This window comes from Culex pipiens, chromosome 3 (genome assembly GCF_016801865.2).
Source record: "Culex pipiens pallens isolate TS chromosome 3, TS_CPP_V2, whole genome shotgun sequence".
In the NCBI taxonomy this organism is placed as follows: domain Eukaryota; kingdom Metazoa; phylum Arthropoda; class Insecta; order Diptera; family Culicidae; genus Culex; species Culex pipiens.
In genome coordinates, this window is record NC_068939.1 from 27,651,577 (window position 1) to 27,867,207 (window position 215,631).

General features: G+C 36.3%; 9 protein-coding genes and 8 non-coding genes across 18 annotated transcripts; 7 read left to right on the forward strand and 10 right to left on the reverse strand.

Annotated features, from left to right (window-relative positions):
- The first annotated feature begins 7,582 nt into the window (after positions 1-7,582).
- Trnav-aac (transfer RNA valine (anticodon AAC)) lies at positions 7,583-7,655 on the forward strand. Its single transcript has one exon. It is a non-coding gene; the product is annotated as a tRNA-Val (tRNA).
- A 5,481-nt stretch (positions 7,656-13,136) lies between these two features.
- On the reverse strand, positions 13,137-13,209 carry Trnak-cuu (transfer RNA lysine (anticodon CUU)). Its single transcript has one exon. It is a non-coding gene; the product is annotated as a tRNA-Lys (tRNA).
- A 14,367-nt stretch (positions 13,210-27,576) lies between these two features.
- Trnar-ucu (transfer RNA arginine (anticodon UCU)) lies at positions 27,577-27,649 on the reverse strand. Its single transcript has one exon. It is a non-coding gene; the product is annotated as a tRNA-Arg (tRNA).
- A 36,137-nt stretch (positions 27,650-63,786) lies between these two features.
- Positions 63,787-63,901, forward strand: Trnay-gua (transfer RNA tyrosine (anticodon GUA)). The gene is made up of 2 exons: positions 63,787-63,823; positions 63,866-63,901. It is a non-coding gene; the product is annotated as a tRNA-Tyr (tRNA).
- A 344-nt stretch (positions 63,902-64,245) lies between these two features.
- Trnay-gua (transfer RNA tyrosine (anticodon GUA)) lies at positions 64,246-64,359 on the forward strand. The gene is made up of 2 exons: positions 64,246-64,282; positions 64,324-64,359. It is a non-coding gene; the product is annotated as a tRNA-Tyr (tRNA).
- A 230-nt stretch (positions 64,360-64,589) lies between these two features.
- On the reverse strand, positions 64,590-67,775 carry LOC120426208 (protein PAT1 homolog 1-like). The gene is made up of 3 exons (XM_039590919.2): positions 67,617-67,775; positions 66,930-67,545; positions 64,590-66,871 (listed from the first exon to the last, which is right to left on the reverse strand). Exons 2-3 carry the CDS (start codon positions 67,384-67,386, stop codon positions 65,085-65,087), a joined length of 2,244 nt encoding a protein of 747 aa, XP_039446853.1. The 5' UTR covers positions 67,387-67,545; positions 67,617-67,775; the 3' UTR covers positions 64,590-65,084.
- Positions 67,776-79,906: 12,131 nt separating this feature from the next.
- LOC120425489 (hairy/enhancer-of-split related with YRPW motif protein) lies at positions 79,907-86,339 on the reverse strand. Its single transcript, XM_039590038.2, has 3 exons — positions 85,193-86,339; positions 83,440-83,654; positions 79,907-81,327 (listed from the first exon to the last, which is right to left on the reverse strand). Exons 1-3 carry the CDS (start codon positions 85,477-85,479, stop codon positions 80,645-80,647), a joined length of 1,185 nt encoding a protein of 394 aa, XP_039445972.1. The 5' UTR covers positions 85,480-86,339; the 3' UTR covers positions 79,907-80,644.
- Positions 80,538-80,609, forward strand: Trnae-uuc (transfer RNA glutamic acid (anticodon UUC)). The gene has a single exon. It is a non-coding gene; the product is annotated as a tRNA-Glu (tRNA).
- Positions 86,340-91,921: 5,582 nt separating the features above from the next.
- Positions 91,922-91,994, reverse strand: Trnak-cuu (transfer RNA lysine (anticodon CUU)). The gene has a single exon. It is a non-coding gene; the product is annotated as a tRNA-Lys (tRNA).
- Positions 91,995-93,789: 1,795 nt separating this feature from the next.
- Positions 93,790-95,916, forward strand: LOC120426164 (putative metabolite transport protein YncC). Its single transcript, XM_039590888.2, has 4 exons — positions 93,790-94,421; positions 94,498-94,782; positions 94,844-95,243; positions 95,302-95,916. Exons 1-4 carry the CDS (start codon positions 94,172-94,174, stop codon positions 95,870-95,872), a joined length of 1,506 nt encoding a protein of 501 aa, XP_039446822.1. The 5' UTR covers positions 93,790-94,171; the 3' UTR covers positions 95,873-95,916.
- A 4,933-nt stretch (positions 95,917-100,849) lies between these two features.
- LOC120425474 (synaptic vesicle glycoprotein 2B-like) lies at positions 100,850-102,549 on the reverse strand. The gene is made up of 3 exons (XM_039590013.2): positions 102,253-102,549; positions 101,905-102,189; positions 100,850-101,849 (listed from the first exon to the last, which is right to left on the reverse strand). Exons 1-3 carry the CDS (start codon positions 102,521-102,523, stop codon positions 100,882-100,884), a joined length of 1,524 nt encoding a protein of 507 aa, XP_039445947.1. The 5' UTR covers positions 102,524-102,549; the 3' UTR covers positions 100,850-100,881.
- A 2,288-nt stretch (positions 102,550-104,837) lies between these two features.
- LOC120426125 (uncharacterized) lies at positions 104,838-213,421 on the reverse strand. Of its 2 annotated transcripts, none has more exons than XM_052710522.1 (9): positions 212,933-213,421; positions 152,016-155,514; positions 151,355-151,488; positions 109,464-110,742; positions 109,060-109,412; positions 108,141-108,987; positions 105,796-105,958; positions 105,530-105,734; positions 104,838-105,469 (listed from the first exon to the last, which is right to left on the reverse strand). In XM_052710522.1, the coding sequence occupies exons 2-9, from the start codon at positions 155,459-155,461 to the stop codon at positions 105,297-105,299; spliced, it is 6,600 nt and encodes a 2,199-aa protein (XP_052566482.1). In that variant the 5' UTR covers positions 155,462-155,514; positions 212,933-213,421; the 3' UTR covers positions 104,838-105,296. The 2 variants fall into 2 exon arrangements, with proteins under 2 accessions (XP_052566482.1, XP_039446762.1); XM_039590828.2 differs by lacking the exon at positions 212,933-213,421 and adding an exon at positions 185,781-186,744.
- Positions 110,760-112,286, forward strand: LOC120426137 (protein flightless-1-like). The gene is made up of 2 exons (XM_039590855.2): positions 110,760-110,898; positions 110,957-112,286. The coding sequence occupies exons 1-2, from the start codon at positions 110,819-110,821 to the stop codon at positions 112,242-112,244; spliced, it is 1,368 nt and encodes a 455-aa protein (XP_039446789.1). The 5' UTR covers positions 110,760-110,818; the 3' UTR covers positions 112,245-112,286.
- On the reverse strand, positions 112,269-113,858 carry LOC120426145 (uncharacterized). Its single transcript, XM_039590867.2, has 2 exons — positions 113,727-113,858; positions 112,269-113,668 (listed from the first exon to the last, which is right to left on the reverse strand). Exons 1-2 carry the CDS (start codon positions 113,741-113,743, stop codon positions 112,330-112,332), a joined length of 1,356 nt encoding a protein of 451 aa, XP_039446801.1. The 5' UTR covers positions 113,744-113,858; the 3' UTR covers positions 112,269-112,329.
- LOC120426134 (uncharacterized) lies at positions 113,905-115,661 on the forward strand. Its single transcript, XM_039590841.2, has 2 exons — positions 113,905-114,056; positions 114,113-115,661. The coding sequence occupies exons 1-2, from the start codon at positions 114,034-114,036 to the stop codon at positions 115,653-115,655; spliced, it is 1,566 nt and encodes a 521-aa protein (XP_039446775.1). The 5' UTR covers positions 113,905-114,033; the 3' UTR covers positions 115,656-115,661.
- Positions 115,657-116,936, reverse strand: LOC120426155 (SLIT and NTRK-like protein 2). The gene is made up of 2 exons (XM_039590876.2): positions 116,778-116,936; positions 115,657-116,716 (listed from the first exon to the last, which is right to left on the reverse strand). The coding sequence occupies exons 1-2, from the start codon at positions 116,804-116,806 to the stop codon at positions 115,699-115,701; spliced, it is 1,047 nt and encodes a 348-aa protein (XP_039446810.1). The 5' UTR covers positions 116,807-116,936; the 3' UTR covers positions 115,657-115,698.
- Positions 145,192-145,264, reverse strand: Trnar-ucu (transfer RNA arginine (anticodon UCU)). The gene has a single exon. It is a non-coding gene; the product is annotated as a tRNA-Arg (tRNA).
- Positions 213,422-215,631: the final 2,210 nt, after the last annotated feature.

The following is a 215,631-nucleotide window of genomic DNA, read 5'->3' on the forward strand; positions in this document are numbered from 1 at the left end:
AAAGAACACTATTTTATTTTACTAATTTCAATTTAATGTTCTTATTAAACTTATCAGTTCAACTTATAATTTCTGGTCAAAGTTTATTTCAAATATTAATTGCTGAAGCATTCACAACTGGGAATAGATTTTGTTTATATGTTGGGCAACAAAAAATACGATACATACTATGAAATGAAAATAAACAATTACAATGTTGGTAAGATTTTAAACAAAAATTGTTGTTATATCCAGGGCTGTGGAGTCGGATTCGGAGTCGGAGCCGGAGTCGGTGGAGTCGGGTCTTTTTGGGGACCTGGAGTCGGAGTCGGAGTCGGAGTCGTCAAAACTCGAACAGCTGGAGTCGGAGCCGGATCGGGGTCGGCTAAATTTTATGAGCTGGAGTCGGAGTCGGAGCCGAAAATTTCTGATAACCAGGAGTCGGAGTCGGAGTCGGAGTTATTTAAAATTCAACAAAAAATATGTTTTTTAATTGTTCACAAAACTTTTTTTTTAACTATTTTTTTTAAGTTGCATTCATTGCGTTGCCATTTTTTTAAATAGATTTATCAGAAGAGCAATTCTCTACGAAATTGACCGATTTCAACCTTTTTTATTATTTGTTTTTTGTTTTTTTTTTTGCTGTTTTTGGCTCAAACTTTATGGGGGCCTTCCCTATCACCAAAGAAGCCATTTTGTGTCATTTATTCACTAATACTAATCTTCATACAATATTGGCAGGTGTTCATATAAAAATGATACGTAAATATTCGAAAATCTGTAACTTTTCAAGGAAATTTTTGATTAATTTGTTAATTTAAAAAATGAAAACCTGAAAAAAACTTTGGTGATTTTTTAATAAACTTTAATTTACAGAAATTCAATTTCCCAAAGTCGGTATTTTAAAATTTTTGAGTTTTTTTTTGTATGTTTTAGGGGACAAAACCCCGCATCTTTTAAGCCATTCTGAAGTATGGACCAAAATTTTGCCGACAAGTTGTGATTTTTTTTAAACAGTGATCTATGTAAAAATTTAAATCTTGTACTCAACCTTTTCTGACCTATTTTTTATGTAAAATCGAATTTGCAATCGAAAAGTACTTTTTAACATATATCCATTCAAAGTTGAATTTTGTCCGAAAAATATCGGTTTTTTTACTTTTTAAAATAGTATCCATGATTGACCATTTCTAAAAATATTGAATGTTTGGCCCTTTTGAAATGTTAGTATTCATTCAAAAAAATAAAATATTTTTTCCGAAGAGATCGGAAAATTTCACGAATGTTTCATTTTTCAATATTGAAAATCAGACCATTAATTGCTGATATATCGACAAAAAAGTTTTGAAAAAGTTGGTCGTCATCGATCATGGCCAGGCTTGCCACAAATACAGATTTTTCAGCACAGGCTCGAAACACAAACGAATTTTTTTTTACAGTTAAAATAAATTTGAGCAGTTTTTGTTAAATTGGCCAAAAAGATAAACATTGTTAGCATCTTTTGACATGTTCAGTTATTGGTAAGAATATTATTCTTTTAAGTTATACTCGATTGAGTGTTTGGTATGTGCCAAAAAAATCTGTATTTGTGGCAAGCCTGATCATGGCCGTTCATGGTCACCCGCGACAGACACGGACGACGAAACAAAGAGAAACGCAAAAAGTAACTTTTTCAAAACTTTTTTTTCGTAAAATCGCGATAACTCGTGATGTTTATAAGCAAACCCCTTATGTCTATATATCAAAAATTTTGTAATTGTCTGCTCTACAACTTTGTAGAACATTGTTACACTCTAAAAAATAACCCTACAAAGTTAGAAAAAACACGAAATTTTAAAATGCAAAATTTTGTTCTAAATGAAAAAATGACCGAAAAGTACATTAAATTTCCCATAAAATGACATGTTCCAAAAAAATTTACAGTCGAGTAACGGAAAATGGGAGAATTTTTTAAACTTTTTTAGTGTTTTTTTCGATGAAAAATATGTTTTTTCGGAATTCTGAGTACGCCATCAAATTGGGCGTCTAATTTTACATAAAAGTCCCTTTGACACCAAATTTCTATCTCATCACCGTTTCAGGCTGCAAAGTATTGAAAAACACCTCTTTTTTCGCATGTTCAAAAATGGAAGGGGTCGTACCGCCCCTCCGTCACGAGATATCAAAAAACGGACCTCGGATTCGTGATCAGGGACAAAAGTTACCCCTTAGGACAAAGTTTTACACAAATCGAAGAGGGGTCGGGGCAACTTTTCCCGATTTCGTGTGAGTTGGTAGAGAATTACCCGTTTCTTTTTCTTTCATCCGCTGTATCTCAGCAACCAGTGGTCCAATCTTCTTAGACGAAATAGTAGGAAATTTTCTGAACTTTTCGAAAACAATATTTTCAGGAATGGACAACCATGGACACTATTTAAAAAAAAAACCAAAAACCGGAATTTTTCGGACAAAATTTAACTTTGAAAAGCTATATTTTTAAAACGGTGCACTTCATAAAAAAATGTGTAAAGTTCTTTTCGATTGCAAATACGATTTTATATAAAAGTGAGGTCAAATAATTTGAAGTACATGATTTAATTTTTTTACAAAAATCATTTTTTTTAAATTATGAATCGTCGGCAAAAGCTCCATACTTCTGAATTGTTTTTCTGAAAATGCCTTCAAAACTGGAGATATTTTTTGATTTCTGCTTCAATAACGTTTAAAACTTGTTACCTGGAAACTTTTTTTCAGTTTTGTGATTCGAACTTATTTTCCTTGAGAAAAACATGACATTTAGAGAGTATTTAAATAAACCTATTTATCAATGCTTTCAAAATAATAGTTAACAGACTTTTGAAAAAAATTAAAATATGTGGTGTCGGAGTCGGAGTTGGAGCTAAACATTTGTTGAAAGCTGGAGTCGGAGTCGGAGTCGGCAAGAGTTTTTAGGCCGGAGTTGGAGTCGGAGTCGGAGTCGGTTCTAGCTGAATTCCAGAGCTGGAGTTGGAGTCGGAGTCGGCTCATCTCAGAAAGCCGGAGTCGGAGTCGGAGTTGTTTGAAACATGACCCGAATCCGCAGCCCTGGATATCATTTGAAAAATAAGGTACTTCTTCCCACCAAGATGAAATTTGAGTTTTTTTTACGATCCTGTTAAACATGACAAAATTGGATGAAAAATGAATTGGTTAGTTTGCTAAAATGTGCTCGAGAAATTACAATTTAAATCAATTATAGAGCACTTGATTGGTAGCTCAAGGGCGTAAGAGGTTGAAATATAAAATACATTTTAACTCTCTATTTTGCTATGAATGTTCTTTGTACGAAGTAATTAAAAATATATTATATAAACGGTGTCCAAAAAATGCAAACATATATCAAAAACTTTTAGTTTTGATTTAATAAAAAGTATTTAAAGTGGAAAACTGTTCTTGAAGGTACATTCAATGCTTATCTATTTATTCATGGGCTCAAATCAATAAGATTTCTAGAGTTTTTTTTAATAGGTCCTATAAACATATGAAACACTATAGTTTATAGGACCCTTTCAAAAAAAAACTCTGGATTTGTTCTGGAATAAAGATATGCTGAGAAAAAAAATATTTTCTGCATTTTTTTTTATTTCATCTTAATTTATCGATATAACGCTTTATCATGTTCTCTCAAACTGTTCACAGAGACATATTTAAGAGCGAGTCCACGAACAGGGCATACCCCTTTGTATGAGACGTCGTTTGGGCCTCACCAATCTGCCTGAAATTTTCAGGGGTTGTTTGAACATATAAAACTAGCATCTGGCCAAAATATGAGCACTCTAGGTCAACGGGAAGTGGGGCAAATCGGGACACAAAGTATGAAGGTTCAAAAACGTCAAAAATCTTAAAAAGGCTATAACTTTGGCAAAATTCAATTAAATTTCAAAATTCAAAATGCATCTGAAAGGGCTTAAAAAATGCAACAAAATGCAGGGAGAAGCATCCCAATTGGTTAAATCCAAGCTTCCCTGCACCGTGCGGTACACACGGTACACTTGCACCTCGGGTTTGCTTTGCGCCTGCTTTCTTCGGTTTACACCCGTACCCGACTCACACGAACCGAGGGTATTTTGGTTCATCGTACCAGCGCACCACGACACTCACGGTTCGCCGCGTCGGTTTTGTGTCTGGCACTCACCCATGGCATGAACCCGGTATATGAGCCAAGGTGCTTCACTCGTTACGAGCCGAGGTACGTGCCGTGGTATGCGCTGGCGGTACAAAACGGGTTCAATACCACGACACGTACCACGGCACGCTGGGTTCATGCCATGGGTGAGTGCCAGACACAAAACCGATGGGGCGAGCCGAGAGTGTCGTGGTGCGCTGGTACGATGTACCAAGATACCAATACAAAAATGGGTTCAGGCACGTACCGAAGCTAGAAAACCAAACCCGCGGTGTGCGTTGGCACTGGCGCATGGGAAGCTTGGTTAAATCTAAAGGGAGTTATTTGCATTTTAGAGAAAAAATAGCATAATTTTCAAACTCAAATAAAAAAGTGTTCCATCCAGATATCAACTCGGTTCGACCTGCAGCTTGTAGGGGACATCTGGGACTACCATCTGAAACTGATAACGCTTTGGGTAAGGCAGTTAAACATATTAAATAGACACTTTTACTTTTAGTAAATTTTTCGGTTGTAAATTTTTGCTCGGGGGACCCCTTAGATCCCATTTTCTGGTGATAATTTTATCATATTCGTGTTCCTGAGAAATTTTCACAATGAAAACATGCATAAAAATGTTTATTTTCATCCATCTTAATCCTTTAAAAAATGAAAGTTAAAAAAAAATTGACTCACATTTATTGAAAATCAAGTTCGTTTCCAAGGATACTAAATGACACCAGAAAAAAAGCAGCTTCTTAATTTTTTTTATCTTTCATTTTTTAAAGGGTTAAAATTGATGAAAATGACAACTTTTATGCATGTTTCTTATGTGAAATTGTCTCAGGAACACGAATATGATAAAATTATCACCAGAAAATGGGATCTAAGGGGTCTCCCGAGCAAAAATTTACAACCGAAAAATTTACTAAAAGTAAAGTGTCTATTTAATATGTTTAACTGCCTTACCCAAAGCGTTATCAGTTTCAGATGGTAGTCCCAGATGTCCCCTACAAGCTGCAGGTCGAACCGAGTTGATATCTGGATGGAGCACTTTTTTATTTGAGTTTGAAAATTATGCTATTTTTTCACTAAAATGCCAATAACTCCCTTTAGATTTAATCAATTGGGATGCTTCTCCCTGCATTTTGTTGAATTTTTCAAGCCCTTTCAGATGAATTTTGAATTTTGAAATTTAATTGAATTTTGCCAAAGTTATAGCCTTTTTAAGATTTTTGACGTTTTTGAACCTTCAAACTTTGTGTCCCGATTTTCCCCACTTCCCGTTGACCTAGAATGCTCACATATGCATTGGTGAGGTCGATGCGGGATGGGTATGCTTTGCTCGTGGACTCATCTTAAAGCAATTTTATGTTTTTGGAACATGGATTCATTTTACTCACTGTCCAAACACTGTGATTAGAAAAAAAATACTTCCTATTAAAAAAAAAAAATACTGATAATATTTTTTTGATATTTTGTACAAATTGAAAGACAGCTTATAAATAAATTAAGAAATTTTATATATTTTCTTGAAGTTATATGTCAAGAGCAGTTAAAGCATTAATTGTTCCTCAAACTTATTTTGACCATTTAAGTAACTACACAATTTTGTTGCAAAATATTATCCAGAACTGGGATCAGAACAATTTTTAATAAATTTCAAATTTCTCATTCCCCGGGAATTTTGTAACCCCAGATAATTGGACGCTCTATTTACAATGCTTTTTAAAGAACAAAAAATTTGTTAAAACATTGGATTTGTGATCGGAGCCCGCCTAGAGGCGGGGTTGGGTTGTAGAGTGTTTACAGAAATCGAGAGTTTAATTTTGGTTTTTCCTGGGACCCGAGGTTTTTTTTTAATTCATATCAATATACATTGTCAAATTTCGTCAGAAAAGACGCATGTTTATTGCGTTTTTTTTTTGACTACTTTTATCACATTTTTCAACTGCTAAGCTCTATTAGTTTCTCATAGTCAATCTTGAACTTTTAAACATTATTTATGACCTTTCATCAATTACAGTTATTAATTTTTTTTAAATTTTAAATTTTACCCTTTTTCAATTCGAAATCATTTTTTTTCTGTTTTAGAAGATAACTCATTCTTTTGTCTTTGTTTTTTTAAAAAAAACTTTGCATTTTTTTTTGCGATGCTCATGTAGGAAAAGAACTCTGGAAAATATTTTAAGACAATTTTAAGAGACTTCAGAAAATACATTGGTTTGATTTTCAATGCACTAAAAACTATTATTTTGGCAGAGTCTAAAAAAATTGAAACGACTCGAGGTTCAAAAAAAATGTTTTTAAGATCATTGAGGTACAAAATATAAAACTGTAGGAAATCGACAGAAAAAATCTCAATCCAGTTTTTCTAAACTTATAAATATGCTCTAAGTGTATCGAGTTTCAATTACAAACACAAAAAAGTGTTCCAACCTTCTCAACAACCACCAAACCCCTGCTGCGACAGCACCGACTAAAAATAACGAAACCAAACGACATTGAGGCATGCAAACGAGTTTTTTCTCCATACTCTTTGACTTTCTTATTTTTTTGTGTGCAAACGTTTCTATTTGTATTTACGACCAAATTGTGACCGTTTTACCGGCCTTTTCTTGCTGTGTTGGTTTATGTTTAATACGTAACACCCGCTGGCCCCCCACTCTCTACCCAATGTTGCTTTCACATTCAGTGTTAACCTTTTCCTCGAGAACTTCGGTAGGAGGGGGGAGGGTGTGAGTTGGACTCATATTTTCCCACGATACCCCCCTCCCCTCTTAACCTTCTGATTGATTAATCTTGCACTCTTCTTTCGATATTTTTTATTACACTCTGTTTGTATTTTCTTTCTCAGCCAAGAGGAGAGCCCCTCTCCGCCTTTCGTGACTTGAATATCGTATTATTCAATAAAAGAGGATCAGCCGCAGATAACGAGTGCTGCTGCAGTAGACCTGCGGGGCCATCCGATAATGGCGGCACGTGTGAAGTGCGGTCACGCGGTTGGGTGAGAGGAGAGGAGCGGGAGGAAAAGGGCTTTTAACCCGACCGCAGGAATGTCCGTTTACCTGCGGGGAATCGATCAGATTCGATATGATTAAGTGGAGATAAAGTAAGGCCACAGATAAAGAGATAGTTAAGTTTTGTTACTTCATGTTAAAAAAATCTTTTTTTAAATTTAAGTTTATTTTTATCGCTCAAAAACAATGTGATTCCGATGTTATCAATGGGTTACAAAAAAAATATAGATTTTTTCCAATTGTCTTTGACATTATCGTGAGAAAAAAAAAAAATGAAAGGTAAACCGATTTTATCTCGCTCTGTTTTATGACGATTTGTTTATGGTGCCTTGGCCGCAGCAGAGCACAAGAAGTCAAGTTTCTTGGGCCGACAAATCGAACCGAGATAGCGTAAAAAAAGGAAAGCAATTGGGTCAATCTAATAATCAATTGAATGGTTGTTATCCACTCATTTTCAGCGGTTTCCGTGGTGTAGTGGTTATCACATCCGCCTAACACGCGGAAGGCCCCCGGTTCGATCCCGGGCGGAAACAGTAATTCTTTTTGCTTGCAGCTTTGGACAAATTTAAAAAATAGTGCTGAAAAATTATTGCACTTCGTTTTTTTTCTGATTTTACAACGATATTTGCAATCGCCAAATATTTAGAATTTTGTAAAATTTTCCGATCTTTTCGAAAACAATATTTTCATTTTTTTTAAATCGATGCTAACTTTTCAAAAGGGCCAAACATTAAATATTTCGCCCTTTTGAAATGTTAGTCTTGATTAAAAAAATGAAAATATTTTTATAACATTAAAAATTGCTGAAATATCGACATTAGAAAATGGTAGGCTGTTTGGGTGAGACTTATAAAACAAAGTTTGAAAATGCAAAATATAGAGAATTTTCTCAGCTTTTGAAAAATATTTTTTCAAGAGCGGACAAACATGAGCACACAAAACAAAGTATGAAAATGCAAAATATAGAGAATTTTTTCAACTTTTCAAAAAAAAAAATTTCAAGAGTGGACAAACATGAGCACTGATTTAAAAAAAAATAACTGCGAATATTTTCAAAAAAGTTATCTAAAAATGGTTATAGCTTGAAAACGGTGCATTTTCAAAATTTCACTAAAGTGCTTTTTATTTGCAAATTTAATTTTCATCGAAAAATGAAGTTGAACAATTTTTGCGACCAATATTTCGATTTTTTTAAATCAGTATTGGTTCAAAAATTAATAACTCGGTCAAAGATTTTTTGCACATTCTGTAAATTTCTGAAAGGTTGATGTCCCCTAAAACATTAAACAAATAAATAAAAATAGAGTTTTTTTGCAAATCAAGTTTTAGAGACAAAAAACGAAATTAAAAAAATTTCAGCCGGTAATAGGTCAAAAAGCATAGCGTGATGAAAATAGGTAAACTTCCCCTAATGTTTCGAAGTTTTTGGAAACACATAGCACATAGGCTTCTTTATAAACATATTTATCCTGGGTTTTTGCATTTGTTTTAGACATGAGCAGTTCTTGAAATTATTTAAAAAGATGCGTTTTATTTGTTTTTGAATATTTGCAATCTGTTGAGCATGGAAAAATGAGCAGCTTAAAAAACCTTTTTGAAATATTTTTTGTGAGTTTTTCCATTCTTTAAAACATGAGCATCTCTTGAATTCTTTTTTAATATTTTTTATCCTAAACTTTCTGGTTTTTTACATTTTTCATTTTTTTTTAAGTAATTTTCGTTTATTTCTGCAAGGGTTTTTTTGGTTTAAGTAGTTTCTTGGATTCGAAGTAAAAAAAAAAATCAGAAAAAAGTGTGATCTTTTACATTTTTTAAAACAAAACCAGTTTCTGAATTAATGATTTGCTGTTAATTGCTTAATAATTAGATTTTCAAATAAAACTGCAAAGTTTTGGATTCTTTCTAACAAGAAAAGTTTTTGAATAATTTTCGTAGGAAAAAGGATATTCTTTCAGGATATTTTTTTCTGTATGGTTTTGCATTCTTTTACCTGTTTTCAGAAAAAAAATTTTTTTAGAAAATAATTTTTCACAGTTTTTATAATTTTTTTATAGAAACGAAGTTCAAACATTTTGCAAAAAAAACAAAATTAATGAATTGATTTTCTACTTTTTTATAAATTCAAATCTTTTTCTATGATTTTTTAAGCAGAAAAAAACATAAGAAGAAATGCCTACTCGGTGAACCGTTCCATATGTAGAATCAAAATATTCTTTTGTCAAAACTACTTTCGGCGAGATATACCAGATTATCTGTTTATTTAGTAGTTTGCAATTTACTCAAAATAAATTCCAAAATTCAAAACTCATGCTAAAATTAAATTTGCATAGCAAATCAGCAAATTTTAGGGTTATTTTAGGTAAAACGAAATACAATATGGATTTTTCATTTCTGATAATGCATTTTGTAAAAGTTGAGGAAATCTAAAAGTCCGAAAAAAAATAATTGAAAAATGTTTATCTTCTAATATTTCCTTGTAATTGTAAAGAAAAGAAAAAACAATCTAACAGCCAATCAAAATTTTCAGCAGAGTCGCGAATTTTCTTCGCAACCCCCCACCTTGACACCAAACTGAAAATAGCTGAAGCAAATCACGCACACTCATTTGCAGCCATAAAAAAAGAACTTGGAAACAGCCAACCGGCGGGCAAATTATGTGCTAGTTTACGAATCCCGAACACGCGAATTGCTCGTCAGATTTGCATATGGGTCGTGGTGGGGTCTGGAAAAGGATTTTTCCCACCCGCTTGGAAAAGTTCGATCATTTTTTCAACGTCCATGATTGCGGTTTGCTGCTCGCAACGTGTTCCGTGTACCGGGCGTCGTCTTGGTACCGTGGAGTTGAGAAGTTTTGATTTGAATTTTGTTAACACCTGGTTTAATCGCCGAGATGTATGCAACTAGCTCAACTTTTTCTATGAAGTGCGCCTTAAGTTGTAAAATTTTTATAAAGGCTAGATTTTGAATGATTTTATTCAAATTCTCAGTTTAACTCATTACAAACAATTCCACGCTGTTTAACAACACCCCAAGCGAGCTTGCATGTTTGAGGTTAAGAGGGTTCCCATCGAACATCCGTGCGACCTTTAAAGTTGGCGCAGCCCCCCGGTATATCGTCTGTTTGGCCTGGGAGGCGAAATAGACCGACCGGACTTGGAAATAGCACACCAAGGACTTGCATGCACTGGGGAGGAGGCCAAAAGAAAAATAGAAATTCCGCTTGAGGAACGTAATTTGCATAGAAATTATATCATTTACCCTCGCGGACAGTCTGAGTCAGTCCTCTCCGGACGTTTCTCCGTGGACTTCTCGAATAATGAACTCATCCTTTTCGGACTGATTGCTGGATTGTCGGCCCCTTTGCGGGACTGAGCATTGGAGCTCAGCTGGATTAGTAAGTTTCGGCGTAAGCCACAGTTAAATTATTCTGTCGCAGAGTGAAGTGCATTGGAGCCGTGGTTAAACCGTTTTATTTCTGTATTCACAGTAATTTCGATCGAACCTAGCACGACCAAATAAAAAAAAATTAGCTCAAATTTTGTTTGGTGGATCTTAGGCAACATACAACAACAACATTTTCAAAAAAATCTTGGATCTTGTTGATGTTTTTTTTCAAATGTACTGTGAATTCTAACAATTAATCCGTTAAAAAACTAACATTCATATGACCTAATCAAATATTATGTTAGATTTTTGAAAAAAAAAAATCGTTTTACATGTGTTTGGCCAAGAGTCAAATTATTTTGATTTATTTTAATTCAACAAATTATATAAATGATTATTTTGAAAAAAAAAAAAAGTTTATCATTTTGATACTGTTTGTAAGATACAAAAAAAATACAGAAATTAAAAAACAACATCTTCTTAAATTACTCATGTTTGAAAAAACTAAGTTAATTAACAAATTAGGAAAAAATATTTTTTGAAAAGCCATTTAATTTTCTGAAACTTATCATGTTTTTAAGAAAAACTTATAGTTTTTTTAAGCCATTCTCATGTTGAAATAAATGCAAAACCTCTCGAAATTAATTGAACATTTTTTAAGCTTGATTTATTCATGACAATTCGATTTTTCATTTTTTCCCCATTCATTGAAACCACTTTTGGCGAAATGATCCGCACTCAATTTTTTGGTTTATTCAATGCATATTGTATACAGTCCAGACCCAATTATCCGAAGGCCTTGACGAAATTTCACTTCGGATAATCGAATCACGGAAAAAACTTTTTTCGTTGTCTTAATTTTTATTGTTGAGCTTCAGTATGACCTTTAAACTACTCTTAAGTGATTTAGAATTTTTAAATTCAAGATGGCGACCAAAATGGCGATGATGAAATATTGAAAATATATATTTTTTTTAATTTTACAGGCAATCAACCAATCAAATTTGACTAAAATGGGGTCGCAGAACTCGAATTTGTTGTTTTAAGTAAGATAATAAAAAGAAAACATTAAAAAATCAAGGCTTAGGATAATCGAGTCTGGACTGTATAACAAAATGGATTATGTCAATCGTTCCCGAGGTACCGTAAAACGGAGTGATTTTGATAGGTTTATGATTTTTCCGCAACATGAAAAGTACAATTAAAATACATACGGAATGGTATAGAACCATACTGACCGTGGTAGATAAATGTTCAAAGTACCTCAAGAAGAACTTTTTATAAAATTTTGAAAGGTTTTAAAAGTTAGTTAAATATAGTTAAGAAAATGTAGATGAAAGTCATTATTTTAAACTTCTCAAAGTGTCATGATTTTCTCAATGAACATGATTTTGAATCGGAAAACGGAATGCATTTTCGGATTCTTTGGACAATTATCCACTAGGAGAAGGTTAAATAAAATTGAAAATAATATGTGGATTTGAAACACAATTTTAAAAAAATCTCCAAATGTATAGGCAATTTCAGTTGAACAAATTTCATATAAAATGTGAAAACTTGTGATTCGTGCTTCGAATTCAGTATAAAATGCAATATAAATCGATCATTTTATAAACAAAACTAGTTTGAACAAATTTTAGGCAAAATTCCGATTTAATAAATTTATAACGCTTATAAACTTAATTAACTAAATATAAACATTGATTTTTTCTGTAAAACTATATCAGCTACTTTAGTGATGGTACATTTAACGTACAAATAAAGTTTGAAAATCTTAAATATGATTTTAACAAGAAAAACTATGACTATCAAAGTCACCCCGGAATTTTTAACATGATTATTTTTGTAAACACTGAAAAAACTGTTTTTCCATGTTTTAAAAATTATAATCTTGAGAAAAACCCTACCAGTTGGAAAATATTCTAAAAACAAAATTAAATCCTATCAAAGTCACCCCGGTTTACGGTATCGCAGATTTTTTTTTAAATCGCATAAAAGACGTAGTTTTGGATAAAAATCGGTTTCTTGTTTGTCTAGAAAGTACAATCAGAAGTTTGATTTTGATCGGCATAAGTTTATTTCCATTTTAAACTTGTTTGTGTACGATTGAGGTTGAACAACTCATTTGTAGATAATTCTGCATGCTTTTACGAAATCTGTAGGTTTTGTATTTGGTCATGAATGATTTTCACGAGTAATTCATAGATTTTATAACCAAGTTCAATGCTCGACCAATTCTTATCAAAGATCAAACACCAATTTCAGTCGAACGAAATTAAATACTCTTATCTACTTCCAATCTTATTAACCCGAACTGCTCCTAAGCTGACACTCACAGCTGGTGACGGGTGACTTACGAGAAAACGTCAGTAACACGAGTTTCTCTCGAGCACGCTTCTTCGCCACATTCTCAGCTTTTTTTGTATGCCCCGAGTTCGTCTCGTCCCCTCATTAAGAATGTATACAACTCGTCGTTTTCTGCCTGTTACCACGCTTTCTGACATCATCTTGTCTGGCGCTTGCCAGATTAGGCAAAACGAAGTGCAAATCTCTGCCCGGGGGTAAAAAAATGCTTGTGATTGAAGAGAAGTGGAGAGGAGAGGCAAACTTGTTTGCTAAAAATAAATCAGCGCCCAACGTGGGGCTCGAACCCACGACCCTGAGATTAAGAGTCTCATGCTCTACCGACTGAGCTAGCCGGGCTGTTGAAAGAGTATGTTCAACAAATTTAGAAGAATCCTTCATCGTAACAAGAGATGCTAATAAAATTGTAATTTGTGCTCTACAGATTATCCACTTCATGAGTTGATAAAGTCTACTTGCTTTACCCTACTCAGTAAAACTTTTAAATTACTTTCCAAGCTTCCCTGCTCGGAATTAGTTTACCTTGCTGAAGTGGAATAATAACCAATAGAGGACTTAATCTCTTGAGGCAACTTTGCGCAATACAAAATAAACGTTACGGTCCTACCTTCAAGTGTTCACCATAACCATTCCACCAGAAATGATGGTTTCATGATAAACTTAACAACTTTAACTTTGACCTACTTTGCCGCCATCGTTCCTCCTCGGGCTATCGTTTCCACAAGTTCTTCCTTTTCAAGACGGGCACACACACAGTGGTGTAGCATCTGCCAGAGAACTGCTAGAAGTCAAGTGCAATTCCCGCTCTATTTACCCCTCGCTAGCGGCGGCGGATGCGTTTCAAGCAGCAATGCAATTGTCCCCCAGGTTCTTCTTCCACAGTTAAGGAAAAAGAGTTCAAAAAACGAAGAGCTGCACACTGCTCCCTCAATGGTCTCAATTATGGCACTGCAGGGGAGCAGAAGTAGAGAGCATCCTTGCACCTCCGCGGGCGACGACAATTTTGCCTTGGGAATTTCGTGAAAGCATCCTGGGATACTTCGTTCGTGGGGGGAGAGTTTCCCCATGCTTTGTGGCACTTGGGAAAAGTGCCCGGAAAATGCGCACATATTGGCAGGAGAAGTGTGAAGCACCATTTTGTACGTGAATTGGGAAGAGGTGGTAGCAGGTTAACTGTAGCGTTATTGTTCTGTTGTAAATTAGTGAACATAATTTAATATACAGTCCAGACTCGATTATCCAAAGCCTCGATTATTCGAAGTTCGACTATCCATAGGTTCGTATGGGCCTTCAGATAATCAAATCATGAACTTTTTTTTGTATTTTATTTATTTTCTTAACATAAAATTCATTTTATGCAAACCCCTTTTAATCAAATTTGAATGGTTGATCGCCTTTTAAAACTGACTGTAAAAATTCAAGTGTGAAAATTGCAGAAATTATTTTCAGCTCTTCATATTATTATTTCTGGTTCTATCCCATTCCTCAAAAATCCGTTCGCTAGAATGCCCCATTCCCCAAATTCCATTTCCCAGAATCAATCGTTCCCCAGAAATGTTTGTGAAACGATTGTAGGTAACAGGATTGAATATGTAATAAATTATTAAATGAGTATTTATTATAAGATTGATATAATTCATAAATAAGAGTTTAGAGCGCAACAAAAAGTGCGCACCTTCATGAATATTGCCTTGTTAGCTGACAGATTGCGGATTGAGTGCGAGAGCGCGCTAGCGAGCTGCGAGAGAGAACAACGAGCGAGAAAACAACGAGATGCGCGCGGCCGGCGAAAGAGAGAATGAAGATTGTCAAATCAGTTTTGTGGTTAATTTGTGTGGAATAAGACGTGTTGTTTGTTAATTGCAAAATATCTGTGTTTTTATTGCAAAAGAAAGTCCCCGATCATGACAGTTTGTTGTTGTTGTTGTATTTGTTTGTTTTAATTTTTCAAGATTTTTTTTTTCGTCGATTTTATTTTTTTACATTTATCTCTTTCAACATACAACAAATTAAAAAAAGTTTGTTCCTATTTTGATATAAATTTTGTTTATAAAAAACATTGTTTAATGTTTATATTTGTATTTCACTTAGAGCGTCCAATTTCCCGAGGTTACAAAATTCTCGGAAACGGGGTAATTTTCAACAAAATTCTCGGAAACGGGGTAATTTTCAACAAATTTCCCGGGAAATTTGTTTTTTTTTCGAAAATTATTCTGATCCTGCTTCTGATTAATATTTTGCAACAAAATTGTTTAAAACAACCACTTTAGTGGTCAAAATGAGTCAATCAAAGGCTTGACTTCTTGTAAAAAATCAACTTTAAGAAAATATATACATTTTCTACTTTGATATGCTGTCTTTCAAATCGTATCAAATCAAAAAAAAAAAATAAAGTGAGTAAGAAAAACATTGACAAATAAAGTTGAAATGAAAAAAAAATATGTTTTTTTCCAGGTTGTGAATGATTCAGAATAAATATTATCTGAAGTAAACCTTGACATGAAATTTACATCCGATTCAAATTAAGATTGAAAAAAATAAAATCAAGTTAGGTTCTCTTCTCTTGTTGATTTTCTAAACGTGGGTGCCAAAAAAAATGGAATATGTATGCTTCCGTTTGAATTTCGGATTTTTTTTTTTAACATGTTCCGGGAATTCCCGACAAATTTACCGGGACGGGAAATCGGACGCTCCAATTTTAATCAAACAAGGCACTTTTGGACTTATTGGAAATTTCGAATTTTGGGATCACAGATCGGAAAAATACATAAAACTGTAGATTAAAAAATATTTTCATATTTTTTTTTTGCAAATTTTCAGCAGTATAACTGTAAAAATGTATAAAGCGTATTTTGAGAGGGTGTGCTTCAAAATTTTGAAAAAATGAGCTTGAATTTTGAAAATCAAATGTTATTTTTTTGTAGTTTTGAACTTTGTAGAACCATGTTTTGGTAGTCGAGATAATGCCTTGGAAAGAATAAATAATAATAAAAAAATGTGTATGTGTTGAAACATGTGGCCTTTTTCCAACCGACCACATTTTACAAACTTTAAATCAGATATTAAGTTTTGAATTTTCATTATTACTTTTTTTTATTTTATTATGACTCAAATACAATGGAAATTTCCTCTTCCTGTTTTAGAAAACTATCAATCAATAGGTATGTAAAACTAAAAAAAAATGAATTTTGCTTAGTTATTATATTGCATTGCGGAGAACCAAGCTTACTATAAAATGTTAAAATTGTGATTGGGGAAAACCCCCCGCAGGATGGAGAGTGGAAGAGGTTTTAAATTTCAAAATTTGAAGGTCACTTGGAACCCTTAATCAAAAGCACAGTTAAACTTGAGGTTCCAAAGGAACTCCGGATATTCAAAACTAATAAAATCGATTTTTTTTATATTTAACGAGTTTTTGGGGGTTATATCTGAGCTCAAAGACCCAAAAAAAAAACTATGAAATACCAAAATATCGGCAAATTAAGGCTAAACTTTATTTAAAATAAGAATCAAGTAGGAGGAACTTTCCCACTGCAAGCAAGGAATGCATTCCCATGTATACAGAACAAAATGCAGTAAGTGTTTCCCAGGATACTTCAAATTAGAAATATAAAAAAACTTTGATTGGAATGTTAGCTTTTTTTTTTGCTGGTTCAACCCCTTCAAAACTCGGTCCGGAAACGCCCCCCGTTCAAAATTCCTTCAGAGCCTTCTATGTTAGAAACACACGAAGAACGGCACCACCGTCACCGCCCGCCTCATAACAGAATAATCCTTTCCCGGAAATGACAGCTGAAAGGAACGTTGAAATAAAAGAATTTACTTCCCGTTTATCCTTTTTTCTTCTCACTTTTCCCTTGCTCTCTTCACTTCTCTGGTAATGACGCAACACCGCCGTGGTCGGCTGCCACAGTTATTCAAATATCGTTAGACATATCTCGTTTTGTATTTTGTGCCGTGAATCACTGGGCGAGTCCGTGCAGAGTGTCATCAGACACTGGGAGAAGTCCTTTCCTTCTGGGGGAGGAGAATCCCGGAAGAGCGCGTGGGAAATTTTTGCTTCTGAAGAAGGAGCCGCTGGAGGACCTTTTATACAATTGTTGGGAATATGGTTCTGGGAACCAATTGGAAAACTTAGAGATAAAAAAAACCTTTAAATTGTTCAAATTTGTAACACTGGTCAAAGTTGACGGGAATCAGCCTCAAAACATCTATGATACAAATCAACTGAGGCATGGAATACAACCCAATGCTCCGTCTATCTGTTTCTCTGACCTGCCAATAGATGGCTCTGCTTTTGGTGCTCGTGCGTTTTACTGTTATCTTGGCTTGAATTTGATAAAACAAAAGTATAATCAAACGATGGTGTCTCCAAAAACAGTTCTACAATATTTTTTATTATTAAACTAAACGTTTTTCGTGGTTTTCAAAATCGAGTTCCATGTCCGATGCTCTGTGGCGGAATCAGTTTAGCCACCCTTGAGTTGGCAAGAAAAGAAACTTGAAGCAAATCCTTTTTGTGTCGTTTGGTGAAGGCGCTGCACGAATAACACACATGGTGGGTGATGATGGTGATGATACTAATAAGAACTCCTGGTTAGGAGGTATATATCGCTTTACGTCTGTCGTCTTGCCGGAGTAGTGGCCAACTGTTGGGCGAGAGTCACTTTTGTCAGGGACTCAGATGTGGTGATGACATGCTCCAAAAGGAGGGCAGAAAAAGTGGATTCAGGAATCGTTGTGGATGATTTATAGAATTGGAAGGTACAATGGGAATGATAGAGTACATGTCGGGTTGAACAGAACCATGTAATCAGGAGCTGTGCTAGAAAGCTACTATATTATCTGAGATAATGAATTACAGCTAATAACCTAGAAGCAAAGCTGATGAACGCGCTAAACAGCAATTTTGCTTTCCTCGCTGAGAAGTGCTATAACAAAAAAAAAAAAAAAAAACTTCTTAATTAGATAGCGATCAAGAAAGTTCAAACTTACGGACCCAATCTGCATCAATCTGGTATTAATTCTTTCATTGAAATGTTCCGGCGACAAAATTGAGCGAAAAGTTCATCGCCCCGAGATCGCGAGTTGGAGCGAGCAAATGAACAATAGTAAAAATAGTCAAACGTTGTTATTAATTAATAGTAATAATACCAAAAAAAATTAAATATCAATTTTGTTCCCTAAACTTGTAAGTATTTTTTCGATCTGAGATCACCAAAATTCAAAAGTGCCCTATTTGATTGAATGTACAAAATTTATCTTACACAGTGTATTTTAAATAGTTTACAACCATTTGAAGAAGTTTTTTCAACGAAAATTTTCTGCAATATTTATTTTTTACCTCCACATTTTTTGAAAGAGATACTACCAATTTAAAAAAATAAATAAAATCTGCATTGGCTTAAGACCAACTGATATATTTTTGTGGCACTTAGAAATTAAGATTCTGAATAGAAGCGTAAAGGAGAATGGGCAAATTTGTATGGGAGCTGGTCCAAGGATGTACACGAACGTGAGAAACGTTATTCGAAAGATCTCGCCGAGACATGAAAAAAAGTCTTCTGGATAAACTCTCTAAACCCCGGGGTTCAAAAGTTACAAGTTGTTGAAGTTTGAGTATTTTGGGTTAAAACGTACAAAAAATCGTATTTTTGCTATTGCTAAAATCACTCATAAAATCCTTATTTTATTATGGATTTCGATCATCTTGACTTCATTCGACGCGTATCAGCAAAAACTATTAGTTCTGATATGTTTTAGCATGATCGATACATGACTTCTCTTGTCTTTATCCGTTTTTGCAAGAGGCTTACCATAGAAACAAGTCGAAACTTGAAGATTTTGAAAACGGATCCTACCCAGACTGCTTCAGTGAGTATGGAAGGCTACAGCGCAATGTTGTAACAACTTATTGGGATGTTCTGAGTCATCCGAGAACTCCTTGGAGTTAAGACCGGTGGGTCTACCGCCGTAACAAGCAAGAGGTCAGTGATTTTTTACCACTGATCATAACCGCATAGCTTCAGTGAGTATAGTAGACTACTTAGTTAATGTTTTGAAATGTCCTGGGTCATCCTAGGACTCACTAGAGTTAAGAGCTATGGATCTACCACCGTGACAATCAAGATTTCTACCTGTTTTGACCACTGATCATACTGCTTTTTTACTGTGTTGGGATGTCTTGGGTCATCCCAGGACTCACTGGAGTTAACAGCCACAGATCATAACTCCAGGGAGTCCTTTGGTGATCCAAGACAGCCCAAGTCATTTACAAAGTAGTCAAACCTACTCTGAAGCTATGCGGGTATGATCCGTGGGCAATACCGGTCGACATCTTGCTAGTTACGGTAGTAGACCCACAGATCTTAACTACAGGGAGTCCTAGGATGATCCTGGACATTCCAAAATAATAACAAAGTAGTCTACCATACTCACTGAAGCTATGCGGTTATAATCAGTGGTAAAAAATCACTGACCTTGTGTTTGTTACAGAGGCAGACCCACAGATCTAAACTCCAGGGAGTCCTAGGATGACCCTGGACATTTCAAAACATTAATAAAGTAGTCTGCTATACTCACTGAAGCTATAAGTTGTCACAACAGTACACTGTAGCCTTCCATACTCACTGAAGCAGTCTGGGTAGGATCCGTTTTCAAAATCTTCAAGTTTCGACTTGTTTCTATGGTAAGCCTCTTGCAAAAACGGATAAAGACAAGAGAAGTCATGTATCGATCATGCTAAAACATATCAGAACTAATAGTTTTTGCTGATACGCGTCGAATGAAGTCAAGATGATCGAAATCCATAATAAAATAAGGATTTTATGAGTGATTTTAGCAATAGCAAAAATACGATTTTTTGTACGTTTTAACCCAAAATACTCAAACTTCAACAACTTGTAACTTTTGAACCCCGGGGTTTAGAGAGTTCGTCCAGAAGACTTTTTTTCATGTCTCGGCGAGATCTTTCGAATAACGTTTCTCCCGTTCGTGTACATCCTTGGACCAAATCTGCCCATTCTCCTTTGTATTTTTTTAATAATTGGATAACGTGTGTTAAAAAATCTGGATGTAAAAAGCTCCGTAAAGCCCACCTTCATGTAAACACTCAGAACCAAATTCTGAGCAAATGTTATTTTGTAAACGTTTGGTTAAGTACTTCAAAAGTTATTCTAAAAAAACGACCTTGCCTTAAATCGAGAAGATAAGAAACAGAAAAAATAAGAAATTTATTTAAACAATTTAAACATGCATTACTAGCGTGTCCCAAAAAAACACGAAGTCGAGGAAATCAATGTGCTCAGTTCTCAAATGATATATAATCATGTTAGAAACAACTCTCTCATACATGAAAACTTTCGGAAAAATCGTTTACCATGTTCCCTGTGCATTTTTTTGAAAAAAGTAAATTTTTTCGACAATTTCACAAAATCTGCTAAGAAAAAATTAAAAATCTTAAAATTTCAAATAGGCTATACTATAAAATGATGGTTTGTGTTAAGTTAATGTATCGATTCTTTTTCTATTTTTTTATTTGTTATTTGTTTATTTGTATCCATGGCAACGCAGCAAATGCAGAATGCTTTAAACATGAGTTATTTACTAAAAGTAATTCATTGATTTAGCACGTAGTGTGCCAGAAAACAACACCAGATGGCGTAAGTATTAGAGGACGAGCTAATTATGATAAAAAACAGATGCGATATAGCCTCACTTCAAATTAGGGTTTAGTTTCCATTAATATTGTATGCCAAAGATGATTAATTTCAACATTTTCAGAAATTCGATATTCTTTCTTTTCAACACTTGGAATATCTCAGCAGAATTAATGAAAGTTCAAAGTTGCTTAGACAAAAATCTTCAGCGGAAAATTTCCTACAAGATGCAAGTATCCTTACAGATGAGGAAATTTTTGTGTTCAATACCGAGGGAAAAGATTGAAAAAAAGTATAGCAAAAACTCGTATTTTTCGACATAAAAGCTACCGGGAAAGTGAAAACAAGGTTTTAAAAGGCCAAATCGATACATTAACTTGTTTATTGGACCATAAACCATCATTTTATAGTATAGCCTATTTGAAATTTTAAGATTTTTATTTTTTTCTTAGCAGATTTTGTGAAATTGACGAAAAAGTTTACTTTTTTCAAAAAAATGCCCAGGGAACATGGTAAACGATTTTTCCGAAAGTTTTCATGTATGAGAGAGTTGTTTTTAACATGATTATCTATCATTTGAGAACTGAGCACATTGATTTCCTCGACTTCGTGTTTTTTTGGGACACGCTAATGCATTACACAGAAAGTTCAAATTTGATAAAACAAAATTAATTTTATTTTTTCAAATGAGGTTTTTTTCTGATTTACCCAACAGCCAAGTGCAACGTACTCCACAGAAATCCATCTCCAATACAAATCGATTCAACGCGACAAGACCAAATGACCGGGTTCTTCCTCTTGTAAATGCACATACATAAATAAACACAACTAACACAAACCAGTAGCACCGGAGCGACAATTAATTCAATTTCCTTTACGATTTCCGCTTGACACCAATAGAGGAGGAAGAGATGGCAGAAAAGTGGATGGCGGCGGCGGCGTCGTCGCCGAACGTCTCGAGTCGATCGATGTTGCAGCATTATTGCATTGAATTGCAAGCAAGCAAGCAAGCAAAAACAGACCCATAAACAAGTACATTCTTCAAGGCGTCGTTTGTTTTTCAGTGCTGAGAAGCTCTCTGTGAAATTTTGATTAATTTTATCAGTTTAATTTAAAAGTTAAAGTTAAAACAAAAGTTCAAGTTTCACTTTTCCAGCAAAGTCAATATGAAAAAAAAAAAACTATTTAAAAGATTTAAGACATTTTCTAGAGAATTTGGAGAAACCTGAAAAAAACTCTAAACGACAAATACTCCGTTATTGTCGTCGCCGTGTCCGTTGCAATCCGGTGCTCGAACAAGAACCGCAAGCAAAGTGACACAAACGACGACATCCCGTGGGTAACAATTGCGCACAAGAAGAGCACCCAAGAAAGAAAGTAACAAATTCTGGGTAGATAACAATAACGGCGCGAAGAAATTTAAAAGAAGCAAAAAAAAAAGACAGAACGGAAGCACGGCCCTTTTCCGGTTCTTGTTGTCATCATCGCTCTTGGTGTTTATTTTTTTCTTCTTTTTTTTTGAGTAAAAGGAAATAATATTGAGCGAGGCACAAATTGTGACGCTTTTACGTAACTAGGACTCTCGTGTCCGCTCAGTCGGTTTTCCTAATGATGATCGAGTCGGAAAAGATTTATTGCATTGTGGCGGCGTTTTTTCTCTTCTCACTTACTTATTTTTCCTTTGAACTACATAAAGTGATTTAGAGATTTAATTGCGAGATATGACATTTTTTTCATTGATGTTGAACAGTTATAACCGTAAAATAAAAACGAAACTTAGAGTAAATTTTAAGATAAAAATATGCATAACGTCATGATTCGAATTCCCGGACGCTTCGAAAGCCGGACACCTCATCTTGTTTTACCAATTATTTGGATATAAGTTCGCTTTATGAATGTCAAAGCTGTGTTATTTGATGAATTCTTACATCAACTTTCATTTAAAGTTTGTTTGAACGCTGTAGTTAATCCAAAACTATTATATAAAATAAAATTATAAGTTTATCAAAAATGTGAAACATTTCACTGAAATATTTCATAGGCGTCCGAAGGCAAAGCAGAAATTTATGGTTTTGATTTCCTTAAATTCTAGCAAATTTTTGTAAAAAATATCGATTGTTTTGATGTTAACAGTTTATTTGAGACCTAAAGAATGCCATTCACCAACATTTCCGTCCAAATTTGTGCGGTTTATAAGCAAAATCGAGTGTCCGGAATTCGAAGCAAAAGTGTCCGGATTTCGAATCAGCTTTTATCAGTGTCCGGAATTCGAAGCACAACAAGTCATTTTTATGTTAAATAATGCTGAAAAATGGTTACAAAAGACATATTTTGCATGCATTCTCTTAAAACTGACTGTTCATACTACATCCTGATGATATTTCTACATTTCCAACTTGTTACAAGATTTTTTGCCAGCTATAACAAAAATGATATGCTACTAAGTGTCCAAATTCTGAATCATGACGTTATTTATGTTTGAATTCAATTTAATGATCTCATAATTCCATAAATTTTAATTATCTTTTTATAAACATTATTAACAACAACAAACACATAGTAAGATTTCATCAATCTAAATGTGACATTAAAAAATGACGCAGCCTCAACTCTTTTAAGCACTCACTCAGGATCAATAAACCTCTAAAGTGGGCACACAGTTTCTCAGAAAAAAAATAAAATGAAAAATTCCGTAAACCCCCCCAAATTTGACGGAGGTTGCAGCAACCCAAATTAGGGCCAAGCACGTCACTTAGTTACCCAGCAGTCAAATGATATGGCAGTAAAAGTATGGCGTTTACCTTTTCCACCTCTCTTTTTTTTGCTTCAGAAAAGAGTAGCTCTTGTTCTATGGCAGAAAAGCTTATGTTTCTGTTTCTCCTCGACTTTTCAAACAAATGACAGACCGTGGAATGCCCATCAATCAAGGAGGGAGAAGTTTCGCTTTTTTGTCGCAGAATTTTCCCATATTTCTGCGCTAGGAAGCTCTATCGTGCAAAATTGTGTCGTTTTAGTTTATCGTGTGAAATCCATTGGAGTTGTAGTATTAAAAAAAACAGATCTCGATTTAAAACAATAGATAATTAAGAATTAATATACTTTCAACTAGTTTTAGTTTTTTTTTTCATGAAAAAGCTTGTGAAAAAGTCTAATTTAAAAATAAAAGGTCTAAGAACAACTTAAGATTTCATCAACTCAGCATTAATTCTTCAACCGCCGTGGAATCGGCTTCAGTTGTCATGGGGATGTGACCCTCCACGTGTAAGGATGACAAGGACAACCACTCGGTTGCTGGCTGGATGTGAAATGCAAAATTACATGCACATATATTACCAGGACTGTTGGTTTCTGCTACTACTGCTGGAACTGGGTGCGGTCGGCTGTACGGTTCCGGTGCCGTAACGAAGGCCGTCATGCCGTTGTCACGCGTCCTGGTACCAAGAAGCAGCGGCATTTCACATTTGCAGCAAAAGCTGCACTGCCATTCAGCGTTTACACGTAGTACATGGCCGATTGCTCAGAGCAAATGTTGAAATGATAAAAACCAAGTAAAACTTTCAAAAATGTAAGTCATAGCAAAAAATTGTCTAGTAAATTTATAAAATTCGAGAGTTTATTGCTCCCACTATTGGTCCTTTTCAAATGCTCTTCCATGTAGAATCCAGTTCAAACTGCAGTAATATTTGCCCTGTCACGTAATTGAGCGCGAAATGCTTCACCGCGGATAAACGTTTTTGCAGCAATGGCAAACTTTTGGTGGCAATGCGGAGTTACTGCATGGCAACATTATCTAGAGTTACAAAAATAGTTTTCTTTTTGATTGAAAAGCAATTTAAGATGCTTTTGCGCAATCCTCAAACCAACTCTAGTTTGAACACATTGAAAAAATCAACTTTTGAAGTATGTCAAAGCAATTTTTAAAGTTTAAACATTTCAAGTTGCTTTCTTTAAATTAATTGGAAATATTCCAAATTTTACCCAAAAGTTGAAATATTTTGTCTTATTCTTAGAATTGAAGAAACGTCAATGTTATTAATTCATCGAGGCATTTGGACAATATTTACCCATACATACAATGAAGACCACATTTAGAATATGTGTAGAAACTAAATTTTTACTTCAGCAACTCTCTACGAAATCGGCTGATTTTGACCATCTTTATGATTTGTATTTGTTTAATTGAGTCAAACCTTGTGGGGGCCTTCCCAATAAAAACCAAAGAAGTCAAAATGCGTAATATTGAATTTTTGGCCCTTTTGAAATTTCAGTCTTGATTCAAAAAAAAAAAATTAAATGATGTTTTGGAAGAGATCGGAACATTTCACTGAGACTTATAAAACTTCAATTTTTCTGTTTCTCTTTCTTTAAGCCGCTGTATCTCAGCAACCAGAGGTTAATATCTCTAAACACTTAAATAGCAAATTTTCTGAACTTAAAAAAATCAGATTTGGAGACTCATGGTCACTATTTTAAAAAATCTAAAAACTGAAAATATTTCGTTGGAATCAAACTTTCGATGGCTATATCTTGAAAACGGAGCCCTTTATCAAAAAATATTTAAAGTACTTTTCGATTGCAAATTCAATTTCACTTTAGAAAATAAGGTCAAAAAATTAAATCATCAATGAAATTTCAATTTTTCTCAAAAATCACTATTTTTTCAAAAAATCATAACTCGAAGGCAGTTTTTTACCATTCTTCTCTATGGCTCAAATGTTGTGGGTTTTTGTCCCGTAAAACATATCAAAAAATCTCAAAATGAAAAATATAAGGGTTTTGAGAAATTGAGTTTTTATGAAAGACAGTTATTCAAAAAATCGGCATAATTTTATTTCCATGTACCTATTTTAGCCTCAACAATACCAACAAGTTTTCCGAAGACACCAAATGGATCAGAAAATTAATTCGAAAGTTAAAGATTTCGAATATTTACGTACCCATTTTTGTATGGAAAACTGCCAATATTGTACGAAGACTTGTTTGGGTAAACCAATGACAGAAAATAGCTTCTTTGGTCATCTTCATCATCCTCATAATCAAGATTGCCAAATTTAGAGGTTTGCTGTCAGGTTTTTGAACGTAGAAATTCAGGGTTATTTGGGGGCATTCTAAGGGCTCTTGAAAACAAAACTTTTTGCTTTTCAAAAATTCTCTCTAGACTTAAAATTTAGAAGTTACAGCCATATAAAGGTAAAAAAGAAGCAATTATAACATTCAAAGATCTAGTACTCAAAAGTTGAAAAACTCTCTGGGGAATTTTACTTTTAACTCGAGATATCTTTATTAATTTTAATTTTGAAAATTACTATTTTTTAGTGCATAGGACAACCCTAACGAAATTCGAAAATCGTCAAACTGTAATCTAAATCTGCCCTCAGAATTGAGCCTGAGTGTTCAAATATCGCTTTAGGTCATATTTTAAGTTTTCTTGGGTTTGCATGATAATGATATTGCATGATATTTTTGTAATTTTGGCTTCACGACTAACATTGAAAAAGGTCAAATGTTCAATATTACGATCAAACAATTTCACAAATCTAGAGTTGTTTTTGAATAGGTCCTATAAACATCTGAAACACAGGACCTTTTCAAAAAATCTCTAGAAATGTTTCATTTTTTTTTAAATTGAAATAGAACCTTTAGCGTATGCGTTATTGGTGCCAAAAAATTAACGGCTGCTTGGATGAGACTCAAAAAAACGATTTATCTCAAAATTCCATAAACTTCATTTTTTTTCCATTATTAACAGCAACAAATACATAATGCGTTTACATCAATCTAAAAGTGACATTTCAGAAATGCGCACCCTCAACTCTTTTAAGCACTCACTCAGGATCAATAAACCTCTAAAGTGGGCACACAGTTCCTCCGAAAAAAATGATAATTTTACGTGGAAACTCAACCAAAAATCGATATTTTCCACTTAATTTTACGTTTTGGACCACTATGCATTGGTTCGTCCAGACAAGTATCCATACAATTTTGACAGCTGTCAATACAACATTGTTATGTAAATTTTCAAAAATCTTTATCTCGGGAAGTTACTTCTGATCGCATTGGTGTCTTTTGGAAAATTTTAGGAAAATTCAGTTCAATTATCCGAAGGTTTATTTGGGACTTCGGGTAATCAAATCACGAACAAAATCATTTTTTTGATTTTTTCCATTATCTTGTTTTTAACATAAAATTCGAGTTCTGTTACCCCATTTTAGTCAAATTTGAGTTGTTGATAGCCTATAAAAACATAAAATGCATTTTTTTCAATAATACATCACTGCCATTTTGATCGCCATCTTGGATATAATTTATGCGTAGTTTAGGGGTCATACCTAAGCTCGACAATCAAAAATAAAACGAAGAAAAAAAAATTGTGATTCGATTATCCGAAGTGATTTTTTTCTTAGGCTTTCGGATAATCGAGTCTGGACTGTAATTAAAAAAAAAACACACTTACAAAAAATACCAAATTTTTAAAATAAATTTCCAAAAACTCGTTGGAACTATCCATAAACCACGTGGACACCATTATAATAATTTGGACTGTGGACTTTAATCATTGTCATAACACCATCTGAGTCTATCAACCTTCAATCTATTAAAACAATCCGTTAAAAATAAACACCTTCCTTCCAGTCAGTTTCCATGATACAATCTCACCTAGAAAAGAAACAGGTGGCAGATGCTTTAAATAGCAGCACACTCCAACCATCGACAAAACGCTAGAACGGTTGCTACAAAAATAGAGAAAATGTTTACACCACCTCACCGCTCCCACAAGGGAGAAGATATCTCGCATCTTCAATTTCTTTCCGTCCCCCGGCGACGACATTTGAGTTGTCCCATTTTACAGTGACCTCCGGTGTATCGTTCTAAGAAAATCTCCTCCCACCAATCCAAGTCATCCCAGTTGGCGCCGCGACGTGACCTGAATGTGGTGAAAGCGCTTTCGCTTCCCCAATTCTGCAAAGCTCACTTTAAAGCAAGTGCAATCAAAATAAAGCTCACCCAATCTCTTCGCTAACAACAAAAAAAAAAACATCGCCACAATCATCCCTCGTGGGGATCGAACCCACGACCTTTGGATTAGAAGTCCAACGCGCTATCCGCTGCGCCAGAGGGACAGGTCGGGGCTGTGTCGCCCCGGAAGCGATCCGGGAGCGCCGACGGGAAATCTAGGGAAAGTGTCATTTTTTCCGAGCAGGTTTTAGGTGAAGGGAAAATCCATTTAATTTTCACACGCACTTGGCAAACGCAAACTCGGAGCAGATTTCCTCGAGGGAGAGCGCAGAAGAGCAAAAAAATAGGAGGTCGAAGAAAGTGGGGAGAAAGTGTCGATAGAATTTAACGACGCTGTTTGCTGTTCAAAACTGGGGGGTAATTTGGTCGTTTTACGAGTGGAATTATTATCTACAGACAAATTACTGTCTACTTACAAAAATATTTATAAAAGAGTGAAAAAATGCTATTGCAGATAAAATAAACCTTAGAACAGAAATACAAAAAAATACAAAAAATACAAAAAAAATACAAAAATACAAAAATACAAAAATACAAAAATACAAAAATACAAAAATACAAAAATACAAAAATACAAAAATACAAAAATACAAAAATACAAAAATACAAAAATACAAAAATACAAAAATACAAAAATACAAAAATACAAAAATACAAAAATACAAAAATACAAAAATACAAAAATACAAAAATACAAAAATACAAAAATACAAAAATACAAAAATACAAAAATACAAAAATACAAAAATACAAAAATACAAAAATACAAAAATACAAAAATACAAAAATACAAAAATACAAAAATACAAAAATACAAAAATACAAAAATACAAAAATACAAAAATACAAAAATACAAAAATACAAAAATACAAAAATACAAAAATACAAAAATACAAAAATACAAAAATACAAAAATACAAAAATACAAAAATACAAAAATACAAAAATACAAAAATACAAAAATACAAAAATACAAAAATACAAAAATACAAAAATACAAAAATACAAAAATACAAAAATACAAAAATACAAAAATACAAAAATACAAAAATACAAAAATTCAAAAATTCAAAAATACAAAAATTCAAAAATACAAAAATACAAAAACACAATATGATTTAGATTCTGCTGATGAAGTATTCTTCAGAACAGACCTTTTAAGGAAATTAAACATTAATTTGCAGCTCTACTGCCAACTTTCATCAACTTTCATCCGTCGTAACACAAGCTTCCACGCGTCCCAGTCTGTCACTTCCCATAACGAGCCCCTTATTTTAGCGGTCACCTTTCTAGCAGGAGGTAGCACATTTTCCCGCTCATTACCATCGCGATGAAAGCCGTCCAGGCGGAAAAGGTGTGCAGTCCAGCAGCAGCAGCATAACTGACCTCTTGACCATTCCAGCTGAGTTGTCCTTGGCGTGTGCTGGCTTCCCCCTTTAATGTATTCTCGTGCGCATAACAAGCTCCAGGGACAAACTTATGCCGTAATGCACATCATGTCCATATCGGGTGGGGTGTATTCTGCTCATTAGAAGTCCTTTTCGGGCTTAACAACGACGCAACTTGGTTGACCCCCACCATGGAAAAGGGTGGAAGTACACGTGGACTTCATCTCCTCATTAGCATCGCGAACTCGTCATCGATCGAGAGGGGATAATTGGAAATAACCCGATTTCCGGTGGCAAAATAGCCTATTAGGCCGGGTGGATCATCCCGTGGGTTGTGGACACGTGTTTGCGTGGTCAATTTGCGGGATTTCGCGGTCCAGTGACTAGGCAAAATGCATCAGCATAACTGCTAATGGTCATAGCGATGGCGGATGGGAAAAGGACCAACCGGTTCGCGTTCGCGTGTTGACACAGGAAGGGGTTTCCTAAGCTGATCGGATAATAACCGATGGTCCAGCTGGTGATTGATTTTGGATCCATGCCTTGGGTATGGGTAACAAGGAATGATTTATTTGAATAAATTACATTGTACAGTCCAGACTCGATTATCCGATTAATTATTATTTTCTTACTTTTGATATTCAATTTCAGTATTTGATTGTGTTTGAGCAATTCCAGCTCAAATCGGGAATTTTTCTGGTACCGTTGCCGTTGTATCATATCAAAAAGTGGTCAAATACAAACTTGTAGGGAATTTGATGGGCTTTCTGAAAAAAAAATACACCGAAAGAAAAATACACGCCAATTTTACGAGAAATTTAAATTTTTAATTTTAAAAGTTAAATTTTAAGGTGATGTAACGATTTTTTTCGTTCAAAATTTTTGTGAAAATAGCCTAAAATGTGACAAAAAGACTCACGAAAAATGCAGTTTGGTAGAGCTCTCCTAAAAAAATACAAAAATCATTGACTAAAACTGTTTTTTTTGAAAAGTGGTCTAAGCGTCAAAATTTTCAAAAACCGATAGTGAGAATAAATTCCTCTGACAATTTAACATAACAGTCTCCATATTGACCATTGCCCTATGTCCAATCCTTGTGAAGATACAGCGGTTTTAAAAATAAATATGTTGAAAAAATGGGTTTTTTGGTGTTTTTTTTTTTTTGCGATTTCTATATGACAGACTTGATTTTCAGTCTCGCAAATATTTTTACTGGAAAGTTCGTCCAATTTTCCATAAGTTTGCCTTTGACAGCGTTTCAATTGGATGTATGGGCTTACAGATATAAGCTTTATTACATTGCTCATAACTGAAAATTGCATATTTTTTTCAGTGTGGTAAAAACCTGGATAATAAATAAGCTTATGTAAATGATAAAAGGAGCTCTCCAGTAAAAATATTTACGAGATTGAAAAACCAAGTATGTCACATAGAAATCTCCAAAAACCACCAAAAACCTATTTTTTCAACATTTTTATTTTTAAAACCGCTGTATCTTCACAAGGATTCGACATAGGACAATGGTCAATATGGAGACTTTTATGTAAAATTATCTGGGGAATTTATTTTCGATATCGGTTTTTGAAAGTTTTGACGTTTAGACCAATTTTCAAAAAAAAAAAACAGTTTTAGTCAATGATTTTTGTATTTTTTTTTGGAGAGACAAACCATTTTGCATTTTTCATGGGTCTTTTTGTCACATTTTAGGCTATTTTCACAAAAATTTTGAATGAAAAAAAATCGTGACGTCACCATAAAATTTAACTTATAAACTTTAAAGGGAGCGTTCTTTTATTACGTAACGCAGTAGGGGGGGAGAGGGGGTCGGAGGCCGTGTTACGCTCCATACAAAGTTTTTAAAATTTGTATGGAAATTTTGTTACGAGAGGGGGGGAGGGGGTCTAAAAGTCCGATTTTTCGCGTTACGTAATAAAAGAACGCTCCCAAAATTGAAAATTCTCATAAAATTGGCGTGTATTTTTGTTTCAGTGTATTGCCCGTTTCTCTCGACGGTACACGCCTCGCGGCATTTTAGAATGTGCCGCAGACACAGTTGCCAGCAATTTTCTGCACTTTTGGTGCAATAAAAAACATACCCGGCAACAATGCCATGCAATTCGAAGAAGAAGATCAACAAAAACAAAACGCGCAGTATGGGATTTGACAGCGCGCATTTGCCGAAAGTGCGGCGCGTCGTTTCGAGGCTGGTATGCCGCGTGTCTTTTTCGGGAATACGCGCAATATTTTTTTCAGAAAGCCCGTCAAATTTCCTACAAGTTTGTCTTTGACCACTTTTTGACATGATGCAACGGCTTCGACATACTGTAATTTTTAAATTACAAAATACAAAAATATTTAAATTACTTACGCCCTTCTCAAATGTCATTTTCGAGTACAATTGGCTCCATATACACAAAAATGGCTTATATAGGCCTAGGATAACAGATCTAAAAAGTTTCATTGAAATCGGGGAGGGTCGGGTACAAAAGTACCAGAAAAAATCCAGATTTGAGCTGGAATTGCTCCTTTAAAATTGAAAAATGTATTTTTCAATATGTTATCATCACCATTTTGGCCGCCTTCGAATAATCTAGTCTGGACTGTACAATGCAAAATGCTATGCTATGCTATGCAAACTAGGTTAAAGTTATCAAGAATGATAAAATCCAAGATGGTGGTCAAAATGGAGGTGATGAAACATTGAAAAAAAAAATCCCAGATAAAATATTTTTTCCAAAAGCTCCGAAACTACATATTTTTTCTGAAAATCAATTTAACGCAAAATTCAATGATGTCGAGAATTGGCCTCAACAATATATTTCAGGAAAATAAATGATGAATACCAATGTGTATGCTTGGTTGGTTCAGAAGAATCATTTGGATTTAAAGGTTTTTCCCCAACAAAGTGCCAATTTAAGAATGATCAATGCTAACAAAACGCAATATCATTTCAATTAGAAAAAAATATTGAAGTTAGCTATACACAAGATGGCTTTTCAATCTGAAGCAAAACAAAATATCTTCAACTTGCCATAACCTACTGGCAGCTGGCAACTCGCAAGGAATTTAATATCAATTTATGCGTTCTATCTTGCGGGTATTCCAGAATCCATAATGCAGCATGACATAACTCTCTCTCGGGTGCTTTCTACAACGCACGAAAACACGACGAATTCGAAAGCCACCTGATTTTGGCAAGTTTAACCGGCGAGGGTGGAAAAATATGTGTTTTTTTTCTCCCACCAGGTTAAACGAAACCATTCTTACGCTCAAGCGAATACAGAACATATATTTCATACACATTTCTACAGACCATGTTGAGAGAGAACCAAAAAAAAATGCATAAAAAGTTCGCCTCGGTACACGTGTTCTCGTACACGCAATACGTCGACATTAGAGAGGGAAAATTTAAAAGTTGTGCCTCGCCATCTGGAACTTGAAAATCCACAAAATTGAAATAAAAAGACGGAAATCCCTCAACCCCAGCCAGCAAATGAATTTTCCATTTTCCTTGGCGCTTTTCTCGGGGCTTCGAAATCGAAATCCTTCCTGCCTCGGCAGTGCCAAAGTCTTTGGTAAATATCATCTCAAGTGTGCAAATACCGCGCGTGCTTTCACTGTTCGAGCCGCGGTTGACGAAACTGTGCGAGGTACCTACCACTCGAAAAGTCTGCGTGCTGGGTTGAGATTTTTATTTGTTCTTAAATAATTTGTGCAAAGCACAATATGCGGTGACATTAGCTCGTTTTATTGTTTTAGAGTGAAGGAAAGGGAAGTGACTTCTGGTTAGCATAATTTTGACCTCAAATTTGTAAATTTCAAGAAAAAGAGAAACACAAATATATTTGATGGATAACAAGAAATATTATCGAGAAAAACTTAGTGATAATTTTACAACATCAGGGTGGTCATTAAATCCTATTTTCGAAATCCCGACTATTCCCCTACTTTTTAGATCCTCAAATAATAGAAAGTTTTCACCAACAAAATTATTGCGAATTATTTATAAAAAAGCGACCGAACATAGCTTCTAAATAAATACAAACTTAAACAAGCTGTTTAAAATTTTAATAAAAATAGAAATTTAACAACAAATTTATTTAAAATAAAGTAACATGAGGCAATTATTTAAAAAAAGATGTTACGTTCAATGTGTTAAACTGAAAAATACAACTATAAGTTAATTTTTGTTCAATATTTCTTGTATTTTTTGACATTTTCGCCATTTAAATAGTTTATAACAGAAAATGACATTTTCTCAACTTTTTTTTTTCACCCTGTTAACATCCCATTTTTTCAAATAAAGTTTTTTTTAATACGAGTAACGTTTTTGACGAAATTTGACAAATATTTTTCAAAGTTTTTATCTTTCGGTTCTAGCCTATTTGGGGTATACAGAAAAAAAAAACACTGAATTGAAAACGCAGGGGAATGCATTTTAATTTTTTACGGCTTTTTTTTATTAGCTGATTGCATTCCGAATTTCGTTAATATTTTGGAAAAAAAAACGAATATTTGTTGCCCCCTAATTTAAGTCTGTAATTTTTAACTGACAATATCTCAGAAACTATAGGTCCAATTTTCAATGTAAAAAAATGAAACTTCTGCTAAATTTTCATTTATTTATTTAAAAATAAATAAAAAAAAATGATCTAAACTATCGAACAAGGAAATTATCTGTTTTCAGACCTTTTCAAAAGTACAAAAAGCCTTTTTTTAAATTTTGAAATTATTTTTATTGAAGAGATCAGAAAATTTTACAATAGTTTTATATTTTAAAATGAAAAAAAAAACGGATTAATACTTTCCGTGATATCGTCCGTTGAAAATTAGTAGAGGGTTAAAAAATATTTTTTTTGAAAATTCAGGCCTGAAAGGGTTAAAAAGTATGATTTAAAAAATATGTTTAATGATTTTTTTCCTGGTTCAAGACATTTCCCAAAAAAAAAATAATTAAAAAAAATCATGCCTTTTTTATCAGATTTTACACCATCACAAACTATAGCATCTTTAGAAAATATAAAAAAAAAAGAAAATTAAAAAATACGTATTTTGGGAATTAAACTAAAAGAAAAAAAAAAGTTGATTTAAAAATCGTTTTTTTTTACGAAAAGTCCTAATTAAAACATACAACTTTGCCAAAGACATCAAATTCATAAGAAAATCCCTTCTCAAGATACAGAATGTCACACTACATACCTATTTTGTATGACCAGCCCTCAAAATTGTATAGAGGCTTTTGACATAGGGAATGCATGGGCAAAGTTTCATTCTTATCATAAAATACAAAGAAAAGCCGATTTATGACATAGAGAACCTTTTTTTTGTAATTTTGGACCGGTTTTCAAAGTTTCCATGTCATAAATTTGAATGTTAATGCTAGATTTTTCTTTTAATCCAGGAAAAAACTTGATATAATTCGCAATTCGCAATTTTCAGTGTAAGAACGGGCCTTGACCGATCTTATGCACTAGGTTCCCGACGAACACGCACTGCCCTTACACCTACATCTCACCCTTGCTCTGAGTCAGTACGAGCAGCACGCTAGAACACGCTTTGAGTGTTCGTGCCAGGCATGCACACCTTCTTTTCCGGTTACGCATTTTAGCTCGGCCGGGGGTGGTACATTACGTAGGGTTTGATGTAAGTATAAGCGCCTATCCATTTATAGTGTGCCTATCAACTTTCATTAAAGCAAAAACTGTTTTATTTTTAGTTCGAATTCAAAAACTTATTGTTATTTACTGTGTATTGTTTTCTCCTGAAATCTTCCCTATTGTTGAGTCTGTTTATCTGTTGCTATTTCTTTTGTCGCGGTGTTTTGTTACAATTTTTGGTCCTAAGCATGTTATAAAAGTTTACCAAAAATACAATAGTAATATTTGTGTTAATCCTTTAACCATTCCATAAATTGAGTAAGGGCTCAAACCTCACTTGTTTGAAAAAAAAGGGTGAAGATTGAAAACAATAGACAGTAAAAGAGAATTTATTTTATAAAAATCAAGTATCAATAGTAAGAGAATGATGAGCGTATTTTGAAGAATAAAAATGAGAAGCTAGATGTATTAGATGTAAAATAAGACAATAGTTAATAAATAGAGGTACAAAACAAGCTTAGATTATAGTAATGTAATGTATAGGACAGATAAAGAATTATTCAAATAAATAAATTCGCAATAAAATCAAAAAAGATTTGGCGAATGATAAATAGACTTGATATTACTAGTACATTAAGGAAAAGTATATTTTTGTTACAGCAGTATAAATTGATAGAAAAGAGTGAAAAAGCTTTGAGAGATAAGAGAATCAAAAGTTAGTAAAATTAAAATCAAATGTTGGATATTAAATAGAAGAATCAGTGAAGAATTGGGAATCAGAAGAGCAAAATAAAAATAGGAGATAGGTGGTAGCTGAGAATGAAGAGAAGAGAAACCCCGTTGTGCGATGTTTCAGGTACATCCACAGCAGTTGACTCAACATACTGCGAATCAAAACAATACCGTCTACAATCACAAATTACTTCCCTTTCCTACATTGTTGCGCCCCTTTCTTTTAGCCGTCTCGACTCTGACCCGCGGTGGTCAAAGATTTACGATCCGTTTCCACAGGCCACCAGCTAGGTCATCATGAAAACCAAGCCAACGTGGAGGTAAGAAAAAAGGACATTTGCAAGGAACCAGAGCTATACTGTTCTGATCAAGATAATTCGGATGATCTAACAGAACTACGGATGTAGTTAGTCACGCTCCTTCCAGGATGTTCCTTACGTGGACGTCAACCGAAGAGCACGCAACAAGGTCAGTGCCATTGCATGCTCTTAGGTATCAATCCTTGGCCTGCAAAAAAAAAAAAAAAAACTTTTTTATACATTATACATAAGGGGTCGTGCATAAACCACGTGGCCTTTTTTTGGAGAATTTTTGACCCCCCCCTCCCCCCTCATGGTTTTTCGTGGTTTCACGCCAACCCCCCCCCCCCCCCCCTATATGACCACGTGGCTTTTTCCTCCCAGGTGAAAAATCTTTAAAAAAAATACAAAATAAGTATAGATTTAAAAAATGTTTATCCACAAATGATGTACCGTCAGTGGTGGTGACTTTTGGTCAAAAAACGATATTACTGTTGTTATTTTAACACAATAAAACATTTCAAATTATATCGAAATAAATATTGTTGGGGAATGCTCCTGAATTTACCAACATTTTCCCAGAATATGGCTAGTATAATCACACCGTTCATAAATGCCAATCGTTTTAAAATTAACTCAAACTCACCCTTTAGAGGGGGTGACATTGGGTCAAACAGAAAACATTTTAATTTGTGTAGGTGCTGTAACACCATTAAAATCAATTTAATAATATATATAAAAAAACAGAAATTCACTTAAAAGTGTGAAAAAAGTATGATATCACAAAGTTTAAGGTAAATAATAACAGTATAACAATTTATTGAAATGGTACAGAAAGTAAAAAATACTCTCAACAAAACAAGCAACTTAGTAAAACATATGTATTCAAAATAATGGAATTGCAGTGCAATTAATTGCATCCAGAATAAATATGCTTTAAGAATTAAAGCTATTTTGATTTATAAACAGCATTCATGATTTAATTTAAATGCGCTTTAAAATATTTTCTTAAAATTGAAATTAATTAAATAGAAAAGTTTTGTTTCAGGAAAAAAATATTTTCATTTTATTTTAAGGAAAATATCTAGTTATGAAAGCTCCTAGTTAATATTTATTTAATTCCAAACATTCATAAAAATCCAAACTAAAGCAACTTTTCTTTTTTATTAAGCATGATTGATTCCAATGATTCAGTGTGTCCAAAAAAGTCGAGCTGTTTAATTTTTTTCTCCATACAAGAATCAGAGACAGGGACAAACATTCAATATTACGACCTTTTGAAATGTTAGTCTTAATTTTTTTTGAAAATATTGATTTCGAAAAGATCGGAAAATTTCACGAAAGTTTTATTTATAAACATTGAAAATCGCACCATTATTTGCTGAGATATCGACATAAGAAAATTATGGGTTATTTGGGTAGTAAACATCCATTTTTCTGTTTTAAAATCTTTGCATGGCAATATCTTAGAAACAAAGCAGCAAAGAATTTTCTCAGCATTTCAAAATTTTATTTTTTTTTCAAAATTAGGCAAACTTGGGCACTATTTTTTTTAAATTAATAACTGCAACTAATTTAAAAAAAAAGTTACCTAAAAATAGCTATAACTTGAAAACGGTGCACTTTATGAAAATTTCACTAAGGTACTTTTAGATTGCAAATTTGATTTTACATCGAAAAATAAAATTGAAATAAAGTTGCGGTCAATATTTCGATTTTTTTTAATCAGTATTGATTCAAAAATTCATAACTCAAACAACAATTTTTTGCCCGTTCTGAAAATTTCTGAAAAATTGGCAAAATTAAAAAAAAATAAAAATAGCGTTTTTTGCAAATCATGTTTTAGTGACAAAATGTGAAATTAAAAATCAGCAAAGTAAATTACCATTTATCATTTTTTTCAGTGTAGTCCTTATCCATAACTATAACTTTGCCGAAGACACCAAATCGACCAAAAATTTCTTCAAAAGATACAGATTTTTTAATTTTCATTGCTGCCAAATTTGTATGGAAAACTATAGACAAACTAATGATGCAAAATGGCTTGGGCACCAAAAAAGGTTTCTGACGGATTAAAAAAATCAAAAAATTATAATTTAAGAATAAAGACCGATTTTGTATAGAATTGCTCGAAAATCGATTTCGTGTCTTTGGAAAAGTTGTAGACAACGCGCTAAAAATCATTATTTTAGTCATGGACATCCAAATTGTTTAAGTCTTACTTTAAATTGCTTTGCTATCGACTACGTGTTTTGATAAATTTAAAAAAGATTGAACCAAAATTTGGAATTTATTTTACATTTTTTTCAGTTGTTTAAATAGGCAATTATCTACGATTTAAGATTTTTGATCCAACTTTTGGTTGGAGATATTACCTCAAAATAAATACAAAAAAATATTAAATAAGATAATTTTTCAAGCGAGTTGAAAGTACCGTTCCATCTTTTTTAATGAATTTTATTTATGTTGATCTTGACGGCATTGAATTGAAATTTATTTCACAAATTGATATCGGCATTTGAAAATTAAGTGACTCTTTAAAACTTTTTAGTTATTATTTTAATGTGTCTATATATTTGAGTGGTTTTATCTCAAATATGAAGTTGAGGGTATAGTATATTTTCTCAGCTTAAAGAAAAACTAATATTTTCAGGAAAGGCTCCTATTTTTTTAAACTTTAAATTAATTGAGAAACAAAAACAATGTTTGTTTGAAGCTCGTTTTTTTTCTCTAAAAATCTAAAATGTTTGCCCATGTTTCTCTTTGGCTCAAGAGATGGTCCCTATTAACATAAAAAAAACTAAAAAAAATACCTACAACTTTGACGATGGATAGTAAACGTGTATTTTATGAAATGTTATGTAATATAACAATCCGAATTATGTAACCCATGAAATAAGGAATATATTTTAGACCAAAATGTTCATCAAATTTTTTGGTAAATCTTAAAGTATGTATCGTTCGTTTTTTCGTTACTGGTTATTTTTTAATGTTAGACGTTTCACTTGCAAATGAGGTAGTGAAACTGAAAATTTGCGCGATAATCCTGAAATTGGGGTTTTTAGTTTCTTTGTACTTAAAAAATATTGCATGAGAGAGGAGATACAAGATATCTTGAGTTTGTTTTAAGTGTCAAAAGGAAATCTTTCGATTAAGATTCTTCGATCACTTATAGGACCAGCTACGGTAATTAGCTAAGATCTGAGATTTTGAATTTTTTTTTCACAGAGAATCATTTTTAGACACTTCATTTATAATACATATTTAGTTTTTTGCCTTGTTACGAAAATCTTATAAAATTGTCAGCAATATTTATTTTTTAAGTTGTTCCAAAATAGAACTATCGAAGACTAAATCTACTTTCAATGCAAATTTGCAAGCACATTTTTAGCTACTTGATACCATCAACAAAAAACTGAAATTGTGTTTGCATTTTGGTACGCATTTTTTAGGGTATATTAACTTTGGATACTGTCACTTTATTTTTTAACAGCTTTTAAACTTTTGCAAAACGTAGTTACATTAGTATTAAAAAGTGTACATTCAATTACAGGCTCAAAGTATTGATATGAATCTGCCGAAATATATAATTCAATATTGAATTGGAAAATATTATGACATTGAAATATAAGTAATAATTTTAAACACAATAATTATATGGTTTTGAAGTTTAACAAAAAATGTATGCATATAAGTAAATTTAAAGCGCGTATTTTTTTGTTTTTTTTTTAAGAAAAGATTTTTTTAAAGGCCACGTGGTCAGCCGTCGACCCCCCCCCATGACTTTTCATGGTTTTTTTCGATCGGATTTTGGACCCCCTCCCCCCCCCTAAGGAGACCACGTGGTTTATGCACGACCCCTAATTTAATTAGAAGATCGCAAAAGGGTGCCATAGTAAACGTTCAAATTGACACTTTTATGTAAAATTTGTAGAACCTGCTTGAAAAAAGTGCTTGAAAAAAGCCAAAATTTTCAGTTTTTCGAGCTAAACATCATCGCAAAACATGTCTCGAAAACAATCATCATACATTGAAGGGTTTAAATTGACTTAAATAGTTGAAAAAAACAAAAACAGCCAATACCTTCCTCAATATTTTAGCCCTAACACAAGCTCTGGCACGAACATCCGAGAAAGAAAAAACTAGCCATCTTTTAAACTTTCAAGTCATTCCTAGACTCGTTCTGATAAATGATTATCCGTCAGAGGCTACATCGTTTTCCCTACCTTCCTCAAACCGGAAGTTTGCAAGTTAAACGAACGATTTATCGAAGCGCAAGCAAGCTCGTATTTACACCGCCAACCAGTTTGAGTCATGTGATTTTGTGCACCTTCGGCAAACACGTGGCACGTGTTATGGACTCAAAGCTGAGGTAATGACGGTTTCCACGCAAAATCGACCACTCAAAATCCGGACCATCTCCGATCTTAATAAAACTTGCTGGGTCGTTTGTCCTACTCAAATCAACAACTCCTGTGCACTCAGTTTAGTAATTTACAATGGCATTTGAATTTTAGGAATTCTTTTAGTTTTAAATTATTGGTAATTACATTTAAATTGAAAAAATCATATCTTTCGAAGCAGATGTTCAAAAAATCGATCGAAAGTGTGTTTTAACGAAAATCGTGCGCTCTTTTCAATGAAAATATTTCCAAAAGCCGAAACTTTCATTTTCGATCAAAAAACAGCCAAAAATCCAATTTTCTTCGAAAATCAGGCTGAATACACCCTTTGATTCAAATTTTGCCATTACCATTCGAAAGAGCGGACAATTTCCCACTTTTCTTCCATAGACACCAAGTTGGAGCGAAAGCGTTTTCGAGTGGTTTGTAAATAAAAACCTTTTTTCGTTTTTTTATTTTTTTTCCAAAAAACTAAATTACATGTTTTATGGCAAATTTTGTAACAGATCCCATTTTTAAACTTAAAATAAAGTTCTGCTTCCGTGTTTTTGAGTTTTCTCTTGACGTACCAGTTTCAAATACATATAAAAGGAACGAAATAATTACTAAAGATAACCAAAAAAGGTGCACTTAAGCTAACATTTCCTGAACCATTTTTATTATGGAAAAATGTTTATCACACTCGTCAGTGTTGTTAATACCTGCAAAATAGTTTTTTTCTTATTTTATTTTCCAAATTCATCTGGAAACATCATTTATTCGTGTTTATCAAAACTATTTGCGTAGAATTGAAACTAATTATATCAAGAATAAATTTGCAGAATAAACATGCTATTTCATCAAATCTCTGAAAAGTTACAACAATTTTTGTATAGAAAAGCTGCAAATTGTAAAATTCTGTGATATTTATTCCCTTTTCGTCCTACTATTACTTAAATTATTCTCAGGATGACAAATCAAAAATCCTGTGTTGGATTTTATTTTATTTTAATTGTAGGAAAAAAAAACACGTTGACAAATTATTGAACATCTTACAAAATTCTGCTAAGTGACTTACAACAATTTTCCAGGCAAACGGCATGGCCAAACTCTAAGGTGCTCGGATCGGCTTCAAATCTTCGGGATTCTCGGGTTTTATACATAATTTTTGTTAGGTTATTAAGGTGGTTCCTGGCACGTCAGGGTGTGCTTTAAAATGACAATTATGGCGATTTTGCAAAAAAAAAAACACATATTTCTAAAAACAACTTGACATTGTTTAAACCAACTAAAGTTATCCGGTTTGTACATGGAAAGTTACTAATTTGGCTTTCAAGGAAAAATACGCATGAGTTCAGTTTAAACGGCGTTTGACAATGATTATTAAAAAATACTCAAAATTGTCATCTTTGAACCGCCCTGACGCGACAGGAATCACCCTAAGACCCATAAAAAACAGGAAAAAAAATATTTTGCAGGTATTAACAACACTGACGAGTGAGATAAACATTTTTCCATAATAAAAGTGGTTCAGGAAATGTTACTTTAAGGTGCACCTTTTCATTATTTCGATCCTTTTATATGTATTTGAAACTGGTACGTCAAGGAAAAACTCAAAAACACGGAAGCAGAACTTTATTTTATGTTTAAAAATGGGATCTGTTACAAAATTTGCCATAAAACATGTAATTTAGTTTTTTTGAAAAAAATAAAAAAAAACGAAAAAAGGTTTTTATTTACAAACCACTCGAAAACGCTTTCGCTCCAACTTGGTGTCTATGGAAGAAAAGTGGGAAATTGTCCGCTCTTTCGAATGGTAATGGCAAAATTTGAATCAAAGGGTGTATTCAGCCTGATTTTCGAAGAAAATTGGATTTTTTGCTGTTTTTTGATCGAAAATGAAAGTTTCGGCTTTTGGAAATATTTTCATTGAAAAGAGCGCACGATTTTCGTTAAAACACACTTTCGATCGATTTTTTTGAACATCTGCTTCGAAAGATATGATTTTTTCAATTTAAATGTAATTACCAATAATTTAAAACTAAAAGAATTCCTAAAATTCAAATGCCATTGTAAATTACTAAACTGAGTGCACAGGAGTTGTTGATTTGAGTAGGACAAACGATCCAGCAAGTTTTATTAAGATCGGAAATGGTCCGGTTCAAAATCGTATTTTTATGGTCGATTTCGCGTGGAAACCGTCAATATCCTCTTGAAAATGTCGACGACATGGAATGCAATTAAACATGTTTTAGAGATTTTATGAAAATAAATAAACTAGGAAATGTATCAAATAGGTGAAACAAAATTCAACCAAGCTTAACTTTTCAAAAGGTGAACACTGTCTATTGCAAAAACAACCCATCCTCCTGACACGTGTGCCAGAGGCAGCACCCAATCACGGCGGAAACCTTACTGGCACGCGAATTTGATTGCCTGTGCGGTTTTTCTGCAGAGACAGAGAGGTGTGAAAATCCCGTCTCAAAGCAGAAGCCAGACACATACGCCACCCCCAAAAACCACGTTGCAGTAATTAATTTGGTGTTTGATTAATGGAAAAGCTGGTGGAAATGAGAGCCGTTGGCGTTTAGGAGCTTAAAATTGCTCGTGATTGTTTTTACTTAAAACTTACTTAAAACACTTGAAAACCTTGAAGCAAGAAATATTTTTTCTTGCTTTTACTTCCACTGAAAGAGCTTGTTATTGCCATCGCTCAAGCTGTGATGACTAATGAAATTTGTTTGTGGCTTTCCCCATGACAGTTGCTGTTATTTGCAGCATTCAGTCTGCGAAAACTTTTACATTATGGGTTAACTTTACGTCCAGACTAAAAATTAGATATGTGCGACTCAAAAAGTTCTCCAAACTATATTTAGCAGAAAACCTGCCCAAAAATTGCGACAAATTAGCCACCCTTCCCGAGGCACATAATTTGAACCCAAAAAGTTTCTCCTACAACCCCGTGCAATTTATTACGACTCTATAATTCTGCCACCCCCCTCCGTCCCCCAAAAGCAAACAACACAAACACAAAACTTTCAAAACCAATTAAGCATTCAACATTTTGTAGGTCCTTTTGTCGGTTAGGCCAACAAAAGTCAGCTCGACATTGGCTGAAAAAGAGAAGCCGGGTTCGACCACAAACCAGGGTCAGTGACAGAGAAAGCGAATGCCACCAAAGGCTAATTACACAAATGGGGGACCTTCTTCCGGAAAATAAGGGGTACCAAGTTTGGAAAGGATGCCCCGTCCTCCGGGTTTGCTTGCGGTTTCGGCTTCGATGGCCGGAAGTTCAAGCACACATGATTGGCGAAACTGCATACACGGAGGGAAAAATCAATTCACCTCTTGCACTGTCATCAAGTGGAACTGGATTTATTGAAGGATTTATTGTATCTCTTGGCCATTAGGGTGTTCTACGCTGTGTTTGGGTGGTCTGAAAAATTGCCATTGTCGTTGATTTTCGCAAAACCACATTTTTTTCCACAAAATCATAACTTCTCGTCAATTCTACCAATATTAGATGTGCGTTCATGGAAGGCTATTAGTTAAACCATTTAACATAAAAAAACAATTAGCGTCTTTCAATTACTGAAATTATAGCACTGAAAAAGTATAGGGCCTTAATTTTAAAGTTATCTCAATTAAGGTTAATTCTTTTCGTTTTCGTATTTTTCTCGCTCATTTTTTCCCATTAAATTTTTAATTTTCCATCAAATCTCGGAGTCCCTTTGATGATCTCCTCACATTTACGAGTATGTTACGTACAATTTCCCGAGGAACCCGATAAAGATATTTTAAGACATTAGAGCAATACTCGACAAAATCGGCAGATTTAGACCATATTTTATTTTTTGTATTGGAGATTTTTAATTTAACTTTTTGTCCTAAAACTTGATTTGCAAAAATAAAACAATATTTTTTTAGATATATTTCAGTGGACATCAACTGCCAACTTTTTTGAAATTTACAGGTTGTGCAAAAAATCTTTGACCGAGTTATGATTTTTTGAATTAATACACATTTTTTCAAAAAAAAAAAACGAAACAATGGTCGCAAAAATTTTTCAAGTTCATTTTTCGATGTAAAATCAAATTTAAAATCAAAAAGTACTCTAGTGATATTTTGATAAAGTGCACCGTTTTCAAGTTATAACCATTTTAAGGTTACTTTTTCGAAAAAAGTCGCAGTTTTTCATTTTTTTGAAATCAGTGCACATATTTGCCCACTTATGAAAAAAATATTTTTGGAAAGCTGAGAAAATTCTCTATATTTTGCTTTTTTGAACTTTGTTGATACGACCTTTAGTTGCTGAGATATTGCTATGCAAAGGTTCAAAAGCAGGAAAATTGATGTTTTCTAAGTCATGAACATGAAACAATCGTAAAATTTTCCGATCTTTTTGAAAACAATATTTTCAAAATTTTCTAATAAAGACTAAACATTAGAAAGGGCCAAACAGTCAATATTACGCCCTTTTGAAATGTTAGTCTTGATTTGAAAATATTGTTTTCAAAAAGATCGGAAAAATTTACGAATGTTTTATAATTTAACATTGAAAATCGGACCATAAGTTGCTGAGATATCGACGTTAGAAAATGGTGGGTTGTTTGGGTGAGGCTTAGAAAACATCAATTTTCCTGCTTTTGAACCTTTGCATGGCAATATCTCAGCAACTAAAGGTCGTATCAACAAAGTTCAAAAAAGCAAAATATAGAGAATTTTCTCAGCTTTTCAAAAATATTTTTTTCAAAAGTTAGCAAACATGTGCAATAATTTAAAAAAATGGGAAACTGCGACTATTTTCAAAAAAGTTACCCTAAAAATGGCTATAAGGCTTCATCCATAAAGTACGTCACGCTAAAATCAGCCAAAATTTACTCCCCTCCCTCCCTTTTCAACGCTTTTCCTATACTTATAACACGTAATGCAACTCTTGCTTAGAGCCCCCCCCCTCTCCCACTAGAGCGTGACATACTTTATGGATGACGTCTAACTTGAAAACGGTGCACTTTATCAAAATTTCACTAAAGAATTTTTCTATTATAAATTTGATTTTACATCAAAAAATTAAGTTGAAAAAATTTTTGCGACCAATTTTTCGAATTTTTGAAAAAAAACTGTAATAATTAAAAAAAATCATAACTCGGTCAAAGATTTTTTGCACAACCTGGAAATTTCTGAAAAGTTGGCAATTAATGTCCCCTAAATAGTGTTTTTTTGCAAATCAAGTTTTAGTGACAAATATTTAAATTAAAAATCACCAATTTTTTTTACCGTGTATCATTTTATTTCAGTGTAGTCAACTTAACGGATCCTTATCCATGCCTACAACTTCGCCGAAGCAACCAAATCGAACCAAAAATATAAAAAATTTAATAACAAGCCATAATCTTCACATTTAAATGAAAAAAGTGTTTTAAAATGCATTTTACACTATAGTTCAGTTGTTTTGCAATCATTAGTTTTCAAAAAATCTAAGATCTGACAAAAACAAAAATTGTATCGAAAAAAAAAGATTTTGCATCGAAAATTTTCAAAAAATCTTAAGATTTTTTAATAAACCCAAACATGCTAAAAATGATTTTAAACGCAGGAGAATGTATTTTTATTTTTATTTCAGCTGGTTGCCCTTGAATTTTCATTGAAATTTTGAAGTTTATTGTAAAAATTTTTTTTTTTTGCCCCCTGATTTTTCGGGCCAATTTTGAATGGGGGGGGGGGGGGGGTGACAAAAACTTTTAAAAATATTTGTACCAGCCTTAATATTAAAAAAACACAATGTATTTATTTCATCGAAAATACTATAATTTTCATAATTTGCAATATGGGGGTATCAAACGAAGCGAAGTTTCGTATGTATTTTCACTGTTTTTGGAAGTAAAATTTTCGAGTTTTCATGGAATACAGTCCAGAATCGATCATCCGAAGTTTCGATTATCCGTAGGTTTGTTTGTTTTTCGAATCACGAACAATTTTTTTTTCGTTTTTATTTCTTTTTCTTGTTTTAAACATCAAATTCGAGTTCTGCGACCCCATTTTAGTCAAATTTTAATAGTTGATTGCCTATTAGATAACTAAATGCATTTTTTCAATATTTCGTCGCGGCCATATTGGCAGCCATCTTGAATAAAAAAAAATCTAAATCACTTTAACGTAGTTTAGGGGTCATACTTAAGCTCGACAATCAAAAATTAGACAAGAAAAAAAAATTCATGATTCGATTATAGGAAGTCTCGATTATCCGAAGTGAATTTTTTCCGAGGCCTTCGGAAAAAACGAAGCGAAATTTCGTTTGCATCACTGTTGGAAGTGAAATTTTCGTGTTTTTATGGAATATCGTGTTTTGTTCAAAAATATTCAAATTATTGCCAGTCATGAAAATTTGAGTACTTAAAAAAGGTATATCATTAAAAAAAACGTTACTTAATCCACCTTTAGGTGGTTGGTGCCTTCCTCACATTCATAAAGTCAATACATTCAGTAAAAATAGCAACATTCCCTTAACATGCATGTTTAACAAATCAACTTTATTACTAATTTCTTTTGATAGGGTTCGCAGACCTTTAATTTTTCTGGCTCATCGGCAAAAAAAAACCTTTCCAACGATAGTTCGCATGGAAGATTCAGACAATATTTTTATCACAATATCTGAAATCCGACCTCTAAAAAGTGCATAAATAACACTTAAGTGTCAATAACTTTTGATAGGGTTGTCAGATCCTTGACGTTTTAGGCTCATTTGAAAGGTCTTTCGATTATCTAACTAACGATGGGTTGCAAGATGGACCCGAACATCATTATCATTGAAATATCTGAGATCCGGCCTCCAAAAAGTGTATAAATAACACTTAAGTGCTAATAACTTTTGATAGGGTTGTCAGATCTTCAATGTTTTGGGCTCATTGGAAAGGTATTTTTAATACCTTTCTGAAAATGTATAACATGATAGGGTTTCTTGCAAAAACCACCCTTTTTACAATCTTCCGGACATACGCCAAAATCGTTTTTTTAGCATAACTTTTGAAGTACTTAACAAAACTTGCTGATTTTAAATAGAGACCTATGGGACCCCAAGACGGATCGAATGAGACTTCTACGGTCAAAATCCGTTAATCCAGTCCGGAGATAATCGAGTGACAATTTTGTTGTCCACCCACCTACACACATCCACACAGACATTTGCTCAGAACATGATTCTGAGTCGATAGGTATACGTGAAGGTGGGTCTACAAGGTCGAATTAAGAAGTTCATTTTCCGAGTGATTTTATAGCCTTTCCTCAGTAAGGTGAGGAAGGCAAAACTCTAAAACATGAAAATGCCAGTAACATTTTGCTAAGTTTGATACCTTAATTACAAACTATAAAAATTTGAGTATTTTTAAAAATTACGGTATTTTTTTGGGAAAAATAAAAATTTCAGTAAAAAAAATAGTTTGGCTTCAGTTTTTAATGTTAAATAAGATTTGTAATCTAGATATAGCCACCTAATGTTTAATTTGAAATGAAAAAAAAGTTCAAGATGGTATGTCAGAGACATAACCGAAAGACATAGGACCAAACAATTTGAATGAGTTTTTGGATTGTTAGTGAAATCTGGAATAAGATTATTTTGTTTCACAGATTTTTTTTTTGCAATAAAATATAGTTTATTTGTTGGTATACTTAAAAATAAGAAAGAATTTGATAACCTAATTTGGATATCCTAAAAAATCAAAAATAAACACTTTTCTCTTCTAGGTTGCTGTTTCCGTTGATGATGGTGTTGTACTGGTCGATCCTGGTCACTTGCTGAATCGTCCGGGGTTCAATCCTGAGTTCGTCCGAGGGGATGGGGGTTTGCTCCTTTTGCGTCCTCTTCCAGGGGTCTCAGGAGCCCGGGGGGTTGTCCCTATTCCACTCCTCCAAAGACTTGTGGTTAGGGGGGCCCCGGGTCTCCCGAGCGCCTCCGTGGATCCTTCGTTGGGGTGTCAGTACCAGGCACCCCGGAGGAGCCGGAGGGTGTTCCCTGTTCCACTTTTCTTGTAGCTTGTGGTCAGGGGGGCCCCGGGACCTCCGGGCGCGACAGTGGTTACACTTTCAGATCAGGCTCAGCTCAAACTCTAAGACAGCTACATCAATAGCAGTTGTTGCGCATTTGTCAACAAAGACGATGTAGTTAATGAATGCTTTGAGCAATTTTGCTCTTCTTTCATCTTCGATTCCAGCCAGAACAGGTCTAAAGAGCTCGTCAAATGAAAACTGCCGTCATAGATTTATCGGCAAAAAATGCCACAACTCGTATGTTACCCCGGGCCCAAGGGGAACCTGCTTTGAGGGCACCGGCCACTCCAGGTTGTGGCCACTACTGTCGAAATGGCCATTATCATGTTCAGTATCAAAAACCATGAATTTTGATACCCATATTGCCAAAACTCGTATGGTTCTGTAAATGTCCCTCCGGGCCCCCGGGGAACCTGCTTCGAGGGCACCAGTCAGTACAGGTTGTGGCCACTACTGTCGAAATATCAATTTTCATGTTCAGTATCAAAAACCATGAATTTTGATACCCATATTGCCACAACTCGTATGGTTCTGTAAAAGGCCCTCCGGGCCCCAGGGGAACCTGCTTTGAGATCAACGGCCACTCCAGGTTTTGGCCATCACTGTCGAAATGTCAATTTTCATGTTCAGTATCAAAAACCAAACAAGTTCATCCGGACACGGGCATTTCCTCGAAGGCTGCGTAAACGAAATCTTCGAACGAATTGGGGAAAGCTTCCTGACTGACTCGGCTGTGCATCCCGGGGCCGTTACCAATTAAACGAGCTCGTAGTAGATTCGTTGTACTAACCCATACAACAGGGCTACAACAATTTTCACACAGTCTACTAGGTTAAGCGATTTTACTCCAGTGCCCAAAAGTTGCCTCCGCTGGCGGTTTTGCTCGTCCCCGGGTGTATCTGTAGTTGGTCGCAGTCTCTGATGGCATTTTCAGGTGACGAATTTAGATACATCAATCGAACATCCGTGGAAGGGAAACTCGACGCATCGAACCCAATCAGCGTGTACCATGAAACGGGAGTGTGTGTGTATGTGTGTGTGAACGCGCATTTGGCAATTTTCTTGAATCTACCATCCTACGGCATTTGGTGTGTCATTCTACGGCATTCGCACACAATTTGCCCTCTTCGGTGCTGCTCTCCGATTCTCTCTCTCTCTCTCTCTCTCTCTCTCTCTCTCTCTCTCTCTCTCTCTCTCTCTCTCTCTCTCTCTCTCTCTCTCTCTCTCTCTAGAAAATAAAGGTGATTTTGCAGAAGAAATCCTTCTCCGGAAGAGAATTTGCGTTGCTAGGGCTCTCTCTCTCCCTGCTGCTGCTGCTTCACCCGTCCGCGGCTCAGAAATTATGAGCCGACCCGACTTGTTCAGCATCTCGGTGGCAACTAAGTGGAGTGGAAAGGGTAGAACGCATTTTTATACTTCTACTTCGCTATTACTTCCCCTCTTTTCACGATCGTCGACGGCCAGTTCTGCTGCGGCGGTTTTCCCCTCAAAAGCGTTCGTTTTGTTAGCTATTTCTAAGCATTTTAAAACATTGAATTTTTTGAATAGTTATACTATTCTGCCAATACTGTGAATTTTATAGAAAATTGCTGAATGTTTTCCGAATCGAATGGTCCAAAAATTATGTAATTTCAATGTGTCTGGATGAAGATATTACCGTTTGAAATAACGTTCGCCAAATGTGACGCTTGGGATCGAAATTTTGAACTGGCCCCCCAGTATAGTAAGTAAAGACATAGTCCTATGTCAAAAAACGTTTTTCAATTTTTTAAATAGTATCCATGTTTGTCCATTTTTGAAAATATGTTGTTTGAAAACATCAGAAAATGTCCAACGAAATTCCGAAAAAGACATTGAAGATTGGACCATTGGTTACTGAAATACAGCGAATAAAAAAAAGAAAGTTGACGTTTTTTAAGTCGCTTATTCTAAAATTTATTTTCTAACATTTCAAACGGATGAAATATTGAATGTTTGACTGTTTTGAAATTTTAGTCTTGATTCCAAAATTAATAAAAAAAAAGTTTGCTTCTATTTTTTTTATATTTCGTTACATGTAGAAAATCACAAAATTTCATTTAACAGAAAATTTATTAAATCCACTCAAAAGTTGAATTTCAACTACTCCTAAAAGTTTAATGAAGATATTTAATGATTTAACTGAGTTAGAGACGATTTAAGCTCAGAATTTTGCCATGTGCAAAGCAAACTGTCTAAATTTCTGAGCGAATTCTCTGAACACCGAGTTGATTTACGGGTGCCACGATATCTCGAGATGGGACAGACCAAATTGGCTGAAATTTTGAGTAAAGAATCCCAAGACATATCCCGTGTGCATGACGAAGCCCGATTTTGAAATTTTGAAATTTCAAAAAATACAAAAATCAAAAACTGTCGATTTTTTATAGGAAAAACAAAAAAATATTTTTATCTTTTTTTTAAATAAACTTTTTGAAAATCGGACTTCGTCATGCACACAGGAACGGTTTAACAAGTCTTCACCAAAATTTTGAGCCGATTTGGTCGAAGCAATGTTGAGATATCGTGGCACCCGTTTTTTGAAACTGCTAACTTCAAATAGCTATATCTCGGCAATGGTACAACCAAATGTCTTCAAATTTGTTTTGTTAATAGATGAAAATATATATTTTAATGCCCTGAAAGCAGATTTAAGTATGTGTTTAAGTATGTGCTCAAACCAACCTCTGACATTTTTGCCGATTTACATGTAAGTCAGGGATATTTAAAAACACGCAAATAGCAAAAAAAAAATATGTTTATTGGACCTTTATCTAATCTAATCAACTGGAGAGTGTCTTAGGGTAGATTACGCCTAGCACTATTATGTTTATCAAACCTTTAAAAGAAAAACTCCAGAGAACAAAAACCACGCTTCATGCAAAAAGTAGAATTTTGCTGATGCTACTTAGATACTCTCAAATTTAGTTTTCGGCTCATCAGTCCCAGTAGCAAGTAAAACGAAATTTTGTTTTTTTTTATGCCCGACGTTTCGATATATATAATATCATTCTTCAAGGGTTAAATGATATTATATATATCGAAACTTCGGGCATAAAAAACAAAATTTCGTTTTACTTGCTAAGGGACTGATAAGCCGAAAACTAAATTTGAGAATTGATCCACCAGTCGATAGCACTCTTCTGTTGCTACTAAGATAAATAACTTGATAAGCTAAATAGCTAGATAATTTATTACAACTCTTACTGAAATGAACATCCGGTGTTTGCCTCTGGAATTATTTTGCAATCGATTAAAATTGTCTTCCAATACATTTTTGTCCTTACGAAATTTGTCGACTACACTTTAGCAATTTGCCTTAAGCTTGTACCCCAGCTTTGATCGTTTGCCAAACATTAAATCAATACAAACTGTCACACGTTTCTCTCTCCTTGCCCAGTTCGAATATCAATTGAGCAGTTCATAAATTTATTCATTTTCTCGTTTTCCAACGCAAAACCTGGTGCCACAAACAGTTTACGTTTACGTTTTTCTCCCGTTAAAATCATCATCACCATATGGATGATGTGAAAAACGACGTTGAAAATGCATAAAAATATATCAACGGCGAGGGTCGTCACCACTCACTAGCATTTAAATAATTTGCGTGCACGGATAGTTTTGCATACCGAGGGTCAACCGAACAATGTTACAATTTTCCGCCCATACGTTCATAAAGAGAGAGAGAGAGGGAAATGGGACAAAAACCGATCAATCGGTGCGGGAAAATCGATACACATGTAAAGTCAATAAAAAGTTATTTTTCTTTCCCTCCCCCCCTTCACTGTATGAAAACATGTTAGGGAAAAAAAGGACACCAGAAGCGGTAGCAGTTTGCAAATATGTGCAGTAAAATCGAATGGGAAAGCAATAAAAATTAATAACAAATTGACTTTTGAGGGTAGAAATGAAGGTTTCTGTGATTTTTTGTTGTTGTTCGGATCTTTGATATTTTGCCAACAAGGCGGCATCCACCTCTATTGCCATTGAAGTGTGTTTGCTAGCTTAAGGGAGATAATTTGAATGTGGTCCTATTAAAGAACCAGTGATTTATTTGGTGTTGGTTGCATTTTTGGGAACGCTTTGTTCGATGTCGCAAAACGAGCAAATTTGAATATCTCAAATTAAGTTACTACCACGACAAGTGTTAACTGTCAAAGTTTTCAAGTGCATAGAATTAAAGACGAAAACAATCACCAGCAAATTTTAAGCTCCTAAACGCCAACGGCCCCATTTCCACCAGATTTTCCATAAATCAAACACAAAATTAATTACTGCAACGTGGTTTTTGAGGGTGGCGTGTATGTTTGGCTTCTGCTTTGAGACGGGATTCTCACACCTCTCTGTCTCTGCAGAAAAAACCGCAATGGCAATCAGATTCGCGTGACAGCAAGGTTTCCGCGGAAATTTGGTGCTGATTTTGGCACACGAGACGGGATAGATTATTTTGCTAATTTTGCAATTTAACGTTTTAGAAAAAAAAAATCAATACTTTTTTTAGAAATGTAATTTATACTATGATTTTGACTTTTAACATATCTTATTCTTTGAAGGAAAATAAACTGTGAAGTTTGTAAAATGTTGTAAAAAAATCGTATTCCTGCTAAAACATGTATAATTAAATTCCATGTAATCGACGTTGTCAAGTCAAAAGATATATCTTCAGCTCAGAGTCCTTAATACGTGCCACGTGTTTGTAGGTGCAAAAGACTCAAATTGTTTGGCGGTGTAAATACGAGCTTCCTTGAGCTTCGATGAACTGTTCATTTAACTTGCAAACTTCCGGTTTGGGGAAGGGAGTTTGCGTTGAATGGGTTCAAGGGAAAACGATGTAGTACGATCACCTGTATTAAAAATAGAAAATGGGTTCATTTTGGTCCAATACCTCTAGAATAGCTTTACTTTGTCCCACAAACATTGAATATATGCAAAATTTTAAAATTTGGACTGATGCACCAGAACTCCAATCATTTAAGGATTTTTTCTGTACTGGCAAAAACACTTTTTTTACAAAAACAAGATTTCATGGCTAATATTTATGTATAATTGATAAAGGAAATTGGCACTACCTCTGGCATAATTTTTCTCCAATTTATTCATTGTTAAACTTTTAATAAAACTAGTTAAACTTCTCTCAATGATTCCCTGATATTCCCATACAAGTCCAACAATAACTAAAATACAGAATAAAAATGATGTTATAACAAGATCATTGAAGTTAAAATTTCAAATTCACTTTGCAGGGGCTCTTAAGAAGGGTCTAAATCAGGGGTGACCAAAGTATGGCCCGCGGGCCAAACGTGGCCCGCGAGGTGATATTTTGTGGCCCGCGAACCCATTTTGAATGATCAAGTAAAATGGCCCGTTGACCATCTGTAAAATGATTTTAAACTTTTTCAAAATTGAACTTTATTTTGAATTTTTAGTGCTGATTTGTTTTTCTTTTTTTTTTGCTAGTATTAAACTAATGATTTATTCTTTTTTTAGCCTTATTTTACGACACAAATATGTTGTTCAAAAATCTTTCTTTTTTTCCCACGTTTCAATGTGAGTGAAACTCGTGGGGAAACTAGTAAATATTGTCAAAATATTCATCAAATATTTTTGGAAATGTTAATGAAACGTTCAAATTTGACTTAGGTATAAAACTGGAAGGGCTTCGTGGCGCGGTGGTTAACGGCTTCGGCTGCCGATCCCTAAGTTGCTATGGGGCGCGGGTTTGAACAAATGGGGAAGTAAAACGTCGGTCCATTTGCGTAAAAGAGGTTTTGGGTGACTCACCACACATAACCTTTTTGATTGCTTTGCTTTATTTATAAAACTGCAACAATAGCAAAAATATAAGCATTACATATTAATTTAAAAGTCATTATGACCATTTCAATAAACTGACCATCAAACTTACTTTGCACTTAGAAACATTCCACCTCGGGATTCGAACTCATAACAATTGGATAACGAAACTGCTTGACTACCATCTGATTTAGACAGACAACATTTTTAAATCGGAGGAATAAGGCGGTTGCAAATATTTTTCAAAGCTTTTGTTATTTAAGTGCAATCAGCTGAAATCCATTTAAAATGCATTCCTCTGCGTTTAAAATCATTTTGGGCATGCTCGGGTTTATTCAAAAATAATTTGAATTTTAAAAGATTAACAACAAAAAGTGTTTTTCGCAAAAATGTATTTTTTTCGTCGAATCTTACAAATTTTGAAAGTTATGATGGCAAATCTAAGTGTGTTTTTCTAACATTTTCCAATATTTTTTTCATTCATTTCAAATGATGAATATTCTGGCTTGTATTTTCAATTTTTATGTATCTTTTAATTTTATTATAGCCTCCCCTCGACCATGGCAAGAGTTGAGGGACTAAATCCTCGACAAAATCTTTTTTTAAATATTTGCATCGGCCTTATTGTTGGAAAAAAATTTGAACCATTTTTCATGAGTGTAACAATTCAAAGAAAAAATTATGCGCAGCAAAAATTGTTCTGATTTTTAGTCATTACTTTCAAAATAAAGACAATGCTTTAAATTTTTATATAAAAACACAAGTACATACATTCAACTAAATACCTTTTTTCAAATACCCAAAACATTTATATCAACAAAACTGATGGAAAACTGACATTTTTCGTTTTCTATTACTTTTAAATAATGAAAATGTTTAAAAAATTAAATTTAAAGAAAACCTTTAAGTAATAGATTTATTTTTTAGTCTTTTACATTTATGTAACGTAATTTCATTATATAAATTATCAATTTTATACATATGGCCCGCAAGCTCATTTGAGCTTCAAAATTGGCCCGGCATCCAAAAACTTTGAGCACCCCTGGTCTAAATGATCCCTGTCGGTTGTGATAGGTTGTAAAAATAGTGTTTAATTATTTACTCAAAAATACCCCAATTTGGTCAAAAGTTAGTTTATGGGTAATTCTCAACTCACACAGCAGTTGCCCCGACCCCTCTTCGATTTTCGAAAAACTTTGCTCTAAGGGGTAATTTTGGTCCCTGATCATGAATCCGAGGTCCAGTTTTTGATATATCGTGGCCTTCGATTTTTTTATGACATGATTTTTTTCTTCCTTTGAAATGCAACTGGAGTCATCTGAAACGTTTCAAACGATTGAATATTTTAACGGTAAAAGGTGGTCAAGGGTGAAGCCAATTCTGCCGGTTGCATCGTAAAGTCTATTAAATTACCTTCAATTTGCAACGAAAACCATCAAATTTGGTTGAAATTTCGATATTTGGGAGGCAAAATAAATTTCTGGGTCCGTACCCGAAAGAAAGACGCGTGTGCCTTTTTTATATACCTACCCTCACCGGAGTAAGTCAAAAAACTCCGTGCATTTTTGTCACTTGAAAGAAGATTCAATCTTGCATGCTATCTTGACACACTCTGAAAATTGATGTAAGTGTGACAACTGGCTAAAGCAGGGGTGCCCAACCTTTTGGCCCAGCGGGCCAGATTTGATTTTTCTGAAGCAGTGGCGGGCCGGAATAAATATTTGATAAAAGTTGAAAAAGTAAACACATTTATTTCAATTTTCTTATTGTGGTTTGGTTGAGCGTTTTAGCAGAATGCATTACTGTGAATACAAAGAGACGAGTTGTTCCTTTTAATGCCGCTATATATTTTTAATATCTTGACAGTATTTCGTCTACTACTTGCAGACTTCATCAGTGTTCTGTTCTCGACTTTTCTTATCATTGAGATTTTTTAAAGCAAATACATAAAAGAACTAGTGTTGCAAATATGATTCATATATCTTGATTTTAAAAATGAAAAACAAACAACATTCAAAAATTTGTTTATTTGACTTATTTTAATTTTTGCTTGTTTAAAATTGTATAGATATTGTTTTTGACGATTGCAATTAAATACCTTGATATATTTCTTTATAAAAAAAAACATTAAAATTTCAATGATCATTGCAAGTTTTTGAAGTTTTGGTACATTTTTCAATATTAAAAAAAACCAGCGATCTATTTTCAGTATGAATAATTTGATTTTTAAGCTTTTTTTTAAAAAAAAAAATCTTTATCACTAAAAAGTTGTTTTGGAAAAATACATTAGTTTTGCTTACTTATTTATTAAAAAAAAGAAAATAGAAAAAAACTTCAAATTGAAGTAAAAACAGTCAAAACTGAAAGAAATAACATTTAGTCTTTTTTTGTAAATTTTAAGATAACAATCGAAGTTTTTTCATAAATTTAACAATTTTAGGAAATGGATTTTTTTTGTTTTCCTGCACAATTTTTTTCAGTTTAATAATATCCATATAAAAATTATAAGAATCAAATTCAAACATGAAGAATGTTCTTGCAATATGTTAAAATTTGATCTCAAGCTTATTTTTTTAATTCAGGCAATAATTTAATTTATTTAATACTTCATGAACAGCCTTAAGGGCCGGTCATAGAAATATTTTAGAAAGCCGTCGCGGGCCGGATGAAATGGCTTTACGGGCCGGACGTTGGGCAGGCCTGGGCTAAAGGGATTTAACTCATGCGCCGTGCTGCCAGACTTATAACAGCAAACAAGCTTACATCAATTGAAAACGAGTTAAAGTTTTTTTTTCATGATTTCATTTCTTCCTTTTCGGTACTGGGACCTGGTTAGGACCGAGTCGGCTTTAGTAATTACATTTTTCTTAAAGCTAAGAGTAATTACAGAGGATCTTGTGTGTAAATGTTAGTGGGAGGGGAGCCGATTACCCGCGGCCTACTCGGGGTTAGTAGGGAAAGGATTGATGTTAAAAGACAAGGCGTGGGAAGGGAAGGGGGATAACGAGTTAAAGTTAAAAGGCAAATAACATTTGCGTGGTTATGTCAATCAATTTAAATTTTTGTGCATTTTTGGAAAAATAAAATCAATTCAATCGCCATTTTCGGTGTGGTGCTGATATTTGAGGTAATTTATAAGACCCTTGCTTTATAATTGGTCTAAATCCAGCATCCCCTGCCCCCGCAGCTTATTTTTCTTGTATTTTTTTTATCTAGATGAAAAAATATACGGATTTTCGATAATTCGATTATCCGAAGGCCTCGAGAAAAAAATAATTCAAATTATCTAATCGAGAAAAAAAAATTCATGGTCTTATTTTTGATTTTTGAGCGGATAAACTACTCTAAAGTGATTTAGAATTTTTAAAGCCAAGATGGCGGCTAAAATGGCATCGATGAAGAATTAAAAAAATATCATTCATTAGTTTTTAAGGCAGTCAACGATTCAAATTTTACTAAAATGGTGTCGCAGACTCTCTGGTTGTCGATCTTCTCGATCTTTCAAATAGGTTGCTTTGATTTTTCGTTCTATAATTTAATAACTCCCGCTCTCGACGGTCCCTTCAATATCGACAACGAGAGAGTCCACTGTATTAAAAGCAAGAAAATAAAAAAAAACGAAAAAAACATTTTTTTTTGCGGATGATAGAGTCTGGACTGTATATATTTTTTTATTTTCAATGCCGTCGGCAAATTCGGCAAATTTGTATGACCAGTGTCACCCTCATGACGGAACCTTTAAAAATTGCAAGCATTAAAAAAATATTTAAAAAAAACCTTTATAACTCTACAAAAACATAAAAAATGAAACAAAGATTGCCAATCAAAATATTCAGATCGCCAACCTGAATTATAGAACCGAAATCTAAGAATCGCTTGAAGCAGGTATTCAAAGTCTGGAGTTTTTTTTTTGAAATGGTCCAATAAACCAAATTTTCAGTTTTTGGATGTTTTTCAATACCCCGGACTCAAAGCGGTTTCAAAAACACCCAAAAAGCAAAAACAGGACATTTGGTTAATCGGACCTTTTCAAAAAAATAAAAAGCTCCAGAAGTGTTTGTTACAAAGTCAAGTTTCTAATCAATATAGTGTCCAAATCTCATCAATGGCACTCTTTTTAATCCTACCCTGTCCAACGTAAGATAACGATTCGTCTCATAAACAAATTACTTAACTCTAACCACAAATCAACACCTCTGAGTGGCGTGTACCATTCAAAATATCCCACACCCACCTGGCCTAGTAGATAGGTGTGAGAAATGGGACTGACAGCAATTAATTCCCATTAAATGCCCATCACGTTGCGGTCGTTGCGGCTTCCCACACACACACAGAGACCCTGCTGCCTTCTGTTGACTGCCGGTTCCGTTCCGAGCCTGTTGTTGTTTTGATACGTTACGATATGCGGCGAGGCGATTCCTTCCGAGAATATTAAACTCTTGGTCTCTTTGCTATATCGTCGTCTATCGCCCTGCGGATATTTGTCCATATCTCTTAAGCCGACCATCACCACCACTAGCACAAGGTATTGAGGATTCTTACAGACGTCGGATTGCGTGTGAACTTTCGTTGCCAAGTCCACAAGCGGGCCGGTCGGTAACCGGTACAGTCGCTACGACGGCATAAGAAATTGGATTTTTATTGATTTTTCTAATCAATAGTTTCACCACTATTCTCCAAACATGTCGACGACGCCGACGACCTGGGGCCTGCCCTAGAACCTCCGGTTGCTGCGATGTGTTTGCGTGTCAGTGTCAGTTTGCCCAACTGACTGGAATAATGTTTGGCGCAGTTTTAGTCAATACCACGTGTTGGTAGTACCTCTATAGGGGGTATGAGTCGGAAATACACCCCAAAACACTCTCACTCTGTTGTGAGGTAGAGCCCCTCTTTGGATGTGTGTGTGTGCGACGTACAACAATGTCGGCGGCTAGTCGTTCAAAGGTTCGACAATGACGACATTTCCTTACCTCACCATCCTCACCCGACCTTAATCAGGTCCTTTCACGAGCTGGCCATGTTTCGTGTATTAATTTATGTTCGTTGGAGCACGCGATGGTTCTTTGAGCCAGGTTATCTGCACTATCGAGGATATAGTTGTGCCTTTATCCTCTTATTATTATTACTCCGGGTTGTGACCTGGCCTTTGGCCTGGACGCGTTGGGGAAGCTCCCTAAATAGAAAAAGAATGTGGCTGTGATTTATGCCCCGATGGCCTTTGGTGTGCCCTGTGCTGCTGTTTTGGGAATTCCTCAATCGCTTCGTCGAATCATGAATAATGCTCGATTATTTTTGTGTTGTGTGGCATCGATTTTGGATTATCCGTAATGAGATTGAATTGTTTGGAATTATTAAAAGGACAGACGGTAGACAATGTCCAGGGAATGTTGGTCGATAAAAAAAACCTGTTCTAGATTGTTTTTTCGGCACCATCCATAAACCACGAGGACATTTCAGGGGGGGGGGGGGGGAGGGGGTTACCGATTCCCAAAAAAGTGTCCACGTGGTTTATGGATGGTCCCATAATGGATTTCAGATTTTTTTAAAATTGTTAGCTACATTTTTTTCTTTTACTTTAACTTTTTTTTCTTTTTTTATGTTTTTGTCAACATTTTGAAAATCAAGCATACAAATTGAAGTAATTATAGAATTCCCGTGATTGTAAAACTTTAAAAATATTTTTCAGAATAATTCTAAGATTTTCCAATGTTTCTTAATTAAAATTGAAAAAATAGATCACTAAATTAGATCATTAGATCAAAGATCTAAGAGAATCTGACAAAATGCCAGCAATAAATTTAAATATGGTATGGTAGATAGTCTAAGATTGTAAAATTTCAAAACATGACAAAAAACTTTAAAAAATATGAAATTTTGATACAGTGCACTGCATGCAGTGCTTTTTATGTTGCCAAAATAGAGATTCATTTAAAAACGTGTTGTTAAGATATTTTTTTCTAAAGAAAAATACTACAAAATATTTTTTTGAGAACCATTCATAAACAAAGTGTACCCTTCATTTTGGTTTCTGAAAAAATTCTAAATAAAAAAATCCTAAAATATAAAAAATTTTAAATGGCGTAGTATTTTTTTAAAAACACACAGTCTATCTCACAATTTCTAGTGATCGTTCACGTTGTGTGAGAGTGGGATAGGGTGCTTGTTTACATTCAAGTTCGTAACTATTGAATATTTACTACAGTATTCCTACAATTAAAAAAAACCCTGAAATCAACAAAATTTAAAAAAAAATCTAAGATTCTTCACTTCTAAAATTGTGAAATTCCACAATTCCAAAATTTAAAAATTCAAAAAATTTAAAGATTTTACAATTTTACAATTTAAAATAAAACTAAAATACTAAAACGCTAGAATATTACAATTCAAAAAATTTATAAATGTTATAAATTCTATAGATTCTATAAATTCTATAAATTCTATAAATTCAATAAATTTAATGAATTCTATAAATTCTATAGATTCTATAGATTCTATAAATTCTATAAATTCAATAAATTCAAAAAATTCAAAAAATTCAAAAAATTCAAAAAATTCAAAAAAATTAATAAATTCTATAAATTTTATAAATTCTATAAATTCTATAGATTCTATAAATTCTATTAGTTCTATAAATTCTATAAATTCTATAAAATCTATAAATTCTATAAATTCTATAAATTCTATCAATTCTATAAATTCTATAAATTCTATAAATTCTATAAATTCTATAAATTCTATAAATTCTATAAATTCTTTAAATTCTATAAATTCTATAAATTCTATAAATTTTACAAATTCAAAAAATTCAATGTACTTATTCTATAAATATTAAAAATTCTACAAATTTTACTGATTCTTCAATTCTACAAATTCCACAAAATCTACTCATTTCAACAAATTCTATTGATTCTAAATATTCTAACAATTTCTAATTCCAAAAAATTCTTAAAATTGTTTTTGTTATCATTCTAAAAAGTTCAAAAAAATCCCAAAAATTCTGAAAAAATTAAAAAAAAAACTCTAAATTTCTAAAAAGTAAAAAAAAAAAACAAAAAAAATCTAAAAAATTTAAGAAATTCTAAAACATTCTAAAAAAATCTACAAAAAAATGCTAAAAAATTCTAAAACAATAAAAAAAATTCTAAAAAAATTCTAAAAAATTCAAAAATTTCTAAAAATTCAAAAAAATTTAAAAAATTCTAAAAAACTCTAAAAAATTCTAAAAAATTCTAAAAAATTCTAAAAAAATCTAAAAAAATCTAAAAAATTCTTTAAAAAATCTAAAAAATTCTTTAAAAAATCTGAAAAATCCAAAAAAAATCCAAAAAAATTTTTATAAAAAAAATTCTAAAAAAATCTTAAAATTTTAAAAATTCTGGAAAATTCTAAAAAATACATTTTTTTAAATCCCAAAAAAAATTATTAAACTTTAAAAAAAAGCGAAAAAATCTAAAAAAATCAAAAACATTCAAGAAAATTCTAAAAAATTATAAAAAAAAATCTAAAATATTAGGCTGGTACAAATATTTTTAAAAGTTTTTGTCACCCCCCCCCCCCCCCCCCCTTCAAAATTGGCCCGAAAAATCAGGGGGCAAAAAAAAAATATTTTTACAATAAACTTCAAAATTTCAATGAAAATTCAAGTGCAACCAGCTGAAATCAAATTAAAATACATTCTTCTGCGTTTTAAATAATTTTTAGCATGTTTGGGTTTATTAAAAAATCTTAAGATTTTTTGAAAATTTTCGATGCAAAATCTTTTTTTTCGATACAATTTTTGTTTTTGTCAGATCTTAGATTTTTTGAAAACTAATGATTGCAAAACAACTGAACTAGTGTAAAATGCATTTTAAAACACTGTTTTCATTTAAATGTGAAGACTATGGCTTGTTATTTAAATTTTTATATTTTTTTATTTTTTTGCCCCCCCCCTTGACCTCGGCCAGGGCCGAGGGACAAAAACTTTTTTAAATATTTGCATCGGCCTTATAAAAAATTATAAAAAATTCTAAAAAAATCTAAAAATATCTTAAAAAATCTAAAAAAATCTAGAAAATCTGAAAAATTCTAAAAACTTCTAAAAATTCCTTAAACATTCCAAAATATTCTAAAAAACTCTTAAAAATTCTATAAGATTTTGAAAAAATGCTAAAAAATTCAAATAAATTCTAAAACAATCTAAAAAATTCTAAAAAAAATTCTAAAAAATTAAAAAAATTCTGAATTTTTTTAAAAAATTCTAAAAAAATCTTTAAAAAATCTAAAAATCCAAAAAATATTTTTTTAATCTAAAATTTTTTAAAAAAATCTTAAAATTTAAAAAATTCTGAAGAATTCTAATTTTTTTTTTAAATCCCAAAAAAAAATTATTAAACATTAAAAAAAATCTAAAAAAATCAAAAAAAAATCTAAAAAATTATAAAAAAAATCTAAAATATTATAAAAAATTCTAAAAAATTCTAAAAATTCCTTAAACATTCCAAACAATTCTAAGAGCTCTTAAAAATTCTAAAAGATTCTAAAAAATTCTTTAAAAAATCTAACAAATTCTAATTTTTTTAAAAAAATTCTAAAAACTACTGAAACATTTTAAACAATTCTAAAAATTCTAAAAAATTCTAAAAACTTCTAAAACATTCTAAACAATTCTTAAAAAATCTAAAACATTCTAAAACATTCAAAAAATAATTTAAAAAATTCTAAAAAAAATCTAAATAATCCTGAAAAATTCTAAAAAACTCTTAAAAATTTAAAAAAGAAATTCATAAAAAATTCAAAAAAAATTCTAAATAAATTCTAAGAAAATCAAAAAAAAAATTTTTCAACAATATGAATGTTTTGAAAATTTAAGAAATCTATTATTTTTTTAATTCAAGAAATTCTAAACATTTTAAAAATTTTGTAAGATTGCATAATTGTAAAATTGCTCTCTGAAACTCCGGGATAATCCCTACCATTTCACGACAACAAGCAGCACAGTAATTGCAATTCTAAAATAATCTAAAAATTCTAATAAATTCTTAAAACTTCTAAAACATTCTAAAAAATCTAAAAAATCTTTAAGGTTTTGAAATATTTTTTTTGCAATTCCGTCGTGAAACTACTTACTTTTCCTGTCATTCTTGAACGACGAAATAGCCTACTTTTCTGTACCAAAAATAACAGAATCGAATAGCAACACTTTTTAAAATAAATGCTGAAAAGTTCTACTTTTCAGCACTCAAATGGGTGCTGAAAAGTTGAACTTTTCAGTACTTCTTTCGAAAAGTAACACTTTTCAACATTTTTTTGATTTAAACGATTTATTGACAAAATACATGAAAATTTGACATAAAATTTCACTCAGTGTGAGTTTTTTGGAATTGCAAAAAATGTTGTATGGAACTCGTTGCAAAACTTGTTTTTTTTTCAGCACTCTTCGTATTTATCCAACTCGGTGAACCTCGTTGGATAAATGTACGACTCGTGCTGAAAAAATCCTCTTTTTGCAACTTGTTGCATAAACTACTATTTAAGGTTTTGAAATATTTTGAAAATTTATGAAATCTATTATTTTTTTCGATTCAAGAAATTCTAAACATTTAAAATTTTTTGTAAGATTGCAAAATTGTAAAATAGTAAAATTATAAAATTGAAAAATTTTAAAATTGTAAAACTGTAAAATTGTAGAATTTTAAAACTCTAGGATATGCCCTACCATTTTACTACAACAAGCAGCACAGTAATTGCAGTCACAGATAATCGCTGGATTATTGCACCAATAAATCACTCTGATAAATGCTAAATTCCCACGACCTCTCTCACAAAATGCACACACCTTTTTCTTTTACCATAGCAAAGTCAACCAAGTCAATCCGCCCAAAGCATAATAATTGCTTCACCTGTTATAAATAATACCTAGCTAGCAAAGCTACTAAGCCTTGACCGTTAGTCAAAGAAGTCACACTTTTGAGCTGCGCACAGTCTCTAACCAACTTCTTCTTCATCACCTTCGATAGCTCAGTTGGTAGAGCGGTGGACTGTAGAGAGATACGAATCCTGCCTCGCAAGAGTAGTAGCCAATAGTAATCCATAGGTCACTGGTTCAAATCCGGTTCGAAGGATACTTTTTTGCTGCTCGAATGTTACTTATTGGAATCAATAAAAATTCAAATTGAGACATTCATAATAATTTCCAATTAGAGATTCCACCTTTCTTCACCTCTACCTCTCACTTTCTAACTTCACCTGAATCAGACGACGTCGTCGTCGTCGCCGAAGACGGTTAGTAATCCACAGTCGTGTTTTGTTTTGCTTCTACCCGTTTCCCAGGCAACACCGCATCACACACACGAACACACACCTTCATCGAGTTTGGGAGGGGAAACTCGACGAACGATTGCATTTCGCCGACCTACTTGGACCGCCTAGCTTTTGTACGCCTTTGGCAGCCCCTCACACATCGTCACCTTCGATAGCTCAGTTGGTAGAGCGGTGGACTGTAGATGTGCGTTTCTCTCTTTCGGGAGATCCGAATGAAATAGTAATCCATAGGTCGCTGGTTCAAATCCGGCTCGAAGGATGAGTGGAATTCTTTTATTTTGCTGTGGATTTGTTTTGGATCATGAGATGAAGATCTCATGTTTCCAACTTTATTGAATTTGACGATTTTCACTATTTAAACAACTTATTTTGCAAAACTTTTGATAGAAACTTGCTTGCTCACTTCCTACTGAGCTATTTATCCCTCGGTTTCAGTGATAACATTTTTTTTAGGAGTTTCGAATGTAGAAATGCGCGGGATCGCTTGCGTTATACTTTAATAATCTTTATTGGATATGGTTACAGTTTAAAAGTATCAGGTTAAAATTAACTGTTCCACGTCGCGCGCAAAAACCCGAGCTGTTACACGAAAAAAATAATAGTCCAAAGAATAACTTGTAAAAATATATATATTTAGAAAGGTTACTAACGTCCGTCCGCGAATCCAGCTTACCGTAAATGTCCACGTGGAGGAACGGGAAAAAATCGAACGAAATGTGTTCATGGGATTATTTAATGTTGTTATTATCTACCTAAACTTTGAAAGTTACTATTTTCAGTTCTCTAAAAAAAAAGGTCTCTCGTCTACACACATCATCACTGTCCGCTTGAAGTAAACCGTTACAATAGGGCTTGATAGAATATATAGGATAGAGTTAGAATAGTGTCTAGGGTTAGTAACGCGAAGCAGTTTCCGGAAATTTTTACACGATAGAAGAGAAATGATAAACAAAGAAAATAAACACAATTTACCTGACCCCGGCTCTACTTTTTGTCCCCGACGGAGACGAGCGCGAGCAGCTTCAGCTCCAGGTCTAAGCTCGGGTGCCGCTGGAAGTGGTTCCGCAGGGTGCCGAGAATTTTACAGTCCGGGTCCAGCTTCAGGAGCACCTTCTGTGGACCGACGCCAACGCCGGACACGGCTCGCGAAAGCTCGCGCAGGAATGCCTTCCATCGGTCAGCCACTTCCGGTGTCAGGGCGTCGTGCAGGTGTTCCATTCGGTCGACCAGGGTCAGCACGGTGGTCAGCAGGAAGCGACACTTGGACACGAGGGGAAATAGCTTGTCCGAGTTGAGGAAGGTATCGAGCAGCGGGAGAAGTTCGCCGATGGATGAGTATTTGACGTGGCTCTCGAACTGGGCAAACAGCGGACTGAGCAGCTCTTCCGGGTCGTCGCGCTCTCGCTTGGGAAGGGCGGCCAGGGAGGCGAGGATCGTGCACCAGAGGATCCAACGGAAGGGCACGTCCTTGAGGACCGCTTGGATGCGTTTCAGCAGAATCTTTCCCTTGCGAACCGACATCACGAGCAGGACTCCGTCCGGGGTCAGTCCGCTCACCAGTTTCTCCAGCAGCGAGTGGAACGTTTCCTCCTCCCCATCCGTGCCATTTGCCGCCGTGAGGTTGTTTTGTTCGTCAACCTGTTGACCCCGTTCCAGCGCCATCAGTCGTTCACGTTCCTTCTTTTCCTTCAACAGTTGCTTCGCCTCGATCGCCAGTGGGTTGGCCAAATCTTCCAGCTTCAGCAGAACCTTGTACAGACTCTCAACATGCAACAGAATCTGACGCGACTTCCGCTGGGACAGCACCTCTGAGCTGAGCGGAATTCCGCTGTTCGTGCCCGTCTCCGCCACCACGTCCTGGTCGATGATCTTCCTCGGCGCGGTCACGCTGCCACACTGTAGCTTCCCGAGCGAGTTTTCAAACTGCAACGGCGTGTAGTTTCGCGCCGGCACCTCCTTTATGTCCGCTCCGCTCTTTTCCGAGTTGCGCCGCTCGCGGCCCATCAACCCGTTCCGCTGGAGCATCTGCTGCGAAAACGGATGGTAGAACGTGTTGTCCTTGTGCGCTTTGCTTTCCCGCTCGTTTTCGCCCTTCTGGCGCTCCTTCCGGTCGCGAAACACGCAAAAGTAGTAATCGTTGTAGTAAGGCGTGTCCTTGTTCAGCTGCGACAGCTGAATCCCCAGCAGCCACTGCTTGTCCCGTTCGCTCATCAGGTTCGCGTACTCGTCGTACTCGCCAGACCTGTTCAGCTTGCCCCGGTGATGCTGCATCTGCTGCTGGTTCTGGTGGTAATTTTGCCGATTATTGTGCTGCTGGTAGCGATTCTGGCCCTGCTGATGCTGCTGCTGACGGTGCTGGTTCAGCATCGGATGGTTTTGCTGAATCTCCTGAACCAGCCGTTGGTTGAAATTCGCGTGGCTCTCTCCTCCCGGGAAGTTTGGCGGCGGAACATTCATCGAAAACGGCGGCGGAACGTTCGTCTGGAGCAGGTGCAACGGTGGCAACGGGGGAACCATGTTCAACGGCGGCGGAAAGTTCACCGGAATCGTCAACGGCGGCTGGTGATTCATCATGCCGGGAAATCCGGGCGGCGGACGGGGCAGTCCCATGCCCGGATGAAACGGCGGCAGCTGCTGGGGAACTTCCGGCGGCATCGAGTGCTGCGCCTGCTGCTTGATCATGTTCTGCTCGATCTCCTCCACCGAACAGATGCGCATCTGGGCCGGGTTCGGCAGCGGAAAGTTGGGCGGAAGACCGACAAAGGGACCACCTAAAACAAGCAAAAATGTTAACAAATTCCCTCTCTCACAAAATCTCCCCACCCTTACCTGGTCCCCCGCCTATCCTCTGATGGTGCTGCTGCTGCTGCATCGCCGCCATCAACGAACTCTGCGGATGGTGCTGCTGCTGCTGCATCGCCGGATGTGGCAACTGCGGCCGCGGCGTCTCCGGCTTGCTCGGCATCGTCCACACGCTCGGATCCAGCTGCAATCTCGCCTCCGACTCGTTATCATCGTCCAGCTCCAAATTATCAATCCGAACGCTGGAAAAGTTCATATCCAAGTCCGAATCCGGCCCCGAATCGCCATCTCCGCCCTCCCGCTGATCCAACCGAACCATATCCTCATGCAGCTCCTCCCAGTCCCCCTCCCGTGCCTGCCCAAACGTCTCATCGTTCAGCGCATCGTACTCCTCCTCCGAATCATCCGGACCGCCCCCAATCCCCCCGCCTCCGTCATCCTCCACCGGAAGATGCGTGTCGAACCCAAAGAAGGAATCCGTCATTGTGGCAGCAGCGTCCTCGGTCCCGAATCCCAACCAGCGCGGACAAATTGCGCCCAACCGCTTTGTTTACAAACCGCCGCCAAGTGGCCACTCCGTCCTCCTCCGCAAGACACAACCTTTTGGCACTTTCGTCGTCGAAACCACAACACCACACGGCAGCTAGAAGAGAAATTCCACATCAAAACCATCGCCCCGCGAGGAAACTACCGCCGGACCCCGGCCAAACTCACCCTTGGTGGCGCGGCCACGGATTAAAAACGGAAAAACAAACAGGGAATCGCGGGTGCGCGCACCAAAAAGAAAAACAATTAGCGATGAGATGGAGCAATGCTACGAAATTCCGACGACGACGACGTTTGACGTTTACGCGGCCCGCGAGCGGCGCGACGGCGATGACAGCAAGATGACAGTGCCGACCAGTGATGGCAGATCCGGTGGGAATTTATAATGTTTGTGGTGAGAGAAAAAAATAAAATTAAAATTTGTACATAAATTTTATTAGTGTATCCCGTTCACTTTTTACCGTTAACTTAAAATAAGGAAAGGACTTGGTGAAGGATCTTGGAGTTTTGTTTAGAATTGAAACATAAAAAATGGTTAAAATTACAAATCATTGAAAAATTAAGAAACTATCAACTTGCAGCACTGACAATCGCGTGGCGCACAAGCATGCAAAGGGAACGCGGTGAAAGTGAAATAACACGCGTAGGGAACTTTTGAATTTGTTAGCTTCGACGCGCGTTTATTCTCAAATGTTTGCAAATCAATGAATCAGTGGCGAATGATTAAAATTTAACAATAAACTTGAGGTGTTATTGAATCCTTTAAAATCGGAGGGGTTAATGGTTGTTACTAATGAATATTATTTTCCACCGTCATCATTTTGTTCCATATTACGTATTATTTTTGCCGCTGAATAGTTTTCCACGCTTTCACTTTTTTTTCGTAATCTTAAAATTTTCATTTTTTGATTTGGATGAAACTTTGTCCATGCATTCCTTATGCCAAAAGAAGTCATTTTGCATAATTTTTAGTTTTTCCATACAGGTTTCCGTATAATTTTGGGTATGAAAATGCATGAAATTCTGCATCTCGGGAAGAGATTTTCTGATCGATTTGGTGTCTTCGGCAAAGTTTTAGGTTAGGAATTCGAGCCTAGATCGACTCGAGGCTCGAGCCAAAATTCTCGCTGTGTTTTCGGAAAAAAATGGGTACACGGAACAAAAATCTAATTTTTATTTAACTTTTTAGCGACGCAAAATTTAAATCTTCGAACGAAAAATCATGGCAATGATGCAAGTTTTCACGTTAAGATCTTTGAGTGCTTTTTAATTCGAATACGTTCAAATTAGCATACATTCTGTACGTATTTTTGATTTTTTTATATATATGTTAAGGGTTCTTCTTGAAAGAACAGCGCATCTGAAAAAAATATTTTTGAAAAGCTGAGTAAATTCCAACAATTGGGTACTAAAGCCCTATGTCAATTTTTATGTACCACGGTAAATAACACGATTAAAAACAATTTCTGATCACTTTTCTTCATTTTAATGCAAAATTTTTTTTTGACTAGACAACATTTTTTCGATGGATCAACTATGGTCCCCTTGGAACGAGCTGTCAAGTAGGAACTTTTCTGTCAAGAAGGACCGCGAGGTTAATGATTTAAAATTGATTTAAAAATCCATTTTAAACTCTTTGTGGTCGTACAAAGGTTCATTGTACTCAGAAAAATAAGCTTTATCGCTGTAAACAATAATATCAGCAATCTAAGCTTCATTTTAGGACCCAATTTACTGTTTCTGAGAAACAGCCTTCCAAAGAATCCTAAGAGTTCTAAGTGTTAAGCGGTATACGCACTTCGGAAGGAACCGGTCAAGAAAAAAATCAAATGGGCAGCAGCGGCAGCGCAAGCAAGTCAGAGAGGGTGAAGAAAAGCCCCAAGAAATCACTCCCTCTCCTTTGTTCTGCTGTTCGTAAAGCTGTTTCTTGACCCCTTTCCTTCCGATCTGCATACTAACCTTTAGCCGGTAATTTTTATTTTGGAAACTATTGGTCCGATTTTCAATGTTAAAGGATGAAACTTTTGCAAAATTGTCTGATCTTTTCAATGAAAATATTTCAAAAATTGTATAATTAAGTCTACACTATAAAATAAGGAAAATTATATATTTGTAGACCTTTTCTAAATTTTTTTAAATGAAAAAAAATAATATTTTTTTAAAAAGATCAGCAATATAAATGTGTAGATTTAAAAATGGAACCAATCTAGGAACCAATAGTTTCCGAGACATGGTCAGTTGAAAATTCAGGCTAACAAAAAATATATTTCTAAAGGTACTTTTCTTACAGGAAGTATTTTTAAATTGGGTACTAAAGCCCTATGTAAATTTTTATGTACAACGGTAAAAAACACGAATAAAAAACATTTCTGATTACTTTTTTTCATTTTAAAGCAAAAATTTTTTTTTGACAAGACAACATTTTTTCGATGGATCGACTATGGTCCCCTTGGAACGAGCTGTCAAGTAGGAGCTTTTCTGTCAAGAAGGACCGCGAGGTTAATTTTTCAAAATTGATTTAAAAATCCATTTTAAACTCTTTGTGGTCGTACAAAGGGTCATTGTACTCAGAAAAATAAGCTTTATCGCTGTATACAATAATATCAGCAATCTAAGCTTCATTTTAGGCCCCAATTGCAAAAAAATGGTACATTTTCTTTAAAAAAAACACACAAAGTCAAGCACAAAGTTCTTTTCGATTGCAAATTCAATTTGCTTTAAAAAATGTTTTTTAAACAATTTTTATAATCCAGGTTTTTGATATTTTCCAAAAATCTCACGACCTTTATTTAATTTATGGTCTTTTGAGAATTTAATTTAATGTTAAATAAAAATAAATATTTTTTCTGTGTACATAATTAACAATTGATTTCAATCATTTTGCTATATCAAAATCCCAGTAAATACTAAGTGTTTTTTTTTAAAGAAATGTTCAATTCTGGGTTTGAAAATTAAACAAATAGAAAAACCCGATTTAATATCACCAGATGTGAAATAGAGCCTTTCTTACAAAATGATGAAACTCCGAGAAATAAATTGGTGCAATTATTTTTTAAAAAACATAATGATACCATCCAGTGAAAATTTTACCTAAAGCTTCGAATCTTTTAAGGCTAAACCTCAAATGCCATTTTTTTTAATTTCAGAAGTACATTATTTGTCGCAAGACATTTAAATTTAATTAAGAAAAACTTATTGGATTGACATTATTAGAAAAAAATAAAGGGTACTCAGTCTATAATGTTAGTCTATGATTAACTTAAAAAAAATATGTATCGCTATTGCACTTTGTCGATCAATTATGAGAAGCCAGAAAGAACACTTTCACGCGCAGCGTAAAACGAAAATAAATAAAATAAATAAAACGAAATAAAATAAATAAAACGAAATAAATAAATAAAATAAATAAAACGAAAAACACTAAAATCGCTATATCTCTGGAAATACATTTTGGAAAAGCTTCAAATTTTGGGCCCAAACAGTTTATGGCGCATGTTTTCGAATGGCTTTTTGTTTGAAACTGAATTCTTTAAATTTGATAGTGTTATCTGTAAAATAGTCCAAAAAATACCTCTAAAAATGGCTTTGACCACATTTACTGGTCGAAAATTGTGCATCGAAAAATAAAATGTTCGTCTCCGACCCCACGGCTACAGATCTGGCTTTTAAAAATGGTGGGTTTTACGAGCGGTTTTCCAGTGATGGAAGACACACATTTTTAAGAGCGGATACAGACATCGGCCATGTATTTCAGAAAAAGAGCTCTCAAAAATCAGACTTTGAGTTCCGGGTTTCGGGCGAAAATTCAATCGAAAGAGCGCATCTAAACCTTCAATTTAGTAATAGGATTTTTTCCTGGGACGAATCCTCGCCGTGCACGAATTTTTTTAGATTTCTGAAAAAAGCGTTTTTCCAAAAGCAAACCTTAAACCTTTCTTTTGTAAGAAAGGCAAAGAGTCAAACGCTCTCAAATAAAAGTGCGGAATCCAATCGATGTGAAATTTGCTGAGAAGTTTGATCGAGTCGTGAACACTCAGTTAGAAAGATAAATTTAAGTGAAATTACAAATAAATCCTTGGGGAGAATTATTCTAAATGACCCCTTACCTTTTTTGAGAAATTTACTCTGTATATAAAGAAAAATCATACAGCTATAACTTTTGAACCAACCGTCTGATCAATACCAAAATTTACTCGAATACAATTCATACCAAATGCTTTCGATCGAGAATGGGCTGGGACTTTGAATTTGATGTTCAGTATATGATTTTGTATAAATCCACAAATTTAATAGGAAAAAATAGGGTAAAAATAAAACGAAAAACACTAAAATCGCTATATCTCTGGAAATACATTTTGGAAAAGCTTTAAATTTTGAGCATGAGCATGAGCATGAGAGACCACCCATGGTTGTCCTTCTCCGTTGCTGAACAGGACCGTAATATCCAATCAACACAACCGGTCATACGCTTCAACGATCAAATAATGTTTCCCTTATCAACAGCATGCATGAATGCGCTGAAAAGATAAAACATCACGATCATCAAAACTAGAGCCGTTGCTAATAGGTAACAGTCATTGGCCACCAACGGCGCCCGCCATGTCAGTTTGTAGATCTCGAGGGAACGGGACGGGAATGTTAGTTAGCACAGGCTGCTACCAAGGGTGGGTTCTATACGATATCCACACCCCCGCGTGTGCCGGAAAACTACTTCTACTTGGGATTTTGTTAGTGGGAATGGGTAATGGCCAGGATTCATCATAAAGGATGATGATGTGGCCCAATAATCAATAAATTTCGTTTAATAGGGTGATGTATTATTCTCAAGGCAAACAATCGGATGCTGCGGATGAGACTATTCCCGTTTATTTGCTGTTGAGTTTAGGGACCATCCATAAACCACGTGGACACTTTTTTGGAAACCTCAACCCCCCCCCCCCCCTTCGTGGACAATTGCCCATACAAAAAAAATCTTTTTTGTATGGACCGTGGACAATCGCCATAGCCCCCCCCCCCCTAAAGTGTCCACGTGGTTTATGGATGGTCCCTTAGCTTAAATGATTCAATCTTAGACAGCCAGCTGTGGAAAGATATGATCAAAATAATATGTAATTAAATGGTGAAATTTTATACTCAGCGTAACATTTTTGTATAGAGTTTAACTAAGATGATTTATACTTTCAAATAATTATAAAATGTGTGACTAATCAATGGTTGATGAATTACGATGTTTTAAGCAGGACTGGAATAATCGCGTTGAAACAATATTTGTCGCGTGTTTTTCGAGCTACAGTGCTTAGAAGAGGTATTTTCACGGTGACCCGACGGAAAGACGCTTTAAATTGGACTAGCATAGTTGTCATCGCAGCCACCAGAGCCAGCCGCATTCTTTAACACACGCCCGAAAACAACAAAAACATACCGGCGACGAACGCGAAAAAACAAGCGATCGGATGGATTGGCGCTACAAGTCGAACAAAAAATAAACTGTCTGACACAATTTTTAATAAATTCAAGAAAACGCGTTATTGGACCCTGCGTAAATTTCGACCGTTGAAATGCGTACATCTTCTATTCTCTTCGCACATTTTACAAAAAGAAGCGATCGCGACCAAAATAAATAAAGACAAAAAGAAAAACAATGAACGCTCTCACCCAAATCCAGCAACGATTTCTGTCATCTTAGAGTATGGCAGCAAACAACAGCTGACAAGTGCGCACTCAACCGACTGCTGCGCCAACGGAGCCTTTTTCTTGCACAGGACAACAAACGATGCTTTCTTTTCGACCCCATGATAGTCAGCAGCAGTCATACACACCCAACACAATTATAAAAACGCGCACACGGCGGCCCAAAACTTATTTTGTTTGTTTAAGCATCATTCACTACTGGTTCAGATGAGCAGCATTCAAAACTACGCATTTTTTCAAATCTCGGGACATAAATTGGCAGAGTTCGTCGTTCACCAATTTACCCAATTATGCTCTCATAACTTAAACTAAAACTAAACTAATATTCACACGCGCTAATGAAGTTCATTTTCAGTATTGTAACAATAATTCCAATTTCGACCAATTTCTTTTCGACCAAGATTGCAATTCCACTAAAACACTTCAGCTCTTCTTGGCCGGCTCTAGTACTGCAATTTTGCAGTCACACTAATACATAAACACTCGCGGACGAATGTTAAAGTGAGAAAGAAAACCGGCACTTCAAAACGCACGATCACTGCTTTTGTTTCTCTTTCACACATTCGCACACAGGCAACTTACAAAAAAGCCATGATTCCTCCTACGGATGGCTAGGCTCAAAGCCAACGCCAACAAATGTTTTGCCGATCGGAGAACGCAGCATCATCAGATTTTCCACAAAGTTTTCGGACACATAAAAAATATGTTTCATGGCATCCAAATCATCACAAAAACCGTTCGCCATTATCTCCCGCTTCCGTGTTGTCGGCGCAGCGCACTCATGCTAGAAGCCAAGCTCACCACAACACTCATGCCAGCCGGACCAAGTCCGTCACACACACATTTGTACCCTTTTTCCGGAGGGCAGAACGCCACTTCAGCACTCTTCCGACGACACCTTTTGCGAAACAAAACACAACACATCAAGCGAAAAATCAAATTTCACGACCTTTTTCTAGAAAACTCCACCTCTCTCCAAAAGAAAGCAATCACTCGCGACGACTCGACCACTTCCGCGACCCGCTCCGCAACTTCAACGCCACAAATATCGAAAAACAAACCGGTGCCACACGGTACACGTCCAACTCGACCGCCATCTTCTTCGCCACCACCATTTTGGAAAAGCTTCAAATTTTGGGCCCAAACAGTTTATGGCGCATGTTTTCGAATGGCTTTTTGTTTGAAACTGAATTCTTTAAATTTGATAGTGTTATCTGTAAAATAGTCCAAAAAATACCTCTAAAAATGGCTTTGACCACATTTACTGGTCGAAAATTGTGCATCGAAAAATAAAATGTTCGTCTCCGACCCCACGGCTACAGATCTGGCTTTTAAAAATGGTGGGTTTTACGAGCGGTTTTCCAGTGATGGAAGACACAAATTTTTAAGAGCGGATACAGACATCGGCCATGTATTTCAGAAAAAGAGCTCTCAAAAATCAGACTTTGAGTTCCGGGTTTCGGGCGAAAATTCAATCGAAAGAGCGCATCTAAACCTTCAATTTAGTAATAGGATTTTTTCCTGGGACGAATCCTCGCCGTGCACGAATTTTTGTAGATTTCTGAAAAAAGCGTTTTTCCAAAAGCAAACCTTAAACCTTTCTTTTGTAAGAAAGGCAAAAAACGAAAAACACTAAAATCGCTATATCTCTGGAAATACATTTTGGAAAAGCTTCAAATTTTGGGCCCAAACAGTTTATGGCGCATGTTTTCGAATGGCTTTTTGTTTGAAACTGAATTCTTTAAATTTGATAGTGTTATCTGTAAAATAGTCCAGAAAATATAATACCTCTAAAAATGGCTTTGACCACATTTACTGGTCGAAAATTGTGAATCGAAAAAATAAAATGTTCGTCTCCGACCCCACGGCTACAGATCTGGCTTTTAAAAATGGTGGGTTTTACGAGCGGTTTTCCAGTGATGGAAGACACAAATTTTTAAGAGCGGATACAGACATCGGCCATGTATTTCAGAAAAAAGAGCTCTCAAAAATCAGACTTTGAGTTCCGGGTTTCGGGCGAAAATTCAATCGAAAGAGCGCATCTAAACCTTCAATTTAGTAATAGGATTTTTTCCTGGGACGAATCCTCGCCGTGCACGAATTTTTTTAGATTTCTGAAAAAAGCGTTTTTCCAAAAGCAAACCTTAAACCTTTCTTTTGTAAGAAAGGCAAAAAGTCAAACGCTCTCAAATAAAAGTGCGGAATCCAATCGATGTGAAATTTGCTGAGAAGTTTGATCGAGTCGTGAACACTCAGTTAGAAAGATAAATTTAAGTGAAATTACAAATAAATCCTTGGGGAGAATTATTCTGAATGACCCCTTACCTTTTTTGAGAAATTTACTCTGTATATAAAGAAAAATCATACAGCTATAACTTTTGAACCAACCGTCTGATCAATACCAAAATTTACTCGAATACAATTCATACCAAATGCTTTCGATCGAGAATGGGCTGGGACTTTGAATTTGATGTTCAGTATATGATTTTGTATAAATCCACAAATTTAATAGGACGGCTACAGATCTGGCTTTTAAAAATTGTGGGTTTTACGAGCGGTTTTCCAGTGATGGAAGACACAAATTTTTAAGAGCGGATACAGACATCGGCCATGTATTTCAGAAAAAGAGCTCTCAAAAATCAGACTTTGAGTTCCGGGTTTCGGGCGAAAATTCAATCGAAAGAGCGCATCTAAACCTTCAATTTAGTAATAGGATTTTTTCCTGGGACGAATCCTCGCCGTGCACGATTTTTTTTAGATTTCTGAAAAAAGCGTTTTTCCAAAAGCAAACCTTAAACCTTTCTTTTGTAAGAAAGGCAAAAAGTCAAACGCTCTCAAATAAATGTGCGGAATCCAATCGATGTGAAATTTGCTGAGAAGTTTGATCGAGTCGTGAACACTCAGTTAGAAAGATAAATTTAAGTGAAATTACAAATAAATCCTTGGGGAGAATTATTCTGAATGACCCCTTACCTTTTTTGAGAAATTTACTCTGTATATAAAGAAAAATCATACAGCTATAACTTTTGAACCAACCGTCTGATCAATACCAAAATTTACTCGAATACAATTCATACCAAATGCTTTCGATCGAGAATGGGCTGGGACTTTGAATTTGATGTTCAGTATATGATTTTGTATAAATCCACAAATTTAATAGGAAAAAATAGGGTAAAAATAAAACGAAAAACACTAAAATCGCTATATCTCTGGAAATACATTTTGGAAAAGCTTCAAATTTTGGGCCCAAACATTTTATGGCGCATGTTTTTGAATGGCTTTTTGTTCGAAACTGAATTCTTTAAATTTGATAGTGTTATCTGTAAAATAGTCCAAAAAATACCTCTAAAAATGGCTTTGACCACATTTACTGGTCGAAAATTGTGCATCGAAAAATAAAATGTTCGTCTCCGACCCCACGGCTACAGATCTGGCTTTTAAAAATGGTGGGTTTTACGAGCGGTTTTCCAGTGATGGAAGACACAAATTTTTAAGAGCGGATACAGACATCGGCCATGTATTTCAGAAAAAGAGCTCTCAAAAATCAGACTTTGAGTTCCGGGTTTCGGGCGAAAATTCAATCGAAAGAGCGCATCTAAACCTTCAATTTAGTAATAGGATTTTTTCCTGGGACGAATCCTCGCCGTGCACGAATTTTTTTAGATTTCTGAAAAAAGCGTTTTTCCAAAAGCAAACCTTAAACCTTTCTTTTGTAAGAAAGGCAAAAAGTCAAACGCTCTCAAATAAAAGTGCGGAATCCAATCGATGTGAAATTTGCTGAGAAGTTTGATCGAGTCGTGAACACTCAGTTAGAAAGATAAATTTAAGTGAAATTACAAATAAATCCTTGGGGAGAATTATTCTGAATGACCCCTTACCTTTTTTGAGAAATTTACTCTGTATATAAAGAAAAATCATACAGCTATAACTTTTGAACCAACCGTCTGATCAATACCAAAATTTACTCGAATACAATTCATACCAAATGCTTTCGATCGAGAATGGGCTGGGACTTTGAATTTGATGTTCAGTATATGATTTTGTATAAATCCACAAATTTAATAGGACGGCTACAGATCTGGCTTTTAAAAATTGTGGGTTTTACGAGCGGTTTTCCAGTGATGGAAGACACCAATTTTTAAGAGCGGATACAGACATCGGCCATGTATTTCAGAAAAAGAGCTCTCAAAAATCAGACTTTGAGTTCCGGGTTTCGGGCGAAAATTCAATCGAAAGAGCGCATCTAAACCTTCAATTTAGTAATAGGATTTTTTCCTGGGACGAATCCTCGCCGTGCACGATTTTTTTTAGATTTCTGAAAAAAGCGTTTTTCCAAAAGCAAACCTTAAACCTTTCTTTTGTAAGAAAGGCAAAAAGTCAAACGCTCTCAAATAAAAGTGCGGAATCCAATCGATGTGAAATTTGCTGAGAAGTTTGATCGAGTCGTGAACACTCAGTTAGAAAGATAAATTTAAGTGAAATTACAAATAAATCCTTGGGGAGAATTATTCTGAATGACCCCTTACCTTTTTTGAGAAATTTACTCTGTATATAAAGAAAAATCATACAGCTATAACTTTTGAACCAACCGTCTGATCAATACCAAAATTTACTCGAATACAATTCATACCAAATGCTTTCGATCGAGAATGGGCTGGGACTTTGAATTTGATGTTCAGTATATGATTTTGTATAAATCCAAAAATTTAATAGGAAAAAATAGGGTAAAAATAAAACGAAAAACACTAAAATCGCTATATCTCTGGAAATACATTTTGGAAAAGCTTCAAATTTTGGGCCCAAACATTTTATGGCGCATGTTTTTGAATGGCTTTTTGTTCGAAACTGAATTCTTTAAATTTGATAGTGTTATCTGTAAAATAGTCCAAAAAATACCTCTAAAAATGGCTTTGACCACATTTACTGGTCGAAAATTGTGCATCGAAAAATAAAATGTTCGTCTCCGACCCCACGGCTACAGATCTGGCTTTTAAAAATGGTGGGTTTTACGAGCGGTTTTCCAGTGATGGAAGACACAAATTTTTAAGAGCGGATACAGACATCGGCCATGTATTTCAGAAAAAGAGCTCTCAAAAATCAGACTTTGAGTTCCGGGTTTCGGGCGAAAATTCAATCGAAAGAGCGCATCTAAACCTTCAATTTAGTAATAGGATTTTTTCCTGGGACGAATCCTCGCCGTGCACGAATTTTTTTAGATTTCTGAAAAAAGCGTTTTTCCAAAAGCAAACCTTAAACCTTTCTTTTGTAAGAAAGGCAAAAAGTCAAACGCTCTCAAATAAAAGTGCGGAATCCAATCGATGTGAAATTTGCTGAGAAGTTTGATCGAGTCGTGAACACTCAGTTAGAAAGATAAATTTAAGTGAAATTACAAATAAATCCTTGGGGAGAATTATTCTGAATGACCCCTTACCTTTTTTGAGAAATTTACTCTGTATATAAAGAAAAATCATACAGCTATAACTTTTGAACCAACCGTCTGATCAATACCAAAATTTACTCGAATACAATTCATACCAAATGCTTTCGATCGAGAATGGGCTGGGACTTTGAATTTGATGTTCAGTACATGATTTTGTATAAATCCAAAAATTTAATAGGAAAAAATAGGGTAAAAATAAAACGAAAAACACTAAAATCGCTATATCTCTGGAAATACATTTTGGAAAAGCTTCAAATTTTGGGCCCAAACAGTTTATGGCGCATGTTTTCGAATGGCTTTTTGTTTGAAACTGAATTCTTTAAATTTGATAGTGTTATCTGTAAAATAGTCCAAAAAATACCTCTAAAAATGGCTTTGACCACATTTACTGGTCGAAAATTGTGCATCGAAAAATAAAATGTTCGTCTCCGACCCCACGGCTACAGATCTGGCTTTTAAAAATTGTGGGTTTTACGAGCGGTTTTCCAGTGATGGAAGACACAAATTTTTAAGAGCGGATACAGACATCGGCCATGTATTTCAGAAAAAGAGCTCTCAAAAATCAGACTTTGAGTTCCGGGTTTCGGGCGAAAATTCAATCGAAAGAGCGCATCTAAACCTTCAATTTAGTAATAGGATTTTTTCCTGGGACGAATCCTCGCCGTGCACGAATTTTTTTAGATTTCTGAAAAAAGCGTTTTTCCAAAAGCAAACCTTAAACCTTTCTTTTGTAAGAAAGGCAAAAAGGGAGAAAGTCTCGGAGAAATTGCATTTCTCACGGGTCCGCGGGCCCTTAAAAATGGGTACCCCTGGTTTTAAAATCAGTTCTAGTATGTAATTTGAAAAGGTCCTATAATTATCAGAGACCCCAAAGTTGAAAGGATTGAAAAAAAAAACTCTAAAATTGTTGAAGCGTTAAACAAACTAGGAAATTGAAAATAGTATCCAGGTTTTTACGAATGGTGCACGCCCGAAATGTCAAAATCGCGCAGTGGTACCAACACTAGAAAAAAAATTGTGGCTCACATGTCATGGTACACTTTTTTGTAATGTTGGTACCACTGTTTGATTTTGACATTTCGGTCGTGCACCATTCGTAACGTCATACTCACAAAAAGAAAATCTGGATAGAAAAAGATATTATTACAGTATAGACATCAGACATCAAATCACCATCAAATCACATTTTTTTTGTAGTTTTGAAACAGATATCAATAATTAAATAATTTTGAATGGACATCTAATAAACCTGAAAAAAACGCGTTTAAACAAAGTAAAACAAAAAGGACAAGATGTGATACGCTTCTAGGAAAATGAGAATAAGCAATTCATATTTTATAATTTATTCTTTTGGTTCACTTTCAGTAAAATCCTTAAAATGTTTTACACATATTCCATTGGAAAAAAAAAACTCTTCAAAAAGCTTCTTATATGAATCACAACATGGGTTTCGCACTAAAATAGAAACATCCCAGCGTTCACTACATTCTATAATACACATCTCTTTCTCCTCATCTTTTTTTCACACTCTCATAGGAATTCTACACTCTCACCTTAATCTCTAATTGACTCGATTAGTTGCCACCTTAAAGCTATCTCCTGCCACAGCAGGATTCTCTCTCCTCTTTCTTTGTTTTTGGTATCCATATAAATATATATATAAAATTCTGGTTCTCCTGTTTCGGCATGCCCTATATTGATTTCAATCAATTATTTTAAAAATAAATAGCCCTGACATGGTTCTCGCGTGAAATCGTACGTTTAAAAAGATCCTGTACACATGTGATGTCCGTTTGTTGATTTCCTTTTTGGATTGATTGATAATCTTGTTTACGTTTTAAAGCTTGTTTACAGTTGAAATACGACTTTGGCGAATGGCTTTTCCCGCGCGCGGGATAAAGGCATTTGTGATCTATCATTTCGTTAATTTGGTAAATTTACAGTCACCAGCATCCTCATCCCATATGGTCTAGTGGCTAGGATATCTGGCTTTCACCCAGAAGGCCCGGGTTCGATTCCCGGTATGGGAAAGATTTTTTTTTATTGAGGGGGAGGGGGGACAATTTTAGCAGGCCATTTCGGCACCCCAAGGCCGGTACGGCTTGGAGGAGTTGTTGTTGTTGTAGTTGGCCGCGGCCGCCGCAGCAGCGGCAGCGCTGTACCCGTGGGTCGAGCTGCTCACCGGATACTGCGGGTTGCCGTAGCCGACGTCGGGCCGGTTTGGCGGGTGCAGCGAGTTTGAGATGTCGGTGTAGGTGCGCTGCTCGCCGGACGAGTTGCCACTTCCGGTGGACTGGGACTGTTGCTGCTGCTGTTGGACGTTGTCGTGCTGGCTCGTGTACAGGTCGGTGGTGGAACCTGTTGCGCCGTACGCCAGGTGGTCGTGGCCGGCGATGGTGGCCACCTGTGGAATGTAGGGTGCCGTCGAGGAGGACGCACTTTGGGGAGCGTAATTTTGGTGGTAGTAGCTGGTGGCGGCGTGCGGAGCGTAGGCCGCAGGTGTGTAGGAGCCGGCCGCGGAACCACCGTGCGACCACGCCGGACTAGTGGCGGTGGCCTTGGTGGTCAGCTCACGCTGGGTGGCGAAGCACTGCAGGTGGGACATGAGGCGCAGACGGAGCGGGTCCTGCACGTCCATGCCCTCGATCGTGACCAGATAGCGGGCCACCTCGGCCACGCACTCCCGGAAGCCGATGATGTGGTAATCCATGGCGAAACGCTGCGGGTCATAGCTGGCATCGTCAAGGCCTGAAAGGTGGAGAAAAGAGATGGTTTTGTTAGTAACAGTATTTCTACTTCGAATGACATGTTGTTTAAGCGATGTGTAAGCGTTAAGAGGAGCTGTACGCGAAATTGCCTACCGGTAGGCGCTTTCCAATCAAGAAACTGCCAAAATAATGACCGCGCGGCACCTTTCTAAGCACTTCAATAAAATAATAACGTAATAATCCTACTTAACAGGTCTCAATCTACCCATAAATATCAATTTCGTCCCTCTCTGTTTCTCCCATTTGAATACCGTGTCAATTCTAACTTTTCCACGTTCCCACGAAACGGAACCAACCAAACCGAAACCCAAAACTATGTGCTTAAGGCACACACACACGCACGCATATATTTGCTCACTGGTCCGAATCGCCGACATCATCCAGATATTCCGAGGAGGGGGAAGCAAAACAAAAAAAAAGCTAAATATCTCATGCATATTCCCCCTTTGCTATATTTTTCAGGGAGCATTTTTATTCTCGTGTTTTTGCCCTCTCCCTCTCTCCAGTAGCAATTGCATCGTTCGTCCCGTTCTAGCCGATTCCCACCAAAGTTCCGCGACTAGAAACCATGGGAAGAAGGGTGGAAGTCGATTCTCGCCACGTTAATGTTTTGATGATGATTTCACATATCAGACAATATGTAATGTATTAACAGGAGTTTTTTAAGGGGGTGGAGGCGCCCTTTCCAAAAGGGACTGCGGCGATCCGGAACCGCCGAAAGGACCTTGGTGGTTGAGGAAACCGTGGGAGAACCGCTTTTGACGGACCTCGCCGGAGGAACGAGGATAAATACCGATAATGGGCCACTTTTTTTTTGATTTCTCTAACCCTTTTTGATGGGTTTTTGACGGGTGCGGTCAAATTTAATCAACTTTTCTCATGGGAGTGTGCGGATTTTGCTGAATGAATCGGCAAACGGGGATCAATGGTTCCCCGAAGGGGAGCGCGCTAATCTCGGCAGAAGCGGCTAATTGACTTGAAATTAGTCTGGGAACCTTGAGACACGCTACTGGGTCATTAGGGCGTTTTGGAGATTTTTTTTACAAGAAAATTGGTTTCATTCATAAGAATGTTGTTTTGCGTGATAATTTGTTGGCGAAGCATTTGAATTTGACAGGTTCTTTTTTCTCCGTGCAACCAAGGGAAAACGTCAAGTGACTGTTCAGTTTGTCAACATGCCGTGAAAAGTAGTGCAACAACTTTTGGACATTCTGTAGAATTTCTTCGAAAAACACGTGTTTGCAAAGAGAAATAGTGCAATAATTTGTTATGCGAATAAGTTTTGGAAGGTTTAAAGGGGTTGAGAGTGGGTAATTTGGCCTAACTTTTCTGCACCCTCAGCAAATGTCAATCCCATATAAACTTGTTGCCAGGTCTTTTCCGGAACAGGATCCTAACAGAATGAACTTAACAAAATGGGAAGTTACGTTTTTTCTGTATCCTTACAAAAAGGATTCCGTAATGTTTTTTTAACATCCGTTCCCAAACCCCATTACCGAATTATCCTCTCCTAAATTCCAAACCCTTTACACCCTTAACTTGTCAAAGGACCCCACCCACCTAGCGGAACCCATTCATAACTCTTCCTTGAAAGTTCCGGAACAATAACGCAACTAAAAAACACTCCTCTTCCCTCAACAAGTCCCGGTACTCGAGGCAAGAGTGTCGAACCAAAACTTTGCCCTCCCTTCCTCGCCCTCCACTTCATCGGCCAAGTTGACAAGGGTCCTTGTCGCCGTCGTCGTGGGTCGTGGGAACAAGGATACCGGATGTATTAAGTTCCTCTTCCCATCGTGGCATGATGGATAGCCGTTCTAGTAGCGGGTTCTACCTGATAAACATCTCCTGCTTCGACGAACGGTGACGAAGAGGACGAAGGAGGACAAATTTATGGACGGAGAAAAAGTCAATGCGGGTCCTGCGGGTCGCGCGGAATAACGTCGAAGACGTTAATTATGTTACAAGTTTCTCTGTTCGCTTCGAGGAAGACACTTGAGGGTCCTCCAACTGGTCAGCCCATATGGTTCGCAGCTTCCTCAAATTTTAAACCTGAATCTTGGGACAAAGTGTCAAATTTCTTCACGGTAATTACCTCGAGCGTGCAGTGTCTTCAGATGGTCCACCGTGAGCTGCAGGATTTCGGCCTTTTCCAGCTTGGCCGAGCCCTGCTTCTCGTACGCGCTGGGGACGAGCCGTTTCAGCTCGGTGAGGGACGAGTTGATCCGGTCGCGGCGCTTCTTCTCGATGACTCCGCGCCGTCGCTTCCGACTCTGCAGCTGACAGCTGTCCGTGCCGCCAGGTGAGGTGCTGTGCGTGGGAAAAAAAAACGGAGAGGAACCGAAATTAGTCACATGAAAAAAGTGCAAGGAGTTGGTTGGGGGGAAGTTTGTAACATAATATATGACTTCGTTTTTTTCCATTCCGTTACACACTCCTGAGCTGTGCGAACACTTGGAATGGGGAGTTCTCGGAGCAGGTTCTCACGGCCAATGATAAGGGCACGTATGCGAGACTTGCCGGTGCGGAAAGACAATTTCGCTTTGTTTGCATATTCTTCGCAAGAAGCGTTGTCGAAGACTTGGCCAATGTTTGGATTCAATTTCGAGTTGGGAAAATATATGGAAAATAAGTAGGTGGCAGAATGATTGAAGATGGCTTTTGGATTGACTTTTTCTTATCTAGATTATTGCTTTTTTTAGGTGATTTATTTCGTTTATCTGGACAATTTACAAGACTATGATCTATATCTATGAACAGTGAAATAAAAAACATTTATCAATTTGCCGAATTATTTTGTTAGAACCGAAATATCCGGAAAAATTGTCTCTGTTATAATTTTAAATTATTACATTTTTATGCTCCTTCATTTTTTCAAAGCGAGATATTTTTTAGTTTAAGCTTTTCTATCCAATTACTTTTATATGCACATTTTTTAAATTTATTCCCATGTCTGGGGTGAATCAGAGCAAATGGGCCGAATCGGGACAGCTGTTTTATTATTGTTTTTGCACAATACTGAAATATTCGTGATTAGTTTAGATTGGAACAAAGACTTAGTCAGACAAACTAAGCATTAAAGTTAACGGTTCTTTGTTTGTTACTATCATTTTAAATTCATTATGTATAATTAATAATAAATAAATAAATATAAATTTCGTAGATTTTAGAAAAGAAACAAAAAATGTATATATTTTGAAAAATTGTTTGGCTTTTGAAAGGAATGCCGAATCCAAATGAATGTTTTTCTAGTATTCACAAAAAATCTTTTTTACGATTTCAACAAAAATTAAGATATAATTAAGTAATTTTATTATAATAAAGAATTTTAATCATTAGCAATAATTCATCATAAGAATTGGAGGTATAAAATTTTAAAAATAATTGAAAACATATTTTTTTCTTATTTTAGCAGGTTTGTTTCATGACATAATAAAATCGAGATAAAGACATAAATCACTAAATTTGAACTCAACAAAAAAAATATTTTGTTTGGCTTACGAAAAATTATACATTTAAATGTTTTGATAGCAAAGTATTTAGAAAAATCGTTAAGGAAAAGAGTTGCATTAACAAAAAAAAGATTAGTTTTGTTATTTTTAGAAAACTGTTTTTCGACTAGCAGTCTAGCAAGTTTCGTTTTGGTTGTAATTTATTTGTGTTATTTAAGTACTTTAAACAAAATTTTAACTATTCTGTAAGGTTTTTAAGTTTTTTTTTCTGTATGGTATAAGTTTTTTGGTTGTTTTGTAGATAGAACAAATAAATTGATTTGAACGTTTCTAGAGGCGTTAGCTTAATCGTTAGTTTGCAAAAAAAAATTAACCCAACAAAACAAATCTACTCACTGTTCCTTGGACGACTCCTCCGAGTACAGCTCGTCGTCGGACAGCGATTCCGACAGTGTCCGCTTGAGTCCCCGCGTGGTAACTCCCACTCCATCGCCCCCCTTGGACGAGGGTGGCGTCCACGTGTTGTTGTTATGATGCTGGAGCTGTTGCTGCTGGTGGTGGTGCTGCTGCTGTTGGTGCTGACTGTTGGGCGTCGATGTGGCCATCGGAACCACGCCGCCGGCCACCGTCGAGTAACCCCAGTGGAGCGGGGTGGCGTGGTGATGATGATGGTGGTGATCCATTGTTTAGTTATATTCGATATGTCACTTGTAAACTGTTTTCACTTTCACTTTTGTTTTTCGAGACTTGCAAATTTTTTCGCAAAGTGTCAAACACTTGTGTTCGGCGCGCGCGGCCTGCTTTGTTTTCGCTAGCTGGACTTGGACTCCGGGGTTTTCCGGTTTTTCTTTGGCGAGCGGTGCACACGTGACTTGTCGTGTGCAACAACGACGTCCGACTGATTTAATGACGTATGCCAACGACACACTCTTGGCCGTTCGCCGGTCGGGTGGTGGGCTGCTGCCGGCAATGTTTACTACGACGCGCGATGTTTATCGGCCGCGAGGGGTGCCAGAACGGGACAAAGCAACGCCAAACCCACTGGCGCGAGCGAGAGGCGACGACGTTGTTTACGTTTTCGCTCTCTGCGGGAGAGAGAGTCCTGCGGGTGGTTGCACTCAGCGGTCCTTTGGAAAGCAACAACCAAAATAAAGCAGTGGGAGAGAGCGTTTTAGATGAATCTTGGTGGTGGGGGAAGTCATTCTGGTAGCGAACCCGTTCATGAATTACCCCCACTCTTTCCGCTCAACACACTTTCAAGTGAACCAAGCGTTCATTTCCAGAGAGCGAACCAAACCTGACCTTCTTGAGTAACACGTGCTGCGGCAACGGTCGGGAGCGTGGCCCGCAAGAGTGAAAGAGATGGCGCGCGCCCGGGTTGTGTTGCTGTTGCAGATCATCATATCCGCAAGTGGCGCGCGTTTCGGTCACGTGTGGAGCCGACGACCGGCGGCCGTCCTCGGCGGTGGATCCACTGACTGGGTGGCACGTGTGGGTCGGTCGATGCATGGTTTTTGGCGAATGGACCACCGTGGATCAACAAGTGACGTGACCTTGAACTAGATTTTGTGGCAGGTGGCAGGGTGGGGTTTGGCGAGGTCAGTAACATAAAAATTTAGCAGACGAAATCAACATTTTTTATAGTGAAAAAACAACAAGATTTTTGAATATTAGGAATTAAATATTGTTCTATGCATGCTATTTATTATTTTTAATAATTTTTATGTATTCTTTCTGCTAACTCTCTGGAGAGAAAAAGTGGGGGTCAGTATTTTATGTGTAACTTTCTTTCTGATTGATTCTGACCATATAGTACAGTTTAGTCCAAATCATCAAAACTATCAGAAAATCTTTTGAAGATACAGGTTTAAGAATATTAGCGAAGCTCTTTTATATGGAAAACTCCTAGAATTGTATGATGCTTGATAGAATTTCAATACAGTCCAGACTCGATTATCCGAATTTTGAATGCGAATGAAGAACCTAAAATAAAAGAAGTCATTTTTTTTTTTTAATATTCAGAACAAGAGTTGCTCAAAATGATGAACACTGGAAAATAGAAAAAAAACATATCGAAAAAAATGTGGGCAGTACAATTTTAAGTGTTTGCACAACTGAATTTATAAACTTTAAATAAAACACATATAAATAACAATTTTGTCTTCAATTTGAAGAAAAAAGAAAGTTGTAAACAATTGATCAGCTATTTAAGAATATTTTTGGACGAAATAAAACAAAAGGTATTGATACTTTTCATAAAATTCGAAAAAATACTTAAAAATAGTTTGAGCTCGAAAGTGGTGCAATATGCTTTTTATTAAAATTTAATTTATGTTTTTTCCGATTGTAAAATCTTTTTTACATCCAATCCTGATTTTTGAAATTTTAACGAGTGTTTTTTTCAAAATTTTTAAAAAATACTATTTTTTTAAGAATTTTTATAAACTTGTCTGAAATAAAAACATCCGTCAGACACTATAGCTCAACAATTGGCACGGTTGGTCTCGTCAAGTATATAAAAGATATAAATAAACGGAAGTTTGTCAATATCGAATTGCTTATATTATACACTATATTATATTTTTGCTACTCAACTCTAACCTTGACGAGGGACTACTTCAAAAAATAAAACGCATTTGGAAATTTTACGGCAAAGCCCGAGTAGTGATGAGTTGATAAGTTCATTACAAATATTTATCAAAGTTGTTTCTCCCACCTTTCAATATTTAAAAAAAGCTGTTTCATTTAGTTTTCAACGAATAATCCAAATGGATGTATTTTAATTTGTTGGATTTTTATGAATTTTTAGACATTCTTCAAGCTTTTGACAGTAACAAAACTTGTTCTTAAATTATTTGTGTCCTCTCCCTTTTCACCAACCTTATTCGTGGAAAAGAATATTCAAAATTATTTGTAATTATTGAACAAATAAATTAAAATCGCAAAAATCCTAAAGAAATCCAAAAACTCCGTTTCGTTTGCCGTATCGTCTGGACAGGTGCGTTACACCGATTCTCCTTTGCGTGGGAACGAACGATTCCTCCAGCATCCTTGCTATTCATAGAAACTTTACTCGGAGTAAAAAAAACTGAGACGCAGAGAAAATAACAAAAACAAAACATAAAACTCACTTTTATCGCACCCAATCGCACGACTTGAAGGTACGCCAGCTGGCTTCTCTCTTTCTCTCGCTTGGAAGTTGGAAACAATTTTTCATTCTTCTCATGTCCTCTGAAGAGGACGGATTGTAATTACGGACTTCCAGAACCCGTTCCTCAAGCCGCTGCTCAACCTATGAAATTATAGGAGCCCATAGACTCCTCCTACTTGTAGGATTTTTCCCTTCTTTGTTAGAATTTTGAAGATTGATTGACGCACAGAACTTTCCAGTCCGAAAGAGCCCCTTTTTGGCAGGTTGGTCGCACGACGTCGTCTTCCGTGACCCTTCAGAGGGGAAGGATCCGTCAAGAGGAATTGTAACGAAATACGTGCGACACTGGCCAGAGGCACACAAAGGGTCGCTTTTTGGAATCAGTTTCTTTACTTGGTGTCGTTCACACTTGAACATCCCCAGTCTGCCGTGTTGACGCACGTTGCGCGAGTTGACACAAATACACGTATACAATACACTGACACACTCACACACGCATGCCAACAGAATAAAAGTTAAGTCGAGTTTCATACGTCGAATCGAAAGGTCGTGTTTTGCACCTATCCGAAACGTCTCCGGTTAGCGCGAAAGGTACAGTCCACTCCTCGCCAACATGGTCCTTACGGAACCGGATCGCGAGACCCAGTGAATCTCGACGGAAGCTTACGAGCATTCGATCGCTGCTGTCGGTCGGGTGTAGTGACGCGCTTTCGGGTAAAAGCGGTTGCTGCGAATGAATCGAGCATTTGTGGCCGTGTCTGCAAATGTGACGCCGTGTCGTCGCGGAACAAGTGAACGAGCATCAACTTGGAGAATCCAGTTGGTGTAGGTGCCCTTACCTCAAAAAGGAAATCGAGCACTCGTCCGGTTGACACCGCGAGTGTGACGCCGTGTCGTCTCGTGAATTGAGCAACAGTTTCAAATTGTTGTTGGCTTCCCTTTGCCTAGGAAAAAGGTTTGTGAATGTGTGCGTTCCGCGGTCGGAACAGAGACGCATTGCTGCTGCATGGAAGCATCGAGTAGCACTGTCCGGAGATCGTCGAAACTGATCCGGAAGGTGTGATCGCGACGGAATTAGCCCGAAGGCGTTCCGTTTTCGAAGCAGGAGAATTGTTTGTGATTGCAAATGGCGGACGGACGCAAGTGAACACCGTCGCCGTCGCCACCCCATCGACGCCGCCCGATTGAAAGCAGGTGCTGAGCAGAAAGCAGAAGGAAAAGGAGAGAAAGGCACATTTGCCTGTGTTGGTGAAGCAGAGAGAGGCAGCACGCGAAGCGTGACGTCTTGCAGCGGAGCAGATCATCGAAACGAACACCACCAAAGGAGCGGTGAGGACAGATACGTCGACTACGAGTCGATGAGCAGCGTCGTGTCGATGATGCGGAGATCGATGATCGATGTCGTGCCGTGGGTGATACCGAGGCCGGCTGTCTCGGTGATTGGAGCGCGGTCACGGAGAGAACGAGTCTTCGGCGTTGGACGGGGAGGGAAGTGATTGAAATCGGCATTTCAACGCCCGGGAGTATGTCGTTCACACTTGAACATCCCCAGTCTGCCGTGTTGACGCACGTTGCGCGAGTTGACACAAATACACGTATACAATACACTGACACACTCACACACGCATGCCAACAGAATAAAAGTTAAGTCGAGTTTCATACGTCGAATCGAAAGGTCGTGTTTTGCACCTATCCGAAACGTCTCCGGTTAGCGCGAAAAGTACAGTCCACTCCTCGCCAACACTTGGGTTGTTTCGTCATTGGTTTGAGTTTGAAATTGGTTGGAATCGGAAAAGGAGTAATCCCACTACCAGTGATGTTAATCTTAATCAGACAGTTTCTTTTCCTTATAGTGTTTAGTTCATAGACAATAAAATTTTGCTATAAATACTTAGTTAAAAATTATTTAAAAAAATCAAATTGATTTTTCTCAAAACATTTACAATACTTTTCTTCTACTTAAGTCCTTTCCAACCATCACAAAAAAAAACCATTCAAAAACAAGGGATCGTGTGCCTCCTGAGTGTGTCCTTTTCTCCCTCCCAGGCATTAATCCCGCTCTCATCCATCGCCCATCCCACTCTGGCACGCGTGCCCGTCGTGTGTGAACTCTGCTTATATTTGATTTCCCACGATCGAGGGACCGATTTTCCCTCACACTAGTCTACAGTCATGCCTCGGTTTTGCACGCCTCGGTTTTGCACTGCCCCGGTTTTGCACCGTTCAGCTGCCTCGGTTAAGCACGGCCTAGTGCTTAACTGAAGCACAGAGCTTATGGGATTTTGTCTATATGGGAGACATTGGCTTTAATCGTATGAAAAATCATGCAAACATCAATAAATTATAGTGTTTTGGAATCGGGATGATGTCAGTTATCCATTAAAATTATTATTTCATGAAAATTTTCACAAAAATACGTATTTTTCCTGTATTTTGAAAATGCATTTTTTTTTTCTCTAAAGAATCCAAAAATATATTGTTATTGCAATGTGGGTATCAAATGACCAGGTTTTTTTCATACATTTCTGATGAAATAACATTTTTTTTTGAAAATACTCCAAATTTTCACAAAACTACATTATTTCGAAAAAATACTCAAAATTTCAATTTTTACAATATGGGTATCAAACGATCGGGATTTTTTCATACAATTCGAATGTAATGACAACATTTTAAGAAAATACTCAAAATTTTCACAAAACTACGTATTTTCGAAAAAAATACTCAAAATTTCCGTTTTTACAATGTGGGTATCAAACTATCGGAATTTTTTCATACATTTCGAATGTAATAACAATATTTTTTTAAATACTCAAAATTTTCACAAAACTACGTATTTTTGTAAAGCTTTTAAATATTTCAGTTTTTACATTATGGGCATCAAACAATCAATTTTTTTTTTCAAAAATACGCAATTTTGTGAAAATTTTGAGTTTTTTCAAAAAATATTTTAATTACATTCGAAATGTATGAAAAAATCCCGATCGTTCGATACCCACATTGTAAAAACGGTAATTTTGAGTATTTTATTCGAAAATACGTAGTTTGGAGAAAATTTTGAGTATTTTCTAAAATTGTTGTTATTACATTCGAAATGTATGAAAAAATCCCGATCGTTTGATACCCACATTGTAAATACGGAAATTTTGAGTATTTTTTTTCGAAAATACGTAGTTTTGTTAAAATTTTAAGTATTTTCAAAGAATATTGTTATTACATTGAAAATGTATGAAAAAATCCCGACTGTTTGATACCCATATTGTAAAAATTGAAATTTTGAGTATTTTTCGAAAAGACGTAGTTTTGTGAAAATTTTGAGTATTTTCTAAAAATGTTGTTATTACATCCAAAATTTATGCAAAAAACCTGATCATTTGATACCCATATTGCAATAACAATCTTTTTTTGGTTTCTTTAGAGAAAAAAGATGCATTTTCGAAAAACAGGAAAAAACCCGTATTTTTGTGAAATTTTTTATGAAATAATAATTTAAATGGATAGCTGACATCATCCCGATTCCAAAACACTATAATTTTTTGATGTTTGCAGATTTTTCGTACGATTAAAGCCAATGTCTCCCATATAGCCAAAATCCCATAAGCTCTGTGCCTCGGTTATGCACGCCTCGGTTTTGCATCCCCCATATGCGGTGCTAAACCGAGGCATGACTGTATTCCTCTATTCTAGGGTAACACGCGTGCTCTAGAGAAGAGAGAGAAAAAAAAACTACACAAAATTGCTACGACGTTTTCACGCTTGAAACGATTTTCTTTTTATTTTTAAAATCCGTGGAGGAGTTGCGTTGAACACAATTTGGCTTTATGGGACGAAATTAGCTTCTCTCTTTTTTTATTGTTTTCCCATGTTCAAGATAAGGAAAGATTTCAGCAGCATCCAGTAGCACCTGCGCTTGCTATGATGTCTAGGTGGGCTAATGAATAATGTTTTGAGATGCCCTGGCAAAAAAAAATCAGCGCCCAACGTGGGGCTCGAACCCACGACCCTGAGATTAAGAGTCTCATGCTCTACCGACTGAGCTAGCCGGGCTGATGAAAATAATTGAAGAATGTTAAGTTGTATAAATTTCCTAGTGCAAATTTTTACGGTCCACATGTTGACGAGTTATCCAAAGTTTCGATTATCCGAAGGTTTGTGATGAACTTTGGATAATCAAATCATTACCAGAAATCATTTTTCCTATTTCTTTATTTTCTCACATTTTAAATCAAATGCAAGTTTTGCGACCCAATTTTTTTTTTGTTAAATTGAAAAATTAAGTTTCTCATAATATATACTATAGTCCAGACTAGATGATTTGAAGTCGACGGAAAATTCCACTTCGGATAATCAAATCTCGTGTTTGATTGTTGTTTTCTCGTTCGCTAATTTTTTTTAAATTCTTAAGTTATTAAGATTTAACAATAAATGGGGCCGCAGAACGCGAATTTGACGTTAACATTAAATAATAATTTACGACAGATATCTTGTTAATTATTCGATTATCCGGAGTTCCACGGCTTCGGATAATCGAGACTGGACTGTATTTCATCACCGCCGTTTTACCCGCATGAAAATTTTGTTTAAGTTTACAAATTACGGATTGGTTTTGGACACTCAGAAGAAAATCTGAACTAATAAACAAACTTGAAATAGAACATCATTTTTCCTGCTGAATCCGAATTTGAATCCAAAAAAAATGTATTCATTTGAAATTTGAAGTATAAAAAAAAAATCATATGGGCTTTGAGAGTTACCCTCTTTTAATGCTCTTTTTCAGTAAAAGTTGCCAGCTTTTTAAAGTTTAACTCCTTTTGCCTGACGCTTTTTGTTCAGACAAATTACGGTTGAAAAGAAACCCAAATTTCTAATTGGAACATATTTAAAATCCATTTAATCACTTTAAAAATGTGAAATTGAGGTTTTTATTAAGAGGGCCTATAAACAAAGGTAATTCCACAGCTTATAGGACGTTTCAAAAAAAGGAGAATTATCTATAAAATTGTTCTTTCAAATCTTACAAAAAAAAAACCTAAAAAATCTGTTTTGCAAGAAACAAACAACTTTTTCCTTAAGCTAGATTGAAATTGTAATATTTTCAATCTAGCCAAAAAACCAATCACGAAATTATTTATTACAATTGAAATGGTTATTTTTATAAAAAAAAATTGAACGGTTAGTAGCCCAAATATTTTTTTAACAAAAAGCATTGTTTGATCCCAGAACAATTCTCTACGAAACCGACCGATTGTTTTTGTGACCTTTTCGAAAAAAATAAATTTGAAAATTTTGGAATCAAGACTAGTATTTAACAAGGGTGTAAAATTGAATATTTGTTTGTGAATTCTAGTCTCGATTAAATAATTTTTAAAATATACTTTTACAGGTAATGTTTAATTTTTGGACATGAGGTTTTTGTCCTCTAAACTGTATTTCTAGATTAAATTTTCAAAACAACCTATCCCTCATGGGTTTCCTATGCAGACAGGGCCTTTTGAAAATTTAATCGAGATTTAAACAAAATCAAATGGATTTTGTTGATATAAAAAGTAAGTTTTAAAGTTGGCAGAATTGAAACTAAAAAAAGGATATTCGAGAGTTTAAATTTTAGTGATAAAAAGTGAAAAACGGGAATTTGTTTTTCCTTCAACTTTGCTGAAGACACAAAATCGATCAGAAAATTCTTACCCAAGGTACACATTTTCGAATATTCATTAGGGTGGTCCGGGCTTCCTCGGGGCTACCCCCTGCAATCAAAGATTGACCAATCACTAGGCTAAATTCGAAATTTGATACAAACTTACAAACCATACCATACAAACTTCAAGAGATTAGATCAGGTCAGTGTCCCGTAAAGACATGCATAGAAAAGCTACTCACGCTGAAGATTTACATCAAGTTTGGTCAAAACAGTTTCATAAAGATAACCAAATTTTTCGACCATTATCATCGTCCTCATGGTACTCACATGAACATACATGCAGTCATGTTGCCATGCTGTGCCAAAAACATGATCATCATCATAGCTCTACCATATTCTTAAACCTTATTTATTTCTCCAAACACGCGAAAGATAAGCACCAGAAAATGATAAGCAGCCGCAGCATCTTTCAGCTATTTAAACCTTCCCCAAGCCATGACTTCCGCGTAGTTCAAAATCGGTTTCTGGCCCGACAAGTGTCACAAACACGCAGTAAGCCACGGGTGAATCTAAATTCCTAGTGAAAATGGCAGCCATTACGCTTGAACCGCCACCGCACGCCATCGAACTCAAGAAGCGCTCGCACAGCTACGAGGAAGCGCTCGAGTTGGCCGGATTCGGACCGGCCCAGTACGTGTTGACGTTTTTGTCCGGTTGCTGCCTGATGGCCGCCATGAACGAGTCCATCGTGATCAGCTTCGTGCTGTCGGCGGGTCATTGTGACCTGGGGCTGGATGCCCGCCAGGTGGGGATGATTGGCGGGGTTATCTTTCTGGGTAAGTTGGTGGGGGTTTGTGTCTTGGGTGGATTTGTGTTTTTTTTTTGAGGTTATTGGTTATTTCTTTCGATTAGGAATCATGATATCGTCGTTCTTTTGGGGGTATCAGGCGGATACTCGCGGTCGGAAGACGGTTCTGCAGTGTGCCCTGTTTGCCACTACGGCATGTTCGGTAGCTTCCAGCTTTGCCACGGGGTTCACGTCCATGGCGTTGTTGAGGTTTGCGGCTGGGATGTGTGTCTCGGCTTCGTCGGCCATTGCTTACACCTATTTGGGGGAGTTTTGCACGGGTCAACGGAGAGGACAAATGGTGGCGTACGCCGCCATGATGATCTCGTTTGGAATCGTGTATGGAGCTTGTAAGTAGAAACGACAATCCTGTTTGATTTTTACACGTGATCCGTAACCATGTTCCCTCAGCTATTAGTTGGTGGATCCTGTCGTACGACTGGCGAGTTCAGCTCACCGATTCCTTCGTGTATCGACCGTGGCGATTGCTGTTCATCCTGTGCACAATCCCTGGCTTCTTGGTGGGCGTTGCGTTCTACTGCCTGCCGGAAAGTCCCAAATTTTTGCTCTCTCAAAATCGATCGACCGAGGCGTTGCAGGTCCTCACGAAGATGTATCAGCTCAACAATGGTCGTGAAAAGTACTACGAAGTGTACGAACTAACGCCGGAGGTTGGCGTTAGCATGACTACGAAGAAAGGATGGGACGGCGTTCGGCAGTCGTTGAAGGACCAAACTGCGCCCCTTTTGGAAAGGCCGTATTTGGGTTATTTCGCGATTTGTTGCACAAATTGCATCATTTCGTTTGCCATGTAAGTTAGACTTGTGTGAACAATCATATGTCATACTCAGCTTAATAACTCCTTTCAGCTACGGAGGATTCTGTCTCTGGTTCCCACAAATCATGAACCAAGTCCTGTCGGATACCTCCGGCAAGGGTACCGTAGCCTGCAAAGTTCTCCAGGGAAACAAATCAGGTCAAAACCAGAACGACACGCAGTGCAGCGAGACGATCCAGCAGGAAACCTTCTACTACACGATCGTTCTCGGATTCATCGGAATGTTCTGCAGTCTGGTCCTATCGCTGGTCTTGCGACGGGTTTCCAGCAAACCGGTGATGATCTTCAACATGGCCATAGCTGGAACCGCCGGCATCCTGCTCCAGTTCGTGACCAACAGTTACGCGGTGGCGGTGCTCTTCAGCGTCGAGATCATGTTCTGCGCGATGGGCGTTACGCTGATCAACGCCTCGGCAGTTTCTCTTTTCCCGACGCACGTAAAGGGAATGGCCACTTCGCTGATCAACATGACGGGACGGTTCAGCACGTTCCTGTTTTCGTCCGTCGTTGGCATGCTGATGGCTCAGAGCTGTCATTTGACGTTCTACGTGCTAAGCGGACTTTTGTTCATGAGTTCGGCACTGACTCTTCTCTTACCGTGACTTAGCATAAGATCAATAAATTTAATTTAGCTTATTTGGTGTAATCTTGTTACTAAGACTGAAAATCCTTAAATTTACTGCCATAATCACAGTCCGTTAGTCCGGGTAAATATTTACAAAGCTTCTTCAAATAGCACCACTGGATTTTAGAGACTTTCAGTTCATGGGAGGTACACGCGACGTGAGATAAGAGATCATTTGTGGGATGAATGTCTGGTCAACAAATTTTTGACGATCTATTTACTTTTGATTTTAAGAAAATGATTTTGATGGCAGATTGAAACAAAGAGTTGTTATTAAATATATGATTTTTAAAGATTTAATGAACAAATATGTTTTTCAACTTTATTAGTTTTATAACTTTTTCCATTTTGACCATGCATTATTTGTTGTTGCTAAGGAACTCTGTTTAGTGAGCAAATAATTCGTGGCTACAATCGTAAAACAATTAAAATGACTGTTTTTGGGGGCGCGCAAAAATAATGTCGGAGATAACAGTTTGTCTATGTTGATTTTAAATAATCTCCTCACACAGCAAGCTAACTTTTTCATGTCATTCTGAATTTCTGGGTTTGTCAATCCATCTTATTCAAAAGATTATCTACAATGTACATTTCGGATTCAATCCGTGGTTTTTTTTTAATTTACAGCCTGATATTCATATTTTAAAACACATGAAAAAATCACAATAAATAGTGAAAATCAAGAAGTTTGATACGTCGCATGACTAGTTTATTCTATTTCCTAATGTGGTTCCGGATGTGGCCGAAAAGATCGAAAAATTTCACATTGAAAATCGGACCTATAGTTGCTGAGATATCGACATTAGAAAATGGTGGGTTGTTTGGGTGAGACTTAGAAAACATCAATTTTCCTGTTTTTAAACCTTTGCATGGCAATATCTCAGCAACTAAGGGTCTTATCAACAAAGTTCAAAAAAGCAAAATATAGAAAATTTTCTCAGCTTTTCAGGAATATTTTTTTCAGAAGTGAGCAAACATGTGCACTAATTTAAAAAAAATGAAAAACTGCGAATATTTTAAAAAAAAGTTACCTAAAAATGGCTTTAACTTGAAAACGGTGCACTTTATCAAAATTTCACTAAAGTACTTTTTGATTGCAAATTTGATTTTAAATCGATCGAAATGATCGAAAAATGAAGTTGAAAAATTTTTGCAACCAATATTTCGATTTTTTGAAAAAATCAGTAGTGATTAAAAAAATCATAACTCGGTCAAAGATTTTTTGCACAACCTGGAAATTTCTGAAAAGTTGGAATTTTATGTCCCCTAGAACATATATAAAAAAAAACTAGTGTTTTTTTGCATATTAAGTTTTAGTGACAAAGAATTAAATAAAAATCACCAAAATTTTTTTTAACTGTGTACCATTTTTTTCAGTGTAGTCCTTATCCATACCTACAATTTTGCCGAAGACACCACATTGATCAAAAAATTCCTTCAAAAGATACAGATTTTTGAATTTTTATACATAATTTTTGTATGGACAGCTGCCAAATTTGTATGGAAAATTATATGGACAAACTAATGATGCAAAATGGCTTCTTTGGGCATTCCGAAAGCACCACAAAAGTTTCAGCCGGATTAAAAAATACAAAAATTAAAATTCTAAAAAAATGACCGATTTCGTAGAGAATTGCTCATCTTTAAAAAAATGTTCCAAAATGCCTGAATATCTTGTGGATTGCATAAAATTAAAAAATAATGTTTCAAATCAGTGAGGAGCAATTGGACAATACATTATTTCGAATTTCACCGCATTTCATGGTATTTACCAAATTTCACGGCCAAGGGCAAATTTCACGGCTTACGCGGCTTCCGCGAAATCGCGAAAATTCACTAGCCCTGATCATTACATTTAGATAAATATTTTCGAATCAATCACATTTAGAGGATAGCTAACAGAGGTTAACAGATCAAGTCCAATTTCTTGAAATAAAAAGCAACTTTCGCAAAATTTCTGTATTAAATAATTTTTAACACACTGAACAACATTGTTTTTGTTTTTTAATTGACCGAATGTGTAATAAAAGGTTTAGAATTAGAATCGTTTTAAAGAAGACTGAGTGACTAGTGTTAATTGCTAAGAGCGTCATCTGTGGCGAAACGGGACACATGGGGCGAATCGGGACAGCTGTATTAGCCTTGTTACTGTACCGTACAGTCAAGAAAGTTTGAAGGGATTTTGAAGGGAAAATTCAAATTTTGTCAGCTGTAATGACAGTCAAGAGAGTTTTTCTTTCTTTAAAGAAGGAAACTTTCAACTTTTGTCAGCAGCTATTATAATAGAGACGAAATCTGAACAGTTGAAACTTTAAAAATGATCACTTTTTAAAATAAAGTACATCCGTATTAAAGAAAAACTTTTCTGGGGAATTAGTCATTCTGGGGAATGAGTTTCTGGGGAATGGCATTCTGAGGAATGGGATAGAACCGTAATAAAATGCTCAAACCTCAATTTAAGTTAAGGTGAAGCCGTTCATCATTTTCGAAGTAAATTGATCATCACTCTAAAATGCTCTGTACTGCCGTTCTACGCATAATTGTCCCATGTTCAAAAAAGTGCAACTGAGAAAAACGCGATTGAAATTTTTCGACCGATTTCTGTGTTTCTACGCATAATTGTCCCGTGGGTTCCTATTCGCCCTATGTGTCCCTAATCGCCCCAGTTAGCAGTTTATCACCCTTATTTGTGATCCTCTTGCTATACAACAGGTAAACAAGGCATAATGCTTAGGGACCATCCATAAACCACGTGGACACTTAAGGGGGGGGGGGGGTATGGCGATTGTCCACGCTCCATACAAAAAAGATTTTTTTTGTATGAACAATTGTCCACGAAGGGGGGGGGGGGGGGTTCGAGATTCCCAAAAAAGTGTCCACGTGGTTTATGGATGGTCCCTTAGTAAAACGAATGATTCCGTGTAAGGAAATACTTGGTGGGACAATTATGCGTAGAAGTTCAACGATGGGACAAACAGACTTGGTGTTGTTTTTGATGAGTTTCCGAACAAAGTACCAGATTTTATGTGTTTTTCTTAAAGTACACATCAGACTAAACTTAAAAATGGTATAAAGTCAAAATCGTCAAAAACTGACATGGGACAATTATGCGTAGAACGGCAGTGTATTCAATTCAATTTAACGAATTTCTGCACAAAAATGAATCAGCATGTGCCGGTTAGTGCCTTCTTGAAGCCACTGAAAGAATTTTTGGTCTAAATCAAATGTGTTTCAAAATTTATATAATTTTGTGATATAATCATTGACGTCCTAGTTCGCAATCATTGATCAATGACGATTTCCATAACTTTGCAAGGAATGGGATAATCGTTACCAAAAGGAATCAGCATGTGTAGGGCACTATTCTAAACAACTTGTAGAAGGAATTTTGTCAAAATATTGATAGCGACGCAAAATTTATATCTTAGACAGAAAAAACATGCCAATGATGGAAGTCTTCACGTTAAGATCGTTAGTGATTACAAGTTTACTCATTACCAATAAAAAAAGCAAACAGCCTTTTTTCGAATATGGTTGAATTCCGAGAAATGATTGTTGGAAAGTTTCTTCTCAACGGTGACCATTAGTTGCACAAGGGAAATTCACTTCCCAACTACCATAGTCGCATAGTCGAGGTCGAGGTATTTGTTAAGAGTATTAAAATCACTAAGATTGGTTGCTTTAAAAGTTAAACATAAATCATAACAAAGAAACTGTAAAAGCAAAAGCAAAGCAATCCACTTTAACGACCCCCGGGTCTTTTGTGGGCAACAGAAAGTTTCTGCTCATTTCTAGGCGTCCGAAGGTTATTTGTGGTGAGTCACCCAAAACCTCTTTTACGCAAATGGACCGACGTTTTACTTCCCCATCCGATAGAAGGCGTGATCAGGCAAATCTCGTCTCGAAAAATGCCACCGGGTCCGTCTGGAATTGAACCCAGGCCATACTGGGATTTAGAGGCTAACCACTAAACCACCGGACCCGGCTGAAACTGTATTATCTCTTAAAATAAAATTAATCAGGTATTATAGGCATTGTTTGTTATTCTTGCAATAGGGGCAGGGGGGGCAGAATGGTCCGCCTAAGTAAAATGCGCCAAAAACCATAGAAAAACATAAAAATTTATGAATTCAGTGTAGTAGGCTTATGCTTTTGGATGTTCCCTTCAATGTTGTATACTTGGTTGATGAAAATTTTGAGCTTAGAACTATTTTTGAGCCACTTAAAAAAAAAAAAAGCTTTTCCAGGGTGCGGGGCAGAATGGACCACCCTGTGGGGCAGAATGGGCCACCTTAGAAAACAAGCCATTTCGTCTAATACAACGTTAAAGGGAGATAAGAAATGACTTAAGGGACCTTTCTAACATAGTTTCCATAAAGTTAGACAACTTTTATAAAAATAGTCACTTAACAAAACAAAAATTTTTGGAAATAGTGTTAAAATGTTGAAATATGACACTATTTTTACAAATAAGCATCAAAACAAGTAAAAAATCAACTAATGTTGCATTAAACGTGATTTGTGAAGCTACAAGGAGTGAAATAATTCATTTAGCTCAAATTTCGTGACTTTTGATTGTTTTTATAAGGCAGGAAAAGGGTGGTCCATTCTGCCCCCAAGTGGAATTTAATTTAACACTTCCACCACCAAGCCTCTAAATGATTTGAAGGTTCCGTTGTTGTTTGTTTACCTTGGTAGTAACCTCTAGTAACATTATAAGCATTGAACAAACTTTTTCAAACAATCATACTTTTCAGAAAGCTTATTTAGAAACCTCAAAATAAACAACATTTGCGTGGTTTTGTCAATTATTTACATTTTTGCTCATAATTCGAAAAATACAATGAATTCAAACGTCGTTTTCGGTATGGTGATGTTATTTGACGTCCTTTATAAGAACCTTGCCTTACAGTTGGTCTAAATCCATTCTAAAGCCCAAAACCAAGGGTGGCCCATTCTGCCCCCCCTGCCCCTATAATCTGATAACTACGGAAGAAAGTAGGACAATGCCGAGCACAAGAACAGCGATCCACTGAGCACGTAGAAAGTCACCGGACAGTTCTGGGCCACCAACGCTCCCATAATAGTTGCAAACACGAAGCACCCGAACCGTCCCATCATGTTGATCAGCGAAGTGGCCATTCCCTTCACGTGCGTCGGGAACAGCGAAACTGCCGTGGCGTTGATCAGCGTGACTCCCATGGCGCAGAACATGATCTCGACGCTGAAGAGCACCGCCACTGCGTAACTGTTGGTGATGAATTGAAGCAGGATACCGGCGGTTCCAGCTATGGCCAGGGTGATGATCATCACCGGTTTGCTGGAGAATCGACGTAGGATAATGGATAGAACCAGACTGCAGAACATTCCGGTGATTCCGAGAAGGATCGTGTAGAGAAACGTCTCGGTTTGAATCGTTTCGTTACACTGTAGATCGTCTTTGTGTTGATTGGAGTTGTTACTCTGAAGAATGGTGCACGCGACGGTGCCCTTGGCGGAGATGTCCGACAGTACTTGATCCATGATTTGAGGAAACCAGAGGCACAAGCTGTACACAGAAAAAGCAACGACACAGTTTGTACAGCAGATCACGAAGTTCTTTAGGTATGGCATCTTCAGCAGCGGAATCGTCTGATCCTTCATCGATGCTAGAACACCACTCCATCCTGCGACTTTTGTCAAGTTTCCATCGACTTCCGGAACCAGTTTGATGACTTCGTAGGCGCATGCATCACCACTGTTGATACGATGCAAACTCCGAAGAACCTGCAACGCTTCAGCAGGTCGATTTTGAGAGAGCAAAAATTTCGGACTTTCCGGTAGAAGGCACAACGTAACTCCGGCGAGCATGCCCGGAATGGTGCATAGAATGAACAGCAATCGCCACGGTCGGTACGAGAAGGTATCGGTTAGGGTAAACCGCCAGTCGTAGGATAATGTCCACCAACTTACCACTAGAATAGGGTTTTCGTTAAGTAGTGAGATGGTTCAAAATCAAACTCAGCTTACCAGCAACATACACAACTCCAAACGAGATCATCACTGATGCGTATGCCACCACTTGTCCTCTTCGTTGAGCGGTGCAGAACTCACCCAAATAGGTGTAAGCTATGGCAGATGTAGCGGAAATGCAGAGCCCTGCTAGGAACCTCAGCACAAGCAGAGAGATGAAGTCCGTGGCAAAGCTAGACACCACCGAGCATGCCGAGGTGGCAAACAGTGCACACTGGAGAACCGTCTTCCGGCCGCGAGTATCGGCCTGGTAGCCCCAGAAGTAGGACGCTAACATGTTTCCTGAAAAGAAAACCAATAACCTTCACTTCTGGATATCCAAACAACCAAATCATCACTCTTCACCCAAAAAGATCGCTCCGCCGATCGCCCCGATCTTTTCCGGGTCCAACCCGAGGTCACAATGTCCCGCTGATAGGACAAAGCTCGCGACCATGGACTCGTTCATAGCGGCCATCAGACAGCACCCGGCCAGAGCCATCAAACCAAGCTGGGCTCGACCAAAGCCGGCCAGATCCAGAGCTTCCTCGTATGTGTGCGATCGACCCTTCACTTGAACCCGGGGCAGATCAACGGTGATGACGGGAAAGGTGACATCCTGCACGCGAGGCGCCATGTCTTGCTGTCACCGACACTGTCTTGGACAAATCAGAACTTGACTCTGGTTCAGATCTTCCAGCCAAGTGCTTTTAAACGATCGCCTCGACGGGACGGAAGCGGTTGCGCCGGACGCGGTTGATCCCTGCAATTCCCTCTTATCTGCCGCGTGGTCCGGCTACTGTCGTCATTGAGTCTGATGAAATCGAGATAGTTTTCACGGTCATGGACGGACGCCCAGCCGGTGGCAATAAAATAGTGCTTCCAGACGTTTGGTCAACAAATATAAGATCCTGGCTATTTACAGCGAGATAGATGTGAACAACAACTTTCTGTTTCGTTTGTTTCCTTATTAGATGGTGGTGCTGTATTGTTTGGAATTTCGCAACTTCAACTCATCTTTTTTTACTGAACTTTAATGGCTAGTCTTCTTTTCATGATTTATTAATTAAATCAAATTCAAATCAAAAACTAAAAACTAAAAACTAAAAACTAAAAACTAAAAACTAAAAACTAAAAACTAAAAACTAAAAACTAAAAACTAAAAACTAAAAACTAAAAACTAAAAACTAAAAACTAAAAACTAAAAACTAAAAACTAAAAACTAAAAACTAAAAACTAAAAACTAAAAACTAAAAACTAAAACTAAAAACTAAAAACTAAAAACTAAAAACTAAAAACTAAAAACTAAAAACTAAAAACTAAAAACTAAAAACTAAAAACTAAAAACTAAAAACTAAAAACTAAAAACTAAAACTAAAAACTAAAAACTAAAAACTAAAAACTAAAAACTAAAAACTAAAAACTAAAAACTAAAAACTAAAAACTAAAAACTAAAAACTAAAAACTAAAAACTAAAAACTAAAAACTAAAAACTAAAAACTAAAAACTAAAAACTAAAAACTAAAAACTAAAAACTAAAAACTAAAAACTAAAAACTAAAAACTAAAAACTAAAAACTAAAAACTAAAAACTAAAAAAAAAATTGTTTGATGAGGAAGATAAGGAAGCAATGCTCTGAGATTTCGGTAATTCGTTTTTTTGTATTTTTTTTAATCCGGCTGAAACTTGTTTGTTGCCTCCGGTATGCCCAAAGAAGCCATTTTGCATCGTTAGTTTGTCAATATAATTTTCCATACTAATTTGGCAGCTGTCCATACAAAAATGATGCATGAAAATTCAAATTATGTATTTTTTTTATTTTTGAAGGATTTTTTTGATCAATTTGGTGTCTTCGACAAAGTTGTAGGTATGGATAAGGACAACACTGATAAAATTATACACGGTTAAATTTTTGTTGGTGATTTCTAATTTCACTTTTTGTCACTGAAAAATGATTTGCAAAAAATCACTATTTTTATTTTTTAAATATTTTTGACATGTTTTAGGGGACATCAAATGCCAACTTTTCAGAAATGTCAAGAACGGGCAAAAAATCTTTGACTGAGTTATGAATTTTTGAATCAATACTGTTTAAAAAAAAATCAAAATATTGGTCTCAAAAATTCTCTATATTTTGCGTTTTTGAACTTTGTTGATACGACCCTTAGTTGCTGAGATATTGCCATGCAAAGGTTTAGAAACAGGAATATTGACACTTTTTAATGTAGATATCGCAGCATAATTTCCGGTCCAATTTTCAATGTTAAAACATAAAACATTCGTGAATTTTGTCGATCTTGTCGAAAACATTTTTTTTAAATCGAGACTAACATTTATAAAGGGCCAAACATTCAATATTACGCGCTTTTGAAATGTTTCATTTTTTAACATTGAAAATCGAACCATTAGTTGCTGAGATATCGACATTAGAACATGGTGGGTTGCTTGGATGAGATTTGACCGATATTTCGATTTTTTTTGAAAAATCAGTATTGATTCAAAAAATTCATAACTCGGTCAAAGATTTTTTGCCCGTTCTGGAAATTTCTGAAAATCAAAACCAAAAAATAGTGTTTTTGCAAATCAAGTGTTAGTGACTAAAAATGAAATTAAAAATCAACAATATTTTTTACCTTGTATCTTTTTTTTCAGTGTGGTCCCTATCCATACCTACATCAAAAAATTCCTTCAAATTATACAGATTTTTGAATTTTCACATTTTTTTAAAGAACTGCTCATGTTAGAAATAATAGCAAACTCACAAAATTTTTAGACGTACAAGAAAAGGTTATTTTCAAAGAATGGAAAATCAATCAAAACATTTTTAGAAGTCGCTTTTTCACATTCAACCTATTATCTTTACGACCTTTTGTCCATTCGACCAAATGTCCTTTGACCTTTTTGTCGCACATCTCCTGTTTGGACCTTTCTTTCAATTAAACAATAACATGTTTTAAACAAATCATAATGACTTTTATTGATAATACTTGATATTGATAATAACTCGCAATACCATCGCTGAACGGTTTTATCTCACCGAAAGTTACATTTTCATTAATCATATATCGCTTGCTTGCATCGCAATGCTGTCCTAAACAACATTCAATCGACATCTGGTATATTAGTATTGCAGAATAATTTAAATACTTTTTTCAAACTTTTTACACGCACACATTTACAGTATAAGTACTATTGCTTGCTTTTTACAGGTTAAAAGGGTTGCGATCTTTCACTAAGCTTATGTCTAACACGAAGAACTAAACACTAACCTAGTAATTGCAACGCGGTTTGTTCAATTCTTACACAAAAAAAAAACGAAAAAAAACTACACAGAAAAAAATACAAAACATACACAAACATGATCGATTGCTTCTTTGCTAATTTATACAATTTGAATCAGAGCTCGCGGCTCACTTTTTCAGCGTCCGCGTGTTGGTATCGATGATCTTGGACGTGTACGAGAGCAGCATGTGGCGCTGCTTGATGTGTTTAGCCCGCACGTGCGCCGTCAGAATCTCCTTGGTGTAGTTCCCGGGGAACCATCCAATGGCACCGTCCCGGATGCGCTCGCCCTCGTACCATCCTGTGTAGAAAAAAAGATCGTTAGAATTATTTTTTAGGCTATGTCGACCTCGATCATTACCGTCCGCCATTTTTCGGTGCACGTTCACCACGTCCTTGATGTCCAGATCGAGCTCGTCCGGCTGCAGCGCCTGGTACGGATGAACCGCAATCACCTGCGGACAGTCCCACTGCTCGTAGATCTTCTCGTCCGGATTCTCCGACGAGAGCGGCTCGGTCACCTTGAGCCAGCGTTCGCGTTCCGTTTCCGACGGGCAGCTGACGATCTGCGAAGTTGAGTTGATCGTCAGAAAAATACTCGTTTGAAAAAAGCAATAGAAACAATACCATCTCAACCGTCTTTCCCTCGTGGTTTTCCAGCAACGTCATGATGATCAGGTGCTTCCCGATGGCCTGCATCTCCTTCGTGGGCAGCTGGGGCACGACGTCACCGGAGTTGACCGTGAGCAGCGCGCGGGGGCAGTAGTCCGTCACGAGGAAGGTCTCGTCGCTGGGAATGGGAGTTTATCAATGTTAAAGTTTTCATGTCTCCAGATTTCATATCCCATTGAACCAAAACAAAAAAAACCTTTTAAAAAAAACTTATGCTAGAAATTTTAATCAATTTAAATAAGTTGAAAATCATTTCAAACAATTTTGAACTTTTTTATGCTATTTTGAACAATTTTAAACATTTTCAAACAATTGTAAACAACTTTCATCAATTTAAACAATTTTAAACAATTTTAAACAATTTTCAACAATTTTCAACAATTTTAAACAATTTTTAACCATTTTAAACAATTTTAAACAATTTTAAACATTTTAAAACAATTTTGAACAATTTTAAACAATTTTAAACAATTTTAAACAATTTTAAACAATTTTAAACAATTTTAAACAATTTTAAACAATTTTAAACAATTTTAGACAATTTTAAACAATTTTAAACAATTTAAAGCATTTTTAAACAATTTTAAACAATTTTAAACAATTCTAAACAATTTTCAACAATTTTAAACAATTTTAAACAATTTTAAACGATTTTAAACAATTTTATCCAATTTTAAACAATTTTAACAATTTTAAACAATTTTAAACAATTTTAAACAATTTCAGACAACTTTAAACAATTTCAAACAAATTTAAACAATGTTAAACAATTTCAAACAATTTCAAACAACTTTAAACAATTTTAATTAATTTTGATTAATTTTAAACAATTTTAAACAATTTTAAACAATTTTAAACAATTTTAAACAATTTGAAACAATTTTAAACAATTTTAAACAATTTTAAACAATTTTAAACAATTTTAAACAATTTTAAACAATTTTAAACAATGTTAAACAACTTTAAACAATTTTAAACAATTTTAAACATTTTTAAACATTAGTCATTTTCAAAATAATAACAAATTTGATCATTTCATTAATTTTAAAAATTTTCACAAATATTGATATTTTTGATTTTTTTGCAAATTCAATAGTTTTATTTCAAGCGTTTTCAAATAATTTAAAACAATATCAACATTTTTTCATTTAAATTTAAACAATTTTAAACACATACAAACAAACTTAAGCATAATACTATATCAGTTGTTAAAACTTTTTAAAATTTGGGAATTTTTACGAAATTGTTAGACAAGCAACTTCCAGAAATTAAGAATTTTTAATAAATTTAAACCAAATTTAAAACAAACTTGAAATAATTAAGAAAATATTAAAACTAATTAAATATGAAATAAAAAAATATAAAAAACGTCACTTAATCCACATTTACGTGGTTGGTGCTTTCCTCACACTCAAAAAGTAAATACATTCAGTCAAAAATAATTTTTAGAAAAAAAGGAAACATGAAGAAATTAAGAAAAATTAAAGAAGTTTTAACAAATTTAACAAAATTGAAGAAACTTGAAAAGATTAGGAAATTTGAAGAAATAAAAAAAAAAATAAGGCAAATATAAAAATCAATATTTTTTATCCGAATAGCAGTTCAATTAACTGAAAATTATTTAAATTTTGACTTCATAATCATATTTAGCAAATCTTGATTCGTTCAACAATATTTTGATATTTTGAAATGAAACTCTCGACGTTGGACAGCGATTGCGGTCACAAATTAAAAAAAGAGCCGCAATTTAAAAAAATAAAGGAAATTAAAAAAAAAAAATCAAGAAATTTCAAAAATCAGCAAAAACCTAAAAAAATTAAAAAAAAAATTAGGAAAATTACGGAAATTAAAAAAAAAAATAAGAAATTTTAAATTTATAAAAGAAAATTAAGATTATAAATTTTCAAATATTTATGAATATATTAGAAAATTAAAAAAATATTTTGAAGTTTTAAAAAATTTTAAGACATTTTCAAACATTTTGATATATTGAAGAAACTAAAAAAATGAAAAAAAATAACCCTAAAAAATTTCTCAAACTTAATAAAATTTTATCAAATTTCATAAATTTTTAGCAAATTTCATCAATTTCAAACATATTTAAACAATATTTTCACCCAAAATCTCGATCTTCGCCTTTTTTGTGTTTTTTTGTTATCTTAAATTCAAAATGTTGTGACTGTAAATGTTTTCAAGCAATATAAATGAGAATATAAAAGTGATCTTTGATTTTGATTCGATTGTTCAGCAAACTTATATAAATTTTAACAAATTTCACCTCAAATCGCAAAGCTACTCACCCCTTCTTCTTGGTCAACACGAGCAGATCCGTAAACAGGAACGCGTAGATGCTGCTCTTGCTAAACTTCTTACCGAACGTCAGCTTGGCGTCGTCCCCGCGCCACATCAGATGCACCAGCTCCCCCCTCTTTTCCAACTTTCTGACCACGCTCCCAGGCGGTCCAATCCCGCACGGCACGATCGCGAGCGGCCGGATGTGGGTGGGGAACTCAATGTTGCGCGAAATGGTCTCCATCTCGTGCATCTGCTCGCTCCGATGGGCGGCGTCGTTGCACTGCGTCAGGATTCGGTTGATCAGCACGAACGTCTTCTCCCAGCTGTGGAACTCGTCGTCGTCGGTTTTGAGCCGTTGGAGGACCGCGTCCAGGAGTAGCCGCATGCGCGTTATCCGTTGCATCGGCAGCATCAGGAACGAGGACAGGCTGAGGCCGCAGCAGACGGGATCGGATTCCAGCTCGAGCAGTGTCTTAGTGAACTCACTTTTGTTCATCTTGAGGTTCTTGAGGGTACGATCGATCTTGGCCTGGTGCTCGCAGTAGTTGACGTACACGTGGAAGTGCTTCTCGGCGTGCTTGTAAATGCTGTGACTCAGCCCGAGCAGCATGATGTTGTCCTGCCAGCAGTTTTCCAAATCACACAGCAGCCGATCGGAACACTCCTGCACCGGGATGATGTTCGAGAAGAGCGTCTTGCGTTCGGACGAGGTCAGCACCTTCACGTCCCGGAACGCCGGATGGTTGATAAAGTGCGACCGCAGCAGGTTCAGCGACTTGAGGTAGGACGCTTCCGAGGTGAGAATCTCGAACTTGGCCTCCTGGAGGCGCTTCTCGGTTGGAGTTAGGGTTACTGGAAGGAAAAGGGGGACAATTGGAATGAATCTTGACTGTACAAGATTGTAGGAAAACAAAAAATACTCACGCAAAATCTCCGAATTGATCACCTCCGGAATCTCACACCACAGCGTCCTCAGCTTCCCCACGTTCGGCTCGATCAGCTCGAACGCACTCGGGCGCAACTTCCGTCCACCCTCGTCGCCCGAACTGCCTCCGCCGTTCTCCCCGTCCTTCCCGTGGTCGGAAATCTTCTCGTACCCGTCGTCGTACAGCTCCGTGTCGCCCCCGGTAATCTCCGCGTCGATATCGCGCGTCAACGATTCCAGCTTGGCCGCGTTGTAGATCTGGTACAGCGGCTCGTTCACGAACATGCTGTGCGAGTGGTCGTCCCCGGGACCTCCCTCACCACCCGTGGACACCCCGGAACTTTCGCTGGAACTGAAGGTAAGCTTAGATTTGAAAGAAATTTCTAGATTTTCGGATACCAACCTTGCCACGGAAGCCCCGCTCGTCTGGTACAGCCCGACTTCCGCGTACCACGAGGTCGTGGACCGTTCCTTGTTCTTGAGCTCGTTCTCGGCCTGCTTCAGACTTTCGGACTTGAAGACACCGCACTCGGCGTACCACGAGGTGGCGCCAAGCTTCCTGTTCTTCAGCGACTTTTTATCGCCCGAGCCGGGAGGAGCGTTCGTCGGAGGTGGCGGCGGTGGGATTGTGGGTCGACTGGCGGGACTTCCTCCTCCACCGGCGGACTTGCGCCGATCGGCGTCCGGCGTTTTGTGTGGAGTTTTGGGCGGAGAGTAGATCGTCGGGGCGTCCCGTTCGGACGCAACGTTGAGATTGGATGATGAGCTGGTGGGTTCGCTGCCGTTGAAGATGCCGGAGTCGACGTCCAGCGAGTCCGTCACGTAGAACGTACTCCGCGATCCGTTGAACGAGCTGCCGATGTTGAGACTAGATTCCGATTGGAGACTTTTGCGCAGCTTGGAGCGCAACGATTTGCCGGTTTTGGACTTTTTGCGGAACGTCGAGACGTTGCTGGAGTCGCTGTTGCTAATACTGGCTAGGATGGACTTGTCCGCCTGTTCCGAGGCGGGACTAGATGCGAGGGCGGACCCGTTGGGCGAGGGAGAGGTTGGCGTGGTCGGCACCGCCAGCGGGTTCAGGAAGTCGGTGTTCTCGTAATCGTCCGCTGGTTTGGCTGGACCAAGTTGCAGTGGAAGTTTGAACGATTTTGACTTGGTTTTAGGCACCTTGGGCAGTGGAGCGTTCTCGTAGTTCACCACCGTTTCTTCGTTGCCACCGGGAGAGGTTAACCCCTCGCCGGTGAAGATCTTTGGCGACTTGGAAGTACTCGTCTTCTTCTTGGACAGTTTGTGCAAACCTTTGGCAATTTCCGACTTGGACAGCGTCCCCAAGCTCTTGATCTTCTGCATCAGAGCGTACACCTGACCACTGGACGCCGGAGGGTCCGGCAGTTTGACGTTGCTAATGTCCACCCCGCTGTCGTTCTTCCGATGGTGATCCTCGTCACTCTCGTTGTCGCTCTCGAACGAGTCAAAGTCATCGTCGTGTAGGAAGTTCTCCTCGGCCGGCCGGCTGTGGCCGTAGTCAACACTGGACCACGCACTTGCCGGAGTCTGCGGATCCGTGCCGTGCGGTGGTGGCACCGGAACCGCTCGCAGATTGCGGAACGTGTGGGTCGATGCCGCACTAAGCCGCGACTGGCCGTGCGAATCCAGCGACTCGTACACGTGATCGGAATCATCTGGAAAAGAAGAAAAAATGAGCAACGTTAGTTTGATCATTTAGGTCACGGGCTTATCAGCAAATCGAGCCTTTGGATGGAGCTATCAGCTTGCGATCTTCATTCGTTCGTGAAGCTTCAAGCAAAGATGTTGTCCGCAGTGATTCTTCTTTTTCTGTGAGTAGCAATTAATTTCAAGTGAGGTAAAATCTCACATGAGTTCTTCCCTTCCCAGGATATCCCAAGTGTCTTCGGACCTTTCCGTTTCGCAACAACTTCAGTGCAAGAATCCGAAATCTACGATATGCTCAATACAAGTTCTGAAGTACGTCGACTTCCGTCCACCGCGGCTCCCTCCACTAGAGGGAAAGCACACCCTGCAAATCCGAAGTGGTACCGTGACCCGTTTCTCCAAGGAACTCCAACCCCAACTCGCGTCCATTCTCAAGCTGCAGCTAGGTCGCCTCAACATCGAATCCCTCTGGATAATGCCCACGTTGCTGCAGCTGAGCGCCGAGAACAACCTCATCGAGCAGCTCATCATCGAAGAGCAGGACGATAACGTAACCGAATACAGTCTTCAGTACCTGAACCTGGCGAACAATCGCCTGCGAAGCATTCGCGAGTTGAATGACCTGCAAGCGCTTAAAGAGCTGCGACTCGACAACAACCTGCTGGAGTACATCGAGATGGACACCTTTGCCGGGATGAACAAGCTGAAGAAGCTGTCGCTGAGCAACAACCGAATCAACGCGATCGCGACCGCTGAATCGATCGAGCTGCCTTCGTTGGAGTTGTTCTCGCTAGCGCACAACAACCTGACCAAGCTGGCCATCAAGGACTGGACACTGCTTCAGCTGACCGATCTTCAGTTGAACGATAACCGCTTGATCAGTCTGGACGTGGACAACTTTGAGCAGTTTGTCAGCCTGGAGAAGCTGGCGATCGCCGGGAACTCGTGGTACTGCTTCTGGCTGAGCAAAGCCATCAAAAACATCGGACGGTACGTGGCGTTGAACGGGAAGGATGAAGTTTGTCCGGCAATGCCGATTGACGATATTTGCTGTAGCATGACCGTGGTCTCGGATGATCAACCAGCGCACGCGGATATCGCGGAGAGGATTCGACTGTTTGAGGAATCTCAAACGAGGTTGAAGGGTGAGCTGTTTCAGAAGTTGGATCGTTCGAAAGCATGGTGGAATGAAGAGTTTGCAAAGATTGAGGGTAAGACAAAGGAATTGAAGAAGGAGGCTGACGAGCTAGCAAAGTTGTCTAGTGATGATAACAAGGTGAAGCCGGAAGATGTGGCAAAGTTGAGTGAGGTTCTGATGAAAGCGGAGGACAACGTAGACAATATCAAGAGCTTGGTAGACTCTAATAAGCAGTTTGAGAAAGACATCACCAATCTGCTCTACACGGTTATTGAACAAAAGAACAGGCTGCTGCAAACAGTGAAGAGAGCCAACAATTTGAAAGAGGAGATGCATGCTTATCAAATTAGTTTTGATAACAATGTCAAGTAATGTTCTATAAAAATAAAGTCTTAATTTCTTTTCATACACAAATTTGTTTATTTCTCGTAATAGCATCTTAATCTTGCTACGAGTATCAGTTGCTCAGTCTACTGAGTTTTTCCAGCTTGCTGCGTACGTGATCCTTCAGCAGATTAAACTGTGCTTGCAGCTCAGCAACCTTCTTCGTTTCACGTTCCAGCGCGTTCCTAAGCTCGACGATGGTGAATCCAAGCTTGCGTTGAATTTTGGCGTTGTCATCCTTTTGCTTCTGGAAGCGCTTCTGTTCCTCTTCCAGGGTTGCTTTAATGATCGCTACCTTTTCCTTGATCGCACTGAACTGGCCTTTGTTCAGCTGCTCGTCTCCACCAGGTGTCAACAAGGCATAGTTCGCTTGTGTGGTCAGGAGACTCTCGAGCATTCCCTTTACCTCGGAAATCTTCCGGCTTTGTCCAGTTTCAAACTCTCTAATCTTTTGCTCCAGATCGGGTTGCAGCTTCTTCTGAGTCTTCTCCAACGCGTCCAACTTGGTGAAGCTTTCTTCGTACGAGTTTGCCTCAAACTCTGCCACACAGCAAATGTTCGATGGAGACAGTCCTTCACACTCTTTGTCACTGTCCTCAACAGTGACATAAGCTGTCTCAAAGTACTTTAAAACGTCGTCCAACCAAACGCAGTGCCATCCGTTATTGGCCAACGAAATTTGATGGAGACTAGGCAGCCTTTCTTTGAGAGATTCCACGTGCACCAGGTTGTTGGAACTCAGGTCCAGCTCTGTCAGTGACTCAAAGTCCCAGTTGTGTACATCCAACCGGTTGATACTATTTCCTGCCAATTTGAGATATTCAAGCTCCAACAGTTGAGTTGAAGTAGGAGTCAATACGGTTGCGATCTTGTTATTCCCTAAGTTCAACCTCTTCAGCTTGGTCATCGATTGAAACAAACTCATATCAACAGTTTCGAGAAGGTTCGAATCAAGTCGAAGTTCCACCAGGTTGACCAACACTTCGAATCCAGCCAAACTCGTCAAGCGATTGTTCTTCATGTCTAGAATCTCCGTGCTATACTCGGCACCTTCTTTGAACAGGACCGTGCTTATATGATTCCCTCCGACATCTACCTCCTCCAGGCGCGGACTCAGAAACAGTTTCTCAACCTTAAGCGCACCGAGCTGAAGCTTCACGATCGAGTCAAGCTGGCTGCAGAACGCTTCTGTTATGACGCTAACGTTGCCGGACTTGATCTGCAGTGCCGTTTTATCCTTCAAATCGGGTAGAACGACGTTTTTCAGTGGATCCTCGATGCTGGGAATAACACATTTTTTGGATTCACCTCGGAGACATTTCACTGCTAATTCTGTAACCTTTACAAGCGAAATTTCTGTAGAATCATCTACCTGGCCATGGCACAGCAGGATAACTGCGGCGAAAACAAGACTGTTGGAATGAGAGCAGAGTTAAATCCAGCGAATTATTGAGAGAATCCGGATCTTACCATAAGGAAACCCTCATCGCAAGAAATCGATCTTCACAGTACAGCTCACCAAGTAGAACTGGGCTGATTCGTTCGATCGGTTGATAAGGACAGCATCCTCGTAAGACGGCATTCTTTGTTTAAATCTTATCAAGGATTTGTTACCAAAGCAAAAATGTAGCACAATGTAGCGAAATCGATCGCACAAGCGCGAAGCGCCTTGATGACCTCTGTTGATAACTTATCGCGATGAGCTAACTCATTCAGAAGCAGGACTCCGTGATTCAGTGTTTCACTAGATTCCGTGGAGTTCGCAGGTGTCTACAAAATGATTTTATTAACGGCCGTGCTGTAAGTAGCTTCTTTTTGTAAGTTTGACCCCTGTATGACTCATATTCTACTTGTAGATTCGCTTCCGCTTTGGCGGGAATCTCCGCAACGGAATACTCCTGCTTATCTCGCAAGCCATGTGTCTTGAATGACGTGAATCTCGTGTCGGAAGCTGAGCTAACCGGTGTAGTTTTTCCGGACGTTACCGATCCGCTGACGATAGCCTCCGGCAAGATCCCTAACCTAACGCGTCAACTCGCGGAGAAGCTGTCCTCGATTGTGGACCTCACGATCAACTCCCTCTCCATGGAGACCATCTACGTTCGGCCGGAAATGAAGCATGTAGAAGCGGTCAACAACGTGCTGCACACGATCCTCGTCGAAGACGATAAGACCAAGCGCTACGAGCTGCTATCGCTGAATCTCACCAACAACAAGCTAACAAATGTGGCAACGTTGGCTCGATTCGGCAAGCTGCGAGCGTTGAACCTCGACGGGAATGCTTTGGAGCTGCTGTCGATGGACACGTTCGCCCAGATGCACGAACTGCGTACGCTTTCCGTGGCACGGAATCAACTGCTGACCGTGGAGACGGAACGGGGATTCAACCTGATGAAGTTGCGATCACTGTCGTTCGCCGGGAATCAGCTGTTGGAGCTGGACGTTCAGCAGTGGGAGCTGGCATCGCTGGAGGAGTTTGATGTGACGAACAACAGGTTGTACATGCTGACCGGGAACTTTGGACAGTTTAAGGGACTCGAACAGCTCAAGATATCGGGGAACTACTGGAAGTGTGAGATATTGGTGCAAATGAATCGTATTCATGGGCTGAAGTTCGATTCGGAGGGAACGGAACGTTGCAAGGAGAAGGGCATGACGGAGGTCAAGCAGATCTGCTGTACGCTGGATGCGTCCAACTTCCTGACAAGCCCAGGGGAAGGTGACGGATTGTTTGGTGAAAAATGGGAGGAGCTGCGAGTGCTGCAAGCGAACGTGACCCAGCTGAACGAGCTCGTTCTGCAGGTGAAGGAACAAAGTGAAAATGAAACCGCTACTAAGGAGAGTGAGTTGGAGCGGCGGATTCAGCAGCTGGAGGAACAGTTGGAAAAGCTGGCGGAGAAGTGTGATCCGAAGGAAGAATCGGTAGCGGTGGAAGAAACTAATGAACTGAAAACTGTCATGACGGACCACAAGAACGCAATTAAAAGTTTGGAGGAGAAGCTGTCCGCGATGAGTGAGGAGCTGGAAGGGTTTTCCGAGCGATTGAATGATTTCAGGGGGGTTGTGGATGAAAAGTTTGAGAAGGTTGAGGGTGTTCCGGAAAAGTTGGAGAATTTGGAAAATTTGTTGAAGGATAGTGATTCTCTTGGGTTGATGATGAAGAATCTGACCGTGCTGGAGAATTCCTTGCGTAGCCTGGAGGGTCAACAGCTGAAGTATCACCTCAGCAGTGTTGACCTTAAGAGTCAGATCAACAAGGAACGCTATCGAATCGATAAAGTTACGGATCAGTACGCGAAGCTAGCCAGTGAAAGTGAGTTCTTGCGTGAGCAGTTGAACAAAGCACAGGAGAACATCGGATTAGCGTACAAGATCATTGAAGAAATAAGTGAGGAATAAATGCGATTACTTGTGTTATTTATTACAAAAAGATTCCGAAGTCCTACAACCCAACTCGCTTACAAAACTCCTCAAACTGATCAATTTTCTGCTTCATTTCATCAAATCGGAACGACTGCTTACGATGAGCCTCTTCAAGTTGTTCCACTTTCTTCCTTTGACACCCCAGCTGATCCTGTAGATCGTCCACGATCGCAGTACGGCTGATTAGCAGCATCATCGGATCTGGAGCCGCTCCTTCCGAAAAGCAACAGATCTCCTGAAACAGTGTACCTTCACAGCTTTGATCTACCTGTGAGTGCTGAATGTTCCTGATCTCCATCCGATCCATCATCTTGTACAGCCAGGCACAATTCCAGCGGTTTTCGTGCAGCTCCAGCTGCTTCAGTGCTGGGAACTCTTCCAAAAAGGTAAACAGATAACCCAACTGATTTCCACTCAGGTCAACCTTCTGCAGTGCGGGCATTCTCCACAGTCCAGTGTCCAAATAGGTCAGCTTGTTGTGCTGCAAGAACAGCGATTCCAAACTTGGCAAGCTAACCGGTTGTTTGGTATCGATCGCGGTGAGCATGTTCCGGTGCAACGTCAGTAACTTTAAGCTTTTCATGTCCGCGAAAACATCAATCTCCAGCACTTCAAGCAGGTTATCGTGTAGGTACAGCTGCTCGAGCGTGGTCAGCACACGCAGGGCACTCACGTTGGTCAGCATGTTCTGGTACAGATGCAGACTACGCAACGATAGGCCCTCCTGAACGTTCAGCTCGGAGATGTGATTGAAGCTGGCGAACAGGGTCGTCAGCTGAGCGCACTCGGCTAAATTCAGCCGTTCGATCTTCAAGTGGTGGATCATTAGGTTTTCGGTAACGGGGATTTTCCGGAAGCATTCCGCACCGAACGCAGGAATCGTACTGTTTTGGATGAGAAGGGACTTTTCCGGGGGAAACGTTGAAGCGGGTAGCGATTCGGTTGTAACGTTTTCAATTACGCAATAGCCCTTGTAATGGTCGGTGCAGCGGTAAGCGGTGGAGGATGCCCGTTGAAGAAGGCCTAGTGTGGCGAATCTGGTAATTTTTAAAGGTATAAATTGAAGAATTTGAGATCAAATCAAACGATCAAACTTACAAAATGATGATTTTCAAACGATTGTCCATTACTTGAGCTGTGCGAACTGATCGATGAGCAACTGCAAAATGCGATCTAATCGGATCGTTGCTTGTTTTGCAAAACGTTATCAGTAGGGGTTGATTCACAATGAACCTTCTACTGCCCAACTGCAATCATTCGATTTATTTTTTAATGATTTGTAGTGAGTTATATATGAGACATAAAACTAATACTTTGAAAATGTTAGTGACACAAAATAAATACTATGAAGTTGAAATAAAAAAAAATCTCATATATTGAAAAAAATAAACCTTTGTTTTTGAAACTTAAATGAGGGATGTTTACAAAGATTTTCATTACGATGAAATTTCATTCAAAATTTAAGACTGAAATCCTAGTTAAATGCATGAAATTACGTCTAACCGCCAAAATCATATTTTTTTTTAATTCAAAAAAGCAAATAAAAATGCGTGAAATAAGCAACAATATGCTTAAATAATGTCGAAACATGTAAGCATTCAACGTTATTTGAAATTTTTGTCTTTGCATATCCAAAAATCAGGATGCTTTGAAGCTTTTAAAATATTTTAATTTTTAGGGTCAGTTTTTAAAAAAAGATGTTTTTGGCAATATCATTACTGTTAACAATCATGTTGTCCATTTTTGAACGTTTACCCCTTACATTTTTATGTCAAAATATGTCATGGCTCAGACTATTTTTTGACACACTTTGTTGCGACTAAAAATTGTATATTTACAAAAAATAAAAATGGGATTTTTTTTTATAATTTTAGGATGTAGAACAGTCTAAAACTACCAATAAAAACTAAAAGTTTACAAGATAAATGCATTTTCAATACAATGTTTTGCTTAAACTTGCTGTAGCCCATTAGAGTCTCCATACAATGTTGGCAGCTGTCCATACAAAAATGGTACGTAAATATTCAAAAATCTGTATCTTTTGAATGAGTTTGCTCTTCGGTTGGTATCTTCGGCAAAGTTGTAGAAAATAGGTACACGGAAAAAAGCTGATTTTGAAATTCGCATTTTTTGTGACCATATCTGAAAATAAATATTCGGAAATTTCACCCAAGAAACATTTACATGAAGACTTCTGGTTTTCTAAGTTAAATTGAAGTTTTCAAGTCTCACCCAAATAGTCCCCCTATTTCAACTATTAATGTTGAAAAATGAAAAAAATGAGAAATTTTCTGATCTTTTCAAAATAAATATATTGAATTATATATTGACTATTTGAGACAAAATTTAAGGAAATTGACTGATCTATCTAAACAAATATTTTCAGAAATGGTCATTATGAGCACTATATTGAAAAATTGAAAAACTGAAAATTTGCAGTTGAAATCAAACTTTTATTTTTTTAAATTGCAAACTAGATTTTATATTAAAATCTGTAGCCAAAAAAATGTGGGTAGGATTTTAGTTTTTTTTTTCAAAAGCCACGGCATTTTTTTGGCCGTACTTCCCTTTGGTTCAAAAGTTGCAGGTTTTTGACCCCTCAAACAAATAAAAACATCCTAAAAAAAGACATTTTGGGAAATTGTTCTTTTGTGAAAAAAAAATTAATTTAAAAAACGTCAAAACAAATTTTCGCCAAAAACTTAAAAAAAAATTCATGTTTTTTCGTCTGCCCTAAAAAAACTCAAATTTGGTAAATTATACACCCAGTACTGGGTATCGGCATACGAGAGGATAAAGAGCACGATTCGGTAGTAAAATGGTACTGTGTGCGGACGGAGAGGATAAATCCCGAAATTACCGTGAGTACTTTACTCATGGTTCATTTTCAAAAAAAGTTCACTTATAAAAAAAAGAACCGGTACCGAGACTCGAACCCAAGACCTTCGGCTTATTGGACCGTGCCTTTGCCGTATGGGCCACCATGGTTCGGTGACTAAGTGGCGGTCGTTTGTCCATATAAGCCACTCAATAGGATGAACTGTTCTAATGAACGAATGAACACGCGAGAGGTCTTTACTCTCGCAACATAGCACTTTTCTCACGTTTATTTTCGTGAGGACTATCCTCTCGTTCTTTAACTTTGGGTGTACAGTAATTAAAAAAACTATCCTGACCAGTGGGAAATTTAAAATTGTGAGTTTTTACTTTTATATGGAATTGCTGTATAAATTTAAATTGTTTTTTGATGCTCGTTGGTTGAGCAAACCATTTATACCATTTATCAAAATTTCAAATCAATTTTCATCATGGTTTAATCAATGTGAAGGCTATAAGATTGCCTGTTATTTGATATTTTTTTTAAGCCAAATGTTTACGCATAAATTTTTATGTTTATAAAAACTCTTTCTACTAACAAATGCATTTTTGTCCCAAATGCATTTTCGAGCATATGTACCTTGGACTGACATTAGATCTGGGAGGTGAGATTCAGATTGTTTTTTCTAGAAACTTTTAAAACAATAAATACTTTGGTCCGGTTTACGGAAAAATTACCATATTGCAAATGAAACAACTATGCATAGGCTGCACAACTTTGAATTGATTTGAAATAAATAATGGCTTTTGAAAACAATGATAACAAACATTAAAAACGTAACTTAATCCACCTTTAGGTGGTTGGTGACTTCCTCTCATTTATAGAGTGATTACAATCCCCTAAAGTGTCCACATGGTTTATGGATCTCCCCTAACGTGATCGCAGCACCTAAGAGGTCGAAATAAAAATAAGTGACGAGTAAAAATAACAGACTTCCTACAGACTTTTTGTCAAGATTATACAGACACCGCCTTTCAGGAAAATGGCATCCCTCTACAAGGCTTTTTTCGTGGCGATCAGACGGGACCATTTGAGGTTATGTAAATTCAGACCATTTTTTAAACTGCTTATAATTTTAGATAGGTAAGTCAGATCTTGAAAATTCTCAATCCACAAGAAAGGTTTTCTCATATGCTTTCTAAAAATATATAACATGTGAGGGTTTCATGAAAAAACCACCCTTTTTACCTTAATTTTTTATTTAATATGAAACAGTTTTTTTTAACATAACTTTTTAAATACATGAGAAAACTGCATGAATTTAAATAGCAACTTAGGGGACGTTAAGACGAATCGATTGAAACCATTCCTGTCAAAATTGGTTGAGCCTGTGACAAGATATTCCAGTGACATTGATTTGGTACACATGTCTACATACAGCCAAACACACAGACATTTGCTCAGCTGTTGATTCTGAGTCGATATGTACAAATGAAGGTCGGTCTAGGAGGTCTAACTAAAAAGTTCGTTTTTCGAGTGATTTTATAGCCTTTCCTCAGTAAAGTGAGGAAGGCAAAATAGAGATCACAATTAGTAATTGTCTGAAGTGAATCTAGAAAAGGAAATTAAAAAGCACCCTTGTGAATTAAATGCAAAGGATTCCAGGTCCTAACAAGTAACACAGCGGTTTTCACAACTGACTGTCTAACTGTAATGATTACAAGATAGTAACTAGAAATCGTAGGTTAAAAGCAATTTAAAAAGTTACATTACTTTTTAATCATTTTTTATTTTTGGAACAAACTTGATTTGGAAATCCTTAAATATTAGTTTTTTATTTCTTATTTTTTTCTTGGCCTGGAAATCATATAAAAATATACAGCAAATTTTCAACTTTCATCAGCGTTAAATTTGCTAACTCCTGAAAGATAATTGCGTGAGAATTTCCTTTAGCAGTTCTCGTATCTTTAAGACCAATCATAACGACATTTGCATAAACACAAATAAACCATTAATCTCCCTTGCTCCGCTGTGACAAACCATGCGACAATCATCGTCGCTGCGAACACATGTTTGTCACATGACTGTGTTCACACTACGCACGTTTATGCAACATCCCCAACAAAACTGCAACTAGTTGCCTCCGGCTTACATAAACGTCCCATAACTCACCGACAAAGGCGGACACCACTTGGCACTCGAATGCACCGCTCTTCAGCGCACTCTTCTCCGCTCGATTCTTTCTCCGCGGGGGCACATCTGGCCGGGTGACCACCAGCTCTTCGCCACTATCCGGGATGAGCTCCGGGATCTCGGGTTGACGAACGCGCACCACGCTGAGATACAGGACGCGCCCCTTCGGGTCGACCAGCGGGCCGGACGCGTCGGACGCGACCGATTCATCCGGGGCGGTGTTCTCGTAGAACGGTTCTTCGATGGCCGACGAGGTTCCGGACGCGGCCTGTTCGTGGCGATCGACGAGGTACAGCCGGGAGGACGAACTTATGAACACTTCCCCTACGGCACGGGGTCTTCTCTTGCGCGGCACAGTCGACGTGTTTGGCAAACCCAGGGCCATGGCCGGATCATAGCTAATTAACACTTGTTCGGTAGGTCTTCGTGTTTCCGCCGATTTTCGATTTCAATTTCCCGTAAAGCACTTGCTGATGAGGGTTTTAAATTTCATTTGTTAATCAGTGGAATTACTTGGGGTTTTCCGATTGAGCTTGAGGAAAGGAAGGACCATGTTGGTAAACTACAAAGTTTTGCAAATGACGTAAAAATGGTTCAGATTTCACACGCAGATGACGCGTCAACGAAGGCAAACTTGCAAAAAATAACGCTGACTGGCTCTAAAAGTGTAACGAAACGTTTTACCCTCGACTAAAAAGCACGCAAAACCGAACCTCGGAACGAGTTTAGACACACTTTAGTCATTGTTGAGGTCATCGTGGCAGATTAACAAGTTTTTGTTTTGCTTAAAGTTGCAAAAAAAAATCTTGAATTTCTTGAATTTATTCGATTTCTTAAATTTCTTGAATTACTTGAATTTCTTGAATTTCTTGAATTTCTTGAATTTCTTGAACTTTTTGAATTTCTTGAATTTCTTGAATTTCTTGAATTTCTTGAATTTCTTGAATTTCTTGAATTTCTTAAATTTCTTGAATTTCTTGAATTTCTTGAATTTCCTGAATTTCCTGATTTTTTTGAATTTTTTGAATTTCTTGAATTTCTTGAATTTCTTGAATTTCTTGAATTTCTTGAATTTCTTGAATTTCTTGAATTTCTTGAATTTCTTGAACATTTTGAATTTCTTGAAATTCTTGAATTTTTTAAATTTCTTGAATATCTTGAATTTCTTGAATTTCTTGAATTTCTTGAATTTTTTGAATTTCTTGAATTTCTTGAATTTCTTGAATTTCTTGAATTTCTTGAATTTCTTGAATTTCTTGAATTTCTTGAATTTCTTGAATTTCTTGAATTTCTTGAATTTCTTGAATTTCTTGAATTTCTTGAATTTCTTGAATTTCATGAATTTCTTGAATTTCTTGAATTTCTTGAATTTCTTGAATTTCTTGAATTTCTTGAATTTCTTGAATTTCTTGAATTTCTTGAATTTCTTGAATTTCTTGAATTTCTTGAATTTCTTGAATTTCTTGAATTTCTTGAATTTCTTGAATTTCTTGAATTTCTTGAATTTCTTGAATTTCTTGAATTTCTTGAATTTCTTGAATTTCTTGAATTTCTTGAATTTCTTGAATTTCTTGAATTTCTTGAATTTCTTGAATTTCTTGTATTTCTTGAATTTCTTAAATTTCTTGAATTTCTTGAATTTTTGATTTTTTTGAATTTTTTAAATTTTTTGAATTTTTTGAATTTCTTGAATTTCTTGTTTTTTTTTTTAATTTCTTGAATTTCTTGAAATTCTGGGATTTCTGGATCTTCAAAAAAAAATATGAAATTTCTTGATTTTTTTAACTCCTTGAATTCCTTAACTTGAATTTCTGAAATTACTAGAATTTCTAAAATTCCTCAAATTTCTTAAATTTCAATAAACTTTAAAATTTCCTCAATTTTATGTCTTATTTTCAAATTTTGAGTTTCTGAAATTTGTAAAAAAAATTAAAACTTTTTAAATTTCTTGATATTTTGGATTTTTTTTGAATTCCGTGTTTCACACTTCCAATTTTTTTTTTAATTTCTGGAATTTCTGATTTTTTTTTTGCATTTTTGAATTGCTTAAAGTTTTCTGAACTTATTTTTTTTATTTCTGGAATTTCCTAAACTTTTAACTTCTTCAGTTTTTTTAACTTCTTGAATTGAAGATGACTAGTAGTTTTAAATTTTGCTCAAAATATCGTAAGTTTTGTTTTTAACTTTTTTGAAGAAACTATTTGATTTATCAGAACCAGTTTTAAGAGCTTCGTGAAACATTTCTACAAAACTTCAAAAATCGAGGTTCTAACTGTAATCTGTTCAGAGTTATGACCTACGCAATAAAAAATCGAAGCTTAAATTTTTAATTTAATTCTTCGCATGTGGTGGTACCTTAAAAATAAAATAAAATTAAAAGCTTGTTTTATTCTGAAACTTTTTAGTGACTTGTTGAGATTCCTTATCATTCACTGAAGCACCCCCAACCGCAGCCATTCGTCGTCAACGTTGCACAATTCAACCTGTTAGCTTAGGTCATCACAAACCGTCATCACCAACTAACCCCCATAGTAGTTGGTTACCACCACTTATTACACCATCCAGCACCAACAACACCAAGCACGATTGTATCATTTTCACGGATGAAATTCATAACCGATACTTCCACACCAACTTGGCGTGACTTGAACAAAACCTGAAAAAATGGCGTCCAAAATGGCCGCTGGAATGCACAGCATTCAGTGAAAGTGTTTCCAATTGCTTGTGCAGTGTTTCAATTAGTTGGCCATGGCTTGAGCGAAATAACCCTCCCGAGAAGCTCCAAAACTTCAATAGGGTGATCAAAAAGGGGAAGGTCGAATATCCGTGACTCATCGCGAAGCAGTTTCAAATTTCGAGAACGCATCCTTCGACGAACGGAACCCCGGGTAGAACTAATTCGCAAAAGAGTGACTTCATCGAGCGATTAAATCGTGGTGGCGAAGCACCACTTTGCACCGAAATGAAATAAATGGCTCACTTTGTTAAAGAAAAACTTCAGTTTGCCGGTTTGTTCAAGTAATTTCAATTCTTCATACGGTGGAACCGCTCTTTTGACGGGCAGAATTTGGCAACACTGCTCGAGTGTGAGTGGAAGTGTGAAGAGCGAAACAAACAACCGGTTTCGTGACTTATTTCGTCTCATCAAGGTCAGCTCGGAATGAGTGACGAAAAATGGTGCGAGTGGGTCGAAAATAGGGTAAACGACCACTTTTTGAGTCTGGCGGCGACGACGATGATCTTCGTGAGAGAAATTGGTGCGAACCGGTTGGCAGATCGTCTGAGTCGCCCTAAGTGCAGCCCTAAAGTAGCACTTAAAAAGCCGGTTTAACGTCAGACTGGCGCATGCGTCGCCTCGTCACGTCATTTGAATAAAATTATACGGTGATGCTGATGCTGATGCTGACTAATGTAAGCGGAGCTGATCTGTTTCAAGGTTGGTCCACGATGATAGTACAACCTTCCAGTTGCATGTCTAGTGTGTATGAGTGCGATAACTTTACTCAACTGGAACAAAGAGAACCGGTTTGGCGAGGGTTGCTAGATCGAATTTTCGAACAAAAAACACTTTAACAAAAAACTTAAAAAAAATATTGTTTTGTCAAGTTTAAGCCTAATTGCAACTAAATTGCTATAATCAGTTTAAAATCAGCTCGGTCAACGCTGCTGTGTCACCTCTAGGTCATCGCGGAGAATCGGGGCCTGGCCGTGACCGCGCATCAACTTCTACGCTGGATAACCTAAGTGTAGAACGTTCTCAACGCAGCGTCATCTCGTTCTCGAGAGACGCCATAACCGTGAGAAAGCCCAGCCACTTCTTCAAGCTACACAGCTTAAAGTGGTTGACAATTGCTTTTAATTGATGCAGAGAGGTCGTGCCTCTCTCTGACCAAATGTCACCCCGTATTTTGTAGTTCTCAGCCCCTTATGGGGGTCAGGCCAATTTTGGAGTTCTCTTTGTCTTTGAGCGCGCGCCATACGTGATCTTTATGAATTGTGGTGGGCAGCGCAGACAGTTGACTTAGTGGCATGACTTAATTAAATTGGTTTTAACTTTACATCCACGAGGGAAATCTTATCTTTTAGCAACACAGAAAAAAAAATCATGGTAATATTACATCTGGAAAGGGGTACATTTTTTATGGCAGAAAAAAGGTGTAATTTTACCTCTGAAAATGTGTAATTTTAGCACTATTTTGATGTAATGTCGCATTTTCTGTCTAAATTGTGGTAAAATTACATCATAAAAGAGATAATATTCAACCTTCTAAAATTACACCTTCCAAATTTACACTTTTTTTCTGTGAAGATTGGCAGTATTTTCGACATTTTTGACAATTTACTTTCTAATAATTTCGCTGCCGGCCATGCAATTCACCATTTGCATTCTCTTTCTTTAGCCCTCTGGTAGTGACTTTTGTAACTACGTGTGGACGGACTGCAAGACTGCAAAGATGGAGAGATGGTTTCAGTAACACGTAATTGGGTACTAAAGCCCTATGTCAATTTAAAAACACGATTAAAACACGATTAAAAACCATTTTTGATCACTTTTTTTCATTTTCATGCAAAAATTTTTTTTGACAAGACAACATTTTTTCGATGGATCAACTTTGGCCCCCTTGGAACGAGCAAGGTTAATTTTTCAAAATTGATTTAAAAATCTATTTTAAGCTCTTTGTGGTCGCACAAAGGGTCATTGTACTCAGAAAAATAAGCTTTATCGCTGTAAACAATAATATCAGCAATCTAATCTTCATTTTAGGACCCAATTTAGAATATCAATATCTCATAGCGCAACAAAGTTTGAACGCAAAATCGTCCTAAACGACGCGTCCAATCCCGCATTCAATCCGAACGTGAGAAGCTCAATTAACTAATTACTTCCAGCGCGCCGGAAATGTCACCGCCGCCGCCAATTGTCTCTCCAGATGAAACCGCGGCCAATTTCCTCTCCAATTCCGCTTCGCGGTGGAGACCGACCTTCGCGGTCACTTAACCGTCTCTCCAGTGTCTTCTCCACATCGAGCTAGAGAGAGGCATCACTCGATTTGAAGTCGTCGAGCCTTCTAATTGCATCGCGCACGAGTGCTGCACTCTTTCGTAATCAACCCAATCAATCAAGCTTAAAATTATAAATTCTTCAGCGTTTTTTTTGTTTGCTTCGCTTATGAAAAGTTCTTTTTGTGGGGACTTTGAAGTTTCTGCTTGAATGGCTGCCAAGCTGCTTGAGCGGTGATCGATGAATGCTTCTTGACTTCTTTTGATGAAGACAAATTCAGCGAAATAAAAAATGAATGGAATTTGAACCGAATCGGGCTTGGTGGTTTGAGTGAGGGTGCCCAACCTTTTGGTGTTGTGTTCGTCTTCAGGTTGTGGAGGAGGGGAGGTTCGATCAGCCAGTCAACCGTGGCTGGAACTGGTGCTGTTCGTTTGCTGGTTGATTTGGCTCATTTGAATGCCATTTTGTACATGTGCGTTATTAGAGTGGACTGAGACTGGAAATTATGTGGTAATTTGCGATCATGCGTGAAATGGTTTCGGAAAAGGGCTTGGTACTGCGATGGGTTATGTTTGCAGAAAAGGCTTCTAAAGGTGGTAGTTTTAAATAAATCAATGTTCTGAAACCTTGCTTTAAAAAAGTAGCGTTTTTTTCGAATTTATGAAACATAATACCAAAAAGCATTCGCATTCGCATTCGCATGGCGATGGTGATCTTAGCGGGTTGCAGACTGGATTTCGTCATGTATATGTGATGATTGTCTAGCCCAGGTTGCTTAGAAATTGATTGAAGGGAATTAAAACCAATTCTACCCGAACAGGACAGGCAGCACCATGAAAGCCATCCATTGCCGGCCGCTCCCATCTCCACCATTCACCGGGGCAGGAAGAAGGATTAGGAGCACAGGTAGTGTTGATGCTAAACTTACTTAGAAGAAGGTAGCGAAACCGCAGGCTCTTTTTCCCAATCCTATTGTGGAACTCGATCAAATTGACCGTTTGACCAAATTTGATTGAATTTATTATGATTATGATTATGAAACATAATACCAAAAAGCCATCACAAAATAAAAATACTGTAAAAATCAGTTTATTTAATAATCATTCGATAAATGAAAAAAATACCATAATCGAAATTCCAACGAAGGGTTCTGAAAATAAGTTGTTAGTTGGACTTTTTTGGTATTGCAATCCAGGGCAGCACCATCTGGAAAGACGAAGAGAATCACGCGATGTCCGAGAGCGCTATTCTCACAGGTTCATTCTCAAAAAAGTTTACCCACCAAAAAAGTGTCGATATCGAGAATCGAACTCAAGATCAGTGAGGTGCTGAACCTGTACCTTTACAGTATCGGCCAAAAAGGTTAGTTACAAAATAGTAGTTTATGCAACAAGTTGCAAAAAGAGGATTTTTTCAGCACGAGTCGTACATTTATCCAACGAGGTTCACCAAGTTGGATAAATACGAAGAGTGCTGAAAAAATCAAGTTTTGCAACGAGTTCCATACAACATTTTTTGCAAATCCGAAAAACACCCATTGAGTGAAATTTTAAGTCAAAATTTCATGTATTTTGTCAATAAATCGTTTAAATCAAAAAAATGTTGAAAAGTGTTACTTTTCGAAACAAGTGCTGAAAAGTTCAACTTTTCAGCACCCATTTCAGTGCTGAAAAGTAGAACTTTTCAGCATTTATTTTGAAAAGTGTTGCTATTCGATTCTGTTATTTTTGGTACAGAAAAGTAGGCTATTTCGTCGTTCAAGAATGACAGGAAAAGTAAGTAGTTTCACGACGGAATTGCAAAAAGGTAGTTATTTATCGATATAAGCCACACTCAATGAAATGGTTGCAATGAACGAATGAACACAAAAATGTGTTGGTGTGCGTGGGAGAGTTTTATTCTCTTGCAAATGTGACACTATTCTACCGTTTCATTTTGGTAGGGTTATCCTCTCGTCTTTCCATTGTGGGTCTACATTTTTTTTTTATTTACACTTGCTAACTCAACCTTTTCTACATTTAAAAAAAGCACAGGCAAAAATGTTGTTCATACATTTTCTTGTAGAAAACTAGTTTAACAGCAGTTGTCCAATAGTTGCTAGAACTATAGTTCTAAAAAGTTACCGGAATCCTCTTCAGGACTAAAAAAATAAATATTGAACCAGTTTTTTTTCATAAATTTTGTCAGGCTTTAAAAATAATTTATTTTTCTGTAATTTTAGTTTGTTTTAATGTAGAGCGTCCAATTTCCCGGGGTTACTAATTTCCCGGGAAACGGGAAATTTTCAACCAATTTCCCGGGAAATTTTAAATTTATTGAAAATGGTTATGATCTTGGTCATGATTAATATTATACAACTAAATTGTATATGACAGCGACTTTAATGGCAAAACCAAGTGTGAAGATCAATGAACAGCTTGACTGCATGTAAAAAATCAGAAAACTACAAGAAAATGTATTTTTTTCTTATTTTAGAAGCTTATACAATAAATCAAAAATTTATCTCAGGTATTTTCTGATTAGAAGTATTTTTTATGAAAGTGTTTAGATAATGAGTAAAATGAATCCATACTCCACAATCATAAAATTTATTTTCTTGTCCCTGCGACCAGTTTGAGAGAATGTGGTTTGACTTTGAAAGTTGAAATAAAAAAAACATGCAGAAATAAAAACTCTTGGTAAAATTTTGGGAACTCCCGGGAAATTTACAAGTTTCCCGGGAAACGGGAAATACATTTTTTCGGGAATTCCCGGGATTTTTTTTCCGGGGACGGGAAATTGGACGCTCTATTTTTATGATTTGAAAAATATTATTAGGCCATTTTCAAAGATTATTGCACCCCTTCTTCGATATTAGCTCGAATAATCATAGGAAAAATAAAAAAACTTCAAAATTTCAATGAAGTGAAACGTTCAATGAACTGATAACTATTTGAAATACATTTCCCTGCGTTGACAATAATTTTTTTTTAAATTTCCGCAAAATATTTTTTTGCACAAAACTTTTTTTTTGCAGAATTTTAGATTTTTGAAATCTGATGATTGTGAAACAACTGTACTGATGTACAATGCATTTTACAACACTTTTTTATTTTATTTTTTTCCATCCTCCTCCTCCCCCCCGCCCTCCTCTTCGACTGTGGCCAAAGGCAAGGGACATAATCTTTGAAATTTATTTGCAATGGCCTTGTTGTTGTTGTTGTTGTTGTTGATTTTATTAGGGGAACTTTAACCCTATGGATCATTCGCTCCCGTGCAACGGCCTTATCTTTTCCCTTTTTTTTCAAGTTGAATGGCTTGATCGAGCAAAATTTTAAAAAGTATTCAATAAAACTGATAGATTTTTTTATTATTATATTTTTAGTTTTTTTTAACAGGATTGCTGGTTGCTGAGTGATGGAATAGATAAGAATAAATTTGGAAAAAATATGTTTTTACTAAAGCGAAACTTCCGTTAAATTTACAGATCTTCATTTTTTTCTAAATTTAAAATTAGATCAAATTTAGAGTACATTTTCTAAAGGTCCTATGCGCGATGGCTTTTCTATGGTGATGGGACCTTTTGAAAAAGTATACTAGAAATACATTTATTGAAAAAATTTCAAAAGTATTTCAAGCAGGGTTACCAGGCCAAAATTTGAAAAATCTGGAAAAATCTGGCAGACGAAAATCTAACAATTCTGAATGGTGAAAAAGAGGGAGGACATATCTCGGTTTAGTTTTCAAGGCCGTAAGAGCCATTGGTGAAGAAAGTCCTCTTTGCACCGGTATTCGACCTACTTACGAAAAACCAATATCTGAAATGTTTGAGATTGTTCATCTACACGTCCTTCAAGTGCCTCAAACTAAGAATAAATGAAAATTTGTTTCATTTTGGAGAAAAACGAAAATTAGTGTCAGAGGTTACAGTGGCTCTTAGGGCTTTTTGAAAACTCAACCGAGATATATTAATTCAAAAGTTTGTAGAATCCAGGTGGTTGAAGTGATTTTTGCCCTTAACAATGTTGAATTTACATTTTCTTTCAAAAAAAACACAATTTTTTATCAAGTTTATTTCAAAAAAAAAAAATTATCGACAAATTGAAACCTCAAGATTGTGTTTTCCAATTACTGAAATATGCAATAACGCTGTGAAACTATTTACTTTTCCGGTCAATCTCGAATGGCAAAACAGCCAACTTTTCATCATAAAAAAACAGTAATGAAAAGTTTTTTAGCATCCATTTGAGTGCTGAAAATATCATCTTTTCTTGACGGCAAACAATATTTAAACGGGGAAATAAACGTTTCACTGAAATAATCCAATTTAAAGAGTTGGACTTGTTTTTTTAAAAACATTTCGCATTTATTTAACTCGATAAACCTCGTAAGATAAATGTATGACTTAAGATTTCAACTGAATAAAGCATGCAGGTTTCTCAAAAAATGCAAAATAGGTTGTTTAAATAGTGAAAATCACCAAATGAGATGGGAATAGGGACGAATCATTAATCTGCCACACATACGAGAATTTCCCTTAATTTCTTTTTATATATGATTTTTCATTAAAAAAAAACAAAAAGTTTGATAACATTTTTTGCTTGCAATCATCATCCCTAGCAGACCGTTTATAAGAAAGAAAATCTTTGCAAAGAAAGTGAATGAAAAATTATGATTTGGTTGAACAAACAAATATTTTTACTAAAAAAAAAACAAATCTTATAAATAGAAGCATAATTGAAAGAAAATTTTGTACAAAAGCTTAGGAAGAGAACACACACGCCGATAATCAAGTCCAGACTTGTTTTGCATTTTCGGCATGTCGTCAATAGACAAAAACAAAAACAAAATCAACCATTTCAAACAGACAAAACACAACCGGCACGTACCCTCAGAGAAATGTCGAAATAAACAACATTTCTTTGCGGTTCCTCCGTGCTGAAAGAAGAAGAAAATGGAAACTTCAAAATCGGGCAGCGTAATTAAAAGTGAAATGAAAAGTTTAACTCGTATTTACATTAGCTCGCATTTGGGCTCGATATATGCATAAACTCTGTTAAAACGAAAACCAATAAACGAAACAATTGCCTTTTAAGCATCGACGCTTAACTAACTACACAAGTTGAGTGAGGAGAAAACCTTGCCAGCAAATCACCACAAAGGTCGACTTTCAATTGAAAGCTTGAGGTGAAACTGACTAGCTAAACAATTGAAGGTCGGCTTTAGTGGCTGCAGTGGAAATCCAACTCTAATTTGCATATTATGCTGATTGTTTTTTCTCGAGCCGACCACGTGTTCACGTGGTGCCCCCACCAGGTGGTTTTGTTGTCGGAAAAGTTGACTTGACAGAAATCAACTCTTTTGCTTAGGAGTTCATAGAGCAAAAGTTGTCTCCCATTTCAGTCTATGGCTCGTTCGTTTGTCCGATTCAGTCGAATCTCACCAACGACTCGCCCGCGAGAGGAGTTCGCAGAAAGTAAGCGAAAATAAACAACTTATCAAAGCACTTTCGCGTGGGAACGATAAACTTTGTAGTTTATTATTGTTTTGCACTCAAGATCCCACTGACTGTGCATACAACTTTAAGGTGAAATCCCACAAATAATCAACAAAAGAAACATGTGTTCAATCAGCCGAGGCCCTCGCGGGCAATTCTTCAGCAGTTCTCGCCGAGCGTGTATGTTTTGTTTGTTTTTTTTTGCTCCAAGATGGCCGCCAGCCATCGATACAGTTTGGCGTCTTGCGCCACTGAACTGAAACTTGCGCAAAAGTTCTTTCACTTGCGCGCGCGCTTGCGCACCACACTACCTACCCCTACAATTTTGCTTGAAAGTTGGGAATAATTACGATGGATGAATTCCACGGGCCTCCTCCATTAGAAGTCGTGTGTCCGTAAGGCCGTAATTTAAGCCTCTCCAGCGAAGCAGAAGAATGCACTTTTGGCCGGGGGAGGAAAAGTGCTTCTGCCATTGCTGTGTGCTTTACGGTGTAGTTGAGCGCGCAAATCGCGTGGTTTCGCAACTCGCGTAAATCGTCGACGAGAGGGCGCGCGAAAAAAAATGGGGTGAGCGATTTATTGAGTGTAGATAGACAGACAGGGCTAGTTGGTAGAAGTACATCTATAGAGGTGTAACTTTGGAGGGCTTTTGTTTTACATTGCTGAGTTATGCAACACACCGCTGGTGAACTGATTAGTTGCTTTTGACTGAAAGATAGCGCATGTGGGCCAATCTAGATAGGTTTAGTGGTGATTTGTATCGCGGATTTGTGGAGTACTGTGCAAATCTATGGGGAACAACTTTAACAGACTATTTGTTTTGGAGCTTCAATACAAATAAGCAAGGTAGGTGCACTTTTTGGTTTATCGCATTTTTTTGTTGATGATTCTTGATTTATTTAATTATTAAAAAGGTTGTTCTGGAGATTAATGATTAAAAAGTAAAAAAAAGGTTTTTTTAAAAAAAAATGTAAATAGAATGTTTTTATTATTGCCATTGCCACCCTATTTATGAAAAGGCCTAAAAACACTTATTTGTGACCATCTCAAATTTTATGGTTGATTTGAAAATTTAGAAAATATATTTATTATTATTTTTTTACATAGAAAATCGGAAACATGTTTGTTGAGTTAGCGTCTACCAAAAATTTGACGTTATTTTGGGATGAAGAGAAAACCCTACTTTTCCTGATTGCTTTTTTTGAGGCTATATCTCTGCAACCATTGGTCAAATCTTCAATGTTTTTGAAGCAAATATATAGGAAAGTTTTTTATCTCTTCGAGAAAAATATTTTCAGAGGTGGTCAAGCTTGGTCATGAATTCTACAGGCAAAAAAGCCGCTTAAACTTAAGAAATTCCATTTGAAAAGACTCTAAACCGAAAAAAAAGTTCGCTGATCGGGCTCAAAAATTTTCTGGGGGTTCCTTGGCCAAAATAATTAGACCCGTATTTTTTTGTTTGGCCATTAGGGTGACCTACGTCGTGCTAGGGTGGTTCGAAAAATTGCAATTTTCGTATTTTTTTGCAAAAACCACTTTTTTCAAAAAATATACCTGGTTTTTGCAAAAAAATTACCACTTTAGCACGATGTAGGTCACCCTAATGGTCAAACAAAAAAAAATAACGGGTCTAATAATTTTGGCCAAGGAACATCCAGAAAATTTTTGAGCCCGATCAGAGATTTTTTATTTCGGTTTAGAGTCTTTTCAAATGGAATTTCTGAAATAGAATGCAAAACCCCACTCCACTTAAGTTTTAAAAAATGCAAATACACCCATATTTTTTTAAAAATCAAAACTCTTTTACATGGAAATACCGTCAAATTTCTTTTTTTTGTATGACCCAATCTCACCCCCCAGACCCAATGTCACCCCTGATGACGGTACTCATGTTTGAAACTGCCCTATTAAAAAGAAATGCATAAAAAAATTGAAGAAATTTTCAAAAATTGCAAGAAATTTAAAAACGGATTCATTTTTTAAACTGCTCATTTTTTCAAAGGAACTGCTCAAGCTCAAAAGAATGCATAAAACCAATGTTTTTTTTTGAAAAACACATTTGTTTTCAAAGAACTGCTCATGTTTGCATGAATGTAGAGCTCATAGAAGTTATTGATTTAAAATCAACTTATTTTCAAAGAACTGCGCGTGTTCAAAATAATGCAGAAACTATCCCGAAATATGAAAAAATAGTTAAGGATGGGAAAATGATTTTTGTTAGGACCATACGAAAATTATAGGCTAATTAAAAAAAATATGTTTGAGCCATTATGACCCATCAGATCTGGAAGAGTCACACTAATTTTTTTTAAAGAAATTCTTTTGATGAAAATACACAGAATAAACAAACCAAAATGAATAAAACTCATCTTTTGAATAACCCAAAGAACTAAACAAAAACTCATGATTTTTTTTTTAATTTGCTGCTGATTTATTCTTTTTCTATCGATCTTTTTTACATTCAGCGTCCCGCAACCGTTGAAAAAAATCATGATAAAAAAAAATGGCAACACTGCCAAATGATTTTTGACCAACTTGTACCACGGTCACTTTTTTGTCATTTAAAACATAAATAAAAATGAGATTTTTCAAAAACAGTTATTTTGCACAGTATTTTTTTGTGTAAAAAGTCCAAATAATTTTTTTTTAGAATGTCACTTTTTTCCTGGAAATTTTTAAGCAATACTTACAACTTTGCCAAAGACACAAAATCGATCAGAAAGTCTGTTCTCAAGATACAGATGTTTTTTTAATACACAGTAAAAAATAATGTAAAAATAATGTATCTTATATGTTGTCTTGTGGGAGGGGAAAAAGGGGGAGGAAAGGAATTTTTGATTTTGGGAGGTGGGGTGAGGACACGGGCGCCGTCAGCTTGCAGCTGGCTTCAGCTCTCCCGTGCCCTTGGGATCGTTGTTTTTTTTTTTTTTTGGGGAAAGGGAAGGTGTGGTGAGCCACATGCACGGGAAAGTCCCGGCTAGGGCAGGGTCCAAGCCCCGTCTCCACTCGGGCCTGGTGGGCAAAAGGGGCCGCCCACCGCTGAGAGGGGCTGGCTGGACCTCGGCAACCTAGCTCGGCCCCCCCCCCATAATATGATGAATATGATGTAATTTTACCTCAATTTAGACTGAAAAAGTGCCAATACACCAGAAAAGTGGTAAAATTACGCATTTTCAGAGGTAAAATTACACATTATTCTGACATAAAAGATGTTCCCATTCCCAGATGTAATATTACCATGATTTTTTTTATTGTGTATAATAAAAGATTTTTTGTATGGACAGTTGCCAAAATTGTATGGAGATAAATACAAAATTTAATTCAAAAAAACCTTGCCCATTCTTGAGAAAATTACTCTGTCTTGACGGATTTGTTTTTTTTTGTGAATGTGAGTAAAAATGATTTGATTGTTTTGACCAAAAATCTTTATGTTTTTGCATTATAAATTCGAAAATTCTATTGCAAAACAATGGATTCTGTCTTAATTATAAGAAATTCAAAGTACACAAATGATTTGGCTCCATAATTTCAAGAATTGGAGAATTCTACAATCCTGCAACCCTCAAACAAAGAAGTTTAGACAAAGCGTACACAGAAAAAAAAAATCATGGTAATATTACATCTGGGAAGGGGTACATCTTTTATGTCAGAAAAAAGGTGTAATTTTACCTCTGGAAATGTGTAATTTTACCACTCTTCTGGTGTAATGTCACTTTTTCAGTCTAATTGAGGTAAAATTACATCGTAAAAGAGGTAATCCAAAATTACAGCTTCCAAATTTACATTATTTGATCATTGCATAGTTTTGGGCAATCATCAGTACTGACGTAGTTGTTTCGACATCATAACATAGGAAATATTGATATTTTTGAAATAATATGACATGGCTGCGATTGAAATGGAACACCTTTTTTTAAATCTCTCATCCGGTCGGAAGTTTTAAAGCCCCATTTGCACTTCAATAGTCGTCTCAACTCTCAAACCATAAGAGTTTTCCCTTTTTTTACAACCCGGATTCTGCGCACCGATTGCAGCATTATCAACGAAACGTTTTGTTGTAAGATTGGCTGGAATGCTGGCAGCTGCTGGCGATACCCAGCAAGTTTATGATTCAGACATAAAATTAATACCTCCACATGAACTTGGCAGCAAAAAAAAACACAAACCTACAGGCGATTTTGGGTACGTTCGACGCCCGATTGGTATCACCTACACGCCGGCTTAACCCGGTTCGAAACCCCGAACCTCAGGACACCAGACTTTCCCATTTTGGAGAGTACGAAATTTTGCGTTACGAGCATGTACGATCAAGTTTGGTCTCGACGGCGTGGGTTGTTCAAAAACCGGATTGATTTAGTTGATTCTTGAATCATTTTTATCCAACGCCGCAGTCAAAGTTGATTAAATGTTACGATCTGCGGTCGCGTTGACCGTGAACCATGCGTCGTTGAAGCTTCTCCACGAGCCATTTTGCTCGGAAGAATGGCACTTTGAAGTCGACGAGCCTCGCAGCTTGAATCTTGTTCACCTTGGTGAGCCGCGCGGCACTCAGTGCCGCTAAGCAAGTAATGCAAACAAAAAAATCAACTCAAGCTGGAACTTGATCTTGCCGTGAGCAACAAGACGAAGGAGGCAAAATGTCAAGAATTGCCTCGGCTCGACTGTTCTGAGCTGCGTCGATGTCCGCCCCCCCAAAGTAATGATCACAACCCCGGGCGGGCAGAAAAGTTCTAAACACTCGGCAATTAGTGTCCAGCTGGATGAGCGCGCAAAAAGATTCCAGTATTGTCCGACTTTATAGATTATTTCCTCGTTAGCTTCGGGGGTTGCTAGAGCTCAAAGTGAATCTAATCCAGCTCGGTGCGGATGTGGATTAGTATTCGTATTTGAATATAATGGTCAATTATACGAGTGACTAGAGTGGAACCCGTGGATGGTCATTTGGAAGTGTCGGTTTTTTTTAGTGGGCACTGTTTTTGGAGTGCGACACCGCAGTGGGGTAGATGTGATTAGATTGGATGGACCAGGTCAGACCTAGCTTAATTTGGCGGAAAGTAAGTGACCATTATGGTGATTTTATTACGTCGCAGCTGCTGTGTGGAAGAGCATGCTGGTTTTAGCCGAAATATATTTTGAAGAGAACTATTTATCGTCTTGATATAAAAATGGATAATAAATTAACTCTTTAAACCCAAAAACTTAGGCTGTAGAAGAGACATAAAAGAAATCTTCGATGAAACTGTTTCAACTTATTTCAAACAATATCCGAATTACAAAAAAGGATCATTGTCACTTAAGTGGACATAATTTGAGGCAGGGTTACTTTATTTCCTATCTAACCACATGTCACATTGTAGATCCGGACATAATTTTCATCAATACTTTTATGATCCTACATCTAAAAATTGAATGATTGATTCATGTTCGATGATTACTCAAGTGGCTGTATCTTGAGATAGGGTTACCAGATCTTCAATAATATCTTAGAAAGATTCAAATTGTAGGTTTGGGACAAATTTTCTTCCAAAATTCTTAGATTCGGCTTTTAAAAAGTGTAACCATCATTGAGCAATTCTCTACGAAATCGGTCTTTTTTTTAATTTTAATTTTTGTATTTTTTAATCCGACTGAAACTTTTTTGGTTTTTTGGTTCATTGAATCTAGTTTGTCCATATAATTTTCATTACAAATTTGGCAGCTGTCCATACAAAAATGATGTATGAAAATTCAAAAATCTGTATCTTTTATAAGAATTTCTTGATCGATTTGGTGTCTTCGGCAAAGTTGTAGGTATGGATAAGGACTACACTGAAAAAATTATACACGGTAAAAAAAAAGTGATTTTTAATTTTACTTTTTGTCACTAAAAGTTGATTTGCAAAAAAAACACTATTTTACATTTTTTTATTTTTTTATATGTTTTAGGGGTCATCAAATGCCAACTTTTCAGAAATTTCCAGGTTGTGCAAAAAATCTTTGACTGAGTTATGAATTTTTTAATCAATGCTGTTTTTTTTCAAAAAATCGAAATATTGGCCGCAAAAATGTTCAACTTCATTTTTCGGTGTAAAATTAAATTTGCAATTAAAAAGTACTATAATGAAATTTTGATAAAGTGCACCGTTTTCAAGTTAAATCCATTTTTAGGTAACTTTTTTGAAATAGTCGCAGTTTTTCATTTTTTTAATTAGTGCACATGTTTGCCCACTTTTGAAAACATATATTTGAAAAGCTTAGAAAATTTTCTATGTTTATTACAAATGTTTTATATTTTAACATAGTAAATCGGACCATTAGTTGCTGAGATATCAACGTTAGAAAATGGTGGGTTGTTTGGGTGAAACTTAGAAAAAACAATTTTTCTGTTTGTAAACCTTTGCATGGCAATATCTCAGCAACTAAGGGTCGTATCAACAAAGTTCAAAAAAGCAAAATATAGAGAATTTACTCAGCTTTCAAAAATATTTTTTTCAAAAGTGGGCAAACGTGTGCACTAATTAAAAAAAATCAAAAACTGCGACATTTTTCAAAAAAGTTACCTAAAAATGGCTTTAATTTGAAAACGGTGCACTTTATCAAAATTTGACTTAAGTACTTTTTGATTGCAAATTTGATTTTACATCGAAAAATGAAGCTGAAAACTTTTTCGACCAATATTTCGATTTTTGAAAAACTCAGTATTGATTAAAAAGTTCATAACTCTGTCAAAGATTATTTGCCCATTCTGGAAATTTTTGAAAAGTTGGCATTTGATGTTCCCTAAGACATATCAAAAATAGAAAGAAAATAAAAATAGTGTTTTTTTGCAAATCAAGTTTTAGTGACAAAAAGTAAAATTGAAAATCACCATATTTTTTACCGTGTATCATTTTTTTCAGTGTAGTCCTTATCCATACCTACAACTTTGCCGAAGACACCAAATCGATCAAAAAATTCCTTCAAAACATACAGATTTTTGAATTTTCATGCATCATTTTTGTATGGACAGCTGCCAAATTTGTATGGAAAATTATACGGACAAACTAATGAAGCAAAATGGCTTCTTTAGGCATTCTTAAGGCACCAAAAAAGTTTCAGTTGGATTAAAAAATACAAAAATGAATGACCGAAATTTGAAAGAATTGCTTCATTTCTGTTTTTTTATTAGGCTTTTTGAAAAAATAAAATTGTGTTAACTTGTATTATAGATTGTGAGAGCCTTGAAATTTGCTGACATTGAATTTATATCATAAGTACACGTTTCACACCTTTTCGATCCAAAAATTTGAAAAAAATCGTCAAATAACAGTTTTTAACCAAATCTCGTTCTAGCCAAAAATACAAAAACTTTATTTCAAATATCATGCATAATATTTAGAATTTGTAGGGGAAAAGTATCTCAAAATGCTACTGTTATATTATGCTTCTATCAAAATTTTGTAAAATATTTAAACTGAAATGTGGTCTCATAATTCAAAATTTGAAAACCATCTGAAAAGTCTATATTTGATTAAAAATACATAAATAGTAGGGTGGTTCAAAACGAGCAAAAATCACCATTTTCGGAAGTTAATAACTTTTTGGCAAAACAATTCTTAAAATATGGTGTCTTCGGGACAGTTTTTACAAATTTAATGAAGATTTTAGTTCCGAGAATTGGTAAGAGTTGTATAGTTTTTGCGCCTTCCACTGGTGAGAAACTGAAACATTTGCTTTTCTCCATTTTTGACGGGTTTTCCCATATAAACTTCAAGGGCTAGAAGGAGGGGTTCCCGTGGTCAGAATGAGCTCAAATTTGGAATTTAGCCTAGTTATGGGTCAATCATTGAATTCAGGGGGTAGCCCCGAATAAGCGGATTTTGACCACCCTAATAAATGTGCATTATACAATGTATTCTGAATGGTTTTCAACTGATTTTTTTTTGTAATGAAAATGTTATTTTTGACAATGAACTTTGTTTTAAGGCTCTATCTGCGGTGTCAATCAATTTTTTAGTCAATACATTTTTGGCCCCTCATTTTCAGTAAAATTTAGGGGTGGCAAACACTTGAAAAAAATGGTTTGCCTAAAATTTAAAAAATTTCACAGACAAGACTCGATTATTCGAAGGTTTGTATGGGACTTCAGATAATGAAATCAGGATTTTTTTTTTAAATATTTCTTCATTTTCTTACTATAAACATCAAATACGAATTCTGTGACTCAATTTGAGTCAAATCAGAGTAGTTGATAGCATATTAAATTACAAAATGTTCCTCCTTCCCTTCCCACGCCTTGTCTTTTAACATCAATCCCTTCCCTACTAACCCCGAGTAGGCCGCGGGTAATCGGCTCCCCTCCCACTAACATTTACACACAAGATCCTCTGTAATTACTCTTAGCTTTAAGTAAAATGTAATTACAAAAGCCGACTCGGTCCTAACCAGGTCCCAGCACCGAAAAGGACCTAATAAAAATAATTCTATGAAAAAAAAAATTTTTTTGTTTTAAATGAGTTTAAATCAGAAAATTTTACAACGCCATCTAAATGTATGAGTAGTGAAGATAAATTTATGTTATATTTAAAAGAATGGATTTTTTTGGATGTTGCTACTTTGTTGCATCACTTTAAAAATTCGTTGAATTCTAAATAAATTAATTCTAAAGAAAATCGTTGAAAATACTCATCAATTATTGAGATTCTTTATCCATGTTTGGAAATTTTAAATCAAACCTTTGCTTGAAAAAATGGTAACTCAAAAGTTATTTGAAAATTCAAGCAACGATTTTCTTTAGAATTATTTTATTTAGAATTCAACGAATAAAATGTTCAGGTAGTTATATGAATATTCGTAGTAGCTGATGTAGATTAATTTCATTGGCCTCAAAAGCTCTGTATAAAAAGTTTTACATAACATCCCACAAGACTTTGCCAAGTTTAAAACCCCAAACCATGCCAACATCCCCGCTCGAGAACGCGCTTGGAATCTCAATAGGGCCCATGTACCCCATAACCGTCAATCACACTTGACTTGGCTTTAGCTTTCTGCGGCGTGATAAATCCGAATCACACAAAGTTTGCGCCGATCACAGCCGAGGTTCGTCGTCGTGAGTAGGCGTTGAAGTTCCCCACAACAAAAACATCCACATCCAACTCGAACGGACACGACCCGGCCTGCTCCGATGGGCATTATTATTTCTTCAGCAATTGGTGTCATTTGCAAAAGGTTGCGGAACCTTGCATGTGTGTGTGTTAGCTGTTTCATGATTTTTTTGTTTATTATTTTTGCACACTTCTATTCCGCTTTGATTGGGTTTTTTTTTGCGGCAACTTTTCGCTGCTAATTTTTCTTAATTGCTAGGTTTCTTCCTTCTCCTCAAGCTCTTTCGGCTCCACTCAAAAGTGGACCGAAACGGTCCGACGAACACACACGATGGCGCAAAAATGGCCCCAATTTTACACCTGCACGCGAGGTTGCACTCTTTCGATGGTATCACACGGGCCGAAAACACTTTTATTTTATCGGGATTTCACTTTCGTCAATTGACGAACTATTCGTAGTGGAGAAGCCTTTGGCCTTAATACGGCCTGTATGAACAACTGGTTTTCCTTCAACCCTCGACCGAGCCCGAACACGATTCTTCCTTGTATTCTTCTTCTTTTCCCCCTTTTGGATTGCGCGGTTTCGCGCTGTCGCGAGTCACCCGAGCGGAATAACAACGCTAATGCCAACAGCACTAATGCTGATTGGCCACGGTTAGTGCTACGCTCACACAACTACACAGACATTCAACAAAAAAAACAGCATCCAGCTGCAGCTGGATCAGGTTCCAAATCTGGGAAGCGAAATTCCCGCACTCCCAAAACGGCTCCAAATCAGCATTCCAGCGCCATTTTGCATACGGGCCACTAAGCGCACCCACACAGCAACGCAGCAAGCGTTGACATGTCAGCGCAACGCTTTGATCAAGCAGGCTATTGTTCACGGTCGAGAACGATCGCTCGCGCGCTCACAACCACAGACAAACGGAGAACAAACCGTCACGTCGAGAACCGATGAAATTCGCGTTCGTTCGCGGCGACGATCACTCAACGAATAAAACGGCTTGGAGCTAGTTCGCGGTGGCGGCGCGCGCGCATGAAAACACTCCATTCATAATTGAGCGTAGTTGAGAGGAGCCCCAATGAGAGAGCCGAGAGCTAAGCGACTGACTTTTTATGGCTTCCCAACTAACTCACTGCAGGCTGGTTTATGAATACTTGCACACATATTTGAAAAGAGACGTGCAGTTTAGTTTCAGTGCAAGTTTAAGTCCCGCGAGCATCGGACAAACAATGCAATAAAAAAGTGACATCATGTCATGGGACACGGTGTCTACGGTCTGCTTGGGGTTCGGGAGATATTTGCCTAATGAGATGTATTCAGTAATAGTGTATAGCAGTCAGTTGTAAACGAAGAGATTGTGAGAGCGTCGCCGTCGTCGTCTTGCTTGTTTATTGTGAGGTGGAGTTGGGTAAAGCGATGTGAACAATAAACCATAAATGTGCTATAAAAAAGATACGTTTTAGTAACATGACTTATGGAACAGGTGTTTTTTGAAAAGGCATTATGATTGAATTATCAAACTTCATTGAATGTTTTAATTAGCTGAGAATACTCTTTGAATTCATCAACAACATTTCTTTCAGTGTAGAGATCTACATATCTAAGGTATATTTTCAAGTTTTCGCCCCCCTCTTTGAATCGACCCGAAAAATCAGGGGGCAGAAAAATATTTTTTTCAACAAACTTCATAACTGTAATGGAAATTCTAGTGCAATTATCCCCTGTGTTAAGAATCATCAACATGTTTGGGTTTATTCAAAAATCTCTCGATTTTTTGAAAATTATCGATGTATAGTATCGCAAAAGTTATTTTTCGCTAAAAATTTTTGTTTTCGTCAAATCATACATTTTTTTTGAAAACTAATGATTGCAAAATAACTGAACTACTGTAACATGCATTTTAAAAGAAATCATGACACTGTTGGAATTAAAATGCTCACTGAGCCAGATTTTAACATCCCGCTGACAGTCTACTTATTAATTTGGCAGCTGTCTATACTGTACAAACTGTAACAAAATATTAGAAAATCTGTACAGTCCAAACTCGATTATAAGAAACCTTGATTATTCGAATGTTTGTATAAGACTTTCTTTTTATAGTTTTAAACATCAAATTCGAGTTCTGCGACCTCATTTTAGTCAAATTTGAATAGTTGATTGCATATTTAATAATAAAATGCATTTTTTTTTAATATTTTTTTCACCGCCATATTGGTCGCCATCTTGGATTTAAAACATTTAAATCACTTTAGCGTAGTTTATGGGTTCCTAAGCTCAACAATAAAAAAATAGACAAAGAAAAACATTTTTTTTTTCGTGAGTCGATTATCCGAAGTTTTGATCATCCGAAGTGAAATATTTCCGATGCCGGATAATCGAGTCTGGACTGTATTAATAAATGGGATCTCTGATCGATTTGATGCCTTCAGCAAAGTTGCAAAAAGGAAAGATGAGCAAGACGACCATCTAGGGTTAGTGAAACAATCAATTGTACATATCCGGTATGATAAATTCAAATTTAGAAATTCGGATGCAACGTGATTTAAGCACAATACCTAAACTGAAAACGATATGAAATGCTTTATCTGCGTTGATAATCATTTTCATGTTGGGAATCGTTATGAACTATTTTAAATATTTGTAAAACATCAATTTCAAATGCGTTGAAAATTTACTTGAAAAATCCAACTTTCATGTAAATAAAAAGTCAACACAAATTTGCAATATTTTTTTTGAATAAAATGTAATTTTTCAAATTTTCTGCAAATTTAGTGTAAATTTAATGTTTGTATTAATTTTTTTAAATATTTCCATGTTTGACCACCAGTACAACTATTGTTTTCGAAAACCTTCGAAAATTTACAACTATTTTATTTGTAATCGGATTGTAATCGAGCCACGACTTTGCAAAAATAGAAATTGACAATTGATTTTATGAGTTAAATAGCTTTAATTTTCTTATTGACGATATCACAGCTACTTTCAATTAAGCTTGAAATGTAAAAAAAAAATCTTAATTTTTTAAAGCTTTTGCAACAACCGTTTTATTTATAAAAAGTTATAATCTTTGTTTATACTATTTTTTTTATAAAATATTGTTTTATTGGTTTTGATTGCTTAAAAACTACTTGACCAAATAGCTCAAACTTCATACTAATAGAATTGTTGAAATAAAGAGTATACTATTTATTGTTTTGTATGATTTTCGAATTTATTTCATTCATGTGAAACATTGCATAACAAAGTAGCTGGATAAGAGTTTCATACAAAGTTTAATGCATGTCAAAAAAACATTTTATTATTTCAAGCCTTATTTTCAAAATGTTCAAGCAAAAAGTTTCATAAAGTGCTTTATACATGGTGTTCTTTTCCGATTCAAATGCTTTTATTTGATTGAAAATGCATTCAAAAATATTTCCTACCTTTTTTTTTGTTTAAAATTTACGCTACAAAAAATTTAAATTTCCAAAATTTCCAACTTTTAATTTTTGATTTTTTTTTCATATCTTTTAGGCCGATGCAAATATTTAAAAAAGTTTTTGTCCCTCGGCCCTGGCCGAGGTCAAGGGGGGGGGCAAAAAAATAAAAAAATATGAAAATTTAAATAACAAGCCATAGTCTTCACATTTAAATGAAAAAAGTGTTTTAAAATGCATTTTACACTAGTTCAGTTGTTTTGAAATCATTAGTTTTCAAAAAATCTAAGACCTGACAAAAACAAAAATTTTATCGAAAAAAAAGATTTTGCATCGAAAATTTTCAAAAAATCTTAAGATTTTTTAATAAACCCAAACATGCTAAAAATGATTTTAAACGCAGGAGAATGTATTTTAATTTGATTTCAGCTGGTTGCACTTGAATTTTCATTGAAATTTTGAAGTTTATTGTAAAAATATTTTTTTTGCCCCCTGATTTTTCGGGCCAATTTTGAAGGGGGGGGTGACAAAAACTTTTAAAAATATTTGTACCAGCCTTAGGAGACCAATATAAAGATTCTTTGAAAACTAAAAAAAAAGTTTTTTTTTGAAAAATACGACAAAAACAAAAAAATTAAATTCATTGTCATATACAAAAGGAATTTATCACTTGAAAATGACCTCTCTTTTTTGATAAAATGCAACGCTTTTTTAGTAAAAGACATTTCACAGTTATAGTTTTTTTTTAATATTTAGGTTTTCACATCTTAATTTTTTTTTTGTTTTTATAAAAGTTAACTCGAAAATTTTATTTACTTATTATTATTTTTTCGTTTACAATTCATAAGTTGATGTTTTATTCAAAAGAATTTTTACAAGCAAATTTTTATGAAAATCAAATAAACAAAATATTTGTCAGCAAATGTTTTTGGATTTTAAAAAACAATGACTTTTAGCAAAATGTAAACAAATTACCGACGCCTTGAAAACTGAAACAAAATTTTTCAAGATTTTTTTTAATATTTTGCACTTGTTTTGCTTCATATCCAAAACTTTTAATTTGTGTGAAAATTAATATGATTTTTTTTGCTTTGATTTTTCGTTCTATAATTTGATAACTTCCGCTCTCGACGACCCTTCAATATCGATAACGAGAGAGTTCACTGTATATAAAATCATTTATCTGTCAATGATTTTGGTGACTCAGCCGATGAAGTTGCTAATAACCCGAAAGTATCGGGTTGCTGAGAGCTAGTTAATCATTTAAAATTTTTAAACGCTTTCAATTTTATTATTGTAAAGAAATGGTAAAAATTTGAAATATACTTTTTCTGTAAAAAGAAAACATTACTTTTTTCATTTCAAATAATCAAATAATTAATTTACAATATTACATTTAAACAAATTAGTCGTTCAATATTGTAATGTAATATAAACTGTTTTTACAGTTAAATATTAAATCTAACATTTTACAATAAACACAACAATTATATGACATAATACTAACTAAATCCCTAGCACAAAAAAGCTCATTCGAACAACATCCCTCGTGGGGATCGAACCCACGACCTTTGGATTAGAAGTCCAACGCGCTATCCGCTGCGCCAGAGGGACGAGATAACACTTGCCGTCGTGCAATCCACCTGGGATAGACACCCTTTCTTGCGAATGCGATAAAAATGAGCAACTTTGAACAACAACAAGCTTTCTGTTATTGCAATTTTTGTTGCTTTTCAAAACGAAACCGTTTAGGCTCGCTTACATCTGTTCGGCTAGTGTTGAAGTGAGTGTTTTTAGTAAAACCCCTTCAACCTTAATTTGCCTGAAAAGCTATACTTTAGTGAATTCAGCCCGCGAGAAGCGTGCAATTTATTTCCCAAAAAAATAATGAACGAAAAATTACAGGTCCAAAGTCGTGCTGTCGAAACGATATTTGAGTTGGAAAGATCCTTCGCAATCGATTTACGCGCGATGAATCGACTCAAATTGTGCACACAAAACTGTGTGAGAATATATTGGTGAATTTTCTGCTCATCGGAGGCTGCCAGCATAGGCCACGCGTTTGCTCAATTTTTCCTGGCCGTAAAGGTTAACTGATGGGTCAATTATTTGCCATTTTGACGCGCTAGGTGTGTGTGTCTGTGTCAGAGAGTCGTAAATTGGAAGCTGGAATGCAATGTTGCTAAAAAGTGTAAATAATTGAATCCGGTCGTTTTGCTAAAGGAAAATTGCTCAACTAAAAGTCTCACTTGTTCGCAAACTCACTATAAAATAATCGAAAGTAAAAAGTGCATCGAGCACCGGGAACAATTAGACCAAAACAATCGCGCCCAAGAGTCGCACATGTTACGCTAGCGATGCACAAACATAAATCAACGCTAATCGCATGGGACACGTCCACGGAAAGCAATGGGAGCGTTGCAAAATGGCGCCCGCATGAGCACTTGTTCGCCATTGTTCACGTGCGCGTCGTTGACAGCCAGCAAAAAAACAAACGTGAAACCTAGAAAGCAAATTGATCGAATGCACTTTATTCCACTCAAAACGACCACTTTAGCAATCAAACATCATGGAAAAAGAAAATAAAGCAAAACATAAGGCAGCAGCGACGCTTTGTGAGAGTCATTTTGCAGTGCCCTCCAGCGGCGAAATTGTGAATTATGATTCGAGAGCACCTTATAAATTACATCACATTGAGCTACCACCTACACACGAGGTTTTTCTACTCTTTCTTCATGTTTAACCAATTGTTTTCACTGTAATTAAACATTAGCGAAAACATGGGAAAGAAAGGGCCTCCACGTCTTCGTCTTCTTCTGTGCCAAGTTTGATTGCTTCATGGAAAAGCATTAATCACCTTAGTTTCTATTATTTAATCTTCTTAGCGCCCTCTGTGCATCGGTAAAAAAAACCCACTAACACGAGTACCCAGCTCAAGTATGAGTGTTAGTCAAAACAAACCTAAACACAGCTGGAATTGCGCTTGTTTGAATAAGTGTAATTTACGTGCGGGTAAACATAATGGAAGAGAAGAGCAACAAAAAAAAAGAGCGATAAAAACAATAATTAAAACTACTCGCGAAAGAGAGTTAAAAATAAAATGTGCAAAACGTTTGAGATAAGGGGGAGCGAAACGTTGTGTTGGTGGAGAGTAGAGTATGGAAGCGTTAAAAAGAGAGGAGGCGAAGGGTGTTTGGTATAATTTTGTTGCAAGCGAGTTGAGGGGATGTGCTGCGGGTTGCCTACGTGTTGGGCGTATATTTTAGCATGCTATAATTTAATGGTAGATGGTTTTTGCTTGGATATAAAGTATACTTTTCCCCTTGCAATACAACATTATGGCACGTTAAGGAAGTATAGCAATGAGATAATTTATGGTATCGCTAAGAAATGTTTTAGAACATTGAAGTGCGGGCTGCATAAATAACAGGCGTGATGCGCTATAATTGTGCTGAAACCTGTTTCACTTTAATTTTAAGGCAAACTTGCTATGTTTTTATTATGGCGGAAAAAAACACATGAATTCATTGATATTTTTTTTCAAATTTCTAATATCGACATAATTGTAATAATGCATCAGTGGCGTGTCCCAAAAAAGGCGATGTGGCGGAAACTGATGTCGATAAGGTTTTGCCTCAGGAACAATGATTTCTTAAAACGAAAAATTCCCAGAAAGTTCCAAACAACTCGCTATTTGCGATTTGCTGAAAATGGACTGTTTTATTGAAAATATTATATTTTTTACTTAAACCAATTTTCAAAAAATAGGTTCAAATTGTCCCTTATTTCACTTCAAATCATAGTTAAGGGATCCCACAAATAATATTCTGTATTCATATTGATTCAGGAAGTCGTAATTTTTCTTTAAAAAATAAATTTCTTGATTTTTTTTTAATTTCTCCATAGAAATCAATGAAAAAAAAATGCCGCCAAAACCAATACCATAATCTTGCAGAAACTTCTTTGTGAATAATTTTCTTTTCGAAAAATTAGTTTTTGTCACTTCAGTGTCAAGATACAGCCATTTTAGTAAAATAAAAATGAGGAATTTTCAAAATACCCTATTCAAACACAATTTTGTCACCCACATCACTGTTTCAGCTACTGCCAGCATGTGAAAAGTAAGTTTTCAGAAAGAAATTTTGAAAATTCGTATTTTTTTTATTTTGTATTTTGACTCTGAAAAAAAATTACAAAAAAATTCTAATAAAGAAACCTTAACAAAAAAAAAGCTTGAAAAACAAATAAAGGTATATTTTTCAGTGTTTTTTTAATTTTTCTTACCAAGTAGTAGGAGAAAGTGGGGCAAGATGACCATATGGGACAGTAGGCTCTTGTGACTATTTTAATTCGCACGTAAAAAACAAACTATTTTAAAGTATAAAAAGAATAATCTTTAAACATACACCAAATCGGAAAAAATTGTCCCAATCCCCTTTCTATTTTTACGAAACTTTTGGTAAATTTAACTTTTTGTTAAACTGCATACCGGTTCAAGAAAACAAAAAAAATAAATAGATGAAAAAAAGATTTTACTTGCCTTGAATTACTATATTAAAAAAACAGTCCAGACACGATTATCCGAAGGCTTTGGAAATTTTTTACTTCGAATAATCGAGTCACGGATTTCGTTTTTCGATGTCTTTTTCTATTGCTTAAGTTATTGCTTAGGAGCTTAAGTTTTGCCTTCCTCACCTTACTAAGAAAAGGCTATAAAATCACTCGAAAAATGAACTTATTAATTTGACTTCGTAGACCCACCTTCACGTATACATATCGACTCAGAATCATGTTCTGAGCAAATGTCTGTGTGGATGTGTGTAGGTGGGTGGACACAAAAATTGTCGCTCGATTATCTCCGGACTAGATCAACGGATTTTGACTGTATTAGTCTCATTCGATCCGTCTTGGGGTCCCATAGGTCTCTATTTAAAATCAGCAAGTTTAGTTAAGTACTTCAAAAGTTATGCTAAAAAAACGATTCGTTATACATGTTATATATTTTCAAAAAGGTATTGAAAAGACCTTTCTAATGAACAACGTTGAAGATCTGACAACCCTAGCAAAAGTTATTAGCACTTAAGTGTTATTTATACACTTTTTGGAGGCCGAGATAATTCAATAAAAATTATGTCCGGGTCCATCATGCGACCCATCGTTAGTTGGATAATCGAAAGACCTTTCAAATGAGCCTGAAACATCAAGGATTTGACAACCCTATTAAAAGTTATTAGCACTTAAGTGTTATTTATACACGTTTTGGAGGCCGGATCTCAGATATTTCAATAAAAATGATGTCCGGGTCCATCATGCGACACATCTTTAGTTAGATAATCGAAAGACCTTTGAAATGAGCCTAAAACATCAAGGATCTGACAACCATATCAAAAGTTGTTAGCACTTAAGCGTTATTTATACACTTTTTGGAGGCCGGATTTCAGATATTGTGATAGAAATATTGTCTGAAGCTTCCATGTGAACTATCGTTGTATAGGTTTTTATCAGACCTTGCCGATTAGCTTGAAATATTGAAGGTCTGCGAACCCTATCAAAAGAAATGAGTAATAAAGTTGATTTGTTAAACATGTTAAGGGCAAAGTTGCTATTTTTACTGAATGTATTGACTTTATGAATGTGAGGAAGGCACCAACCACCTAAAGGTGGATTAAGTAACGTTTTAGCCTAAACTACACTGAAGTGATTTCGATGTGATGAGTAGTGATGAAATATTTACAAAAACATTTTGAAATTTAATGAACAATAAACTATTCGAATTTGATCAAAATGGGGTCTCAGAACTCGAATTTTATTAAAAAAACAAGAAATTAAAAACTAAAAAAATGTTCATGATTCAGTAATTCGAAGTCCCATTCAATCCTTCGAAAAATATTTCGAAATTTGGGTTTTTTTTAAATTGATTTGCTTGCATTTTTCTAATGCAAATGACAGAAAATTTCAATTAAAAAATAGTAATATACTCAACAAGTTTTAAAATGAAGCTCTACCGAGTTGGATAAATACAACGAGTGCTAAAAAAATCGAGTTTTGCAACAAGTTGCATACCATTTGAATTTGAATTCAATAGAAAAAAAATCAACAATAAAGTCGGTTTGAATTGTTTGTTTTGAACAATCATGACTAATTCATCGTTTTTTTAACTTTTTATTTTTGACTTGCATGGCTTTTATAATCAAATTGCATCATTCCAATAACAATAATAATAGATTCTATAAATTGAGGTGTTATTCCCATTGGCTCGGGTAATTCATGTTTGAGTTCCATAACTCATTCAGAAAATTTGTAGAATGAAAGAAGGGAGACAAAAACTATTTTACATTAAAAACACTGCCAATATAATTCGGCTGTGTTGAGCTTCCAAAAGTTTCAAAAATGTGTCAAAATCAAATTTAAAATTGAAAAATAAACTTGTTTTAATTAGTCTATAATCATTAACAATTAATTTTGGTGGAAAAAATTCAAACAGCGTGCAATAAAAAAGGCTGTGATGTTGCGTTGAGGAATATTAATTTTGATCTATCAAAAGTTATCACGAGCAATCCATCATACCGTAAACTGGGGTGACTTTGATAGACCGGGGTGACTTTGATAGGTTTTTCAAATGCCCGTCAAATTAATATCTAAACATTTTTGAGAATTTTGAGTATGTAAGCATTAAGGGATAGGTTATTATCGAACGTATGTGCAAAAATTTGACTGTTACATTGGATGTATCAAAATTAGTGGCCAAATCAAATTTCTATCAATGTCACCCCGGGCTATCAAAGTCACCCCAGTTTACGGTACTTTTAAATGTTTAACAAGTGCAACAAAAAAGAACGATAACGACCCTTGGTCCAGTCTTGAACCGCGTAGTTCATACACTTAGAAATTCTTTCTCGGCGAAAGCATTCCGATAAAGTGCCCTCGTTAAACGAGGGATTACATCAAAAGCAGCATCCCCCAGACATCTTCCCCACATAATTAGCCATCTTTCACACGATACCACGAGATCACTCTTGTATAGTGCAGAATCTCCAAACACAATCGCGTTTCAGCGCACACACCTATGTTATTAAAAGTGTGCGCGGTCCGTTAGACGCACGAGAAGAGTTCTTCCAAACGACAACCAACGCTGGGAGAGACCCTGCGAGATCGAGATCGACTCGGTTGTTGAAGATTCAATCAACCCAACTTGTGTTGTTAAGCTCTGAACGCATCTTCACGGCGGAGTCAATGTTTTGTTACTTTTTACACTCGAGTCTGGGGCGATCCCATGGGCGTTGAAGCTGCTGATGCATAAATTAATCCCGTAATCAAATGAGCTTGGCAGAAAAAAATTAAGATCTTCATGAAGAGGATGATGATGATGTATGATGTATAGGAATGATCTATGGTTTAATTGCGAAACTATGTAAGAAGAGGCGCCTCGCTCTTGAAACACGGCGAAGAGTGCATTCTTGCAGAACCTGACCAGCAAGTCTGCTCGAAAGAACATCGATCGTCTTGAAGGGTACTTCTGAGCACGATCCGTTACAGAATATCCCGGTTCGAACCTATCTACTACCGTAGTAATCAGTACTGGTAGCAAGTGTGTGGACTGGTTGTTCAATAGATTGGAAATTTGCTCGAAGCTGAACTCCACCAAAATTGATCTCAATTATTGGGTATAGTCGACAACCTTTCATTTAAAAGGGGAGCACTTACCGTCCACTTTGGGATGATCTTGCTGCGAGTGCTGGTGGTGATGCGAGTGTTGATGCTGCTGCTTGGCGGCCATCGTGTGGCGGACCTTGCGACTCCAAACTGGCGTCTGGTGGGTCTTGTTCCGTTTGCGGACGCTAAAAAGGGAAATTGTTGTTTATTTTGCGGATTTTAGTTTAAGATCGTAAATGAAGATTTAACATTGAATAGCAAAAGTGCCTTATTTCGTAAATTCGATCATAACATTTATTTTTTAAAAGAGTGGGAGGTGTGGCTCTGAGTAATGCGTGCGTGCTGTTAGTTTTGTTTTGGTTTCTGTCAATTTTCTTAGTCAAATCGGGTATGCTATCCAGATTTTTAAACGAAGGTGGCGTTACGAATGATGCACTTCAAAATGTCAAAATCACGCAGTGCTACCAACGTCACAAAAAAATTGTACCATGGCCACTTTTTTTCTAATGTTGGTACAACTGCGTGATTTTGACAGTTCGGGCGTGCGCCATTAAACGTCAAATCATAAAAAAATGTGGAAAAGATACGACAGAAAATAAGTATGGTTTGACGTTTGAGAATATAGTCGAGAAAGCGAGGTTATGTAACTGTTGCAAAGGCCTACTGAGAGTGAGCGGGATATTCCGCTTCATTTGGCATTGAATTTACTCACATGATAAACTGGCTCGGCCTCGCCTCCCCATCTCCGTCGTCCTCGTCGTCGGAGATATCCGTCCACTCGGCACTGTTGCTGGTGCTGTCGCTGCCTCCGACGCCACAACCCCCACTGCCACCTCCGCGCTCAGACGGTGGCGTCAAACTGGGCGCCCCGCCCGTGTGCACCCCGTACAAACTGTTGGTGATCTGGTCCGAAGCCAGCGTCGAGATCGATCCCATCCGGGGCAGGGTGGCTCCCCGGAGATAATCTACGGTGAGCTTCGTTCCGATCGACTCGTAACAGTTGTCGGAGATTAGCGAGATCGAATCCGGCGGAAGGTGGGCCTTGGGCCGTTTGATGACCGCTTCGGCACTGCCGTTAGGGTCGTCGTAATCGAGACCGTCGCAGCTCTTGATGGTGTCGTAGATGTTCTCCTCGTAGATGGGTTCTTCCGAGGGGGAGGGCGAGTGCTCCTTGGGGATGTTGTTCCGCGGGGGGAGTGGGATTTCCTCGGGTTTTGGGGGTCGTGGAGGGGTTTGATCGTACGTGATCTTCTCGTAGTTGGACTGGTAGGTTTGTTGGTGTTTTGGCAAGAACTTGGGAGAAGCGGTGAGGTTTCGCTTTGGCTGGGGGATGACAAGATCGTTCGGTGAGATGGATGCGTTCCGCGGAGGCAGCGGTTCTGGCGGGTTGCAAATTTCGTAGGTGTCCTCTTCCTTGGGAGATTGGTCGTTTGGTCGTTCGATGGATTCGTAGTTTTCGAACGACTCGTAGCTGTTGATACTGATCGTGTCACCTTCTGGAGGTTTGAGATGGGATTTGACCTTTTCTGAAGTCACACTTTGATACACGTTGCTGTCGGAGTTCTTCGCCTTGTAGACGAAGGACTCGATCTTTGAGGTTAGTTCCACGAGATCGATGCTCATGGTGCTGCCCTTAGACGAGGAAGTCTCCAGCTTCTTGGGAGATTCCACTCTGGACACCAGTTCGTAGTCGTTTTCGGTCGGTTTCGTTGTCGACGTTTGGTTGACGATCACTACCGGAATCTTCTCGTTCAAACTCAACCGGTCCAGATTGTTCCGGCACGGGAAGTGATGACCGTCCATCGAGAGGGACTTGTTGATCACGACCGTGTTGATCGCTTGAACAATGTTCAGCTGGCTGACGGCAGTTTCGTTGCCGTTGCTGATCTTCGACATGCTTCGGAACAGGAAAGAGTTGTTCGGTTGGACAGCCGCCGGTTCCGCCTCGGACTCCTGGTCGGAGTCGTTCAAGCACAGATCGTTGAAGCTTCTGGATAAGTTATCGATCTTTTGGTTCAACGACTGAATCGCATCGACAATCTTGCGATCCGCAGGATCCGAGCTACTCTCTTGCGGCTCTTCCATTTGAATCGTTGGAATTTCAATGGAAGACACAAACGACTTCCGGGTTAGCCGATTGTCCGGTACAAACAGCAGCTTGTCCTCGGCGTCCGTACTCACGGTATTCAGCTGAGATTCGCTGGCAGCTCGCTCCGAACTGCTGAGATTGATCTTCTTCGTCGATCGGAAGGTAAACTTCTCGTAGATCTTTTGAACTGTACTCTTCTGCTTCAGCGGCGGAGTCTTCTGCGCTTCCTTCTCCTTCACCTTTTTGTCTTTCTTCTGCTTGTCTTGAGCAAGTTCAAGGGTCACTTCAGCTCTTTTCACTACTGCGGAATACTCGGGAGTTGGTTGCGGCGGCGGCGCCGACTTCTCCTCCTCGCGTTCAGACTTTTCTTCCGGCTGCTTCTCCGAAGCAGCCGCTTGAGTATTCCCATCAATCTCACTTCGCTCGACCGGCTCTTTAATACTATCTTCGCTAACACTATTTGGCACCTCGTTTAACACTACGACCTCTTCGGGCTTGCTATCACAACTTTTGGTTTCGATTTGGATCGGCTTCGGTTTGCACTTGAGTTCCTTCGTCTTCAGGATGACCTGTTCGCTCTTGTCCGGCACTTTGGGTTTCGAACGTCCCGGGGGAGGTTTCCGGTCCGTTTTAGGACCCAGCCCTTGCTGCGGTTGGTGCTGGTTCGGTTCGAAGATCTCCAGGGCTTGCTTCACGCACATGGAAACCCGGTTGACCTCGAGTTCCGGCCTGCGGTAGAGGTTTTTGCGCAAGCTTGGTCTCTTTTTGACTCCTGACTTTCGGTAGGATCCTTTGCTGCCCACGGAAACGTCGTCCGAGCTTTCGTCCGTTCGACTGCAGCTTCCACTTGCTGACGATGGAGGTTTCTTGCGCAGACTACCCGAGCTTCCATCGCTGTCGACGACTTTGTACACGTGGCCACCGGATTTGTGCAGGTAGCCGCCGCGTTTCCGGACCTCTTCCAAGATACCCGCATCTTGCTGGATCAGCTTGTTGAACTTGTTGGTCAGGGCAGCGACCTTGTTGCCACTGGGGTTGAGCAGCTTCCGGTTGTACGGCGAGGTAGTGGTTCGGAAGCTGACCTTCCTCGTTGGCGTCCCGTGGCGTCGTCCCAGCGAGTGAGTATCGCTGGAACTTGAGCTCTTCTTGCTGTCCAGTGAATCCCGTAAGCCTAGTTTGGGACTTGCAGGTGCGGTTTCGACCACGGGACTCGTCTCTTCTTCCGTGGACGGTGGTGGCGATCCGCTTTGGATGTCCACGCCGATAAAGTTCCCCACGAAGTGTTCCGTCTTGAGCGGCATCTTTGGCAGATCTTCGGTCGACGAGCTACTCAACGACCTGATCCCCAACAGCTCCGCCCTTCGGGCCCAATTGATGCGACCTCCGGTGGCAGTGGCCGTCACCAGGGGAAACCCCGCATTATACCCTACCCGGTCCAGGCAGGATCGTTTGTCTTGCTTCGGATCGCGAACCGGACTCAACACTACGCTGGATCGCTTCTGGGTGACGGAGTCATTCCGTTCAACTTCCCGACTCACTCGACTAACCTTTGGGCTGGCAATCTTCTTCGCTCCCAAGTTGGTATACAACGGAACCAAACTGTTCCGGACAATGTTCCGCCGGGAGGCTGACCCCCTGGTGGAACCGTTACGTCGAAGAAACTCCGGCGTCGCTGGCTTGCGGGACGGATTCGACGGACCTAGCGTTACACTTTTAAGCTTTCTCGACAGCGCGATCTCACTCGTTTCACCCGGATTGGCTCCGATGCTTAACCGGTTGTTCCAGAACTGCTTCAACCGCTGAACACTGTAGTTCGTCTGGTGCGAATCTTCGCCACCGTCCAATTTCTTCCTGCTTTTCTTCACCACCGGTGACGACTCGTGTGGCGAGTCACTTCCGGAAGTGCTGGCACTGCTACTCGAGGATGAGGACGAAGAAGAGTTCGGGTTTGTTCCAAACAGGTAGAACCGCTGGATGAAGCTCTGCTGCTTGTCGACGGTGGACCGCTTTTCACCACCAGTGAGCGGCGGCGGTGGCACCGATGCGGGAAGTGTCCTGGAGGAGTACATCCTGGGCGGGGATGGTCACCCCCGGTGACCGGTGGGTGGAACTGGTTGGAATCCTGGAAGGAGGGAGAGAGAAGAGGGTTGATTAGATCATTGGTCTTGAATTTTTTTTAAGAAATTCAAAACAGAATCGGAAACTTGACCTCCTGAAACGTAATGCGCGAACGCAGATTCGGTTTCATAATATTATTATCGCCAAGTCATTCAACATTAGCATAACCACGACCTGAATGCGAAAAATGTCCATAAAATTTGCATTTCCTCGATATTTCCACCTCGCAAAAGGGGGTGGCGACTCCACTCCATTCGGCCATAAAGGAGGACACCTTTTTGTCTCTCTTAAGTACCGCACGACAACCCGTATCGAAATTCGCTCATCTCGTATTCAACGGTAGCCATATTTGCGTAATCGAGACGATCCAACACTTAAGGGTAGCTTAAACCTTAAGCGTTATGCTGACGATGATGATTAATACTTGGTAGCTAATTCCGAATACGTTATCGCTGTGAAGAGATCTTCAGCCGCTCGACAATAACAATTTCTTTGTACTTTTTCGAGTCAACCGGTCGTGGAAACAGCCCACGGAAAAGTGCGCGATGATCAACGCTGAAAGTTTTCTGCTTTCCGCTCGATTTTTCTGTTGTCTCAAATTATTACATAAAGTTCCCCCGAGCATGGGTAAATAACAAGGGAAATGCGTAATAATACCTTTCTCTGGTATCAATACCAAATTTTGGTATTCCTGGACCCTTTAAAATTTGTCTTAAGGATTATGCAAGAGCAAAATGTGGTATCATACCAATTTAAGGTATTGTTTTGATATTGCAAAATTGCAGAATTTGTCAATGGTTGGACACCACATTTTGGTATTCTTTTGGTAATACAGTGTTTTATCAAATTCCTCTGAAACTATGGGAAAATTTTGACCAATTTTGACAAAATAATTAATTTTGCGCTAAAATGATATCTCAAAGCGAATGCTTTCATTGAAAACCGGAAATTTCAAACTTGATGTTAAACATTTTTGATATACCCCCTAAATAAATGACTTGAAATTGGGGAAAATTTTCTAAGTCAGGATGGCACATTTTGGTATTATTTTGGTATTGAAGTGTTTCGTCAAATTCCTCTGAAACTATGGGATTTTTTTTTATAAATGATGACGAGATAATAAATTTTGCGCTAAAATGTCAAGAAATCCAAAAATGTTAAAGCTGATTTTCATTTTTTTTTATATGCCCACTTAGGTTTATTTTTTAAATCGTTGAAATTTCTCTAAGTCGGGATAACCAAATACTTTGAGTAACGAGTCAATCGACCGATTATTGAATTTTGGTAAATTTCAATCCAGTTTCATTTTAATAACACTTATTTTTCAATCTTGTTATTTTTCAGAAGCTTCAAGAACTTCAAGCACAGGCCGTTCTTCAATGACAAATGCATTCGACGTGGTGAAGAATATCACTAAAAACAACATGGAATCATCAGGTGAGTAGATTTGGCTGTTGCATGTTGCAATTTCCGTTTTTTCACTAACTGCAACTGCTGCACTAAAAATGGTATGAAAATACCAAATTTTGGTATTACTTGTGCAAATACCAGCGACCAAAATGTGCCTTTGGTTGCCCAGTAATAGATGGTAAAATACCATGAAATCATACCAAAATCATGTATGTGGAAGACCACAGGAATAAGAAAATCTGATTTTCCAAGGGCGCAGAAATACCTACAAATTAAACTATAGCAATACCAACTTTTGGTATTCAAGCAATGTTCAAAATTCCAGAAGACCTCAACTTGGTATTGAAATTGTTTTATATTGTGGTATTATTTTACCTTTGGAATAACTTGGTTTGGTATTGTTGTGCCCTTCCACATACAAGACTTTGGTATGATTTCATGGTATTTTACCATCTATTACTGGGCAACCAAGGGCACATTGTGGTCCCTGTTATTTGCCCAAGTAATACCAAAATTTGGTATTCCCGTGTTATTTACCCCTGCTCGGGCCAACTTGGCATGTGCCACCTGACTATATCAGTTATGCATTAATCGTGAATAGAAGTAAAAGCTCAGCATTTTAATCTCAGTAGAGGTGTGACGAGCAGACGCCCGCTGCTTTGGATGCAGATTTCTGCATTCATCTGCTCACACCAGATGACAGCAGGTTCGTCGCCTGGTGTGCACACCACCGGCGATGAAGTTTCTCTTCAGCCGACGGTCTATTTAAAATCGGTACAAATTGGCTCCGGACTGTGTGCAAACGTTTTTTATAACTCATTTCTTCGCTTTCCTACTACTTCCTCCTTATTAACGGGCTTCGACAAACAACGAAGATGACGGCCGACCGGTGAACCAGTATTTGTAGTAATAAAAATAATAACACCAATGAAGTCGGGCTCAATTTGCAGTCACTGATCTATAATTAGCGAGGATGGAGATGAAAGAGAGAAAAAGACGAGAGAAATATGCAGTGGCGCTCTGACCAACAATTTTGACAAATGTCCCTATTTTGGACCTAGTTCACAATTTCGACCTAATTCAAAAGTGATTCCTTGTGATTAGCGACCTAAAAAACATAGTAGTAGTAGTAGTCTTTGGTAGTTCGGCCCAATTCGTAGCTTCTAGGTTTAGGTCGAGTTTAGATCCAATTTTAGAATTTGTAATTAAATTCCTGCTTCTTAATTTTCGTTAGAACCAACGATTAATTTTTAAGCACAAGCAAATTTTGATGTTCCACAAAAAGTATAACTTAGAGTAGACAACTCTTCATTGAACCGTTCTCGAGAATATCTAAATGAGCTTGGATTAGTAGACCCAAAATAGGTGCATCTGCTCAAAATTATCCGATAATTGGCGCCGCGAGCTCTTGGTCAAAAGTTTTACTTGTCGAAAATACAAGAAATAGATATTTGTTGGCTTCAACACTGAAGAATTCAAAAAATCTTTCACAACCATTTAAATGTGTTGTCCCCAATAACAAATGAATATTAAATCAAATTATACCTTACAACCTAACCAGACTTAAAGATTTCAGGCAAATTCAAAACATCATTCAGCTGACTTCCATGGCACTATTTTTACCCTGCTTTTCTGCCTTCACCCCTTCTTGGCAGCTGCAAATCCCACCAAAATGGGCCACAGAGTCTGACCACGAACGACCAAAGCAACTGAAAGCATTGATCTTGAAAGCTCACTTTCAGGTGGTTGAAGATAATCTCGAAAATGGAGCCAAAGGTGAGAACGATTTTTTTTCTTTTGTTGTTTCAGAGTGCATATTCATCCAATTTTTGGCGCGCAATTCCGACTCATTGCTCGTCGTGAGATATGGATTTTTTTTTGTTTCATTTTTGAGAGCTTCGAAAAAAACCCCGCAAACGGTAGATCTCCATCTCGGAAGAAGCATATTTGGAGCGGGCGGCGAAAAAATAATGCGTGTAACAACACAAGTGTTTTCATTGTGCGATTGCGAGTCCAGTTATTCCCCGCCCACCTTCTCAGAAAGCTGAAATCGGGATTGAGGAGCGCGCGACCACGATCTTCGCGACCAAGTCATTGAAAGTGGCTCGGAAGTGGTACAAACCATTTTACCGCCGTGGAAATCGGGTTTTCCAGCGTGAATGTTTGATGCAAAACTGGGAAATTATGTTCACTTTGGGTGAGACGTGTGTACTTGATATGTGAAATTAAATTGACCCTGTTTGAATCTCTATGGGATGATATCTAAAAAGTTTTTTTTAAAGAACACAAATGTGATGTGCTAGTTTATACAGTATTGAAAATGTGCATTATTTTTTCCATATCTATTTTGTCAAATATAGTCAAATTTGCAATAAAAAATACTTACACGGAGAAAAAAGAGTTCCCAAAATCGCGAACAAGCGTTCATGAAAATGGGAACCACGAACAAAGTGTTCAAATTTCATGGTACGTTTTTCAAAATCGTACCATGGGATTTGAACACTTTGTTCGAGGTTCCCATTTTCATGAACGCTTGTTCACGATTTTGGGAACTCTTTTTTCTCCGTGTAGCAATTTTTTATACAGTCAAAAGTTTCCCAATGAAAAGTATTGCAAAGATTATTTATTAAGAAATTAGTAAAATTTGATTTTTTTTAAATAATGTTCATGTATTTCAATTTTTTAAAATATCTTTTTTTCGGAAAGTTATCTTGTCGCACGTCGCGTTTCAATGTTTGACATTTAATAAACAAAAACTAGAGCACGCAATGTAAACAACAGTTTGGTTTGATTGAATTTGGTTGCCAGGGTCCCGAGTTATAATTTAAAATGTTTACAGCAGTTGGGCATGTACGTGTGTCAAACGCGTTCTGACCTGAAATCCCATCGACCAGTTGTCGTATTTACAGCAATTTTCAGGGTGTGGCAACAAAAGGACGATCAGATCGAAACTTCTTTCATATGAATAGTGACATCAATGCACGGAGTTTTTACCGTTTTTGTAGATTATCTTAGTATTCAAATAAGATTTTGGGAATCTGTGAAGGTCAAAAGGTGAGGCATTGAGAGCTACACAAAATTGCGCTCTAAACTCAATTTGGCCCAAAATGCACGTGCGACAAGATAACACGAGCACAACGAGCTGAGAATATCTCGATGTTGCTCAGTTAATAAAAAAAGGTTTTAAAATGTTCAAAAATCTATATCTCGAAAACAGGGTTTCGGATTAATTTAGTGTCGTCAGCAATGCTGTAGATATTGCGTAGGCCTCTTAGAAAAAAACATAGTTGCATTATAAAACTATCCCATTTTTTATTTTTTATTTTAATATTGAATTTGGCGAAATAACAATTTTTCAACATTCTCATTTTTGGACATGTTTTAGATGACAAATATGGAATCTTTCGAGCAAAGACTAAGTTTATTCGACAGTGTTGCCATTTTTTCAAAAAAAAATCAAAGTTTTGAAAAAAGTTGCTGAAAAAAGTCGAAAAGCTTTTTTGATTTTATTTTAAGATTTAAAAATATTAAATTAATATATGATTATTAATTTGATTTCGGGTAGCAACCGGTGCTGACGGTTGGAAAACTTTTTCACTCCACGTCATTTTTGTCAAATTTATTTTTTTCCCTTTTTATGCTTTCTTTTATAAGTTTTTTTTTGTGTTAAATGGGAATTTTGTTTCTAATTGTCGTTGTCGAAGTAAATTTCGTTGAAAATTCAATAAATCGTTCGGAACTGCCAAGAATTAGGAATACGAAAAGTAAGTGGAAGGGCTCAACCAAGCTGGAGGAGGCCGTTACCAGAGCGGAACTAATCGTGTATGCCATCGCCGATAAATAAACATCAAATCCATTTACGGAAGATATGGCGGATGCTGTTTAAAGAGGCTGTGGTAGAAAATATTTGTTGGAAGTGGAGATATTCGGTGCTAAAGGAACACTTCCACTTCATCCGACCGGCCTGTGTCCTGTCAAGATCCTAGGGTCAGACTATCGGGACACCACCACCACCTGGCTGTGTTTTTGAAGATTTGCTTTTTCTTGGTGAGAGCTTTCCATCATTATTTGATATTTGATTATATTTCCCTGTATTATAATATTATAAATTAAATAAACCCTCCTACCCCTTTCCCACTTTTCCATTTCCCAATCCCGATTTCCCCAATTTTCCCATTTCCACTTCCCCCTAAAAAATATAACAATTTGTCAATTTACACTAACACACCACACCCAACTGATTCAAAGCGTTTGGTACGGTATGTCCACGCATCCTTCCTCCCCTGATGATTCTGTGAAATGTGATCCGTTCACAGAATCTGTCTCTGCGGTTAATGCAACGCAGTAGGCCTGGCCGCTTTAATTTTTGCTATACATTTTCGGGGTAACTCGGATGTACTGCAATTATTAATAATGACAAGAAAGGACTTGGGGCGTAATCTAACCGCAAGTTCTTCCAGGATGCTTTCTTCGGACTGGCTGCGCTTGTGTTCGATTAGATTATATATATGATTATTAATTTGATGTGGTTACCCGTTTTCAACTTATAGCCACTTAAAATTCATTTTTTTTGTTAAAAAAAAACATGACCAAACTTAAGAGAATAAAAAATAAAAGATCAATAAAAAATTCTAAAAAAAAATTCATCCAAATAATTAGAAACAAAATTAAATGTGCCAAAAATGTTTATTCTTGGAAGAGTTGCTTTATAATATTAAAATCATTTTTGATATTTTTTACTTGAAAATTTTGTCACAAACCCAAGAGTGTGCTCATAACTGAAAATAGAATATTTTTTTCAGTGTGGTAGAAACCTGGATAGTAAATAAGTTTACGTAAATATTTTAACGAGTCAAACTAAAAAGCTGTCAAAGACAAACTTATGGGAAATTGGAAGAGCTTTCCGATAAAAATATTCACGAGACTGAAAAATCAAGTCTGTCATTTATAAATTACCAAAAAACCACAAAAAAAAACCTAATTTTTGAACATTTTTATTTTTAAAACCGCTGTATCTTTATTAGGATTGGACATAGGACAATCGCCAATATGGCGTCTTTTATGTAAAATTGTCTGGGGAATCGATTCCCATTTGCATTTTTCGTGAGTCTTTTTGTCACATTTCAGGCTATTATCACAAAAATTTTGAACGAAAAAAAAATTGAAAAATCTCATAGAATTGGCGTGTATTTTTCTTTCAGTGTATTTTTTTTCGAAAAGCCCGTCTAATTTCCTACAAGTTTGTCTTTGACCACTTTTTGAAACGATGTAACGGCTTAGAGATACAGCAATATTTAAATTACGAAATACAAAAATATTTAAAACCCTTACGCCGTTCTCAAATGTCATTTTCGAGTGCAACTGGCTCCATATACACAAAAATGGCTTATATAGACCTAGGATAACATGTCTAAAAAGTTTCATTGAAATCGGAGAGGTTCGGGTACAAAAGTACCAGAAAAATTCCTGATTTGAGCTGGAATTGCTCGTTAAATATTTATTTGCACCAGCTTTAAATTCCAATTTTTGGCATTTGGTTTCAAACTGACTGAGGTATGACAATTTGAAGAGTTTAGGTTCAAAAATCGAGTGCCTCTATATCTATATCACTGCAGTATGGGCATATAGAGGTACTACCTTTTCCAAATAGTTTGATATATTCAATTGCAAAGCTTTCTTAATCTGACTCAATGAAATGACAAACAACTTGTACAAATTCACGTGGATATAGTAAATTGAATTTCCATTGATTCGATTTCGAGTGAAAGTTTGCCACTATCGTGCGCAGTCAGAGTGACTGAACTATATCAAATTGCATTTGCCTACGCACTCACTTCATCCGACGGTCATCTAACTTTGATTTGCTTCGAATTAGTCGCATTTTTATCATCACTTGCAGCTTGAAAACCCAATCAAAGCCTGACTTTCCAATCGGTATCAAATTCCCCGAGATGCTGCCCACACTATCTGAGCGCACATTGCGTAATTTTTGTGTAAATTTTCTTCGGCTCGTACGCAAAACAAATAATTACAGCCACATGCCATCGTCATCGGCTGCATCGAATTGTCGAAACCTCCATCAATTACCGGAGAAACAAATTCTTCTTTCTTTTTCAACTTCGACTTGGACGATTTTGCTGGTCTCTGCCCTGCTCGCGCAACTTCTGCATTCAAATTTTCCACCAAAAATTTCACTGAACTGCGCTGAACTGTTGCTGGTGAGTTCACCGACACTTCAGCCTGGGCCAATTACCCCGCGCAAGATGACCGTTTGCGCGCCGCATACGTAATGGCGGTTCAAGTGATCGATTTTCGGAAAATTCTCACTTTTCAGCGCATTCAACTTGCCCAAATGGCCGAAGAAAGAAAAGAAAAATCCAAAATTGGAAAGTTTCACGCAGCAATCTATGCAAATGATGCACCCGCGGCCAAAATGTGTGTTCATCAACGCCGAATCGACGCGATCATTAGTGAACCATTTGCTGCCAGGAGCAAGTTGTGCGAACTGCTGGGTAATAGTTTCATCTAAGTTTAATGAGCTGTTGACCACCCATGTTTTGCCAATAGTTCTAGAAATTTATTTTTTGCAATTCCGTCGTGGAACTACTTACTTCTCCTGTCATTCTTGAACGACGAAGAAGCCTACTTTTCTGTACCAAAAATAACAGAATCGAATAGTAACCCTTTTCAAACAAATGCTTAAAAGTTCTACTTTTCAGAACTGAAATGGATGCTAAAAAGTTGAACTTTTCAGAACTTGTATGGAAAAGTTATACTTTTCAACATATTACAACATTGAGTCTTCTTCCCTACCTTAACAACCCAAAAAAACGAAATGTTTCAACAACCTTCCTATCGGACAAGCGGTTGCATTAGATTCTCCATGTCAGCTGATCCACAATCTCGGCTATCGCTTACTCCAAGGTGATACACCCCGCCGGCAAATTGTGAGAACTACCTCCAAAAACCAGCGGCAATTATCGTCATTTTTGATCTTTTACACCGTGCACAAAAATAATGGCAACAAAGTAAAGTCACATTGAGTCAGAAACTTGGTGGGAAAATGATCCGCCCTGCGGCTGTCAGGTTTCAAGGTGTGAGATGTGGCGTTAGATAAGTTCACATCTTTGAGGTACAATATTGCATTGAGATGTTTTTCTTTTTTGGTTTCGAGGGAAAATTGGCCATATCGTCTGTGAGTGGTGTTATTTTGCTTCTTCTTTTTTTTTTAATTAAAAGAAGGCATAAAGTACGTACCACATCTGCATAATGAGTTTCCAATGTTACGCAAGAGTCCCCTCTCTCTCTTGTCTCGAAGACGAATACTCTCACCCGACGCGTCGCGAAAAATAAGGGCACTTTTCTGCGCCAAATTGCACCAAATGGAAAATGCATTTTGTTTTCGTGGCTCATATTTTTTATGCAAGCTTCAGCTCATCATTTGGGGCTGAAGATTGATACGTGGTGTACGCGGCGTGTGTAATTAGTCTGATAAAAGGGCCAATAAGGCGCTAGAAAACCACTTTGGGCGCCGAATGCGGAACGAAGACGGAAAATCACACGAGTTGCCCGACTTTTGCCATTTGTTGAGTGGAGTTATGTGATGTGGAGTGCAAGATGATAAGATAACAATTAACAAAAGTATAGCCATTTACTGACTTGATTTAAATGGCCCCTCCCTCTTTATAAAAGTTGTGATAAACATGACAAATATGACTCATCATTAGACAAACAATTTTGAAGTGATTCTCCAACAGTGTATACTACGGCGATGACGTCGATTTTTTTAAGGGGTTACATACATGTAGAAAATCTCAATATTATAAAGAGCCTGCGGTTTCACTACCTTTTTCTAAGTAAGCTAGCATCAACACTTCCCGTGCTCCGAATCCTTGTTCCTTCCCGGTGTATGGTGGAGATGGGAGCGGCCGGCAATGGACGGCTTTCATGGTGCTGCCTGTTCTGTTCTGGTAGAATTGGTTTTAATTCCCTTTAATCAATTTCTAAGCAGCCAGTAATGGACAATCATCACATATACATGACGAAATCCAGCCTGCAACCCGCTAAGATCACCATCTCCATGCGAATGCGAATGCGAAAAAAAAATTAAAAAAAAGTTTAAGTGTGTGCCAATACCAACCCTTGACATTATTGCCGATTTAGATGTATGTAACCCCTTAAATAAAATTTACTCTCAGTTTCGAGCTGATAAAAGGTGTTGCGAGTTATGATCTAAAGCTCTAAAGGTTAACCAAATTCGTTGACCTCGAATCAACTGGAAAACCATATTTGCCTTTTTTTTTACAAAATAAATGACATAAATTCATTCATGGGGTGAATGTCAACAAATCAAAAAATGTAAGTCTATTTAAGAGATTTGCTGAATTCTATCGATTTGATGAATTTGATTCGCTCATATATTCTGAATCAAGGATTTGCTGTCTTTTTTCACTTAAAAATAAATTGAATTTATTTTTCTTGACCAATTTTTTCCGATTTTTTTTATTTTTACCTCCTAAGGTCATTTTGAGCAATCTTTGTTTTACGAGAAACTTCACTTCTTTGTGTTTTGTTGTTGTTGAAGTTTTAGTATTTTTATTTGCATTAATCATGTTCATGTTTATGCTTGTTTTTGATAGTATTTGGTTAATTCTGCCATATATTCTACCTTCTATAATTATCTTTTGCCTTTTTATTTGTTTCATGTTTTTACAGCCACTTTTTTTTTTGCTTTTTTTCACATTTTCGGCTAAAGAACTCTAACTCTAGATATGTCACATAAAAAATCCAATTTGTTTTTTTTTATTTTGTTAAATATGGCTAAGGGAACATTTTTTTAAACTTTTTTTCTAGGACATTTTTTTGGCAATACAATGTGTTTTTTTTCTAATTATTGAAATCACTATTTTTTCTTATTTCTCAAAATTGTCCATAACAATTAATTATCGTATTTTTGTGTTGATAAAACTTTGTGAAAATTGAAAAAAAAAAAACTAGTTGAACGCTGTTATTGGACTTTCATGCGTTATTTTGTAATATCAGATTGAGTTTTGTTTTTCAAACAAGTCTTTGTTTTTCGTTTATGTTATTCGGCTATTCTCTAGAATTTCACAAAAAATACTCATTTTAATTTTCGCTTTTTTTATTTGTAACTTTGTCCATCGATTCCTTATGTCGAAATGAGCCTTTTTGCATCATACAAATTTAGTGTCTTAAGCAAAGTTGTATGTTATGATTTAGACTTTTGAGAAAATATAGCAACACTCTGGAAAAAATACTTTTAAACATCAAAAATCTGATCAATGGTTTCCAATATATCAGTTGAAGATTGATGGTCAATTGGGTAGAACTCGTTTTTGGTAATCTTCAACCATTGCAACCAAAAAAAACCAAATTGTAGAGAATTTCGCAGCTTCTGGAATATGTTTTTCTCTTAAGATGGAAACAATTTTTAAAATTTGCAAAAAGACAAGTTCGTTGAATCATTTTATCTAAAAATGTTTTTAAGTGGTTCAAAAACTTAATCAAAAATTTACAGAAGTACTTTCCAAAACAAATTTTTCAAAATATCATAATTTGCCCAAAAAAACATCTTTCATAACCTGTAGCTCAAAAGTTGGCACCTTTTGTCTACTTAAAAATAAAAAAAATATATAATGGGGTAAAGTTTATCAAAATCAGTTTTTTTTTATGAAAAGTTACTTAATAAAGACGAGTATTTTTTTTTAGATTGCATCTGTTTTTTTCTAATCATTCCAAATCATAACTTACTACTTTGCAAAAGACTTTGATCCGCATAAGCTTGAAAAAAAAAAAACATTATAAAATACATTTATAATTTATAAAACTTCACAAATATTTCCCATTGCATGAGAGAAACAGTAAAAAAAATCTCCATTTCTTGTGAATAATACTCAACATAACCTTTAACTTTGATGAAGAGAAAATTCATTGAAGAGCAATTTTTCAAAATTTCAACCATCGAATATTTGTTGTTTTTTTTTTATTTGCCTTAAACTTTAACCAAAGAAGACATTTTGCTAAGTTTGCATACAAATTTGTCCGAGTTAAACATTATTATTAAAACGTTTCTTAATCCACCTTTAGGTGGTTGGTGCCTTCCTCTCATTAATAGTGATTCAAACCCCCCTAAAGTGTCCACATGTTTATGGATCTCCCCTAACATTCGCAGCACCTAAGAGGTCCTAATAGAAATAAGTGATGAGTAAAAAAACAGACTACCTACAGACTTTTTGTCAATATTATACAGACACGGCCTTTGAGGAAAATGGCATCCCTCTACACGGTTTTTTCATGGCGATCAGACCCGACCAGTTGAGGTTATGTGAATTCAGACCATTTTTTAAACTGCTTGTAATTTAAGATAGGTAAGTCAGATCTTGAAAATTCTTACTCCACCTAAAAGGTCTTCTCATATGCTTTCTAAAAATATATAACATGTGAAGGTTTCATGAAAAAACCACCCTTTTTACCATAATTTTAATTTAATATGAAACAGTTTTTTTAACATAACTTTTTAAATACATGATAAAACTGCATGAATTTAAATAGCAACTTAGGGGACGTTAGGACGTATCGATTAAATTCATTCCGGCCAAAATCGGTTGAGCCTGTGACGAGATATTCCAGTGACATTGATTTGGTACACATGTCTACATACAGCCAAACACACAGACATTTGCTCAGCTGGTGATTCTGAGTCTATATGTACAAATGAAGGTAGGTCTAGGAGGTCTAATTAAAAAGTTCATTTTCCGAGTGATTTTATAGCCTTTCCTCAGTAAGGTGAGGAAGGCAAAAAGGGCATAAGACGTAAAATGTGGCCCTCTGATTTTTTAATAATGTTTCAATAAGGTGGTCCTTAATTGCAAATAAACAAATAAATTATATTTTTAACGAAAAGTTCAGAAAATTTCATGTATATTTTTTGTCATAGAAAATCGAATCAATTGTTTGCTGAGATAAATATTAGCATTTGAAAATTTATTGCTTTTTGGTATAATAAAAAAATCCTTTTCTTTTTGAGGCTGTACCTAAGCAATGATAGGTTCAAAATTATAGGCAACATTGCAAATATATAAATGGAAGGCTCATCTGTCAGGAAGTCAAGAACTTGCAAAGATTTATAAAGATTTGTGTTATCTGGAAGGTTGAATGCAGTAAACTTAAAAATACTTTCTGATGAGAGGAAATCTGTGATTGCTTCCAGGAGATATCTGTAGGTTTGTAACTTTTTTAGAAATTAATCATTATTATTTCAGCGCAAGCTACGATTAAAATAAAAAGCACCTAATTATTGAGCCTTGCACTGTAACTTGGATTTGGCCCGCACTTTTCTCTCGCACTTTTGACAACAAAATTTTCAAAAACTAGGCAATTATCAGTTGTTTATTTACATTTCCACCCGCAGTTTCCACCAAACTGGACATTCACACTTTAAAATTGCGATTGACAGGTGAGCAAAATCGGCTCGCTTTGATCATTTTTTGAGAAAATTAAAATTTCCCAAGCCAGTTTGACAAGTCGCAATAGTGCGATCGATAGCAATAATTTAGTGCGAAGTCCAAGTTAGTGAGAATTGCGCAATATGTTATGCATTTATTTCCAACATAATTGTTATTGTTCTGAACTTTTTTCTCTCTTTCCGCAGAATTGATTCAATTAATATTTTATCATATTCAGACAATAAGAGAAAGAAAAGCCTGCTTCCTTAAACAATGTTGTTAATTCAGCTAACAATTTGCAGCGCCCGTTCGGAACTCGTCACTCTCTCACTCTTTCTCCTGCTGCTTCTCAGCGAGTGTGGCTCGATTCAAAGCTAATTCGCGCAATTATCTGCCCGCCAAGATCTGACTCCCAGATAAAACAAGCACGGTTTGGTAGTTTAAGCTGCCACCACCAACAGTGAGTTAACCCTCTGCAATTTGATTCCGTGTTTTGGCGAGGTTTTTAACAATCAAAATGGAAAGGTTCGATTTAATATGTTCAAATTTGAAAATAGTTTAAAATGTTTTTTTTCTAGTTTTTTTTTTAAGAAAACAAGACAATTTTGATAATTTTGAATTTCTTAACACGCGGAAAATCTAACCCGACAGTCACTAGAGGGTTAAATCGCGGGGAAAAGAGTGAATGAACCCTTGAATCTCTGGTCGGAAGAGCAGGAAGATTGAGTGAATCGAGTGCAGCGCGCACGATGCACAATTGCACAGTTGTGCAGCATCAAAGTCGTCAGCGCGATTAAGACAAGTTTGTTGTTCAACTGCCGGTTTCTGCCAGAGGGGCGAGGGGGATTGGGGGAGGAAACAACAATAATAAATATACATTTTCTTAAAAACAAAAACCCACCACAAGTAGCAGCAGTAGGAACGATGAAAAAACGCGCAAAATCTCGCGTCTCGTGATTGTTTCAATCCTCGCTGACTTTTTGTTCAGGATTGATGCATGGTACAACAATGCAGCTTTGTTTTGGTTGCAATGAACTGCAAAACTGCAGCACATCTGAGCTCAGCTGGAGAATTGCATCAAAAAACCGCGTGGAGGCGCAGATCTGCAGCCGGTTTTGCTTTTTTTTTTTGTTGTTGGAATGTGATGTTTATGAAATTCTTCAACGACCGGGTTTTGCACACCAAAGCTGAAGTCATTGCTTGAGCTGCTGCACCGCGGTGCTGGTGACCTCAAAAATTGGAAAATTACAAACAACTCATTCAGTACGAGTGCGCGCGCCAGGGAGAGAGAGCAGAGCGCAATAATAAAATAACAAGTTGTTTGGTGAAGATTTGCTCCAGGCCCCACTTTCGTTTGGATTTGGACCTGAAGTTTTCGTGATAATTTTCGTTGGCCTGATCCGGTCCAACTTGTGGAGGGGAATGAATAGCGATCTCCACGTTTGCGTGTTAATATCTCAACCTGGATGCTGCTGATGCTGATTGGGGGTGAAATGTAGTTCACAGTGATCATCATCATCGTCATAAATGTGGGGTTTCGTTTCAAACTAGTTAGCACTAGCAACTCCACGCTACAAAGTAAGGTCAGGTTTTTGGAACGAGTTCGAAAGGGGGAATTTGTGTATTTCTCAGCGAAACTGTGTTTGAGCAGGTGAGAAATGCTCGCTAGGAGATGAAGTTGAGATTGACCCGACTTGCTGCTCATTAGTATCATCATTATTATTTGTAAGTAATGTATGTGAATTGGGACGATGTTTTGTCTAAATTAATGTTTCTGAAAGTCATTTATAAATTATACATACATTTAAACATAGCTGGGACAATGCCATTTTATTTTAAAAAGGATTTCAAAATATTTTGAAAAATATCGATGGAAAGTATAATTAATTATAGATTTATCCGAAAGTTTGTGCTATCATTTTCGAAATCCTCATTAGTGTTTATATTTTTGATATTAGTATATAAACCAGGTCCAAGCAATCACGAAGGACTGTATAAAAAGGAATTATAAATATAAAAATTGTGGAAAAAAAAATCAAAACTGCGAATAACTGTGTAGCTAAACCTTCTTGACTATTTTTAGCAAAATTTAGAAGAAATATCTAGAAATTCAAAAAAACTAAGTAGAAGTAGATCTTCCATCCATCTTGAAGGTTTTCGATCTTTAAATCGTCAAATTTTAAATTTTCAAATCTTCAAATCCGTTATTTCTCATAATCTACAAATATTCAAATCCTAAAAATTTAAATCCCCAAATCATCAAATCTTTAAAATTTTAAATCTTCAAATCACCATTTTTTTAATTATTCTAATTATTAAATCTTTACATTTTTAAATATTCAAATCTTTAAAATCACGCATTCTGTGATTCTTTTTAAATAAAACTTAGAAAAAAAATTCTTGAAATTAAAAAAAATATCTACTTTCACCTTCAAAACAGCAAATCATCAAATCTTCAAATCTTCAAATCTTCAAATCTTCAAATCATCAAATCTTCAAATCTTCAAATCTTCCAATCTTCAAATCTTCAAATCTTCAAATCTTCAAATCTTCAAATCTTCAAATCTTCAAATCTTCAAATCTTCAAATCTTCAAATCTTCAAATCTTCAAATCTTCAAATCTTCAAATCTTCAAATCTTCAAATCTTCAAATCTTCAAATCTTCAAATCTTCAAATCTTCAAATCTTCATATCTTCAAATCTTCAAATCTTCAAATCTTCAAATCTTCAAATCTTCAAATCTTCAAATCTTCAAATCTTCAAATCTTCAAATCTTCAAATCTTCAAATCTTCAAATCTTCAAATCTTCAAATCTTCAAATCTTCAAATCTTCAAATCTTCAAATCTTCAAATCTTCAAATCTTCAAATCTTCAAATCTTCAAATCTTCAAATCTTCAAATCTTCAAATCTTCAAATCTTCAAATCTATAAATCTTCAAATCTTCAAATCTTCAAATCTTCAAATCTTCTAATCTTCTAATCTTCAAATCTTCAAATCTTCTAATCTTCTAATCTTCAAATCTTCTAATCTTCTAATCTTCAAATCTTCAAATCTTCAAATCTTCAAATCTTCAAATCTTCAAATCTTCAAATCTTCAAATCTTCAAATCTTTAAATCTTCAAATCTTCAAATCTTCAAATCTTCAAATCTTCAAATCTTCAAATCTTCAAATCTTCAAATATTCAAATCTTCAAATCTTCAAATCTTCAAATCTTCAAATCTTCAAATCTTCAAATCTTCAAATCTTCAAATCTTCAAATCTTCAAATCTTCAAATCTTCAAATCTTCAAATCTTCAAATCTTCAAATCTTCAAATCTTCAAATCTTCAAATCTTCAAATCCTCAAATCTTCAAATCTTCAAATCTTCAAATCTTCAAATCTTCAAATCTTAAAATCTTCAAATATTCAAATCTTCAAATCTTCAAATCTTCAAATCTTCAAATCTTCAAATATTCAAATCTTCAAATCTTCAAATCTCAAATTATTTTTTTTCGTATTTTTTTTTTGCTTCTTGATCATGATATTAATGTGGATTTGAAATGTTATATAAAAATGATTTGTTATGGAAAATAAAAAAAAATAAAATTATTGTAGAAATAGCGAGACCGGCCCGTGGCTTAATGGCTACGGCTCCCGCCTCATAAGCGGAAGGTTCCGGGTTCGATTCCCGACCGGTCTCCTTGAAATTATTCGACTATAATTGAACTTTGAATATGAACAAAAAACGCATGGAATCAGGTGGGATTCGAACTCACACCTTTGGATTGGTAATCAGATGCTCTAGCCACTCGGCCACCGAGGGGTTGACACTCCTTGTCAGTTTTTATTTTCAAAAAATCATATCTCGGAAACGTACGGTTCGACATCTACAATTTTTTGATATGTTATGTGAAATTTTCTGAGGAATCCGATAAAAATATTTTCAGATATAAGCTCTTTGGTCCAGACACGGTCAAAACGCCATTTTAAGTTTTCATACGACTTTTTCAATAGTTAAGCTAGATTTTTGAAACTTCTTACTATTTTTCCCAAATAGCCAAACTTATCACCTTTCTTTTGCGTCTAAGACAGCTAAAATCGGATGAAATGACGCGGAGATATGATTTTTTGAAAAAAGTGGTTTTTGCGAAAAATGACGAAAAATGGCATTTTTGAACCACCCTAGCACGATGTAGGTCACCCTAATGGCCAAACAAAAAATACGGGTCTAATTATTTTTGCCAAGGAACTCCCAGAAAATTTTTGAGCCCGATCGGAGAACTTCTTTTTTCAGCTTAGGCTCTTTTCAAATGGAATTGCTGCCATTATAAAAAAAAATAAATTCATTTTTTAAATTATTGATATTCTCTCCTGAAAAATCGAAAAAAAACATTAATCTGTCCATGATGATTAGTTAAATGGTATTTTTCGAAAAATGTAGCCAAGTATTTTCTGATAGAAATTTTGGTCCATAATTTCCAAGGTAATTTTTTGACTTTATAACGTTGAGCTGTTTAATAAACTTTTAAAAAAATCAAAATTGAATATTGCTACGTGAAGTCCTTGATAATGCAACAAATAAGAATTTTTAATTTTGGCAAATTATTAATGAAGTTTCTACCAATTGTTTTATTTATTTCTAAAAATAAAATGTATTCAACGTAACGAGGAATATCACCATCAAATTTTTATAAGCTTAACCCACCGGAGGTCACGTACGTGTACTTTGTACACAGTTTGTAAGGGCACTTGTAAGAAAGGCGAAAACACGCGACTTCCCGAAGGTTAAGATAAAAAACAAAATGAATATCATTAGTAAAGCTTCCTTGTGTTTTGTTAACGTTTTTTCAGATTTGCAAGACATTCATTACATGGTTTCATACATTGGTGACAGATATGCTACTGTGCAGTTGAGATTCGCTGCAAAAAATACATATATCTGCTTTGTTTAACTGTCCTTCAAATTATTCAAACTATTTCTTAAATTTTAATGCTCATTGAAAACTGTAAAAAAAAACTATTTAATAACTAATAAAAATAAAATTTGAGAAATGGTGAAATCCCTAAAATATATACTCAAAAATTAACTTTCAAAAAGAATGAATATTGCAATATTATAATGGCACTACAATTTTGTAAAATGTTCGATGAATATTAAGAAATAATTTTCAAATATTTTTTTCTCATTTAAAAAAAATCTATAAAATGGTTTATTCTGGTAAATGGAAAAGGTTTGGCAAATTAGGTTGAATTTAAGTTAAAGTTTTGAAGCAAACAAGAAACAAAATTATTCCAGCTGAAGTTGCTAACATCTACGTCAGTGATTTAAGAAGTTCAACGTTCTCGATTAATCTGAATAGCAATACAATTATACTAATGATTTACTAAATAAACATTTTAGGTTGTTAAAATAAAATTAAGAAAATACGACGATGAAAATTTCGATAAATCCTATTAATTTGAGTTAGCTTAAAATAGAGGGAATCAAAACGACAACAACACAGTTCCTCACTAAATTTTGCGTTCTTTTCGACGAAGCTTCTGTGAAGCATTATGCTGCGCAAATTCTCAAGAATCAATAGCCGATAAGCATAACGGGAAGCATACTTTCGAGCAGCTGCCACACCAAATTCTCCGATATTCGCAAGACAAGTTTCGCGCGAAATCTCTTCAATGAAGTTTGTTGTGAGGAGTTGCCACCCATGGCACCGGCGGTGCCCACCGGTTGTCGTAACTGTTTTCCAATGACCCTTGTAGGTAATCTATTCGAAGGCAACAACAAAAAAGTACTGCCCCTCCTTCTGTTTGAAGCCCAGTTCAAAACGCCAAACCCGAACTGCTCCGCTGTCTTCAAGCTAGATAATTGAAAGCTCAAATCTGGCGTAAAATTTCATTATTACAGTCATTACCATACTTAAATACCGCTAATTCTAGTGGGGAGGCCTTCGCCGGTTTTTGGATATCGGCTTTTCAACGCAACACAAACGGAAAGTGGCAATGAAAAAGAAACTTCCCCTCTCCGTCAAGAGCACGTTCCACCCTCCAAAACTAGATCCCCATAACGCCGAAGCTTTCCAGAAACTTCAACATTTTTTCTTCTTCCACGGAATTTTTCACACAATTCGGCGTGGTTCATTTGGCCGCGGCTCTTCGCATATCGGCCACCCCGCCTCGAAAAACTAGGTCAGCTCTCTTGTGGCCACTTTCCTCTCCACACCCCACTTTTTTTTAACTTTTTTTTTCTTCTATGTTGGATGCCGCCGCCGTCAGATTCGGTACGTTACGACCGAAGACGACGTGGGGAGTTGGGGCCTGCTGCATATTTTAATTACTATGCACGTTGTCCCTCGAAGACGCGCGATGGCTTGTTTTGACGGCATGTAACACCACCGAACCGGTGCGGTGTCAAGAAGAAGACCTCATGACTTGTGAATGAAGTTGGTCACGTGGAGTGTGACCGAAAAGGCGCGAAAATTCAATTATTTGAAAAGGTTGTGTTTTTCTTGAAAATTGGTTTTACTTTAGTTGATAAAGGGTAAAAATAAAAGGGTCATAGTTATTTGTTATTTCGAGGTTTAAATTAATTCAATTAGGTTTCAATTTTAGTATTTTTTTATTAGTCAACAACTTAGATGGGGTTTCCATGATCAAACAAGATACTACGAACAATATAAAAAAATCTAGTCAGGGGAAATATACCATTTTTCAGCCTATTTCTATTATCGGCCTATCAGCACTTTGATCATGAATTACAGCTTTCATAAAGTGTTTTCGACTGTTAAAACTAATGAATAGCTCAAATAAAAGTGAGCAAGCAACTCTCCATTGCATAGTGTTCGGAATGGCAAAATTAGGTGGAATAAATTGATAACTCCTTTATTTGACGTCCTAGCCAAATGATGTCTTCGGAAATGTTTTGAGCCTTTATTGAGGAGTTATAACCATTTTTATGTGATTTTGAGCCTATTTTCAAGTTGCTATGTTTTCAAAATGGCGCATTTTGGCGCAAAACCGAACATTGCACCTGAAAGTACACACTTTCAACTACATTTCCTAAAAATATCTCCGTGTCTATCCGTGTCTATTTTTAGATATCTCGATTTGAATTTGACGGTTTTTAATCAATTTATTTAAAAATGTTAATCGAAATCATATTGAATACGAGTTGAAAATCGATGAATTGAAGGGTAAATTGATCGATTTTTTATGGAAAATACTTTGTTTATGAAAAAATACGACAACCTTTCTAAAGTGACCAAATATAAAAGGAAATACTTAATTTTAAATACGAACAACTATTTAAAATTTTAATTTGCATTATTTTTGGGCTAAACATGTTTTTATTCATAATTTTAGAATGTGTGTCATAATTTTAAGCATAAACAATGTATCTATATATATAAAAAATTTCGACGGTTTTGTTCGAACGCGAATCAATTAAACACGGAAAGTCGGATCGAGGTGCTCTTTGTTGCGTTGGGTTCGTATAAGACCAAGGAAGGTTCTTACGCCAAAAAGTTACAACTTTGGCCACTCTGGAACCGATTCCGGAAAATCTGCCGATTGTATGGGAAAAGTTACGTAAAATCAAATTTTGATCACAGGAGGCTGAAAAAGCAAACAAGCAAGAAACGTCAGGAAACCAAAAAGGGCAGGACGAAGTTTGCCGGGAAGAACTTGTTTTCCATAAAAATCGATCAATTTACCGATTATTACCACGTTTTCAATAAGATTCCGCTTAAAAATTATAAATAAATTGATTAAAACCCGTCAAATTCAAATTGAGATATCTAAAAATAGACACGGATAGACACGGAGATATTTTCAGGAAATGTAGTTGAAAGTGTATACTTTCAGGTGCATTGTTCGGTTTTGCGCCAAAATGCGCCATTTTGAAAACATAGCAACTTGAAAATAGGCTCAAAATCACATAAAAATGGTTATAACTCCTCAATAAAGGCTCAAAACATTTTGCTGTCTTCGGCAAAGATGTGTAATTTTATGTCATAAACAACTCTTCAGAACATAGTAGGCCGCTAAAATGCTAACATTTTGAGTTATCACCAAAAAAGTGCATTTTTGGACCATTTTTGCAAAAATGGCGTATATCTCGAGTAGATTAAGAGCTACAAATTTGGCGCCTTCAACAAACTTTCATGAAATTTTCTCCTCTACAACTTTTCCGAAGACACCAAAGCCCTACAACGTCATCCAACAAAGTTAGTTTTTGGTTGACACCCTGGAAGGTCGTCACCCTGTATGTCAATAACTTCAAAAGATAGCCCTTATCAAGTACAACAACTCTTCCGAAGACACCATTTGGCTAGGACGTCAAATAAAGGAGTTATCAATTTATTCCACTTAATTTTGCCATTCCGAACACTGTGCATTGTTGATGTATCGGAAACGTTTATTTAATAGCAGAAAACTGCAAAAGTGATGAAAATTGGTCGAATGGCTTAGAGTGATTAAAATGAGTATATTTCCTCTATTTTGGGCTAGTTTGGACCAGTTTTAAAATTCTTTATTTCTTAAAGATCAAGTACAGTATTTCAAAAGTGTATTTACGCTAAAAAAATCCTCCACTAAAAGTTAGATTATTCAAACACCAATGATTTTTCAGATTCTCAAATAATAGGCATTTCCTGCTCAAAAACGATTGATGTGCAATCGTTTATAAAAAAGTTCATCGAACAAAATTTCTTCACAAATTGTACTAAAATCAAACTATTGATAATTATAGTAACAAAAAAGACAGAAAACAAACAAACAAAACTAAACAAAATATGTATTTAAAAAACAATCACAATGTCTATTCAGAGTGAAAATTTAATTTATCAGCATCTACAAAAAAAATTAAAGCAATGCACAGAACAAACGCATGGAACAAGTTTCAAATTACCAAATTTTGAATAAAAATTAATAAAATACTCAAATTTTCATAATAAGCTATATGGCTATAAAACGAGGCAAAATTTTGTATGCATTTTCACTTTAAAAGATTTTTTTTGTTAAATACTAAAATTTTCAAAAACTACCGTTTTTTTTTCGAAAACCTAAAAAAACTTTGCAATATGGGTGTAAATCGAAGCGAAATTTTGCATATATTTTCACTTAATAATATATTTTTGTAAAATATTCTAATTTTCACAAAATACTGTATTTTTTCAAAAATACTGAAATTTAAATTATTTGCAATTTAGTTAAAGCCGTTATTTTTATTAATTTATGTTCGTCAACTCTAAGTAGAGTAGAGGAGGGTGACAAAAAAATAAAATAAATATACAAATTTAAAATACAAGCCATGAACTCAACATTAAAAAAAAGTGTTTTAAAATGGATTTTACACCAGACTAGTTATTTCACAACCATTTGTTTTCAAAACATCTAAGTATAGACAAAAAATTGTTTTCTCAAAACTAAAAATTAACGGTTTACATATGAGTTTACATCGGAACTTCACAAAAAATTAAAATATTTTTAAACAACCCAAACACGCCCAACAAACGAAGCAACATTTTGAATATTTTTTCAATTCATTCAACTGTGGTTGTAAAATACTGAATTTTAACAAATTACCTTATTTTTTCGAAAACACTTAAATTTTAATCATTCGCAATATGGGTATCAAATGAAGCGAAATTTTGCATGTATTTTCACTTAATTATAGTTTTTTTTAAATACTCTGATTTGCAATATTTTATTTGTGATATTTGTTGAAGTTTGAGTAAAACATAACTCTATTAAAGTGAAAACTTAATCATAATTTCACATCGTTTGAAACTTATATTGAGAATTATAAAAATAGTGTTTTCTAAAAAAATACAGAAAATTTAGAAATTTGAGTATTTAAGAAAAATAAACTGGGTTAAATCTAAAATTAGTATTTTACAAAAAAAAAGTGCAAATGCATAAAAATTGTACAAAATATTGTAAACATATTCAAGAGCTTAGAATATGATTGGAATTTCTAACTTTTTCAGTTTTTTGTTAAAAAATCAAAAATTCCCGTCTTTTTCTGTTATTTTCGGTATTTGACAAATTCCAGACTTTTTCCCGACTTGAATGGCCACCATATCAACCGTAATATGCATTTTACATCCATGTTTTACTGAAATTTTTAAACCGTGGCTTGCTATTTCAAATTCAATCTTGCATACATTGTTTATTAATCGAAATCTGAGATTTCATCATATGCAAATTAATCCTCCGAAAAGCTCAAACAGCCAGAAGTTGACGGTCAACCCTCTGCGTTTGATTACCTCGCCAGATCTCGTCTCTTCAACCAATTCAGAATGTAAATATTGGCAAAGCTCGCATCGCTCCTCGGTGTTGCGTTCAGCGGACCTTGAATGTCTAAACAGTTCGAAAGTGGCCCGGAGCAACCTGTTTGGCCATTGCCAAAAAATATTATGGCCAACCTGTCGTTTAATCACTTTGTTTTGGTTGGTGGCGATATTCGGGCTCTCGTAAAAAGCGTGACAATTTTTCGTAGAGTTTTAAATAGAGGGGATTCTTGTGGCTCTAGTTTAGGTTACTTGACCGACCTTCGTCACCACCAAGATATTGTTTGCCAGGTGTGGCCTGCAGGCAGGTCAGAGGGGGTAACATTCCCTTTCGGGTCGCTACAAACAACAAACATTGTGAGAACTTTACTCCGCCGTAACAATAGCAATTACGTTGTCAACAATGCACGAACGTGAAAGAATACGCCCAAGTGAGGTTATGCAACCTCAGCGAAATTGTATGACGTTTTGTATGACCATGTTTTGGTAAAGTGCATGCGCTTAAAGGGCGAGTTCAAGGGCTCTGCCCACGGCCTGTTTTCGTAACCTAAACCCCTTAAAAACACACACCTGCTTACGCAAAATTCCGTTTGGGCTTTAATCGGCAAATCATCCACCGGTTAGTCGGATCCGTTGAACGCTAATTTTACAGCTGTTCAATCGGCGGTGGTGAAGAAGCGCCCGATCGAACAAGCGCGATTAAGGCGAAAAACATCAGGCCCAATCATCGGCTATTTCCCACCTCAAAACGAGCGGATAATTCACACAAACACACAAAAACAACACGTAAACAAACACGAGCGAACACGTTCAGGCCTGCCTTCTTCTTGCGGTTGGGAGATGTTGTCGATCAGGTTCTTCTCGCGAAGATCTGCTGAGTTGAGACAGCTTTCGCCTACCCACCATGGGATTCCAACCGACTGCTGGCTAATCGAAGTCTTTTACCGGTTGTTGGAGGTGTCTTGCGAGAGTAAAAAGCAACATTGCTGTGACTTCCTACATTCCATTTGGGCAGTACGAGGTTTCATGTAACCATTGACAAAAAGCTCCAGTAAGGTTTGAACCAGGGGGTAGCGAAGAAGACGCCATCTTGGAAGTTCAGAAAACAAACACTGACAATCAGTATTATACATATTATTACTATGGTTACACGAAGTGTGTTATCCTGGTTGAACTCAAAAGTCCCATGCAAATGTGTAAAAACAAACTGGAAAATGTGTAATGCCGATTCTCAGTGTACGGGCGCACTGTTTTGTCGACCAAAAGAAAAAAAGGTAAACAGAAAAATCACTTTTTTTGATATGAATTTTCAGCCAATATTGGGATGGAATCTACAAGAATATGATAGATTTTGCCATCAGCAACACAATTCACGTGTTTTTTTTCAGGAATTTATCGTTTAAATTGCGGAAAATTTTAAAATCATAAACCCAAACAATGATTTGTTATGGGCTACCATTTGACAGCTAGTGCTTTTGTTGTGGGCTCTCATTTGACAACCGTGCTAATGTCGACTGTTGTCAGTTTGCTTTGGTCGGAATAGGGTTGCCATCCCCCCGGTTTGAACACGCAACGATACACGGAGAAAAATGAGTTCCACAAATCGTGAACAAGCGTTCATGAAATTGAGAAAAACAAAAATAGCGTGTGAGATTTGAACATTTTGTTCGTGGTTCCCAATTTCATGAACGCTTGTTCACGATTTTGGAAAGTCTTTATTCTCCGTGTAGGCAACGTTGGTTCTGTCAACTTACCAATTAGGCTGTGTCATCCAGATTGTTGCGTTTTGGTAACTTTGCAAAATCGGTATGTTTTGAGCTTGGCAACAGTGCCAAGTTTTGCTTGGCGTAAAGGCACATGGTCATTTGGATACGTCAAATACGTGAGAGTTCTGTTGTTTTCCGGGAAGAACTCAGGTATTATCAGCTGAACCTGATAACAATGGAAAAGTCGCACCCTAATCAGAATAACAGCGGGACCGATATTCGTCTACCAATATTCGTGGAAAAGATTGTAACTTTCCATAATTGCGAGAAATAATAACAATAACAATTTTCAGAATTCGCACCCAAATCGTTAACCCGCTAAATTCAGCGCCACTTGAGAGCAGCCGCGATAAAAGCGAAAGAGGTCCAAGCCATAGCTGAAAGGCGCAATTCATGCGGCCCATTCCGATATGGAACACGGCAGCTCGTCAAACCGGTAATTCAAAGAAGAGCGCAGGCTCGGGCGGACTTACGCGGAATTTAAAAAACCATCGAAAGGTACAAACTAATGAAGAAGAAAATCTGTGTTAACTCGCGCTCGTTTATGTTTTGAAGTCGGTTGGGAACGTGCTAAGGTTTGCGTTAAAGGGAGTTCGTGAGTTGAAGAGAAGACGAAACTGGCTTTGTGGACAGCGCTGGGAATTTGTGTGTCACATACAGACACACGCAAAAGCACGTGGGTCATTTGCATTCTTGGTGTGATTTGAAGGCGCCTTGGAAGTCGAAGTTGGAGTTGACACTTCTGAGGGCTCGGAGTTTTTCGAATTATTCCAAGATCTTTACATTACCAACTGGCATCACTTCCAACTTCAACTCGTTCGTCGAACGTGCTTGTCGTTACTCTACTCCAGTTGCACAGCAAAAACAACTTCTTCTACCTCTACCCCACTCCCCACTAATGGTGACCATGCTTATGACCATCATACCTCGGCGGCCGTCTTTCCTGTCCGGGCCCGGTCTTCCAAAATGGGGCCACAGAAAGTGAAACGTACACACACACGTACTCTGTGGGGCTCCGGATTCCAACGGATAGGAACGGAAAGCCAGCCTTGGGTAGGTCGTCCAGCGAAAGTGTAACGCCCCGGTCCGGATTGAGTCCACACGCACTTTTTCAAATTAGCGACATGTTTAGACTTCCGTCAGTGCGCACCACGATATCTAATGAGCTGAACGAGTCCGGCTGGCCACACTGGACAGACTCCGCGGTGAGGATGGCAGCCGCTGGAGAGAACTCAAGTGACTCTCGGCTTAACCATTTGAGCGATTCGAGCGCTTCTATTTATAGCGGCTTTACGATCGTGACGTGACCAGAAGGAATCGTTTGAAAACAATTAATAAATGGCCGGGCAGAAATTGGTGATCGCCGGGAGAGCAAAACACAACAAAAACAGGGTTTGTCGCGGGACTCAATTGTAATATTAATTCGAGACGGGTCGTAAATCTGCCCGGCAGTCCGTGCTTGGTGACGACCCTCAACTGGACGATTCCGCGAGCTAAAACTGGGTGGGGAATTCCAGACCGAATCAGTATTCTGGTCTGGTGGTAGCAGGTTCGCAAAACCGCAAACTTCGATTCGGCAAAGAATGTGTGTGTTCGGTCAATTCCCGAAATGTTTGTCAATGTCGTGGGTTTTGTTAAGGTGGATCACGTGGTAAAGCGGTTGTTGACTCGTAGGTGGTCGAAATCAAGTGGAGAGACGATTTATATGGTAAGTGGCTTAACGGGAAGCATTGCTCGTGGAATTTTGCGGGTGTTTTCTTTTATGTTTAGAAAATCAAAGAAAAATTGTAAAAAGATCGGGATTTTTAGCCTGGTCCTGGATAAACAATTCATAGCAAAAGAGTAGTAATTCGGGAGCGCGTAAAAGAGCTGGCTGGGTTGCCAAAGCAGTTTAACGGGACGTAATCCTTGGTCGGTTCCCGCCCTCTCTCTCTTCATAGTGGTTCTCTGAGAAAAAAATGTATCTTCAACGAGTGAGCTTGAACGAGGAAAAGAGAAGGAGTGGTAGAAAAAAGAATGCTCTTGCCGTCAATCACGAGATATTAGAAGAGAACTCACAAGCCATAGTGACGGTCGCTTTATTCTCTGAATCATCAAATTATAGTTTTTTCTATCACTCATTTACAACACTGCGTCTCAGTTTTGATTTAAGTTTATTTTAAATATTTTTTAAAAGGCGTACCCCGGTACGCCAACATTATGTAAAACTTTTTTATGCTTGTCTTTTTTTTTATTTTTTGTTGATAAAAACTAATGATTTATTAATATGTTGGTCCTCATTTGAGGGCGCCAATATTATGATCAAAAATCTTAATGAGAAAAAAATTTCACACGTTTCAATGTGAGTAAAATTAGTAAATATCGTCAAAACTTTAATCAAATATTTTTTGAAATATTTATCAAAAGTTCAAATTTGACTTTTAAAATCTGTATTAATTGCAAAGATATAAATATTCTATATTAAGAGTCATAAAGAACCACTCAATAACTGACCCTCACTCTGACCCTTACTTTGCACTTAGAAATCTTTCCTCGGGATTCGAATTCATGACAGTTGAATAACGAATCTGATTGACTACCATCTGATTCATGCAGACAAAATGTTGAAATCGGAGGAATAGGGGTCAAAGCTTATGTCGATCAACTCTCCCCTCCATCCATTATCAAAAATTGGGTCGAAAAAATAGAGGCAAAATATTTTTCCAAAAAACTTTAAAAAATCAATGGAAATTTAAGTGCAATTTAAAAATAATTTTCAATCAATAAAAAAATTTCCCGAAAATGTTTTTTTCCTACATTTTTTGAACATAATGATAGCGATTGAACTTTACGGGTGCTTAAAACATTTTCTAACATTTTTTTTATTGAAATGTTGAAATTCTTGCTCTACAATTTTCATTAGTGACACTTAATTTAAAGATAAAATTACACCGTTGCATAAATTGTTCACCATTTTCGAATGATTAAAACAAAACTTCAAAATTTCAAATTTTTAGTACATTTAGCTAAAAACTATATAATCAACAATACCGGTTGAAACCTGTAGTTTTTTGTTTTCTTTTATTATTTTAAATTAACTAAAATGTTTTAAAAAACTGAAATTAAAAAAGGAATTGATATATGTTTTTTTCTAGTTTTTTAAATTAAAGTATCGTAATTTTTTTGAGCTTAAAATTTTCCCCGGCCTCCGAAAACTTCGAGCACCCCTGATATAAGCTAACAGAAGAACCCTCTGAAGGGTTTAGTGTCCATCAGACTGTTATCAAAGACTTTGCTGAATTTTATTGCTCACACCACACGCACACGTTAAAAGAGAAAGGTAGAAGGTCCTTTCTAATAAAGATTGCCGGAACGGTCACCGGAATACCAAAATGATTTGGGGCAATAGGTAAAGTAATGTTTTTCCCTGTTCCTGAGGGGAACACTCGTGTAGAGTAACGGGGCCGGCATTTATTTTTTTTTAAATTTCCTACAAGAATCTCACACTTGGGCAATTTTGGGCGAGACCTGCGCCTCCTGTTGCCAAAATCCTAAAGCGATGTTTTTCTGCAAACATTTTCACGATTTTCCTCGTATAAACTTCAACGATAAAAAGCGACTATAAAACCTTAAACGATTTGGCGACTTGGAAATCAAACCAGGCGGTATCTCTTCAGATCTTCCAAAATTTTCAATTTTCTTGTCACCCTACCCGAGCATGGGTAAATAACAAAGGAAATGCGTAACAATACCTTTTTCTGGTATCAATACAAAATTTTGGTATTCCTGGACCCTTTAAAATTTGTCTTAAGGATTATGCAAGAGCAAAATGTGGTATCATACCAATTTAAGGTATTGTTTTGATATTGCAAAATTGCAGAATTTGTCAATGGTCGAACACCACATTACATGCTTTTATCAAATTCCTCTGAAACTATGGGAAAATTTTGACCATTTTTGACAAAATAATTAATTTTGCGCTAAAATGATGTCTCAAAGCGAATGCCTTCATTGCAAACCGGAAATTTCAAACTTGATTTTAAACATTTTTGATATACCCCCTACAGAAATTACTTGAAATTGTGGAAAATTTTCTAAGTCATGATGGCACATTTTGGTATTATTTTGGTATTGAAAGTTTTCATCAAATTCCTCTGAAAATATGGATTTTTTTTATAAATTTTGTCGAGATAATTAATTTTTAATTGACTTGAAACCCAAAAATGTTAAAGCTGATTTTCATATTTTTTGATTTACTCACTAAGATTATTTTTAAAAATGTTGAAATTTCTCTAAGTCGGGATAACCAAATACTTTGAAAAACGAGTTAATCAACAGATTATTGAATTTTGGTGAATTTTAATCCTTATTTTTCAATCTTGTTATTTTTCAGAATCTTCAAGGACTTCAAGCACAGGCCGTTCATCAATGACAAATGAATTCGATGTGGTGAAGAATATCACTAAGAACAACATGGAATCATCAGGTGAGTAGATTTGGCTGTTGCATATGGATCATTTCCGTTTTTTACTAACTGCAACTGCTGCACTAAAAAGGTATGAAAATACCAAATTTTGGTTTTTCTTGTGCAAATACCAGCGACCAAAATGTGCTCTTGGTTGCCCAGTAATTGATGGTGAAATACCATGAAATCATACCAAAATCATGTATGTGGAAGACCACAGAAATACCAAAATCTGATTATCCAAGTGCGCGGGAATAACTGAAAATTAAACCATGGCCATACCAAGTTTTGGTATTCAAGCAATGTTTAAAAATCCAGAAGACCTCAACTTGGTATTGAAATGGTTTTATTTTGAGGTATTTTTTTACCCTTGGAATAACATGGTTTGATATTGTTGTGCCCTTCCACAAACAAGACTTTGGTATGATTTCATGGTATTTTACCATCTATTACTGGGCAACCAAGGGCACATTTTAGTCTCTGTTATTTGCCCAAGTAATACCAAAATTTGGTATTCCCGTGTTATTTACCCCTGCTCGGGTAATGCTTACTCATTCTATGTGATGATCCTTATCACAAAACACATGCCTACTTTTACTTTCATCACGATAAACTGAAACCAAAAACCACCCTCCAAATCTCAAAACTCCGATAACGGTACATTCCAGTCCTCAATCGATTCTTTCAATCAAACGTCATTTCGCTTAGTCCTCAAACGCGCCATAAAATCTGCACACGAAAAACTTGTCGCCCATAAAATCGTCCACTTTATCACCTGTGGGAGAATCTTTGAAACGCTCTCCACGTTCTTCCCCGTTGAGTGTGGTGAAAGATCACCGAATAAAGATCGAAGGTCAGTCGCGGCCCCACGATCACGAACGGCGAAACCGGTTAGCCAAAACTGTTTGCGGAACCTACCTTTTGTGCGGTTCCAAATTATGTGTTTTGCTCGATTGTCCTCGATTTGGAGGACTGGCAAGGCGGTACGGGCGAGCTCCGGGTATTCCTTGTTCGGCGACAATTACAGCAGATTTTCGAGGGGTTGTGCAAGCGCGCTGACTTGGAGGTTTCGATCAATTTCTCGACAGCAATCACTTATCTACTTATCACATTATCGTATTATTGATTGCAGGTCACAGACACAGATTCACGTAGACATACACAATTTCACGGTGGGCACACACGCGTACACCAACACAGGCCGACCATTTTGAGGTTAGAGGTACGAATAGCCACTTAACCATAACGACGTAGAAGACGCACGATGCAGTTTGCAAACAATTGCACTTTTGCGATTTCTGTCAGTACGAACCGACGACGCCAGCACTGCTGAAGTTCCCCTACTCATCGTAGATCCGACGGTTTCGAAGTCGACACTGTTCGACAGCTGAGTGACTTCTTCATAGCTTCAATTGTTGTCTAAGGCTTCGTCTCCAGTAGACGAACTTGACACTGAACTGCTGGACAAAGGACACAAAAGACCATGTCTTTGACGTCACGCGAGTCCCAAAAAAGAACAACAATAAAAAATCACAGAAAAAAAACACGACAACATTCACTTCCCCATTAAGATTAGGAGAAAATCTTTCCTTTTCGCCTAATCACTCGTTGCTCATCGCGCGAGCTGATTGGTCAATAAAACAGCATCACTTTCTTCGCCGAGATGGTCATAAATTGAACCCAAAGATCCTTATCGCACACACATCAAATCGGAGGTTGGCGTGATCCAAAATCCGCAAAAACGCCTCACCAATCCCTCGCGTTTCCGCGACCACCACTAATCCGGCCGCTTATCGTACGAAGAAGGGGAGAGAAATCGCGCGCGAATCTGCTCACAAAAAACTCACTCACGATCAGCGACGACCATCGCGGGCCGAGCGAAAAAGAAGACTGAACGCGCGTGAGGCTACCTCCCTCGGCGGTCAAACGGTTGGAGATTCGGGGGGCTTACCGCTGAGAGAGTGGTTCTTGGTGGAGAGAGTGAGCGAGAGAGTTTGGGAGTTGGATAACGTGTGCGCGCGGAAAGTTATCAGCGAAAAGACCTGTGCCAACTTGGGGCAACTTGCAAGACTCACGGGTGAAGATCTGCGCAAAGAGATGATCACTGAGCATGTTGGGGGATGCTGCGTTTGGAAGAGAGTTTGAGAGTTACCTGATTGGGAGCTACTCGGAGAGTAGACTCGATGGCACAGGTATTGAAACAGACGTAAAACATGCTATTTACTGTATTGATTTCCATACGTACCTGGAAAGAAAAGAAAAAAAAACTTATTAGTTTTACTTTTATATTATTATAAAATTTCAAGACAGTGTTATTTTGTGGAAAATTTTCTTTTATTATTTTATTTGTTTGATGTTACAAAATATTATAATTATACAACAAACATGAAAAATACACACTAGAATTGATAAGTCCTCGGAAAATTTCACTTCTGATAATCGAATCGCAAGAAAGCCATTTAAATCACTGTCTTATTTTTGGTTAAAGATGCTCAAAGGTGGTCTGGAAATTATTAAATATAGTTGTGATAAAATATTGTGAAAATTAATTTTGATATGAACAATCAATCATTTTTAACTAATATGTAGTATTTTTTGATTAACAACCCTTATTAACCCTAAAAGCTATATTCTTAAAATAAATATATTTTTTTAAATTTATTTTAATGCGACAAAGTGCAAAATCTGGTTCCAGAGATATTTCTTATGACTTATTCACCCAATACAGTCCAGACTCGATTATCCGAAGTTTCGATTATCCGAAGGTTTGTATGGGACTTCGGATAATCGAATCACAAACAATTTTTTTTCGTATTTTTCCATTTTCTTGTTTTCAACATAAATTCGAATTCTACGACCCCATTTTAGTCAAATTTAAGTTGTTGATTGCCTAATAAAAAATAAAATGCTTTTTTTTTGCAATTCCGTCGTGAAACTACTTTCTTTTCCTGTCATTCTTGAACGAAGAAATAGCCTACTTTTCTGTACCAAAAATAACAGAATCGAATAGCAACACTTTTCAAAATAAATGCTGAAAAGTTCTACTTTGTTTCGAAAAGTAACACTTTTCAACATTTTTTTATTGACGATTTATTGACAAAATACAAGAAAATTTGACTTAATATTTCACTCAATGGGTGTTTTTTGGATTTGCAAAAAATGTTGTATGGAACTCGTTGCAGAACTTGATTTTTTCAGCACTCTTCGTATTTATCCAACTCGGTGAACCTCGTTGGATAAATGTACGACTCGTGCTGAAAAAATCCTCTTTTTGCAACTTGTTGCATAAACTACTATTTCAATATTGCATCACCGCCATTTTGGCCGCCATCTTGGATTTACAAATTCAAAATCATTTTAGTGTAGTTTAGGGGTCATACTTAAGCACGACAATCAAAAATTATACAATGAAATTTTGTTTTTCGTGATTCGATTATTCGAACTGAAATTTTTTCGAGGCTGTATGAGCATTATTTTGAATATTTAATTTTTTATTTTTTTTTATTTGGATGAAATTTTTTAAAATAACAATTTCTGAAAATTCTCGTTTTTGATTATATTTTAAATGATAAAATATTTATATTTTGAGCTATGGCACAAGTTCGTCAATATTCATTTGACAGAGAAGCCAATTATTTGAAAAAAAAATCATGATTTCCGAAGACAGCGAAAAAATAAGTCGAATAATTGTATAGAATTTGTTTTCAGATGTAAAATCGAATTTGCAATCTATAATCACTTTTCAGAAATTTTAATACAGTCCAGGCTCGATTATCCGATGTTTTGTATGGGACTTCGAATAATCTAATCATGAACAATGTTTTTGTTATTTTTTAACTTTTTACTTTTAGCATCAAAATTTCATTATTTCTCCATCGCCATTTTGGCTGCCATCTTGGATTTAAAAATTCTAAATCAATTTAGCGTAGTTTACGGGTCTACTTAATCTTGTAAATTAAAATTAAGACAACGAAAAAAATGTGATTCGATTATCCGAAATTCGATAATGGATCGTGAATAAACCACGTGGCCTTCAAGTTTATTTTTCAAAGTTTAGACCCCCTTACTCACTTTAAAATTGGCAGAATTGGCTCGAAAAATGGAGGTACAATCAACTGATCAAAAGAGTTAAATATTTTGTCAGAGAAGTCCTAAGCACTCCAACTTTGCCGAAGACACCAAATTGATCAGAATATGACACCAACAAGTGCTCTAAAGTGGCGGCCAAAATGGCGATGATGTAATACAGAGAAAATGCATTTGATAATATAACAGACAATCAACTACACTCAAACCCCGATGGTTTGACACCAACTGTTGTCAAACGAACGGGGTCACTTTTTAGTTTGACACCTCTTTTACACGGAGTTCACACGCACTATCAAACGTTTGTTTTGATAGTGTGAGTGAGCGCCGTGTAAAAAGTGACAGTTCGTCATTTTTTAGTTTGACTTTGACCAACCAACGGGGTACAAACTAAAAAAGTGTCAAACGAAAAAGTGACCAACCACCGGGGGTTGAGTGTACTCAAATTTGACTAAAATGGAGTCATAGAACTCAAATTTTATATTTAAAGTGAAGAAATATAAAATACGCATAATCAAACTTCGGATAGTCGAGTCTGAACTGTATGTTCTAAAAGAATCTCCTTCATCTTTTAGTCCAGAGCAAATTTGTTAAGCGATTATTACCATTTTTTCCATTTCTCTCTTTCGAGAGAGATTCTGTCGTCGAACAACACCATAAAAATGCAAGTACAAAAAATCATAGCTATCAGCTCTAGACTAACTTTTAAAAATTCCTAAAGTTGATTGAAAATTCATTTTCCTTTTCATTAATTGCAGATTTAATAAAAGTTTTTTGCAGGAAGGTTTTCATCATGATTGAATGGTAGTCAACCCACAAAGAACGCGAGAGAGCACGAGTTTAAAGAGTCGCTCAGTTTCATCCACTTCTTCTGCTTTGAACAGTTGTTGTCCAGACCCAGCCACCATCAACGCGATTCAGCATTCCACGCGGGGTCAACTCTTGGGGGCTGCTGATCTTCTTGTTGAAATTCCAAGCAAGTCGCGATCACGCCCGCTTGATGCTTCGCAGAATAATGATGATCGCGGAGCGGTTCTTGACTGGCGCCATTTTTGTTTACGCGGGGTCTTTGCGGCAATGTTCAAGGTTTCGAAATTGTTTCTATAATGCATTTGCGGGTAAGCGGTGCCGAATAGAACGAGTTTAGAGCAAGTTACCGTAGATCCCCCACCCCCGGTGGGGGTGTTTGTGGCTTTTGTTCGCGCCGCCAAAACCCCAAATTATCGCGGTTTGCTGATCGAGTGCGCGGACTGGTGCATTTTTCGATGTCCGACATGGTTCTTTTAGAGGAGAACAAGGTTGCTGAACGGTGCTTTTTTGTGTCCATCACCGCCGAGCTGAGCTGAGAAGAGAGTGAAGATCAAGGCTGAGCTTAGTCAAGGTGACGTCGCGTTGATCGAAGTGGAGCACTTCACCGGAACCGTCTCAACTGGATTTGAGAGCGTCTTGGTCATGGTTGATCGATTATCTTCCCGTTAAAATGTCACCGGAGACAGACTGGTTTTTGCATACAGCTACGGTCAATCATCGCAGCTACTCAGGTTTATCGAGCGCGGTAATCGTACACTTCCACTTGCACTTACACGAATACTTTTACAAAGAAATTGATTCGACCTAATGCATATTTTACGACTTGCATGAGTGTCGTCGTGACAGTATTAGTCACTGACGGTAGCTTTCACGCAACTTTTATTTGAGCTATACGATAGCAGTCGTTAAACATGGGCTATCTTTCTAACTAGATAAAGTTCATTGGACACGAAATAGCGTTTTGTTGACAGATTATTTTACTAGTTACCACGTAATGTTGTATAAAAAACTTCTGTTGTCTGACTTGAGAAAAGCACTCACTGGGTAATTTCTAAAATTGCAATGACAAAAATTCAAAAAATCCTGGATCTCAATTTGTCAAATGCTTCTGAATTCTGAGCTACATTGAATTATTTTCAAGCCATTTTTTTTACTTTTTTATGAAAATCTAAACCATTAGCTTTTAAGAAACAACAAAGTGTGCCAAGTCATAAATAGGGACATAGTTAAAAAATGTTGCCAACTTATTTTGACATAAAAAGTAGGAAATATTAGTTAAAAACAGAGCCAAAGTTGATTCAGATTATTTTAAACATTGGCAAAGTCAAAGAAAATACGCAAAAATCATCAAACCAAAGTTTTAAAAAATATAAGGGGTTACATACATGTTACAAATTTCCCTGATTTTGGCAATTTTGTTCTCATTTGATCTATCTTAGGCTACGTGTTTCAAAACTGTAGTTAAATAAATGATTATAAACATAAATATGTTAAAATGTTTTAAAACAGATACTCAATAAATGATTTTAAATAATGTTTAAGTTCTGCTGAGACCAGAAGTTGCAATTATGAATGTAACTGTAAATGTGACGAAGGTGCCAACAACCTAACGATAACAATTTGGTCATCGTTTTTTAAGAAATAAAAGTTTATTTTTGAATACAAATTTTGTTTGCGTAAATTTAAACAATATCGCTAACTTGATCTCATATTAGCCTTTATTGAAAAAGAAAAAGAGAATAAAGAATAATTATGGTTTCTACCAGACCAGATATGAGGACACCAAGTTTTTTTCTGTATTTAGGCCGTTGCAATTATTTTTCAAAATTTGTGTCGTCCCCCTCCCCTTCAAAATCAGCCTAATAAATCAGGTAACAAAAAGCATTTTTTTCAAAAACAATTTTAGTGTAAATAGAAGTTAAATAAACTGAAAATAATTTAAATTGCATTGAATTGCGCTGAATATCAAAATTTAGCATGTTTGGATTGGATATTTTCATATTTTAAATAAAAAGAAACCGCAAACCATATTGTTGAGAAAAAATAGTCTTACTTAGATATTTTTAAAACTAACGATTGCAAAACAACTGAGCTGATGTGAAATGCATTTAAAAATCCTTTGTTTTGCTTTTTCATACAGATTTTTTATACTAACTGATTTATACAGATTTGCTTTTCCATATACCTTCATTCAGACAAAATATTATTGAGTGTCATATCACAATCCGTGATTTCTCAGCACAAACCATTGTGGACATTATAGAATTAAATATTATTTCGCTGATATTTTACATTTAATTATCTGTTTGGTTACTTTATCCCTCAAATGCCCAATTTTTTTTCTTTTTTTTATTTTTCCGTGTTTAGGAAGTCATTTTGAGCAACTTTTGTTATACGGAAAACTTAACTTTTCATATTTTTATGTGTCTTGTTTAAATTTTAGGATTTTAATTTGCATTATTCTTGTTTAATTATTTTCATATAATATAAAGGAAATGTTTGTAGAAACACAAAGTTGACCAAAGAAAAAATGACCTTTTTAAAAAATATTGGCAAAGTCACATAAAAAAGACATACTTCCAACTTTAGAATTTTCATAAATTTTAAGATTTCTCAATGCTTTTTAAAAATCAAAAATTGGCTGAAAATTGATTTTTGGTGATTTTTTAGATTTAAGCCTGTCTAGAGGCGGGGCAGAGTTGTTTTCAGTATTTCGGATATTATACATGAAACTTTTATTTTTTTGAATTTTTGGAATAATGTCGGATTTTATTTACAGATTTTTTATAATGTTTCAAATTAAATAAATAAATTGTTAAAAAACAACAATAAATTAAGATGTCTTTCTTAAACAGTAATTGTGATTTTTTTACTCGAATTTATCCAAAATCATGCTGGATTTTTTTTTTCATCTTTAGAAAAGGGGAAATTATGTTATGTTTCAGTTTATTTTACCTCTCTTTACAATATGTGCTTGAAAGTTTCTATGGAAATATAATTGGTGATGAATGAGCTGATTTCGGCTACCTTCATTTAGTAAACAACACCCAATTTGAAAGTTTTTTTTTGTAATGTGTTTCATAGTTCATGTTGAAAAATCAGAAGCAACAAAAAAATTTCTGTATTCTCAAAATTTGGAATGAAAATAGATGTGCAGTCAACTAAAAACAATTTGAACATTTTTTTCTGTGTCTACAATCATTTTTCAAAAATATTTTTAATATTTCTACTGTACCGCAGCAAGGTTTTCCCAATTTTCATTCTTTTCTTTTTTTCAGATTTATTCAGTATTTTTTCAGCCGTTTGAACCAAGTTGGACATTAAAATAGAATAATGTTCACTATGAGACTAGAGTTGAGAAAATTAAATAAATTTATGGCCTCATTTGACCTCCATCGATCCAAATGTTACAATTCCGATAACGCAATTTTAAAACACAGCAGGTAATTACTCCCCAAAACTACACACTCTGTTCAGCTAATGACGAAAAGCTCAATCACATATCATCAAGTTTTTTTTGTTTCTGTTTCTCGTGCACTTCTTCCGAGCAGCACTTTTCACAATAATAATAATACCGTCTTGGCAAGCTTCACGTGGAGAGGCAATTTATGCGCTTACGCGCCTATAAAAGCTACTTATTACTAATCAATTTCGGCTAAATATCCGATTCGGCTAGTACCAAAATTTGACTGGAGTGTGGCAAACCTGTTGTTATGCTCTTCGAAAACTGCTCACAGGTGAATTTCCCAAAGCGAAATGTTGCTGCTGTGACATAATGATCAGAGAAAGATAACAGAAAAACGTAAAAAAACAGAAGATTTCTTCGCCAACACCACCATCATCATCATACGAGTGATTATTATTATGGCATTCGATGCTTCGAGAGAAGGAAATGTTTTTCGGAAATCGGTCCATAAGTCGGCGTGCAGTTAATCGAATTCAGTGACCTGCTTTTTTAGGGGACGACCAAGCCCCGTTGTCACTGACTAATCAGGGGTCATCTCCAAGCCCAAATGCGGTGTGGATGTCCGAGACCGGGTCATTGGAGCATGCATAACCGTGGGACTTTGCATTTTATTCATGAACTCTGGGTGTTATGTTGGGTTTAACTTGTTTGGAGAAAAGGTATTGAAATTGAAATTGGTTAATCACAGGCAAGTCTTGACCAAATTTTCAAATAATATAAAAAAGCTTCTTCACACTGCTAGGTGATTTTAGATATGTTTTATCTAATATGAATAATTCGGTTAAGAGGCGATAACTTTGTCGCATTATGTCTTATGCAGCACGTGGGAAACGATTAGTGGCGGTCATTAGTCCATCGTACATCGCTTGACCCTTTCTGGTCAAGTTGCGTAATCGCACTCGTACGTGCTTGTCAGAACAAGCTTTCCAAATGATTTAAGTTTCTGAAATCATTGTGTTACTGAACTTTCCAGAGAACGTGCAAGAACAACAAACAGTGTCTAAATTCACTTAAACTTTAACAATATCGCCCAATTTCAACAACTTGCCAAAAGTGGCCACATTCTCCATCCAGACTAGATCGCAAAAGTAGCAAACTCCCGTGGAAAAAAACGGGACTTCCGACCCGTCACGTTGTCGTCGGCACTTGATCCCATAACCTTGTTTTTGCTTTAATTTCTCAGTTTGGGACGTTGCCGACGTGAACGAATTATGTCGCGGTGGTGGTAGCTCGCTTTGAGGTACCGCCCCTTGCTGGGGAACTACCCTGGTGGGAAGTGATGAAATGGAGCTGTTTTGATGTCTGATGGAAATTGTTTTATTCAACGAGCCAAAATATCTAGTAATTACAATGCCCAAGCATGAGTTAACAACAGAAGTATTTTAAGTATTTAAATTGTTTTAAGTATTTTTTTAGTATTTTAAGTATTTTAAGTACTCAGCAATTCCATTTGAGAAGAACCTTAACCGAAATAAAGTTCTCCGATCGGGCTCAACATTTTTCTGGAGGTTCCTTGGCTAAAATAATTAGACCCGTATTTTTTTTTGTTTGGCCATTAGGGTGACCTACATCGTGCTAGGGTTGTTCGAAAAATGGCATTCTGCGTCATTTTTCGCAAAAACTACTTTTTTCAAAAACTTCATATCTCCACGTCATTTTATCCGATTTTAGCTGTCTTAGACGCAAAAGAAAGGTGATTAGTTTGAGAAAAAATAGTAAAAAGTTTCAAAAATGTAGCTTAACATTTGAAAAAGTCGTATGAAAACATAAAATGGCGTTTTGACCGTGTCTGGACCAAGAGCCTATGTCTGAAAATATTTTTATCGGATTCCTCGGAAAATTTCACATAATGTATCAAAAAAATGGCGATGTCGAACCGTACGTTTCCGAGATATGATTTTTTTGAAAACAAAAACTTAGTTTTTCGACGCGCCACGCGCAAAACCAGAAAAATGACGAAATTGGCAAAAAATCAACTTTTTTCACTAAAATTGCGATAACTTTAAAATTTCAGCAATGACCTATACATGTCTGGGTATCAAAACTAACATGTATAGATCATTGTTGAAAATTTTAAGTTATCGCAGTTTTAGTGAAAAAAGTTGATTTTTTGCCGATTTCGTCATTATCCTGAGGCGCGCCGAAAAACTCAGTTTTTATTTTCAAAAAATCATATCTTGGAAACGTACGGTTCGACATCGCCAATTATTGGTATGTTATGTGAAATTTTCCGAGGAATCCGATAAAAATATTTACAGACATAGGCTCTTTGGTCCAGACACGGTCAAAACGCCATTTTAAGTTTTCATACGACTTTTTCAAATGTTAAGCTAGATTTTTGAAACTTTTTACTATTTTTCTCAAATAGCCAAACTAATCACCTTTCTTTTGCGTCTAAGACAGCTAAAATCGGATAAAATGACGCGGAGATATGATTTTTTGAAAAAAGTGGTTTTTGCGAAAAATGACGAAAAATGCCATTTTTCGAACCACCCTAGCGCGATTTAGGTCACCCTAATGGCCAAACAAACAAATACGGGTCTAATTATTTTGGCCGAAGGACCTCCAGAAAAAATTTGTGCCCGATCGAAGAACAATTTTTTCGGTTTAGGCTCTTTTCAAATGGAATTTCTGTATTTTAAGTATTTTAAGTATTTTAAGTATTTTAAGTATTTTAAGTATTTTAAGTATTTTAAGTATTTTAAGTATTTTAAGTTTTTTAAGTATTTTAAGTATTTTAAGTATTTTAAGTTTTTTAAGTATTTTAAGTTTTTTAAGTATTTTAAGTATTTTAAGTATTTTAAGTATTTTAAGTATTTTAAGTATTTTAAGTATTTTAAGTATTTTAAGTATTTTAAGTATTTTAAGTATGTCGTATCTCGATTATCCGAAGGCCTTGGCTAAATTTCACTTCGGATAATCGAATCACGAAAAAAAAAATTTCGCTGTCTTATTTTTAATTGTTGAGTTTAAGTATGACCCCTTAACTACTCTAAAGTGATTTAGAATTTTTAAATCCAAGATGGTGGCCAAAACAGCGGTGATGAAATATTCAAAAAATGCATTTTTTTAATTTTATAGAAAATCAACCATTCAAGTTTGACTAAAATTGGGTCGCAGAACTCAAATTTTATGTTAAATGTAAGAAAGTAAAAATTACGATGAAACATTTTTTTTGCTCGTGATTCTATTATCCGAAGTCCCATGCATACCTTCGGATAATCGAAACTTCGGATAATCGAGTCTGGACCGTATTATATTTTAACCCTCTACAACCTAACTCCGCCTTTAGACGGGCTTCGATTTAAAAATTCGCCAAAAAATCATTTTTCAACCAATTTTTGATCTTTCAAAAGCATTGGAAAGAAGAACTCTTAAAATTTTAGAAAATTTATGGGTTGGAATTTTTACTTGTTTTATGTGACTTTGCCAATGTTTTTAAAAATGTAATTTTTTTAGGAGTCAACTTTGGCTGTGTTTTTTACTAACATTTCCTATATTTTAAGTAAAAAGAAGCATGCAGTAATTTTTCTAGTGTCCCAGACTATGCCTCTACGCATTTTTTTTTATAATTCAACCGCTGATAATGGTGCCATTTTATAGCAGAAAATATGAAAAACAAGCAAAAAATTGAAAAAGTGACTGTAAAAAGTTGAAAAAATTAGCTAGGCAAAATGTAACGATAGGAGGTCGTAGAATAGGCCAAATACTACCAAAAACCAAACATAAACTAAACAAGATAAATGCAAATTAAGATACTAAAAATGCAATAAGAAAAACATAAAACAAGAGAAGTAAAGTTTTTCGTAGAACAAACGTTGCTCAAAATGACCTCCTGAACGTGGGAAAAATAAAAAATTTCGAAAAAAAAATTTGGGCGGTAGAGGGTTAACACAAATATTTAGATTTAGACAACTTTTTTTAGAAAACCTTCTAGTTTAAATTTGTTGAGTTCCACACTTGATTTCATAATTCTATTTCAACATAACTTATACACTTGACGCATTTCATCTACGAATGTATAGCACACGATTAGTGCCATTTTGCTTCATTAAGTCAAATTGGGTAAACTTTTCGCGCCAGATGGCTAACTTTAAGATGCATGTTCACACCACTCCAAATTGACCAATTGAGCTCAATTATCTGCGGGATAGCCGTCGTCGTCCGAACGCATAAGATCTCGGTTTACATAAATTCCGAACCAACAAAAAGTGCAGCCAATTCTTCACGCAAAATTTCGCACTTCAAACTCACGCCAGCTATACTCAAAAACCAGTTCACAAACCCGCGTTGAACAAGGTTGAACAAAAAGAGTCACCCAGTTCTAATAATTGCCTTTCCCCCTAGGGGGGCACTTCGATGGTCACAAAATTTGCACACACACACACACTTGAGAGCCCCATCAAACAACCGAAAACCTCCACTCGGTTTGTTGTCTTATCTAACCTCTTTCTCTGTGTCTCGAAACAGAAGCCAATGATGGACATCAACGGCAACATTTCGTAACCACCTCCCCCCCCCCCTTCGTGGAATCTCAAGAAGTGTGGATGCTGCAAAGAGATTGATGGGGGGGGGCAGCACATGATGACACCACCCCCCGTTACAACCTCACACCCCTCTTGTAATCGTTTAGTGATGATCAGATCACTTCGATAAGAAAAATAGAGAGAAAAATAAGAAAAGATAAATAAATCATCTGAATAAAGGGGAGTGAAGAAGGGGGAAGATGAGGGGGCAAAAAATTGTTCACACCATCGTGGTCCACCCTCTTGGCATCTTGAAGAGTTACAAGAGATGCCAGCCAATCTGCATCAAGCCTAAAAATAGCCACACCGAGCTGGTCTCAATTATTGCGTGGAACAATGCTGAGAAAGAAATGCATGTTCGCGAGCATCGTAAGCTATGTAACAGCACTAAGTTTCATTGAGAGTGGGGAGTTTGATCCTGTTGAAAGAGGGACGTTTTGTTGTTTTTTTTTTGTTTTGACAGATTAAAAAAAAAATGAATTTCTCGTAGATTTAACATAAAGAACAATCAGTAATTTTGACCAAAATTCTAAAAAATACCATCTAGAAAGCAGCCTTTGTACAAATTGATCAGCAAAATGGCAATTTGAGGCAAAGCATAGCATAGCATGGCATTTCATTTGCAAGTTAATGAAAAAGTTTTTTTTTGTGAAAAACTGGCAAGAAAAATGCATGTAAAAACACTAAAAATAACATGTAAAAGCCTAATCCGAAACTGAATCTGTTGTTCAGATTCCAACGGCACCAATCGCCAACCAACTTGCTGGAACGACGAGTTGAAATTCAAGATCGGTGCATAGACTGGCACCGCACCTTCTCAGCCAAAGGTGTTGAATTGAAAGCATTGAATAACATTTCATTTTCAGCGGCAGTCTTGGTTTGGTGTGGTCATCTTTTCGAAGAAAATTTGGACAATCCAATGGAATTGTACAGCTGCCTGTGAACTGGTTCCGGTAGAAAGGGTCGGTAATGAAGAAATGGAAATTGAAGTTTCTGTCTCAAAAAGTAGCATTAATAGAAATTAATGATGAAAAATGCAGGAAAACATTTAGAATTATCAAAAAGATTACAATAGTTTTTTTTAATCCCGTTTTTTGATTGCCAAGAGGTCGTAGAGAGCAATTCTCTCTTCATGAAATAGGGAACTACAAACAAAATGTTCAAATATGATGGTTCTTTTTTTTAAAGTACCATGAACATTACACACTTTGATCTAGATTTCCGAACTTAAGATCACTATTTCAATAATTTTGCCGACAGCAGAAAAAAATTGGAATATTATCCAATTTTGAAGCAATTTTTGTATGAAGATCCCAAAATTGTATGGTTACTTATGAAAAATTGCTTATATGGTCAGAAGTTTCATCCAAATTCAAAAATATAATTCAGATTCACGCAAAACTTGCGAAAGGCTAGAAAACTGCTCAGATCCTAATGTAAGATAATTAGAAATATCGAGTTTCTAGAAAATTCAAGTTTTCAGTCCATATTTAAAAAAAATACTGTAAGGCTTTATTTTAAAATTAACCATATTTCTTTCAAAAATGTATGAAAATCGTTAATTAAAAAATGAAGACTTGTCACCTTTTCTCAAATCATTCTTTTATGGTCAAAAAAATAAAAAAAGATAAATTTAAAATAATAAGCCATGGTATTAACATTTGAATGAAAAAAATGTTTAAAAAATGTATTTAAATACACCTGCCAAGTTATTTTGCAATGATTAGTTATCAAAATATTTTATTATTGTTGACTGGCCTATGTGCTTTAAAAAATGTTTTTTTAATAAGGGAGTGGAAAATCTAAATGGGTCATTCTCTACCCACTCACACAAAATCAGAAAAGGATGCCCCGACCCCTCTTCGATTTGCTTGAAACTTTGTCTTAATCGGTAATTTTGAACTCTGATCACGAATCCGAGGTCCCCTGAAAAGTTACAAATAACACAAAATGTTAAAATGTTTTTTTTGCTTCACATGAAGAAATTATGGATTCGATAAGTACACTAAATGTCTCTATTTTTTTTGTACTGTTGGGTAACGGAAAACGGATGGAGTTTTAAAACTATTTTTGTTTTTTTTTTTCGATGAAGAATCCCTTTTTTTTGCAATTGGGTCCTAAAATGAAGCTTAGATTGCTGATGTTATTTTTAACAGCGATAAAGCTTATTTTTCTGAGTACAATGACCCTTTGTACGACCACAAAGAGTTTAAAATGGATTTTTAAATCAATTTTGAAAAATTAACCTCGCGGTCCTTCTTGACAGAAAAGCTCCTACTTGACAGCTCGTTCCAAGGGGACCATAGTTGATCCATCGAAAAAATGTTGTCTTGTCAATAACAAAATTTTGCATTAAAATGAAAAAAAAAAAATGATCAGAAATGGTTTTTAATCGTGTTTTTTTACCGTTGTACATAAAAATTGACATAGGGCTTTAGTACCCAATTTTGAGTACGCCGTCCGACGGAGATTGACCCTTATACAGATACTAAATTTAATCTCCGATGGGGTATCTCGGCGAGTAAATCTTCAAGAACACCTCAAAAAGTCATAGCAATCGCTGATTTTTTTTCCAATTTCAGAATTGTCAATACTTCATTTTTTAGTAACAACGAAAGATGGTTCCAGATATTCAGCTGCTCATTGAAGAAGCTGGGAGCACTGGTAGCTTTCTCTTAAATTTTGATGAAACTATAAATTTTGCAATAAGGAAATCTCAATTTTAGCGATTCTCATGTCCACCCTACTGGAGCGATTTCGTGCAACGCCCTCCTCCAGAATCTTGCCAATATCGGAGCTCGAAACGACTCTGCAGCGCGTCATTCAGGACTGCCGTCAACTGCTGTTGTATCTCAACAACGCCCTGCGGCTGTGGGATCGCCAGCAGCAGCATCGCAGCATTGCAGGCGTCAACGGAGATGATGGTCCCGTGGCCAGCCGCACCAGAGGTGCCCTCCGCCGCTTGTCCGGAACTGCTCCGGGGACGAATCGAAAACCACGGGTGAAGCGACCGGTTCGAGGAAGGCGTTGAGCTTGATGTTTTTAAATTGATTGGTGATTTTTTGATATTTGAAATATATTTTTATAAATTTTATCCTGAGCGTTGTCATTGGAATTTTTCCAACGATATCGTTACAAATACGTGTTTATGCTTCCCTGAAGGTACAAAAGCGTAAATGTCGTGACATTTTGCCTCATTTGACGCAGTCCCAAGACCAGTTTTTGCATCATCTGATACACGCAGTCGTCGCGGTGCCAGAGGCCATCACAGTTGGGCACTGGTCATACGTGCGAGTTGATCCGTAGGTAATCTAATGTCAACAAAAAAATGTAAAAAATGTTTTTTTAAGTTAAATAAATTAACAATTAAAATAAAAAAAAAACAATTTAAATCTTTTTTTAACTGTGTACCAACAAGCTTAAATCAGGTGGAAATGCCTTTCTTAGTGGAGACTATATGGCATTTAAGAGTGGATTTTTGAATGGCACACGTCGTCGTTGCCTCTAACCACCTTTGAGAGGGACGATAATTGATTAAAGCTGGGCCCGTTTGCTCTGTGTGATCAAGCGAGAGAGGAGGGGACAAATTCTTCCGAAATGTCTTCGCGACCAAGATGAATGGTCTGTGAATGGAATGAGCTTTAGGGCGTTCACTAATTTGGAATTATGTAAGGTTTTGTGTGTGTGTGTGTTTTATGGTTGACATTAGTGAAATTGGTGGTGATAGATGACTTTTTGAAGCAGCCGACACCCGATCGTTTGTTAAGGTTTAGGGGAAAGGTCCGACTGAAGATTGAATATTTTACGAGCTGTAGTTGAATTGGGAGTGACGATCGTGGGATAACTGGAACACGATATGTGAAAGGTAGAAATCTGAGGAACCTGAATATCTAAATATATACAATAGTAAATACTGCAAACGTTTTAACTCAATAAACTCCTTAAATTTCACATTTTCATCAACGGTCGATATCATGGAAGCTAAGCCTTCGAGTGGAATGGTGCTGCCACCTTGGTGCGACTAGCAAAACCAGTACGACGGCAAAACTTTTGCCGCAAAAGCTTTCTAGAGTTCATTTGGTTTCTTTGGTCGATTCATCTCGCGCTCTTCTCTCTTGCAAATTCATTGCGAATCCATGAATAAAGGCAAATCCAATGTAATGTGATAAATTTACCGTAATAGTGGAGATATGGATAGAATTTGGTCAACAGTCCTTTTAAATCAATACATTGCAACGCCCATTTAACTTTTCATGCTTTTGGTAAATTATTCGTTTTTTTACAATAACATAGTGTAATATTGAAAAATATGCTTATATAGACTGCACATAGATTTTCTTGCAGTTAAAAAATACAAGGGGGAGGAGGAATCCCAAATATTGCGTTTATGAAAAAAGAATGCCCCTGTAGATTAAGAAGCAGGTTGTAAATTTATACTTTTTAAGGTAGCGTTGCTGCTTAGTAGTTTTAATATACAAGTTGCAGAAAAATAAATATACTGTTGATAACAAAATTTAATTTAATGATGCTCATCAACCAGAGAGTTTGTTGCTCCGAGATTTTTGCTCAATCAATTTAGTATCCTAGAAAAAAATTACAATCAATTTGTTTCAAGATAAAGTCTTAAGCATTTTTTTGTTTTAATCACCCAAGTATATTTCTAGAGTTTTTTTTAACTTATGAAACACAATAGCTTATAGAACCTTAAACCAAAATAGGCCAAACAAACTGAACATACTATGCATAATTGTGGATTGAATTGTTTAACTCGCCGATTTAAATTCTTTAATTTAAGAACAGTAATTTTTTTGCAAACAGATTTTTTTCAATTTATCAAAATATATTTTAATTTAATAAAAATATCATGGAATGGCAAACGCATTTAAAAATACTTCCAAAAATGTATTGATAATTTAGCTTAAAATTTTGTTCTCATCATTTGTTTGCCATCCAATTCTTTTGTTATGAGCTGAGGCTCAGCCTGAGGGAAAAAGCTTTGATATGCTTTACTATAAGACAACTATTATTTTGTACAGAAGCAATTTAATAAAAATATCATGGATTGGGTGTCGTAAAAAAAAGGTTGAGCCAAATAAAAAATACAAAAATACAAATTGTCAAAATCGGCCGACTTCGTAACGAATTGCTCATATTGAATTTATGGCACTCATATCATGGAAATTTTAATATTTTGAATTGATTTGAGCTCATATGAAAAATGCCAAGATGTTAAAACAATATAATTTGAGGCTAAATGCAGAACATAAAATACGAGAAACGAGAAACAAGATGAGTGCATTTACAGCAAAAGAAGAAACATCATTACAAAAATAATACCTTGTTTTTTAAATGAATTTGCCTACATTTAATAGATGGTAAGACAAAAATATAAGCAATGACAAAAATAAGCTGAAGAAAGTACCGTAAAACGGGGTGACTTTGATAGGTTTCACATTTTTCCGCAACATGAAGAGTACAAATTAAATACGTACGCAATGGTTTGAAATCATACTGACCGTGGTAGAGAAGTGTTCAAAGTACCTCAAGAAGAACTTTTGATGAAATTTTGAAAAGTTTAAAGAGTTATTTAACTATAATAAAGAAAAAAATGATGAAAGGCTTTATTTCAAACATCAGAAAGTGTTATGATTTTCTCAATAAACATGATTTTGAATCGGAAAACGGAATGCATTTTCGGATTCTTTGTACAATTGTCCACTAAGAAATCCTATCAAAGTCACCCCGGTTTACGGTATTTATATTTTTTTCTACACAGAAAAAATGGCGAGTTTAACGGACACTGACATAATGAATTACATGTAAACTTGGTCGATGTAAACTGCAATTTCGATTTAATCGTTTGAATCACACTAAAATCATGTTTCTACAAATAATTTGTTGTTAATTTACATCAAATTGCTGTTTAAATTATAATGTTTAATGACGTGCAAAAGTATATAATTTATGATGTAACACTCACAATAAAAAATTTCTGGGATATGTATCTATAACTGCAAACACTTATCATTTTTTTTTAGAATTGTAACGACTACTGAACTATCTAACTTTGCCAATATAATCATAGTTTTGATAAGCAAAGTACAATTTTTTAGACTGTGCTAAAATTTACATTTTATGGAACATTATTTGAAAGTCGATATTTTAAAAACATTTTTTTATTTCGTTTATAGTTTACAAGCCTTACCCGACAAACTTCGTTTTGCCTATTTTTTTTTTCGTTTGTTGACATTTTTTTGATTTTTTTTTGTTTATTCAGCCTCCTGTGATCAAAATATGATTTTACGTAACTTTCTCCATACAATTTGCCGATGCTCCGGAATCGGTTTCAGAGTGGCCAAAGTGTCAATTAGTTAGCGTAAGAACCTTCCTTGGGCTTATACGAACCGAACGCAACAAAGAGCACCTCGATTCAACGCTCCGTATTGAACTGATTCGCGTTCGAACAAAACAGTCGAATTTTTTTATATATATAGATAGATTAACAAATCAACTGTGTCAAAATAATGATTATCAGGGTTTCGAATCGTGGCGTTATAATTATTACAAGAAGGATAGTTTTAATCGCTCAGTTGTCCGTATTCTACGCTCTTACTGTAATGCATGAACTAAACACAAAAGCTTAGCAGAAAGCTCTCTCTAATTCATTTTGATAATTTATTTACAAGAGAGAAAGCTTTCACTCTTCTCTCATTCCATTTCGCGAGAGAGTTCATTTCATTTCTAATCCGTCTGGCAACCCTGCCTCCGTTCGTTCGTTCGTCGTGATCTTCGTCACTGAAAAGCTCTCCCATTCATCGACGTCGGCTGGGCGTCCGCGATTCATTCAACAACTCCAGTCGTCGCGACGCCAACTGGTAGTAGTACGGTTGGTGGAGTAATTTTCCAAGGCGTGAGAAAAAATGCTAATGCGGTGCAGTGTTGCTGAGTTTGCTTCATTAGACGATTAATTCCGATATTTCAGGCGGCGTGTTTTAATTACCGGTGGCCGGCAGTGCTGCTTGGTAAAGTGAATAATTACGCGCGGGGGTGGCTTAATTGTGTGATTTTCCCTAATGTTTACCTTGAGGAGAAAGGGTTGGTCATTTGATGACCTCCCCGGGGGGTTGAACAAATTTTGTTTGATTAATTTTGTTTGCAGGTTTCGAGTAGAAAAAAATCACTCTCACTTTTTACTTTTTTCGTTTGAAATTGAGATGCTGCCATTGCCCTTGGGGGGCAGAGCCTTAATTGGCCCATCCTTCCGTTTATCACGGCAAACCCATCGCTACCTGATTTTTTGTGTGATAGTTTGTAGCATATGACAGATTTTGGGCTGCGATGCGAACTAATTCGCACTTCCTCACGGAACCCTGCGGCAAAATTGATCATTCCAAGCTGGTTGGAAACAAATAAAAGTGTTTTCAGATTGAACGCGCGCAAAACGTTTTGTCGGAACATGGCAAAATTTGATTGAACAAGTTTTTTTTTAAACTGGCGAACCGACTAGTGCCCTCGAGGTGCTTTGGGCTTCGAAGGTGGCCACCACAAAGGAACTTGGTGTAGATCGGACACGACCATGCATTTGCGTGGTGTTACCGGTTTTTTGGAGCTTTGATTAATGTTGATGTCAATCGTAATGACTTGATTTATTTTTAACATTTAGTATTTATGATTATCGCTTCAAAATGTGTTATGAGCTGGGCCAATTTGAGGGAGGTGGGATTGAGATTTTCAAAAAAGTGTCCACGTGGTTTATGGATGGTCCATTAACCCTCTACAACCCAACCCCGCCTTTAGACGGGCTTCGATTACAAAAATCGCCAAAAATCCATTTTTGAAGCAATTTTTGATCTTTAAAAAGCATTGGTAAGAATAACTCTTAACATTTTAGAAAATTGATGGGTTGGAAGTTTAACTTGTTTTATGTGACTTTGCCAATGTTTTTAAAAATGTTTTTTTTTTAGAGGTCAACTCTCATATTTTAAGTGAAAAGAAATATGCAGTAATTTTTCTAGTGCCCCAGACTATGCCTCTACGCATTAATTTACTATTTAAATGATAATGGTGCCATTTTATAGCAGAAAATGTGAAAAACATGCAAAAAAAATAAAAAGTTACTGTAAAAACATGAAAAAATTAGATAGGCAAAATTTAATGATAGGAGGTCGTAGAGCAGGCCAAATACTGCCAAAAACAAACATAAACTAAGCAAGATAAATGCAGATTAAAATACTAAAAATGAAACAAAAAAAACATAAAACAAGAGAAGTAAAGTTTTTCGTAGAACAAAAGTTGCTCAAAATGACCTCCTCAACACAGGAAAAATAAAAATTTTCGAAAAAAAAATTTGGGCAGTAGAGGGTTAAAATATTTCAAATTGATTTGATATTTACATAACCACTATTTGTCTTAAATTGTCGACCACGTGATCACATTTCAATTTTTGCATTGCATGCAAAGTAACAAAACAAAAAGAATTGTAAAAAAAAATCGATCGCTTATCGATCACAAATGCATAAAAGGCAAATTTTGTGCCAATTTCGCAACCACGTGCAATCCGTACGTGGTCACGTCTTTTTTGTTTGGCACGAGGAAAGTTGAGGGCAAATTTTTCCTCATTTTGAGTATGTGCGCATTTGTTTATTGACTTTTTTGCTGCAAAAAGGCGCGTCAAGCAGTTTCTGAAAATTGCAATCCAAAGTGATCCATTAAAATTCCAGCGAGACTTTATTACGGTTAATTTGCATGTGCTGCCAATATCAACACCGGAGGAGGGCATAATTTGAGGGCAATGCCGAACGTTGGGGGGGCTCATAGATCTAATGAAGACAGCAGAATATAATTTCTGCTGTCGCGGTGCAATTTTTACGCGGATCGCCGTAATTTTAACCGCAGCACCGTGAAACGTGACTGTGCGGAGGTGGCCCTCGACGGCAAGACTGTAGAATTAGCTAGAAGAAGGACCTTGGAAAGTGATTTTGTATTCAGATCAGAATGCAGTTCGCAAACAGGGACCGAATGAGCTAATCGATGCTTTAATTGTGTGGAATTGAGGTTACTCATTGGGATTTGACTTGTCAGTGCTTTCAAATAATAATCATTTAACAATGTATCTCAACACTGTTGTCAAATTCCAAGAATTTTAAAATAATTTAACAACCTCTTTAAAGTTACTTTCGATTATTGGCACCCATTGATCGATTAACGAAACTCAATCGCACACTGTCCCTTTTTGCAAAAATCAAAATTATACAATCGAATGACATAATCGTTCCCCAAAAACACGTCCACCGCACTCACTTGTTGCGAGTTGCCAAACTTGTTCCGCCAAAAGGTCCCGGCCGGTTCCGTCCCCGTTGTCTACTGCACAAAATTTATCAACTTCGCAGCCAATCAGTTTCGTGTCATTACACATGGCTTCAAACATAACCTCAAACACCGGCACCGAAATTGCCACTCGAGCTTTGTCTTTGCGCGACGACGACGACGAAAATCGCTTGGAGTTATTTTTAGTTTTGGTTTTTAGCTTCCGAAAAAAAAAGAGAAATTTTCCGCTAAATGTTTGCAGTGGTTTTCGAACAGCCATGGCGTGTTAATCACTGCAGTTCTCAGTGTGCAACCGTGGCGCATTTTTTCGGGAAATTGACGAAATCGACACGTGTTTGGCTACTGCGCTGTTGTCGAAAAACGGGTGAAAGTTTGTGGATTATGTGGCTGAAGTAAGTTCGTTAAGGGGCCGGGTTATTAAACGACAGGTGGACAATGTGACATTTGTTTTGGCTTGAGATAGTTGGTGTTATACAATATTCATTTATTATTTATTGGAAGTTTTCCAGATAATGTTACATGAATATAAATTTTAATTATTTAAATGAAATTACTTGGAACTACTCGTTCCCCAACTCGATCCTTCCTGTCCATATAATTTTTGTGATCAACATCAGGCAATAGATAGCTATTGAAGGATGTTTAGAGTGATCGAATCAGCATTCACCAGATGCTTTCTAATGATTTACTAAGAAAAGGTTAAATTATATTCGATTAGATTAGAACACCTTAAAATAATCTTGAGAACGTAAGTTTTAGTCGATTTTGTAACTTCTACAAAAAGGTTGGAAGATATTATAGTGTGATTTTGACATAAAAAATATTATTTGAGTTTCTATTTAAAGAAGCAAACACATTTTATAACTATGGTTTGATGAACAGCTTTTTGCTGTGTGTTATTTAAATAAATTTTCCGATATTTACTTTAAATACTTTAAATTACTTTTATTTAAATACAATATTTACTGACATTATTAAAAACACATTGAAAATCTATTTTTTTTTTTTTGCATTATTATTCAAATGGTATTTTAAGGCTTCTCATGGAAAGAGAAATTCAAGTAAAGAAAAAAATGCTATTTTACTAATTCAAAATAGAAATTCATTTTATGTTAATATTTGACCACACTTCTGGCACAAACTGATAAGGCTGTAGCAAATATATTTTTTCAAGTTTATGTCCCTTGACTCTACCCAAAGTCAAGGAGGAGGGAATCAATTTAAGCCATGTTTTCATCATTTCAATGAAAAAGATTTGTAAAATGCATTATACACCAGTAATGTTGTTGTGCAATCATTAGTTAAAAACTAACCTAATCCACGTATGTGGTTGGTGCCTTCCTCACTTTTCACCAGCACTGCACAATTAAGTGGAAAATGGATTTTTCGAAAAATGGTGACGTTTTGGAGCTTTGGAGTCTTCAGAAGAGTTGTTGCAAATGGAAAAGAGCAACTTTTGGTTTGGTTCAAAATTAGGGTGGTTCACGATTAGGGTTATTTTGAAAATCTAACTTTTCAGGAATATTTTTGGGAATTTTTCGTCTTCTAAAAAAATGTTGGGCTCGCCAATACAAGTAACTTTGTCGAAGACACCACAATTTTATCTCGTAATCTACGCCTTCTGCGACCAAATTTAGAGAAAGCATCTGAGCAAACCTTCAAAAATCAGTTTTTCGAACGTAGCAATTCAAACATTTTTATTTTCTGACAAGTCAATTTGGACTTAAGGGTCAAAAGTTACAGCCATTTTAAGGAAATTCGAAAATTGACCTACGTTTTTCTATGAAATTTTGCCCGCTGAATCTGAATCTACCCTCAGAATTGAGCCAAAGTGTCAAAAATCGATTTTTGGTCATATTTTGGGTTTTCTATGTAAAATTATCACTTTTCGAAATAACTCCTTTTTTTGATGATTTGAGCAAATTTACTATCCAGGTTACTACAATCCACTGAACTACATTAAAAAAAAAAATTCAGTCTTCAGTTATGAGTATCTGTGAGCCCATACTTCCAATTGAAATGTGGCCAAAGACAATCTTATGGGAACTTGTACGAGCTTTCCGGTAAAAATATTTACATGACTGATAAATCAAGTCTGTCATATATTCAATTCAATTCAATTTATTTCATTAGTAAATAACCAATTAAAAATTCCGTATTTCTTATAACCTAATAGAGTTTTGGAGTTCCTTTCAACTATGATTTGAACTATAATTCATTTTGATGTAGGGAGCAGAGAGGGTAATATGCACCCACGGGGCAAAATGCACCCCCTGCTTTTCTCAGTATTTGGTAGAATTTTCCGGGAAAAAAATCATAGAAAATGAAAGTTTAACATTGCTAAACTGCCCATGATCGCATTAATGTAACTTAACACGTAGCCTTATGTGTGGGACAAACTTGCCTTGCGTTTTTCTCAGCTTGCTGTTTTTGCATATGGGACATTTATGCGATCATGGGCAGTAAACCATGCTGGAAAAATTTGAGCATCGTAGTATAAAGCAGCTTAAGTTATTTGCAAAACTTTAAAATGTTGTGTTTTCATCTAACTTTCATTGAACTTTCATTATGATCTTTGGACAATATAAAAAGCATTTATTGATATTGTAAGTGTATATAGTTTTTGATTTCTGTAAGTTTTTTGAAAACTTTTTCTTACTCTTGTCTATTCCATAGTTATAAGTAATAATTTTTCGATTGAATTACGATGTAAAACACAGCTGAAAGGAACACCAAAACTCTGTTATATACCTAAATGAACTCATTGTAACTTGGATTATTCACAAATAAAACCGAATTGAAATTGAAATTGAAATATAGTTTTTGAAAAAAAAAAGAAAATTTTCTGCAAAAAGCGTGGTTGGAGCAAAATGCACCGCCGTGAACATCCTTTGTAAAAACAGCGGTGTCATCTAGTGGTGACTAGTGAAAACTGCTTTTACCCGGTGCATTTTGCCCCATGTTGTGGTGCATTTTGCCCCGTTGTTGTAGTGCATTTTGTCCCAATGCTGTGGTGCATATTGCCCCGCATGGTTGTTTGAAATGAATCAAAAATGTTTTTAGAAATTTGATATTTTCGAACAATTTTGAGGTTTTTTAAGACTGTTTTCACATGGATGACGAAGAATAATTATATTATAATAGTTGTTTTAGAACATCGAACAAAATTTTCCACAGTAATGCTACGATGCAACGGCTTTGAGATACAGAAATATTTAAATTACGAATTACGAATTACGAAACGCTAACGTCCTTCTCAAATGTCATTATCAAGTGAAACTGGCTCCATATACACAAAAATGGCTTAAATAAGCGTAGGATCACATGTCTACAAAGTTTCATTGAAATCGGAGAGGGTCAAGACAAAAGTACTTAACAAATTCCTATTTTGGGCTGGAATTGCTCGTATTAAAAAAACATGATATTAAAAAGATTAAAATCGAAGAAACTTCCAGAATCTAAATAAAACCTGTATTATTGTTAAAATTCAATGAATTTACACCATAAGTTTCATAGTCGAAAAATCCCTATAACAGGTAAAAAAACAGAGCAGAATCATTCTAAGAAACATAGCATTCATAGTACAAAAATGTAGAGTTGTGCAATTTACATAAACTTTTCTCAAAACAAACAACTTTTTCAAAGACCTCACGTCAACGCCTACCGAGCATCGTTCAAAACGGAACCGTTTATCCGATAAGCCAACATGACCGCACTTAAATTGGTCATATTTACCATCACTCAGAGTCGCGAGAGACAGGTCGTCGAGCTCCTGCAGAGTGCGACACGGCCGATGTCGCTTCCCTCCAATCTGATAGCGCACCTTCCCAGTCGCGTCATTCGTACCTACGAAATGTGTTTTTTATATGTTTTTTCCAAGAGACCCCAGACTTTAAGCGTTTGTATACAAATTTTTACTTTCACTTCTGGGCTGGACGACGATGACGTTCGTCACCTCTGTTGAAGTCTCTCGCATTTCGGAATGGGACTTTAACTGGACATTCTATTGCTTGAGGACGCAGTCAACCCTGGTTACTTAAGGGGATGATTAATAGCCTGTCAGAGGCCGGAAAATAACTTCGAGGTGCATCGAAGGGCTCAGCTAGCTGAGCGGTCCAAACCGCACAGGGTCAAGTTCGGAAGCTCGGAAAAGTGAATGCGCGATCGGAATCTACAGCATCAACAACCCAAAGAGACGCAGATATTCATCGTGAATGAGCCGAGCTTCAACGCCTTCACCTTGGACTTAACTGCTTGAGTGTTCCACTTTTATTTCGGTTCGCCGTCAAACGGTCACATGGCGACGGAGTTCGGAAATTAGTCAAACAAACAAAATTTCACGGACCTGGTCAAACCAGTTCTTGTGCCAAAAAGTCGCGAAGCGAATGAACGTTTTGCGTGTTAGAGAGAGAGAGCTAAACCTTAAAAAATGGAAAAGGTGACAAAAGTAACGGAACTTTAAAATTGTATACGCATTGGGTGCTGGTTGAAGAATGGTCCAGAACCCTTTTTTGGATTTTTTGCGAGGGATGCTAAAGCAGACCTCAAGAGGAATAGGCTTATTAAAATTCATAAAACTGGTTTTGCTAGAGAAGTTTGCATTGCTACGTCAAAAGTTGACCCAAATAATCATGTTTGAGTGAATCTGTGAGGCGTCTAACCAAGAATTTGTGTTTAATTTATTATTAAAATCAAAATTTTACTTCTGTTCAATGTTTCACAGAAATCTGGGAAAAATCTGGTTGGCACAATATTTTGATATATTTGCTCATAAATAGCTGTCCTAATTTATACCATGGTCTCGATTTGCCCTAGTAGACGGTACTTAGAATCAATGTCAAAAGGTTAACCAAACAATAACATTAAACAAATTTTAATTTAAATAGTAATAAATCTTATGCAAAAACTATTCGAAAGATAATTTAAATTAGAAGTAAAAACTCTGCTTAGTTGTATACACAAATAGGTCAATATCTCAGTACCATGAACTTTTAAACCAATACATTTTCTAAATTGTTCAATAATTTTAATCAAGTTAAAAAACGCCACTCATCATAATCCAAAATAATTTGAAAATTGATCCTACAATTGAACATAATCCACTAAACTTCGATACCACACTTGAGCCGCCCGGCATGCAATCGCTTAAATTCCGCCATGAGCAAGCACAAAAAACCGGACTCTAGTCTATTGAACGAAAGCAAAAGTGTTCGCACCAAAGTTCGATCACCACCGAAAAAAAACTCAATTTTTTAGTACAACACGATCACCTCAATGACGCACGGCTTTTTTCGATCATGCCAATAGCCGGACCGGTCAGTCCACAACAAACTACTGTGGACGGAAGGTGTTGGTTCTTGTTTTGATTTCATCAACACTCCACAATGAAGCAACACACTGCGCATGCCAAAGCCGCGAATGAAGGCTGAACTCAGCATGTTTCAAAGACCAATCAATTGGCCGTCAACGAGTTTGAGAAGGTGGAGCTTTTTTCAAAGCTCATTTTACAACACGAAAAAAGAACACGACTTGCGTTACAAGATCTTCGCGCAAGGCTGTGTCATTGAAGCCCTGCTCACTTGAGCAATTAAAAGATGCACTTACTCAAAAGTGAGAAGCTTAGGCGCAGCTGAGTACCTTCCACTTTTTAGTGCTACAACTTCCCCCAAGTGGACAAAGGTCACAACGAGTGCCGCGAACGTTTTGTGAAATCGCTCAGACAAACAAGCAAATTTCGGCTGAATCCGAAACTCGCACAGCCCGCGCGATAATTGGCAAATGACCCACTGTCGGGTAGGCCGAAAACGTCCAATTAACCTGGGTCAATTTAGGAATTAACGTGAGCAAACACTTACCTCATCTTGAAACTAGCAGCAATTCAAACAGACAGCGCAAATCTCTTTCTCAAATCCGCTGAACGAGGTTAATCCAATTCCAGACGATGTTTCGCTACCGTACGGAACTCCGGAGGAAACCGGTTTGCACGAAATTCAAATCACGTAGTTCACGGAAGGACCGCTCCTCCTTGCAAGAGTAGGGAAGAGATTTGCGCACAAATCTTTTGTCTCACTAACAAACAAGCGACGAACCTTCGTTTTTTTCGACAACACACAAAAATTTGCGATCTCACTCACTGTTGCTCAACTTCTTGTAATAACTGTATAATATTTTTCTTCTTGTTGTCTTCGCACTCGTCGTTTACGGATCTTCAAGATTTTCACCTTTGCTGAGCAATTCACACCTACGCGGATATCGGCGGACGCCAAAACGGACACGACGCTTTATTACCACTTTTTTTCGCTTTAACGGCCAGGGCTTTCAGGAACGGTGATCACTCTTAAATTTGAGACTGAAATTTGCTGAAACAGGCTGCCGGAATGGGATGAACACTATGGCAGCTTATGAAAGTGACGGCTGATGATCATGACCTTGAGTGCACTGCGCAGAGAAGTCTGAAAGTAAATAAAAACATAAAAGCTCAAATTATTTTAGTATTCTGTGAAATATATTTTAAGGGGCAAAATCGATGATAATCGACTAAGGGCTATTCGGAAAAATATAACATTCTAAAAAAACATTTTGTTGTTGTTGACAAAAAGGGCAGTTTGCGTTCATCAAGTTGTTATTTTTTGGAGAAAGTTTTTTTTTAAATCGGCCTGAAAAATTAGGGGGCCAAACATTTGCCAGAAAAAATCAATTTTAAATAAGATTGAAGTACAATCAACAAAAAAAATTAAATGCACTTTGCTGCGTTGATATCATATCAAGCACAAGCATGTTTGGGCTCGTTAAAATTATCTGTATTTTTTGCGAAGTGTAAAGTACCTTTATATCCAGTTCATTTTTTTACATCGAAGATCGAACCAATAGTTCGCGTGATAGTCAGTTGAAAATAACAAGCAAATTTTAGATGTCACTTAGAAAAAAATATTTTCATTAATTCGAATTCTTTGTAAAGGTGTATCTAAGAAATTTAATGCCAAATTTCTTTAGGGGTAAAAATGTTAAAATTTCCAATAATTATAACTTAAAAGTCAAGCTGACTCCATAACAGTGCACTTTATCAAAAATTGGTGAAGTACTTTTCAATTTCAAATTTGATTCACCTTTTCTGATTTTTTTGTCGCATTTTCGATATTTTTCAAAAAATCATATCTTTGGAATTAGATTCTGCACCATCGCATCGTTGGCTATTTCATGAAAAAAAATCGTAAAAACTTGTACGTTCACAATTTTTGTTGTTGACAAGTTTCTTTTTTCTAAGTAATTGTAATTGTAATTTGTTGATTTATTGGTTACGATAGCCTGTTAGCATAAACTGTGCACCAAGTCAAAGATTTAAGTTGTATTTTTTGGGAGAAAGAATTTCTTTGACAACATTCAAGGGTCAAACAAGTTTTGAAAAACCTTAACATTTTAATGGAAATATAAGTACAATCAACTAAAATCAATTTGAATTGTCAAGCATGTTTGGACTCGTTTAAAATATTTGAAATTTTTGAGAAATTACGATGTAAATTACCGCAAAAAATAATTTAATTTCTTTACCATAATTTATATAAATTGCACCGTTTAGGATTTTTTTTTGGTTAAGCCATAAACAATTTTATTTCAACTTTCTATTTCTTCTAAAATTCAGGGAAAAAATACAATTCTTGAGTTTTTTTGAAAAGGTTCTATAAACGTCAAACAACATAATAGCTGAAAGGACTTTCCATAGAATTGATTATTTAACGTTTATTTTTTGTATTTTTTTATCAAATAGGGCACTATTAGAATTTTTGCCGATTTTGAATTTTTGGGACCATAGATCGGAAAGTACACAAAAAATAAGAAACAAATATTTTCATGAATACATAATTTCAATAATTCATAAATATTTTCATAAATTCATTAATATTTTGCCAATTTTCGTAGTTGTATAATATTAATAATGTATAAAGCATTTTCTGATACCTTTTGCTTCACATATTTTCAAGTTGGACTAGAAATTATAAATTTAATTTTTTTAGGAAAGTTAAAAACATTTAATAAAATTTGTACGAAGATACCAAATATTATTTTCTCTCTGAGACTTTGAGATTAGACAATTAGTATTTGAGTATAGCCTCACAAAGAATTCAAATCATTGGAAATGAGTTTTTCTAGTGCCACCTAAATAACCTTTAAATATAGATAAACATGAAAAAATATTATATTAATATTTTTAATCTATTACCAAAGATATCAAATGGGTTAGAAAATCCCATCTCAATTTCTCAATCCCATGATAAATTGCCTTTTTGACATAGGTAATGGTTGAACAAAAATTCATACAAAATAAAAAATAATAATACAATGAATACCGTAAACTGGGGTCAATCGGGACACATGGGGCGAATTGGGACAGCAGTTTTAACCATGTAGAAGCACAATATTTTGATTTTTCTGGTTGGTTTCGGTTAGAACAGACTCAGGCCAACAAAATGTGTACATCCATTTCCAAATTTGAAAACATTAAGTGCTCTAAAAACTGCTGTCCCTATTCAGACTGTAGTCCCGATTCACCCCAGAT

Excerpts from the sequence above, each read along its gene's own strand:
- LOC120426125 (XM_052710522.1), bottom strand. The coding sequence starts at position 155,461 with ATGTACTCCTCCAGGACACTTCCCGCATCGGTGCCACCGCCGCCGCTC. Across the intron at positions 151,489-152,015 it reads AGGCCGAGCCAGTTTATCAT|CGTCCGCAAACGGAACAAGA; the intron begins GTGAGTAAATTC and ends TTCCCTTTTTAG. Across the intron at positions 105,735-105,795 it reads AGGGAAAGACGGTTGAGATG|ATCGTCAGCTGCCCGTCGGA; the intron begins GTATTGTTTCTA and ends TCAACTTCGCAG.
- LOC120426164 (XM_039590888.2), top strand. The coding sequence starts at position 94,172 with ATGGCAGCCATTACGCTTGAACCGCCACCGCACGCCATCGAACTCAAG. Across the intron at positions 94,422-94,497 it reads TGGCGGGGTTATCTTTCTGG|GAATCATGATATCGTCGTTC; the intron begins GTAAGTTGGTGG and ends TCTTTCGATTAG. Across the intron at positions 94,783-94,843 it reads TGGAATCGTGTATGGAGCTT|CTATTAGTTGGTGGATCCTG; the intron begins GTAAGTAGAAAC and ends ATGTTCCCTCAG.
- LOC120426208 (XM_039590919.2), bottom strand. The coding sequence starts at position 67,386 with ATGACGGATTCCTTCTTTGGGTTCGACACGCATCTTCCGGTGGAGGAT. Across the intron at positions 66,872-66,929 it reads GAGGATAGGCGGGGGACCAG|GTGGTCCCTTTGTCGGTCTT; the intron begins GTAAGGGTGGGG and ends TGCTTGTTTTAG.
- LOC120425474 (XM_039590013.2), bottom strand. The coding sequence starts at position 102,523 with ATGGCGCCTCGCGTGCAGGATGTCACCTTTCCCGTCATCACCGTTGAT. Across the intron at positions 102,190-102,252 it reads CGGCGGAGCGATCTTTTTGG|GAAACATGTTAGCGTCCTAC; the intron begins GTGAAGAGTGAT and ends TTTTCTTTTCAG. Across the intron at positions 101,850-101,904 it reads TGGAGTTGTGTATGTTGCTG|TGGTAAGTTGGTGGACATTA; the intron begins GTAAGCTGAGTT and ends ACCCTATTCTAG.
- LOC120426134 (XM_039590841.2), top strand. The coding sequence starts at position 114,034 with ATGATTTTATTAACGGCCGTGCT. Across the intron at positions 114,057-114,112 it reads ATTTTATTAACGGCCGTGCT|ATTCGCTTCCGCTTTGGCGG; the intron begins GTAAGTAGCTTC and ends TTCTACTTGTAG.
- LOC120426137 (XM_039590855.2), top strand. The coding sequence starts at position 110,819 with ATGGAGCTATCAGCTTGCGATCTTCATTCGTTCGTGAAGCTTCAAGCA. Across the intron at positions 110,899-110,956 it reads GCAGTGATTCTTCTTTTTCT|GATATCCCAAGTGTCTTCGG; the intron begins GTGAGTAGCAAT and ends TTCCCTTCCCAG.
- LOC120426155 (XM_039590876.2), bottom strand. The coding sequence starts at position 116,806 with ATGGACAATCGTTTGAAAATCATCATTTT. Across the intron at positions 116,717-116,777 it reads CGTTTGAAAATCATCATTTT|ATTCGCCACACTAGGCCTTC; the intron begins GTAAGTTTGATC and ends AAAAATTACCAG.
- LOC120425489 (XM_039590038.2), bottom strand. The coding sequence starts at position 85,479 with ATGGATCACCACCATCATCATCACCACGCCACCCCGCTCCACTGGGGT. Across the intron at positions 83,655-85,192 it reads GAGGAGTCGTCCAAGGAACA|CACCTCACCTGGCGGCACGG; the intron begins GTGAGTAGATTT and ends TCCCACGCACAG. Across the intron at positions 81,328-83,439 it reads GAAGACACTGCACGCTCGAG|GCCTTGACGATGCCAGCTAT; the intron begins GTAATTACCGTG and ends TCCACCTTTCAG.